Here is a 288,358-nt window from a genome sequence, read left to right as displayed (position 1 = left end):
GAGAGAGAAAAAATATCCACATTTGAGGAGGAAAAGATTCGTGGCGGTGCCGTGCCGTCCTTGGAGCGGCCGCGAGTGTGTTCAAGCTATTAAACACCGCAACCTCATATGTATCATATACAGCATCAACTCGCTTTGTGTATTTATGCCCCTTTAAAAACACACACTTATATTCATAATGGGTTCCTCGAAAAGATGTAAACAAAAATATACAGAGAGATACATAAAATAAGGGAAGAGAGAAAAAGATGATTGCTCTTCTTTGAAAATGTTATACACTTCTTTAAGTTTGGTGGTTTCAAACTTTAAATGCAATGATTATTATAGAATTGAATTTTGTTTTCATATGTGTTTTCTAATATTTATCACCAAGTTATTGATTTTATTAATTTAAATTTTTTTTATAGAAGGTCATTAAATTTAGAAAATTTTATCGTTTGGGAATGCATTAAAGTAATTTAATTACATAACAAATAACCATATGAACTTCATGTGGATCGAGCTATTAAAATATGAATAGCTATGAATAGAACACAATTAATACTCTGCGACTAGTGATGGTCTCCATATGATATTTTCAACACTGATATGTAAAGAGAATTACTATACAAACTTTTTGGAGGCAAAATATAAATAAAATGTACTGTATGATGAATTTAACCAAATTTAACAATCAATAATCAACATTTGAACCCACAAAATACTGATCCTGATGTTATAAATGTGCAAATCTGAAATCATAATAAAGTGTTTATGTTGATATGGCTCTTGTCATTCAACTTTAAAGTGTTCTCAGCTAAAAACTTCGAGATTTTTCCAAAGGTGTGAGAGAACAGAGTGAAACGACTTTTTTCTTTCTTGAGAGCAACAGTGTTTGGCTTGAGCCGGTGATTTTTTTTTCAAACGGCCATTTCGCAGAAGTACCAGAGAGTTAAGACCGACTTACGCTTTTCCTTTTCACGGTCAAGTTTACATCCCTATTTCTAGCACAGACTAGAGTCGGAGTTAAAAACGGAAAAAATACACATTTCTTTGGACTTTTTAAATACTTCAATTTGAAACAAAATTTCAAGTATCTGGAAAAAATTGAAAATTTTGATATTTATTTTTTAACTTTTATCAAATTCAAATGTGTAAGAATAAATAAATGCAGGCTGAATCTTTATCATATCCCTTCGAAATCATTATAAGTTTAATATTTGCCAAGCTTTTTCGCTTTTTATTTTCAAAGCTCTTTTGCTTTTATAAAAATTAAATAACTTAAAGAAAGTTTGACACCCTCGTCAGTGATTTTCATTAGTTTGAACAAACATTCAGAGCGAAAAGCCAGCAGCATGTTTATGTGTGGGTGGGTGCGGCCGGGCCTCATTTGACGCGCTTGTGTGCGTCTAATCGAATCACGGTGCGTCTCTTCTGGAGGCAACTTGCCTAATCGAGTTAAGTGCAGCTCGTGGGCCACCTAACGCAATAATGTGTTGAATATAATTAGGAGCGAGCGAGAGACAAAAAGAGAGGTTGTCGCGCGTACGCACCACATTTCTCGCCGACGCGGTCTCCAGAGATGAGCTGCGTATTGGATTTTCTCTCATTGGTTGTGGGAATGTCAAGTGATGCTCCTGGGGATTTAGCCTTAACCATCATCTGCCGGCGAAATAATACGCGCACATATCGTACATAGGGGACGACGAGGGCGCACGTGTATTCGGGCAAAAAAATAAAAGTTTGCCGCGCATTTTCGTATTGGAGCGTTTTATTTGCCAAGCAGAGACCCGCTTTTTTGGCACTATCTCGCGAGGATTTCGACCATGAAAGACAATACGGGTTGTCTTTTACTTTTGTGTGCGCTTTTCAACAAGGGTCGGTCTCTCTCCACTCCGCAAGAGCTGCGCCTTTTTCCACGCATTGAATAAGGTGCGAGAAAAAGCGGATCCATCCATTATAGATTGCGGAAAATACACGCAGCACAAATTCTGCACAGTGCTGAGAGCTTTTTTCACATTAGTAAAAAAAAGTGAAGAGGTAAACTGGATTGAAAAGCGTGAAATTATCATATTGAAAAAAGTTATTTAATTTAAATGCTTTCAGAAATTCATTGAAGTATTGCTCAAAAGCTGCTTAGAATAAATTTCTTAAACTTAAATGTTTATTGGCTACTGCAGGATCTATTATTCATAAATTAAAATAGCATCCAAATAATAAGATTTTTTTAAGTTGAATGATGAAAAAAACACAAAATTTAAATGCATATTATCTAAAAGCAGTCTAAAAGCTTTACAAGTTTTGATTTCCGTGTAAATTTCTCTATAATATCTGCAAAGAAAATAATGAGGAATAATGATTTATTTTTATCAATAATGGATTTAATATGATAAATAAAGAAATAAGAAACAACATAAATACAACCTAAAAATAATGATTTTCGACAAATAAGAAGCAATAATGAATCATTTGAAAATTTTAAATCAATTTTACATACCATTTATTACGGTAATTTTTTTTCAATCATTTTTTTCCTAATTAAAGCAAACTGCTAAAGAATTAATGGCAATTTGTGAATTGAGACATTGATGAGCTCGCGGGTGAGGCGAGCCGCGGCACCAGATCAAAAGACAGACCCACCAGCATCTGTCACTCTCTCAATATTGACGCAAATCCCACTCACGCACACCAAACACGGGTGTTATTTTCTCCTGCGAGAGCTGCAAAACGCACACTCTGTATGTCCTACTTCACATGTGTAATGAAATAATGACAAGTCTTATGAAGTCTGCTCATGTTTGTCCTTTCGATGCTGCATAATTAATTAATTATGCATTATGCTAATTCGTGCTGCATAAATTTCAATCCGTGGCATTCCAAGAGAAGATTTCTATCGCAACAGACTCATTTCATATACGCGGCATTTCAATTTGCACTTTCCCACCGATGTTTATGTAAATGATAATGGATGTAAATAGCGATCGCCTTCGACGCGCGTTAAGTTTCATTTATTTATTTATTATTGACCCAATAGCTCTTTGTTTGCATCACTCAACCGCACACTACACTCATTGATTGTGGGTACAAGCAGCGCATATATTTGTTCTTAATAGTCGGTGTGCACACGCATACAACACTAGCTACTCTCTCACGTGTGATGCAACAACACAATAATAATGCATTATTCCCGCGGTATGTTTGATCGATGGTGTCCGCCTCGACATTCGTTATTACCTATTCTGATTATCTTAATTAATGGCTCGCACCTGATGTCATTGTTTGCCACTCGCTCTGATCTGTGTAACAAAGTAAAAATAATAATGCACTTATCTGGAAATATATATCAGAGAGCTTAGAGGATCGAAAGTTGGTACTTTTTTGTTGCTGTGGAATTTGTGTCATTTTCTCCTTTAATTTGTATCTCAGATTTTGAGACGAATTTTTTTGTCTCGCAGCTGGTGTTGAAATATCAGCAGATAACTGAATTGTATTTTTGTAAATATGCAACCCGCGCAACACATAATTTAGATTTTCTTTTCTGTCCCTCAAGATTTGCATTATGGCAAACTTAAAATGCATCAATTCTGATTTTAAGTTTGAAAGTAGGATGGAAAATAACTTATATTTGGCTTGCATGCAAATCTGGGAGTTATAAAAGGATTTTTTTTTAATTAAAAATTTTAATGGGGAAAAAATTTCGGGTTACATGAAATAAAAAATAAGCTTTTGGTATTAACCATGATAAAAGATTGTACTAGATCATAATAGGTGATCAAAAACTATTGGTTGTAGTTTCAATCAATTAAAAAAGTCACACTCATAATAGAATAATACTAACTTTCTTCTTTTTTAGTTATAAACATGTACTTTAAAGTACATGCATATAAAATTAAATCATATTCATGTCAAAAAGCTAAAGCAACCTTGTTGTAAATTATAGATTAACATATAATTTGCCAGGGAAAAATGGAGCTGACCTTTCCGTGAAAACTATTTTATTAATTTGAAAGCTGCACAATTGAGTTTCAGCAATATTTCCTTAGTTTCGTGGACAATTAATTCCAGCATCGATCTTGCAAATAATTCATTCCGCAGCACGTTTTTCCTTTTTCTGGCGTCGCCTTCTCTCATCTCTGCCCGCGTCCACGTATATATGCGGGCAGGCAATCAAATGAAAGAATAGCAAAAGTAAAATTCCCGGGGGGCTTTTTGGCTTTCTCATTCGGACGAGAGATCTATCGCACGCCTGTGCTTCTCTCGGCACTCATCTCTCTTCCTCCTTCGACAATACAGAGATCGCTCATCGGCCATTTTTATCACATTACATTTTCGATAGATATCTCTCTCTTTCTCATCAATAATAACAAATTTCTCGGACGCGCATTGTCCTGAGGGTAGAGTAGTCTCGCTTCCCCCGCGACTTTTTTATTATATAAGAAAAAAAGCGGCGACTTTTCCCTCCACCTGCCCGCCGTCATTTATTCTCGATTGCACCCACTCTGCTCTGCTCTGCTCTTCACATTCTTTTATATTTAATTTTCCTAGCGTGGATGTCAATTGAGTGCAGGATGCGCGCCGGCCCTCATTGTACGGCGAAAAATGGCCAAGTTGGCCGTAAAAGTAACATAAAGTCATTCTGATATAACTAGTCATTGATGGGTGACGTGAACTGTTATGGCACCATCTTCGTCCGACCCGTCGCTGAACCCTTTGTTGCTGATAAAAAGGGCGGAATGCACTTCCATGCCAGAGCAGCCCCAATCGCCTCAATCGTCGCAAAAAGCTTCAATTTCTGGCCAAAGCTACAAGGCTGAACTACCAACAAGAGAAAAGCTAACGTTTTATTGCAGATGGCTTTAAGTTGCAATCATCAAATTTCATATATTATGAATTTGTTAATCCAGATTCCATAATTTGCAAAATAAATAAATCAAAATATTTTAAATTAAGTTAAAAAGAACTTTATTTAATTTAAGCTTTCAATTTTTAACGATGAAATGGCGATTCTATTTGTGTGAAATAATTTATAATTGTTTTGTTTTAATATTTCAATAAACTCATCATTTTTTTTTTAATATCTTATGGATATAAGACAGGTACGCACTCACCAAAGATTTTGCTTCCCTTTGCCGCATTTCAGAGCGGACCAAACGGGCCCAGCATATTTATGAGGCAGAGCTATTTTGCAATATCGGAAGGCCGGCGGGCATAATAATAACAGGCGCTTCTATTTCAGCCACCAAAGGTCAGAGCAGAACAAGAGGGATGCTGCTGACCTCCTCATTTTTCGAGCCCTCTCTCTTTATTATTCCATTCACCGTTGGCTTTTGCAGAGAACGCCGGCCATTCTCTTTCTCTCTCCACGTTATTTCCCTGCGCTGCTTTCCCACCGCCCTTTATCGGCCGCTCAGCAAAAGTAATGAATTTTAATCTGCACAAAAAGTCCTTTTACATTCGCCGGCCATTTCCACCAGACTGCCTTATCTCGCCAATATTTATTCTAATGTCAGGTTTAAAAAGGTTTCGCTGAGAGTTATGGCGATTTAGATTGGCTCAGGAGAAAAATCGCACCCGCTTATTCTCATTTCCCCTGCACACCCAAGCCAAAAGAAAAGAGAGAACTGATGTTTTATACAGCAGTGCGATTTATCTCGCGTGCCCGAGCGAGGGAGGAATAAGAAAGGAATAATAAGAAACAGCTTCAAATCGCGCTGCTTGAGAATAAACAGCATCTCTGTGTATTTTACAATGTTATTAAATCTATTCTTCTGGTGCCATTATTTCCAAATTCTTCGACTATTAACCAATCTTTTTAAACGTATAAAAGACAAGCTAAGCTTGGCAAGACAGTGTCCATTAAGAGTAGTGCAATAATTAATGAAATTAGTGGATATTTAGGTAAAAGGAAAATAATATATTATAATAATAAAAAAAAAATACCAAACAGCTTTAGTACAATTGAAATAAACTGTTAAATAGAAGCGTAAAAAATATTTGATTTATTTTGATGCAAAAAAATTTAGTAATGATTTTAAAATTTTCCGTGAAAAGCAAGTAAAAACTTATTGAAGACACTGGATTTCTTGCACATCAAGACTATTGGAGACGTTAATTTGAATTGGTGTAAGATTTGAAAATATTATAACCTATATAAAGTGCCTTTTTACTCTATTGATAGTGGAAAATGATAAGCAAAAATTCAAATTAAACATTTCACCAAATTTGAATGAAATTTTTTTGGCAAGTGGAATTAGGACTGTAGCAGACGCTAATTTTCTTGCGTGAGGAAATATGAACAAATTTTTAACTAATTTTTTTATTTCATGAAGTGAAAAACACCCTAAAGACTTCTTACGAAAAGAGATATCAAAATGTTTTCAATTGTTTACATCAATTTTCAGAACTTCCCTGGAACTAGGACTATAGAATACGTGAATATTCTTGTGTGTAGAAACATGACGAATTAGTTGTTAATATAAAGTAATTTTTTACTTTCATGAGAGTGCAAAACACGCTGAAGAATTCAAGCAAAAAACGGATACCTGTTTTTTCAATTTTTAACAGAACTCTTGAGATCTTTCCTGGATTAGGGCTGTAGCAGGCGTGAATTTTCTTCCGTGTGGTATTAAAATAAAATTAGAAATCTAAAGTAATTTTTGCCTTCATAACAGTGGAAAGTGGAAAACAATCTGAAAACTATAAAAGAAGTGTAGAGACAACAAGATTTTCTCACAATTGTTCAGATTTTTTTCAGAAAAAAAAATCAAAATCAAGGGGCTTAGTGTTGTTCAGGCTTAATTAATAGAAGTTTAAGTAGCTTTGATATCCCTCAGAAATAATACCGCAGTAAAGTGATTTAATTCACATAGATCTCTTTTGACTTTCTCTGCGCCTTCGCGATGTTGGCCCACTCGATTTTGAATCAGAGTCTCGGAAGTCTCAGCAGGCAGAGGCGAAAAGGGCCCACGTGTCATGCCAGCGGGCCGATGCGACGCGGCAAACCAAATAAATGAGCCTGGCGCGTAAAATAAAATTAGGTACTCGGTTTTAACCTACCTTGGGGGCACGGTGAGAGTCCCTGGTCCGTTGTGGGTCATCGGCAGGTCGGCGAAGTCCTCCATCAGCTCAAATTCGGCGAGATGGACTTTTGTTATTGTTGCACGTGCTGAGCTGAAAACACTCCCCTGACTCCCCCTCCACCCTGCTGGCGGTGGCTGCTGCTGCTCGAAGACCAGAGCGAACAAGTCAGGACGGGGACGAAAGACGCACGTACGTGTCGCAAGAGGCAGGCGAAAAATAAAATAAAATAATAAAATAAAATAAAATTTTTCTTGGTATAAAATATCGAAATATAATTATTATAACTCAGATCAAAAAAGGGATTTGTTTTTAAATTAAATTAAAACGTAACGTCATCGTGTCACCTATCAATGCTGCAAATATAAATATGGTTTTCAAACCGCGTTATAATGATATTTTTAATCAGCGCATATGTCATTTTTATTTTTTTGCCTGCCTCTCGCGAGTCTCGCGCCACGAACGTATCTCATCCCTGTCCTGACTTGTTCGCTCTGGTCTTCAAGCTGCAGCAGCAGCAGCCACCGCGCCAGCGGCGCCAGCAGGATCAAGTGAGTCGAGGGAGAGGTTGTTGTGAGCAAAATCAGCAAAATGCAAACTGCTTTTCCATTGTGTGCAAACTGTAAATGATAACAAAAGTTGCCTCTCGCCCGAATTTCGCCGAATTTGAGCCGACGGAGGACTTCGCCGACCTGATGATGACCCCAAACGGACCAGGGACTCTCGACGTGACCCGAAGGTAGGATAAAACCGCATATATAATTATATTTAACGCGCCAGGCTCGTTTATTTGGTTTTCCGCGTCTCATCGGCCCAGCAAAAAATGTGATATTTGGACTAATAAATCAAGTACGTTGTGCGTTAAAAATAAAACCGTAGAATATTTGACTTCAGGGGCCTTTATCTAAAGACAGATTTTTTAAACTAAATCTAGATTAGTAAAGCAAATTTATACAATCTATAAATAATGTACAGAAGCAAATTTGATTTAAATTTAAAAATGTTAGGGATGAAATTATTTAAGTAATGATTTTCAATGTTTTTATAAAATCAAATTATTCTGCAAATCATCAATTAATATAATGTTCATCTGTATTTAGCAAAAGCCCATATCCATTAGGTGGAAAGCATAGATCGATTAAGCGATCTGCCGGATTTGAGATGCCCTGGTGAAAAGGAGCCTTTCGGAATATTAAAGGAAAAGCAGCGGGTGCGTTCTGATATGAAGCCATAATTCTTGTGTGCGCGCCATGATCTTCTCTCGTCGGCGGTCGGGATTGCTTTTTCGCCGTATGACCAATGGCTCAGATTACTAATGGCGGGAGTTAAGATTCTCGTCTCGGGCCGAAATAGAAAGAAAGAAAGAAAATATATAAGCGCGTGAGAGAAAGAAGAAGGAAAGGGCCTCGGCTTGATTAACCTTATTAAAGTTCGCTGAAAATAAATTGCTCTCGCGCACCAAAGATTTAGAGAAGACAAAAAGATAAGGAGCAGAATTATTTTTCTGCTCTTTTCGCCCGAGCCGAGGCTGCTGCTTCTTCTTAGCTTTATTTCATTGTGGAAATATATTGCTGCGAGGAGCCAAGGAACAAGTAAAGATATTATTATTATAACAGAAGCAGCAGCGCAGCCAGAATCTTTATGGAGCAGATGTTCCAGCTTGCATCATCATAAGTGAGAGAAACGGACCAAGTGAGAGAGAGGGTGGCGCGAAAATCTTATTTTCCTCCTCGAATAGAGACGCCATGCAGCCGTGCGAGGTTGTAAAACTAACTTTTGTGATTTTGGCGAACGGCATTACACTTTGCAAAAGAAATTATATATCCCGGGGGAGGAGCAGAATTGGATACTAACGCGACCAGATGCGGCCTCTCTCACCACGTTTGAGAGCTTGCAAATGAAAAAAAGAGGGCTCAACAATTGGAATGGACCGCGTGTTTGATGAGATATATTAATTTGTTGGGTGCCACTTCTGTCCCGGTTTATATTTATAAACGCTCGCAGACAATTAATTGTATTAAGTTACAGCTGCTTGAATCGAGTGATTTATAGAGGCGAATAATAGACGCACCAAGGCGTGTGTGTGAAATTGGACAAATGGAATTAAGCACACTTAAATTAAATTGTCATATTTGTTAGCCTTGGAGGCAGTTAATTTTAATTGGATTAATTATGATGATAGCGCATAAGCGCCGTCAAAGTTTTTTGTCCATTGAAAAGTTAGGAAATATTTGTCAAATAATTCCGATAGACCCAATAATTATATTTCTGCTTTCTTCTATTAAAGCAAATAGTTTTGTAAAAAAATAAATTGTTTACATAACAAAAAATCCATTTGTTTAAAATTATTAGTTTTATTTGAACAATTAACTTGCTATTTATTGATTTTAATTTTTTTTTGCTATTTATAATTAAGTCTAATAATTTTTTATAATAAGCATTGTTTTAGATTATGTTAAAAGAGATATCATGTAAGACTTAATAAGTAACAATAAATTATTGTAAATAAATAAATTTTACTATTGTTAATAACACTTTCAAATAAAGTTATTTCAAGAAAAAGTATCAGAAGTGGGATCTGGAGACTAATCACTTAATTGTCTTTTTTATTAATAGGTTAATATAATACAAATATCGTAATTGTAATAACGAAATCCAGGATGCTCTAGTTTAAAACATTTTTTAGTGCAAAAATGAATTAAAGGCGAATTTTCATTATGGTCACTCATGAAAAAATTCTCAATGATTGCATAAAAATTATAAAATATTTAATTTGCCACGAAAATATGAAACTGACCTTTTTATAAAAACTATTTAATTATTACTGGTAAATAATTTTAATTGCATTATAAATCAGTAAACATAATACTCTATTCCTCTATTCCTTTTTTTCTGACAATGAGGAAAAACGATAGCAATAAATTTTTTCAAATATTCCTTAATTTGTGATTGATCAATAAAAAGCACTTCAAATTTCACCACACCTTGGAGAAATACGTGTCTCACTATAATTCGTGAATTATAAAATCTTAATATCAATAGCAATAAATTTTCCGGTCTGACTTAATTAAAAACATCTCATATATACATCGGTCTGAGTTCTAAACAGCGGTGGTAATTAAATAGTAACCTCCACTTTACATATTTATAAAAGCGGCTGTAAACTTCACATTACAATATTTTATCGAGATTTATATACTCTTCGTTTTGTAATCAGTGCGCGAGAAGCGGATAATTTTACGAGTCTAATTTTTTTCAAAAGCGAAACATCTCGTTGCGAGACACCTTGGGCGACGAGATCGCGCCGATTCATCTGGCGATCGCGGCCTCAGGTTGTTCTCGGCCAGGTGGACGCGAGTACGAAACTCCTTCTCAGGGCCCCCAGGGAAACGCCCCTGGCATATAATCATAATAAACACCGGCTGTATGCAAAACGTGACCGCTGCACTGATTAGCAGATTAGCCGCGCGCAGCCTCCCCTTGAACTTGTTGCCGTTTTTTCTGCGAACTTTCTCGACGAACCGATTGTCTTGAAATTAAAACGTTGCTCGCTCATTAGCGGTGCGGATGTCAAAGTCGGGACCACACGGCGGAGCTACGCGGAAATTCTCATCTGCACCCGAGGGCATCGGATTTATTAGGAGGAAAAAATCTCGATGCAGCAGCGGGAGCACCACCCGCGAGAGAGTGCACCGCTTAATTTAACGCCTCATTAGTTTGGCCGCGCGCTGATCGTGACTTCGGAATCGGCTCGTTTGTTTCCAATGCGATTCGTATACATGGGATACTTATCAGTGAGACAATTTAAATTTGAGAGAAATTATAAATAATAGACTCGTACAGTCACGAAAATAAATTAATGGAAGCAATTTTTACTTTAATTTATTTTTTTGCAACTTCAAAGATGATATTTTAATGAATTAATTTCCAAACTAAGAAAAAGAATTAAAAAAAAAGTAATAATTAAACTCAGGCTTTTCTACCTTCATAAATAACATTTTACCATTATTACTATAAGGTTAAGCCCAGTTTCAATTTTTCAAAAAATCCGCTCTAAATGTCAATTTTCAATTCTAACTTTAAGTATTTTCCTGTTTTTGAGTTTCAGATAAAAATTCCTCTTGGTATTAAATTAATTACAAATTATGAAAGTTTCCTTTTACTAGACCCAAAATTTAGGAGTTTTTTTTTATTTCAATATATATGATATTGGAAAGCCAAGTTAGAAAATTAATTATTATTTTAGCCTTCGTATAAAATTTAAGTTGGTAGAAAAAAAACAAGTTATAAGAGCTTGATAATATTTGGTGCCATTCACCGCGCAAGTTCATTTTCGGGGTCGAGCTTGTCATTGACCGAAAAGGAAGTCACGAGAGATGCGCGCTGCCGCCGTTGTGACATTCGGTATTATGTATGAGGTCTCCCGCATTAGGATGTTTGTCTTGAGGGTGGAGTTTCTCATTTCCCCATGTGCCTAAGGTGGTGCGCTGCTTTTGGGGCCGCCGCGTGGGTGAATGCACTTTGGCACCACAGCAAACATAATCTCGCATTTCTCCTAATGGATCTGCTAAATCCCCTGCAAACATATCTTTTTAAGCCCTCAATGGCTTCAATTCAATTCATTTATTTTGCTTCAAATTCCTATTGAATGAAAATTATATTACTTGAAATTAAAAATTAAAAATATTGTGCCTTAATTTGCACATTAAAAATATCTGTCCAGTTTCAATACACATTCTTTATTGCAATTTATTTATTATATCTAAACATTTTATAGTTTAATTTTTATTTGATATTTATAGTGCTAAAATAAGTTATTTAGCCTAATCAGTTCAAAGCATATCTATATTCAGAAAATGGAATATCTGCATTTATGAGCACACGTTGGAATCTATTATTTGCACTTAATGATATATTTAGATTAACATTATTAAAAAGCAAATCATGTAATTCATAATTTCAAAGGAAGTGCAAATTATGCAACAAAAAAGGCCGCAGCCAAACTTTAAGTATAACAATATTTTTAAAATATTTTCGTCCACACATTCCAGACTGTATTCCGAAATGGAACAAATTTTTGCTCTGATTGTGAGACTTGTAATTTTTTTTCCTACCGAGGCATTTTGAACGATTCAGCAACATGCGATAATCAACTCAACGCTAATTGCAGTCGCACTCGCCTCAATTTAATTTATATTTTCCCATATTTTTATGAAGTAATTATTTGATAAGTAAATCAGCAGAAGCATTCGCGACGGGTAATGGCTTCATTAAAAATTTTCTCATGCAATACCCGCGAGTCGAAGGTAAATCCTTCTCTTTTTATATTTTCGGTCGACAAACATAAACAGCCATTAGATGAATTATCGTAATTAATCACTCAAAAATATAGAAGAAGTTAGCCGGCAATTTTTCGCAGTCGAAAGGTGAACTCGGGAGATTTCAATTCGAGATAAAACTTTTCGAGAAACTATTAAAAATAACAATGAGAGAGAGAAGAGGCAGATGATGTGTGTAAATTGATTTTATTTTCATCAGCAGGCGGACGGACACAGGACTTTATTAATTGGCGCGGTCAATAAATTAGGTGCTGCAGCTCTCGAATATATTTATTTTTAATTTTTATTTTAAACAGCCTAGCTGCTTTTTGATTAGCTTCTTCTTCTCGTTTGAATTTTATCGCCGCCGTGTTGTGTCGTTGATTGTGGAAATAATTTAGAGCCGCGGCTAGTACGGAGCGCGGGTCTAATTTAAAGGAGAAAAACCAGTTTGGACGCGGCTTGTGCGTGTTGGAGAAATTATTGTTGTTTTGTGTTGACTGTGCCAAGACACGGGTGTCTGCTTTTATTGCTATCAAAGCAGACCATCCAGAGGAGAATATGTGGGGCATGTGCAAAATTTTATTTATGAAGGCGTGAGGTGCAAATTGGCCCATTTATTTCTCATCAAACTGATTGCAATTAATACATAAATTACATTATTGTTGCATAAATAAAATTTATCTGTTCTTTATGTATATTCAAATCAATATTTTCTGTGTTTTTCCTTAAATTAGCGTTTAATGTTATTAAAAATTTTGATTTTTCTCTTTATTACTTTTAATTACGTCTAAAATACAAATACACCATCATGGAGTCCCGCAATAGGGCCGAAAAGAACAAGGCCGAAAACGGCTGAGCGGAACAAGGCCGAAAAGGAATAGTGCCGAAAAGGAACAAGGCCGAAAGCTGAAAAATAACCGATAACCGCGAGCGCGTTCAGCTCAGCGAACATTCAATCCTTTGCGCGTCAATATCAAAATCCGTCATGCGGCCGTTTCGCATTGGAAAATATAGATGAAAATTGATTTTACACAAGACTTCGCAAAAAATCTTCATTTTGGGCGAGACACATAGTCACAAAATCACATAAATTTGGGGGACAACAAGATGAAGATAAGTTGATCTCTTGCACAGCTTAAAAAACCATACTGCATCGGAACTCGGAAAACACGATCTTTCAAGAAATTATTTGTCCAGGAAACTTATCACTTATGTGTATAAACTTCTCAACCTTTTACTATAAGATCATTGTAAATTTTTTATGTCCACTGACCTATTGATTTGTATTTGGGTGGTATGAACGTGATTTGTTGAAATTTGTTAAGCTAATTTTGAGAAAAAAAAAATAAATTCTAGGAAATTCTCATAACAATGCTAAATTTAAATTTCAAAAATTTGGTTCTCCTAACAAATTCATTTTGTCTTAACTATGTCTCCTTGGACATAAAAAATCCAATGCTAAAATGTAGAGCAAAATTAATTGGGTCATTTTTTTGCAAAAGCTCTCCTTAATATTGAGTTTTCAAGTCAGCTGGTCAGTTTTTGGTTCACGTGTTTCCAGCATATCGACCATAAATAAAACCAGGAAACTGAAAATTTCCTCCCTACCACATATTAAATAATTTAGATATTTCTTACTTTGATTTATAAGGACGATGATACAAAATTTGTGTCCTGAGACCCAAGGCGTTCCATTTCTTATTGGGATGGCGGGTTGACATAACACGGTAATCGCGGTGATTTCCCAAAAAAAAATCGGTTGTTCCTAGTTTGTTTGCACCGGTATTTCGGCCTTGTTCCTTTTCGGCCCTATTCCTTTTCGGCCCTGTTCCGCTCAGCCATTTTCGGCCTTGTTCTTTTCGGCCCTATTCCGGCACTCCACCATCATATATGTACATTTGTAACAAAAATTGATTTCTATATTAAAATAATTAAAACATTTTATTGTGAGGTTGATGCATGTTCTGATAATTTCTCTACTTACGTAATTTGAAGCACCTGGGAAACTTTTTTGAGATATTCATTTTATTCTAAAAATAATGTAAATTCAATTAAATTTTTTTTAATGTGGATTGAAGTTCTTTGGATTTTGTTAAAATATAGAAGAAAAGTTAAAATTGTTAAATAACATAAGAAACTTTTGCGAGAGCTACAAGCTAATGTGTAGGGAGGGGAAGAAAAATTCAAATAAGGCTTCGGTGATGATGAATCATGATTTTGATTCACCGCAGAACGGCGTTCAACATTTTGATTGATATGCGATTCGCGCGGCCGTGTTGAGCGTGAACGCAAACAAACAAAGCAGAGGGCGATTTGCAGCTCCTGATTGCCGCGACCGCAGCTTGACCTCTTTCGCAAGAGAAGATACAATCGAATTTGCCTCGATTCAAATCCACTTGACCTTTCCGCCAGAGTCAAACGAGCCGCCGACTCATCAATTTTGTTTCAAAAGAATTGAAAACTAAATTCATTCTGTATGTTTTCCTGTGAAAGTTTTGTTACTTTTTTAATGTCAATTTCCTAGGTCCAAAGTGACTTTTATTGACGAATTGGCAACACAATTGCATCGATTACGTGCGCCATTAGGTCGGTTTGAGATTGGCAGCACAATGCAAGCAATAAAATTCAGATCAGAGGCTTTCGGAATAAATTTCCCGTGATAAATTACTCGAGCACTGATATTCAAATTCAACGCATACAATGTAAATTAACTTCAGCCGGGCAGTAAATTTCCTTCTCCGCCTTCGGAAACTGCAGTCTCGCAAATATAAAATGCAGTTTTTAACATAAAATAAAGGCAATGAAAGCAGGCAATAGGAAATTATGGCGATCGCAAAATAAAAAAATCCAAAGTCCTCAAAAATATGATCAATTAGTTTCATTTAAAATCAAGAACCTGTGTAATAGAATCATTAGTATTAAAGAAAAAGAATTTTTTTTTTAGTTTTTATTAATAATATAAACAAATTTTTAAGGAATATTACAACTAGAAAATTAATTAAAAAATTTCGTTGAATTTTAAAATACAAATTTTTACCACTCTATCTTAATCTTGATGCCGTTTTTCCCAAATATTCCTTTTCTTTTTAAGTAATTTGCTTTCAACAAATAAATTTAAGCAATGTCATATATCGATTTAAATAAATATAAATCAATAATACTTTTAATTCAAAAAAATTTCTAATAATTTTTTCAATTGATTGAATTTATTTATATTATTGAGCTAAACATATTGACGAAACTTGTTCCTTTAAGTATAAACATATTAAAAACAATCAATTTCATTTTCAACCTTCTCTAGCGTTATCAAACAAATGGCGACAAAATAAAATATCTATTTTTGCCTCTCACTCGCAGTGGAAACGAAAAACATTGGATCGTAATGAAATTTTGAGTAAATATATGTAACTATTACAGCGAGAGGCCTCGCTTGTGGTATTAATTTTATCACAAATTAAGTCTAGTTTAATCTCGCGTGTGTCAATAGGCAAAGCCGGCGGTCCTTCTAAAAACTAGCCGCTCCTATTTCCTAGGCAGTTTAAACAGATTACCAAGATAATCTTGGCCGCGCGTTTAATAATTTTATTGTGTTTGCATGTCGGATTAACATTTATCGCCAGAAATACAAACAACAAAAGGTGCCGAAACGTGTTGTCGCAATCACATTAAAATTCGTCCTCGTCACCCGCACAGATAATTAATTATGGCTTTTGTCGAATATTCCCCTGATATATTATTTTTATGTAAATTTCGACACCTCCTTCGCAGCTCGTTATCGCACTTTTAAAGCTTTAGGAAGCAATAAAAATATATGAGCAATCACACTTTCTCAGTTATATAGAAAAGGCGCGGATATTTTTGACGTGCGCACGTTTTTTGCGTCACTTCTCTCATGATAATGAGTCAATTAAAATTCGGCCCAGTTTATAGTTCCATTGTGCACACAAAAGAGAGCTAGGGTGCGGCCTCTTGGTTTTTATTGCGGCAAAAAGAGGCGCTGAGTAATTGAGTTATTTAGCATTGTTAATGGTGCGATATTAAAGGGAAAATATAATGCTGGAAGTTTCGTTGTATATCCACCCGCTTTCATATATATTAACTTTTTTACTCGGAACGTGTGTGAGTGCAGCTGTGTTGGTGACAGCAGTCGCGGAGAGCCATATAAAAACGAATTGCTCTTATCTGTAAATATGGAAGGGTGTGCGTCTCACTTCATTTGCTTAAACGACTTCAAAGCGAGCCGCCCCACTCTTGGGCAATATGGAAATTAAGGCCAAGTCTCGACGATGTGATTATTTTCTGCTAGTCATAATCTTTAGCTGTTCCTAGAACAATAAGCCCTGCTTCGCAAAACAATTGAGAAGTAATTTTTATTTTTTCAATTAAGTTATATTGCATTTTTCATCGTTGTTAGGAATTTTAGGAATATTTGGCAATCACTGTAATCATAAAGGTTGAATAAACTTTATTTTGTTATTTTAAGGAAGATCATTTCATTTAACTTTTAACAGTGAACAGTGAATTCTAAAAATTAAAAAAATAAATGTAGAGTAGAAAATATATCTTCAACTTTGAAAAATAACGTACCTAAATAATGTATTTATATAAATTTACTTTACATGAAAGGCTTCCAAGGCTGCGAAAGTTGCCAAGGCTGCATCGTTTTGGATACGATATAATGTAGCAGACGATTTAAGGTTTGAATAACTGTTTTCCAATATTATGACCAATTATGACATTATTTTTTTTTTCAAATATTTGAGAAGATTGAAAGTTCTTTTTATGATTTTCATCTGCGCTCGCCCTGCGCTCGCCCTGCGCTCGCCCTGCGCTCGCCCTGCGCTCGCCCTGCGCTCGCCCTGCGCTCGCCCTGCGCTCGCCCTGCGCTCGCCCTGCGCTCGCCCTGCGCTCGCCCTGCGCTCGCCCTGCGCTCGCCCTGCGCTCGCCCTGCGCTCGCCCTGCGCTCGCCCTGCGCTCGCCCTGCGCTCGCCCTGCGCTCGCCCTGCGCTCGCCCTGCGCTCGCCCTGCGCTCGCCCTGCGCTCGCCCTGCGCTCGCCCTGCGCTCGCCCTGCGCTCGCCCTGCGCTCGCCCTGCGCTCGCCCTGCGCTCGCCCTGCGCTCGCCCTGCGCTCGCCCTGCGCTCGCCCTGCGCTCGCCCTGCGCTCGCCCTGCGCTCGCCCTGCGCTCGCCCTGCGCTCGCCCTGCGCTCGCCCTGCGCTCGCCCTGCGCTCGCCCTGCGCTCGCCCTGCGCTCGCCCTGCGCTCGCCCTGCGCTCGCCCTGCGCTCGCCCTGCGCTCGCCCTGCGCTCGCCCTGCGCTCGCCCTGCGCTCGCCCTGCGCTCGCCCTGCGCTCGCCCTGCGCTCGCCCTGCGCTCGCCCTGCGCTCGCCCTGCGCTCGCTCATTACTTGAATTAATTTGCAAAATTAGAGATTTCATTTTTTTGGTGTAAATTACTGTTTTCCAATATTATGACATTATTTTTTTGAGAAGATTGAAAGTTTTTTAATGATTTCATCTGCGCTCGGCCTGCGCTCGCTCATCACTTGAAATAATTTGCAAATTAAGAAATTTCATTTTTTTGGTGTAAATTAATTTAAAAAAAAAAACAATAAAAAAATTAAAACAAATCCCTGGCAGTAATATTATGCTTATCCAATTTTGAAGTGTGATTGACTTAAAAAATTTCATACTTCCTATTGATAATAAAAAAATTATGGTTACAATACTTAAAATTAAAAAAAAAAAATTGTCAACATTTTGTCAACAACCATTCAATTCAATATTTTTCATAATTTTTGTTCAGGTCAAGATTTGATCTTATAAAATTGAGAAAATTAAAAAATAAAATGCAATTTTGATCAAATGGGGCTGAATTTGTACATTATCTAAATTGAAGATTTTATTTTTCATCATAAAACTATTTTAATTAAAATTTAGGTATATTAGACAAAATTGTAATAATTAAAATATGTTTGAAGAAGTTGACACTCGAGGAGATGATCATGGAAATGAAGATTCGGGCTTTTCCTCGTTGCAAAAAACAAAATCAGTTTCGGTCACGGTCTGCGACCCTATTTCATGAGCAAACGCGCTGCTCACTGACTAATACAAGAATGAATGTTTTTGAATAAAAACAATTTTTTTGCAACGAGGAAAAGCCCGAATCTTCATTTCCAATAAAAATATGCATTAATTTTTTTATAACTCAATTCAATACAATTTTTTAAATCCAAAACAACTTATTTGTAAAGAGTAGAATCGCCCAGTGCAGACCATACTCATTTGCAATTTGTTTTCTTAATAAACTTCAAAGTCAAATAAGCAATTTACGGCAGTCAGTTATTGTTTAATTGTTAAAAGAATTAATAATTATATTTTTATTATAATTTGTGCTCTTTTTACATGGCGTTTAAAAATTTACACTAAATTCATTTTTTATAAATATAATGCTATATTTTAAATATTATTGTTTAGAGTGGAAAAATAAATTTGAAAACCCTTATCTGATTTTAAACCAATTTTATTTAAATATTTACTTACACACTGTAGTATATAAATTGCAATAATTGCAAACTGCAATATTAACTGTTAATTTTAGCTGACGTAAATTCAATTCCTACATAGATTCAGTTTTGACAATATTATTAATTAATTAACATCTGAATTACTTTAGGCAACTTGATTGTAAAATTTTTTAATATTCCTTTTAGCATGTTCAATTTCATTTGAAGGATACTCTTTAATTCTGATGTAAAGCGATTTTTTTATGCAAGTTTATAACCATAAGATATTTAAAATATTCTATTTTTTTTTTTTAAAGGAAAAACGATGTATAAAAAAATTCTTGTGGATAATTAGTGCATAAAGGGAAAAAACTTGGTTGCGGTTTTAAAATTGATTAGCTTCATAAAGAGTCCTGTGCCTATATAATGGATAATTTCAATTAAAACCCTTCTTCTTGAGTGGCCCAATTTTCCACCTGCTTAAAGTAGACATCCTGCTTTTGGGCTCTTACAAAAGAGTCGTACGCAGAAAAGTCTCAATTCTGAGAAGTGTCACACCGTTTTACTAGTTTCGCGGCCACACATCTATTTTCATGGCGCGGCCAAATCAATTTCCAGCGAGGGCAGCCACGCATCAAATAGAAAAGGACACGATTCGGGACGCTTTTCTTCTTCTTCTTGATAAATATTTAACGCCTCGCTCGAAAAACAACGCTTTGTTTTTGTTTGTTTCCCGTACTTAGCATATTATCAGCGCTGAGTGGCGATGATCGATCATCTGGCGGTGAAATTCAATTGATTCTGCAGTCGTGCGTTCAAATTGAGAGAAAATAAATGAAACCGTTTGTCACACTCAAAGAGCGGTGCGTAAAATTGCTTCTTTGGAGAGGAATAATGTTATTGGCCCCGAGTGGACGATTAAAATGCCATTTGAGGCAAGGAAAAGGCGGCTCCGAAAATTTTCCCGTTTATTTATGGCCACAGGAAAGAAGCAAAGTTTGTTTTTGAGGCGAAAATGTTTATAAAAATGAGTTCGAATGACGCGCCAGCTCTTAAGTCGTCAGAACAACATTAAGCTAATCCCAAATTGCACTGCTATTATTTTGAAACGCCATTAGTTTGTGTATATAGTGGAGAGATTTGCAACGCCATAAATTTGCGGCGTGTCACAACGCACACAAAACGTGGAGAATTAGCAAGAGGAATGTTGGGAAAACTGTTTGTTCTCGCCAGCGACCGCTCTTTTCCTTAATCCTCTAATTATTATCGATGAGTCGAAATTTTCGTGGAGAGAGAGAGATACTTGCGAGGACACAAGAGGAATAATGCCGTGCACTATATTCATAAAAAGATAAGCCTTTATCTCGCTATTTCCTTGTCAAACTAATAATGTTTGTATAAATATGCGTGCGCGCCTATCGCTCTCGCTCGAAAAAAAACACGCCTGCAATAAAAAGAAGGGCATGTCGTTGACTTTCAATAAATTATTATCGCCTCTTTTTATGCTCGCTTTTTACAAGCTAAGTGGAAAAGACGTCGAATATGAGACATTTTCGGTTGGGCGTTCTAATTAGTTTTTATATTTTATAAGATTAAAGTAACAGATTTGATTACCTCCCCTCAACATTCATTTTGATAATTTTGGATCTTTCATTTTTATATTTTTTAGTAATATTGAGTGTTGCTTAGGGAGATTAGCGAGATTTTTAGTTGAAACGAGAATTTTGTCATTTCTAAATTTGTTTTCAAAAAATGATTTCTTATATGGTATTCAGTTTCAGAATACCACACGTAATGGTTTCTCCTCTGGCATTGATTTAAAATGTGTTTTCTGAGTTTCATCTTCATTAGTTTTTTATTATTTTATTAACAGTTTGTAAGTTGTAAAAAAAAAAATAGGAAAAATTCAGACCAAATACGCAGACTGCAACCCGCACAACTTCAGATGAAAGACTACTATTGTGAACTTTCATCATTACTGACACTTTCCACACTTTCCAAATTCAAATATTGTTTCGATTGGAGAATGAAAATATATGTTAATTATTTACGTCTGCGCAAGATAATTAAATGTTATAGGTTAATTTTACTGTAATCCTTCAATTTAAATATCTTTTAAATCATATTAATAATAAATTTTCAATCAATCGTGAGATATATTTGGCAACATTTGAGATACGACAAAAAAAAATTTATTTCGTCTTAGAAAAAAAAATCAAACGCGATTAAATGTATTTTTTTTTTCAAAGGCGTAAAACCGCGCGGCAAATGGAGCTGAAAACGGTCAGCTTTTTGCATAAAAACGGAGCTGCGGCGGTTTTTCTCTCTCGCTCTGTTCGGATCCAGATTAATGCGCGTGCATAATTGAGCAGCAGCCACAGTGCACTTGGAACGCACACATTAAGCGCGCGGCTTCTTGATCGCAGGCGGCTTCTTTTCATATTGTCACTTTAAATTACCTTCGCTTTTCTTGCCCTGCCTAAGTGGAAACAAAAGCAGGTCTCGGCAAAAACGAACGCGAGAATGTCGCGAACTGGAGAAGCACAGATGCGTCCAGTTTAATATGACGTGCTGAACTTGAATGAATAACGAAAGCAACGCTTTTTGCCACACTCGCTCAGAAATTGCTCCCGTAAACAATGAGAGCTTATAGACGATTATAATTTGAATGTTTTTACCCAAAATCCATTGTTCTTCGCAAACCTGTCTGCGCAGCCCAGATCTCTGAAGAGATTTGAGCAGATTTATATCGGATTAACTCTGCGTTAATTTTTTTCATAATTTTTATACAAATTATTCCTTTTTTTACCATGATTATGGCCTTTTTTTATTATTTAAATTTTTTAATTTCTGATCTTGAAAAAAAAAATTATATTTAATACCTGAAGTAAACAGCATCATTATTAAAGTAATAAAATATAAGTAAGGGTTATGAATAAATATTTTTATTATTGAATTAAAAATTATTAAACATTACTTTTAGCATGATTTTAAATCATATTTATTTCAAAATTATTTTGTTTATGTTTAAAATATCCATAAAAACTATTATATTAAATTTTATTTAAAATACAAAATATTAATTACGGTTTGAGTTGACATTAAAAGAAAACGTACAAGTTTAAAGTTCTTTTTTAAATAAAAATTTTATTTTAAAATTGCAGAATGAACATTTTTCATTTCAAATTTTTATTCGTTGCTTTAAAATTCAACGAATTTATTTTTCTTTTTAAATTTCTGTAATTTTGTTATTGAAGTTATATACAAAAATGTTTATTTCCATGTTCTTTCTTTACAAATGTTCATTTAAATTTTTTCATATTCAGAAACTGTACTTAGTAGAAAAATTCCCTCTTAATTATATGCTAAAAAAATCAATATAAAAATATTGGGCATAATTATTTAGAGTTTCAGAGCAATATACATAAAAATTGTGGCTGCAACTTACAAGACCGCTTTTGGCACCCTTTTGAAACAATGAGAGCCTCAGCGAGAGGTTGATTGCTGCGTCTATTAATTAGCGGAGTCACGTTGTAACTGCAGATAAGTATCGCGTAAAACATTATAAGCGAGTGCTGCGTGTGTAGTTTGGTACAAAAGAGAGAAAGAGATGCTGCGCGCCTGAAGCGCTTTTTGTATTTTATATTTTTTTTTTAAATACTTTTCGGTCGCTCTCTCGCGCGCTCGCGCGGTATCAGCACCTTAATTTGAAATATTAATTATCGACTCAATAAATCGACCATTAATCTTGCATTTAGCCATTAATGCCGCGAATTATTGGCTCCGTAATGGCGCGCACAATGCTCGCGTCGCTGATCAAAATTCGGCTCGGCATCTAATTAACTTTCAGAGAGAGATGAAGTTTGCAATCAGCGTAAATTATTCAGCGTCATGCTTGATTGGTTCCTGGTTCAATCAGTATTTATACATTCGCTAATCACTTGGTTCTCACGGAGGAAATCAAGACGTAATTGGATGTAACAGAAAATAAAATTGTGTGCTCTTACAAATTCGCAAACATTAATGAACTACTTCATGTAGTGATGGTTTCATTTTAAAACTTGTAATATAAATTTAGCTCTTACATGTAGTGAGAAAACTGAAGATCGTTATTATTCCTAATGAACGAAAACCTTAAGGTTTTCCATTTTTAACTGTTTTTAAAATTTTCAGAAATAACTTTTCTTTGCATTAGTTTTAATTTTTTTGAATAGACAAACCCCATTCTTTTTTGTTTTATAGAAAATGATTCAGATCACACGGAGCTATACGTGTTGATATTTTCTTATATACTGTAATTTGTTATTGTACAAGGCTTCGGTGTTTTGTTGGCCTTTCCGAGCTTCTGAAGCAAATAATAAGCACCTGAAGAAGAAGTTCTGAATCGAGTGAGGAGCGTGTGTATGTAAATTAATGACATGTTTGGTGTCAGCACGGCTGCGCCTGTCATTATGGAATTACGTGATGCTCGCAGCCTCATTTTCATCTCCAAAGCAGCTGAACACGGCACGCTAAGAAATGCATTTGAATCAACATTTTGAAGGCGGAACCGAAATGATTTTTTTACCCTTACAAATACATTAAAAAAAATTAAATTGATATTTATTTTCCGAATTTATTTATTTTATATTTTTTTGTCTTCATGTCCTTAATATCAATCAAGATTTTTTTATTTTCCATTGGCATCTTTACTGCTGACAACAATGATTTCAGCAATATGAATTAACTTCCTTAAATATTTGAGACTACACAACTTTTAAAGCCCAGTAAATATAATTATCCAAAATTAGGTTTGCCTGTAAAATAATACAAAAATTATCTTGACTAAACCTTATAAAATACAAGAAACTTCAACATACCCTGCTCCCTAAATAGCGTATTTAGAGCAGGTCCCATGCGATATTTACAGTTGAACATCAGGCCAAAATAATAGAGTTATCTGTCAGGCCGGATGCTCGCGAAAGAGAAAAGAGCCTTCACTTCAAATATAATCTGCCGCTGCTATTAATTATTTTTGCAAGCGCGTCTTTGCTCGTCAGCTGATAAAGAAGGGGCTCTCGCGAGTGAGCACAGATAATAATGCAATAAAATAAAATTAGAGTCACCTCTGCGCATTGTTCTCAATCAATCACGACGCGCGCGCCTTATTGATTTTGCAGCATTGCAGAGCGAAGGAGACTAATTGAAACGACCGGCGCTCTTTCTCTCTCTCTTTCCTTGGCGAAATTAACTCTGCAGGCGTTCCACACGCCGCAGGAACCATATATAAAGGCTCATCTCTCTATATGTATCCACATAACAAACGCGTTTTGCCATATTACCTGCCCGAGATATGTGAGCTTTCGTGATTTCCCATGCGCCTGTTCCTCCCAATTAAATGCCTCAATAATAATTGAACTCAACCTCAATTCCTTCATTGTGCTCGAGTTTTCTGTATTGGAAAACATGTTCACCAAATTTTAATAATAAAAAAATATATATTTCAAAGTATATTTTTTAACTTAATCATAAAGATACAACTGCAAATTTTTATACCGGAATGCAAAGTACATCATATTTTTATTTTTATGGATAGGTGTCTCAAATTGGCAAAACATGTTATACCTTTAGCTTATCAAATTAAACATTTGTAGTTGTGTGTCAATGGTAGATGTAGCCAATAGTCTTCTATCAAATGTATTTTAAAATTAAAGCTTTGTAGACTTTGTTTGCAATTTAAAATAAATAAAATATTTGTGGAGCTTTTTTATATTATATTAAAATATTGAATTTAGTATTTTACCACATATTATTAATATAATTTAATATATATTATTAATTAAATTTTATTAAACACCTTTGAAATTGAATGTTTGAGCTTTAAAAATATTAAATTTTCAATTGTTTCACATTTAAATATAAAAGTACTTGAATTAAATTATTATTTTACAATGTAACTCGTTCATTTAATTTCTGCTGAAGGATTTTTCTATACTGATATTTCACATACATTTGAATGCGCTTTTTCAATTATTATTAAACATAATTGCATTCATTATTCATTCATATTCTATTTTACTTGTTCTAAAATAATTTTTGGTAGTTTATCTTAAATAAATATAATCAAATGCACCACATCCGCTTCAAAAGTAAGTTCAAAGTCAGTTTATTAAAGTAAAGTATAAATTCTTTCAATTTAAAAAAGCAGCAACGCACCATTTACGACGCAATTTACAGAAACAATGCGACAAAACTCTAAACAGAGCTACAAACCAATATGCAAATAAATGCCCACGTGACAGGTAATTATACAATTGCACACAGAGATAAAAAATAAAGAGCAACAACTGCCCTCTGCAATAAAAGAGTGCGATTGTGTGCCACGCGTTGAAATTTATTGGTGCACGTTTCGATTATAATTGCGGGCCGTTGTATGCAAATCGTTTATTATGTATAATAGTGCAGAGCCACATTAAAGCTCGCAATAACAACGGACAGTTGAATGAATTTTCCGCATGAATGGAAGAAATTTGCCGAGAACAAACCAAGACCATCGTGAATATAGAGGCACAAACTTTCAAGCGTGGGTACATCTGGTGCATATGCAAATAATCGAATCAATCTTCATAAATTTTTTCATATTAAAAATTTAAATTCTCGCTATTTAGTTTAGACAATGTCATAAAAATTGATCCCTAACAAATATTTTCTATAGAGTGAACTAGAATAAACATGAAAATATTTTATCTTATAATATAAAAAGAGTGCTAAAAGTATATAAACGAAAAAAAAATAAGAGAATGCCAGGAGATGCATAAATAAGAAATTTGAAACTAAAAAATTTTAATATTGTCTACATTTTCACTCATTTTTTTTTTTTTATTAAAATATTATTTTGGGAAAAAATTGAAATCAATCAGAAACAATCAGAGGCATAATTAAAAGTGTTATTATCATTGGAATAATTGCTCAATATTTATTTTGTTTCATTAATTTTTAGAACAAATGATGTTCATTTTTCTGACCCTGCCCTATGTTTAAATGTAATCAATTTTGAGACACAAATTATTTTTATAAAATTTAAAATTTAGCAGAAATATTTCCATTCCAAATCACGTAGTACGTCCTTCAGAAAATCTCAGGAAAAGCCCTCGTTAAACCGTTTTTACGATTGGAATTAATAGCACACATTTTTTTTTCATAATTTTCTCGCGCACAGATTAATGTAAAATTCCTCGACTCACTCGTTATCGTAGCTGGAATTCCTCATGCATGTAATTAAAACGGAGTGTATACGTGACGAGAGAAGCAACCCCTGGTTCAAGGAAGAGAGTGAACGTGGCCTGTCCTTTAAAGGTGTAAGATCTCAGCCTGTCTCTCTCTTTCTATTTCTTCTTAATTCATTAAAGGATCGAGAGCACGATTGTGGCAAAAAGTCTGATTGTTCTGTACCGGCGAGGAATTTGCATGCCATCGCGAGATGCATTGTTCGCGACCTGTCCGCTCCGCGAATCAAAAAATGCTGTCATTTATTGTGACGATGCGCAAAAAATCGGGAATGCCGCCGCCGCCGCGGTCATTTGTGCTGACGATCATTTTCATAATAAGCGCAATGAATTTATCTCTCGCTCACTGCAGGTAAATACAAATAAATAAGAACGGGCGGCGCGCATCAAAGGCGAGCACGCGAAAAAATGGACTGCTGAATATCATATGAGCCGCGCTGCGAAATAAAAATCGCTCGCGACCGACAGAGACGAACCGACGGGCGTTCGCTCTTTTCACCGATAAGTTTAGTTTGAGAGGGAATCGGCTACAGAGAGCGAGAGATTGCTAACTTGTCAAACTCCCGAGGCGCGGCGCTACAGAATGGATCAGAAATTTTCAAGTCTCATTTATTAAAACTTAAAGTTGAATCAATTTAATTAATAACTATAATTCAATCTAAAGCATAAATTAAGTTCGTCTAGGTTTTAAATTGTTTATATTAATTTACAATTATACATTGTTTTAATTAATTCATATTTGATTTGAAGATTATATTAAATGTATCATTTTTTTATTATTTTATCACGGATAAAAAAAGGAAAACATTTAAAAATTACACAAAAATGGTTTAATGAATTTGACATATGTGTAATTCCTTACAGTATTCTGAGTTGTATCAAAAAGTATTTTGAATGGAAACATGATATTTGAATTTACCAATTTAAAAATTATGTATCTTGAATCAATATTTTAACATTATCAATTAAGCATATTATATCTGATATCAATATAAATTTAAAATTGCCATTTTAATATATTCAAAAGCTGTTCTAAAACCAAGATTTCATTGCTCCTATTTTTTTAGGAAAATATCTTTTGCATTGGATATTAAATGTTTACTGTCGATTTCAAAGAATTTTGAATGCCAAAAACTGTGAAATAATTCACTGATAGCACAAAAAATAATTAATTTTTAAATGGTAGCATGCAAATTTTCATTATGGATGTGTATTCATTTTTTAAATTAAAATGTCATTTTATAAAACGGTGCTACGCACCACAAGCAAGGTTTTTGTTAAATGGTAAAGAGGGTTTACAATTTCTATTTTGATTCTTGTTAAGAGAAAATTAATTTAAATGTTAATAATAATAATACTTATTATCAAAATAATTTGACCTGATAGAAAGTATCCAACACTGTTAAACGACTCCTTCGGAAGCAGCTGCTGAAACAATAGGCCTTTCAAAAATTTTACAGCCCTAGTACGGCTTGATTGAAATGAAAAATAGCTTCGGCACTCAATTACGAGGACACCACGTGTCGCTGGAAATTGCTTCCAGGACAGGCAAACCCGCAATCAAAAATGATTGGCCTGGTGTTATTATTTATTTATATTTCCAGGGCGCTCGCGAGACCGTTGCCGGGGGCTGTTTAATATTCCGTTCGCGTCTCGTGTCCACAGCTGGGCAAACTGCACGATGCTAATGTGTCAGTTTTGCATATAGTTATACGTATAGGAAGGAAATTTATCGTTTGCGTGGAAAGAGAGCAGCGCGCACCTGCCGCACAATCAAGAAAGAGCGACGCAGGCAAATTGATTCAGCGGCGCTATTTAAATAGAGACGCCCGTGTTTAATAATTAATTTTTCACGGCACACCTTGTAATCAAGTGCGAAAATTATCTCGCGATCTTTAATTTGTTCGCACTTCAACTGCCGACTTGATTATGTCTTTCCACTGACAGCATGGGCGAAAAAAATTTGTTTTAAAATGCTTAACTGATCTGACGATATCATAAAAGTCATAAAACTAATAAACTTTAAAGAAAAAATTTATGATGATTTAGTTACTCTGCGACTATGCGGTTCCATTGTAGACGAGAAATGAGAAATTTTTAGCACTGGAATTCTGAAACCTCTAGCGAGAAGAAAAGAAACGAGTTAAATTGCCAAAATATTTTAGCCCATTAATTTCAATAATAAATCTCAATTTTCTGGAAACAGAAATTAATGGTAGGGTTTGAAATTTTATATTATTAAATTAATCTGTGGACAGAAGATAATGAATTTATTACATTTAATATATTTATATATTTCCAAACTTTTCTACTTACATTTTATTGTTTTTCTTATGGACAAATTAACTACAATGAGAATATATCTAGGAATCTCGGAAAACGTTTTGGAAATAATCAGTTTTCTGTCCAAATTTAAACTGAGAACAATTTAATCTCCAAGAAGAGCTAAAATCGAACAATATTAGAACAGAACAAGAAGTTGAACAATTCGTAAAATATGAGCTCTAAGAAGTAAAAAAAAAAAAACGAAAATTTCAAGTCTAAAAACTATAATTCCTCTTATATAGATCAGAATTGAGGACACTGATTGAGTCATTAAAGGTTTTTCTGGAGAGGAAAAATTGCGTCTGTGAAATATTAATGGCGAGCTCATCAGGGGCTAACTAAATATTGTCCCAGCAGCGTCGGTAGCTTATTAGATTGGCAAAGGGCGCGACGAGCGAGCGCAGGGAGAGCTGCTTTCATGCCTCGCTGTCATTGATCCGCCAATAAAAATGCACCTTAAGGCGCTACACACTACTCGTGTTATGACCTCTTTGATGGGCGATAAAAAGCGCGAGTCGCATTGTGCGCGCCGGTATAATAATAAAGGCTCCATCACCTTATTACCTTTTTTCTTTTATTTGTTTGTGTTCGCCCGACTGTGTACGGCGAGTGAGTCTCGTCGCCGCCGCCGCCATGTAAATAAAAACGCAAAATGCAATAATGGAAAGCCTCTTTCCTCCCTGGGCCCTTTTGTTTGTTTCCGTTTGCTGCTTTATTGTGGTTAATATTTAATTCAGTCGTTTCCTCCGTGGAAGCAGCCTTTTCTAATATGTATTAGTACGGCGAAATTCAATTATATTGCACTTATGTGACGTCTCACTTCTTCGGCAATAATATAATTGCTCGGCGCGCCGCCACATTTTTATTTCATTTTCCGCGGAAAAGGTTTTACTACCGGTGAAGCACTTTTGGATAATTTGGTGCATTTCTGAGAAATTTATAAATATTGATAAATCAATAGGATTTTTAGCAACAAATTTTCTTTTTAAAACTTTATTAAGGAAATACTGGTATTTACTAATTTAAAAATAGGTTTATGATATATTTTCAGGTTTTCAAACTTTTACAATTGTTATAATTACTTTATGACTTCAAATTGTAAAAATTAAAGTAGCAAATAATTTAATTTCATAAAATTGACAGTTTAGTGGACTGAAGAATTTTACTTAATCAAAATCGGTATAAAATTTTTGAACTAAAATTAAAATTTCCGCAAAAACAATTTATCTTTGGAATTGACTCTTTTACAATTAAAATTTGATAGGTGTTGGATATTTTTAATGAGAAGAAAACTACCATTATTTTTACAGTCAAGTCACATTTGTTCTTAAGATTATTCAATGAAATGATATTCAATGGATTAGTTAAGTTTCTTGCTCTGGAAAAATAATCTATCGTGTATTAATCGAACGAGTTAAATTGCAATCGAAACAAGGGAGGTGGAAGGCAGCAGATAAAAGGTTGGAGAGCATCAGCGTGTCCCTCTCAATCGATTTGCTCGGCCCAATGACTTTGCTCGATTTCGTCATTAGCTTTTTCTCGCACTTAACGATGAAAATGACGGAAAAAACAACTCGCGAGAGAGCGGCGGTGGCGGCAGCGTCCAGAGTAAAAAACGACGTGTGGACCAAAACAACAGGTCAAGATACAATTTGTGCTGCGCTGCTTCTCATATAAATTGCGCCGGCTGAGGAGCAGCGCTCAGCCAAGTGTGTAAATGAAGAGAGGCCCTGAGAGAGAGAGAAGTGAGACTTATTAGATAGTTTCACGTCCTGAGAGGAAAAAACACAGCGGCTGGACGGAGTACAAAGTAGTTGCGCGAAGGCCTAATAATAATTCCTCTCTAATAATCCAATATTGAAGCTGCTACGGAGAGATAACTGATGATTTTGTTTCTCTCTGCTCTTTCCTTCTGCTCGTCTGCCAATTCCATTAAATCTGCGAACATAGGGTCGCTTATTCTTTCTCACTCTTATCCGAGACTGTCGCTCCAGTAAGCAGCGTTTTCATTAAGCACACAATGTAATTATTGCTCTGAATTGAGAAATTATCAGCGCTCGCAGCAGTTGTCGCCTCTTCGTTACTGTCTCGCCCTAGCTTGTCTCTCGGCCTTTGGTTTTATTTTTCAGTTACAAACAATTATAGTCACTTTTCATTGCCTTTCCATAGACAATGTACCAACATTGCCAACTCCAGTAGCTCCGAATCTTCCTGCTAAAAAGGAATTTAATTAAGATTGAAAGGCATTCTTTAGACATTTAAAACGAAATTAATTGAATAGTGAATGTAAATTCCTGGGCAAATAAATTATTTTTGCTCAAATATAATAATTTTATTTAATTTTCTATAATCTTCTTTGCTTTAAATTCACTTAATTTTAAGAATAATCAATTTCATGAATCAATTATTATGAATAATTAAGCAAATATTTTAATTTTTTTTAACTAATTAACGAATCAGCACAACTTCTTTGTGAGCACGACTCCTCTTGCAAAAATGCCGCTCCGATCAGGCATCAGGCCCCAGCAACCGTCACTGCCATGCGTAAAAATTGACTAGATTTAAATTTTTTGAAGTAAAATAATTGTATGTGCTTGTGCGAGCGCGAATTTAATTATTATTTTTTTTTTTTCATATATTCTCACACGTCTCAGGATTGCAAAGTTACAATCATTCTGGGATAGGGCTGGCATAAGAACCAATATTATTGAATTACGCACTTACAATTAGCAAATTAGACTATCATAAACGCAAAAAGCTTCAATTCAACCATCAACGCGATGCTCAAGCGACGATCATCGTATCCGCATACTTTGCTCATGCTTCAACAACATCTGCAAGCATAACCAAATTTGCAGTGTCGGCGACCCCTGCTGATTAAAGCCCATTTCACCCGCTCCGTTTCCATGGAAACCGTACAAAATAAGGCCCGAGACGAGATAACCTGCGATAGCTAATTTCCATACGCGCGTCGTTCGGCGCGTGAATCACTCGCTGTACTTTTATTATTGGTAAAAGGAGACGATAAAGGGCGACCAGTGACTCATCTCTGCAACACTCGCGTCTATTTGCATGCAGACCCCAAATTATTCGACACCCCGATCCATTTGCATAATAGGAGAGAGCACGTTTCCCTATTTTAGGAATCGTAGACATCAAAGGGGACGTCAATCAGAACACAAAAGTCGATCCCTTTGCAAGAAATATCCAATTTGTTTCGCTCAGACGTATTGAGTGAATGCAAAACTCGTGCAAATGGAAATTAATATTTAACCAAGATTGATTGCAAAATAAAATTATACTGTTTGTCCCTGGAGATAATTTCATGTGTGCGTGACGCTTAACATCGATTAATGAGAACAAACACAATGCTCGTTGACTCAATATTTAAATATCGCCAGTGAGGAAACCGCGTCCTTTCCATTATATATTGTTTTTTAATAATATCTCATTGCTATTGACAGTTTGTAAATGACAAGCTAGAAAGATCGAGTGCGTAATTTCTTGGTGATTAGCTGAGGTGTATATTTCCAAACACAATGAGAAATAATAAAACTTTGATCTCAAACAGTGAAATATGAATAAAATTGAACATGTGTAGAGCAATGATCTCCCCTGTTTGGATGGAAATTTGTCTCAATCTCTAGCACGTGTGTTTGTTCAATGGTCTGTGGCGGTGCAAGGTACAGAAAATTAATTTCATTCGTACAGAAATCGTGTTTGGGTTGTAAATGCAGTAAACTTTATTTAATAAAAGAGGAGCAATGGAATTTGTTTTTTTTTTTAGGAAATTTCACCTTCTCAGTGAGATAGGCAATCGTACCTCATCTTGAAATTAGTGGAACGCACATGCACGCTCCTTTAATTGCAGAAAGTATACTTGAAGAGAGATAATCATTTAAGAAAATGTTTGTTTAAATCTAATTGCGGAAACATGATATCGGTGAATTTCTGATTATCAATCATATGAGCAAAGAGAGATAATTTTCCAATAAAATTTTTGTTTTGCAAATATATAAAATTTTCAATGATACGTTAATTCAAGTTCAAAATTAAATACCCATTTTAAATCAATACATCCCTCCAAGATCAAAGAAAATGTGAATCTTCACAATCTTAGTTTCAACCCTTACAATTAGGAGTGCATTTTGTTTTGGAAATTTTGATTTGTCATGAAATTTTAGACTTTTCTATTTCAAGAATACAAATCATTGCTGGAGAAACTCTTTTTAAAGATGAATCATATTCTACAAAATTTAATTTTTTAACATTGGAGAGGAATTTTAATATGCAAATGAGGCATATCTTTTGAGAAATGCCTCTGACTCAGCAGGCCCTCCGGTTGCATCCAAATTAATCTGGACACAAAGCACCGCTGATAAAACACATGTCGCGAGACAAATTCGATTCGAAAGGGTTAAGAATGTGTTAACGAGTGGAAAGGATTCGAGAATGAGGAAACGAAGGAAAGCAAACAAGACGCATTCCCTACCTGCCGTGGGAGGAGGAAGCAAGCCTTGAGAGATAACCGCGCCGATCGAGATGTTTATCTGCGGGCACTAAAGAAGACTGTCTCTCGAATTATTTGGTCCAATATACGTCGACGGCCACATAAATTATAATGTCGAGCCAGCCGGCGAACACACACATCAAACTGACTTTCCTCTGCAGCACAAATCAAACAGCCATGCCCTGTCAAATAATCAGGGGAGGTGCCTTTTCTCGCCTCCACGCAGCGTGTTCCATATTTTGTATTTTTTTTCTTATCAGTAAACGCGTTTATATGTATATGTGCGTGTGTAAAAGGTGACAGAGAATCACACAAATGCATAATATTTTAAACAGTTTTAGTACAAATATTTTAAAAAGTTGTTTATACGTAATTTTTTAAATTTTTTTAATTAATTTAGTTGCAAATAACTTTTTGTAAAAATTACACGATGTTTTAAAAATTTAAAAATAATTTACTATTTACTTGAAGTCTACCATACCATACAAAATGTTAAATGAACATAAAAAAATTTATTATGCTATTAATATATTTTACACCATAGTTTTTTCTATTGTGTAAATTCAATGAAATTTGGTTGGAACCGAGGAATCGTTTTACAATAATTAGGATATTTTAATCAATTATATTTAAATTCAGAACAATTAACAAAAGGCATATATAATTTATTTTAATCCCCACTGTCTTTTTCACGCACAATACTATAATACACTAATCCTAAGAGTTAAAATATTCTGGGAAAAAATCATATGTAATAAATTTATCCAACATTACTAGTGGAATCAAAGAGATGAGCAAACTCTCCTATCATGCGAAATGCTGCAAACTTTCGCTCTCTTTTCGCGTTTATCTGTCTCGGTGTGACGTCATTTCCGAGCAGCTTATTTACATAAGCCGCGAGCTCTCAATATTAGCCTGTTTGTACACATATTTTAATAAATATGAATGACTCAGACCACGCCTTTGTGTACCCTATGCTGATTTACGTCGCTTTCGCAGAAAGTGCGTCTCACTCCTTCCACTCATCAAACTGCACCTCGAGCGAAAATAGCGGTGCACTTGGTGTAATCACCAAGTTTTACCTCAAAACTCTAATAAAATTTCAAACAGCAAAAATGCTATATAGATGCAGAAATTTTTAAAAAGAAATTCTATGACTAATTTCATGATGTCTTCTCTTATTATTATAATTAAGTATTATTAAATTGTTAAACGCACTATGCACTTTTTAAATTTGAAATTTAATTTTATTTGAATTATCAATTTTTTTATTTTCTTTTTTTCTTTTCTTTTCCTCCTTTTCACTTCAGATAACATAAACTTTCACTTTCATTTCTTGTAGAAATGAAAAAATGTTTTGCAGATTGAATGGTTTTCAATTTTATGTATATTTTGTTTACTTGTAAGCAGAACAGTTCCTGAACTGGTGGAGTCGTTTTTTTAGTTATAATTTCTATACACGAAGATAAAGCTCGTTTTTAATTCCACGCCCCCCTTTCAAAGTGTCTATTTTTCACCCTCTAAAAGCAAAATTGCGAGTTTATTATTAAAGCACAAAATTGTTCCTTCTTCATAAAATGAATTTTGCCAAAGGAGACTGAGATGAGGAAAAGTAAGGAGCTCAGTGGAGCGCACATTCCACAGTTGGCGCAACAAAGCAGAGATTTTCAGAGAGAGCCCTTGGAGCACACACACAGATGGATGCATTCGTTTTTCTCATTATTAATTAGAGAGAATGGGGCCGTTCTTTTTTCCCGATCCCTCTTGCCGGGCGTTTGTTTTGTTATTTTGCGTGCATCGCATTAAATATTTAGCATGACGACCCCATGCGGCCGTCTCAATTCTCGGCTCAGCGAATCGAAAAAAGTTGAGGTCCGAGCGGCGACGGCGGACCACCGTCGACGCTTCTCGCGCGCTTGTTTGTCTTCACGCCTCTTTTATTATTAACATGTCTCATTGTCATGCTAAACAATCACTTATAGAGCGTTGACTGGCGCAGCGTTTCGGCTACTGCTTCTTTCTTTCTTTCACACCGACGGCGTGAATCAAATTCCCATCCATACCGCTGTTTTTTTGTGTATGCCGATAGGAGTGGCCGTTCAATTGTGCGGTGCCCTGCACCATTATCGCCGACTTCCAGGTGTGATGCTGACAGAAATTCAATTAAACCGCCGAGTGGAATGCTAATGTTGCGTTGAATGGACATTCAAATGAAGTGCATGCAAATTGAATTTGAATTCTTGCTGTGTCAGTTGTTCAAATAGGCTGGGAGCTATTTTCTTAAAAAATAAAATTATATACAATTTAATAATATATTTTATTATTTTTAACGTGCAACTTTAAAAACAAATAAGTATTATTTTACTGAATAAAATTGCTTTGCATTTTTTAATTTTTTACAGACATATTCAAAAATAATTCTTAATCATGTTTAACCAATGTTTTTTGTTTGTAACTAAACAAATTACTGGTATATATTTTTTCGTACTGTGAATCCTATTAACGGAAATTTGATATAAACTGAAGTCTGAACACAAAGTGGTTATATTTGTCTCTGTTCAATTCAAACTGTACATGTATTAATTAAATGGATTATTAAAATTTGAATGAAGCAAGGAGAGATCAAATATTAATAATCAAAGTCATTTAAGTGCCAATCTGAATACAATAAAAATTCATTTCGATCTGCTTTGAACTAAAATCAGAACTATTATTACATTTAAAATTATATATAATTTATGTGAGATTATAAACGCCATTTTTGGAATCTTATATAGATTAGTTGCGCATTAAAATTGGAGATTTTTTTTTTTTTGAAAATTTCTGTGCTTTTTCTAGTTATTTCAATTTTTCAATTATACTTTTGTGGTAAAATTTCCGTTTGAAACATAAAGCAACAAACGTAAGGAAGAAACGCTCTCATAATGAATTGAAGATCAAAAGTGAGTTGTCCCTTAATTTTGTTACACTCCAAACTCATAAAAAAAAAAATGTTAAACATACATTTTTGCGACATTTTGCTTGGAAAAACTTAAAATGTTTTTTTTTCTACTAAACTAACCCAGCATTATAGGAAAAACAGGACAAATATAATACATTTCGATCAAATTAATTTGCCTTTTCGCATTCATTGAAATTGAGCTCTAGTCGTGCAGCTATTTAACAGATCACGGTTCTGGAAATAGACGCCTAGCTCTGCCACTAGCTGCTGCTGCACCACCCAGAGTGTTAACAAGCGCCTGCTGCGACCGACTGAAAAGCAGCCACGCCAATTTGTGATGCACATTTCGTAGCAAAAAGCCAAGAGCGATGAATGAGTCCTCGAGAATGAAAGAAACCCACTGCTCGGCTGGCACCTCAAGGTGCAACCCTTTCATACCGGCGTTCTGCAATCTTGCGGAAAATGTGCATGCGCGTCGTGACTATTGAAAACATGGCTCAAAAAAGAAGAACGCGTTTCTATTGTGTGCTGTGGTTATTCAAAGCCTTTTCGTACCAATGGAATTCGGACGTTTCAGGTGATTGAATCAGTTTCTTGTATTTTACTTAAAGAGATTAATTTCACAATTTAAAACACGTGTCTTTGTTAAAAAAAATTGCACGCTAATTTATTTATTTGCTCTCCATTCCTCACACAATCGATTTATAATCATAATAAAAATTATTTTAAAATTCATTTTTAAGCTTCTTCTTATCTGAAGTGAAAATCAAAGCAGCCTGGCAAGCGCCTGAGAGGAGCGGGTTGCATAACTTTCAACCTTACCAAAATCAGTAAATTAATTTATTGCTCACAATCAATAGACATTAAATTTTTCATTTTAATTTAAGAGTATCCTAGACTGAAGATGAAATTGATTTCAAATTGAAAATACCTTAAATTTCTGATCATATTTGATATTTTTGAATAGCCACTTTTAAATCACCAGATAATTGTACATTCAGTTCCAGATTTCCGTTTTGAAATGTGTTAAATATCTGTAGCAGTTGGAATGAAAAATGTAATAAATACACATTTCCATTTTTAAATCATACATTTATTTTCACACGTGGATTCCGCGTCTATGGGCGCAGGTTTTGGGAACTACCGGTTTTATTTGGTGCGAGGAAAAAGAGGGAAAAAAACATCAGCTCGCTCCTTAATTAAGCTTCTTGGCAGAATGCTTTCACATGAAAGGGCGAACGGCAGCAGCCACCCTCCCGAATCCTCCCCTTTTTGACTAAAGTTCAATTACAAGTGCTGGCTCTGATACTGACCACCTCTTTTCATAATGCCTGCCCGTCCGCCAGTCGAGCAGCGGCAGTCAGTCCTTTTCTCTTAGCTCGCCTGTGATTAGGGCTTTAGCTCTGAATTTTCCCTCTGATCTTTTTTTACTCCTTGCACTTTGAGAGCTCTCGCTTTCTTTCTCTTTTTCCGCCTCGCACCGTACAATATAAGCGGCGAAAAGAATTTTCGCTAAAGTAATTACCGGCGAATGAAAGAAATTCCTCTATTTCTAAAAAAATCCAATTTCGTTTATTTGGAAGGAGAGGCAGGCGTGAGCAAAGGAAAGTATTGCTCCCGGGGGTGAATGCTTAGAAGTGCTTCCACCCTTTTGTGGACTCACTTCAAAGTATCAGAGTATCACTATTGCACCAGAAAGTAAAAGTATACCAAATTAATTGAAGTTTTAATTTTGAACCACCATTCACTAATTAAAACAGTAAAAAAAATTAGAAAAAAATTAATAATGCTGAAATAAATTTAATTTTGATTAATGTAAAATTTTATCAAATATAATTATATCAATTCTGTAGCACCAGCATATGACAGACAACTTAAATTAAATTGGACAAAAAGTTTTATAACAGTAAACAAAAGTTTTTGCAAAAAAATCACAAATTTTCAATTCCAAATATCAATGTTATTCTTTTACCTGATTTGTTTTTGCAATGATTATTAAAATTCTAGATCTTTGTTAAATTATTTGGAATTTTTGTATGACGTCCCCGCAGTGATCGCTGAACATTCGTAGGTATGTGCAGTTTTAATTTCTTGATTTTGGCGGTCGTGTCGCTTCCCAGATTGCACTAGGCCAGCTCCTGCCTAATTAATTCCCTCGCAGCAGTGGTTCCAGGTATCAGACCAGGTCGGCGTGTTTGATCTTAATTAACGGCAACGGCCAAGGACGAATTCCTTGCCGATTCGCCGCCACACAAGACAAATTTTACGATTTCTTTGAAAACACATCCGCCGATTATGATTTACTAGCTTCACAAGGCAGCCTGCTGATTATCTCAAATTGAGTGCCTCAAACAAAACATTGCACATTACAAAATTAATGGAGATTTATAGTCTGTTTCCTGTTAGTTTTTAATAAAAAATTATAAAATATTTAATTCAAGCATTTTAAAAGACATGATATAATTTGCTACTAATTTACAAAGTTTTCAAAAGTTAATTTCAGAATAATATACAATATTTTTTTTTTCACCGACAATTTTTCCACATTATGTTCACGCGATTTTAAATTTCACAGCATAATTGAGAATAGTTTTATGTGCAAGTATTATATTTAAAATTAGGTTAGGCTCATGTACATATTCGAATGCTGTTTATTTTACATATTTGTAAAAATTAAAAGAAGTAAATAAACAGACTTAACAGACTAAATTTTGCTATAAAAAAAGGAACATTTTGTGTTTGAGAAATGAAAAATACAGCAAATAAGTATACAAACATCCTCACTTGAGCACTGATGCATTATATGTAGTTTTGTTAAAATGTTCATATTTATAACAAATACTTATAATTATTTGAATTTATACAATTTTGTGTAATTTCTGTATTTCTGTAACACTGAAGTTTGCAGATTATATACTTTTTAAAAGCTACAAATATCTTCAAAGTAACATTCTTTGGATAATATAGAAAATGACTGAATTTTTATGTCTATCATTGCAGAGCAAGAGAGCTGAACATTGAAAAATTTGGTTTTGTTTGTTTAAGTTTCAAAAGAGATAACAAAACCGGAAGCATCACATTAAGGTGTTGCGCGTGAAAATATGTAATAAAAGCAAGCACGCAGTGAGAATTATTTGGTAATTTACGACAGCGGTGAATCTGAATCCGTATATATACGGCAAGGTAGCAATTAAAGCTGTCAGTCAAACTTCTTTATTGCTCTCATTAATTAGGCACTCGAGATCAAAATGTATGGGATGTGCGATACATAAAATGAGTTGCAAATCAGCGAGAGCGGAAGTGTACGTGGCTTACTTGCTCTTTTTCGCATTGTTGCGAGCCATAAATTCGTGTCGGGTGCAAATGAATGTGAAAAACAAACCGCGACCGCTTCATTCATAAGAATTCCTCGCTCGTCAGAAGTGGAATGAGAAATAAATATTATCGGAGGCATTGTCCATTTAATTTTTGTATAAATTTCCTCATTTCCAAATCAAAAGAGGATCCAATTTCGTTCTCAGGAGAATGCGTACATATTTCGGAAAGCAGTAAATAATGGTCCATTAGTGTAGCAATTAGCGATTTAACATTGGTAATTAGGTAATTCGGCGAGGAATATAAACATGGCACATGGGAATGTCGAGGTCGTTAGTCCATTAGCAGCTCTTTGTTGCTGGTCTCTCACAGACCGCCCGAGTTGACGCGTCTTTCTTTGCTCCTCTTCAGTCTGCAAAGGAATAAAGTATGTATGAGCATGGATTGTTTTAAACCAGAAACATGCGAAACAGCATAGAAATTAGGCTGAATTAAGTGAAACATGCATTAGAAAACAAAGAGCAGTACCACTTATATTTAATTAATATTTAAGTAAATGAAATTTTTTACAAAAGTCGTGCGATAAATTCTGTATACAACGAAAAGATAATGGATCATTGCAAGAACAGTCAAAGTATAATCGCAATGGGAAATTCAATGTGGAATACTTAAATTAATAAGCAAAATTCCAAAATTTGCAACAACTGTTTGAAGTTGCATTTTTTGCTTAAATGAGTTTTTAAAACTTAGCTTTTTCTCACTGAATTCAACTTTTAAAATTGGTTATTTAAAAGTAACAATAAACGACAAAGCAAAAATGACTTATTACTCTACCAATTAACAACTAGTGTACTAAGTCTCACTGTCTGATTGTAAGCATTTTGAATAATGAAAAGTGTTAGACTCAAAATATAATCATTATTTTTTTCTATTCTATGCTTTGAATATTTTGAACAGTATTTATGTCGAAATGAAACTTCAAATTTGCTGGATAATCATCAAAGAAGTATACTTTTAAAGAGTTTATTGTATTCAATTTACATTACATTTCGGCAGGGATCAAAATTTTCAATTATTTTCTCCAATCCCCCTTTTTTTTAATTTTCTAGGCAAAATAATTTTTCTTTTAATTAGGAACTTAAAATGATATTTCAGTTATTCATCCAATTATGTTTTACAACCGCTGAATTGAAATATTGGATTTAATGTTATATTGGAAATAAAGATATCGGGCTTTTTCCTCGTTGCAAAAATAGTTTTTATTCAAAACCAAATAGCTATTGTTATATTTATTTTGTATCATTATACTTTCAAGGAGTAGTTTGTTGATAAAAGTTTGCTGTATTCAAGTACAATAATCCCAGTCTGATATATATTATCCTAGTCCTGGCTGAGTTCTTTTATGTAGTAAAATGTTTGCGGATGAATCTGGTATATAGAGCGTGTGTCTGCGGTGGAGAAGAATGCGCCTCTCTTTCTCTTGCGCGCCCTATCTCTCGCGGTGTCTTTTTTGCTTGGCGCGCGTTCTCGGATGCTGGTGGTGTCACAAGGAGGCTGATTGCTTGTCAAAACCACCATGCACTGAACACACACACGAGAGACGAATCCTCCAGTGGATTGTATTTTTATATTGCAGTGAGAGCAGAATAGTATTTGAATCAGTGCAGTCCGAGCTGCCTGCGTGGGTGCACAATTTGCTCTGCAACATTTCCAGAAATGAAATTTATGCATGACGAAAATATTAAGAAATAATTTTCTCCAGACAATTTTTCACTTCAAAAAAATGTTTGACGCAACCCCTGCAAGATTAATGCTGACATGCTGTGAACATGGGGTCGTTTTTTGGTCAATTTGAAATTCCAAATTCGATGTGAATGTCGTTTTCAATAATCTCCGCTCGAGAGATTCGAGGGCTGTTATTTTAAGTCGTCATCCGCCTTCGAGTGCATTTACTGCAACGGCTCGTGCACTCGCCCCTTGCTATTTTGCCATTTTTATTCCTTTTTTACTCGCACTGCACGCGTCTGGCCGCTGCTTCCCCTGCTGATAAAAAATGTAACATTACGACACGCATCATTTGGATCATCATATTCAATTATTTTTATTGCCACGGCGGGCCAATCAGCGAATGCACTGACCCAAGCACTTTTTATTTTATTTGCCTCGTGAATTTATTTAATTACTCCGGCCAATGGTCTCTCTGATGCCGATGCAATAAATCTAATTATGTGTTTGATTTATGGGCAAACTCTACTCATTGGCGCGGTATTTATTGCTTAATTGAGTGAGAAAAAGGAACACCAGGCTCCAAATAACACTGAGCTCAAAGAAATTATTTTCATTTTTGCTTTGGAAGACTTAGCAACACAAAGACAAGAAATCGCTAAACACATCAGAATTCATTAAACATTTTTCTTTCAGCACCATTTGCAGCTCATAATCTACACAAGCTGTAAATTATTCTTTTTTAATAAATTAATTTCCAGGTATCCATAAAAGTTAACTATTTTTTGAAATTGAACTATATCATGTAACAATTTTTCACTTCATAATGCCTGCACGGAAAGCAGAATAATTTTTCTTAAATCAGAATGAAAAATTGAATCTTTAAAATAAATTTAGATTATTATTACATGACTTCTGAATATTACGGTATATTTTATTCCACTGTTTGCCGCACCTGAATTTTTTAATTCCATATTATCGATTTCCTCCGCGGGCAATATAAAAGCCGGAAAATTATAATGTGTACGTCGTGATAATTTGTGGAACGTGCAAGCTTCTGCGCTTGCTGCTGTTTACATAAAAAGGTGTTATTATTGATGCAGCAACATTGTATTAGATTTGCAAATTTTATTACACCTAATTCTCAGGCATAAATTTACAAGGAAACAGGAGATAACCAGCAGTCGCTTGCAAACAAAAAATGAAATGCGCAGATGCCTCTTTATTTAAGTTTAGATTGGAGAACTAATACTGAGGAAAAAAAAAATAATTTATTTATAATACGACGCGAGGCAATAAATAATTCAGAGGTCGCGCCACGGCTACCCAATAACCAGCACTTAGCATTTCATTAAAGCGTCCACACACAATCAATTTCAACCAATTTTTTCACCCTATATAAAATATTTTTCGAACCAATTCACCTAATTACAGTCAATATTCGTCAAACACGCGTGTCTAAGCAGCGAATTTCCATCTTAATAAAATAATAATGAGCGCAGGTGCCTTCGTTTCTTTTTCAGAGGGAAATAGATGGAAAAGGGGAAATTACATCGCAAGCGGCTCTCATGTGCTATTCGGACAGACCCCTTGATAGATGGTTGCCCCCTGATGCTATATCGCCGGAATTAGTAAACGGGACTCTTCTCATTATTTTGTGTCCCGATGCTTCCTTCTTTCCATGCTCATCTTCCGAACACCCTTTTCAACTAGGATGAGCAACTTGTTTCAATTGCAGCCTATATTAAAAAGCAATTCAATTTTACTTAAAAATTTAAAAAAAAAATTGACGCACATAAAAATTAAATATTAATGTTAACATTGAGACATTTTCTTTTAATTTTATTTTCTAATTTTTTTTCTTCATATTTTGAAACTATTTAATACAATTTCACTTTGTGTATTTAAAACTGAATTCTAGTGCATTAATTGAATAACAATGGAAATCACTCTTTTTAATAGATATTATTTACATGGAATGCTCAAATCGAAGGAGGTTATGCGTTACACAATAAGACTCAATTTTTAAATAATTTTGCGTATTATGTTGATAAATTTCTAAAAGAATAAAGAAAATTAGATGGATACATATTGCAATTAATGGTAAATTTTATTGGAGCTTCAGGCCTATTTCTTAATAAGGATTTTATTAAAAGTTAAAGTGCGCCCTGTCTTCTTTAATAAGATTTAATTTTCTTTCAGCACAAAATTAATTAAATTTACCTGGTAATTTTGCAACCAAAGTTTAGCCTACAAAATGTACCTTTTTTATAAAAAAAAAGACTTATTATAAAACGATAATTTTAAATGAATAAATAAATTTCATTCTGTTGTGAAAGGCTTGATTCTGTATGTCAAATGCATCTGGCTAGCCTGAAGTTGAAATTCAGCTAAGATTGTCATCTGCCGGCGTCTTCATATATTTTTTTCCGTTTCGATAAAGAGCTCTTCTGCCTCCGTACACGTCTCTCTTATTTCTTTCCTTTTTGACATCCAATTTTTGCTCTCTGCAAAATCCATTCTCTGTCCGGCGGGCGAGCCGGGCGGACCTTCATCTTTTCACTTGATTTGTGAGTCACATTCGCATGAGCAGCAATAATATGAAAGAGAGGTCTGCAGATAATTTGGCTATATGTACACCAGCAGCCGAGAGCAGGGGTTACTTTGAATTATGATGGAAAGGAAAGCGCCGGAGAGAGGCGAAAAGGGGGAGCACGGAAATGTATTGCAAAGAAATAAAAATATTCCCGCGCACTCCTGCCGGCTATTTTATTTCCCGAGGGATTGGGAGAAATCGCCGTTTGTTTCCATGAATGTGACTTTTTGATGTGAAAAAAGCACTTGAAACGTCGATCAATGTGAATAAAATAAAAAAGGGCAACTTGAAAGTAAAATTTTATTATCTTTGAATTTGAATTAGGTTTGGAGCTTTGCTTCATTTGAAATTGATTTCGGAAAGAGACATTCTGAACCAATAGATTACTTTAATATGGATAAAACTTTACTTGAAAACAAGTTTGCACGCAAAAAAAAATGTGCCAATAAATAATTCTTTGAGCGATTTATTTTTCAAATTAACTAATTATTATAAAAACTAAAATATAGTATAATTTCTTCATGTATATTCACACAAGGATCAGCTCATGACTAAATTCATTTTCTAAAATTGTCAAATCTTGTACTCAATCGTATATGATTTATATACAAATAAAACAAAAATCACAATAAATTAATTGATTTAAGTGTGTAATGAATTTATCTGCTTAACATTATAAAAAATAAACTTTTCTATTAAAACTAAAAAATGACAATAAACAAAGTTTTAGTTTTAAATGCGTCGTCAAAATAAAATTTGAATTAATTAAAAACTTTAAACATATTGTTAACTTCGACCATGTTAGGCTTTTGGACTGCCTCTCATTTTTGAGGAGTAAAATAATTGATTAAATCGTTTTCTGTATTAAATAGAGATGGATAAAAAAAAAAAAATTTTGATGAAAATTTACCAACAAACGTAAATCACTTATATGAGCACTTATATGACTCATATTATTTTTATTAAAAACAATTGATAATCCTAATTGGACAAATTTTTTAAAAATTATCAGGAAAATTGGCATCCATAGTAATAACAGACTGTGAGATTAAATATCAATAAACTTTTTAAAATTAATTTTAAATCTGTCATTTTTGCTGGTTTTCCGTTAAAATTTTGCAATAGAAAAAGTTCTCAAAATGATGCTTAAAAGTGAAATATTACTGCAGGCGACACATTTATCTTACCAACACCAGTGGCAGCGATTCGTTTTATGGTCTGTGTTTCATTTGAATATTTTTCGCATAACGTGAATTATGGCCGAGTCGTGACTCACACTTTTGCCGCCATTCGGCACAAAACAATGCATTGGTGGTGTGCCAGTGGCGTTTTATTATTCAGCCCGGCTCAAGTGTAATGGTGTTGTGGTCATCATCCTTCTTTCTTTTCCTTCTCCTCGGATTCTTTTTCGCGCGCGTATTATATATCACACGGCCATACCATTTTTTTTCGCTATATATGTATCGCACCGTGCAGAGGAAAAGAGCGAGTTGCACATTTATATAAAACGCGCGCTCTCTCTCCCGCAACAGTGATAGATGGCTTGGCCAAAATCGATATTTATACGCCTCCGCAGACGGATGTGAATTTTCGCTGCGTGCCAGTTTTATTGTCCTCCGCGCAGCGACACTTTAACGCACGATTTGTAGATGAAGAATAGATTTTTGAACGCACAATCTTGGTTATGATTTGGCAGATGAAGGCAATAAATAGCGCAATAAAATTCCATCTGCCCACGCAGCAGCAATAACGGTAAACAAAGAGACATTAGCTGTGCATTTAAAATTGAGATGATAGTTATAAAAATTCTTTCAGGTTCAAACTGTATAAATAAAGGGATTAATAAAACTTGTATCAATTTTTTTAGCTTGTTCTCTCAAACTCCGCTCTTATGAAAAATAATTTTATTTTTGGCCTATGGAAAATTTGATTCAACAGAAAGTTATCAAAATTTTTCTTTTTTTCTTCCTAACCTTAAAAATTTTATTAGAAATATAGATACATATGCTTGACCACATTAAACAAGAAATTTCATGAAATTTTTTGAAAAAAGAAATCTGTATTTAACAGTTAATCAAAACTTTGATTTTATGATTGAAATTCAAAATTTATCAAATATTATATCTACAACGCTCCAATCTGAGTAAAATTTCTACCTTTTCCCTCAAACATTATTAAACTGAAAACTAGTTTGAAGATAGAATATATTATTAAGCGTCTTTCTCTTATAAATCTTATAATACTACATTCGGAAGTAAAAAAATTTGTAGATAACTAAGTTTTAATGAAAACATTTTTCGTCTCAAGTACAACCCGCACTACCATAAAAATAAATACTGTTTTATTTATGATTGGTGCGACTTGCGTCCAGACGGGATCATATTTTTCCGCAGTTTCCACCACGAGGGTGTGTTTTTCTTGTATTTTACTCAAATGCTTGCTTTCATTTCGCTTTTTGTTCTTTGCGGAGAAAAAGCAGGAAAGTGACCGGGTGTGTATTTTTTGTGCGCGGGATGGTCACTTGCAATAATTGGTTGTTCCCTCTCGAGGCCTCCGCATATCGCCGCCCGACACACCACCCTGCACAAACAAAACAGCCCTCTTGGTGCGCCCGGAATCTCGAGGACATCCAATCAGCCGGACCAAAGACAAACTTTAACTTTGAAATCTCCTCTTGCTCCGTCCGACTCTCTCTTTAATTCATGAAGTTTATTATTAGCAGAGAAGAGAGCAAACCAGCGTCCTCATCCCTCTGGGATTTATTCCCTGAAAATGGGAATTCAGTCTCACAGATGGGGAAAATATCGCACCGCAGTGCACTTGAGAGACGAATTATTGAAATGGACGGGAAAACCTCCACTTCAATAGAACTAAATTTCAAATATTGTTTTGCGAAAACCTCACAGGAGCAATCTCTTTTATTCATTTTGGTGAAACAATGTTAAAAAAACACAAGATTTTTAATGCGAACACAGCGTATGGATGGAGACAAAATTGTGTCTCATGCATTCACTGATCTCAAAATAAAATTTTTGCGCTTAAAAAAGACATTCAATGGCCGGGCAATTGTTTTTTACAAACACTTACCTAACGATTGTAATAAAAATATTTTTGATTTCTATCACGACTCTACTTTTGGCCAAGGAGAAAAAATTGTAATGGTTTATTGTGGAGCTTTGGTGCGTTTCAGGTATTTTTGTGACCCAGAATCTGGTATTAAAAACCAATTTTTTGATAATATTGCTTGGATAATTACTTGCTTTTCAAGTTATGAAATTCAGTACCTTCAGTTATTTCACATAAATCGACCACACTAATTTCCGAACAGAAACTTTTAATTTAACTTTGCTTTACGTCTTTTTTTTCTTGCAAATTTTGGCTTTTGTTGCGATTTTTGCACATGAAAACGTAACTGAAGTTTGAAGCGCTGTTTTTTTTAATTAGGGTGACACAAGGCCTAACCTGGCCCAGATTAATTTAGTCCACCGTTCAAATTATAAGGCAGGTTAATGAAACCTTGGTCAGGCTAAGCTTTTGGATCAACCTCATTTTGCTTGAAGCTTTTTCATGGAGTGACAAAAACTTTTATTATTAATGAAGGTAAAAATCAAGCCAAATTAATCGCTCCCCTGAATTTACATGCCGAAAGCAACCCCTAACCTTTTCTAATTTACGGACACACCGCGAGGGCATCAGAGTGATATTAGCGAGACGTACTGCAGGTTGCCTATCCAGCACGGGGCTAGGGCAGGCGCCGTCCTGCGTATATGATGATGTTATTGCGTTGGCATGGCAACCGCACCTTTGCAGCTACTGCCTATGTATGAGCAGAGGGTGAAATTGCTCGTCGTTTTTCCCTGTGCGGCGGATCGATGCTTGATGCAAACCAAAGCTCCACCCACACTACTTTTCTTAGCCCCTCGTTTCTCTCTCTTTCTGGCTCGCGTGAAATGAGAACTTTTTGCCTGCGGAATCAGCAGAGGAGCGTGCTTGCCTGCCCACGTTTCTCCAGACGGATCCTTTTGTTCGCACGCGAGCCCGCTCGCCCCTGCCCGAATTTCCATTTCGTGGGGCCTGTTTTCTTTTTGTGCTCCCTGACCGCACATTCACTCTCGTCCCCGGAGATTTATTCGCGCCGTATTTGCACTGCCAAATGAAAACGACGCTCTTAACCGACGCTTTTATTGCGTTTCGCTTTTGTGGCCTACACGGAATGCACCAAAGCTCGGCCAAATTGCAATTTTAGAGTTGACAGATTTTTTTTTATGCTACTTGTGTTTTGGTTTTGAACATCACATTCATTGCACACATTTTGAGGGAAGAACCACAAGAACCAAAAAATCAATTTTTCAAAATTTTTATAGAAATATTTACGAAGACCGTTATTTTCAGAAAACAACAAACTTAAAGAGCTGAAATTTTTCAGATATTTATTGGACTTCATTGAAAATTTTACAATTATTGCTCTCTTGAACTTCAATCTAAATTTATTTCATATTTTTATAATACAACGAACCGTTCCCTTAATCACTCAATGCAATTCATAATAATTATCGTGAAATATAAAACCCAAGATGTAGAAGTAGATATTCTACCACCAGTAAAATCTTTTGTCATTAATTTACCATGAAAGCGCTCTATTGTTTATATTGGTTTTTAATTTTTCTACCAAGAATAATACCATTTAAAATCATTAAAAACTAAAAACATAATAATCATTTAAACTCAAAACAGTTATAAGTTAATTAGTTTTTAGTATGAAAATTTGCTTTGTAAACATTATAATATATTAAATCAAAAATATATAATATATTTTATAATATAAAATAATTTATCCTGAGGAAAAGGATATTAAAATAAAAATTTAAAGTCTTCTGCATGACATACAATTGCAACCAACGCATTCCACTACCTGCTACCAATCTCAATTTTTTGACATGCATCACAGCAGTGTTTTTAAAGTGAAACGCTGCGGCACGTGCACTTTGCAATGATATAAATACTTAAAAGGCACCAAGCAAAGTTTTCTTTCGCCGTTGTACATTTTAAAGACTCACTTGACCTGTGACCCCGCAGTCTGCCTCGCAGTGGCCGCACGCGTGCTCCACGCGCGTACGCGTGCTCGTTGCCCTTTTCTTTCTTGCTTCAAACGTGCCGCTCTCAAAAGATCGCGCATTTGCACTCCAGAGACGCGCCGACCCCGCAGACTCTCGCTCCTTTTTGGTCTTCAGAGATCTTCTGAAACACACTTTAAATTAATATGCCTGATCGGAAAGAAATCGATCTTTTGCGTGACATTCGTGACAATTCTTGTAATAATTTATTCAAACCATACTTTGAACTTTTGATTCCTTTCCCCTTTGGAATTTCACTATCAGGACAAAACTTGTTAGTTTATGCCTTTTGAGGCATTTAAAAGATTAAATTTTGATAATTAACAGCATAAGTTGTCTGATATGAAGGATGACGCATTTTTGAATATTTTGTGGATATTCATGCACCTCAAAACTAAAAAATAATTATTTTCATTATGAAATAGTTTAATTTTTTTTTTTTATAAATTGAGAAGAATAAGAGAGATGGGATCATGTTTTATTTTCGTTATGGAGAGAAAGTAGTGAAATCTGCATTTGCATTATGCATAAATGGAGGATAATTAATGAATCCCAGATATAAACAATTTTTATTATCAAAAACTGACATTTTTAGTCATAGAACTACTTTTCTTTTGTAAAAAATGGCTGTATCAGAAGGTCAAAATATTGTTCAAACCCGGAATACTTTCATTTTTATTTTTAGTTTGAAATTCAATTAAATCAATCGGTACGTATAAAATTTAAATTTGAATCACCGGAATCACCTTTATTTGCCTTCCCAAAAACGACAACGGAATTCCTCAATTTAATTCTTTATCTTTTTTTATTCTTTTAAACAAACAAGTTCCCCGCACGCAGCCAGGGTCTGCTGACAATAATGATAATAATTGAGCGTAGCTAAGTAAGTAAGTCCATTCTGAAAAGCGACTCTCGAAAGTATTTCTAGCCTTGTTGGTGGCATTCGGCACAAAAAGCATCAACTGGCTGCAGCTCACCAAGGTGAATCTTTTTCATTCTCTATCTCTCTCTACACGTGAATTCATGTTTATTTCCCGCACACCGGAGTATTCAATGAAATTGCTCTCTGCCTCTTTTTGTGGATCTCGTAATAAAAGATCACAAATGGACCACCAGTGTTTTGACGACGAAGCCTCGAGGGAGGCCGAGGACGCGCTGGCTGCGTCGCTCTTTCTGTCAAACAGCGCGAAACAAAAAAATTATTTGAGGAATCCGCTCTGCTTTTTCCTCACTTTTAATCCAAGCTGGGAATAATATTTGGCCCGGGAGAGAGTGACATTTCCTCGGTGCTGCTTTAATGCAATTTCGTCTGGCAGCTTCCAAGAACCAACATGATTGCGATGGAAATAATATTTTCCCTATCTAATTCGGCCCCCACCCTCTCCGGCAACCCCCTCGTCTCCGACTGACTTGTCTGTCAAGGGTGCACTCGTCGATCGACTGCTTCCTTTCCGCTTTTCTCCCTTTTTCGGGTATGCCAAATCCCTTTACACTTCGCTGGCAGCTGTCTTTGAATTGTAGAAAACCAATATTTGATTAGTTTTCTATTTTCAGGATTAACTGATACGGTGAAAATTTAATTTTTGCGGATTTCAATTGAATTAAATTTGTGTTATATTGTGCATAGCATGATAAAAACATGAAAATAATTAATACCAGGTGACATTATACATTTTTAATGATAATGATAAATCGAAGATAAATTTTTTCCTAATTTTCATTTACAATTCTTAATTAATTTTTAATTTATTTTTAATTTGTGAATTTCTTTTAAGTCTTAACAGACCATTGCACAAAATTAAATTCTGGAAGCAATGCTATAACTTCAAACTTTTAATTAAGTTATTTTGCATACACTAAAATTAGAATTTTTAAATATGTTTAAAGTAAAAAGAGTAGAAAATCTGTTAAAGCACTTTCATTTACAATTCTTGGATCAGAAACTTCCAAGTATACCGCAAATTTTTTATTGTATTTCGTGCGACAGATGTATAAATAGAGGGACGCGCTGTAGACGCTCCGCTTTTTTATTTTAAATTAACCCCCGCTCAGCGTGCGCGCAGTTTGCACTCAACAATGAAGAGCTCTTTATTTATTTTTTATCAATAAACCTCCGCACACTCGCAAGGGCCGAAAATATATAACCGGCAACCACCCCTGGCTGCTATTTTAATCTCCCCTTTAATGGAAAACCATAACAGCTAGGCTCTCGATAATCGCCGGCAAACACGCATGCATTAAATTTAATCCTCTCTGAGGCTCGAGCGTATAGTGCGGAAAATTTTATTTTTCATGCAGGCATTCAAATTCAAACCCCTTTTCACTCAGATTTCGTCCTATCAAAAGAGGCAAGGTGAAGCGCAACGTCTCATTTGACTATCAAAATTTTGAGCGGGGGAGTGGCTTTGAAATCGGGTCGGCGCGCGAGGGTGAGACACGCACGGCGCATGATTTGGGGTTGAAATTTTAAAACGACCGAACTCCACATTCGTCCCCCGAGACGAGCCAATCGCATTTGATAAAAAATAAAGAAGCAGAGGCCTGGGAGATGAACTTCCGCAATCAAATTTTAAATCATATAAAAAAGAAAAGTTCAAAGTATAAGAAACAAACAAATAATATTTCAATGTGTTTTATTTTGACGAAAGGTAGCAAATTTTTACAAACATTTTAATTTCTTCGTTTTTGTTATAAAAACTATTTTAAAATTAAACCTAATAGGTTTTATGTGTTAACATAAGGAAGGAAAAACAGAGTAAACTGATCTCTTGACGATGAAGTAAAATTGCAAACTATCTAATAATCTTTAGGAGATATTTTAATTTTCCCTAATTTTTAGCAGTAGATTTGGAATTTATTCTTATACAAGCCTCTTAAATTAGAATAGGTGTATTTTATTTAAACAAAATTCCAGATTATAGGTTTATGATCATATATTTAATTTATGTGTTGCTAGGTTTGATTATTTTGGGTTTTTACTGCTTTATTACCAAAATTTATTTTACTTTATCATATCCCTCCCAGTTCAATGCAGGTTGTGGGGAAATAATTTGGAAAGCTCTCACACCCTCCTCAATGGAAAGCTTGAAAGCATTAGAGTCCTGCAGCTCTAGTTCATACACGCATTTAGCAAGCTTGAAAAGGATCTTCTCTTTCTCTCTCTCCCATGGCTGTTTTACTTTGAGTGTGCAGAAGTGCGATAAGAGAGGAGAAAACACGCGCGTCTCCTTCCAATTTTATCCTGCAAAGCGCTTTATTTTTATTTTCGGCAAAAAAAAAATAATTTTCCGAAAAACCATCTCCCCTCTCGAGTACCTCTTTTGAAAAGAGAGAGTTTTCCTTCGTTTTTGACGAGAAAACGAATAAGCAGTCCCTATGCATCTCGGTTTTTTCACTCGGGGCTAATTAATTGCGAAAATAAAGAGGCAGCAATTGCGTCGGCCGCTGACAGTGCGCCGCTGGCAAATAAATGTTAATCAATAAAGCAGCCAAGCACAGCCTCAACCGCGAGAGCGAGTCTCGCTGCAGTGCAATAATTAGATAATAAAAAATGCCGCGCTCCAAAAACACATACTCTGCTGGTGCTCGGCGGCGCTATAAAATTTATTGCTTAAATAACAAATGCTCTTGTAATTTAACTGGTCGCTTTTCTTTTTCTGCTCGTGCTGCTTAAACTGTGCGCTTTTTTTTCTCTAGACGAGGCGCGCCAAAATGACCTTAATGTTTGATAGAACGTGGGAAGAATATGGTTAAAAGTTTAATGTGAGTTCATATTGTCTTTTTGTACATTTCACAATGAAAAAATTGAAAATTATTATTTTGATGTAAGATTCTATGCACAACAAATTTAAAAAAAAAAAAATGTAATTTTATTAATTACAACTTTATCATTATATGATTTGATGATTTCATGTTATTACAAATAAATTTTTAGTACTTCATTTTTTTTTAATTTGATCATGAAAATTTTAATTTTAATATTTGTTTGATTTTATATTGCTTATTTTGGGAATTTAAACAAAAAAATGTATTAAAAATTATACAATAATTCTCATTCCAGCACTAATCACATCTACACCTTATGTGAAAAAACTTTGAATCTAGATTTATCTCTTTCTTGTTGAATGATATATTAATGTAAATGTTAATATTGCAAACGAAGAATATATAAAAGCTATAAACATAAAAATACTCTATTCACACAATCTTCAAGAGAATCTCTTAGGAAGTTCTAATGAAACCAAAGTAGCTAATTGTATGTGACCAAAACTATACAAAGTTCCTTATTTTTATTTTTCGGGGAGAGGAAATTTGAATAATTAATTAACAAATGTCTTTAAATTCATACTTGTTCTTTGTGTGATGACAGTTATTTTGAATTTATTTATAGATGTTCCCTTCTTCGATCAGAGAAAAATCCGTTACAAGCGGCGGGGAAAGACAAGAGACGCTCTTTGAAAGTACAAAACTCTCTGAGCAAATATTTATATCTATCTGAGCGTGCATAAAAACGCTCCTTCCCCTCGAGGCTGCTGCGTCGACGGAAAAAAATATAATGCCATGCATCAAATAGAAACATCCTCTTAAAAAATCACTTTATTTGTCAATCCCGCTCAGCATTTTGAGCGGATAAGGGAAATTCGGCTGGTGCATTTATGTACATTGGCTCGGTGGGCACGGGGGATGATTGACTTTGACGATAGTGCAATGATAGATGGGACCATTATTCTTAGGGGGCGCGCTTTATTTTTCCCATAGCATCGGTTGGCGCCACATTATTTTTTGTTTCCTCAAAAAATATGAAAAAAGGTGGAGAGATCATTGAAAAACGGTGAATCGCAAATGAAAAATTCGTTTCAAAAGAGTGACTCGGCTGGCGCCAGCGGCCTGTCATTATTTTCAGAATAGGAATGAGTGGATTTGTTATGGTGCGAGCGAGCGATATTCTTTCTGCTGTGGAAACAGGATTTTTAACACGTGATAAAATTGAAAGAAGACAATGCCATGAATATTCCGAAGCGCCGCCGACAACCTTGAAATTATAAAAGGTATCGCAAAAAATCCTGGTGCCTCTTGCATGTGAATGAGGTGCCGAGAGAGAGAAGAGAGCAGCGCGGCAAATATTACCTTTTTCTGTCGCAATTCCGTGGAACACGCAAATGCTGCGAGTGGAGGCGAGACTGCTTTTTGTCATCCAGCAATAGCGGCATTCTTGCTGGTTGACAGAGAGGATATGTTTTCCAATTGATATAATTTTTCTCTGAATCACTACTGAATTAAGAATGTAGAAAAGAAAAGTATAACGATTTGCAACGTCCAGATCAATTTGGTTGCTCATTTTTCAAGAAATTAAAATTTGGGATGCCGACAACTTTCGAAGAAAAAAAATAATACTTTATTTTTTAGTTAAGCTCGTTCAACAGTTTTTAGAAATACTGCCATATTCTAGGATGGAAATCAGCGTTGCAGGGGAAATCCGATTGAACTTTTGCGGACAAAAGCCTGCAAGCCAAATTACTAATTAAAAGGGAGCAAAGTTCCCTTTGTCATGTTTCGCTCTCGCTGGCTCTCCTCTGTCCAAACAGGGGCAATTTTATTTCTCTTTCTAGCGAAGCAGCTTCCCTTTTCTAATAAACCTCGCGTGTATTTGCTTTTGAAAGACAAATAGCGGCAGAATTTGTTTTAATTTGGCCTCTCCTGATTAATGGACGAGCCGCCGCTTTTTGCCAGCAAAGAAGGAACGAACGAAATAAAGAAAGGGAGTTTAATTCATCTGATGATGTTCGTTAGCTCTCGTATAATGTATCAAGGCACCGCGTGCGGAATGACAAATTAGCAATAAGCCGCTCATCTTAAGGCTTTCCTTCATCAGCGCGCAGATCCGACGCCGCACGCGCTTTCCGTCTTCTCTCTGCACACACGCCACGCATACATACATATTATTCTACTGTACCAAAGAGACGCAATTTATTTTTAGCCTCTGCAACTTTTCCCCCCGAGGAATTTTCCAATGCAGCATCACGTATCGGGCTAAAGTGCAATATAACTTTCCATCGCACGGCCCCATTAGGAAAAGGGAGGTATTCGAGAATATCGTTGCAACAGAAAAGAGAAAAAATGTATAGAGGGTTGCAGGAAATTAGTGCCGTTACATTGTGCAATAATCCGTCGAGATATTGCAAAATCGTTTCATATAAAACGGCAGAAAATTCTTATTAAATAAATTAATTAATTAATTAAACAAATTTTATATATTAAACTATTATAATGATATATTAAAATATTGAGGAAATTTATTTAATAAAATTTTTAACTACAGCAAGTGAAGTTAAAAATTATTTATTATATTATTTTCTTTTTTCTGTTAGTATTGATTATGATTTTTATTGTGTTACTCAAGAAGTAATCTACTCCTTTGAAAATATGTATTTATATACTTAAGCAACACCTGACATTGCTAGCAGTGATTTTGTAATTATGCTAATTGCCCGACGCGCGTGTCGAGCTGATTGCCTACTTCTCCTGATTTGCATGTTGCGCGTTCAGAGCTTCTGGCGAGCTTTAAAAACCCGGTATTGAAATCTCCCAGCTCTATTTTCCTCCCATGCACACGAAAAAATATAAAGAGTGATATTTTTCTTTGGAAAGAACCAATCTCGGGCGGCGGTGTTCAAGACAGAGATTTGCTCTCGAATATAAAGCGCGCGATTCTTTTCATTTCCATTCGGCTTCGCAGTCATACAGAATGAGATCCCATTTATTTCTCCTTCATTTCCAGCTGTTGGTTTTTCCATAAGCCCCGCTTTCCGCCAGAGTGGTATTGCGTTACTGCTAAAAGCGGCGGCGGCGGCGGAGGAGAATATTCCGCCTCTTTTATATTGATCGGCGGCTCGGCATCTCACAGCCTCCTGCTCTCACTAAAATAACAAGGGGCCTCGGCGCGCGGGACGCCGCCGCCTAATTAGCAACTTTTCGAGACCCGCTTGCGCCTCGACTCATGAATAGCACGTTAATTGGGACACGGACGAGGACTCGCGAGAAAAGCCTTCCTTTTCCGACCCCTTTCCCGAAAACGAGCCCCCGAGCAGCACGTCCTTTTCGCGTGGCGTGGACACTGGCCGGCCAATTCATTAGCCCCACCCTCGCAACTTCACCCTCGTGCTTTTATTTCGGCCTTTACGAGCAACGCTGATTCGCCCGTGGCTACGGTTTTATTCCTTCCTGCACATTAGCCTGCATAATTCAGCAAGATTATTCAAATTTCTCATTGAATATTCAAATTTATGCGTAAATTTGGGCTGCATCTTTGCAATCAATATACAAAAGCTAATAAAATTGATATCCTTATTCTTCTTTAAATTAGAAATTATTTTAATAAAATTAAATTTGTTGTCGAATATATATATATAGAATCAGGATCTGTAATAATTTCCTTCCATTCCAGCACTTTGAACGTCTCATTAACGAAGACTATTATGTCCATTTAAAATTATGCATTTGTAAATATTGTTTCCTCTTGGAATCTCCTTTTCCCCTTAATTATAATAAAAAGTGCAACTTTTTAAGTTTTCAATTTCTTGCGTTTGGAAAAATGGGTCCGTTTAAAAAATGATGTGTTTATATATTTCAAAAATAAAAAGTAAAGCCAAATAAATGTTTCTCCGTCCATATCAGAATCTAGAATAAACTGAACTAATTTCCAATATATTATTGAAAACGGTCCGCTTGAAAAGACTCCCCCCACAATCTCCTCCACCAAACACGCATTTTTGGCAATTTTCAGTCAATTCTCTCATCAATTTTGCAACAGCTCGATTGAAAACCACCCCTGCATCTAGTTGATAAAAGCTTTTTTTACAAAAAAAAAGAGTCCCCCTTTTATTGTGCGAAAGTAAGTTTGGGGTCGAAAATGATTTTTCCATTTTTATTCCGTGACATTAACCAAAATCAAATTGAAAAATAAGCCACCCGTCCAATTGCTCGTCCATAACCGAATTATGACTTGCTGCTGCGGGCGTGGTAATTTTGCGTCCCTTTCATTCCTTATTTTGCCTCCAGCGAAAGAAAGAAGGGAAAAATTCAGCTGAAGAGGTGAGAGAGAAAGAGAAAATTTTTGGAGCAAAAGGCAACAAAAGCTTTGAGATGCTGGACGCCCTTTTGAATGTGATTGCGCATAATTTGCTTTTCACTTCTTCTTCCTCTCGCCCTGTTCGTTGGCGAGGCGTCGCATACATACGAAAGCAGCTTTGGACTTTTTTTATATGTACGCAAGGGTGAATGGCGCTCACATAAAACTACATGGCGTAGAGACGCGTGTGCGTTGCATAAAATGTTATTTCTGGGGGAGGACGCGCCCGATGCTGCTGCTTTTGTATAAAATTCCTCCCTCGTCCCCCTTTTGATGCTGGCCGCCCGCGAGCGAGCGCAGAGAAAGGGGGAAAATATCATTTGACTACTGGCAAAAACACGCACAGAGAGAGAATTTTCGGCACAACAGCACCAATAATTATCACAACGGCACTGAAAACTGTGGACATTTTTTTAAAATTACCTTCATGTGGTTTCATTGTTTATAAATTGGAAGCATAGATTATTATACTCTTAATTGAGGTCGCAATGATAGTTTATTTATTTATAGGTAAACGTGATTTAAGAAAAAGTAAAGTGCAAAAAATCTACTCAAAACTACTCATATTATCATTATCGCACAATATTTATGGCAGAAAATTTGCAGTCAGTCCCAGTACTCACTAAAACTCATAATAGACCAATCATCAAAACTATTACACAACGATAATTTTAATTGTTACGGGTTTTGCCTCAGAACCATAAGAATACTTGTAAAGACTAGGAAACATAAGATGTTTATTTATTAAATTTAAATAAAATTATAATTTTCTATTTGCTTACATAATTTAGTTTTGTTGTTTAAGACATTAAAATAAATTATTAACTTTTTAATTTTTCAAAGAAGCAGAGTAGAATTGAAAAATTCACAATTTGAAATTATTATTTAGTTGAAACAATTTATTTTAAATGTAATAAGTAGTCTCTACTAATAAAATAAATTGAATCCGAATGAATTAAGAGGTATACGTATTGCAAAATGTAAAGTGTGAAGGCCACATTTAAATTGTTTGATAGTGTCTCAGGACAAAATATATTATTCAAACTTCTGCTTTTCAGGTTATGAAATTTATTGTAAATTGGAAAAAGAATTCAAGCAAAGGCTTATTTAAATAGTTAATTCTGCTCAATTTCTATACAAATAAGCACCAACTGCTAATATCTCCTCAGATTGGTTATAGGCTTGTAATGCTACAAATAATAATGAAGTGTCTTTTTCTATTTAAAAAATAGATAAAGGAAAACTTCAAAGAAACCCCGAAATGACTCACAAGAGACAAATATTTAGAGGAAGAAAAATATTTGTCTTCATAAAAATCTTTATAAAAAATTATGAAACATTAACTTTTCTAAAAAGAACTTTACTAAAATATAGTATTAATGCTTAAAGTTTTATAATTCTGATGAATAATAAAATGAAAATTTTTTTATCACCTTTGATCCTTCTAAAAGCCGCTCATTTCAGCAACACTTCCTCATGCTGTGAACGAAAATCAGCAGCTCTTGTAGTAAATCTGCGATCGAAAGCAGGATTCCTGCAGCAATCGGCCGCAGCGTAAATTAAAAGTGTGAAACGGCTGCTCTGGTATAATTAGAGGAACGTGCGTCGATTTGGTCACAGCGATAAAACGGAAAACACTCCAAGTATCAGAAAGGCAGCAGGCAGGTGTTATCGCGGCGGCGCGTTTTATTAGCCTTTTGGCTGCTGTTTTGACTCACAAATCAAGCGTCGATCTGACGTCTAACAGCAATAAATGCAAGTTAAATAAACATTTATTCAAACGGATCGACGCGGGAATTCGGCGATATCGGGGAGAAAACCGATGGATGGATTATAAAGCAATAAATCTCCAATAATTCGACACGCGGCCCGCTGTTTTTAACTAGAAAAGATAAATTTTACTGCGGGCCGTTTTCTCCTGCGCGCAGTGAATACGTGTTTGTCCTTCTCCTCTTTGGGACAGCAGATAAATATAACGTGAGTGATCGGTTATGGTAGCACCTGATCCCAAGCAGGCCCAATAAAAACATGCACTCAAATTATACTGCGCAGTGTTGGCCCGGCCGAGATGGATGGACGCAGCCGGAGAGTGACGGACGACAGAGAAATAGTGCCCCTGCTGCAACACCCATTACATTCGGGGGTGAATAATGCAGAGAGTTGAGAGAGCAGGGGCCAAGGGAGGAGCTGTCAATTCGTTATCTCGGGCCCGAATTTGCAACATAAGCGCATCTCCGCGCAGCCGGAAAATTTATGCTTGGGCTTGTCCAGAGGACGAAAGAGATAAAGAGGAATTAAATTTTCTAATTTAAGCTTTTGTTCTATTTTTATTCAATAATGCATTGTTTTACACAAGAGCGCGAAATCAAAAAAGTTTTTTTTATAGAAATTATTGGGGGAGATTCAATAGCTCTCCTGATATAAAAGATATCCCTGGATAAATTGTTTTAAATCTGTGAAATCACGTTTTTTAAAATTAATAAAATCAGGTTTTTTTAAAATTCATGAAATCTGTTTTTTTTTTCAATTCGTGCATGAAATAACATTTTTAAAATTAGTGAAATGTGAAATCAGACTGAAAAAATATGCGTATATGCTTGCATTTTAATTATTACTCATCTCGTTATCAACAAAAACATAATTAATATTACATATGTAAATACAAATGAAAAAGAACTAAATTATTAATTTCAAGTGAAGGATTTAAAGATGGATATAATCAAGTTATTCAGATATTTTAGATTGTATCAAAGCCGACGAAAAATGACCAAGCCCTCCAAATATAATCTAATCTGTATTCATTTATTCTCAACTGCGGCAAATTAGACTTTCAACGCATTTTCAAATTAAAAGTCCATTAATTGGTTAGCACTAGGGAAGCCTGTCCAAATTAACACACAATCATGAGACCCGCGTCTTAAAATTTTCCTAAACCCTTCAACACCACGCGAGAGAGACGAAAAGCAGACGCACTTACCAGAAATAAAATTTTTGAATAAGAAGCGTCACAATTTAAATTATATATATGTTTAATCCTCTATTTTGTATTCGTTGGAAACAATATAAAAGCCGCGGCAGCTCGACTAGCACAATAAAAATGAGCGGAAACGCAGAATAAATCAAAATGCAAAGCCGCTTCAGGATCTTTTTTTAAAGCCAGATGCCACCTCGAAGGTATACATTAAATTATCATCCCAGCTAACTTTTCTCTCCTCTCTTTTTTTGGCGAAATTTATTTATTTATCAAAATGCGATGAATCACTCGGAGAGATAAAACAATTGGCCCGAGGACACCAATCATCTAAAAGGCTGCGCTCTTCTCATTTTACTTGTAATGGCCCGTCTTTAATAAACGAGAGGAGCGACGGCGCAAATATTACAAAAAGCTCTCTCAATTTCCGCACGGCCTCCGGCAAAGAGCGTGCGCGCTTCTGTTCTCCCTCAATATTCGATGGTATATTTTCTGATGGAAAACAACTCAATTATGATGGATACACTTATTTTGCAGCGGCACGATAGTATAAGTCACCGTTTTTATCTTGAAAGGATCGGCACGAGTTTGTTTGATTTGAAAATTCATTGGTTTTCCTTTCGGGCACGCTTTGATCCCATGTTGCGAATTATGAATTTCAATGCGAAAAGGAAACAGCAGCTGCTGCTGTTTACGTATTCATGTCTTGAAAATCAACAAATTTCTACTGAAAAAAATAAAGTAATATTTCTAAAAGCACTAATAAGTTATTAATTTAAGCAATTATAGAAAGTAATACTCGTAAAAATTTAAATTACCACAAAAAAAATAATAAACTTTATTACTATACATTAGTGCACAGCAGATTTTTACATATTACTAAAAAGCTATTTAATAATAATTAAAATACCTCCATATTTTAAATTTTATATTTAATTAAACTTGCATTATATTGAATTTTAAATTTTTTCGGTTATAATTTTTTTTAAAGATTTTAAATATTGTTTTGTATTGTAAATTAAAAATTAGCTGACAATATTTAAACTAAAATTATACAGTGTACTATTTTTGTTAATGTATATAAACCACGCGGTTGTCTACAAGCTACATATGTATATTTAAAGCTAAATGCAGAATCTCAGTGTGTCTTACAATTCATGACGCCTTGGTTTAAAATGTTACATTCCGAAGAAGACATTTAAAATTGAAAAATTGGTTAAAAAAATAGCTCCTTATATTACCACAATAAAAAAAAGATCGAAGTTTCATATTTAATTCAAAAAGAAATGATTTGTATAATAGAGCTAAAGAATAGTTCAAGTAGAATTGGTACTCATGTTCAGAAAACATTTTATCAACAAGAATATAGATTAAATGCTAAATTTAAACCTGTCACATTGTCAGTATTTTCACTGACTCGCCATTGGATATATCGTATTTTTTTATTTTATTTTGTAGCTTACTCTTTAAAAGAACTTAATTTTCACAATTCTTAAATCAGAAAATTTATAAAATTTAAATGCTCCCGTGGATCTTAAAAATGTGGAATTTGTTCCAAAAGGAGGGTTTATAAATTTGGCCAATAATTAAAAAATTTCTGTAACAAATCCAGCTTTAATTTGAAAATTTAAACTGCTAATTAAATTGCTAGAACACGGGCCCTAAAAAGGGTTTGTGTTTTCAGTCATTAAAACCTTACGTTAGTCGATCTAGTAAGTCACGAAAAATTTAATTTAATTTTTTATAACTGTCAAAGCGTTTTTCATTTTATCCCTTTTTTATTAGTTTAATTCTTATTATAATAATATTATAAAATCTTAATTCTTTCATAATTAAGTAATTTTTTTCCCACTAATAATATCGATCAAAATAGTCACGTGTGTGTCTTTTATTGTGCGGTGCTGATTATTTTTGCAGGTGAGAAAATAGCGGTGGACAGTTTCACATGCGCCTTATTCGCTTTATTATATTTCGCGCCGTTGCGTTTTAACCTGCAGAGAGCGAATTTCGATTCCTGTCATGTTCTCTTAATAACAAATATCGCGGCTAAGGGCAATATCTCGCGTGCACACACACATGCACGGGGTCGGAGATGATTTTTAATTTAAAACGCCATAAAGCACCGCTCGGCGCGCGCGAAACTATTTATCACAAGTCGTGCCGCGCTGGCTGGCCGCAGAGTTGGCCAATGTTTTTAATAATATCACTATAAAACAATCCTTCATCGCGCAGAGCCGTCGCACGGCCTGGTAATAATATTTCAAAGCTCGGCGGGCAATAATAGCTGCTGGTGGAGCTGCTTTATTAAAAAAACGTCGCTAGATCCAGGCCCACGCGCGTTACTTACTTACTTAGCCCCGGCCTGCCAGTGCCGTGCGAGGCAGGAATAATAAATCAAGCCTGATAAAAGCACAACACAGTGTGAGCTGCGAGAAAGGTGACGAATGACCCCAAGACTGCCCGCAAGCGAAATTGCCAGCTCGCTAAAACCATAAGACAAGCAGCCATGCATCACAAGTGTGAATTTCGTTGTTATTTTATTTCCTATGTTCCAAATTGGACAAAGTTAGAATTCAAAATATATTGTATAAATTCTTTGTTTACAAGTTAAGGAAAATTTACTACTTTAATCATTTTTTTATTCCATTTTTTTTTTTTAATTATAAAGAAAGTTATTTTAGTAAAAATATAATTCTGCAAAAAAAATTAATTATAATATACATTCTGAAAATTCTAGAAATTAATTTTTAGAAAGTTTTAGGTATATTATAAAGATTATAGATTTCAACCAGCAATACATGACGTTGTACACATTTGTGTTTTATTGAGACAATAATAATAATTCTAAAAAACGTTCTGACTCATAATTTTCTGGCAAAACATATTAGTTTTTCATTTTTCTGACGTTTTATTTCCTGACAAAACATTTTCTGAAATTTTAGTTTTTCATTTTACAGACATTTTATTCTCCCACATAACGCGGCGACTCATCTGATGGCAAAACGTATGTGCAGCTCAGTAGCGGAAATAGCTGAAACGGAACTTGCAGAAGGCTACCACATGTATTGTGCGAAGTGTGCAGACGTGCAAAGAGTTAATTTATGATTATTATTGTTGCTTTAATATTAAACTTAAAATTCATAACTAAAAAGTATCAAACGATGAGAACTGGTTTGATTTTTATATCAATCGTTTTAATATTATGGCTCATTTCAAGTGAGGTATGCATTACTAGATTTATTTTGTAATCTACTTTGTAATTTTAAATCAAATTGTAAATATTTCGGTTTGTCATTATCAGTGTTTTGAAATCGACGGAAGAATGAGTCCAGTACAATCAAAAAATATAATCAACGTGGTAAGGGTATGTAGAAGATCAAATAATAAATTCCCATTTTAGTATTAAATTAAACTCTATTTAACTATTTGTTGAAGTTAATTAAGAGAGCCAATTTTAAATAGATTTGCAAGGAAATATTGAAATACATATATACAACACTTAAAATTTCTTTAAATGACGTTAATTACACTATAAATAATTTAAAAAGCGTTTGATAATTTAAACAGGCCAAATTCATGGCACAAGAAAAGGGAACTGTGCGAAAATTAGGCAGAAATGTTAAAGGTATTATTATCAGAATAAAAAAAATATCAGGGGTTATTTATGCGTGATTACAGCTTCGCGTCATAAATCAAAAAAGAATAAGAGGCAAACCATTATAAAATGCTGCGGGAGAAAAACATGCACCCTGTTTTCATCTCAAAAGCAAAATGAAACACGCAGGAATCACACATTGAAGAATGAAGGCACTGCTCAACACCAAAGTACGGCTAGATTTTCTTTCAAGCAGAAATCAACAACAATCACGTCGCAAAGCCTGGAGACTGAAATGAACTCGGAAACGCAAAAAGCAACTGAAGGACCCCAACCAGAAGAAACCTTTGAGACCACAACAGAAACTTTTGGTTTGGCTTAGCTTTAAAATTATTTAGTGAAATTAATTATAATTATATTTATGTAACGCAAGAACAAACCAGCAACGGGGAACAATCTTTTACAGCTTTAAGCACTGATATTATTGATATACCTATATCGACTCAAGATACACCCAGTACCACAACCACCACCGTTCCATCCACGGCAACCTCTACAACGCAAGTATGCAATTAAAAAATTATTCAATCCGAAATCCTATTTTGAAAATTCAAATTTAAAGCCGCCATGTTCCTGTCCAAAAAACTGCGATCTACAGGTAGATTTCCTTTCTTATTCCACCCTAAAAAGGTAAGAGAGAATTTTTCAGAAAAATTTGACAGACCCAGATAACCAGATCATAGGTTTTAATACATAATTTAAAACATAAATATGAGAATTTATTTAATTGTACTTTAAGATCCAGAAGTTTATGGAGAGTGGAAAAAAATTGGCAATATAACATTTCTGTTTGGAGACCAGCCTGTAATTTTAATTCTGTCGATTTACCAAGTATTGTTAACAATCACAATTTATATTAGATGGTATGGTTGAGTGCTTGGCAACAATGCTGCAGCCTTGGAATGAAGCCTATCAGCTTTGAATCATTTCAAAAGCTTAGTTCTGTAGGGGAGATTTTTAAAAGTAATGAGGCTAAAAGTTAAAAAAAAAATGCTTCAATACAAAAACATTTTTTAAGATTGGTCGAATAATTTAAAGTTCTGGACAAGCGGAACATCTATGGGGTGTATCAGTGGCACCTTTGTATGGTGCGCAAGTGACAACCGAAATTTCGAAAATGGAATGTGGCATTCTAAGCAACCAGCCGAAAAGCAAGTTTCGGGGGACGTATGCATCAGCGCTTCCTTTGAAAACGGGGCATTCCTTTTAAGGGACCAATTGTGCTCAAAACGATTTGCGTTTGCTTGTGAAGTATTTAAATATTTTCCGTAATGAATTATAAACAGAGAGAAAATTTCGCAGGGCTTGATGGAAAATCCTGGCGAGTTTCTGCAAAACGGATGTCCTGCCTCGGTACATTGCGACAGCAGTGCGAAGGTCGTAAACGCAATATTTTATGCTCAATTTTCCACTGGCACCAAAAGGATTATAAATTATTAAATCAATTATTTTACAAAAATAAATTGCAATTTGCATTAATTATTAATGTTACATATTTTCTTTGCCAGGAACTCACCAGTAATGGACTAACTCAAGGTGCATTCAATGTTTAATTCTCCATTTAAAGATTTTCCCTTTTAATTAATGTTTTCCTTACTTACCAATGTTCTTTGAGATATTTAAGGATTTTTTATAGAGCCAGGACCGATAAGAGGAACATTTCAAACCAAATGTGGAAAACTTTACTATTTCTCAAGGGTGAAAGTATTTTTAATTCTCCATTTTAAGACATCGTTTATTAGAATTTTAACAGAAAACGTGGGCAAACGCAAGAAATTACTGCTGTAGCATAGGAATGGATCTGGATAGCCTGTATTTAATTGAAAAGGCGCAATGCATAGCTGAAATTTTCAGAAGTTTGCAATTGTTATTGTCTTTTGTTTCTGAAATATATCTTTTGTTATGAATTAAGACTTGCCGACCCGATTGAATGAAACAACTTCTTACTGGAGTTCTGGAAGAGCAACCAAATACCCCGGGAAACATTTCTGGTGCTCAGCAGACTTGTACTTTTATCATCATGAGATAGTTTGGGGTTACGGATTTCCGAAAAAGGAGCACGACTGCGTTTTCGTTTCATTCAACAAAACCACAAATAGTACTGAACTTGGAACAGCACCTTGCGAGGAGGAAAAGTTCTTTCTTTGCTCGGTAATATGATTTTGAAGCCATAAATGTGATACTAAATGAGAAGAAATTGTTTAGGCAGTTTCATACAATAATACTGACAAATTCAAGATATGGTACGAATGCAAGGAAACCTATGGTCTTTACAAAGGTTAATTTAAAAATCCACCAATGAGGAAATATACTTAGATTGAAGTCATCGTGACTTTTATGAATTTTGTTATAGATGAAGAAGATCTCCTTTTAATGTTCACAACAAATATGCCAGCTAACCATCTGCTTGTAATTTATTTAAATATTTTTAAGTATACACATAATAAATGCTTAAAATATTATGAAGTGTTATGCGAGGTGTCTAGCCCAAAATTTTGGAAAAGTTTGACACTCAAGATTTTTTACTTGTATATGAAAATAACTTTTTAAGCTCAGTTTCTTGACAAGATGACGAAGGGAAAAACGATTTTGAGACTTCTTGAAGATGCATTGAAAAATGAAACTGATCTGCAAGTAGCCTATGCTGGCTATGAAAAGTGCACTAGCATAAGTAATTCTACCTCGTTGATTAGATAATTTATAATCAATCGTTTTACATTTCATTTATAGAAAATGACAACCGTTGCGATATAGCCTACCTTATGTTAAGGTGCTCTTTAACGACTAATTACCAGATGGTGCAGTATTTGATTGCGTACATTTTGAAAACAGCGAACAACAATAATTATGTAAGGATATATTATAAATTGAATTAAAGTCATTATATTGCTTATACGACGTGGTGGTAAACAACAAACAAAATTAATTTTAATAATTTTAAAGCGTTGGAATTAATTGAATTTTTTTCATTATATGCTATATTAATAAAACCTTTCAAGTTTCCATCTCCATTGATGTGCGAACCAAATTATCAATACTGCGATGTTAATTACATCTGCGCCAACAATGTAAATATTCTAATTTATCAAACATATTTTAATTTTTGAAGCACAATTTGCTAACTTAGAGCACCCTAATAAATCAACTGCATTCAACGGGAACAAGTCAGTTTTAAATAAATAATATAAATTATAAATCTAAAATAAGGACATTATGAAATTCGTGTTTCAGGTGACATTGGAAAATTGGTTTCATTGTCAAATGGTGCAAAATATTTTGTTGGGAGAAATATTAATAATAGTTTCTCGAAATTGGTGCGGTAGCATTTGAATATTATATCGAGTCGGCATTCAATTTCTTTATAGTCGTATGAAGTTACTTACTCCTACTGCTGTTCAATCGGAATGAGGCTTTTAGAAGTTGAAAATATTACTGAGCTTGAAGAGTTGTTGCTACTTGATCCAACTTGTAATATAATATTAATAAGATTGTTTCAATTTAATGAAAGTAAAAAAAATAAATCAATTTTAGTGCGACCTGAAATTTGGACTACGGTTGGTCCAATCAAGGAGAATGAAAACGGAGATTTATCCTTCTGGTGTTCCTCTGGCGCAAAAATACCAGAAACACTTTTTCCAATGAAGAAAACTCCTACAGATCCTTGCTTCAAAACGAGCAAATGTTTGTTTCTGCAACTGATGTCTGGAAATATGGCTCCAGAAAATTCTTTGCATTATAGCGATTGCGAAACAACTGATGTTCAATTTTTCTTGTGCAACAAATAATTTTGCGACTAACTTTGAAATATTACCTTGGAACTTGGAACATTATTGCCTTCAGAATAAATTTTAACATAAATAATTTGTAAATTTAAATTAGATTGGATTGGGACTGAATAACAGAATAAAGCAAAAACTATGATGATTTTTAGATAATTTTTTTTGTAACACTATTATTATGCATTCATCATAATGACACTAATTTTATTCAATGGAAAATAGCTGAGGAAAAATTGTTTTTAAATCTCCGTTTGTGACACATGGCAAATAAAATTGTATCCGGTTAATTAGTTGCAAATTATTCCTCACCGTCTCAAGTTTTTTTTTAATTGTTTCATTTTTTAAAAAGAATATCAATCCCTGATAAGTTTCAATTAAGAAATAGTTTAAAATTTTATAAGGAAATTCTTACAGCCCTTCAATTCCTCTCAAAATCGTGGTAATTTTTGCGTCCGTTCGAGCGCATCTCGCACGCGTGCCCGAATTGCAGCATTTATAATCTTATGCTAATCCGGCATTAAGTATCGCTGACTGCATTTGGACGGAAAGAAGTGTGATTTCCGCAGCAGTGCTGCACCCCCGCGCATCCATTTATCTGCAGATCCGAAAATCCTCGCGACTCGCTGATGCGTCACGTTCCTGAATACATTTCGCAGGAGAGACACGTGCTGACTGCTGGACACGAGATTCCGTGTGCCTTTGGGGGAAGAATAAATTTCCAACTTTCGAGTCGGAAAAATAAATCCGAAATGAATCGTGCCGGCGGCGGAACGCTCGCGATTATAAATAACACGCGTGGGTGAAATTGAATTATTCGCTCATGAGCAGAAAAACGCTCCGCGGGGAGGGCCGGAAAATATTTTACATCTTTCTCGGCTGCTGTCAGGGTGCATTTTTATTGCAATTTTTCAGCCTCTCTCGAGAGATGGAGAGAGGAAAAGTGGCGGCGGCCGAAATAGTTTGTTATTACAATGTTAGCACACCTATGGGAATCGCCCCTGCCCAAGCAAGGCTACGTCGTCCCCCATTTATTCCATTTATTCATGATGATGCTCAACTTTTTCTGAATAATCAAAATTTATGGAGGCGTCTGAGAAGAGGAAAAGTCGGCAGAGATGCTCGTTATGCGCCGAAAAGGGAGAGCGGAGAGTTCATTTGAGTGGATGTGGACCTCGTCAAATGAAAAATATCAAAAGAGGATGTGAAGTGGACTGCCAAGGTTTTATGAATCACATTGTGCAAGCTAAAATCCATTTAGATTCATTTTATATCAAATCACGGCAATGTAAATTAAAATTATTATAAAAAAATTATGTTTTTAAAATTTTTTTTTATTTCTCAGGTTTGATATTGTTTTGTATTTTAAATCTATTTATCGATGAGATTTTCTTTTTCTATTTTCTACATGTGGGATAATATAGTGCCCTGAATAAACATAATAAACTGTGAATAAAATTTGTATTTTTTTGGCATTTTGTTAAAAAAAATATATTTCTAAACAATTTCGTAATTTGGTGATATTTTAATATTTGCTATATTTAGGACTGTAAATTTTTAAGTCTATTTACCGCTATTTACTATTACGATCAAGATTACGGAAATTAAATCAAGTAGGCGTGTTATTTTTATACCTGTGCGAGTGCACGTGGCTGTGCGTTGGCTTGAAAGGGGTTCAGATATAAATTTTAACCCTCTCTTTCTTTCATTCTTTCTCTATAAACGCCACCGGGTGCGTGCACGGCCCGTGTGTGTGGTGTTTGTGATTGAGACCACGTGGCCCTATTCATCTGACAACAGGTTTATTAGCGGCCGTATTTCATTTCGCCGGGCCTCAAGCGCAACCCTATCCGCTCCTTGTTATCTCAACACGTGACTCCTGCAGGAGGAGGTGCGGAAAAAAACGAGGATAATCATAACACTTTTTGCCCTAGAAGACTGGAGTGAACGACCTAGACTGGGAGGAGAGGCCACTTTTTATCAATTATATAAATCATAAAAAAATACAAGCATAAAAACAAGTAAGCCAATTTTTTTTTATAACTATTATTTATTTATTTTTTCCTAATTCCTTTGTGAATATTTTTATGTTTGTAGGTCAATTCTAACTTTTTGAATACATTTGTTTGAAAATTGATTAAGATAAAATTGCAAGTTAATAATCACCTTTGAAATGTTTTTCACCCATTTTTAAGAAAACCTCTTTTCACCCAAAATCGATTAATTCTGAGGTACATATTTGTTTCGGAAATTTCATATTTTTTACTAAAATTATCCGATTCAAAAATTTTCACAAACAGACTAAAACGCGCAGTTTCAAAATAAAAGTCTTATTTTTATAGACATGGCTTTGTCTTTAATAAAATCACCTATATTTGACAAAACAAGTCACCTATTTTCCACAGCTTTTAATTTAAATTGAAATTAAAATTGGATTGGAAAAACCATTAAGTTGAGCAAATTTACACTGTTTTTTGTTTTTGCTTTGTATAATTGCTTGAGTAAAGATAATTGAGATTCATCAGACAACATGTTTTGAATGTTCTGGTTTATGCTGTATTTTCTCTGTCTAAATTTTTTTAATGAATATATTTTATAATAAATTGAGTTTGTTGTAATTGATATTGCGGCGAGAGAGAGAGAGAGAGAGAGAGAGAGAGAGAGAGAGAGAGAGAGAGAGAGAGAGAGAGAGAGAGAGAGAGAGAGAGAGAGAGAGAGAGAGAGAGAGAGAGAGAGAGAGAGAGAGAGAGAGAGAGAGAGAGAGAGAAAAGGACGATATCAGAATAGAATTTGGAGAGAGGCGCTAGCAACCCCGGCCGGCCGGCGGAGCGTTCCGAGTCATCCATCACCAAGATTGATCGCCATCCCATGCGGACATGTCGCCACTTCACGCCAAAAAGGACTGAACACGCAAACTTTTTACCCATATCATACGGGATGAGCAGTGAATAAAAATGATGATGGGTCGAGGCTGCGAGCTGAGAGAGGCGCGCATGGCATAACATTTTCCTGGCCCGAGCCCATTCTTATCGCAACCCTCGATTAACCCTGCGAAATACCACCCTAGTTGACAGCAGCTCGGTGGGCTAATGCGTGTGCTGTGGCGAGATGAGATGATGAGATGGTGACGCGCAATTTATCGCGCCTGTTGAATATTTGATCGACGGCCTCGCAATTTGCATATTTATTGTATATCAAACTGGCCGCGCTCCTCTTTGGATTCTTAGGCGTTATGGAAAACGGTGCCAAAGTAATATAATACGCATGGGAGTTGGCGGTTGACACCCAATTTGCTTAGCAAATCAAAAAACAAAAATATAGTTCCGGCAACGACGGCAGCATCTTAAAATCAGACTACCGTAGATATTCAGTCTGTATATTATGTTCTTCTAATAAAAGTTTATAAAACGGAGAATTTAATTTTTTATTTTTAATATTTCACAAGTTTTGTGTATTTTTCTTGCTCATGAAATAAGATATTGTCTTATATTCAATAAAATGAACAAATAATAAGTCCTTCTGGCCATTTACCATACACCGTACAATAATAAAACAAGAGCTCGTTGAAAAACAAAGAACTATTTTCCAATCCAACCCATTGTTAAACCATAATTTGAAGATTATTAATAAAAATTATTTTTATTTATTTTTTAACATAAAAGCCAATGGGGGCTCGATGCAACAATGAAATGTGTTATTAGCCAATCAGAAGCGGTACCAGGTTTAAAGTACCACTTCTGATTGGCCCTCAAACAATGAAAATTGATTTCATTGTTGCATCGGGCCCCCATTGATAAAAGCAAAAAAAAAATGTTTTGCTGTGGTGTAGATTTGCGAAAAAATTAAAAAAAAATATTTAATAAACAAAAATAATTAATATAATTATAAAATTGAATATATTTTATTTTGTTAAAAAATTAAATAACTAAAATAATTTATTATAAATGTTTAATTACGTGAAAAATCTAAAGCATAAACAACAACAACAAATAAATGTAAGAAAAGCTGCGCGGCTCAAGATTTTTTTCCTTTCATCAAAAATTCGTGCAAGTTGAAAAATATACAGTTATAAAATGAAACTTAAAAAATTCAAACTTGTAATGGTTATCAGTTATCAACAATAGAAATATTAATCAGAATTTTGAATCCACATAAATATATTACTGTGTCTCGTCTCTATAATTATATAAATATTTTGCAGTTCAACACCCTCTTATTACAACTACAACTATTCTTTTTCCATAACCTCAATATATTCGCAGACAAATCTTTTTGCCAAGGACAGCAAAATCACTAAATCATCGCATTAAATGAAATAAATTGGAATCTTCCTCATTAATTATCAATTAATTTTCAAATCAATTCGATCAGATATAAAATTAATGACGAATCGCGTGAGTGTAAGAAGTCGGACACCAAGAGTCGTGGCCGTATCGAGATCGTTTGATCGCGCATGTGTGTGCTGAATCGCAATCCGCCGGTCAGTTATTCTTCTTGTTCACATGCATTGTTTCAATTTGTGTTCGGCGCGGCGAGATCAAAGGGCCGCGAGCAGCAGCGAATCGCAAAAGCGTGTGATATCAAACAAGCGCTGGGCATCTCATGTTTTTGCTCCTTACTCAGCACTTAATTATCGTCTAATTGTTGCGCGTCATGCACGCCCCATCAGAGCCAAAAGGATGCGGGTTTCGCTCCGAATTTCCGCTCTATTGCCGCCGATTTCAGTTTTTTCATTCAAAAGAGTTAAATTTGTTTTTAAAAGCTGCTATTGAAAAGAAAAGTGATCGTAAAATGGGTTTCATTATTATGATTTATATTTTAATGCGGGTGTCATTTTCTGAATCTTTTGAAAATATATGGAGGAGTGACTGCTGGTTGCCATCTGCTTTGCAGCGGCCTTTGAAAATAAATTTTAGGGGGTACACGTGCCATACCTGCCTGCATGAAATAGTTTTTACTAAACGCAGACGGCCAATTCTATATATATTTGAGGGCAGATGTTCTAACTATCAATTAGAATTTAATTTAATTAACGATTCACATCAACTTTAAACGGTATCATTTCTTCTTGTATAAATTTTCTAATTTTTTAAATTTCTTTTTCAATACTGCTTGAAATTTTATCACAAGCAGTGGTTCATTTCACCAAATTGCACCCATACAGTGTTTGCAGAGCTAAAATGTATCAAATTTACCATGCTTTTATTCTGTAAAAATTTAACTTTTTGTCATATCACAGATTCTTGATGAAATACCATGTATCCGAACATTTTTCTTCCTCAAGCCTTGAAATTCTGACATATTTCTCGTCACTTTTGCTGCATGCTCTCGAGTTGTAATATAATATCCCCCTCCTCCTTCTGTTCCTTCCGATGCGCCTTTTCGATGCACATTTTACGATCTAATTAATTGTGAGTGAGGCAACTCATCGGCGCAAGTGCGATATCAAATAGGTTAATGCCCTTCGGCGGACATAAAAGCACCTTCTCAAATGTGATTTTCCTTATGCATGAGAGGAAGAAGCTCGATAAATTTTATATGTTCGAGTGCCTCCGTCGATAATGCGCGCCGCTCTGAATAGAACAGGTCGCCCTTTGTCAGTCTCGGACGCGTAAAAATTATACGACTCTGCACAGTGAAGATCATGAACAGTAAGTAATAATATGATATTATATTTTATATATTCCATAGTGAGCTTACGTATTGCAATAATTCTTGATGAAATTGTGACATTTATAATTTTTTATTATTTTTATTATCTACACAGCGAGGTGCGCAGGAGATGCGCTTCAAAAAATATTATTAATAATTTCTTTCTTTTTGCGTAAATAATTATGCAACTTGCTATAAATAATTAATTTTCAATTATAAATTTAAAGTATTTAAACGAGCAATAATTGATATATTTTTATATTATTTTTATTGTTTAATTAATTATTAATTATTATTTATTTTTTGTGTGTCATATTATCCTGAAGTTTCGTCTGTTGCCCAGGTTGAATTCAAAATCGTTAATTATTTGCAACTTGCAACTATAAAGGAATGGGAAAATTCACGGAATATTTTTAAAATGTAATTAAGTTATTTTGTGAAAATTGTTGAACTTATATAATTATTAACTTCTTTAGAGTTTTTCTTCATTTTGGTTGGGTTTCGATTATTATATTTGTAATTTTGGTTAAATGCTCTGATATTTTCTTGCCTGACGATTTTACCTCCTCAATGCCAGGAGCTGAGCGCGTGCCAAAAACATAATCAACAGCTGACATAGCACACGCTGTGGAAGGAAATTTAATGGAACGGAAAGGGCTTTACTGGGTAAAAATAATGTGGCGCAATTGATTGAAAAAGTCATTAATTATAGACCTCGGAATGGCGATAATATTTCGGTAGGTGGCATTCATTGGACGGCACTAAATCATTTTGCATGTTCCATTACCAGCCACGGGCAATAAAGGACCGAATTTATCAAAAAGTTTGCCCAAGAAGTTGTTCTTTAGCAAAGGTGTCTGCTAAAGAAAGACCGAAATTTACGACTTTTGATAAATTTTTGAACATCTTATCAATTCGGAAAGGCAAACTAATCATAAATTATATGCGATTCACTCAAATCTCGAAGTTTATACTCTCTGCCATAAACCGATTAAATTTCAATACGGGCCTCTAGCAAAAGATGCATCCACCCCCGCGCAACCGTATGAATTTTTCAACAGGAAATAAAAAATCGGGCAGGCCGGGCGGGCGCTCGCACAGCTCTTTAGATTTTATACATTATACGATGATGGATACGACGAAATAAAACATTTTTATCTAAACTTTATGATTCGGGTGTTTCTGCGGTTTGATGTTTTTATGTATATAAAATAAAATTGTGGCTCGCAGGAAATGTGGCTGTATATTCTGATGCATTAAACATCGCGCCGAGTTGAGCTGCAGACGTCATCCCCACCGGTGCGAGCGAGCGAGGGTGTATTTTTGCGCAGCCACCCTCGGCGCGCCCGTCAAACTGCCGTGTCCATTTTAGATGAGAGTGACCGCGCCTGTCGTATAATGTGCCCTCTATTATACGTGTATATGTATGTATACTTTCATACACGAATCTTTTTCCGACGCCCTCTCGAACCGTGGTGCAGTGTTTGACGGACCACCGAAGTTTTCAACCACGTTTTGAGCAAGAAAAAATTATTAATTAGAAAAATCTGCAAAAACATTACTTCCAGTTTAGCATTTCATAGCTGCATATTTTCATTCCTTTTTTAATTAATTTATTAGAACTGGAATAATTTAATATAAAAGTAATATTTACAATTTTTGAATTCCAATTAAAACTTTTAAAATATATTTTATTAGTAATAAAAATTTAAAAAAAAATTTCACTAACACCTTGTTTATTGACATGAGATATTTTTCCACACTCAAATCTTGTTTGAATATATTTTTCTGTTAGGTTTTTCCCCTTGCCAAACTTCACAAATCGCATTCTTGGGCCGCAACTTTCCGCAAACTCTCGTCGCGCCGGATTTGGAGAGGATGATAAATATTTGAAACCAATAAAAAAGCGCCGGTCCTCGGAGGAGCAGATCAAAGAGGCTGAATTCTCGCAGCAATCATCAAATAATGCGCCAAGAGGGATGCAGGGAGGAGGGGGTGCGTGGCAGGCGCCGAGAATGAAAATCACCCGTGCGTAGTTTTTCATTCGCAGCATCTTTTCTACTCTCACTGTCTCTCTTTCACTGGTACGCACGCAACCCTCAACACACAAATGAAACAACTCGGGATTTGCGCCCACTGAGTCGTGGATTTGAGTCCGTTGCATTCAATTTGATAAAAATTTAAAATTCTGAAATATTGATAAGAGATTATGAAATGAAAAAAGATGCTCGAGCTTGAAATAATGCAATATTGCTTAAGTTGAGGTAAAAATTGCTCTAGAAAAATAAATTATTTCGTATATTTTGTAAAAACTATAATAAAAATTAAAATATTTGTCACATTAGTTGTTTTTTAATAAATATCAATTAATTCAACTTTATGTAATAAATTATTAGATTCATTTTGTTTTTCGGTCCTCTTTTTTTATCTTCCATTAAAATTTCACTGTGTTATGTAGTAGTTTGACAATCAAAATTTTGGTAAAATAAATTTAATTCAATTCCATGACCCTTCGTTTTGCAGATCAGACAGACACTGTGAGCTGCAGCAGTTGCTGCTCGCTAACCAGACACACAATCCTGGCCTGTCATTCACGAAAGCGGAGGTTTCAGTCCAAATAGACACACAGCTGATATCTGCTGGCAAAACCGTCTGCTATGGTAAAGAAATTTTCTCATTTCAAACGGAATAACATTCCCCACATCAAATCTTCCATTAACCAAACACGCTCTCCAAGAGGGGCTGTCTTTGTGGATTTTTGCGCAGCCGGTTTTGTTTTAATTTGACGCAGGGTGCTTTTCTTTTAAGCCACTCTGGAAAAGAAAAGAAAAGAAAAGAAAGGAGAAAAGTCTAATGAAATTCCTGGCCGATTCTTTCTTTCAACTACATTGATGAAGGCCATTTCACTTCATGGCCCAACTAATGATTCAAAAAATCTATTTAAAAATAAAATATCATGTTAAAATTGGAGGTTACAAAAATGAGATGGGCAAGATTTGTTGAAATATTATACTTAATTTAAAAAAAAAAATCTTTGTTTCAACTATTCCTTTGATTTTTAAGGTTTGTTGAGATTCTTTCTTAGACCAATGAAGTTTATACACAAAAACAACAAAAATAAATTAATAACCGTTTTACATTGAAATAAATATCGAAAATGTGTTTCTGTTGCTATGCTCCGCATTGAAAACCGTAAATTTGGAAACGAAGCGATTTGATTTTCGGATTCGTTAAATTGAGCATAAATAATCATAAATCACTCATCGAGTTTTCCTTTACGCATTTTTTTACTCTTGGTGGTTTTTGACCCCAAAAATTGGTTATAACGACTCAATCAGCGCATTTTTTGGAGCAATCAGGAAAATCCGGGCGCATCTGCTGCACGATATTGCAATAACCGACGGTGGCTGCTTTATTGCCACTTAACATCATGAGAAATCAATTTCTCGAGCGGCACCACGGCCAAGACAAATGTGCTTCGCGGCATGGAAAAATGGCCAGCGTGTGAGCCCCATCCCAAGTTCAGTTAATTCCGTATTCCGAAGCGCGAACGCGGCATTATTGTAAATTTAACAGATTTATCACATCTGATAAATCAGTCGCGCATACGTACACTTTTGCCGCCGCCCGCGCCTGAGAAATAAATGACCAAATCGCACCCGTCGTTGCGCGCTGCGATACAATAAATATAAATTCCGGCTCAACTTATTCCGATGCGTCTAGTACAGTCTGTATTGTAGGGAAAAAGCGGCAGACTCAATCCCTCTTTTTGCATTTTGCACTGCGCCAACGAGTAAATCACAACTTTTCGAGGGGCAGTGTCAAACAGCTTTAATAAGCAAGTTGCTCCTTTTGAATTAAATCGTCATCATCTCCTCTAGTGTCAACTTCTTCAGAGGTATAAATATATATCCAAAATCCATCATATCGCTTAATTAACTATTTTAGTCAACTATTTACTATTTTTAATGTAAGAATTGTGTAAAATACATTATTAAATTGTTTCAATGTAGAGCAAAAAGTTTTTCAAATTTAAAAATTAATTTTTATGCTTAATTTGTTTAAAAATTTAGGTTTTAAGAATACATACTTACTTATAAATAAATTTGATATTATACCATTTGTTTGCCGTTGAAGTCCAGCAGGTTGCATAATTATTTTACTCCATCGGTCTAGTCAGGTTAGTCCCTTGCTGAAATCAAATAAAATAAAAAAAATGTTAATTTTTGTGAATATTCCGAAATACTTTAAAAAACAGTGATTTTATTTTATTTAATTATAACTCTCCGAACAACATAAGAGAGGAAATAACGAAGAAAAATCGAAGAAAAGCATTTTTCGCTGCCCCTCACACTCGATGATGCAAAGAGACGGAATGGAAAATAAGAGTGCTCCCCCACAACGCATTATCGTGATGAATATGCAGCCACTGTGACGACAACAAGAGACTTAAAAATGACCAGACGCATGCAATCGTCGTTGTCGGCCAGACAGAAAAGGAAATTGTGCCATTTTGACACCCTCGCGTTTCTCTCTCTGCGTGAATGGAAAGGAAAGATTTTTCTGCGCTTTGTTGTGTGTAATGGAAGGCAAAGCAAATGCAGCAGAAATTCGTTCTTTTGTACATATAAATGCGCAAGAGGGAAAATTTTGCGTGGGAGAGCAGAGAGATTTCTATAGACACGCCGAGCATGATTTCGCAATGACTCATTTCTTACGAAATGACAAACTAAAATGTAATTAAATAAATATAGATATTGCAAATTAAAATAGGGGGTTCTTTAAGATAATGTTGAGGATTAAAATTGAAACTGAAAAATAAATAACAATAAGAAATTTTTATTAATCTGTTGGGAGCAGGTTGGGATTTGGGATAATTCGGAAAAACAAAAACAAAATTTTTGGTCGTTTGACTTTTCTGATATTACCATTCAGAATGATACAATTGGCAAAGATCCAAGTCAGTTTGAATTTTTGAGCCATTTAAACTATAACTTTAAGCAAAAATTATCTTTCCGTACCAGTTTATTTTATGCAAATACCAAAATTGTGTGATTAAATTTTTGCAGGAGCTGAGACTTTCCAAACATTTTACTGATCGGAATTCTCAGCTACTTTGAGGCCCTTCAAAAATATGTAATTTTCCCAATTCTGCTAAAAAAATAATTTTGTAGCGTACAAAAGTGGCAATTCCAAGAATGTGTAAAAAGTTTAATATTTTTATTCTCGATAAAAAAAACTTTTTTTACCACAAGTTAGTAATCAGTATTACTTCTTTTCCTCTTTTTTCAGCCATTATCTCTAGAAAAAACATGCGAAATCGCTTGAGAGTTGTTGCAAATAAAAAAGCTTTGAATCCCAACCGAGAGTGCTGTCGCTCCAATTTTGCAGCCGCTGCTCGTTTCTCTTGGACGTTGTGCGGTGGAATAATTCTTTATTCATCACACAGCAGTGTGTGTGTCACAAAGTTGGAACTTGTTCCTATTCCGTGGGCTTATTGAATATACAGAAGCTGCAGGAGGTGACCTCTGAGAGACGCGCGCCAGAGCAGCCCCTCTGGTCGTGTCTCCTGTCCATCCACCCTCGTGTACACTTTCTTTCTTTCTTTCCTTCCTTCTTTCTCTCCCCATGGCTAATGTTACTTTCACACTTCCGACAATGCTGGGCGGAATAATAAAGCGGGAGCAGAAAACTTTTTCCCGGCGCAACCATCTCTCTACTTTTTCTTTCGCTGCTTTTTCTGCCCGTCTTTTCTATATGGAAAATTGCGCACAATTGCGCGTTTATCCTTTAAGCTGGATGGAGTAATAAATCAACGCGGCCCAGCCTCATTTATCGCTGATGACACCATCTCTGCGTTTTCCACCTGCACACCCTGCGTTGACTATGGAAGACAGGAAAAATATGAAAAGAAAATCTTATTTGTATTCTTTATCTTGACTTACTACTAAAAATTTATTTTCCAAACTAAATCTCAATTAATAGCAAGCAGATTACAAGTAAAAGTAATAATTGATTCCCCCAATTAATTTTGAAACCATATTTGGTATTGGAATATTTGTCAAACATTTCAAAAATATCATGTTTTTCTTTAATTATGCAATAAAAAAATTAGAATATGCTTTCGATGGCCAAAAGTTTGAAAAAATTAGTAGAATATAATCCAAATTTATAATTGAATTTTGTAAATCTCACAGTAAAACGTCCAAAATATATCAATATGAGATCGGTTATATATTATTAATTATATAAAAGCTAAGCAAAGATATTTGAATTTTTTTAATTCAATTAAAATTCTGCAGTTGAAATAACGATGGTCTGTCGCGTACAGTCTCGCAATAATTTTATTTTCATCAAATCTAAATATTTTGCTGAATGTTTTGCCAATTTTAGATAATTGAGATTCTAAATTCTTATATAATATTTCAATTATTTCATATGAGATTCAAACCTATTACAATATTTTCTCTAAGTCTTTTAAACTAATGATGCAAATATTTGTCCAGATGACTCTATCCACCTTTCCCCCCAACAAATCTGGTGGTTTCACGGAATAATTAACTCGTAAAAAAGTTGGTGGTCCGCGATGCTATACAGGAATTCTCCGGCGGGCAAAAATTTCATCGTGATTTGTCGCTGATTTGGTATTCCAGCGCGGCGTGGGAGCAGATCACACGGCGCGGCTACTTAATTCTCATCGGCCTCTTTGTCTTTGAAGTGGCCGCCCGCCCGTCGGACAGACTGACCGGCCAGCGCGTGTGTGTTCGACTTTGAGCGGCCGCGAACGTCCGGCCAACAGAGTAATAATGTGAAACAGACGTAATGAGGCCTAATGAGACGCATTAATATGGGCGCACGCAACGCTAAACACAGAATATATCATTGGAGTTGTTATTATTATTGCTAACAAAACAATGAAATTGTCAATTATTGATGATGTGCGCTGCACCGCCCATCCCTCCAGACATATAGTTTTATAACGTCTCAAATATAACAAAAGATGTTATTTAGTTTAAATATTTAATAGCATTTCTTTAGCAATGCTTTTAATTGAACTATAATAACAATAATATATGTTAAATTAAAAAAGCTCTCTGCCCATCAAGTCGTGTTTAAGTAAAGTTGTGGCGAAGTTTTTATTCCCTTTATTTAGATTAGCATAAATAAGTGTAATTAAAAATAATTTTTGAAAGTATTCAGTTTCCTCCATTTTTTTTTTCAAGTTTTGAACAGTTGCAAAATATATAAAACGTTTTCACGCATTTTCAAAATTTGTGCTACCAATTTTTTATTCATTTATAAAATTTGTAAGATCTATAAAGCCATAAAGCTTTATATTAAAGTAATCTTATTAATACCGAGAAAATAATTATGCAACTATGCAGTTTGTTTTATTCCTACAATCTTATCACATTATCTTAAGCTGAGATTCTGAGTACTTTTCATGAACATCGAAAACCACCGTTCAAAAAGTCTTTACAGACATTTAAATGCAAATAACTCAAGAGCATCAATTTTTTTTAAAAAAAAAATTAGCTTTCATATAGTTCAATATGTTATTTCTTTAAAAAAAATCAAAACCATTCAAAAGAAAACGATATTATAACCAAAAACTAAGTATAAAATTCGTATTAATGTTATTAAAATATTATTTATTGTTTATTTAACAAGTTTAAAATATTTTTTATGCAAATATTGTAAATCATGTTAAAGTTATTAATTTTAATAAATCATTAATTTACAATAATTCAATTTAAACGTTTTTTGCAGAAAAACTGAAGGCTGTATTGGTTTATCAACAATTAAAGGTTTCCTCATCCCAAATCTAATCCACGTTTTCTGCGTACTTTTCAATATCTTAGAAACGAATAAATATTGGAGAAAGAATTTAAATAAGGAAAACAAAATACAGATGATGAGTTGAAACGGAAGGGACGGTGGCGAAATTTATGGGAGCGAAGTCGGGGTGCGAGTGATATGAGTGGATGATACACAATTCTTTTTACTCCCTGCTGCCACATTATTTCTCCTCAGAAGGGCAAGACGCACGCTCTTATTCGAGATGCCGCGCGTCCTGAATACTCGATGAGAAAACTCGCAGCTCGCCGGCGAAATAATAATACAAGATATATAAAAAAGGGAAACGCGCGCCAGCAGACGTACACATACATCTGACTTCCATTTCTTTGTAAATGTAATCCCCACAGCTCGCAGCCTCGCACCGCTGCCCAGCCGAATGAAGGATGTGCCTGCCCATTGCAAAAAGGACGGCTCGAGAGATGATGGGGTGCATTGGTCCGAGCAAAAACGCGACTGGCGCAGATTTGATAAAAATATCAGCCAAAGATCGCCTTCTAGTTAGATTGTAAATTATTATCATCAGACATCAGACTATACAAATATTGAAGAAAAACGTTATTATTATTGGTAAATTTTCAATAAAATTCCTCTCTTCAAATAATTAAAAGGCAAACTAGATTTTATAGAACCAAAATAAATTATCAGGGATTTTCAGTTCTGCAAATAAGTTTGTCAATTGCGTGGGAAAACTAATATGAATTCAGTATTAAGTTATAGCGAAATTTTAAAAGATCACAAAATTTTGTAATGACACTCTTTGTTTTAATTTATTTTCTTTTTTATTATAGTCATCACTATATCAATTTTCTAATTTTTATTTTAAATGCAGCCCTGGCAATGGATCATAATTATTCTGGGTAGTAATCAAAAGAAAGAATGTGTAAGTGATAATTAAATAATAAAATGTAGAAAATTTTTTTGCAATCATTGGAAAATTCATTACAATATCATTAATTTTCAATGTACAGGCCAACAAAATTTGACAAATCGGCATAGTATTTTTAGTTTTAATAAATTTAAAAATGTTAATATATATTTAATTTTTGTTCCTTATTTCTTTTTATAGTTATTTATTTTTTGCATTAATTATAATATAGAACTTCCAAAATATGAAAATGAATCTTAAATCATTTTAAACCAAATTACATGTTATTAAATTACCACATTTTTTTATAGCAAAAATTCTGTACATAGAAAGAAATGACATAAAAAAGCACGCGTTGTCAGGAAAATTTATGCCCGCTTTTAGAGCTGGTGGCCTTGTTTGCGTGCATTATTTCCCCAAAAAAGATGGAACGCCGTCTAAACAATAAATTATCCACCGGCCATGCAAAAAACCGGCAGTGCTTTCGGTGAATAAGTGCTGGGCGAAGTCGGAACATGCTACACACACTTTGCCAGAGTTTACCCTGGAGATTTGAGCAGTCTGGGACGGATTTTTGCGTGCAAACAGCGGAATGGAGGAAAAAATCATGCTTACAAAGCCGTGGTGAAAGATGAGGGCGAGGGAAATAAGTCTCAACCCCATACTTTATACATCTCGGACATGCAGGGGAGCATTTTTGTAGATTTCGGCAAAAAATACTGAATAAACATGATCTGCTATATAGGGTTTGCCTCAGGCCTGAGCCGACCATCCTTCTTCTTATCGGCTCAAGAGGAGGAAAAACGCTCGCCTTTGCATCTCTGTCGAGAGCAAAAAACTTAGCGCTCGACTTTTTTTCGCACCCTCCTAACGATGGACGATTTTCAGCCCTAGTTTCCTTAACTGGACTTAGCTGAGCTGACAGAATTAACTGGAAATTAGATGCCTCTATTTAAATCACACGTTTATTGTTTGAAGTTGAAAAATTTATTATTTTAACAGTTTAAAATATTTAAAATGAGAATCTAATTTACTTACAAACAAAAGCAAAGATATACCAAATTTTATTAAATAAAACAAATAGGACCCAACACAACTTTCTTGAATTACTATATGGCATGTGCCTTGCGATTATTTTAAAATACAACGTAAAAAACAGTATAACAATGATACATTTACCGTTACATGATATGATTAAATACATAATTTTGTAACCTCATGTTTTAAAATAATTCGTTTTATGTAGCTTTAATTTTAATGTTAGTACTATTTTTAAGTATTAATTTTTGAGTAATTTTATTAGTTTTATTATTTACAACATTTTAAGAGTGAATTATAATTTGAATGTAGTATTATGGCTACGTTATTATTTTCTTACCATAGCTAATCCAATATAATTAATTCAATTATATTTGAGACATCGTGAAAAACATTAATGCGATCTTCATTTATTTCAAAAGTGTTCAGTGCGAGCGTCACAAGTGATAATTAATGTGTCAGATGTGTGAAAATTAAAAAACAAAGAAATATAGTCGGATGACCGACTTTAGAAATAATTATGTAATAATTAAAATTGAATTCATTGGTATTAAATGAGATGAAAGATTTGAAGATTACGATACTTCAGTTTTAATATCTTGTAAAATTATATAAAGCTCATTCCAACCATCAGGGAAATATTTTTAATGGTTTCTGCACACACAAGATACTTTATTTTTGCTTTAATTATATATTTCCCCCCAAAAACAAACCAAGTAAAAAATTTTAACTCTTTCGTTGGAATATATCTATAGTTGACTTTAAAAATAAATTATGGAAATATTAAATTATTATTTTACCAGCTGAGAGAGCAATTTAAATACAGTAATTTAGACAAAACTCGTATATAATTATCACATAATTTAGGCCACATGATCCTAACAGAGCGCGCCTATCCGTCTCTCTGCTACTTTTCTCATTTTATTAATTTGAACTTGAGATAATATAAATGAAATTTTATGCATGCTGATGCGGCAAATTACAGGGAGGAATAGCAATGACACACAATTCTTCTTCCGATGCTTATCTAAAATGGGCTGCTAAATATTCATTGGGTTGCGTGCTTCGGTGTTTAATTTATGGAAACAGGGGCATCCACGGAGCTACCTGTTCGCTATTTCCACGCAGTGATATGATTAATTCATATACACTCTTATTATGGTATTATTATTGCCGTGCTCAACAGCAGGTACATACAATTAGCTAACGGTATGGCTCTCTCACACACTCATTTCGGCCGGAAATCTACAAAATACTTTTTACTTCCTCCGGCATAGATAGTGGAGGAAAATGTGTGAATCGAAATAATTACATTATTCGCTGCTCAAATTAGCTATGCGTCCGTCTGCTTATTCAGAGGCAATTTAACAGACAAACCGAGCTGCTTTTTTATCGTTTTGTGGAGTTTGTTTTCTGCGTTTAATATAAAAAGGCAATTAAGGAAATGATGAATTAACATTTATCTGCTGGTTCTATAATGCTTTCTTTCCTAGGAGAGGGTGTAATTTTCTAGCTTTGTGACGCTACTATAAATAGGTTTTATGAATTTCGGAAACAATAAAAAATCAAAACAGGTGGATAGAAATAAATTAAAATAAAAATTCATCATATAGCAATAATTTTGTTTTTAATTTCTACTTTTTAATAGCCAGCAAAGAAGACTTATATTTAGTTATGGTTGGTTTAATTATTTATATAAAAAGTAAGATTTTGAATAATATTTAATGCTTATAAATTATTAATTTCATAATTTTGAACTATGACAAGCACACTTATAGTTTTCCCCAAAAAGGAATTAGCAGGTATGGAGATTGAGATAAATTAAAAATAAATTGCATATTTTGTAACATTGTAATAGTTTAGATTTCCATTTACCTGATTGTCTCCAGTTCCAGGTGTGAGAATGTAGCTTGAAGGTCCCAATATCATTGCATTTTTGTCAAAATATCTCGAAAATTGAGAAATCACAAAATATCCACCTGTCACAAAATTTAACGAAGATCTCCAAACACTGTTCTCTAGGTGAAAATCTTGACAAATTGTCCACATTCATCATCACTATTGAATAGAAACTTGTCACAAGTATAATCAAAAACACTTAGCGCACATGAGTACTGAATTAATTACTTCAAAGGGGTGGCTTTCGATGTTGTCAAATATTAAAAATTAAAAAAATACAGCTTTGTCACCCCTTTTCACCTCTTGAGTAGCCACTTAAAAGTCGAAATCGGTCCAAACGATGTTAAAATACAAGAGGGTGGTTTCAGAGAGCTGTTTGCTGCGTGGTATCCAATGCAGCACTGGGTTGAAAATTCAAAGTGTATCCGATAGTCGAATAGCAAGGGAGGAGCCACATCTCCGAGTGCTCCGTAATACGAATATACAGGGGCACAGACCCTTAAACTGAGTTGAATCACATGCAAAGCCTCAGAAGGACCAATGAGATCGAGCCTCTGGCTCAGTTGCAGGGGTTGGTTGGGGTAACGGAGGCCTTCGGCTGGCTTCGGAGCAACAAACCATCATATCGAACACTCCGTTCCCTCTCTTTCCCCATACAGAAATCAAGCAATAAAAAATTTCAACTCGCCGTGCGCGCCGCAGCAACCCTTTTTATCAAATGGCACAATGCAAACTCTTTTAATCCTTTCACAACCCCCTGGTGGGGTGGCTTACCCCTTTCTAAATACAATGGGGCACACCCCAAACTTAAAAAAACGCAGCCGAAATGCACTTTCTAGCGGCAGCTTTCACTGCTGGTGTGTGTACACAAGCTGTGCCACCCCTTTACAACCCCTTTATCACAGAGAGGGTGGCTTGGCGTGGTAAAAAATGGTTATTACAATTGACTGATGCAAATGGCCTTCATCCGAAGCCATCTGCAGCTCCCTTAGAAATGGCCACTTTTACAAACATCCAAGTGCTTTTGCAACAACTTTCAATCTTATTTTCCATTTGATTTTTTAATATTAAGGATACATTTAAAATTATAAATTATAAATGAAATGCAAATTCAGTTATTACATTTAAACGCCAAAATTTCTAACAATTGACATCCCTCTTTGAAAATTTACAGTTAATTTTTTCAACAAAATATTTTTTTTAAATTTTATATAGACACATAGCTGCAACCCCTTTGACAGCACATTGGGGGAACAGGTAGCAGTTGTGTTGCGCAATGCACTAGGGGAGCGGCCCCTCCCCCTTTTCAACCCTTATGGCACAGCTGCTGAGATTTTTTTTATCAAAGGGAGGATAAAATATAAATTGAAAGGGGTAAGAGTTGCATAAAAAATTCTAGAAAAAAATCTCAGCTGCTTCACATTAAAAATTTCTGAGAACTTTGCAAAATTCTAGAGTTGGCAGATTTTCTTGCGATCTTCGACAAACAGAAGAAGGTGGTGTTGGCTGAGAATACTTGATTTTGTGCGGTTCATTGTGCTCTGCGAGGAGTGCAGACACACGCTGCTGTGCTGAGAACATGTGCCCCTTATCTGAAATAACAAAGACAAATTAGTATGGAATGAAGAAAAGCATCATATTATCTGGGCAAGCGGAATAATAATAAATGAATAAAAGCAATTTACATTTCGAGCAACTCATTTAGAATGCAAAAGACTAACGGCTAATAAAAATTCATGAATTCGTCGCCGGCGCGATAAGACGGGCAGAACAATTAAAAAATCAAATGGATGGTTTCCACTTTTGCGTCTAATTCGACTCGTGGCCGAGATAAGAATCGGCCATTGTTTGCCTGCGATTCCCGACTAAAAAAACGTCACTTAGTATCGAGCGCGAGTTTGATTTATCGTGTGCCCAAATATCACTTTTAGATGCTGCGCTGTTTAATCATTTTCAGCAAAAAAGGAGAATCCCCCGAGTGTGGCTGTCGTCTTGGCTCGCACAGGTGTTCCAGTGATTGATAATGTAACGCCGTCAAAAAGCACTACTTTTACCCAGCCCGTCGCACATTCGCAGGCTGGGCACAGACGCGGGACAATTTGCACTGCCCATAAATTATCATGCCTTAAAAAGTATAAGCGTTTTGAAATTTTAAAAGAAAAAGCTCAATTTGATTTAACGATTTTTAATTGCCGCGTTTCTTGTTTCACCAAAAATGGCCAAAGTTCAGAAATCAAAAGTTTGCGTGACCACGTATGTATTTCACCAGAATACCGGATTAAGAGAAACCGATCGAATCCACGACGCGCGGGGTCGACGGAGGTTAAGTCGCGCAGAGATGTGGCGATGATTGTTCAGATATTAATTGCGGCCGTTGTTTTGGACGAGCGCGGAATTTTAATTAAAATCTGATTTGCTCACGCACGTGGGAGTTTGTTTGATCGATCGACTCGCCGCAAGATCCACTTTCATCGCCTCTAGATATTGTACTAAATTAAATATGCAAAATTGTTGAATATTCTTGTATTAGTCGCCTGAATTGATTGTAACAAAAATTTTACTCTTGGTTTCTTTAAATTTAAAATTTTACGTGGTTCGTTTAGCTATATTGAGACAAAGAATAATTATTTATGTTTATTTCCTTAATCTTAATTTTTACCTGTAAATTGACTCTTGATTCCAAATCCCGCGCTATAATTTGATCATTTAAATAAAATACAACTTACGAATTTATTGCTTAGAAAATATTTATTATTAAAATTTTGTACTAAACATTGCAATGATTTCTGCTTAGTCATATAGATATATATCTGTTATATATACAATATAAATCACTTTAATATATATTGAATAATTAAAAAGAAATTTAAAAACAACAACCAGTAAAACTGAAAAAATATTTTTATTGAAGTTAGAAAAAAATTAAATTATATAATGTTTGTGTGAACATTAAATAGTTTCTTTTTTGGAAGTTAATAAAAAAAAACTACGATGATTGGTGTTCCCAAGCTCCATTTACTTTAGTTGATTTTATTCAAAAAATTCAACCGCATTCTCGGTACGGCATATGGGGTCTATATTATTTTGAATGTTTTAGTACAATTCTTACTACAGGTGGAGCCGTTTTTGTCCAACAAATACAACGTTTCCCTGTCAGCAATAATAATAATTAAAATGTTTTATAACAGTTGTACAAATATAAACACAAAACCGATAAAAATAATAATTGCGTGGGAATAAAATGCTAATAGTAAAAAATCACTTTATTTTTCAATAAGGTTTGATATCTGTTGTAGGAAATAATATAAAAATATAACTGTCTTGACTTTTACATTATTCATATTTCCAAATATATTACAACTTTCATTCAATCAGATCAATTATTTTAATTGAAAATTAATTTTTCTCTCACCATAACCAAGGGGTATTTTAGTTATAACAAATTCCAATACTGTTCTTTCCCTATGACAATCTATCTCGTTTTTTTAGCATCAAAGTTAATTTCGGCGGCGTTTTGTATGATTGAAGGCGCAATTACTTCAGGTCCACCCCTGCGGAATAATGTTTGATCTGCGCCCCGAATCTCCTCTCTTCTGCTCTGCTTCTCTTTATTTCTGTTATTTCTACTTTTGTCTCCGTGTGTTTGCCGAGCTGATTGGGAGCCGAAAAGCGCGCAGCTTCTTCTCTCTTTCCTTTCTTTCTTTCTTTCCTTCTTTTCCTTTTACTTTGGTGCCCCTGTCGGAATTATCGGCCTCATTACAGCGACGGCCCGGAATGACGTTGGCGCTCAACCAAGCAGCAGAACACATGCTGATTGGAGCCGAACGTCACCCTGCGCACGGATGAGCCGATGCTGATTTATGACGAGGCGCAATTTTGACTCTTCGCATCAAAAAAAGGCAACCCCTGCTAACCAACGCGACACGCATCATGTGACCTGGACCTATTATTATTTTTACTCATCACGCGGCAGATTATCGCGCGGGGGCGGAATGAAGTTCGCCTGAGTTGCTTCTTTTATGTTTGTTTGCCTGAAAATCGTGCCAATTATGGATTTCATCTGTCGGATCGTAAATCTCGATCAATGATTATTCGCATAGTTTTTGGGGAAAGAGTTGGAAAAGAAAGAAGTTTGCTGAGCACAACGTGTTGAGTGGCAGCTGCGCTCAATTTGGCCCATTCGATAATGGCGCATCGTGCTTCTGATGTTTCCATAAATCTGGTAAATTGAGAAGTAAACAAAATGAACATTGCTCACCAAACTACACATAAATAATTTTTTAGTATTTATTTCAAAGTGCAATTTCCAACAGTTGTTTGCAAAATTCAATGTTGCCCTTCTAATAAATATTTCTTTCAATAAAAAGACAAAGTAAAACCAATTAAATAAGGAATCACGAATTCATTAATTTCTGCTATGATTTGGCTGGGATTAATGTTAACTCGATATTGCCCATTTATATTTGAAAAACTAAAGTAATCCAATACCTTTTGCAAATTGTCACAAAAACTCGACATGAAAAAATGAAAATGAAAAAAAACTCTTGAGGAGCTATGTCATCTCAAATTAAGTAGGATTATATTTATTGTGTTTAAAATTTCAATATTATATTTTTTGGTTAAATATTAATTTTTTTATTTCAATTATATTTTCCTTTGGCACTTGGCACAATATTTATATTTTTAGTATCTATTTTGTAAATAAAATTTCTGTTGCAGATGTATCAAAATGTTTGCAAAAAATGTGACCATAACAGTGGAAAGTAAAGCAAATAAATTAATACTCAAACAATTTCATAAAAAAATCAGGTCGTGCTACTTTTTAAACAAAATTAGCATAAATTGCCTTATTAGTTTAAAAGAATTTTCTTCAATGACTTCTAATTAAATAAAATTAACTTAAGCTTTATCTTAAAATAAAATATATCTAGTTCTTGCTTAGTAATTATTTACTAGATTATTTCATGTTAATTCAAATAACAATATTCCATCTTTTTCTTTGCAAAAATGTTTAAATGCTACTCTAATTATTTGGGAAGGTGAGGATTGCTTTATGTTGTTTTTTACGTTTTTACAATTGATTTTTTTCCCTAGCTTTTTGTACTTAAAAAACACACACACAACAATAAAAAGGTTAGAAATAATGAAAGCCCAAGGCCAAAGCAGGGCTTTGCTTCAATCCCGGGTCAGTCTTTTGTGCTGTGAAAATGAGCGCGCTCGGCTGGTGTGGCGTAATTTGATTTGCTTTGTGCAATTATCGGCGCAATATTCATCAGTAGAAAAGCACTTCTATGAATTTCCACCGAATGGAAGCACGGACAAAAAAAGAAATAAATGAAATCGACGGCGGCGGCGGTGGTTTCCATTGGTTCGCTCTCTTTTCTGCCCGCAAATTAATAGAGAAACGAACGCCCCTTTGTGTTCGCATGCACAATGGGAAATCCATTATAAAAGATGTTGCCACTCATTAAGAGAAAATTGATCTCGCCGTCTTTTCCAGCGTAATGAGAGGAAAGCCTCTTACGGCGCCTCGGCTGTCAATTATACATTACGATGGTGTCTTTCTCAGGGTGAGATGGCACTTTCTTTCTTTCTTTCTTTTCCCGCTCAACAATGCCCGCTTATCGCCACCTCCAGCTGCACCTCCTTCGGGGTTGAAAGCAGCGCGGTTGACATCATATTCTCATCTCATTCAGGGGAGGCGTGATTTCGCGCAAAGTCATGCGGCGGATGCGACCGATTGATGGTTTTTGCGGCCAACCCGAAGCCGAAACACCATTAATTTTACTCCACTTCAGCCCCTTGCAAATGGAAATTCAAACAATATCTCCAAAAAACTTTTTTAAATGATTTTTTTAGCAATCAATTGAATTTTATATTTCCAAAACTAGAATTGTTTGGCAAAACATAAGTTACTAGTTAATTTATATATTTAAATTATGAGCATATGAAAAGAAATTTTAAAAAGAACCATTTAATTATAAAAAAGGATTGTTAGATCCCTTAGGTAAAAAATGTGAAAAATTTTAAAAATTGTAAATTTTAGGGAAGCTTGCACTGCAATTATTTCCATTAATGTTTATTCGCAGATGGAATTCAGATTTTAGATTTAAACCAGGTTAAATAATAGGACAGGTTTAATTAAATAAAATAGAAATTAAATTTATCAATAATTTTACCTCTGGAATATTAACAAAGTTAAGATATCAATATAATAAATAATAAATTATTATTTATAAATTTTTTTCTTAATTTTATTTCCTTTTGAATATTTATCTGCTTTTTGTTTTATTAAATTTGTATCAGTATTATAATTTTTTTTATTCATTTTAGTATTCTCGTTGCCACCTCGTGGCCAATAGTGTAACAACTTCAACCATCAATGTACCACGCCCCCTCCCGGTGTTATTTATTCAATTTCCTATCTGCACGAGCGCTGAAAAGTTGCTCTCATCAAAAACAAAAATCTATCCGAAAAAGCGACTTTCAATTAATTAAAATGACCTTTTACCACTTCGTGAACTGCGTAGCCCTTGTCTACGTGCCCTACCACTTCACCTACAAACTTTCCGGACTGTGAGTGCCGAGTTTTTCTGTTACATAAATTGGAATCTTCCACGCGCACCCTTTAATTGGATTAATATAGTCATTGCTTAATTTTGGTGTTTGCTTTGGATTTTAGGTCGGAATACGGTGCGTTTTGGAAATGTTTTCAAGCGGCGCAGCACTATGTTTTCACGCAGCTTTTCAAAATGATCATCGTGGCCACCTTTTTCCCAGAGTACGACTCGGATCTTAAAGGAGAAGGCGAAGATGCTTTTTCGGTAAGACTTCAAATTGTACTCTTTTTGTAAGTTTAGACTCCATTCGATCCAAGCTTAATTGAGACAGGGTGAAAACTGCATGTTATAAAAATAGCTCAACGTACATAAACCAATTAAATTTCTACAGTTTCCCGAAACGCAGTTTCAGTGACACTTTTTATCATACATAGTTCTGCTAAAATTTAATTGAATTGCTCAAAATGTAAAAAGCAAACTAAAAACTTGTTTTTGTACTCGCCACAACAGGAGTGGTTGAAGGCTTCGGTGGATCTCGCTGACCTTGCAGGGCTCTACTTGGTCTTGATGAAGATCCCAGGCAAAGGTCACAACAAGATCTTGACCGCTGCGGTTGGTTGGGGAGGCGCTGAAATGGTCCTCTCGCACTTCTACTCGCTCTGGTTTGGCGCCCGAGGTGCCGAGTTTGACTGGAAGTACATCCAAGGATGCCTCGACTCCAACATCAGCCTGGTAAATAAAAAATAAATTAAAAAATTCACATTATTTCCTATTTAGAGTAAAAATATCCTTTAAAAGCATAAAATTTTAAAGATCTAGAAAATTTCCATGAAATTTTTGCAACTTACTTTTTATACCTTATAATTCAAGGTCCAACACATCTCAACAGCCGCTCTGGTGTGGCTCTGGTCGCGCCACGATCTGAAGAAGACCTTGATGCCTGTTGTGTACTTCCTCCTCTTGGCCGCCGTCTTCAAGCCGGTGCTCTTCAACACCCTGCTTGTCTCACTTGGCTATGGCCCTTGGCTGCGACTGGCACTCAAGGCTACAACTACAGGATTCCTCGGCCTCGTCACTCTTTACATCTACAGCGGACTTGCCAAAGCCATAGGAGTCTACTAATGGAGGGTTGCATAGTCTAGTGTTATTCCTCTCATGCAGAAGTAAAAGGCCATGCAACCAATAATCAACCAACCACCAAATGTTGAGACTATTTCTACAGAAGTTTTTGTAATTTTGTTGAATGAATGTGTAATTTGATTGACAAATTATCGAATGATTTTATTTAGTTATAAATTTTTCGTACAACCAACAACTTGTAACAACTGAATAAACTTGCATAATAGGAAAGAGAGATTTTCAACTGATAGGTATTGGATGCAACTGCAATGAAGCCGTGAAAAGAAAAAGGAAATACCTGTAAACTCATGCCCTGATATTAAGGGCTATTGTTTATCTAAATATAAAAAGTTTTAAGACTTTTGTTCAAGATGAATTTTTCAAATAATTTTCACGATTTACTGCTTTTCTCAGCTTCATGAATAAATATTACCTGCTGGGTGGTAGAAAAATGAAGTAACAATGGTGTGAAACAAAAATTTTAGTCTTTCACTAGCATGGCAGCTGAATTATGAAGGTGAGCACTGGACCCGAGCAGCTCTCGGCTCTTCTTCGTCATCCCCGTCAGAGTCTGCGTCGTCTCCATCTTCACTAGAGGAACTGATCATGTTTCCAGCCTCACCCTCCACTTCTCCCTCGGAGTTCTCAGTTGCCATCTGCGCTCGGAGGTGTGCTCGCTAGAAGATCCCAGATGTAAATTTCAGTTAGACATGAATTCAAAATAAGCTCACTCTTGTGGCATTGCTCCTTCGAATCTGCCTCCACAGGTACCAGAGCATTTGACCATCAAAAGACTCTGCGTTGCCACTCCTTTCATCTACTCGTCCTTTTGAATTGCTTATCACAGTCTAGAAACAACATTTTTTAGAGGAGTAGTTCAAATAAACTTAAAAAGACAAACCTGCTTCAGGTTAGCCATGGCTGGCGCATCTTCATAAGACGGAATCCAGATTTTCACATCATCGTCCAAACCACTTGTGGCCAAAATTGGCACATGAGGATGGGGCTCCAAGCAGTTAACCTTTCACACATACAAAATGAGCTTGGCCTTTAAGTTAAACAATAACAAAATACCACTCCATTTTCATCGCCATGCATGAACTGCAGAATGGCTTCAGTCTCTTTATCCCAGAAGAAAAGATTGCCGCAGTCTGAGCCAGAAACGACATATTCACTCCTTGGGCCAAAGAAATTCACTCCCTTCACTGAACATTTAAAAATGTTAATTAATTCCATCTGTTGATGAAACAGTTGAATAATTACCAGTAGCACTGTTTCTGTGTCCTTCATATCTGTGAACGTAATCAGCTCCGTCCGAGTGACGAGTGTCAAAGAGGAAAATGTCGTCGTCGTTGTAAGAGGCCAAAACCTCTGTGCCATTGTAGTTGTAGACCGCGCAAGTGATCTGGCAATTTGTGTTTGAATCACCCTGAAATATAAAAAAAATAACCATTACTGAAAAGCTTGCCAAAATTTTACGCACCATGTGCTGGGGTTTGAATTTCTTAACAAGCTGTTTTGGGTAACGCTTGTCGTAAAAGCGGACAAACTGATCTCGCCCACCGAGACAAAACTCATTCAGGTCCAGAGGGTGAGAGCTGATGCTGTACAAAGGTACCTTCTTTCCTGCCTCTCGGACAAGTAGAAGTCTAGAAGAAAAAATTAAAAAATACAAATTAATTAATAATCTGTTAAAATCTTATTTTATCACTTATTTGGGGTTGGCTGGCGCAGATCGATGCTGATGACGAAACCATCTTCGCCTGCGCTGAGAATTTCCTCTGGACACTCGGGGTGAAGTGTCAGCTTGTGGGCTGATTGGTTGTGCTGGGCAAGCTTTCGAGTGCCTCTGCAGGTACCTGTTGTGGACAAAGTGGCTAAACGCACTTGGCCATCCCTGGCGCATGTCACAATCAACGAGTCGTTGCTGCCCGGCATGAACTTGGTCTGCAAAATTTTGAAATTATATAATTTTTTTATTTTTTTTTTAACTCTTTTATTAATAAATTTGAAATAATTAGGATTTTAAATGCATCATTTTGCTGTATTGCCAAAAGATTACCTGAAAGACATTGCTGCGATGTCCACTGACAAACTCCAGATACTTCTTGCCAATCGCCCAGTCCCACACAATGACTCTCATATCGTCCGATCCACTGACTAGTTTTGAACCAGACTCATTAAAGTTCAGGGCATTCACACATCCGTGGTGTTCGTCGAGCTTGTACATGAGCTCAAGTCGCTCGACCGCATGACGCGAGCCATAGAACCTGTCTGTGAAGAGCACTGGCATCTGCTTCTTTGTGCTCGTTCCATATTGCCTGAAAATAGAACAAAAATCATTTTCAATTAAGATTATTTGAAAAGATTTCAAAATTTAAATTCAAATACAAATTTTGTTTAATCATTAATTCTAATATTTCTAGAAATAAATTTCTAAATAAAAATGTTTACAGCTAGGGCAAAAGAAATATATTTCATTTAAAATTTTTTTAGTACCTTGAGGCTACTTCTTGAACCATATGCCACTTGTGAGAGGGCTTCCTTTTTGTCAGCACCACTGGCATCGATTCGTCCTCATCATTCCCTTCAGACTCGGATGACTTGCGGCGATCGATGATTCCTGCTGGACTGTCTGGACCAGAAGTAGTACTGCTGCTGCTACTACTTATGTCTCCTCCAATGGCTCGAAGTCTAGCATTCAGAGGTCCGGAGTCACTAGAGTCCTCGGACATGTCGACCTGTTGTTGCTCAGGTTCGGTTGGCTGGGCACCCGTGTCTTCTTCAGAATCGCTTGACTCGTCACCAGAGCCTCTGGACGATTTGCGGTAATTCCTTCGAGAGGAAGAAGAGCGCTTTTTGAACACTCCAGAAGACATGGAGGAGTCACTGTCCAGCCGTCGCGTCTTGGTCTCTGGGCCGTCTGCCGGCTCACCGTCTTGGGCCGGTTTTCTGGTAGGGCTCTTGGACGAACCCTCGGCTGCGTCATCCTTGCTGCCGGACGAAGGGCCGTCCTCGGCCATGGGAGCCGCCGAATTCAGTTTCTCTTTTTCTTCCTTCTTCTCTTCCATTTTAGTGGTTGCCCATCAGGGTAAGCACCTTCTAGAACAGGGTGGAAAACCAACAAAATCAGTCACCATCAGTCGGTTTTTTTTCACCCCCAAAAACTCAAAAACGGCAACATGGCTTTGCTATAATTCCTTGTTGTATGTATGTACGCCATGTAAAAAAATCGTGCATTCCACGGACTAAAGAATACAAGTTTTACTAGTTTTGACAGCATCTGAGAAATCCTAATATGCACAATATTCAAAGAATAACCTTGAAACTTTGATAATTTTACAGTTTTATTTGTAAACCCACCTCAAAAGTTGAGAATTTTGCAAAAATTGAAGCGGGTAAGTGCACAATTTTCCATGGAGATTGGGTTGTTTTCGGTTGTTTTTGTTTTCAAGGTGGCAGCACCGTCGGCCTACTTGCAAGGGTGACGATTAGCGCGGGAAAATAGACTGACAGAAAAGACTGGAATCAACAAAACCATAGTCAACAAGAATCTCTCATCGTCACTCATAATCATTCCACGGAAATTTTGTGAAAAAAATTTAAGTACGTGTGTAAAGGAGACAGAATAGGTACGTAATGGTATTATGCTGCAACATTTTGTGCTTTTTTGCGTGTTATATAATCACATTATTCATTAAATCATAATTATTAATTATTAATTATGAGCACCTTGCAATATTAGAAAGTTTTTCATTTTTTTTTTCAGAAACTCGAACCCTGCTTGAATAAGAGAGATTGAGAGCTTTTCACTTTGACCATGGCAGATGATTTATCAACAACAAATTTGATGCCATTCAAATGGTTGATGACCCAAGAAGACTGCCTTCTCTCAACAAACAAGGACAAACCAACGAACCAGCAAGCCCCTTTGTCAAATTCCACCAGAGCAAGCTCACTTTCTCAGCGACCCTTTACCCAAATCTCCTTTCCATCTTTCACTCAACTGGTTTCCGATGAAACTTTAAAAATTCCAGACCCTTACAAGCCACCTCCGGAGCCCAAAAGTCCCCAAGAACTGTCAGAACTGGCCTGGATAGTCGTTCAGATGCTCCCACACAAAGATGTCATTCTGCAAGATTTGCTCTACATTTTCGAAAACTCAAAAACCAAGCTTGGCAGGACATTGGAAATCGGTCTTAAAACGCCTCTCACTTCAACACCTTTTTTGCAAACTTTTCTTGCAAAATGTCCTCTTCTGCATGAAAATGAATTTAGCAGCTCGTCATCTTCTTCTGAAGACAGCTCCGAAAGTGACGATTCCGAAGTGGAACCTTCTCAGGAAAACTCATCCATGGACAAAGAAGAGCACCCAGTACTTCTGCAGAACAAGTCCTCCTCTAGCTCACTTGAAACTGTCAAGGAAAACGACATCATTAATGATTTGGAAATTTCGAGCTCTGAAGATGAAATAGAGGAAGTTTGTGAAATGCCTCTAATAGAAGAGGATACAGCCGGGAAAGTCCCAACCGAAAGCCCCGAGGCCCCGGAGGAATCACAGACGCAGCATCTATTTGGACTAGACATGCCAGATTTGAGCAACACTGCGGCAAAAGGAACGCAAACTGACCTCACAATGGTAGACATTGAGAAGTTGATGCGAAAAACCAAAGGAAGCAAAGAGATTCAATTGAGCGGACGAGCGAGTGAAAATGGGAAGAACGAAAGCGAAGTCCCTACCAAGAAGAGAAAGAAACCAACAGTCAGGATCAGGCTAGGGTTGCCTAGATACAAAGGGAAAAAAGGAGAAAGAAAACAGTGAGAAAACAAGTTTAAATTTACAGTAACTCGTCTTGTATTGCCATTCATCAGTTTTTAGTTTCAATCAAAATTATGTAATTTCAAGGCAGAATGGGCAGAACAATACTTTCATTTCAATTTGAAAAATAATGTAAAATAAAAATTTACAATGAGTGAAATTAAAATAGATTTCTTTTTCTTCAAACAAAAATTGAAGGAATGGTGCAAAGTCTAACATAAAATAATCACATTATTATTTTGCTCACTCGGAGCACACAAAGTCTTTCGCGGCCAGCAGCTCTTCGCTTAACAAATTTACATTTGAAGCCCTGCCTGAGAAAAATCTCTTCCACTTCGAGAGGCTTGTTTTCCTCCACTAGCACCAAATAGAAGACGCCCTTGGATGAGAGCAAATCAGGCACCAAAGGAAAGAGGCGGTCCATCACTTGTCGGCCTCGAAGCCCACCAGCCCAGGTGTGTGCAATTTTGCTGCTGGCGATTTCAACTGTCTCGGTCGGGACATAAGGAGGATTAAAAATCAAAAGATCCACTTTGTTCCTTATGGCTGGCAGCAGAGGCGTGACAAGATCGGCATTCACACATTCGACCGAGGCTCCGTGCCTTCGGGCCGTTTCCTTGGTGGCTCGGCAGGCAAGAGGGTTGATGTCTATCGCCAGACAGAAGGTCTTCAAAAATTTGGCAACGGCGCTGCAAACTACTCCCGAGCCACTGCCGATTTCCACACACAAGGCTGGTCTGATTTCATCTCTGAGCCACGGGCCGTCTTCTTCAATGGCGTCCATCAGAATGAAAGAATCTTCGGCAGGCTCGTAGATATGGTTAAAGGACAAGTGGCTAGTGAAGGGGGTTTCCATCTTTCTGCTGTATTGAAGGGACTAACTCGCCGACTGAATTGCTTGCTCCTGCCACTGGTGAAGGTTCTATCAGGACTTTTCTCCTCGCAGACTCTTTCTCAATAAGCTGGTGGACTTTATTCAGTCGTTCCTGTATTTTTTTGTTTATATTTTAAATTAGAAAAAAATATCAAAAATTTTCAGTACATACTTGAGCCACTTGAAGAATATTGCTGACAACTGTCACTCTTCTCTTTGCATTCAGCAATTTTTTTACGTAATTTTCCAAATCCAACGGGCACTGCTGCTCATCCGAAATTTTCTTGATCTCGTCTGCCAAACCATCAATCTGTTGCTTCAGTTCAAGCTGGCTGATCCTAGAATTGATAACGTAATTTAAGTTCAAAATTATACCATATGAAAAATCACAAAACTAAGGCGCACACACGTGACATTGATTTTACAAACCTTGTGGCTCGAATCCTCTCGTCCAACTGGTCGATGGTCGGTTTCAGCAAGCACATGAGTCCTTCTGCAAGCGCATCGCGGGTCGGATTGTCGCAGAAGTCCTCGGTTTTGTCCTCGATCGACGTGTTTGTGCTTTCAGTGTCTCCGTCCATCGAATTTCAATTTTACCTGGGATTATTTTTTGTTTTGTTTTTACGTCTCGTCTGCAAAAGAGCGAGAAGGCGTGTCGAGTAAACTGCAGGGGAGAGGGGAGGGGCTGTGTTAGAAAACGGCGGGAGACTACGCGGTGTGCACTCAATGTACATAATTTGTGTTCTAGTTCTGCAGGATTTTCCGCAAATTCACGCATCACTCGCATCAGCATCAGCCATGCATTATTTGTGTCGCAGCTTCCTCAAGTCCTTAAAATACGTTGTCTTTTACATAATTTTCCTTCACGTTTCAATCGAAATTGTCGTGAAGACGCCACCGTCCAGTGTAAAGTATGATTCCTCTTTTTCAAATAGATCTGGTAAGATGATTATCTTTTTATACATCATTTATACCATAATTTGAATGAGTTTATATTAGATATTCCATTCTTGGAGGCCCACCAGTGGGAAACACCTGTGCGCAGTCATTTGCCTTTCATAGGTACTGTTATGGTTTTATTTTAATAATTTTTATTATTAATGATTTCTTCGGATTTCTTCTTTACATGGAAAATTCAAATTAATCTCTTCCCAATTCCCATAAAGGAATCTGGGTTGACCCTGAAACAAAGTTGGCTTTAGTATTGAAAAACCACGCATTGGCCTCACATGGAACAATCATGACTGTGGACGAGCCCAAATTTCTGTACAGCAATTTAGAGTTTCAGATCTCTGCAGACTATGCTTGGAAACTCCCCTTGTATGCATTCCCCGTGAATAATCCACAAACTTTGATGCAGGTGAGATGTTTTATTTAATTATATATTTTAGCAAAGCATCAATAACTAATTTCATTCGTTATTTTGTATGTATATTACTTTATTAGATAAAAATTTGTAAAATTCATTAAAATTTTCTTGAAGGAAAATGAGGAGTTTTTTCTTCCTAAGACTAGACTGATAATTAATGTCAAGTTCAACGCTACCGTCCAAATCAGCCTGTTTGCTCTTTTACTTGGAGACAACGTTTCTAAGCGACCTACTCAATTCTCTTACCAGGTTTTGCAAAGTTTATTGATTTATCTTTAATTCTCAAAATTTCTAAATACAAATTTTTCACTATAGGCTGGTGATGGTAATTGGACCAACCACTACGTCCCTGCAGTAGGTCAGAAATTTTTCTTTCAAGTCAATAAGGTATTTTATTTTTTTTTATTTTTTATAAAGACAGTACAACTTTTTTAATTTTTCCATAATTTTCCAGAAATTTCCAAAGACAACCTCTTCCGTCACATGCAAATTCAAAAATACGGATTCTAAGGCCAAATCAATGGCGCTACGTCGACTGGCTGTCTACGGAACTCTGTAGTTTCCAGCAAAGGATATGTTTGCTTTAGTGTTGAAAAGATGAAATTCATCTAAATTACTTTGATTTGTCTATATTAAAATTAAAATATTTTATTCTTCATAAAACCTAGTCTGGGGAATTTTTTTAATTTTCGGTTGAGCGCCTTATCATTTAAAAATTACTTGCGCCGCGGGGGCTGATATTATATCCTGTCTATTGTGCTGTGCACGATGTTTGCTTTTCCAACGCGCCAGAATTGTGTGCCCCAGGGCTTACATATTGATTGGTTTGAAAGCATCAGGAAGTGAAAAGGTAAAGTGGGGAACTGAAAAGCATGTATAAAAGTTTTGTGGTGTGCTTTTCCAACGGCTGCCAACACTTCTTGCTTGTCAGTGTTTCATAACGCCTCGGCGGCGTTGGTTGACCCAGCGAAAAAAGCGTGAGCAAGTATATAAAGCTGATTTAACGTTGAAGATTATTACTACCCACAGGAATTCAGTGTAAGTTAATATTTTCATTTGATTCAGCAGAGGAAGTACAATTTTGAGATAAATTCAAACTTGTATGCTCCGCGCAGTTCACAAAACTATATAATAATAACTGATATAAAGATAGTTATATTTATAATTTAATCATGGAAAATACTATAAAATATTTAAATCAAATGAATTTATGTTTTGAATGATTAAATAACTGGCATTTACAAAATGTATTTTATTTTATTTGCAGGCATGGAAATAAAAAATAAAGGGCCATCGATTCTCCGAAGATTTGTCCTCACATTCAAACACACCATTCTTAACCTTGTCTGGCTCAACGGGCTGAATAAGCAACTTCATTTTATCCTACAGTCAAAACCAACCACCCATGGAGCAATCATTTTCAGACAATTTTGAGCATCATCCGCCCTGCCATAATTATTATGACATCCGCGACGATACGACAGATAGGGATGAACTATGTCAGCAGCTGAAGAGGGCGCAGCTCATTGCTCTAGAGCAAATAAGCCAAGCTGTCTTTGGCAGGCCGGATCAGATCTACACGCTGTGGTCTGCCCTTAAGCCCACCCGATTCCTCTCTACCCTAGTCGCTATGAATGACTCTAGACGAAGGTTCATGTCCTGGCCTTTCCCAAGGGTTTATGAGGCAACCTTGGAAGAGCATCACATAAGGCTCAATTTGCGTAGAGAGCAATATGAACATAGACTGGACTACAGTGCAAGCAATTTGAGTCAGAGTGGGGGAGAAATCACGGGAACGATTTTCATTGACGAACTGAAGTTTTTGCCTCGCTGGAAGAGTAGATGTGAGGACTTCATTGAGGATTACAATTACCAGTATTTTGTGAAATGGTATCCAAATTAATAAAATAAAGGCAGTTGTGCTATTTGAAAACTGAATGCTTTCCCCTTTTAAATTTGTTTAAATTAAACTTAAAACAAATTTTTAATTACTAAATTAAAGATAATTGCGGATAATTATTAAAAAGTATTTCTTTAGATCTTAATTTAAACAAAAGGTTTGCGATTGATAAAATTCACTTAATTTTCTGCAAATAATTTGAAATCCAACATATTTATTGTTGATTATTACCACATAAGACACAACTGATTTGACTCTTTTGAACCGACTTTTGCATCAGTATAAAAACTGGAATGAAACTGCAATGCATCAACGGAGATAAATTAACTTGACCAATAATTCTTACTGCGTTGTTAATAAACTGAGGCAGTTTTCAAACATGCAGCAGGCTGATTATTGAGCTTTTGTGACAGTGATGACAGCAGAAGGCACCAATCCTGAAGTGATGTAACCAAATTATCAATCCGCAGTGGTTTTCCAAATATGTTTATTACCCAAAGCATCTAATGGTTTAGCATAGTCCTCTTCTTGGAAGACCTTCCTCGGAAAGCTGGTCATCAAGGAGAAGGGAGCATCCCCATCAGTCCTATTCATGGTCACATACAGTCTGACTGCAGCAAGCTCTTCCTTGGCCTTGAAGGATTGCGTCAAGGTTTGTCCATTTGTGAGGCGGATCTGCAAATTTTGTTTGAAATTTGAGTCAAACCATAGGAGTCAACGATCTCTTTTGTTTTAAAAATTTTGAAGCTTTTTTAGGATCTACAGAGATTAGTTTTTACATTTTTAAATATTCATTTTTTATATTTTTTTTTAAATAGTTATAACTATGAATTTATTACATTAATCTTAGCTTCAGAGTAGTCCTTTGGAGGAGCAGCAGCTTTTGGAGGGGCTGCAGCTGGAGGTGGGGCAGTAACCGGAGCTGCGGCAGGAGCATTGCTGTACTTGGCCTGTCTAGCCAGTTTGTCCTGCTCAATTTTCTCTTTGATCTTCTGTCTGGCCATCTGGTCTTCCAACTTCTCTCTCTTTCTCTGGTCCATGATTTTCTTCATCTCATCTTCCTCAAGCCTGATTATTGTAAAGTCAAATTTTAATTTCGCGAAATAATTCATGTGATACCTCTTTCGATTCGCTAGCATTTCCTTTCCAGATTTGATACGGTGTTTCTCCCTTTCATTAGCTTCAGCCTTTTCTTTTTCCTCTCTCTCTTTCCTCTTCTGCTTGATCTTCTCCTCCATCAACCTCAGCTGCTCCTTTTTCTCCTCCTCACTCAAAGGCTTGATTTCCTCCGTTGACTCGGAGAAGTCTGTGTGATCTGTTTTGGCAGCATGGAATTCGACCTCGATCTGACCTCGGAAGAGCTTTCCACACCTAAGAAAAAATTATTTAATGAAACTCTGATTAAAATACACATTATTTATTAATCTGATTTAGTTTTTATTCAGAGCTTTGTAAATTCCTATCTGTTCCTATCTGTACAGGAATCGCTGAAAATCTTGATTGAAAAATCAAGGAGATACTTTTTCCATCAATAAAAAAATTATGTAGAAAATATGTAACTGCGTTAAAAGAACATTTTGGTATATCTTACTGGTTGCATTTGATTGATTTGGCCAATTCCTCTTCAGCAGCTGCATTGCTGCTTCCACTCTCCTTCTCCTCAGTGGCTGCCGGAACTGTTTCCGAGTTTGGTTCTGAAGCAATTTCGGGCTCTGTGACTTGTTCCATCTTGAGCACCGATTTGAAATCTGCAAAAACACAAACAAGCTGAAAGATTAATACCATATTATTGACTTGAAAACCCTCCCTAGTTTGGATAAATTCAAAATGAAGTTAAAAAATTATGTAAGTGAGAATGCAGCAGATGATGCGGCAAAATTCGCGTCAGTTTTTGCTTCAAAAAATTTGAGATAATTTTCCTTTAATTTGTGCGAAACAATGGATTTTTAATTTTTCCGAAAGATTAAGTCACAAGAGGGAGAATTTAAGTTGTTCTTACCGAACAGTTTCACTAAATTCGACGAAATTTAAGAAAACCGCAGTGGAGTTTGTTGACTTTTTGAGAAAAAATCTGCCCCTCCCCATTTCCATTCATGCAACGTTATGTGGAATAAAGGAAGAATCTGCATTGCTGCCGCTTCGAATAAGCGCGGGAAAGGAATATGCTTGCATTTGAAAAGTGGAAAGAATTAAACTACGAGGAAAAAGATAAACGAGAGAAACGTCAGGACAATTTCTTTGATAATAAAAAATAAAATCATTTTGAAGGGATGTCGATATAAATATAATTAGTGGTAATTTCAAAGTCATCTAAGAACCCTTTTTCTTTGGGTTTGGGCGGAGAAAAGGAGAGATTCAAAATTAAACAGGACTTTTCTGATCCTTAAATTTTATTTTGTTCATTTATTATACGGTCATTTTTAAAAACCTATTTTTACTAACAATACCAACCTCAAAGATCAACAACTAGCAAGTCTTCAAATTTAAGCATACAAAGAAGAGAATCTTTTTGTGATAATTCTATATATTAATTACCTGCCCAAGTTTAAAATGATAAAACCAGGATAAAACAATCGAGTTTGTAATTGAATTGCCACCTTGAAAATCAGGTTGAATTCCCCTGTTTGGATCCCATGAATTATTGATTACATGAGAGTGAAAATTAATTCTCTTGCCATCGCAGGATTAAAAAGTGAGCCACTGAAGCACTTTCAGAGTTTTAAAGGTTTTGATTAATTCCTCAAAGTCAAAGAAGGACTTTTTCTCTTGTTTCTTGACCGCTGGTTGTTCCAGCTCAGGTTCAGGCACGTTGTCAGGGTAGATAATTTTCTCTTCTTCGTGGCAGTTCGTGATGACATCCAGTCCTTTGTAGGTCGGGTGGTCCAAGCCGGAATACTTGGACGCCAGGACGATTCCATCACAGTCAACCAATTCCAGCTGCTTGTTGAAGCAAATCCTAATTTCGGACAAATAAGTTTTGTGCGTTTTCTGAAAGAAAAGAATCAAATATTTCAAGATTCCAACAGAAATTGATTTTAAAATACCGAGTCTCTGAAGCACTCGACAGCCGGATTGAATCCAGTCCCCTTCTTGACAACGTCGTTGATTTGCTGCACGTTGTATTCCTTGGTTGCGTCAGGCAAAATTCCGCCGTCGCTAAGGATTTTGGTCATGTTGTGCTCGTCATGCCAAGCCAGTCCCTTGGAAAAGTACTTGAGCTCCGAGTCGAGTGGCGGCAACTGGGCAGCGCAGGTTCCGTGCTTTTGCCACTCGTGCTTCCACAGGGAGTCTTCGGCGGTGCCGTTCATGATGTTGGCCCACTTTTGGTCCAGTTCGCTCTGGATGGGCTTCAACTCGCGCGGATTGAAGTGCCACGTGTTGTTACAAAAGCCAGGGCCAATCGTGCCGAATTTCGTCGGCCTGTCAACGCACAAAATAATAAAATTTATTTTATTTGAAATATTCATTTTCATTTTTCTTATTTAAATATATTGAAAAAGTTCATAATAATATAAATTTAATATTTTTAGTAACATTTTTCACTTTTTGAATCCGCTTTAATCGTATAGAGATAAATAGCGGACTTGGCAAATATAATTAATTTTATTAAATACTTTTGAATTATTATTTTAGCATTTCAAAATATATCATGAATTTTGATAAAAAAAAAATAATTAAGTTCACTATAGAAACAGGGCATAAACAAATTTATTGTAGAATATTTCTTAATGTCTTTCTAGTCTGCGTATTATTTAAAATTAAATATTTATGTTAAAAATGTAAAAATTAAATCTTATCTCAAATTAATAAAAGGCTGCATTATTTAAAGAAAATATGAACATGAAATAAAAATAAATGAAATTAAAAGGCGATAAATTATCTTAATTAAAATAAAATATAATAAACTAATTTTAAGTTTGTATATTAAAATTTGAAAGTTAGTTAAAATATTATTTTATTTTAAGTAGTTAAACGCCAATGATGTCAATTGTATTGGATCGGTGTATAGTGTATAAATCTTGAGTGTCTAGATCTAGAGTCTGAGGTCAAGAGAGAAACTTGGGAGAGATAAGAGAAGTGTCACAATACCAAACTCCGTGGACAGTCCATTGCGACAAAAGAAGGCACGCGTGAGACTCAGATTTGTCCTTCCACTCTCTGCACACAGTGTAGGGCCAGCTCTGCGTGAAGATCAGAACGTCCCACTTGGGCTCGAAATTACGATACCTGTCCAAACTCCTGTCAGACAAAAACGAACAAATCCTTCGTTTAAATTCAGTTATTTATAATCTCACCCAAAATCGAATTTGATCATGACTTGCGGGTGGGCCGCCGCCGTGGCCAAAAGTCCGAGGCCCATAAGGAGCATCGGTGACATTTTGCTGCTCGGCTAAAAATTAAAGAGCGAAGTCATCAGCCGACTCAAAGTGACACCAGCTTGTTGTTTTCCTTTTTTATTTTTCTCTCTGTTGCTGGCGATGAAATTTATGAACTAATTGGAGCCGCGGCGGGCAGATGGCGAACGCGGCCGCGGTTGGGCGCGCGCCGCACAAGCACGTGGGCCGGCGCGCGGCCACCGTGCCAAAAGCCAAGCCTAAATTTAGCCCGCGGAGAACGGAGCATACTTCTTTCTTTCCACCCCTAGAGTGTCGATGCTCATTTCAGTTTGTGTGATCAGTGCGGACGGTGCAAATTGGATTTTGCATCAACACACGGTACGAGAGGGAGAGTGAGTCGAGTACATGTGTTGCATAACCACCCTGGGGCTTAACGCTAAACTAGGGCGAGAGGGTAGTTTTTTTGCGTGGAGTGTTGAATTTTAAGCCGGTGTGAAGCTTCTAGATTCAAGTAGTTAAAAAAATCATCCTACATGGACCGTCAGATGAAATTTTCAAACTATATTGAAAAGTTTGCAAAAAAGTTTATATCAATTTTTTTTAATAAATTATAAATGTTTCCAATTTTACTTAAAAGCAGTTTTATAAGTTTGAACATTTTTTAAATTATAAATTGAAAGTTTTTTATCGAAGGTGAAATTCATGAAAAATTGAAATCGGGCTTTATTTATTTTATTTATTTGTAACAATGTGGACAAATAAACAACAATAATAATAATTATAAAAATAAGAAAAAGGTGCCCCTAATTTTTTTATTAATTTTTTTTCCAGCAAGATTCAGACCTATTTCAATTTTTTTAATTAAAGTAATATACCAACAATCTACAGTTGTTTTTATATCTCATGAAAATAAATAATTGGATTTAATTAATTTCTTAAATATTTTATGCTATTGGAAACAGTTGTGCTACGAAATGAAGCTCTCATTGCTGTGATTTTGACTCTTTAACATTTCTCAAGATTCATATTTATTTGGTGCTGGTATTTTCTTTTCTAATTGCATTGTCTTCGTCACTACCAAACTAATTAACCCACCTTTTGACGCATCCAAGTGTGTGATTCATTAATGTATTTTGTTATTCGAATCGCGCGCGCCGGGGTTGCTCCACTTAGAGGCCGCTACACCCGAATTTAATATGCACGCCGGCCAGATCTCATCCGCCGGAGAGACAAATGTCATCCGCGAATAAATATAAAAGTTGGTTTCACAGCGAATCGAGTCCGACTGACTGAGACTCTCCGTCTGCTCAAACCGCTCTGCTGGGGGCCAAAACGCAAATTGGCTTCAGCTCGGGCAAGAACGTGCAACTGATTAATTCTCTGGCTATTAGGCCAATTTTTCTTTGCCTAGAGATTTCTATAAAATATAATCAACATTATTATTCACAAGAGCGAAAATCTAGCCTCATAAAATATTAGATCAAATTTAAGAAAGCCAAAATTGGGACGATTTTGAATTTTAAATTTACCACAGACAACAGCTTACTAGAAAATGGTCGAACCTTTCAGCAAAGTAGACTTTGAATTGAATTCCTTGCACCAAACTTCATCAACTATAATATGGGGCCATATTATTTAAATTTGTTGATAATTTAATAAAATCTTATAATTTAAATATATTATCAATTATAAGGAGTTTTGCATTCTTTGAAAAGGATGTCAAAAGATTTAAAATATATTATTGAGGATTGCAATAATATTATATAATCATAATAAATTATACATTTATACCTAAATGCATTTTGATCACAATTGTATAAAAGAGTATACAATTCAAAATTCAAACGATTTTAAATGACTTTATATCTGTGAATGAGAACAGTATGTAGCATCACATCTGTCTGACTTAATATAAAATATTTTGTAATTTAAATAGTTGATTTAACTCTATGTTAGTGTTTTTTGTTAATACATACAATTTTAAAAATTAAATTCCCGTTTTTATTGATTGAAATTATTAAAAAAAATAAATATATATAATTACATTGTTAATTTGATTGTGTTATTTACATTCATTTTAAAAAATCGTTTTGTATACAATTGTTTGCTAAATTTTTTAATGATGTTTTGTGATTTCCAGATACATAAAAAACCAATTACTATGTTATGGATCCACGCAAAATTTTAAACGTGCAAATCCGTTGTGTTACTCACTTTGGCTCAATTTGAACCAATTAGAGCGGCGCTCATGAGTACAGAGTGGCGCACTGTGTTTGCATAAGTCTGCAAAGAGCGTGGCAGGAGCAGAGGCGGAAAATTATTTTTAAAGCAAATTCAAGCACCGCGAGGTAAATAGCTGAGCCGCAAATTTGCGTCACCGCGCGAACAGTCCACTCGCAGCTCTTTCGTGACATCGGCAAATCCTAACCGGCAGCCTTTTTTCTCCCTCTGCCGATTCTACAATTCTTCAAAAGTTTATCATGAATTCATAAATATAAAAACGAATTATTTTTCTTTTTCTGTAAAACAAGTTCCGTCAAAATAATCATTTTGGAAACGTGTGTGTGCGCGCACCCGACTCGAAATGTAGCCGGGCACTTAAAAAAAACAAGCAGAGACAAAATCAACAAGACAACACGAGATTAAATCGCCTGGAGTCGCTTCAAAGCGGAGGAGACATTTAGCTCACAGACGAACAGCTGGTTCGGAGCTAGTGTTGTTCTTTTTTTTTTGAAAAAGTATTGGGCGTCTTTGTGGATTATTAATTGGCATCCATAAGCGACGAGAAAAAAGATACTTTTGTAAACATTTTCCTAGGAATCACATCTTCCAAATCAACAAAAGCTCGTTTTAAAACTTTGATAAATTATTTACCGTTTATCATTGAATTCATCAAACGATCACCAAAATATTTTAAAGACAATGAAAAATGTTTTTGTTTTCTTTTTAATTGTTATTTTGATCACAAATGAAATGTAGCTTTTTTATATTGAAAAATTTTCATCATTTATCATAAATATTTTATATAGTGGTTACAGGAAATTGAACAAATTTAAAAAAAAAAAATATGACTCGATATTATGAATTAGCGATGAGGTCAGGGTTTTGATAAACATGTGACGTCCCTCTTGGGCAATTGGCACTTGACTCTCTCCCACTCTCTCTTTTACACTGAGGAACCAGTGCGAAAGTAATTTTACATGCTACAATCACAATAAAATAATTCAATTTGATTGCGATATTCGGTGATTATGTAAGTGAAGCATGAAGATGATTTTCAAGTTTTGATGTTGTGAATTAAAAAAAAAAAACAAAAAAAAAACATGGTAATTTTGAACTTCCGCGTTTTATTTTTATTTATTTTGAATATTTTAAAATTTAATATTATTGTCAGCAAATCAAAAGAGGATTTCTAAAGTGAAAATGACAGCTTGCGGTTTGAACAGTTTCCAATGTGCAAATAAAGTCTGTTTCGACGTCCAGCAAGTCAAGTTGTAACTCAAATCCGAATGTGGAGCGTTTTATTTATCGATCTGCTTGTGCAAACACGCAGACGGTCTTCTCTCTCGCTCAGCATAAAAGTGAGCGCCGGTTTTAAAAATAGCCCGAATATTGGGGATGACTTTGACGTATATCTCCGCTGGATCTTTCATAAAAACTCCCGAAAACCAGGACGCGCGTCGCGAGATGCGAGATCGTTTCCACACGCAAATAAATATATATTAAATAAGGTCACCACTTATACTCTAAAAAAACTTTCAGCTCTCGCCCAGTTTTATTAGCAATTATCCAAAATCAAAAGAGAGTTCAAAAGAAGAAATTTCGAAACTCGGCGAGCAATAAATATATCAGAGGGATTATTTCTGAAGTCGTAATCTGTTTCTCCGAAGGCGACACTTCCATCATAATACTTAGCGCATCAAATTAAAATAGTGCAACAGGCGACACTTGACTCGTTTTTTTCTTTCCCCGTCTTGCTAAAGCCGATTAAATAATACGTGCGCAAGTCTTGGACGCCGGCCAAATTGACCTCGATAAAAATACTTTGAATAATGAAAGGACCAGAAATCAGAAGAAAAATGTTCAACTTAATTGCGAAGTCTCGTCGCCCACCTAAAAACATTCCTTGAACAAAAAAAAAATAATAGTTTTTTCATCTGACCAATTAATTGGAGCGAATTCATTGAGACGTGTACACGCTGGAAACTGGAGAAGTCGAAAGGGAATGAAATATTTGCGGTCTGGAGCAGCGCGTGATGTCATATCTTGACGACTCACCTGCAACACAAACAAAAGGACCCATTATAAATAACCGGCCTTTCGATCGCCTGTTCAAATAAAATTATGCAGAAAGAGTGACGCAATGAGCTGAGCGAGACCCCTGTATATTTGTTGACCCAATGAAAAGCATGCATCCGAGGCTGAAGGATTAGTTTTCAATTTATGCATCGTTGGCCTGCCTTTCCACTCCATCCTTCTTCTGGTTCTCTTAAATGGATATATCACTTTTATTTTTTTCCGAAAGCATCAAATGATGCAGGTAGGTCTTCTGTTATTTATTTGACTCTCTTTAATACGCATTGGTCGCCCTGAACCGTCGCGCGAAAGAGTAATGAAGTCATCGGAATGCGGCCTAATTGCTTGGCCGCTGACCAGTTTCGTCATATAAGACCATTTTTCACGATTTAGCAAAGCCCGCGAGCGCCTCGCTATTTTTAGGGCTCGCAAATTAAAAATAATCGTGTAAAGACAATGGTGGTGCTGAAATTAAACGGTCACCCCGCTCGACCCACTCTGTGCTCCGCGTAAACAAGCAGATAGATGTGTTTTGTTTTAGAAACTCAAAAAAAAGAGGAAAAACACGGGAAAATATAATGAGAAGATAAGGTTTGGCCTGCTTTTTAATCACGAACAAAAAGTATTAATTTAAAGTAAAAAACCTAGGAATATATACATATTATTAAAGGGTTTGATTCAAAAGCTATAAATGATTAAAAATTAAGTTAAAAGTCCATGATTTTATGCAACCTGCTGTTCATAAGTGCTTGAGGATTGCTTATTTCTGGATGAACTCGATCGATACCTTTGCATTGTTGTCTCGAAATGTTTGATAAAGCTGGGGGATAATTTCTGAATTTCAAATTAGTGTCTTTTTTTCTGAATTATCTTTAAGGATTAGCAAGGAAATCAGTCCGCTGGACTTTGCTATTTTTCTAAAAAGTTGCAATCTAATTTTTTAAATTCTTATTAAAATTTTCACAAAATACAACAAATAATTGCAATAATTCAATAAATAGATAGTTGCAATAACTCATAAAAATTAGGAATTTAGTCTTCAAAAATGTTTTTCTTTAGAATTAAAAATCAGCAGCCATACGCAAACGAGTTTCGTCATTGCCTTTTAAAAATAAATCCTCTTATTCTATTGTTAAGCCCGGTTAAACAAAGGCTCTTTACAACCTGCCACGAAAAGCTGCAGTTTCACCCCATCAAAGTGCTTCCCTTTGGTACGATGAATGGCCGCATTGATTAGAGAAATCAGCACGCGATTTGGAAAATCGAGAGGAAAAGGACGGAAATAGACGAGTGAAAAAGTTTCAAACTTTGCTGCGTCTGCGAGAAGCGCGTGCTTTCTTTCGCATTACATCGGACAGGTCATGCGATCGTGGGTAAGGGAGACGGCTGGGCTCCTCAGGTATCGCATTTCGCTCAAAGTCGCAGTCAGTCGGCGATCGGCAGCCGATTGAGTGCGTCCTGAGTTAACGCGCCTCTGGATTACGCGTCTTTAATTTATAGCCATTGTTATTCTCCGTTTTCAGGTAATTTCAATTAATTCTTTTTTGACTTTGTCACGAACCTTGACATTCCGACCCCCGTTTTTTTTTTATTGCTTGAAACAAACGCAAGTGTGTAATTATAGACGTACTTGTTACCACTTTGATCGTTTCCATTTCTAACATACGCCGGCGGTTGTTTAGGAAATCGAATCCGGAAAGCCAAGGGTTTTGCATGTGGATTTCAATTTCAGCACCGCAGGTGATAAAGTGCGTTCAAGTATTGCGGATTTCACATTTTCCCTGCAAGCCTAGTTGTTTAATCGTGCGATTGCAGGTGCTGGGCTAAGGATTAAGCATCTCAAGTGTCTCTTTTTTTTATCGAAATAACAACTTTGCCTGAGAAATAGCTGCGGGCGAGGCTAAATTTGGCTGGGAATTTCATTGAGTATTTGCAAACTGGGTTACTATTTTGATCACTCTTACTCTTGGATTAAACCAGAACTGGAGGCCAGCTGCAGTTCCAAATTGTGAGCGGTTAATGAAGATCAATTTTTTTTTAAATTGGTCAGTTTTTAAAAACATCAATGTTCATTCATTGTTTTTTTAACCAATTTTTTTCCTTGAAAGCATTTGGCACTTAACAAACTTTGATTGAATTATCATTTTATGTTGGACTTATGTTTTGTTAATTGTTCTTGAGAAAAGACACAAATATTTGCAACAAGTTAAATTTATTTTGTTATTTTTAAGCTGTACACTGAAAAAAGACGCTCTAACTGACTAATGCAAGCAAAAATTGCTTTAATGTCAATTAGAGCGCGAGTGCAAGAGAAAAGAAAACAAGCTTTTGACTTTTTTTTACAAAAAATCTCGTATTTATAAAATATTCTTTAGAGCCTAATTTCTTCTTTGTTGAAGAGATAATGTAATCAAAATATCGCAATTCAATAAATTTCTTTGAAATTAAAAAAAAAAATTAGAAATAAAAAAATGAAGTAGTAAATTTTTTACTCCAAAACATAGGTGACAAAATCTATAAAGAAAAATTTAAATTGTAATCAAAAAGTTTGGATTTTTATGAAATTTTCTATTGGCACAAATTACAACCCATAATTTTGTTCTGTGAATCAGCGTAAGCAGTTCAAGTTTGAAAATCGTAAAGTACAGCCTGAAATAACATTGAGTACTTGCTAGTTAACCGCGTGCGCGACGGTTTTCTTTCATCGTGTTGGTTCGGGGCAGCACCCGGCTCGGGACAATTAATTAGACCGTTGGTCCGTACGCAGCGTGTGTGCGTACTTACGTGTGTGTGTGTGTGTGTGTGTGTGTGTGGCGGTGGGTTTTGTAGTGCACAGGGCGCCCACTCGGCCGAGCTCTCTGACAGAAATATCCTATCCTGGCAGTCATCACTTGCTTTACCGCGCCGGTGTATTTTCAACCGCGGCTACACGAATCACTTTTCCTCTTACTAATCCCCGGTCTCGTAATGCACTCTCGAGACAAAAAGAAACACCCTCGCTACTTCCGGCCGCCGAACTTTGACCCTGCCATTGACCTTTTTCTAATTTTACTCCTTTTCGCTAATTACTAGCAAAGGCGCCACCTTACGCCACTTGCCAATTTTTATTTTTAAAAAAATATTCCTTCAAAAATAACCGGGCAATTTTTTTTTAAAGTCTCTGTGCTTTGACTGCTGATCGCGCCGCGACTCGTGTCGTGCACCACCCTATTTTTATTGGGTTCGCCTCGCGAAGTCACTTTGAGCGTAGAGAGAGCCAGAGACCCGCCCACACTCGCGCGGCTAATTAAACGGCACTCACCACCGGCAGGTGCAGCCTGATGAATATTGATGGACTCCTCTTTCATTCATCTTATTCATTTCGTCAAAAATCTCAATAACTGTAAATTTTAGCAGAAAAGTTAGTCGACAAGTTTAATTGCAAATAATAATTGAACCACTTTAAATTGTTTAATTTAAAGCACAAATTTAAAAAAAATCTAATGAATTTCATGAACAATAACAATAATAAATTACTTTTATACGCTTTTTATCTTTATTTAAATTATTATAATTACAATAAAAATGTTTTGCAACATTAAATCCAATTTTATTCAATTATAGTATAAATTTTAAACTTTAATGATGTAAGATTGAAATAATCTTACAATTATTTCAAGCAATAAATAAAATAAAAAATCTAACCAGTCATATCAATGTATTTTATTTTATGCAAAAACTTCAGATTTCCAACACTTCTGATGCATTATGTCAAAATTGCAAACAGAATTTAATAAAATTGGCAATGAAAGCATGAGTGAAATTCATTAAACAATGTCATAATTTAACAAAAATTAGCGTCAAATGAAATTGTCTCATAATTAAGTCTCTAAATTAATTAATATAACTGTCACATCATTTTTACCTCCATATAATTCAAAATTATGCTTAAGGCTAGTTTAATTCAATCACTTTAATATGGAAGCTTTCTTAGCCAGATATATTTAATTCTACAGTGCATTTTCAAAATAGAACTCTACGCAATTAATCTAGAAGCGATTTTTAGATTTTTAAGTCGCATCTCCCCCGCACTTTCAGGGCGAAAGGGTTTAAAATAAATTCACCAGAGCAGACTGACTTTAGAGATGAGAGAGCGTAATAGATCACACACGACCACGCACAGCCGCGAAAAGTGACGCTCTCTTGCTGCACTTTCCGCACGACGTGTATAGAAGTGCTGTGTTTTCAAAACAGATGCGCTGAGAGAAGAGTTTATTAATAAAATTGCAGACAACTTCCCGTATAAACAGGCAGAGACTAATTGGACATGAAAGTACTCTAGTGAGGTGTCCCAAGTGTATAATATAAAATTTTCGAGCATCCTGAAATTCTGAGTGAAAATTTTAACTTATGGTACGAATGCTATAATTCAAATTTTTTTCATTAAAACGTTTTAATTATTAAATAGGGTCGTTAATTTCTTCATTTTATTTTATAAAAAAAAATGAAACTGGTCATAACTTTGTGGCTAAAACAATACGTGGCAAATCTGTTTGAAAATTTTGTATTAGAAAAAGAAGCATAAATTAGTATTAATATTTTGGAAATTACAGAGAGGACTTACAATTAAGTACCTTTATTTGTCTAGCCATATTTTTATGGTTTAATTTATTTCTAATCAATTTTTTCACTTTATTAATTTAAGCTTTTTAAAATGGCATACTATCAATTGAAAACCATTTTTAAGTAAAATGTGCTCATAATTTGGTATTATTACCCTTTTGTTGGCCTTTGCAATTGTAACTGATCGTTGGCGTTGGTAAAGCCTCTCTCATCTTCTTTTCAATACAAGTTCATTTGGAATCATTGTAATACAACAATCATGTTTCTGTGTAATTTAAACTAATTGCAAACACATTTCAAGAGCATCGATTTTACAGTTGCAAAATATCAGGAAGATCGAAAGCAATTTAGTATTAAGGCCGTCGCGATTCGTTAACTTTGAAATTACACCCTCTTGAGTCGGGAGACCGAAATCGCCAATTGGGAATTCATTGGGCACTCGAGTTTACGAGGTGCTGTAAACCGATCGCTGCATGTTTATGCGCGGCTGCAACTATTTTCGGTCGCTCATCTCACCCCCAACCGATTGCTTTTAACTCGTCTCGCGCGCGTCTTTCTCATTTTTATAAATCCTTTTAATAGCCGACGCGTCCAGCAGTCTTTCTTTCGCGTGCGTGTTGTTCTCATATATTCACAGCAGAAGCGCGTTTGAAAGCAAAAAAAGCTTTTTTCCGCGAAAGTTAATATTAGCAGCGGGAAACAAAGTTGCGCTATTGGTGTTGGCACTATGGCCTAAGTTGCAAACGGAATAGACCAAAATATCTTTTGATCCGTTTGCCTCTTTTTTATGGGTGATAAGAAATAGAAGGACGAAAATAGAAACTCAGTTGTTTCCTGACGCACAGAAGTATCAAAAGAGTGCCGAAATGGAAACCAGACTTTTTCTTTTCGAGCGAAAATGTCGACAACATATGTACAAAAATAAATTATAAGTTTTATACAAATTTAAGTCCAATAAGACTATTTAAAAATAAACAATTTGTTCGAGAAAAATTTCTGCTTAAATTTTATATTTTTCAATGCTAGCTAATGTTAATTATAATTATAGTGCCATTGTTATATTTTATGTAACTGTTTTATTTTTGAAATATAATACAGCTCTTTTTTTAAAACATGTCTTACATGTCTTATTGCAATTTATTGGTTTCAATAAATATATATAATTTATATCTTAATACATTAAAAAGTATGAAAAATTTAATTTTCAAATAAAAACAGAATTAAAATATTATAAAATAAAATAAAATATAAGTACTGAAAAAAATATATAAATTTGATCAAAAACAATTTCTAATTTGCAAATTTAACAATTGTTACAGCAGAAGTAATGATGCACTGATCGCAATAAAAACAAAGTTTGCGGCCAGAAGATGTCACAGCCGCCGCAGTGGCCGCCGCCGGGGCACCTCGGCCCACCGGGCCACCCGTCCTCGATGCGGCCGTGGGGCCGCGCCTCCCCGGTGCCCTTCCGACCCGCCTCGCCCTACTGCCCTTCGCCGCCCCCGATGAGACTGCCGCCCTCGCCCGCTCCCTTCCACCCTGGCTACGGCTCCGTGGCCCGTTCGCCGGCGCCCATGTTTGGCTGCCCCTCGCCCAGACCCTTCATCCCCTGCCCGAGACCGAGATGGCCCGTGGGTGCAGGACCGGTGCCCATGCCGCTCGGACCTCGGCCCTTCAGGCTGCCGCCACACCAGGTAAGGAATTTTAAAATTTCTGTCTATATTTTATCAAATTATTTTTTACAGGTGCAATTTAGTTAATTAAAACAATTTTCAGTTTCAATAGTTGTTTAACTAGTTTAAAATTGTACCCGCTAACAGAAAATATTTAGATAATATATTATGAAATTACAAAATGATAACAACCATTTCAAAAATCGATTAAAACTGAATAATTTAGAACTTAAAAAGTGAACAATTAATTTAAACACTTTCCTCAATTATTATTATTATTTTTTTAAATTTAAAACAAAAGAAAGTGGAATTCAAACAAAGGCTGACAAGACTACAAGACTAATTGTAACTTTTGCTTTTATTTTATGACCTTATTCCAGTAAGCGCCATGTATTTATGCAGCCTGTAGAACAAGGCTGTTCACCGCGTTGCATAACTTTTACTTCAAACTGTTGCGTTTTGTTTTAAAGCGTCCGAAATCATACGATTTCAAATTCTAGTTCATTTTTCTTTCCTTTAATGTTTCTCATTTAAAGCTGTTATTTACTATTTATTTGATATATTTCATAATTTATTAACAGTGTCAAAACCTTCAAATAATCAGGAAAAAAATTATTTAATTTTTATGTGTGCTATTATTTTGTTTAAATTCAAATAAATAAATTAACAGAAATTTGTAATGTCGAAGGAGACTTGGCCCTTTTAATGTTTTGGTTTCAACTTCAACTAAATTATCTGAACTTTCTCATTCATCATGGCTGAACTTAACTAAAAAAAAAATTATAGATGAAAATCCACTTTAAAATAAAAATTTATTTATTGTTATTTGTTCGATTTGTTTAAACTGTTACATAAAATTTACATTGAAAGAATTGAAAAAATTCTAGCAAGGAAACATTACATGTTTGAAAAGAAAGGCACTATCACTAGCAAAGACTGCTAAAATTTCTAAGAAAACCTCATCAATGGTTGAATACTTAAATTTTATTGCAAAGAAATTAATTTATTTGAATATTCATTCCGTTCTGGAAATAAAAAATTGTCACTTTGTACACTTAAATACGCTTAAATAAAATTTAATGCAGATCAAATTGACGGAATGTGTGTGTTTAAATTAGCAAATTCGCACGCGCTTCCAAAGTTACACATTAATTGAAATTAAAATTTTAACAGACGCAGTCTCCGGTGCGTTGCGCGTCGCCGGCCGACTACTGCTTCACGCCGCCGCACCACCAGATGATGGGTTCACCGTATGCGATGCCGCAGGAGTATGTCGGGGTGCAGCCCGAATACGTGGGGGTGCCCCTTGAACCGCCTCCGCTGCAACCCTACGGCTACCAGCAGGGCGACGGGTACGAGGGCGAGGCCGAAAACACGACCGCCGACGCCATCGCCAGCCAGTCGCAGGATTACGTGGACGAAAAGTTGGCCGAGTACCAGGCCACCATCCACCAGCTCCAAAGTGAGTACCAACTTAATCTCTTTAATTAGGCAGCAGCAAGTTTTGCAATTCGCGAATAGGAGAGACGATTCAAAATAATTCAAATCAGAATTCTTTTTTAATTTTGTTTGCATTCATTCTCCATTCGTTTTAAAATTACGTCTTATCAAATTTAAAAAAAATGAATATAAAAAAAGCATAAAAAACAATATTAAACAATTGAATGGTAACAGATATAAATAAAAATAATAAAAAAAAATAAAAACCAGGCAGACCGCAGGTCACATTTTGAGAAAATCAGTTGTCGTTTAAATATTACACTTTTTCAACGCCGGGTAAAAGCGTGGTTTTAAACAGTTTAAAATTAACACGAAATCCTCCTAGAGTTTGAAATTTCAATTTAGAAATTAAAAGTTGTTTATTCCTGAATTTTTAACAATTTTATAAAAACCCTAAATATTGTCTACAGTTTTTTTTCAAAAGCACAAAAATCTATTTCATAAAAAAAAATATTTTTTATGTATGCATATCAAAATTGCAATAATTATAGGCAACTAAATGGATGCAGAATAGATGACTAGTAAGGTTATAACATTTGATTTATGACTTTCCTTGTCTTTTTAATTCACTCGTTTTATGGCCACAATTAATTTATTCTGATCATTAATGCTTATGGTTACAACATTCTTGGCTACCAACACAACTTGTCGTGTCGCCCTTTTTCCTTTTCTAAGGAAATTCATTGACATCATCAATTGAAAAGGATCGTTCCATTTTTATAAAATTAAAACAATTCGTCACCACGATTACTTGAATGTCAGCTGCATTATAATTTTTCTGTAAATGTGGAGTGTTATGGCGTATTTTTTGCAAGGGTGGAGTCCACAATTGAATAATGCAAATCCGATTGAAAATAAATCCCATTGTCGCGAAAAGCAGTGGGTGGCGATCAGATCAGATCACTCTTTATTATTTTCTCTCTAATGTGACCGTCGTCGCTAGTTATCCTTTGGTGATTTATTGACACATGTTTGCTCTCGCATCCTCTATAACCTTGTGAGTCAGAATTCGAAGTAGTACCTAGATTTATATCAAAACATGTGATGATCGTTTTTGTGTATGCGGTGATGATGCAATCGGAAAGCAAACATAAACCAACGAACAAGAGTTTGCCTCTCAAGGAAACGAATCAAAGATGTCATAAAAGCAGTTTGGCTCAACAGCATCAAGAGCCAAGTAAGCCTATGTTTTGCGATAGAATTAGCTAGAAACTTTTTATAGAGGTATATTAATTTAAACTCTCTCAATTGAGAAACAAAAATGCACAATACAATTTGGAGGAAGAAATTTGATAAATCGTTAAAATAAACTTGCGAATGAATAATAGAGACGATAATTATTTAAAAAGCTTAACACAAATATTTTGTATTAAGTGCTTTTTAGCTACATACAAAATATAGTGCTGAAAATTGTGAAGTTTGATAATTATGTTTTATTCTTTAAATAAGTATTTGTAAAAAATAAAAATATTTGAAAAATAATCAAACAAGGTTGCAAAATATTTACCTCATTTTGGTAAAATTTCAAAAATATCTTGAGTGATGTGAAGTATTATTAAATTGTCTACCACCAACAGAAAATTTGAAAGGGTCTAGGTCGCTCGCAAGTCAAAACAGAACGTTCACTTCCTTCGCTCTCCTCCTTCTCCTCCTCCACCACGCAACAAAGAACTGCGCTTTTTAGTATTTTTTCGGCTGCATGCGAGTGCATTTAGGCGCAGTAGGAGGTTCCAATTAGATGCACTCCCGTGACCCACTTATTTGTGCCGCCGCCGCCGAGCCAGCCGCGACCATAACTATAAATTAGAATATTTATATTTTGCCGCACGCTCGCTTTGCTAGGTACTCGCTGCATTTATCGGGACAAATGTACGATAATTATATTGGAGAGAGAAGCTGCAAAGGGCCATTGATCACGAGAGAGTTGCACTTACTGAGAACGGGTCACGGCGACTGTTGACAGGTGCCCCCTGCGCCTGCGGGTCATATGCAACTTAGGCTGAATGCACAAGAGTACGTTTGAATCAATGAGGGTTTCTGATACACTGCGTGCTTAAATATTACTGCAAAATACACATATTTGCAAATCATTATAGTAAAATCTAACATGCAAATAAAGAAGTATCACTGCACCATGGTCGTCTCTGCATTCAATAGTCGTTTCTATTTTAAACATATATTTTATATTTAGTTCTTGGGTTAAAGAATTGCCTTTGTGATAGATCAATAAACACAAGTTGCAACTAAAGGAACTACAAAATAATTTTAAAATAATAATATTAATACAAATTATAAATAACTATTAAGTTTTCTATTATTTTTTTCTATTTAAATTTAAATATTTTACATTTTACATTATACTTAAAATTTACTTTTTTCAGTCTTTAATATACTATTCATATTTTAAAAGCTATTAAGATTCAAAATAACTTATATTATATATTAAATGGGTGATATTTGGAAAACTTAAAAGCCTAAAATACATAAGTAATTTAAAAGTCACTAAAGACAGCATCAAAAGCTGAACAAGCCACTTTTTCTCGGATCTTGAATTATTGTATTAAAATTAAAATATAAATCACAAAAACAAACGACCAATGAAAATTATACAATAGAAAATACTAGAACGAATAGGTAAAGATTAAAGATACAAATTTATAACAATATTTGACGTTAAAAAAAGACAAATTATAAACCACAATCAGTATTTAAAAATAAAAATCAATCTCGTATGAAAAGAATGTAAAGAGATAGACAGTTGTTAATAAATTTTAGAATTTAGAATGCTGGATTCTCAGTAATCGAACAATAAATTGATCAATTTAAAGTAATTTTTGAAACAATATAGCAACGAGCAGCAACGAGTAAAGAACGATTAATCAGACCCCCACCACTCGCAAGCAAACCCGTTTCGTTCTCCCGACAAAAACAGGAACACTTGGTTGAAAAAAAGGACGACGCATATAAATCGGCGCGGGTTCCCCCGTTTTTTGGCCGCTGCATGGCAACTGCACTAGGACTAAAAAGACAAAGAGCGTGCGCGCGCTCCGAATTATTTCCCACACTATGTAGTTGCCGGCGCTGATATCAAAGTGATTACGTAGTGCGCAGAAACTCGATTCCAGCCAATGTTAAGGTCACGTGGTCGCGCAGAGGCAAAGTGAAAGTGGGTTTGAAAAACGTAGTGCAAAACAATGTGCATTGCTGTCGCGAGCGTGAAGCAGTGAGGAGCACACGGAGCCGCTCGGGGCCGGCAACGTGTTTTTTAAGTGCAGAGTGAGTGATTGGGACATGTTTGTGCAGCGGTCGGACACATGAGCGACCCGTCCAAGGGGCCGCCGAGGCGCGGCGCCCAGCTGCACTCGCCGCCGCCCCCGACTGACACGGACGTGAGTCCAAGACCATTTTCGCACAAGGTGTCCACACCCGTCCGGGACAGTCCCGTTCGAGAAAGGGTGTCCTTCTTCGAGCAGGTGGACCGCCAGAAATCGGTCACGCCCGGCTCGTCGAGGAATGCCTTCGAGACGGTGGAGGAGACCCGTAGACGGAACTTCCAGGAAACCGGACACCCTCGGACGCCCGGTACGCTTTTCCGCGAGAGCTACGAGAGCATCACCGAGGAGGGCGTGGATGAAAATGGAGATAAAGTGGTTCGCGTAGACAGAGTGATTCTGACTAAGAGTGTCCGGGAAGTGTCCAGGAATTCCGCCCACTCGTCCAGCAGCAGCATCGCCTCTCCGGCGAAGGAACAGTCGCCCGGGCCGGACGAACAGGACTCGGCCTACCGCACACGCGGCATGTCAAAGTCTTCGTCAATCAGCTCGCTGGTGTCCAGCTGGGGCACCGGCAGGTTCACCTCGCAGGAGAGTCTGCTGGGCAGTGCGGCGGCGGACAACAGCTACTCGGACAGGACGACGCCGAGTCGCACGACCGACTCGTCCGACTACAAACACCAGCCGTTCCAAACGATCGCGGCCAGAATGAAGCAAATACGCAGCAGGGCCGAGTACGACTCGCACATTGCGGAAATCAAGGGTGAGCGTCATAATTTAGAGACTTTATCTTTACGCACAATTAACAATTTTGAAGGAACACGGCCCGAATTAATTAATTTAATTTGATTTTCTAACATTATTTGCAAACAAAAGTCAATAATAATTTGAATAAATCGTGAATTTGAAAATAAATTAGTTTATATTTACATTTAAGGCACTGGCAAATCCTTTGGAAAATATTTTAAAATTCTGATCAATCACTTCCATGGAGGTGTCTTTAGATTTACATCAAATTTTTAATAGCATAAATATTTCAATAAATTTTAACATTATTAAGGTAAAAAATAATTATAAGAAGTAATATTTAAAAGAATTAAGAATTTTTTTAAATTATTAAATAAAAAATTTAATTATATTATAAATAAAATAATACTGATAAATTCATTTTTTAACACTAATTTATTAAATTTATTAATTTTTAAATCTAGTTAAATTACACTAAACTACATAAATGAAATGCTATGTTTAATTTAAATTTTGTTACATTATTTATACACAGCAATAATTAAATATTGATTTAAAACGTAAGTTCAATTTATGCTCCTAATTTCACAAAAATATCCCGCAAAAATAAGTTTCATTTATAGTTAAAACTGTGCAAAAAAAACTCGTCATCACTTTCGACAAAAGACAAACATTCTCTCAATTAGTGCAGACGCGATAATTGACTCGGCGGCGTCGAAATTAAACATTAGGGCAGACTGAGGGCGCGTCACGCCGCTCTTTGATTGAATTAAAAGTGAGCTAAGCTGCTGCTCAACAACAGAAACAAACCAACTTATTCTGCCCACGGAAGCCGTGCAAGAAAATAACGAAAAAAATAGTCAAAAAGTTGGAAATAATGCGGGGTGCTAGCAGGTGCCATGCCGGCTGGCGAGATTCATTCACCCCACGGGCGGAAAGACGTTTTCATCCCTGGCAATAAAAGTGGAAAACTTCTTTGACCAATGGAAAAAATGAAAATACGTATACATGTCTGCGAGTTTATATAACATACAAGCCTTCCTCCTTCGACCACATTAATATAAAACGGGCGTGCACGCAACGAACCCCCCAAAGCAGGCGAATCGATATTTAGACTATTGTGCACGAGGATGACGACGACCATGGTTGTCTAGCAAACGAAGCAAAGAGGGTGGGACGCCCTCTTGGCACGCAATTATTTATTTCATAAAACTCGGTTTAGAATTTTGAAATTGTACTAAATTCTCTTGTAACTTCATAATATAATTAATTGAAATTTGGTTCTATTTTATCCGTTTTAATTAAGGATATAACCTGGGGACCCCCTTTAATCTTATTGCCAGCGCATTATCGGTACATGTGGCTGCAAATCCTGTGATGGATAAGGGGTAAAAAATTGATAAATTCCAGGAAATTTTTAATCTTAATTAAGCCTAGAGGTCCAAATGTGCCAATCTGTTATTAAAGCACATGAATTAATACAATAATATGCAGTTGATTTACAAATGTAAGGAAAATTAGTTTTTGTTCTTCTTTTATTTAATAACAGTTGAACAGTACCAACAAATTTTTATGAATTAGTCCACGGCTCAAAATAAGGCCGCTGAAAAAAATTAATATTCAATTCAGTTCAATTCAATATTGTATTTTATGGAATTTATCTGCACATTTTTTAAATCCTTGAAATTAATGAAAGACAATAGAAAGGATCTAAACTTTGAGAACAATTTAATAATAGAATAATTAAGAAAATCACCAATATATAATATTTAAAGGTAAAGCTGATCAACAGGGACCTATTTAAAATTTTCCTTCTTTCGGAACCAAACAAAAATTTAAAAGCATTTCCCGTAGCCACAAATTTGGAAATAATAAAAATAATAAATTTGTATGTTCACTAAATTTTTTCCCCAAATTTAATAAACAAGTTTATTTCTCTTCTTCAGTTTGATTCAGGGTACAATATATTTGTCAAGATTTGTTGATCCAAAATTAAGATTGAAAATTAATTAAAAAAAAATACAAATTAATGCAAAACTTCATAGGTTACTTAAAACTTAATTTTTTCCATAAAAAAAGAGATGTGTAGGGACGAAATCCATTATCAGAAATAAATACATGCCCCTTATGGATATGAACATATAAATTAGGTTTATCTTATCTGGTAATGCCCTCCGTGTATTAAATAAGAGTTTCTTTTTTTATGGAGTTGCGTAAGGATTGTGATTAATGATGAGCAAGCAAGCTAGGAGCGAGAAGTACAGTCGGCGCCTAGAGTTCGGACCGGCCTTGTTGAATAAATGACTATCAAAAACTCGTTTGCCAATAAAATCGATTTAAAAGTACCTGCTCGCGCGAGCCAAGGAAAGAGCGGCGGCCGTGGAATTTGTTTGTATTTATTTTCTACTTCGTCGGCGACCACCGCCGACGTGCATTGTGCGTAGCTCGTCTGCCAAGTTTTTACAATAAAAGCAGAGGAGCGCAGCAGAGCCAGTTTCATGATTTACTTCTTAAAAGGCAAAGTCTGCAGCTAAATATGGGCCGCCGTTTGCAGAAAGGCAGATTTAATCCTTTGCTTGTTTGTTGCCTTTGTTTGGCTGCTCGCATTTCTTCCTCGCCGCGCATAAATATCAGGATTTTCAAATTTAATTATACGCTACGTCGACTGAACACAATCGGGAAGGAGTTTTATTTTTTTTTCGCGAGAGAGTTGGTTGGTCGAGGTCAGGCACGCTGTATAAAAATAAAATAATTTAAGCTCTCTCGCTCAAAATGATAATTGACGCCTGCTATTTTTACGTCCTTATCGTTTCAGCTTCCTATATTCACACTCGAATGACTGAACAGGTGTAATCAGTTCATAGGTTTGTTTACTTGTTAAGTGATAGGGACACTTATAATCTGATATATAATACCTCCGATGAAGAAAACTTATTATTTTTTTGTATCATCACAAGTGAATTTTCGAAATCATAACACGAGCCAATTTTGTTTCATCTTGGATAATTTATTAAATTACGCTTTAAAATATCAGAATACAATCTCTTGCATAAAGAGAGACGACAGTTACTTGCTGATTTCAGATCTTTACTCAATATTGCACCATCCACATAGAAAATTTGGGGTTTTGAAGGAAATTGTACATTTATTTGACCTCGTACTCGTAGCAAAATTCGTAATTGCTCGGAGGGGGTGGAATTGGCGGCGGGTCCTGTGGAATGTCCACCCCTTCAGCGTCGAGTAGGCGCAATTTGATTTCCATTCCGAGTAGAGTGTCCAGATCTTTTTCCATTTCCTTGCTCACCATCGGCTTACCTAAAATAAAAAATTAGAAATATTTTTCATAAAGAATTTTAATTAGTTTCAAATTTGAACATAATAAGGATAGTTTAGATAATCATTAATCCAATTTATTATCTTTCGTTTAAAAAAAAAATAAGCCTCTTATAGGACAGAAATTTAGCAACTCTATTAAATGGGGTTTTAAGATTTTTAGGAATTTGAAAAATTTTAACATACCAAGTAGAGAATTGATTCCGTCAGTCCAATAATCAAAGACTAGCTCATCAGGTGCGAGAAAATCGAGGGTGGTTGGCTCCACTGACTGAGATTCCAAAATTAACGAAAATGCCAGCTGGGACGCAGCCTTTTTTCTGTAAATTTTAATCAATTAGTATTTTTCCAGCAATTATTTTTTTTTAAATTAAACATACTTGAGGTCTTTGTTGGGCCTGCAGTCTTTGCCGGTGACCAGATCCTTAATATCAACAACCGCCAGCTTGTTGGGCAGCTCCTCAAGCGCGGGGGCGCTTTTCTCGTCGCAGTCACCGTAATGCAGTACTTTGTGGTTCGGTGAGAGTCGCACATACCAAAATTTGAACTTGGACCTCTGAAATCAAAATAACAGGCACAAAATTAAAAAAAAAATATATATAATATACATCATTTATAGGAACTCTTAACATTAAGCTTAATATTTCTTTCTATATAAATGAAATTTTTAGTTAATCGTTTAAAAGCAATAATTTCAAAAGCCCAACAAAAACGATTTGATAATTTTAGTTCTAACAATATTAATTACATTGTTTAGATCACCGGATTAAAATAAATAAAATTAAAAAATATCTGTTTAACAATGTATTTAAGACTGATTATCTGAATAAAGAAATTTTTTTTTTTTTTTTTTTTTTTTTTTAATTGTTTATCCCTCTTGGGAAAGGCACCAGCGGTAGCAGACAGGCTGCTAAATCGCAGGGGCCGATAACTCGGATTCTCCCCTTTCGAGGCCGATAACACGGTGACCTTGCGACCCACTGGGCCAGGGAGAAGGGAGTGTAGGATGGGTTTGTATGTTGGGAATTTGAAGGATGAGGAAGGTGAGCGGCTGCGGCCTATGAATGGGAACTATGCCGGCATTCGCCTGGAATGTCTGATGGAAACCGCAGAAAACACCAGACAGCATAGCCGAAATTGCAGACGAAATGCCTGCAATTCCTCCCGAATCTGCCTGTCGCAGTGATTAATGCACCTCCTATGATTTTCTGTAGTCCTGTGAACTAGCTGGTCAGAATCAGAACTTTTTCAAGCCCTGACCCTAGCCAGGATAGAACCCAAGGCCTCCAGACTATCAGCCAAGCGCACTAACCACTTTGCCACACATTAATTTAATTTAATTAAATTAAGTGAAATTTAAAAATATATGATATTATTAAAATATTATTATATTTCAAGAAAAACTATCAAAAATATACTTTAAATAAATGAAGTTATAATTTTATTTTTTTATTTTTTTTTTTTACCTGTCCTTTGGACTGTTTTGTGAAACGTGTTCCTTCAACCAAAAAGCCAAGCCTCTGCTGCTTGATGAGGTCCATGATCTCGGGCATAATCTGCTCCTTGAGCTCGACCACAGGTCTGGCGTGTGATTCCCACTCCTCGCGGTTGATTTGCTCCTGCTGCCAGAGCTGCGTGATGTCCGAGTAGGTCAGCGTCTGCAGCTGCAGTTTGAACTTTTCCATGTTTGACGGCTGCGCGTCCAGGGCGCGTTTGATCTGCTCGCGGACGACGCTCATCACCTTGACGAAATCCTCGGCCGTGGCGCGCATCTCCTTCCACGTCTTGTTCAACAAGACGATTCCAATGCAGAAGAACTCCTCAAAGGGGTGGTCGTGCGTGAAGAACAGGGGGTGGTACGTCTGTCCCTGCTCCGAGGGCGGTTCGCCGATTTGCAAGACGCTGCACAATAATTTCGTCAGCTCAATGCTCGTCCTTCCGAAGGGACACTCGTGCTCGTCGGCCCGACACGAATTTTCCAGGACGATTTTCATGTAGTTGTCCTGCTGGTTGCGCGCGAAGTAGTACATGCAGTCCAACGCCAGAAGTCCAGGGGGTGTTTCTGTAAAGTCCAAGACCGGGTTAATGTCACACTTGAAGCCCAACTTCTTGTAGTCCTTGTTAAAGGTGGCGGTCTTTTTGGCGGCCGAGTCTCTATTGTCCTGGTCGGTATCGAACGCAATCCGTCGCAACTCCTTGATTTTGCTCAACGCATCCTGATCCTGCGGGTCCATCTTGGTCTGCATTCGCGGCTCCAGAAGGTTGAACAGCAGCGTCTGCTGGACGTACAGTTGGTGTGCCATGTCGGAGTCAACCGCGCCCCCCTGGAGAATGTGGCTTTCGATGACGTGCCGCACCTGCTTGGAGGTCAGAGTGCCCGCCAGCGACTTTTTCTTCAGCTCGTCCGCCTTCATGAAGAGGGCGTTGATCAACGCCATCGCGTTCTGCCTGATCGCGGGAACCGAACTTTGAAGGTGGCGCACCAAATTGGTAATTGTGATTTCCTTCTCCACCAGCAGGTACTTGTCGCTGTTCAAAATCACGTTTTCCACGATGGACAACGCCGACTGCTTGACCATGTTGTCCTGGATGCTGGCGTCGTTGATGTACGCCGACACTTTGCACACAAACGGCGCCTCCAACACCACCCAGGAAACAATTCCATGGTCCATCAGCTCGACGAAGGACGTGAGCAGGTGGGCCAGCATGACGTTTTGGAATTTGCCACTTTCAATAAGGGTGGTCACCAGTTTCAAACCCTGCTTGTTGATGAACTCCTCGGCGAAAGTGTTGTCCGTGCTGAGTTGAGACAGTTTCTCCAGAGCGGACAGTTTGTCCGCCTCGGACTCGCCGTTGATCTTGTGCAGGATCTCGGAGGTGGTCTTGGCCGCCGAAAGGGTTAGCCGAAGAATGCATCCGTTGCGAATGTCCACCCTGTTTTTTTCCGTGATGTAATTGTTGTGCGGGCCGTCCGTCTGCAGGGCGTAATTTTCGGCGTCCTCGATGCTCCAGTGGTTGCACAATTCCTGGATGATGCAGTTGAGGGGCTGCTTCTGGTTGAACTCGATCAGCCGCGGCGTGTGGTTGTTCATCTGCACCGCGATCTTGACGATGTTCGAGTCCTTGGCGGCAGGCATCGTCGCTGTTTTCTTACTTTTCAGATGGGAATTATTTTAATAAACAAAGCAGTGTTTACGTTTGCGCATCTGTCGAACGGAGCGATTTTTCGGCGCCGGACGCTCGCACGGGTGTCCGAAGTTGAGCGGAAGTGCTGTGGGCGCTTTCGGACGCGATCCTCGGCCCCCTTCAAAGCGAAAAGGGCATTTCCTGCTCGCCGACCCAGCCCTCCTCACCGATGTTTGCGACTGAATGAGAATTAATGGAGGAGTCGCGAGCTAGTGCGCATGTTTGCGTGGAAACGCGACGAGCGAGCCCTCCTTGAGCGAGCCGTTCTTTTATTCCGCATCCTCGCAGCCGGCAGCAGCTGCTTGCAGAGCTCCCAGCCCATATTAAACATAGAGACTGCCTCTGCATGAATATTAACATAATATGTTTAATTCTTAAAATGATGCGAACGGCAGCGTTGTCGCCAAATAAGATTTTCGAAGCTACGTAAAATAACATTTATTTATCATTTGAAAATATTTTTTTATCATTATTCAATTATTTTTTTATTATATTTTATTATAAAATTCAATTCTCATTTCTTATCAATACTAAATAAAAAAAATTTTAAAAAGGACAGAAAATGTTTTGAAATTTGAATATTGTTGTATTATTTTTGTTGCATGAAATAAATTCTGTATTTTTTAATATCAGAAATAATACATTGTAAGGTGCATAAATATTTTTTATGAAAAATAATTTATTAAGTTTTTTAAACTTTTGAATATCCTGAAAAAAAAACACATATTTTTTGGTAAATTGTAACTGGTCATCCTTGATGAGACATAACAACAAAAGACTTTTTTAGGATATCGTAAAAATTTTAATTGAGCGTACTAAAACACTTGTTATTTTTAAAGATATTATTTTAAAACTTATTCGCTTCATTTTAAAACAATATTTGTTACCATGCAGTCACAATTAAGAATGTGTTTACGGAAGACTTATTTAAGTTTTGATTTTGGGCGCAATGCATGAAGGCGGATGAGGAGAAACTTTATTTTTAGGTTTTTTTTATATAATTGTTCGTCCCCATAGCTCCAGTCCTTATTTAATTATTATTGAAAATAAAATAATTTTCTAATTAATGTGCATATTCTGTAACTGTTCGGTAATGCATGGATATTAATCTGCACCTTCATTTTTATAATAAATAATCGATAAAACTTCAATCCCGTCCAAACTAAAAATATTTCACGAAAAGAGTAAACTTTGGTTGTTGGCGATTCGAAAAAAGTTGTATAGAGCGGAATTGGGTCACCGTCAACCAACAAAACAGGTGCTGCTCGGCAAAACTCAAAGGGAATGCGTTGGCTTCCTTTATTTAATTGGCCTGTCGTCCCACATTGACTTCCCTTGTGGTAATAAATTAAAAAGTCAGACTCGACATTTAAAAAATAAGCTGCACCCTCTGCTCATCGAATTTTTAGACAAATGAAACATCTGCGCCAAAAATGGAATAAATGTAGAAGAAATAAAGGCACGCAATCCTGTCATATGATGTCACTGCCTAATAAAAGATAAACCCTCTCAGCGTCTACGAGGAAAAACTTGAGTTAATTCAAAGAGCACCGAGATGCGTGCATGAATTTTTTTGCGGGCGCACCTTTTATTCAATTGAATTTTAAACCGACCGTACTTTTTTATTTTTCTTGGCGGGCGTGATTTATTTAATAAATTAATGTATCATAGTGTCAAAATAACAAGGGACTCTAAAAATGAGCAGGCAAATCGTGCCAAGTTGTTGGTTGAGAAACGAAATTCACGAAGTAGAAAAGAAGAAGCAGCACCTGCTCATCACTTTAATCTTCATCGCCGGCAGCGAACATTTTTTTACTTCAAATCTCCTTGCACTTTTCGCGGCACGTACTCGCTTTTTACAAACGTCAGCGTGCTGTGATGAAACGGCAACAAAACATTTTTTTTAACTGATGCCGGATAATTATTGTTGCAACGCTCGTGCCAAGGTGCTTTGCCAAATTAAATTATCTTATTTATCTTGACTAACAATCACTAAAAATTTATTTTTAGTCTGGTTTATTTTCGAATAAAATAAGTTAAAAATTTATTGATAAATAATTAACAAACGTAAAAACAATGAAATAAATAAATAATAAGGTTATAAATTACTCATTTCAATTTCTCCGAGTTCTCGATGAATTTTACCTATTCAGTGTTTTATCGAGAATGTAGTCACATCTTAAGCGTTTGCTGCACTTTCAAGTGTTGTACATTCAAGGTTTCCGCTGTTTTTTTTTTTTTTTTTTTTTTTTTTCATTCAAGTGTAACAAAAACAAAGAAAGAACAATTTCTTGAGTTAAACCCACGTACTGCATAAATAAGGTAAAAATGCAGCCAAGTGAGCCAAGTCACGGCGCCTTTGTGTTTATAAAAAAAAAACTATCGTCACTGCAGAAGAAGGTTACTCGAACTCTCACAGGTGGATTTGCATTTTTTCCAAATAAATAAATAAACGTGATACTCAAATTCAACATATGTTCATACGCGAGTCGTTGAGGCGCTTACGTAATAACTATATTAGGCGATGATGCAAGTGTGTGGGCAGCTCGCGCTAGCCGGCCCCGGCGAAAAGGTGAGACGGTCCGTCCGTCCGTCCGCCGCTGGCTCTATAAAATAATAAAAACGAGATGCACCAATTTTGATATACACCCTCACGATTCTGACACCCACGCTCAGTCTGCCTTATAATCTAATTGTTGATGGAAGCGTTTCGCTCTTTGCCCTTGGTCTTATGTTAAAACAGACTTTTGTTGTTTCGGAGAGGCACTTTTGCGACGGCCTTGTGCAGGGGGCATGGCCGTCCAGCTCATTATAAATATGAATGGAACGTGTTTAATAGGCGACAATAAAATCATTTAAAAGGGTAAAATTTAGAGCCGGCGTAAAAATGAAATAAAAAAGGGATTGTTTTTAAAGGAAGCGGATTATTCGAATTGACAAAACTGGTTTTGTGAAGAAATCCTTTTAAATATTTTGTAGAGGTTATTTCTTCAGTTGAGAGGTAAGGTGGAAACATATAAATTTCATGGGTTTCCCAATCTTCTGAATCATATAATACTAAGTTGAATTAATTTTAAATGAATAAATTTTTATACAAAAATTAGCATTTAGTTTCAGGAATATCCTTTGAAAAATAACAGTCACGGAGAGGCAGAAAATGGCAAAAATTGAAAATGTAATGAATTGCAAATAGGAGAAATTTATTTATTTGAAAATTACACCCAGGAATTGACTTTGCATTTGTGTAGAAATCATAGAAAATTAATGACACATAATTTAACTATTGTATTGTTTGACAATATAGTGGGTATTATTATTTTATGAATGTAACAAAGCTCCAATATTAATAAATGGATAAATATATGTTACATTAAAATTCGTATTTATTGTTTTTAAATACAAATTAAACTTGTTTAAATTTTTTAATATCTTTTCGGATTTTATATTGAATTAATAAATTTAAAGTTAATTTACTTTTATTTCAAACGAAGACGGGACTGGCCAAACTCTTGTTATTTCTTTAATGCATTTACACAAAATCAAATAAAAGCAATACCTCTTTTCCATGTAAAATTTAACTGCAAAAATAAATTTATTTCCACTGTGGTTCTTCGGTTGACGTTGATTCTACGATTTAATATTTTATTGCATTATATTTTAAATAAAATAAACTTAAATTAGTGGCAAATAAGAAACTAATCTCTTTGATCAATCTCCTCTGAAAAAAGAGCAAAAGAATAGTAAAAGTTAACTAATGAGAAAAAAGTCGCAGCAACTTAGTCTATGACTTTCATCTCGCTATTATTTATGATTTTGAATAGGTTCTTTTCATATGATTTTTTTATCAGTAAATTGTGTGTAAGTAAAAGAGATGTAAGTGTTGAAATTGTTGAATGTATTTAGTATTTATGATGTATTATTGGGAAAGAATGCCTGGTGAGCAATAAACAACAATTTAAAAAAATGTCTCTCTGTGAATGGAGAATATTGAATTAATGGTTATATATTAACGAAATTAACCAAATAAAATCTTTTTTTCAAAACGCTATTAATTGAATCGTAATTGCAAGTTCAAACACTTATATGATAGCAATACTATAAATCGCCTTTCAAGAGCTAACTCGAGGCGAAATTAATTTTATTGCGTGCCACAAACAAATAAAAAAGTGCAGACGCGAGCAGATTCATCCAGTCGATCGTTTCACCACCGTAAAACATTTTCCATAATATTATTTTCGAGCGAGAGTCTGGATGTTTTATGGCGCCGCGCCTCGCAGCGATTTTCTGCAAAAGAAACCCACTCTTGATCTCTCTGTGAAATTTAATAATAATAACACACACGAGACCGAAACCAGAATATATTTAGTAAAAAAGGGATTTGAACAGTCAGCACGTGCATAAATTTGCCTTTGTGCGTCACAAACTTGATCGATAATTCGCTAAAAGGAACGAGTTTGGCGCGGCAATTTCACTCATAAGCCTGTTTGCTGAAATTTCGCATAAGGATAATTTTTAAGTGTTGGGCGCAGGCGGCGGTTCTTTGTCCAAATTGCATTCAACGACCCACACAGACACGTACTTGGAACGCCAAGCAAATATTTTTTATTCTGTTTGCATGGCGTATCATTGGAAACAAACTGGGCGTTGGAAGAAAAGAAATACTGGCTTGGAAGAAGTAATTTTAGTAATTTAATTGCAACACTGTAAATATAATGTATGCCATGAAGATTAAAAATTACACAAAGGAAAAAAACTGAATATCTGATAGGTATAGATTTGAAATTTTATTTTCAAGAGCTTTCTCATTTTTAATTTAAATTTACATTTTTGAAGAGAAATTTAACACGAACTTTTAAATCTAGTCGTGAAATCCCTAAATTTTGGAAACGAATTTAAATTAAAAAATATCTATTTAATTGGAAATTTATATTCTGTAAAAAAATATCAGCGTTTTTACTATGACAGAAATTATTTTGTAAAAAATTAAATAACTTCTAACAGTAAATTGCTTAAGTTAATTATTGAAAGAGAAATTTTCTAGTTGCTTAAGTTTATCGAGGGCTGACATGAGATCATCGACGAAATACAGCAATAATTAATGCAAGGAGTCAACATGACGCACGCTCAATTTCGGCTCATTATTATTACAAACTAAGTGCAAAGCGCCGCCGTAATTTGCAAAGAAAATGAGCACTGACCTTAAAGTGAAGCAATTAAATTCTTTCCTAACTACGTCAGCCCAAAACTTCATTCAATGACGAAAGAGAAAAAACAAAATGCCCAAAATCGACATGCAATAAAAAAATCCTTTCCGAGCCATAGGTGATAATAAATAACAAACGCGCTTTGTCTCTTCGTGACAGAGTTATCTGGTGGTTTAGTCTCGCGAATGATTGATGAGTTGCGAGGTTAATACTTTATTATTAGCACCGCGCCGTTTGTTCGGCAAATAACAAACATCCGAATACGAGGAGCTCACGTTTTACTACTTGTATGATTACAGATGAGCAAGAGCGCGTTCAAAAGAAGACCTTTGTCAACTGGATCAACTCTTATCTCTCCAAGGTAAATATTTTGGAAGCAATAAAAATTACTTAACACCGCCCGAGTGTTTGCATAAATATAAATTTAACACCTAATTAATAGCAAATTATATTTTATATCCATTCAGAATAAATATTTACTATTTCATTTATTTCCAGATTTTCAACACATTTAAACATATATTTCATTAAATTTGAAAAATTGTCGCCTGTAACTTTTACAAACAGCTGATCGTATTTTGTTAAATAAATTTCCTCCCTATATACATACATATTTCCTCCTGATCTTCGCAATGGAACCTCTGTCATTTTTTTTTTTTTTAAATTTCCAAAACTTGAACCTCTTACAAACAGTTTTTTTTTTATAAATGTTGATATTTATTTATTAAACCATGCAATATTCATTTTTTTAATGTAAATAAGAATTGACCATCCTGTTGCTTCTTTGTTCTGGCTTAAAAGTTTTCCATTTGCATATTAATTTAATTATTTATCACCATTATAAAGGTTGAAATAAATTTTGCAGAGAATTCCACCGATGCGAGTCGATGACTTAATTGACGACTTGAAAGATGGAACGAGACTGCTCGCTCTGTTAGAAGTGCTTTCGGGAGAGAGACTGGTAATTAAAATAAAATTTTACGTCTCGTCAGGTGAAAACATTCTAATAATTCTCAAATTCCAGCCGGTTGAAAAAGGTCGTAACCTGAAGCGGCCTCATTTTCTTAGCAACGCCAATACTGCCTTAACATTTTTAACTAACAAAAAGGTGAGAATTTATTGCTTTTTACCAGAGTAAAAATAAAATTAACCAACCTCGTCCCCAGATTAAATTGGTCAACATCAACGCGACTGACTTGGTTGATGGAAGACCTCCTGTGGTTCTTGGTCTCATCTGGACCATCATTCTGTACTTCCAAGTATGAGATTTAAAAATAAAATAAATAAATACTCAGATTCAAATATAATTGTATTCAGATTGAGGAAAACACAAGAGTTTTGGAGTCTCTTGGGCACAACTATGCTGGTAGTCTCGAGAGTCTCAGGGGTGACGCCTCCAGCCCTGAGACCTTCGGACACAGGAAGACTCCGGACAAGAGAAACGCTGGCGCTAAAAAGGCTATGCTTACATGGGTGCAGAATGCGATGCCACCGTAAGTTTGATTTTTTCACATTGGTGTAAATTTTTAATACATTAAATTGTTTTGCGTAATTTTATTTAAAATTTTACATTAATAAATTTGTAATAAATTTATTTTTATAATTTTTTATATACAAAATTTTTAATAATTATAAATAAGCAAATTATAATACGTCATGAAATAGTTGTTTTGAAAGCTTCAATTCGTATTTTTTTTTTATATTTTTTTTTAATAAGTTAAAATAGCTGTGGGTCAATCTTTTAAAACCATTAAACTTCGAAAAAAAAACTCATGAGTCGCTTCCATTAGATGTTTTATTAGTGCTATGTTTGAGCAAAATGATTTACAAACTGTCGATAATTAGTTAATGATATTAACAAACAACTATAGCAATAATTATTTTTAATAAGAACTAAGAAGATAAATAATTAAAATTAATAGAGTTTATTAATTTACTTAATTTACTAAATCAATGTACTGAAAAGTAAGCAACGCAATTACTTTAGTATTGAGTTTAAATTCTATATTGAAAGAGTTCACACCAATTTTTCCCTTGCCCTATTTACCGTTTGGACCAAGTTCAAGTAACGCCACCTTTAATTGTAAAAAACACACGTGCGGTCCATTGTCATGCAAAGATTGACCTTTCTCATTCTTTTCACAGCTCGTTTAACGTTGTCGTCAAAGACTTTGGACCGAGTTGGAGAGACGGCAACGCTTTCCTGGGCATCATCGAAGCCATCAAGGCCAACCTACTGGACTTGGCCAGTCTGAACCGCGGCACCAACCGGGACCGCCTCGAGACGGCCTTCCACGTGGCCGAGAGTGAATTGGGCATCGCCCGACTGCTCGACCCCGAGGACGTGGACGTTGACCGTCCCGACGAGAAGTCCATCATGACTTACGTCGCGCAGTTCCTGCACAAATACCCCGCACCAAGCGTGAGCTTAAATTTTTTATTAATGGAGTTGTTGCAAATAGTTTGAGAAAAAAAAGGAAAGGAAAAAATAAAAAAAACCTGCTGAAAAGCTTTTCATGAAATTTTTTTGTTTTTATTTTTGAAAAATATTCAATCTTGAATCTTTGGAGAGAAAAATAAGCGCCGTTAAAAATTTAATCTTTACTTCAAAATTTGGAAAATTAAATGGGAAATAAACTTTGGAAATTCAAATGTATTATTGATGTTGGATTTAAATTTGGTTAAATTAGAAAAAAAACTTGGTTGGGGTGATTGAGAGTAAAAATGTTCTTATTTACAGAAAAATATTTTTTTATTCAATATTATGCAAACACATACTTTGGAAAAAATGAATTATTTCTTATTTTAATTGTAATTTAAATTTATTAAATTAACAGGTTGACAAAGAGAATAAAAAAAATCTTGTATTTACAAAAATTGCAAAGTGAACAAAATAAATCTTGATTTTGCTTCTATTTTCCTCTTAGGCCGGGGCGAGTACTTTGTCAGAAATTCAGGAAGAGTACAGTGAGCTGGTGGAATGGCTGATGCAGAAAACACAATATTTGGAGCACCACGTCCAGACTAAGACTTTGTCCAAAAATTACTCTGTAAGATTTTTCATATTAAAATTTTCATCCAATTAAAATTTTTGGAATTTCTGTAGGATTTTGTGACGTTTAAGGACAATTTCAAGCTCAAACAAGTGGTGTTTGAAAAACTGAAGAAACTTGTTGACACCCAAAGCATGGTCGCCATCACCCTCGAGTCTTGGAGGGAGATTGAGCGACTGTGGGCCAAACTCGAATCACAAGTAAATAAAAAATCCAAAATTTAAGATTTTTTTAATTTGCATAAAATTAATTTTTATTTTAGATCCGCTACTGGCAGTGGTTCTTGGATAGCAACCTGCCAGGCGCCCTCGGAGAAGTGGGCAAGTGGTTGGGCGACGCCGAAAATTTGATTTTCAACGACGACATCCCCCAATTGATGAACGAAGAGACGGCCACCATCATCAGCCGCAAACTGGAGGAGCACAAAGCCTTCTTTGCGGAATTGCCAAACGTGCAGAGCAAGTTCGAGTCGGCACTGAGGAGCACGTTGACGCAGAGCGTTCCTCAGGTGCAGCTTGACGACATTGCAAGCAGACTGGACGCCGTCGGCCCCATGGCCGCCGAACGCCGCGTCAAACTGAAGTTCCTGGAGCACAAGGTGAGTGACCCCAATTCAAGTGGAGCAATTGTTTTTTTCTGCACTTACAAATAATTTATTAATTTCAAATCCATTGAGACATTTAAAGGTTGCTATGATTAATTTAGATAAATAAATTTTTGTTTAATAGATAATTCTATTTAAATCTTATTTTGTGAATCTTAAAAAAAAAACTAAAATTTTAACTGGTTAAAAAATTTATCTTTTTGAATCGTGATATCGTTTTAAACAAAAGGCATGGGTGCAATTTAAAATTTAATTTTTAAAGCTCAAACGACTTTCAAATTTAATTATTAAATAATTTTATTAAAAAAGGAACAAAATTTACATCTGGGGTTGCCTCATTTCCTTACAATTTTCTGACGAGGGCTGTTGAGAAAATTTAAAACTGTAACGTGGACCTTTTTTTCCATTTTGAGAAGCTATAAAAATTTAAATTTTGCATTCAGATTTATTTTCAAAAAGAATCGTTTTCCTACTGCATTGGATTCGAATTTGAAAATAAATCTTTATCATAGCTATTTTTTTCTCCATTTTTTCTAAGTGCTGTCTGATCGCCTTCCTACACCTGACCGAGAACAAGCTGCGAGCCTGGACGGTCAAGTATGGATATGAGGACAGAGTGCAAGTGCTGCTGGACCAGTACAAGAACTTCGTCTCGCGGAATCGCATCTTCCAGGAATTCAACAAAGCCTACCAAGACATGCAACAAGTTGTCGAAGAGTACATTACTGAAGGAAAAGTTGGTAAGTAAAATCAACTTGATTTAAATTTAGTTCTTTACCTAAAAAAATCATCTATTAGATCAAAAAGAGAAAAACAATATTGACCGATTCATGCGCGACACTGGCGAGAGATGGAAAAACGTTTCAATGGAGCTGCGCTGCGTGCAAAGCATGTTGGAAGAGGTCATCAACTACTGGCGCAAGTGGAACTCGGGATCTGTCGAGTTCGAAGCCTGGGTGGAACAGGCCTATAACGTTTTGCGTCTCTCTGAAGTTGAGAAGATGGAATACTTCCAAGTGAGGAAATATATTAAAATATTAAAAATTTCATAATTATTCTTTTCAAATTATTTTATTGATTTTTGCATTTATTTCCATCAATTTATTGCGGGTGTGTTTTCTTTGTGGGTTTCTTTAAAAATTAAATTATAAGAAACATTTAAAATTCTTATTTTTAAATGGTAAATTAACTATTTTTAGGAGCTGAGTGTGTGGAAGGACAAGTTCCAGGCCATTTCGGACGCTGTTCAATTTCTGATCGCGACTTGCGATGATCCCATCGCCTTTGACCTTAGAGACAAGTTTAATTACCTGTCCACAAGATGGGAGGAACTCTTCCCCGTAAGTCACATATAAAAATTAATTAATTTTAAAAAGGAAAATAAATATTTTAAAATTTAGATGGTGAAGCAATACATGCACGCTGGAGACATTTTACGAAACCGAAAAGAGTACCAAGCCGGAGTGGACAAACTGCAGGCGTGGCTGCGCAATGCAGAGTCCATTCTCGCCTCTTCCCAACTGGGCTCGACTCAGAACATCAAGGCCTACGGTGAAAAACTGCAACAGCTGCAGCATGAGATGGAAAGCACAGAGGACCTGTTCAAGTCAGTCAGCAAGAAGTTCCAGGAATTGATTTCTGAACTTTCCAGGGAGGAGGTGGACCGCATCATGATTACTTTAAAGAAAGAAAAAGGTAACAAAATAACCTTATTATTAAAAAGGTCAGACTTAATCTCTTGAATTTCTAAAGCTAGTTTCTGTTTAAACATGGGATATCTGAAATTATTATGATTTATCTAAAAAATTCATTTATAAAAAAAAATTGTTTGTATGGAATTACTTCAATAATTTGGCTCTCAAAATCTACTGGATTTTAAACTTTTGACAATTTTGCAAAATAATTTTTTTTTTCAAGAAAAAAAAGCATAAATCCTTAGAATTTAATTAATACAAATTTCAGAATCTTTGGTTAGAGTCCGAGCACTGATTCCGACCCAACTGCATCTTTTCCACCAAATTTTGGTGCAGTACGAGTCTCTTGAAACTGGACAGGCGGAGATTTCGCAGTGGTTGGACGAAGCCGAATCATTGCTGAACAGCTTCAGTCCTGTCGGTGATCGCGAATTCTTCCAGGAGCAGTTGGAGAAGCACAAAGCGTTCTTCCTAAGGACTTTCTACTACAAGTCAATGCTCGAGAGCAAAAACAAGGTTCACCAGAGCATCATCAAGTCGTTGCACAACACTGAAGGAATCGACACCAGCGCCTTCAAATCAAAGATGAGCCAACTGAACCAGAGATTCACAGAAGTTGTTCAACTTTCCCAATCTTGGGAACAGGTATAATATTAAGATTTATAAAAAGAATAATCTACAGAAAAAATATTTACCTATCCAATAATTAAAAATGATTAATTTTTCAAGACTATTCTGTCTGTTTATTTTCTCCAGAACCTGATCTGTGTTTAGTTTTATTCATTTTAAAATAATTGTTTTATCATTGTTTTTGTGGTTTTAATTTGAATAAACTATTGTTTTTAATTGGTTTAAGAATTTATAGGGCAACAAAAAAAATTTAAATTTTACTTTTTTCGAATGGTTATTATATTTAAAAAATAACAATAAAAAACTTTCAGCGTCTGAATGAACTGCTACGGTGCCATGAACGCTTTGCCGAGTCAGAAACGCTTGTTTCAAACTGGCTTAGCCAGGCAGAGCAAATGATGGGAGACAAATTGCTGGACAATAAACAAACTGTGGAAGCACACAAGGTTCATTTTATTATATATTTTTTAAATATTCGTTAATACAATTTTATCTTTACAGCGCTTCTTTGAGAAAGTCAATGAAAAGTGGCTGCATGATTTTGAAAATGCTGCTCGCGATTTGAAAAATTGCCAGCCTCCAGAAGAGAAAGCAGTTTTGGAGAAACATGTTGAGGATTTAAAACAGAAGTGGAAGGTTTGAGATATAAAAATATAATTAGTATGTAAAACATTAAAATATTTATACAGGATGTTTTGTCAAATGCGCCTTTGCACCTAATGAGACTGGAATTCCGACTGGACGAAAGTGCCTTCAAGACGTTCTTGAAAGACGTTGAAATTGAGCTTGGCAACGAACAACAGGCGCTTAACAAGCATGACGACATTGGGAAAATCATTAACAGACACAATGTAAATTATTTTATTTGTATTTTACTTTTTTCTGACAATACTTTTGGTCTAGGATTTCTTTGCTCGGCAAGACGTGGAAGGAAAAGCAAAGCAGGGACTGGAATCGCTCAAAAAGATATGCACCAGCTACTCGTCCTGGAAGCCAAATGAAAGGGACTTGTTTGACAGTTTTTTGACTGTGCAGAATGAGTGGAAGGCCGTGAACGAGAAAATCGAAGCATTCCGACAACAATTACAAGAGATTCCAGCCCAGTGGCAGAAATACCATTCAAAGTAATGGAAATCATTATTTAATGAACCTAATTTTCTAAATTAATATTTTTCGTATCAGATTCAATGAACTCTCAAAATGGATGGACTCTGTGGACAGGAGTATTGAAAGTATAAACAGGGAAGTCAACTCATTGGAAGAGTTTGAGAATGAAAGACGCCACTTCCAGGTAAACATTCCTTTTTTAATTATTAAAAAATGCTTAAAATTTTTAATAAATACAAAAATATTTGTTATTTTTTAAAAGTTTTGAAATAATTTTTTTTAAGTGAAAATAAACTTCAATTAGTACATAATTAAGTATATTTTCAATAGGAAATTTGCCACGGGGTAGATGCCAGACGTGAGGACGTCAAATGGCTTGTCCAGACCCTTGAACTTCTCACTTCTAACTGTGATGACGAAAACAGCCAACAAGAGCACAACAATTTGGAAGCGCTAGTGACCAGATATAAGGGGCTAGTGCCCAATATTGAACTGACCATTGTCAAAACCGACGTGTACTCCCGCTGTTACAACTACAGGCGAGAAGTCAGAGAGGTAAAATAGAATATAAACCATCAAAATTCGTTTTGATAACAATCCAGTTTTTAATTGAAACAATTGTGAAAAGTACTGAAAATATTTTTTATTTTCTTTAATTATATTTATTTTAATTAAAGATTTTAATGAATGTAAAAAAGTAAAAGACCTTCAATTGAATTTCTGTTTGTTGCATTTTGACTCCCAACGGGATCACAATTTTAGCCTTTTTTAAGTCAGGGTAGAAATCAATTTTATTATTGGTTTATATATTTAATTAACTGTTTATCTGGGGAATTTTAAAACTTAGAATGAAGAAATAATATGAAACAGATTAGAGATGAAACAAATTCTGAAGTTAAATTTTGTGACAGGTGTGCAACTTGCTCAAGAAGGTGAAGGACACATCTTCGTCGTCCAACTTCCCGGATGGTCTAGAGAGTGCGGCCAACCTGATCAAAAAGCAGGAGGCCGCGATCAAGCAGTTGGACGACCAGAGGGCCAACATCATGAGCATGATGCACAAAGGCAAGGACTTGGCCAAGGACGCCAACGCGCCCGCCTTTATCAAGGACGAAGTGGACAGTCTGGGTGCCGCGTGGAACGACGCATACTCGCAGACCACCGAGAAACTCAAGGCGCTGCGGAGCACGCAGAAAATCTGGAACCAGTATCAGGAGCAAAAGGACGAGATCCTCAAGCTGATCGAGCAGGCCGAAGCTGAACTCAGTAGATTAACGGGCGGAATCGACCCGAGGAAAATCGTGGCCGACCTGCAGGCCAAGCAGGAAATTGGCATCGCCCTCAGGGAGGCCACGGAAGACATGCTCAGGAAGCTGAGAGACATTTGTGCCGCCCTTTGCAAGGTGACGGCGCCTGAGAAGAAGCCTGCTTTGCAGAAAGAGGCAAGTTTCCTTTATTAAATTTATTTTTTATGATCCATTTTGTGACAAAAATTTAATTTAAATTCATTTATATAGATACAAATTTTAATCTTCTTTTATGAATTTTTTGATGAGAGGGCATGTGTATTGTTTTAACTTGGTTAATTATTAAATAAATTAGATTTATGAAAATAATAAGATAAAAATAATCTGCAGGTGGAACACTGAAAAATTATAAGTTTCCAAATTGACAGTTTTGAACCCCAATTTTTACTTTAAAAAGTTCAATTTCCAGATTAATTTTGTAATTTCAATGACTTTTACAATAAATTATGAGCCTTCTTTAATTGTAACATTTTTTTTAGGTTGCTGATATTGAAAAACGTTTGCACATTGTGCTTGAGTCTGCTCAGGAGCAGGCAATCTATCTGGAACAATTCCAAGAACGGTGGAACTGGTGCAAAAATCAGGTTCGCGAACTGAAAAACTGGACGCAGCAAGCGCCTTCCTATTTGCAGCACATTGCAGCGCCTGACTGCCATCCTGAGGAAAAGCAAATCCGCGCTCAAAAATTGCAAGCGCAGTTCGCGGAAAATATCGATCTTTTGCAAAACTTAGCGGAGGAAGTCAACAAACTACTTAAAGGTACAGCTATAAACAGTTTCAATTTGTTATTTTAAAATTTTCAGGATAAGTTATTTATATTGGGCAACTTGCTTTACTTGCCAGTTATGAAGATTGCATAATTCTATGCGAGGAGACAGAAACATAAACATTTGGTTTACCTGAAACAAAATTAATTCATTGTTAAACGGTCATGTATTTTATTAACAAATAAAATTAAACTCAGGTGACTGTGATAAAGAGGAGGCAGCTATTTTAAAAGATGAGGTGCAAGACTTGGAAAGAGAGTTGGCGCAGTTGAAGCGAATGTTCGACAACCAGCTCAGCACTGTCAACCAAGACTTGGCCCTTTGGAACGAGTACCAGAACGGACTTCAGCAAATTAAGCCTTGGCTCGAGAAGGCAGAAATGAAAATTGCCGTTTCTTCTGTTAAGCCAGAAACCCTTCCAGAGGCCATTCAACTTCTCCAGGCAGCTAAAGTAATTTCTAAATATATAATTCTAGATTTAATAATAATATATGTAAATTTTAAAGGAATTTGAGGCTGAATGTGAAAAGAAACTTGGGCAGCTACAGGCTATTCTGACCAAGAGTCAAACCATCACGTGCCATACAAATGCCTCAGATGAGGTTGACGCCGTCCGTTCCAGGTGGACTTCACTCCACGACCAGGTGACCCAACGACACGCCAAGCTGCAGAAGTTGGTCAACACCTGGCAGGAATTCAACGCACTTGCTCATGAGCTTTGTGACTGGATTGGCAGCAAAGAGCGAGAAATTGCTGCTATCAAAGAACACAGAGACAACAGAGGAGAAAAACTGGAAGACGACCAAGCCAAACTCAAAGTAAAATTTTATTTATTTTTTTTTTTTAATTTATGAATAATAATGTTAATAATAATTGTTAAAATTTCAGGCTTTTGCAAATGAGTTGTCTGAAAAACAATTTGTCTTGAGTGCTTTGACGCAAAATGCAGACAAGATTTGCCAGAATTTGTCTCTCGATGGTGCTGCAGCTTTGAAAAACACGCTCGGAGAAATCAAATCTCGGTACGCAGCGCTCGGAGCTAATTTGAGAGACACTTCTAACGCCATAACTGACACTATTTTGACCAGGTAATAAATTTAATAAAATTATTCTTTAAATTGCAAAATTTAATTATTTTTCAGACAAGAGTTTGACACTACAATGGCAACTTTCAACGCATGGCTGGACAAGCAAGTCCCTGAATCGCAGCACATCGACAATATCCCCACAGAAAAAGTGCACTCCACCCTTCTTTCCGTCCATTCGATGCTGCAGGAGGTGGCTGAAAAGCAGCCTGCTTTGGGCACCATGCATGAGGAAATGAAAACAATCGCCAAAAATGCCAGCCCCAATGAAATTGCTCGGCTGAATGACCAGTTCTCCAAGATCACAAAGAACTTCCAGGTAATTTTAATAATTTTTTTTTAATTTTTAATTTTGATTCTACAAAACATTTTAATTAAAAATTTCAGGCGGTTGAGCAAAATCTACAAGACAAAAAGAGTGCCCTGGAAAAATGGTCAGAGTTGGTCAATTGGAATAAGGAGAGCATGGAGTTCATCAACCACACCAAATTCCAAATTGCCCAAAAGTCAAAACCACAGGAGCTCGAAGCTCTTTACGTTGAGCTCGGCAACATTAAAAACAATCTACATCCAAGAGAGAAGTTTGCCGCCGAGATCGACAACGCCCAGTTTAACCTGACGGTGACTGATTCTGCGTCAGGTAAGCCAATCAGGGCTAAACAATTAGTGGACGAAGTGAAGGTTGCTTGTTCAGACGTTCACTCTCAAATTGATGCAAAGAAAGAAACCCAGCATGAAATTCAGAATCACTGGATTCAGTTGCAAAACATGCAACAGTCTCTTTGCCAAATCATTCTGAGGCTCCAGGGCCAGATTCAGGACGCAGTGTCTGACATTCCCTCCACCGAAAAACTGGAGGAGGCGCTGACCGCCCTAACCAGAATTCAGCAAGACCTGTTCCTAACCCGCCCTGAAAAAGACGCGTTGAACAATTTGGGAAAGAAAATCATGCAGGAGGACCACTCCAACCTGTTGACGGTGCAGAACATTCTTACTTCCATTGACTCCAACTGGGAGAAAACCAACCAAACGCTGAACGACTACACGGCAAAGTACGCTGACATTCAGCAAACCTGGCTCCAGTTCGAGGAGTGCAACAATAAGGCGGTCGCTGCCATCCAAGTGGGAAAAAATACTATCACCGAGGTGGGAGAGGAGCCCGTGGACTCAACGCAACTGACCATTGCCCAGGACAAGATCAAACACGCTCTTGAACATCTGGCCAGGGCGAAAACCTCGCTGGACGTCATGGACGCCAAGGGCAAGTTCCTGGTGCAGGAAGGAGCCCCTCTTGGACTGAACGTCACCAGCATTAAGACGGCTTACGCCGAAGCCCTCCAAGGAGTTCACCAGACAACTGAAAAGATCAACAAGATCACGCAGAATTTGGCCGCGCAGGCCATGATCTGGAAGCACATTGAAGAGTGCAAGGGCATCGTTCAGGATTGGTTGAGGGAAACGTGCGAGGGCTTGACCAACGCGGTGCAAAATCCATCCAATATCGAACTTGGCGTAAACCAACTCAATAAATACAAGGATGAACTGGGAAATAATTACAATATCAAAACAAGCATAGTAACGAAAACTGGGCAGCTTTTGAAGCTTACGGAGGGAAGACCGATTCCAACTCTGGAGACTTTGAATAAGTTGCTTGATGAAGAGTTTGCCCACATAAAGAGCATTGCTGACAATCTTGACTCATTAACCTCAACGATTGGAGAGAAGGAAAAAGAGTTCAAAGTTGACTCAAAGAAAATTAGTGACGATTTGGAGAAATTGCGCGAGGCTCTGATGTCATGCGATGACCTTTCAGGGGACAATGCAAAGGTTCTTGAGCGTCTGAGAAAATGCAAAATTGTTAAAAATGATTTGGAAAATCTCGACGGTAAAGTCAAAGACCTGCGGGATAAAATTAGTGATGTTACAAGGAGTTACTCTGCCTTTGCTGATTCTTCGGCGGCCAAGGACCTGAACGCTTTGCATAAACGTTTCGAAACAGTCAGGAGTCAAGCTGACAAAACCGATGGAACTTTGTCTACTTTCCTCTCTAAATTCAACAATGAAAAATTTGGCACTCTTCAGCGTGCTGTGGGGCTCATCAAGGAGAAGCTCCAATGGTGCACTCCAGAGGCGAGCAGCGACAAATACAATTTGGAGGTGAAACTTTCAACTCTGAAGGATGTCGAAGGCGCAATCACCGAGTGCGAGAGCAAGAAAAACGAGCTGGAAAACTCGTTTGGCATGTTGATGGACGTTTTGTCTGCGGACAAAGTGGCCGAGTTCGAGAACGAGAAGTCAAAGCTCATGAGAGAATTTGCCGCTGTTAAAAACTCATATACTGAAACGAGGGACGTTCTTCAGCATAACATCGAGCTATGGACGCAGTACGAGCAAGTTTCTGAAATTGTCACCTCCTGGCTCAGGGACGTGGAAGGCCGCGTCAGGTCTGAAAGTGTCAATCAAGTTAATTTGCCTGAATTGCGAGAAAACATTAGAAACAATCTACATTTCAAAACGGAGGTTGAAAACTTCAAAACCACCATCGACAAATTGGATAGCTGCGGGAAAGAAATCACTGCGAGACAGCCAGAGTCCCGCATCGGCCAGTATGTCCAACACCTAACCAGTCGGTATGATGCAGTAGTCAAATTCATCAACGGCCACATCGATCGTCTGCAAGAAATTGAGACCAATCAAGCTAATTATAATGCGGCAGTGCAGGATGTAAAGAACTGGATCGATGATTCAAAGAAAAAGCTTGATTCGTTTAATTCCCTGCCAGCTGTCGGTCCTAAGACCATTTTGACCTATCAGTCAAAGTTGAAGGATTTGAAGTCCTTCTTGGACGGAAAGGAAGCTGGCCAGACTTTGCTCAACACGGCCGTTCAGAGAGGTGATTGCCTGTTTTCCGGAATCACTCCGGACAACAGAGAGGCCATCAGAACAGAGCTGCGAAGCTTGAGAGACATTTCTGAAGCATTGATTGACGATGCCAACGCCATCGGCAAGCGAATGGAGGCCATCATGATCCAGAGGTCGTCGTTCGATGATAGCTACAACCAGGTAACTCAGTGGATAGAAGAGATGAGACGTAAAGCTGGCGAGGAGAATGTGGAATTGAGGGCAACCCTTCAAGAAAAGAAGGCTCTGATGCACGTTTTTAAGTCAACGGCGCAGGACATTGACACGCACAGCAACATTTTCTCCCAAATGGAGGCCAAAATCGAAGCTCTCTCGGACAATGAGGCCAGAGACAAATTCGACGAAATCCTGGCCGAATACAAAACGCTGGCTGAAAGAATCAACAGGAAAATAGGCACGGCTGAAAAGTACGTGGACCAGCACGAGTTGCTGCAGCAGCACTTTGAGAAAATCCAGGACTGGTTGACATCTTGCAAGGCTGAAGCCGGCGTGGTCACTGAAACAGCCATTGAGAAAGAGGGTGCGGACGCCAAACTGATGGTCGTCGAGAGTCTCATTCAGCAAAAGCCAGAAGGAGATAGACTGATTGGAATTTGCCAGGAGCAGCTCCAGGTTGTTCTCCAGCAGACTGAAATCTCCGGCCACCCAGCTTTGCACAATGAGTTTGAGGAGCACCGGAACGCATGGGAGAATTTCCTACAGCACTGCTTGCAAATTCAAGCTCAGCTTAACCAGCTATGCAGCAAATGGTCACAGTTTGAGGCCACCGTTGATGCTCTACTCATGTGGGTGAAGCAAAAGGAGACGCAGGTGCGTGACCAGAGTCTCAAAAACTCCCTTGAAGCAAAGCAAACGCAGCTGGACAAGTTGCGTCTGATCGAAGAGGAGGTCTGGGCTAAAGCAGACCAGTTCACCGATTTGGCAGAGCAGAGTTCTGGAATCGAAGGCGAGACTGAATTGACAGTCAAAGTTTCCCAACTTGTAACCCGATACCAAGGCTTGAAGAACGCAGTTAAGGAAGCTGTTGGCAGATACGAGACTTTTGTTCAAGAGCATAGGTCGTTCAACGACCAAGAAGCTAAATTCCTTGATTGGATCGCGATGGTTGAGGAGCAGCTGAAGCTTCTGAGCGTTGTGGTTGGAGACCTTGCTATTTTACAAGTAAATTTTAATTTCATTATTAATTTTTCACTAAAATTAAGTAATGCTCTAATTTCTTTAGGATCGTCAAAGGAAGATCAGAGATTTGGTTGAGGTTAAAAATACGGAGAGCAGTAAATATGAATCATTGATTGAGCTTGGAGAAAAGTTGTATGCTCACACCTCTCCTGATGGTCGTGAAGTTATAAGACAACAACTGAAGTAAGTGAATAATGAAAAATAATAATTTAATTCATAAATCAATAAAATATTAAAATTAAAAAAAAATCACTAAAGCAACAAAATCACATTATTAATAAAATTTTACTTTTAGGACGCTGAGAACACTCTGGGACAGCTTCTGTGAAGATCTTCAAGCCTCGTCTAACAAATTGGAGCAATGCCTGATGCAATATGTTGAATTCTCCATGGCCCAAGAGCAGCTCACCAAGTGGCTGCGGGACATCGAGAGGGCCATGCAGCAGCACACAGAGCTCAAAGCCTCTCTGCAAGAGAAACGCGCCCAGCTGCAGAACCACAAAATCATGCACCAGGAAATCATGTCGCATCAGTTGCTGGTGGAGTCGGTGTGCAACACCGCCCAGCACCTGGTCGACCAGACGCAGGACACCTCGCTCAACGGCTACCTTGATTCAATCAAACAGCTCTTCAAAAACATCGTGATCAAGTCACAGAATTTGCACGACAAGCTGGAAAAGTGCATTCAGGAGCACAACAACTACAACTCGCACTGCAAGGTTGTGCACGACTGGATTGTTGTTGAAATTGAAAAACAAGGCGAGTGCGACACTGTGAGCGGAGAGAAGTCTGACATCGCCAGACGCCTTTCTTCTGTGAAGGTAGTTTTCGATTTGATTAAAATTTTAAAATTTATTTATAATCCAAAATTTTGTATGAAACTTTCAGTCTTTGAGACAAAACGAGGAGGTAGGCCAGAGGTACTTGTCGGAACTGAGGGAAATGTGCAATGATGTGTGCGCCAACACTGCCTCAAAGGGAGTTGAAGCACTGGAAAAGGAAATAATTGACTTGGAGACAATGCTGAAGGAACACATTAGCTCTCTAGGTAAAAGCTATTTGATTTATCACTTGACAATAATTATAAATTAATATATAAAAACAAAAGTTTGATTTTTATATTATTTAAAAAAAATTTATAAATTACAAATGAAGATTTTTATATAAATCATTAAGCACCTTTTTACTAATTTTTCTGCGTGCTAATTTTGCCTTATATTTCCCATCAATAATTGTTATTCTTGTCAAAAAAAACTTGATTGTTAAGAGAAAATCAAAGTATATAAAAAAAAAATTGAAAATAAAATGTTCTTTTAATAGACGTGATTGAGGCCAAACTGAAGAGTGGTCTGAAGCAGTGGCACGAATTTGAAGTAAAACTGGACGAGCACACTAAGTGGTTCCGACACACCGAGGCCATTTTCCGTGAGCAGCCCTTGCAAGAGTCGGCCAACAAGAAGGAGGAGGTGCTCAGCCACATCAAAGACATCCGAGAAACAATTCTGACCAAAGAAAAGGAGATCGATGAATTCACCGACGCCTCTCATTCCTTGCTGCACTCGAGCGGCGTTGAGAGGATCAAGCCTCTGATTTCGCAAATCAGCAACCGGTACCAGTTGCTGCACGTCCTCAGCAAGGAGGTCATCAACAACTGGCAGACTCTGGTGGACGAGCACAACTCGTACGACGAGAAGTACGCTAGTGTGGACGCGTGGCTCGGCGATTTGGAGGGAAAGTACGACAACATAAAGAGCAAGAGCAACATCAACGAAAAGGCCATGTTGTTGCAACAACTATCCCTCGAAAGGGACAACGCCAACCACAGGTTGTCCACCCTGACCGCGTTAGGTGAGCGTCTATTTGCAGACACGGCCTCTCAGGGCAGAGAGAAAATCAGACAAGACCTGAGGGTATTGCGCGAGAGGTGGGACAAACTGGAGGAACAAATCGCCGACCAGCAGAAAAAGCACGAGGCTGAGACCATGCAGTGGAGCAGCTACAATGAAATGCTCCAACAGACCCTGGCTTGGCTGGACAACATGGAAAAGTCCCTGCAAAACGAGCCCACTGCCTGGTCCACCTCGACGCAAGAGCTCAGGTCAAAGTTGTTGAAGCAGAAGGCCGTTCTGCAAGACGTCCTGAGTCACAAGAGGATCATCGAGACCGTCTGCGATAAAGCCAAGGCGTTGTCTCAAAGTTCCAATTTTGGCAACAGTGAGACTCTCAAAGCTGGGCAGCAGATAAATGATAGATATGAGAAGTTAGTCAACAACTTCCTGATGAATATTGCGGCACTTGAAGAGTCACTGGACGCGTTCACGGTTTTCCACGATTTGCAAAAGTCGCACCAGGATTATCAAAAGCAGCTCTGGGAACGGTCGTCTGCACTTGCAGGTTTGATTTTATTTTTATTAAATATATATAATTTTTTTTCCTAATTTTAAATATATTTTCTATCATTTAACAAGTAAAAGTAAATTACATTTTATTGGAATTTATTTGAATTGATTTGAATTTAATAATAATTACAATTTTTAACTTTAACGTTGAAATAAATCTATTTAAGAGTTAAAATGAAATTGAAAAAGAGAAGAAATTTTAAAATTTATTTATTCTCAATTCCCCAGCCTTTTACAAACTAAATTATTTGAAAAACACTCTGAAAATCCAATTTCCCAAAATGTAGTACATATGACTAAGTTCCTTTTATTTCAAATTAAAACTTACTTTAAATTTTTGAAATGATTTTAACGCTTGAAAATTTAATATTTTGGTCAAAACAGATTACAGTGGTAACAAATCAGCCCTGCAATCACGCCTAGCCAAAGTTGTCGACATTGAGAATTCCCTGACTGAGGGTACCACCACTCTCAAATTGCTTGCCGAGCACATTGAGAGAAATCAATCAAAACTGCCCCCGAGAGCCAAAGAAGCTATGGAACGAGACCTGTCCACTTTGAAGTATGGATTTATTTAAAAACAATAATTTAATTTCTAAATTATCTACAAAAGATTTGAGTTTGACAAATTCGTTACCTCTCTGAGCGATATGAAGCACGGCTTGGAGGAGCGAATTCAGCAGTGGTCCGAGTACGAGTTGTCGTTCGAGCGCCTTTTGGCGTGGCTCAGCGAAACCGAGGCCGCGCTCAAAAACTACGCACACAAGTCCACCCTTGAGGAAAAGGAGGAGCAACTGGAAAAATACAAGGTAATAAAAATTAATCAAGATGCATTTATAGTGATTTTAAAACTATATTCATGTATGACAAATAACACAAATTATTGTTGAAAAATAAATTGAGAATGAGTTTTTGTGCAAAATTTATAGGAACTAGTTAAAGCGACCAATAGCAGGTACAGGGATATGAAGGAGACAGTTGTTCTCGCAGAACATCTGCAACAAGTAAGAAGACAAAACGCTCCTCATAACGCGCACTTTTCTCGCTCACTGCACCACTGTATTTTTCTTATCTAATTTTGAGTAGATTAGAATGACAACAAGTAACTAGAAGACTCTCTCAACTCAACCTTAATCCTTATTTTTGCACACACAATTTTTCTTCCTCATTTTTAGCAGCACTTCATTTTTGGGACAAAATGCTGTAAAATATAATATCTTCACAGGCAACAATCCTTCGATTGCACTCAACTGTCTTTCTCTATATCAAGCTAGATGTGCCAAATTTAAAAATTTTTCAAAGTGCAAAATTAATTTTGGAAATAACATTTTTAGACCATGCTCCTGACGCTCAAACAGAATGAGTTGGAATTTGACAAAATGAGTGATGACGCAACCGAGCTGGCCCATGTGACTGGAGAATCGAGGATTTCGGTCAACATCCAGCAAATCACCTCTCGATTCCAAGGAATCCAATCAACGGCTAAAGTAAAATTTTTTTTTGTTATTATTTTTAAAATATCTAGTTAATTTTTGAGGAATAAACAATAAATTTAATTTAATATTTTAAAGGAAATTTTGAAGAAATGTGAGCAAGCTGCGAGTGACCACCAGGCGTACCTGGAGAAGTACAAACAGGCCTCAACGTGGCTTGCAAACGCACAAAACAAATACTACCGTAGCATAGACGCCAAAAGTCTGAGCACCAAAAACGATGTTGAGAAGCAGCTGGCCAGTCTGCGCGAGTTGCTCGGTGAACAGGGCGCTTCCATGCAGTTGATCAACACCACGGTCGAGCTGGGAGAGAAACTTTACCCCTTCACTGCTGTCGAGGGCAGGGAGGCCATCCGCCTGCAACTGGAGGAACTCCAGCAGGCCTTGGAGACTTTGTTCGATGAAGTTTCCGGAACTGAAAAGAAACTGCAGGAGAAACTCTCAAGGTTTGTATTTATCTTTTATTAAATAACCGAATTATAAATTAATTTTTTTAATCAGGTGGACAAACTTCGAGGAATTGAGTGACCACATGAAGAAGTGGCTGAAAGATGTTGAACCGCAGTTGCCTGAGGAAATCGTCCTCTGGACCACCTTGGATGAAAAGAGAGCTCAACTGCAGTCCTACAGACTGGCCCATAATGACGTCATCAATCATCAGCAGGACTTTGGCCTGTTGAAGGACAGAGCTGAAGGCTTACCAGAGAGGAGTGCTAAAATCGACCAGCTGCTCAATCAGCTTGTCAGGCAATATGACACTTTATACAAGAGAGCTCAGGTATTTAATATCATTTTGAATTATTTTAATTGTATCTAATTTAAATTATCAGATTTATGAATATATTTATTTAAAAAACGGGTTTTTAATTAATTGCATTATTATTCTGCACAAAATATTAAAATGATTGAACAAAAAAAAACGCCTGCCGTTAAAAGATTATGCAACCAGAGTTGCAGCAAATTTGTGCAAGTTGCATACCTTCAAAAATAAATTACTTTCAGCTGCAAGTTTTTAATAATTTCTCTGGACACTTCACCAAATTTTAATTTACAATTAAATAAAATGTCATTTCTAGACTTATGTGGAGTCTTATGAGGCCATTGTAAGTGACCATCAGCAGTACAGCAAAGCTGTGATGGAAACTCAAGAGTGGCTCGAAGCCACCAACAGCACAATGATGCTTTGGGGCGACAGCGACCTGGAAAGAATTTCCCTCCACAGCAATATTGAGCGTCTAAAGGTAAATTTCAATTAATGTGTTTCAATATTTCTTTGAAAACTGGTATTTTATATAGAATTTACTGCTGTCACTGCCCGAGGAGGAGTACAGAATCCACGCGATTCGAAATTTGGGCGAAAAAGTGGTGCCGAGCACCGTCGAAAGTGGCCAAGTTAACATTCGCTCGCAAATTTTGGCCTCCCAGCAGGAATGGGAAGGATTAATCAGCACTGCAAAGTAAGGAACTATAGAAATATTTAAAGATAAATATAATTACAAAATTTTTTAAGGTCTACAATTGAATCACTGGAGTCAAAACTGGGCCAGTGGAATGAATATGAAAAAATGAAGGACGAGTGTCTTGCTTGGATTAGACTGACTGACTCAAAACTGCACTCCGTTGACTTAAAAGCAAATTTGCAGGAGAAAATCGACCAATTGGAAGCTCTCAAGGTATATTGATTTTTTTAAATTAATTAACCAAAAATTTGTTTTATTTATCTCACTACAAACTATTTTTGAATCAAATTATTTTTTTCTAAAGTGTCTACAAGCTGAAGTTCGAGCCAAGGAACTAGAAATGGATGCTGTGACCGAGCGAGCGCAGCAACTCTACAAGGGTTCGTTGAGCGCGAGGAGTTCGCAGATTTCCGAGCTGGGTCTGAAATACCAGCAGGTGTCCCACAAGGCCAAGGACCTGACCAGTCGCTGGCACGGCTACGTGACCAGCCACCAGAACTTTGACAGCAACAACAGCGAGTGCCTCAAGTGGCTGGAAGAGGTGAAGCGGAAACTGGACTACTGCTCCGACTCCAGCACAAAGTCCCAGAAGGATCTCGAGCAAAAACTGGAAATCATTCAGGGGCTGATTTTGTGCAAGGAGGAGGGATTCGCCAAGGTGCAGTGCACAGTCGAGCTGGCGCAAAACGTTTTGGCCAACACCGCCACCAGTGGCCACGCGCAAATCAACCAGGCTGTCAACAAACTGCAAGAGGAGTGGAGCAGTCTTGCCTCAAGAATGATTGACACAAAGGTAAGTTTTTTAAGAAGAAAAAAATCAATTTTAATTAATACAAAATTCATAAAAGAAAAATCCTTTGAGAAACTCCAACATAGAAGTTGTAATTATTTCATTAATTCTGGTTTAAATCATACAACAAAAGTGGAAAAATTAAAATTATACTTTGAAATTATTTCAGAACCAACTGGACGACTCAATCCACCGTTGGTCTGGATTTTTGGAGCAGATTGCTCAGTTGGACAAAGTTCTCGATCCAATCGAAACTTCCTTCAATGAGCTGTCCGAGTTCCAGACCACAATGTCCGAAAAGAGGGCACAACTAGAACGCCTCAGGGTATTTATATTTTTTAAATTAACCTACATCTAGTTTTAAAATGTTCTTGAAAAAAGACTTTGGAAGAAAAAGTGCGTTGTGAGAAAATTGAGGTTGACGGACACAGAGCAAAGGCTCAAGAAATGATGGCCAGCGGCCAGCAGAGCCAGGCGGCCTTGAAAGCTCAGACGACCCTTCAAAGATTCGACAGTATGGCCGAGAAGGTCAAGGTGAGCAAATTCCTCATAATTTAAAATTTGCAAAAATAAATGCTAGTCATTTTTTTTCACTAAAAATTAGATTTGTTATACATTATTTTTTTTTAATTTTAATTATAAAAGCATAAAATATGCAAAATGTTAATAATTTAATCTTCTATTTATTCATTCTTCCCTCAAAAAATATAAATTTAATAAAATTAATAGTTGTTATGTAATTATTTTGGGCGTCATATTTTAACAAGCAGCAAAAAATGGACAAAAATTTGAAATTAAATACATTATTTTGTGTGCACAGAAATTACTTGCGGAGCGAGAAGACCAATATCGCGACCACCGACTGTACAAAGAGGCGCACGACGACCTCATCGGTTGGTTGAGCCGCGCTCGCGAAAAGGTGCCTTGCATCAAGCAACAGTCACTCAGTGACAAGCTCGCGATTGAAAACGCCGTCGCGCCTCTGGAGGTAAGCGGATACCCAGTTATTCCCACGTGGTATATACTTAAGTTTTTAATTTTCTCGACAGTCTCTGCTGAACAAGCAGGCGCAGGGCGAGCTGCTGGTTGAACATCTCACGCACACCGGCGAGGTGGCGATTGCCAGCACGTCCAAACAGGGCCAGGACCAAATCAGAAACGAAATCAGGGCTCTGAGGGAAGGATTTGAGTCGCTCTTTAGAGGTAAGTTTCAAATTTGCAAAATCTTCTTTATTGAAATTTAAAAAAGAATTAATTCATATATAAAAATACTGTGGAATTACAAGTTCATCATTGCAATTTTTTAAATGAAATTATTTTTTATTATTAATGATTTTTTTTTTGTCAGACATACGGCAACAAAAGCACCAGCTTGAAAGCACTGTCGGACAGTGGCGAGATTACAAGGAGGAATACGAACGACTTTCAGACTGGTTGCAACAGATTGAGATTCACATCAAGGCACAAAAGACCGCGCTTCTCTCCAATGTGCAGGAGAAGCGCAAGCAGGTCAATGAAGTTACGGTTAGTATTTTCAGAGTAAAAATTCGGAAGCTTTTATTAAAATTATGTTTCGGCAGGAACTGTTGCAAAAGCTTGAGAAAGGTCAAGAGCAGATTGATCGTTTCAATCAAGCGTATGGTTCTTTGATGGCATCGCACCTTGACACCTACATTCAGACGCAAATGAAGCACCTGAATTCCAGATATCAGGTAGGAAAAAAATTTAAAACCGTCAATAAAAAAATTATAATAATCAATTTTAAATTCCTTTTTGTCCATTAATTATACTAAAATTGAAAGCGCATCAAATATTCATGATATCCTCTTGTCATATTTTTACTGTTTTGATTCCCTAAATTTGATCAAGAAATTGTTATAACCAGTTTTTACTTTGGAAATGTCAAAAAATTGTTCTACCTCAAAATTTTTGAATAAAAGAAATTGAACAGTTAAATTCTAATTTTGAGAGAGAAAAAAACTTGTTGGCTGATTTTTATTGAATGAATCGAATGCTTATTAGTTTTTTTTTTTTTTATCTACTATGAGTACAATTTTTGATAACAATTGAATTCTTTTTTAAATTTTTTTCATCTTCGATGAATAAAAAAAGCAAATTAAATTATTTTCTGTAACGTAATTCAGGTTCTGGTCAACATGGCCAAGGACGTGATGAAAAAGGTAGAAACCAACTTGGATCAGCACGAGCAGTACGAGACGAATCATGCGAAGGCGCAGAAGTGGATTGAGAACGCAAAGCAAATAATTTGGGACAGCAGCTCAGGCGCGTCGAGCAGCAGCCGCGAGGTGCTGCAGTCGCGCCTCAACCAAGTCCAGGACTTGATGAAGCAGCGAGAAATGGCGCAGAACTTGGTCCACTCCACTGTCGGCTGGGGCGAGAAGACCTTGAGGAACACGCGGTCTGACGGCAGGGACGCCATCAACAACCAGCTCAGAGACCTGCAGGCCGACTGGGACAGACTGGTCAAGAAGTTGTCCACCACCAAGGTCAATCTGGAGACCAGTCTGCTGCAATGGGCCGACTACAACTCGTCTTACACCAACTTGCAGCAGTGGATCTCCGAGAGGGAGGCCAAATTGCAGCAAGTTTGTGAGCAAAGGGTGAGTTTAACCACAAAATGCTTAAAATTTAAATACATTGATGTGAATTAAAAGGTAATTAACTTTATTATTATTTCTATTATTATTTTAACATTTTAAACGCAACTTTAATATTTTTGTAATTATTTAGCTTTAAAATCAAATAATAATTTTATTTAGTCATTGAAAAGCCATTTATGAAAATTTTAATTTTTAACCTCAACAACATATTAATAACATTCTTTAGTATGTGTTATTAACATGCAAAGTAATTTAAACAAAATAATTGTCGTTTTGTGAATTTCAGGATAATTATTAGAGGCTAAAATGATCAAACACTAAATGTGGTACTAAAAATGATGAAGTTGATTAAATTAATCATTGTTTGAATAGTTTGATAAAAAATTTACTTTATTCCACAAATAATACAATATGACACATTTTATGAGTTTTTAATAAAAAAAATTCAGAAGATAAAAATAAAGCAATGAATTTGGAAACGACTCAAAAATATATTTCTTGCTGAATGATTGGCCTTTTCTTATTGCTATTTTTACTTATGTTGTAGCTTCCAAAGACGAGGAAAACGGTGACAACCTCAGGAATGAGTTCTTTGAGCATGGGCGAGCGCAAAGCAACGCTGCGCCAGACCAACAGCATTGTTCAGGACATTGTGTCCTTCGAGCCCATGATCCAGTCTGTCGCTTCGAAGGCATCCGACCTGCAGCAGCCGGCCGCAGAAATCGCTAGCAAATACGAAACCCTGACCAAACAGGCCAAAGAACTCTACGCCAAACAGAAGGAAACTGTGGAGCAACACCAGGCGTTCATCGACTCCGGAAACGATTTTGTTCAGTGGATCAGAGCCGCAAAGGAGAGGCTGAGCAAGTGCTCGGAACCCACAGGAGACAAGGACTCGCTCAGCAGCAAAGTTTCACAACTCAAAGTATGGCAGTTAAAGAAATTTAATTACGGTAAAAATTAATTGAAATGAATCCAGGTTCTGCAAAGTGAGCAGCCGGAAGGCCAGAAAAAGCTTGAAAAGGCACTGGAGCAGGGAGAAGTTGCCTACCAGGTTGCAGACAAAGAGGACAAGGAAGTGATTGAAGAGGAAGTTGCACTTCTGCAGGAGGAATTCGACAATTATGTGTAAGCAATTAACGCTTAGAATAAATGTATTACAGTGTCTGGCAAATCCGACAGCACTTACTCAGAAATCAAAATTCTAAAATTGGAGATTTGATAAATCTTTGAAAAAAGATTATAAATTATTTTAAGGAAATTAAATTTCAATAAATTAAAATTTAAAAAAAAAATGGCTTCCTTCCACGTAGTTTAATATTTTTTTAACGTTCAGCTATAAAATATGATTTTCATTATATCATTTTAAATTGTAATTTTCTATTCTAGTGATTCTCTCACGCACACCAAATTCCTGCTCGAGGAGGGAATTGTCAAATGGACTGAATACGAAGACCAGTACCAGGAGGCCACGGATTGGCTGAGCCAGACCGAGGGCCATGTGCAGGGCTTCAATAAACTCTTCAACACTCTTGAGGAGAAGAAAACCATTCTTGAGCAGTTCCAGATGCACCTTCAGACCGTCTTTGACTGGCAGAAGGAGCTCGACAGACTCAATATGAAAGCGCAAAGCCTGTTGGAAACCTGTGCTGACTCGAGGATTTCCAACGCTGTGACCCAAATGACCACCAAGTACAATGCTCTTCTCTCGCTGGCCAAGGAAGTCATGAGAAGGCTGGAACTTCACTACCAGGTAAATTCAAATTTTCTGTTTTGTCAAATATTGATTTTGATTATTCAAAAGATTTTTTGATTGACCCATAATTGAGTGCTTTTGAACTTTTTTAATAAATTTGTCAACTATCATTCTGATAGCTAGCAAGCGCTTCATTTTGTGCTTGCTTTTTTGGAAAAGTATTGTGAAAATGGGCAGACAGACGTATTGAAAGAATCAATTAATTTTAGACAAGTATTTTACCAAAAATCAAGCAAGCGCTATATTTTGTTCCTCACTTTTTGTATTTTAAGTTTTAAGTACTGAGGAAACTTTGGTTTTGTATTTTTGCGTTAATTTTGCTCTTTAAACATATATTTTCTTTTTGTTTTGAATTAAAAATTACCTCTTTGAATCTATCAATATTAGATACAATAGTAATTTTTCATCTAAAATAACATTTTAGGAGCACCAGCAGCACTACACTTTGTACCAAGAACTGGAAGACTGGATAGACCGCACCAAAGAAAAGGTGAAGGAATGCCAGGAAAGCCCGACTTCTCTCTCCGACGCGAACAACAAGTTGCAAATGGTCAAAACCATCAGACAGTCCCTCGAACAGGGTCAAAATAAACTGCGTTACGCCATTGAGCTCAAGGAAAAGGTGATTCTGAACACCGAGCAGGTTGGCGCCGCCAAAATTCAGGAGGACACTGAGAACCTGAAGGCTGAGTTTGAAAAGTTGATGGCCATCGTCCAAGATCTCAGGACTAAACTGACCGCCAAGATTTCCCAGCTCGAAGACTCAAACAAAGTATACAAATTTATTTTAAAATAAAATTTGAGTTCATAATTTTTTTTAGGATTTGAAAATGTTGAATGAATGGATTGAGGAGGTGGAGCAAAAAATGCAGCAGATCGAGAGCAGCGTCCAGACTGGAGACTTTAGCGAAAAAAGGGCCGCTTTGGAAAAAGTGCGAATCATCAACAAGGACGTGGCGTCGCATGACGAAATGATCGACCGCGCCAAAGCTAAGTTACAGGAGAACAACACGCAGCCGACGACTGAATTCGAAGCTAGTCTGTCCAAGTTTGAGGATCTCAAGGAGAAAATTAAGAAGAACATTACGGTAAATATTGTAAAAAATGTCATCTTCAATAAAAATAATAATGCATTTTATTTAGGATCTCGAGGACATTGTGAACAAACACGACTTGTACAGGCGTAGTTATAATGACGCGTTTGACTGGATGCGGAAAAAGCGCATCGATGTGCAGCATTGCAACGATACCCATGGCGAAAAGGAGAAAATCCTTGAAAAGGACACTGTCATGAAGGGCGTTTCTGCCATCATGCCTGAAGGCAAGTAGAGACTATTTTATCTAAAAAAAATTTTGTCTATTAATTTCATTTCATACTTAAAAAAAGGTTTCTTTTTCCTAATTTAATATTTTCCTTGTTCTTATGATCCAATTTTCAGGTGATAAATTGATTATTTTTCGATAGTTTGTTTTGGTCGTTTAAAAAATTAATTTCTAGTTTTTAAAATTCATGAAATTTTTACATTTTTTGCAGGTGAGGCATTGGTGCAGAAGGCTGTAGAGTTGTACAATGACCTGAAGAGCAGTGTAACCGGTCAGGAGGGCCAGGACATGCTCAATCAGGAAATTTCGGCGCTCAAATCCGACCTGGAGTCGTTGAAAGGCATGTTCAAGGACACGCAGAAGGTGATCACCAAGTGCATCACTGCGTGGGATGACTTCCACTCTAGCTACGACTCAATGAAGAGCTGGCTCGATGATTTCCAAACCAGAATTCACGTTGACAATGAGGACGAAAAGGTCACTCCGGAGGACCTCCAGAAGTGTCATGTAATTTAAAATAATAATATGAAATTAAATTAACTTTTAATTATTTGGGAAAACTCAGGCCCTGTTGAAAGAGGCTAACCAGCACAAGATGCAGATGGAGGAGCTGAATGACAGGTGCGAACTTTTGGTCGAGCTGAGTGCTTGTGAAAGAATCAGGGATCAAACCGTCCACCTCCAAGGAACCTATACCAATATTGTCACCCTTCTTCAGGTTAATTTAATTAATAAAAAAATATAATATAATTTAATGACAAAAAATTTACAGGGTTTGGTTTCCAAAGTGCAAAAGAATTTGTCAGATCACACTGAATTCATAAACGCCAAAGAGGAGTTTGATGTTTGGCTGAAGAGAGCTCAGGGCACTGTCCAGTCCTGCGAAGGTGTTGGCGACGAGGCTGCCACCAAGGACAAACTTGAAACTATCAGAGTAATATACTTATTTTCATATTTTGAGTTCAAATTAAAATTGAATTTTTTCAGTTGGTTGCAAACAGAATGACGGAGGGTCAGCACATGATGAGTGCAGTCCAGGTCATTTTCTCCAAGGCCATCAGCAATACTCCCGAGGAGCAGCAAGAGATCCTGAGGGAGACCATGGGCTACTTGCAGAAGAGCTGGGAACAACTCAGCATGGACCTCAATAATGTCATGTCCAATCTGAAGTCGTACACCAATCGCTGGGAGGATTTCAACGATTCAAAATCTCGGTTCATTGTTTGGATCGGTGAGATGGAGGAAAACCTGCGAGAAGTTCCAGAAACCAAGGCTGAACTTGGAGAAATGAAGAAGCTGATTGAACGATACAAAGTGAGATTGCTTACGAAAATAGTTATTTTATTAATTTATTACACCTATTTTTTTTTTAATTTCATTTAAATTGAAAAAAGAAACTAAAAAGCTCATAAAAAAGAGCCAATATATTGCCTAAAAATGAAACATTAAATTTGCCTATTAGAATTTTATTAAAAACAAAAATTATTTTTTAGCACTTGCAAGACGAGGTAAAGAGGCGAAGGACAGAGTTGGACCATCTGCTGACTGAGGCGACGGAATTGTCCACCTGGGCCGGCAACCAGCTGCTGCTGGACGAGATGAAGAACGTCCAGTCTCGCTACGATCACCTCTTCATCAAATGCAACGCCAGGATGACCAGTCTGCAGGACGAGATGCAGGATTACTCGCAGTACCACCAGTCCCTGCAAGAGGCTGAGAAGTGGCTTCTGCAGATCTCATTCCAACTGATGGCGCACAACTCTCTTTACATCACCAACCGGACACAGACACAGGATCAAATCACCGATCATGAGGTTGAAATTAAAATGATTTTTTTTATTCTTTCTTTCAAATTTAATAATTTTTTTTTTAGAATTTGCTGTCTGAGATTCAGAGGTACCAGGCTGTGTTGGACGATGTCAAGTCCAAGGGCTACACGCAAATCGAGCGATATGTGGTCAGTGTGCCCAGTCTGCAGGCTGCCATTGAGAAACAACTGCAAAATGTGCAGGACAGTTACAACTCACTTTTGAACACCGCAATCCAGATAAAGGTAAGCAAAATTAATTTTGTTCTTTTAATTCTCTATTTTACTAAAAATTTCCATGCAAACTTGTTAGTTCAATCAACTTGGTGAGCAGGTAAAATTAAAAAGAAAAACTGCAAGCTAGTCTCACCATGTCACATAAATTATGAAAAAATCCATTCATAATCTTAGAGCTTTTTATAAAAAGAAATTATTTCTGGATATTAATATCATAATTTTAATGAAGAATCGCCTGCTGGAGTCGCTTTCAAAATTCCAAGAGTACGAAGATACAGTTGAAAGCATTATGCGAAATTTGGACGTTTTGGAGCCGCAAATCACTACCGAGGTTGACACTCACGCAGCTAGCTTGGCAGACTCACAGCATCAAGTTGAAAGAGTTCGAGTAAGTACAAAAGTTTCCTTTTTTCTTTTTTAAGATAAAATTATCTTCAATGGTTTTTTATTGAATATGAAGTTGTTTCTTGAGAATTTAAACCCCAAATAAACCACTCGAAACGGAAAATAATTAAATTAGTATGTTTAGTCAAAAGTTACTTATTTAATGAAGTAGTTATTTATTTATAAGAGTTTTAAGACATTTTGAATATTCCACTTATCAGTTTAAACGTTTGTTTTCATATTTTCAAATTATATTGATTAATTAATTGTAAATTCCTTCACCTTCAAGTCATTGCACAACAAACTGCAGACGGAGAAGTCGCGTCTGGCGATTGCGGTACAGGCGTGCGAAGCGGCCGCCGCGTGTATTTCCAGGCCAAGCAGCCCCCAGGATGTGACGCCGACACCCATTCCAGACCGCGAACTGGAGGTCAGGGCCAAAATGGAGGACCTGATCGACCAGGTGCAGAACAAACTGTCCTCGCTCAACTCAGCGGTTGGCGAACTGGAGGAATGGTCGCGCCAGCAAGGCCTGATGAAGATTTGGGCGCAGGAACAGCGCGCCTTTGTGACCGAGTGGAACGCCAGACCTTCAAAACTGAGGAGCGAGGCGGCGAGACAGGAATTCGCCCAAGCCGAAGATTTGCTGCAAAACGTGGACGTTCGCAGAAGGCAGTTGGCAGAATTAAAAACTGAGCCTGACGAGGCGCTGCAAAATGAACTGAGCCAACTTGAGTTGGATGTAAGCTCATTTAAACTCAATTATTTATGTTTTATCGTATTTTCTAGTTATTTTCTTACATATTCCAAATTTTCTTGTTTTCTAATAAAATAAAATTGATAATAAGCATTTTTACGCGAATTTAATGAGTTATCAATTATTGAATGTTTCATTTTTAATTTTAGAGAAGATTCCACTCTACATTTACATCATCTTTCTTTGCTTTATCACTTTTTAATCTTCAACAATTTCAACAAATTTAGGTTCTCCATTTCTAAAATTTTTATTCAAGATGTTGCCAACTATATTTCTTTTTAACAGGCTTATTTTCAATCATTGTTTTGTACATATTTTTACTTAAGCATTAAATTCCTTTCTTTTCTCTTCTCAGGTTCACAATTTGATAGCAAAGAAACAGGCGTCGCAAAATGTAATCGAGGACTACAGAAGCGCCGTCCAGGAGGCGCAAACGTGGATGGACCAGGTGTGCAAAAGCATGGAGGTGCTGGACAAAGGCAGCGGCCTGTTGTGCTACCAGAAACTTTCCTCCGTTGGCGATATTCTGCGTGACTTTGACGCCAACAAGTACAAGTTGGACGAGCTGAAGGCCAAAGGTAGCGCCGTCATTGACCAGGTCAGCAACCTTGAGACCCAGCAGGTCGAGGAGCAGCTCAAAGCCATCGAACGCCGCCATGGCGACATTGGAAAGAAAATCCAGCGGAAGGCGCAGATTTTGGAAATGACAAAAACTGGTTACGACACGGCCATCGAGGAAATTGAACTGGCGCGCAAATGGGCCAAGGAGAAGGTCAAGGGCGTCGAGAAACAGACCCCACTCGGCTTTGAAAGTAAATCGGTCGAGGAGAAATTGCAAGACCTGAAGTCTCTGCTGAAAGAGGCCGAGGGAAAGGAAATCCTGCTCGAGACTTTGGAGAAACGCGTCGGCTCAATGCAGGCTGAACTGGAGCCGAGCGAGCACTCCCTTCTGGAGGGAAATCTGCGCTCACTGGCTCTGGACCACGACGAGTTGTGCGCCCTTTTGCGACGCGAAATGACCAAACTGGCCGCCGCTATTGAGCAAAGGCGCAAATTCGAGGCGGACGTTGACAAGGCGTTGGCCTGGATCAAGACCAAAGACAACGAAATCAAGCCTGGCGGATGGACGCCTCTCAACACTGCCTGCATTGAAAAAGATCTGCAAACCTACAAGGTATATTATAAAAATAAACAATAACAAACGAGGAATTGAAATGATTAAATTTAGCAAATTTAAGATTGTATCAGTTGCCCTGGAAAAGATTATTTCACATTTGAACAATTAACAGTGGTGGATGAACTTTCAAGTTTTCCAAGGTTTTTTTTCAATTATGATTCTAGTTAAAATCTGAAATTTAATGAACCCTTCATTTTATTTAATTCTGCAATTTTAAAAAAAACTTAAAAAATTGCCTTTTTTTATAAAAAAGATATTTGAAGCTAATAACATAAGACTTTCAATGAAGTCCGGTTCAACTCCTGAACTGCAAAATTATTCTATGTATTTCAAATGTTTAACCTTAATTTCTGATAGAATTTGGAGACTGCCGTTAAAAATTACAACGGCACCACCCTGGCAGACATTCAGAGACAGAGCAACAACCTGGCCAAAGAATGTGATGATGAAAACAAAGCGAAACTGCAAGAAATCATGGATGGTAACTTTTTTGTTTATAATTAATTTAAATAATAAATAATTTTTATATAGATCTGAGTGAAAGGTACATCATCTTGACTAAAAAACTGGCGGCCAAAATTGAATGTCTGGGAGAATTGAACGTCGGACGCAAGGAGTTTGAAACCGACTTGGAAAACTGCTGGCACTGGCTTAAGCAGGCGGCCGTGTCTGTTTCCGCTGACATTCACACAACCAACATTGACCTGATGCAAGACCATCTTGAAAAAGTAATTTTAAATAAAAAAAATATTTATAAATATTTGTAAAATTAAAATAAAAAATTATTTCAGTACGTCAAACTTGAGGGAGAAGCTGTCGAGAACGGCAAGTTGGTGGAAAGGGTTTTCACCCTGGGCTCATCGATTTTGCCGAGCGTGAGTGAGGCAGACCGCGTGTCCCTCACCGAACAGCTCAGCAGTCTGAAGAAAGAGCACTATAGCATGTCCGCCATCATTAGGGAGCGATTGGAGTCCCTGAAGAAGGCGATCGGCGCGAGTCAACAGGCTGCCGAGCAACTGCAGGAGACCATCAATTTCATGACCACAATCCGCCAGGAAATCATGGAGCTCAACAAGCCGATTGGCAGCAAAGTTGAGGACGTGCAAGGAGTACTCAGTTCATACGAGGTAAATAAAAAGCAATAATTAATTGTTCATAAGTTTCCCTTGCTATTGCATGTAGAACAATAATTTTACATTAAAATAAAATTTATTAAAATGAAAAAAAAAATAGATGAACTTGTAGATAATTTTTAAAATTAGATTTCTGCTAATCTTTGGCATGGAATAATTGAAAAATATTTTTGTCGATTTTATAATTAGTTAAAAAAAATAATAATTAATTAACAAATTTAACATTTGTTTTCAATTTTTATTATTTTTTAAAATTTATTTATTGAGATTATTTTAATTATGCGATTTTCATAAATTTTTAGAAAATTTTGGGAGATCTGAAGCAATACAAGCAGAAATTGGGTGAGCTTGACCCATCCAAAACGACAGACCTGAAGGCGGTCCTCAAACAACAGGACGATCTGATCAAAACCATCGAGGACCAAATCTCACGGCTGAAACAACTGCTCCTTTTGCGACAGCAGTTCATATCCATCATAACCGAAATCTTGACTTTCATCACAAAATACACAGGCATTGTCCGCGACATCGAAAAGGGTGGACAGACTGTTGAGGAGAAGATTAAGAAATACGACGACGTAATTAATTTCCACTTTTTCAAATAATTTCCCAATTTAATTAAAACACTTTCAGGTGATCCTGAAGATTCAAGAGTGTGAGGCCATGCTGGCGACGGCCACAGACAAGGGCCAGGCGATCGCCAACGAAGGCACCGCCGCCGATCGAAACAACGTGACGGAGCAACTGCAGTCCCTGAAGCAGCAGCTGCAAGGTCTGCGAAGGGCCGTTGAGTCTCAAAGATCGCAACACGTGCTCACGGCCGAAGCACACAAAAAGTTGGCCGTCGAGTTGGGAGCGGCCCTCGACGGGCTGCACAAAAACGAGGCGGCCGTACGGTCGAGGCCACTGCTTGAGAGGGCCGTCGCCAGTGTCGAAAATGAGATAGTCAAGCACAAAGTAAGCACAGAATTATTTGAAAAAATTAAAAATAATAATAATAAATACTCAAAATAATAAACGAAAATTCTATTTTGATTGAAAAAAATTTTTGGAGCCCATTTTAAATTATTATTAAATCATGTGTTACTTTTCAAATAATTTTTTAATTTTAATAATTTTAATCTTATCATAGTTTTGGTAATATTTTCCTTTACACAAAATTGATACTTCTTAACGATTTTTGTGAGAGTAATTTTCATTTAATAATTTTATTTCTTTAGGCTTTGAGTGCTGAGGTTGAAAAGCAGTTGGATGTGATCCGGAAAGTCCGGGGTGACGTCCAGCACGACGAAGGCCTTCCCTCAGCTTTGGCCGACCAGCTGAGTGAGGCGACAATGCTTCTCAACTCTCTGCCACAAGAATTGACAGACAGGAGCAAGTACCTTGAGTCAAACAAATCCTACCGCACCGAGCACCAACTGCTCAAGGAGAAGCTCAATTTGTGGATAGAAAACGCCAGCAAAATCATGGACGTTGGCCACGAGGGCGTTGACTTTGTGGACATCTTTACCCACCTCGAAAACCACAAGGTTTGTTGTTTTTAAAAATTAATTCATACCCCCAGAAAAGAAAATTTGATGAAGTGGAATCCTGCAACTGAGTGACGAAAATCGATGCTTTTAAGAACAAATTATAATACAAAATCTTTCAGTTAGTATTCTCTATTCTCTGAAAGACAGAATTAAAATGTTTTCAATTCAATGTTGCCAATAAATTTCAAGGCAAAAATCTTTAAAAAAAAAATTGAATTTTCATAAATTTTTTCGTAATAAGTATATTTTGTTGCTAAAAAAAATTAACAAAAATTGTACTTACTATTTTTCTTTTAACTTTACAAACTTCAGCATTTCGTTTGCAGAAGTTTCATGCAAGTTGTATAAATAAAGCACCTACAAGCACCGTGACCATTTTTTTTTAAATAAAATTTGCAGAAGTTCTTCTCCAACGAACCGATGGTGAAGGAGTTGGTGACGCAAATCCAGCAGTCTGGTGACCGCATCTGGCCGTCGCTCTGCACCTCGGAACAGGAGGAGCTGAGCGCCGAGCACCAGTTGGCCACCCAGTCGCTCAAGAATACCCTGAACCTGGCTCGCAGCCGCAAGGCACAACTTGACCAGGACTCGGAACTGTGGAAGGAGTATTTGAAACTGAAGGAAAGGGTGCAGCATATTTCGGGTAGAAACCGGTTTGTCGACGACTCCGTCTCGTCCCTGCCCAGTCTGCACTCCAACATTCAGAGAATCACTTACGCTCTCAATGACATCCAGGTCAGTTAAGATAATTTAAAAAATAAAAGTTTTACACGTTGGATGGAAAAATAATTTCAAATTTGTTAGTTTTTGTTTGTAAAACAACATATTTTGAACATATCCGAAAAAGAGATTATGTATATTGTTACAGGGCCAGTCGCACGAAATTGATCTCCTACTTGAACGCGCCAAAGAAATTTCCAACAAAGCTGATGCTGAGAATAAATTAACAATCGACAGTGACATGTCTGCAATCAGCACTGAATGGAACGGCCTCATATCGGAGTTGGAGAACCGCAAGGAAACCCTGACCAAACTGGCCGAGCACTGGGAGGTAAAGATAAAATGTTTTGAAAACTTAAAAATTTTAATTCAAACTATAGACATTCGAGAGCAAGTGGCAGCAAATTGACTCCAAGCTGCTTGGAATTGAGGTCAAGCTGAAGCATGAGGACCTGGTTGTGAGGAACAAGGCCCAGTTGAAGGAAACCCAAGGCAAAGTTGAGGTAAAGCAATCTTTTTTTACTTTTACACACTCCAAAAACAATTTTATCATAATTGTTGCAGAAAAATTAAAATTCAACCTTTTTTCCTTTATTTTTTGTAGAATATGAGCCAAGAAGCTAATTGTTTGCGGCCGATGTACGATGAGTTGCAAACTTTGTCCAGAACGGTGCACACTTTCCTGTCTGCCAATTCTGAACCAGCGGCGCAGGACTTCAAACAGAAGTTGGACAGCCTTTGGGAGCGCATCGCAAAGTGAGTACCGAAGTAAATTAATTAACTTCAGATTAAAAGATTTACCCTGTTGTAACAATTTCCATATTATTTAAGTCTTTTGGAGGGCTTGTATAACTTAAGCATATATAATGAACTCTTTTTTTTTATCAAATTGTTCTTCTCTTTACTTTTTCTTTTTTCTATTGGGGTAGTTTAGCTCCTGAGGATAAACACCAACAATTCTACAATTTCTAGTGGCACCTGCAATAAGGAGTGATTGATCTTTGGCAACACTTTGACTTATATTATAGACATTGATAGACATTTTTGTGTTCGTTTTTCGTTTTGTTTTGCAAGATTTAATTTTAAGTTCTGTGCACAAACCATACATTTATGTATAAACTATAAATTGATTTGCAATCTCTAAAGGCTGAGAAGATTTAAGATGAATATTTTGTAATTTTGCGGTTTCCAAAATGTATCCTATTTATGTATACAAGCAAAAAAAAACGATTCAGCAGGTCAAAGAAATTAAGTTTCTCTTGATTGCCCCGTATTTATATTTAGTTAGTCAAAAGTTAGAGTCAGTGACGTTCCTTCAAAACCTCCCGACTAGTGAAAAACAGGTAAACCAATAAAACTCTTTAATGGCTCTCTCGCTAAAGACGCTCGCCATCGATTCATTTTAAAATAGAAGTCATTCTCAGCTCAGAGCCAGATCAAAGCAAAAAACACACTCATTGTACTGCCAAACTAATCCGCGGCCTCCAGCGGCGATCAAAAGCGCGCAGGAGGCGAGAACGGACGCGTGCCAGAAAAATACAATTTTTTTTTTCTTATGCAGAGATGAGCTTCTTCAGCTATTTCTAAATACAAAAAATAAATTCATCTCTAGTCCAGTCATACGGCGCCGTTAAAATAAACGCAGCGCATCACGCTTTTTAAAAAAATTCCCCCGTTGTTAAATCTCTCTAGACTCGCAGGAAAAAGCACTTTTGCTAAAAATATAAATCTCAACAGACGTTTAGAGCATACTAGAACATCTGCTTAATTAGAGACACAATAAACTCGTTTGTCGGCACATTTCTAGGTGAGCCCGCTGAAAGCCTCATTGTACATTCCGCACATCTCTTCTTCAAATTAAATTTTTTTTCCACCCTTCACCTAAATAATTGTATTTACGTACGATTTTTTAGAGGGCCACGTGTGCTTCAAGGGGCCCATTTATTAAATATTAACACACACACAATGCAGCATTTGCCGCTTCTCTCGGCAGGGAGGCACGCCACACGTATTTATAGATCCGATTCGGCCCTGTAAAAACAGATTTGACTGCGTGCCAGTGTCACGAATATTTTTAGTTTTCATTTCACTCTGCTGTCCCTGCTGTATATGAACACGAGTATGCCAACTTTAAAATCATGCACTTTGCAGCACCTTTCTTTGTTTCTTATCTTCGGTCAAATTAAAAGCGGCTTGATTAAGTCATAAAGTTGTAATAAAAATCGTAGCAAACTAGAGCCGCCCGATGATGAATCTTCATTTTTATAGCTTTTGGCAAACTCGTCTGAAGCGGAGGATTAATATTAATTAGCACTGCTTCTTCTTCTCCTTCTCCTCACAAAAACAGCTAATTTGCATTTAAAGTAACCACTGTTGACATTTTTAAAACATCAAAGGCTTTTGTTTGCTATTTAAATTTAAAGCAGGATCTAACACAAGTTTTTGCAATTCAAATTTCACAGGCTGCTTGATGCCCTTCGCGACACCGAATCTGACCTCATCAAGAAAAAAGAACTGTTGAAACAGCAGGAGGAGAAGGGAAAAAATTTGTTGCAAGTGCTGCGGGAAATTTTGTCCTCCATTCACGAGTTTTACATCTTTGATGAAGACCAGAGCAAAGTCGAGTCCCAGCTCCAAGTATGAATTATTTTCGACTTTGAAATGAATTTCACTCAAAATTTGTGTCTTAACAGGAGCTCGAAAGAGAAGTAGAGCAGCAGTTGGGAAAATCCAACAGTTTGAATTCCGATATCAAAGAGCACTACACACAGACCCAAGAGTACCTGCCGTCCGATTTGGCACACGAGGTGAGAGTCAATTAATTCAACTGTCATCTGGGAATTAAAAAAAAAAAAAAATACAATTTGCAGCTGTCCGCGTTAGAAATTTTGTCCGAAAACGTCAAGGCGACGATGGAGGAAAAACAACGCGAGTTCAAACGTGCAAAGACGATCAGGTCTGACTACCTGAGAGACGTTGAAGAGGTGCAGAATTGGATTTTGGAGGCCGAGAAAAAGGTGCAGGACCAGTCCGTCGAGCCTCACATTCTGAAGGAGTATCTCCAGGTAAAATAAAGAATAAATTAAATAATTTCGATCCAAAATAATTACGATATTTATACAATTTAATTTTAGTTTTTTAATTATTAAAAGAAATGAAAATAAAAATAAAATAAAGATTCTCTTTTAAATTGCGTGTTCTAAATTTAGTTTAATTTCTTTTATTCAAAATTTCAGCAAATTCAATCCGAGTACGCATCAGCTAATGAGAAATTGGAAAGACTAACCAAAAACGGGCACTTCATTTGCGAAAAGTCCCGTGACGTGTCCGAGCAGGACCTGATAAGGTCAACCATTACCAACCTGACGGAGCAGCTGCTGCAGGTCAAGTCGTGGCTGGAGGAGCGTAAAATGCAAGTGGGCGACTCCATCGACTCGTGGCGCAAGTTCATGCAGCTTTACGAGCACATCAAGAATTGGTCCACCGAGAAAACGGCTTTCTTGGCGCAACCCCTGCACCTGGCCACGCTGGTCGAGGCCCGGCAGAAGGTCAATGACTACGCGTTGGCGGTCAAGAGCTGCAAGCACATTGGCAAGAATTTGGGCGAGATGGCCAAGGAGCTCGAGATCATCGCCAGCACTTCGAATAATACGTCCGACTTGCAGGAAAAGTACGACGAGGTGGACGAGCTCAAGACTGAAGTTGAGGGCAACCTCATTGAAACCGTAAAATAAATGATTTAAATTTAAATAAAAATAAAACAAAAATTTTTAAATTTGTAGAGCGCACTTTTGCAAGACACTGCCGAAGAGTGGGAGCAGTGTGAGAAAAAACTGAAGGACGTGCACGCCTGGATTGAAAAGTCGCGAAACGCACTTGACTCGCCACAAAATAAGAAAAAGGCGCTGAAAGACCAGTTGGCCATGCGCGAAAAAATGACCAACGACATTACCATCCAGAAAACAAAAATCAGCATCTCTGTTGAGAAGCTCCAAGTAAATTTTCTACAATTTTAAAATTTTGAAAATGAATTAATTGTAATTTTTTTAGGTGCACTTTAGGGGTGGAGTTGGTGGCGACGCCAAAGTGTCCGAACAGGCGGCCGAGATCATTCAAGAGCTGGGCCAGTTGTTGGCCGTGGTCAAGGAACAGGCGGCCACTCTAGAGAAGTGCCTCGACCAGATCGAAAAGTACCAGCAGGTAAGTGACAGGGCTACTTTCAGCATGCGTTGGCTCACTTTTCGCTGTGAACAGGAAATCCAGCAGCTCCGCCAGCAGATTATTAACGTGGAGCAGCAGCTCAGGGTAGTTATGGCACCAACCTACTTGCCGCACAACAGAGAAAAGGCGCTTGAAGAGCAGAACGTAAGTAGCGCTTTTGAATTAATTTTTGAACAATTTGGAAATTTTAAATAAATTTTTGATTGAGAGTGCGAGTGGTTTTTTGAGTGGATGGAGCGAGAGAATGCGTTACAGGGCCAATTGGATAAATTACAACTATTTTCTAGATGATTGAAATAATAAAATTTAGAGCGAATTATGTTGATTTATTGTAAATAAGTCTCCCCGTAGAGCACTTAGATTTTCCTTTTTTCATATCACAGCTCATTTTAAAAATTTTTTCCCCTGTTGGAATGAAATTATTCCGACATTCAAATTGAGGCGCACAGCTTACTAAATTGGTACTTTAAATAAATCTTTTCTCTCGACTAATACACAAAATTAAATAATCTGGTCACTGAAATAATATTTTTTAATTTTCACAATCATTTGGTGCTTTTTCAAAATTCTGGTTGGCTGGTATGTCTTTTGCTCGGTCTACCTGGTGCTTTTTTTATATACTTTTACTCTAAAGCTCATTCATGCACATCGCTCACGTGTTGTACATTATTTTATATATTATGCTCTCTCTTATGTACTTGTCATTTTTCATTTCTATTCTTTTGCCTTATTTTTCTTACACTCTTTCTCTTTTTGCACTTTTTCGGCATTACCACAGGCCTTCAGGGAACGTATTAAAGCCTTGCAGATCAAGATAACTGCTCGTAACGGGCGAATCAACCTCCTTATCCAACGAGGAACTCCAGATTTGGAGCCTTTAGATTCGTAGCTTCAAAACCTTTAGGTGCTTTTGTCTGGGCAAAGACTCGCGCAAAATTTCCTTAATGTCCTTGGTGCAATGTTCCTCTCTTGGATCCATCTATCTCTCAAGTGACCATCAGCAACATTTAGAAAGAATAAAAAATTAATAAAAAGAAAATACCATAAAAGCTCAGCTGAATATATCTCACTGAACTACCAAGCCTTGATGTGGGTGTCTGAATAGCTGATGTGATTGTTAGACAGTTTTTTCGTGCAATGAAAAAAAACCAAATCCTCTTCTTCTTCCAACCCAATTTACTGAGCCATTCCTTCTTTCTGGCAAAAATTTGTCACACAGGACCTGCAAATTGCTTTTTCCGAGGGCAGGAAACAGATCAGCTGGCTGACCGACAGGGTCCGCCAGCTTGACCCGTATGAATCAGCCGCCCCCGCACCGGACCGATCTGCATCCTACGCTGACATCACCGCGAGGAGGGTTGGCCCGGCGCCAGCAGCAGCCAAGATCGCGTCAGAACAATCCCAAATTTGCCACACATCTGCGAGCCGAGAGGCGATTTATGCCGAAAACGCCCCACGCGGCGCACAGCGGCAGACGACGGCCGATGAGGTAAATGGAGCAGACTTGGCCGGCGGCCAGACCATTTCGCCAGCGCCACTGCAGCAGAAAAATAAAGATGACGCGCGCGGGCAGCACGTAGTCGAGAGCAAAATAGAAGAGCCTCGTCTTTCTCCGATGGCTACCGCCCCGAGCGGCTGCGGTCCCTCGTATGCCGACGTGCTCCGCGGCCAAAGGGCCCAGCAGCACCAAGATGGCCTTGAGGAGCCGCTGCCGCCCCAGGTGACGGAATTGTCTTCTGCAGAACGACCGGAAACAACAGGTGAGCCAGCTGTTGCCGAGATCGAACAGGAAGGTAAAGAGGAAGTTGTTGAAAATGTGGAAATTTTTATCGAGAGCCACGTGCCCATTACCTTTGAGGAAATCGAAACGCCGCAGCAACAGACGGAACCTTTGCCATCTACCTCGAAAGAAGCAGACTCGAGCTTAAAAGGTGAGACCTACGCCCAGGTTCTGCTGAAGGGAGCCAGGAGACTCCTCCACCGAGAACATAACAAGAGCATTATGAGACAGACGAAGTCAACCGAAAATCTAGAACATAGGAAAGATGGAATTTTTGGGTCGCAGGTATTTGAGAGGAAGGAGGTGCACCGCAGCTCACCCATGCTGGCGCCCAGATTGGTGGCCGCGCGTGACAGGAGCTACGAGAGGAGCGTCAGTCCGCTTGCAAGGAGGTTTAGGAGAGGCAAGTTGGAAAAAACCAACAGCGAGGAGGGCAAAAAGAGCTGGAAAAGCACCGAAGCGCTTCGTAAAGAACGCAGCGTCAGTCCCTTCACCAGGGTGGTGTACAAAGGGAGACCGCATAAAAACCAGGGCGAGGAGCGGTGGAAAAGTTCTGAAGCACTTTCTCCCGTGGAGCCGAAGCCAAAGCCAGAATTTTTACAACGAGAAATTGTGAAAAAAGAAAAGCAGCCTAAGTTGGAAGTTCAGAGTGTAAAATTGGAAATTGTGGAAAAGCAGAAAACACCGGTCAGTTCTTCAGATTCGGACGCGGCCCAAAATTCGCCGCCAAAACCAAAGCCGAGGAAAAAATTAAAGAAGAGTAAGAGCGAGGACAAGCCCGCGCCTCCACCCGAGCCGGTAGAAAAACAAGACGAGAGAGCGTCAGAGACAAAGCAGAGCAAAGTTGGCACGGACGACGCTCAAGCTAATAAATCGTCGGCCGCTATGCCCGTTCCGACCAAAAGAACCAAACAAAAGAGCAAATTTAAAAAAGTCAATAGCGAGGAGAAGGCGGCTAATTCACAACACGTGGAGGTAATCATGCCGTCTGAAGAAGTTCCGGCCGCTGTTTCAGTTTCTGAAGAAAGTGCAGTCCCTGAGGAATATGCTGGTGCCCTGCGAAAACCAAGTGTGGTTGCACCACACGGTGGTGATGATGAGTTTTTCATTCCCCCAGGCATGGATTTTGAATTTTTGTCTAAACCAATTATCACCCACTCAAATTTGTACCTCAACGATGAGCAGAAAACATCCTACTCTATAGAAACGGAGGTCATTCACAAAAAGTTTGACGTGGTTGCTGTCGAAATGATGCCGAGCGACGATGACCTCCTCGATATTTCTCCCCCAAGTTTTCCACCCAGCCTATCTGGACACGAGGTGCTTTCGGACATTCAGGTATGCCACCTTCCTGTCCATACTACGGAAGAAGTGATCTTGGAGGCATCCAAAAATATCAACCAAGTATTCAATTTGGAAAATGCTGATGTCTTGAGCGCTCCTCCGGCACCTCAGATCAAAAGTACGCCGGCCCCGCAAGTTTTGCAACGCTCCTATTTGAGTGAAACATCAAATGCGAGCGAAGAGCTGAAAGATTTGAGCCATGAAGAGCAGCCGATTGCACAGGAGACGGCGGTAGTCACCACCGAGATTATTTTGTCAAGTGCTGAAAGCACACAGAACCAAGTACTGAGTCAACCTGAAATCGTAGATTCAAAATTAGTTTCAGAGGAAGTACTCACTTACGAAGAAAATATTTTGACTGAAAATGCCTCGGTGGTGCCGCTTGAGCCCTTGCAGGGCAAGGTAGAAATACTTCTCGATACCCTGGAAGACAATGACGAATCCGTGGTAAAATTTGAAAGTGCAGAAAGCTGTGAAATCCCGCCTTTGGAAACGGAAATAAAAACTTCCACGGCAAAAGTCATCCAAGTGCTTGAAATTGTGGAACAAATTTCAACAACTGAAGTAAAGAAAGAAAATCAAGCTGAGGAAATAGTTGTGGTAAAAACTGAAGAACCAGATGTAGAGCAAAATGAAATTTTACAGAACGGAAATCACGAAGTAGAAACACAAATTACAGTGCACCGCATCAAGAGCAGAGTGTTGCCTTCGTTTTGGCTCAATTACTTCCTTTATCGGGACGCAGAAAACAAATCCATAAGCCAGTCTTTGCCTAGTCAATCCCAACAAAATGTCACTGAAATAGTGGATCGAAAAGAAATGGATAAAGCACCAGAAAAATCCATTGAAGTTGAGATGAAAATACAATCAGCTCAAAAAAAGCAAATGAACATTGTACCTAGAGACATGATCGGCTTTTCAGAACCAAAATCTCATGCTGATGATCGTCAAAAGGAGCAAACGACCTTAACAATGCAAGATCCCTTGACGAACGAAAAGATAAATCGGGAAAATTACCATCTGGCGCGCGATGCTGAAGCCAAATTCCAATCGCAGCCAACACAGTTTGTTTCACCAGCAAGCGAGGAAATTAAAAAACATGAAAATGTAGAAATTTTACTTCCGAGTGAAAAACAGCACGTCAAGCAGATGGTCGACGCATTTTGGGATAATTATAACGCGTGTCAGGACGCCGAGAGGAATTTCCATATTTTACTTAGCAAGGAAATGGAGGAAAAACCTGCAGTGGAAGTAAAATCTGCTGAAATAAACATTCCAAAAATTGACCAGGCTGAAACACAAGATAAACCAGTTGAAAGTGCAAAAGAAATTCCGCTAAAAGAGCCTGAAACAGCACTTCAAGAAGTTAAGCAAGAAAATTTATCAGAAGAAATCAAAACAATATCTGATAAACTTGTTGACACAAGTGACGAGCTTTCTGCCACCAAATCAATAATAGAGCAAACCACGGAACAACTGAAAAAGGAGTATTCACTGGTAAGAGCAGATTTCTGGGAAAATTATTCAGCCTGTCATGACGCCGAGATGAAAAATGTAAGTGGGATGCCAAATTCCACCACCAAGGTTGACATTCTTCAAGTCACAGAGGCCGAATTATCTCCGGCGCCAGTTGTAAAGAGAGAGCTGATTGAGCGCGTTGCTGAAATCGTGCCAAAAGATGTTGGTGAAAAATCAACAGTAAACACTGATGTGCAAATAGAGCCACCAAAGGAACGTGTAAATGCAAGAAATGGGACTGGAAATTGGGACTGCGATAACAAGCAAAATAACCAGCCTGAAAATGTGCCCATTAAAGCAAATGTGTGTGAAAACGATTCTATCATTCAAAATGATGAAAGTAAAAAATTGGTGGCACTTGTTTCATTTCCTGCAAAAGAAGAAATTTCTATGGCTAGAAAAGACAAAAAAGTCATTGAGGAGAAAGCGAAAAAAATCACAAACGCACCAGAAACAATAAAATCGCAGCAAGGCAATGATGAAATTCAACAAACTACGAGCGAAATAGTAAAATCTGATTTTTGGGAAAATTATTCCAAGTGCCAAGACGCAGAACAGCAGTTACATCTGCACCAAAGTAAACCCACGGCAGAAACCCCAAAAGTGACAGAATTTATTTTGGCCGCCCCGCTGGAGAGTGGCGAGCAAGCAGCTCCTCCCAAGATGAAACTGATCGAAAAAGCGGTGACTGCATCAAAAAGCGCGGCCGAAGAGGTGGCCTCGTGTGAGCCTGTGGCAGAAATTATACCAGAAGTTAGTGCCAAAACAACAGCTCCGCGCCTTGACTTGTTCCACGGTACTTTTAATTATGACCTAATTGCGCTTGAGGATGCCGAAAAGGCGTTCCAAGAAAAAAAGTGCCAAGCTAAAGTTAGCCGTGACGTGGTGGCTCCTCCAGCAGCGCCGAAAGTAGAACAGAATTTGAAAACGAGTCCTGCCGAAGCCCGAGTTACTTTGATCCCTGCAAGTCCTGAGAAGAGCCTGTCGGGTCCAGAAGAAGCGCCAACGGACGAGAAAGAGAAAAGGCTTTCCAACAGCCAGGTGTGGTTTCGTGGTGGATCGCTTTGCCGGCTTTTGTGTTTTGCCCTTAATCGAATGAGATTATTATACTAATACGATGAACATAAATTTCAACGTTCCATCTTAAAAGTATTTTTTACTAATCTCTCCGCAGCATGAATGGGTTTTGTAATTCATTATTATTATAATTTTGACTTAATAATCTAGGCACTGGCGTGAACAGACCTCGTTAGTTTTTTTTTATTACTTTTTATTTTTTTATTTAGTTTTCCAGGCTTTTGATTACTTCAATCCACACTATTTGCATTATTATTTAATTTATCACTCATTAAAGTTTTGGGTAAAAAACGTGATTTAGTTTCAGCCCTTCTGACCTCTGTTTTAACTCCAATCATTCTGTTACAAAAATAAAAAATAAACATGATCGCATCGAATATGCAGCCATTTGATCGAGTGCTACATAGAAACGAAAACCGAAGATAAAGAGCACTCGATCAATAATTAAACATCACCGTTAATCGACCTGCTTGCTTTTTGCTAACCGCGTTTTCAGTGTCGTTTTTAATTAAAAATTAGAATTAACAACACCTTCTAAAAAATTGAATTATTTTTAGGACATTGAAAATCTCTTTGATGAGCTCGCCGGTCTCGTGAGCAAATATGAGAATGACGTGAAAAATCTACCCAGAGAGGAGCTAAAGTCGTCGATTGACTCGCTCGAGGTGAGCTTTTGGTGTATTTCTATTTGGCGTGAAAAAGACGCGTAGCCATGGAAACGAGACGAATTTTGACGCACAAAAATAACACTTTTCTTTTATGTGCCGCGCGATGCAGAGCCTGCTGGACGAATTCATGCGATGGGAAAGAAAGGTGAATGACGTGTTGGCTGATATCAATTCGCACGACTCTGAGGAAGCCCCTGAGGACTTGGCCAACTTGCAACAGATTGTACAAGTTCTCCTTTCATCAGCATCACAAGGCAAAAATGCCATTATTGTAAGTCTTGCACATTAATTAATTTATGAATTTTTTAATATAAGAAATAAAATAATAATTATAAAAAAATCTTGAAAATATTAAATTTGCGATTTTTTCTAATTATTTTAACTCTGATTCATTAATAAGTTAGTATTTAAATGGATTGTTTTTAATTTTGACGAAGCGCTTATTTGGCAAAAAAGAAAAGGAATAGTAAATTCATCATAATAATATTTGTTTATAAATAACAGATATGAAATTTTTTAAGAAATAATATTATGAGAAACATTGAGTAAAAATAAATTAAGATTTTTAATTGCTTTAATACTGGAAGATGATTAAATTTTATACATTTTATTAGGAAATGCTGGCGGCTGCAGCTCAAAACAAATCGCCACCTAGAGAGACAGCTGAAACTGCCCCTCTTGCAGTCGAAAAACAGCCAGAAATATCTGCATATGAAAACGAGCCAGAGAAAAATAATAAAAACCCACCGAAGAAGGAAAAAGAAATCATTGGAGCTGTTTCTACGGAATTGAAAATTACAGAGGTTGTTGAGACTTCGGTTGCTGAAAGCTCTTCAGAGCCACAATCAATATCAGAAACGTCCTCTGAAGTTTCCATACACGTTTCGGCCGATACCGATGCAGACGTTCAGCTGAAAATTGCTGTTGTGGAAGAAGATAAATCTGAACCAAAGGCAAAATCTAGAAACAAGAAGAGAGGCAAAAAGGGAAAGGAGAAACAGCAGCCGGAAACAGAACCAAAAGCAGTACAGGAGGCGGCAAAGAACACCCCCCAGTTAGAACTAAAATTAGAACAAGAAAAATTACCAGAAACAATTCAAAAACTGGAAAAGGCAGTTTCACCAGAACCACCTCCGCAAAAAGAAAAGCAAAAATCACCAGAACCTGTGCTTGAAGTGGAAAAGCAAAAATCGCCGGAACCAATTCAAAAACTGGGAAAGGCGGTTTCACCAGAACCACTTCCACAAGTAGAAAAGCCAAAATCGCCAGAACCCGTGCTTGAAGTAACGGCCACAGTAGAGCCGGTATCACAGGTTTTTGTCGAAATACCAGCAGATCATGCTCCTAAAGAAGCCCCTATCCTTGACATCGAACAGGAACCGCTACATGAGGCCGAGGATTTGGTGCAGATGACTCAGTTCCTTCAGAGATCCACTCCTGAGATGCAATTTGACCCCGATGAAATATATAAAACAGCCACCAGGACGATGATATTGACGCAAAACACGCAGGTAGCGACTGTCACGCGGAGTGTCTTTGTTGGCGACGTGCCAGTGAGTGAGCCTGAAGTTTGCCAAGTTGTGACACACTCCAGAGTTGTCGGCGAGGAAGAGCGGTTGCAGACGGAGGCTAACGGCAAAAAGGAAATGGTTGTTCACCAGAAAATCGTGACCTCCACTTGCACTCCGGAGCAGATGCAGGGAACTTCTGTCGTTGATATTCAGGAGATCACAGACGCCCCACATGAATTGCAAGCTCTGATTGACGATTACGAGCCAAAATCTAGCTCACACGTGACCACTATTCTGCAACAATCCTCTAGAAGAGTTGTCAGAAAAATTAAAAGAATTATCAGGAGAGTTGTGATAATTGATGGTAAGGAGCAGGAGGTGGAGGAAATAGTCGAAGAACCTGAAGAGATGGAAATTTTGGAGTCAAGCGTTCCACAGCTAAGCATTCAGTATACAAAAGAGACACAGCCAGCAGACAAAAAGGACGATGACATCACCTCTACAATCCAGCAGGAAATTTCTACTCAAGACAACACGATTGAGTCTAGTCTGGCCCAGTCGATGTCAGTACCGTTGAGTGAAGCTGATAAAACTTCTGCAGAAACTACTCCTCGTGACTCGGTAGGTCAGCAGTCGTCAACAGGTGCAATTCCAAAAGCGCAGCGCAAGAAGAAAAATAGAGGCCGCAAGGGTAAGGAGCGAACACCTACTGAAAGTCAAGAGACTTCTCAGACTTCGACTGAAGTTTTGGAAGAGGACACGATGCCCAATACACCGGTTGACCTCGAAACGGACAAGTCTGAATCGGAGCAAACGTTGACGGTTGCAGAATCATCTCACGTATCAACACCAGTGCCAGCTCAGGAGATCAAAGCACCATCAGTAAAAATCAGAATCAGTGAAGGTTCTCCCAAGGTTGAGTTAGAAATTTGCACGAATTTGCTTCAAGAGCAGTCGGCACTAGAAAGCGATGTTAAAATTTCCTGCTCCATCGAGGATTTAGAACAAACTTCTTCTGCAACACCAACTGCCGATCTGGAGCCTCTCCAAAAGGGCAGAAAGGGCAAGAAGGGCAAGGGCAAAGTTCTTGTAAAAAGCATTACCTCCACAGTGTCCATTTCAAATGGAAATTCCAATCATGACGAGAAGCCAGCTCCAATTGTTGAAGTTGTTCAGAAGGGCGGAAAGGGTAAAAAGAATAAAGGCAAACAAAAGCAGCCATTGGAGGAACAGCAGGTATCCGGAGGCGATGAATCTAAATCTGAAAGTACTGCTTATGAAATTCACGTGCAGACAACTGTGACGGAAGAAACATTCCAAACAAGACCACCAAAATCTGAGTCACCGATTCAAATTACAGAAATAACTGAAAAGGAGGTCAAACCTCAATTTGAAGGCCATATAAGGGATGAACCATCACAAGTTGAAATTTCTGAAATTATTGACGAGTCCCAAGAAATGAAGGATGAACAAACGGAAATCAAGCAAGACTTCAATGAGTTTATCCAGACCAAAGAAGAACCAGAGGGCAGAATAAAACCAACAGAATCATCAGTCAATGAAGCGAAAACTCAAATTTCCAACATGATCGCCAAAATGGCGTATAAGAAAATGCTTCCAAAGGAAAGCATTGCGCGCAAGAGAACATCTCTGATTCTAGAAGTGCCCGAACAAACTCCAGAAGGCTGCAGAGCAACGGTCGCAGAGAATCTGACTGCTTTGGCATCACAAACTCATGGAGAAAATCGGGAGGTCCGCATCATCACAATTCTCACTACCGTGTCTACCTGGCTGGAAGTCATCGAGTACCAGTTGCACACGATTCGCGAGCTGGGTGACTCCAGAGAGAGAAACACAGCTATTCAAAACATCAGAAGCAACTCTGATCAAATCCGAGTTGCTTTGGCGACGCTCCACGAAAGTGGGCAGAGCACTTTAGAGGGCCAGGATGAGATCCAGAAGTGCCTGGATTCAGTAACTGAACAGCTAGAGGTGGTCGAACATTTGACCCAAGAAAGCGAGTCCGACCTTGAGAACTTCAATTCCAGCTGGCAGGAACTCTTGGAAAGTATTGAACAGGCCAAGGCCAGATACGCCGAAGGAGAGGCTGAGTTGTTCACTCTGCGGAGTATCCCAATTGGAGAAGAGCTCTTGGCCCATCTTGATGGAGCCCAACGTGATAACCAGATTCTTTCCCAGGCGTGCAAGAAAATTATCCAAAGGGGCCGTCTGCTTATGAAGAGATACCCGCAGATCAGCATTCCAGTAGAAATCTTTGAGGTGGCTGAAAATTCTCGGAATTTAAGTCACAATCTGGCTGCCGAGAAAGACAAGGCCTTGCAGAAAATCGCCATCACTGAAGAATACAAGAGGACCATCGAGGAATTGGCGCAGATTATAGAAGTGGCGCAGGTGTTGGTCGAAAGTCCTCTGGTGGTCAACGACCGCGAACAGCTGCAGGAGGAGATGCAGAAGCACCGCAAGTTCTTTGCCAATCTGAGCCACTGCCAGCAATTGCTCGAATCGCTGGACACGAAATTGGACGAGGAGAGCCGGGGTAGCCACGCCGAATTGCACAAAAATCTGCACAGCAAGGCATCGCTTATCTTAGACGATGCTGCATGCAAGGCGCAGAGGATGGCTCTGGCCGCGTCCAGGTGGACTTTCTTGGAGCAGGGACTTAAAGAGGAGGACGCTTGGTTGAAGGTTGCGTTGCAACGGGTGCCAGAGTTGGATCAGGTCACTTCCGCCGACTGCCAAAAATACATTTCACAATATCAGGTATAATACAAAATAATTTCTTTTTTTTTAGAGAAGTAAGGTATTGAATTAAATAAAAAAATTGCTCCAAAAAATTGTAAGATTATAAAGCTAAGCAAAAGCTATTTTTGTACTCATAATTAATTAATATCATTAATTAATTTTTTGGTACTTTTTTCGACGAGAAATTTTATATGCCCAGTTTGAAGTTTGGGCACTGAAAAGAAAAAATTTGTAGTTTGTACAAATTTTCAAAAACATTTTATGATTATTTGATTAATAATTAAGAAGTCTGTAAAATACAAAATAACTTCTCAATTAATTTATGTAAATTTTTTTTTTCTATTTTCCACAACAGGCCCTATTAAGTGACGTAACTGCTCACCACTGCCGAATTCACGAGCTGACCTCAGTGGCACACTCGCTACAAGAACTTGTGACCTGCGGTGGCCTTGAGTCCACATACCACAAGCACGCAGATGCAGTCAGCAAGCTGCAGGAAACAATCCAATCGAATCTGCAGAAGCTGATGGCCTTCAAGCACAACTGGAACCGCTACGAAGACCTAAGTGAAAAGGTCGAGACGTGGGCTAGGGAGACCGAGAGCACTCTGAAGAACCTTTCAAACCAAAACTTGACCACTGCCAACATGAGATACTTTTGGGTAAGATCAAACGCCATACAAAAATGAATATTAAAATTATTCAATTTTCTATAGAGTTGTATTTCATAATTTCATATTCAGATTTATTACTAAAAATTGAATCTTTTTTATCTCTTTAGGAATTGAAAGCTCAGTATGAAGTATACACCCTGTCGAAGAACGAGGCAGCCGCCCAGATGAACCAGGCGTTTGTTTCTCTGCACGTCGCTGACGAAATGCTGCAGCGGCAGTTCCAAGGTCAACTGGAAGACCGCTGGCAGGTCATTGCTGAGAAAATCTCCACAATCCAGGGCAAAATCAGACACAATCTGAGCCTGGACAACTCTGTGCTGGACAAAATCGAGCTGATGGAGACCGAGCTGAAGGACGTCCACACTTCCATGAATGAACTGACACAGAAAATTCAGACTGAGGAGGACATCCTGCTTTACATCCAACGCCTACAAGTAATATGAAAAATATAAAGCTCTAAATAATTTATAATAAAAAATATTTTTTCAGATCCTCCTGCAAAGATGCGAAATCATGGAAGAGGAGCTGAGTGCCTTGGGTCCGGCGTCTCCATCCCAACTGGAGGAGGTGTCCAGGTTGATCAACTCGTCCAGACGATTGAGCCTCCAGCTGGGAGAGGAGAAGGAGATGGCCATCACCCTGAGGGACAAGTTCTCAGCCTTGGTGAAAGGGTTGGCACAGACAGCCCATGTGCAGGAACTCATCGGCAAAAAATTGGATGGCTGCGAGGAAAAGGAGACGCAGACAAGTGGAGCCGTCGAGCAGGCACTTCACGACTGCACGGTAAAAAATCTAAGACAATTTTATGCTAATTCGACCAGTAATAAAAAATCAGATATAATTTTAAACTAATTCAACCAGTAATCAGCATCCAATTTATATTTTAAAAATTATTTGTCAAATAATTAATTAATAACTGCATATAGGAAACTATTTAATATAAGAAGACTAGATCAACTTTAAATGCACAAAAATTTTGTAAAATCATTATCATATTATTACTATGCCAAATTTTAATTGAAAAAATGCATTTTTTTTTGCATCGAATAAATAATTTTCCCTGTCTGTGCAGGTTCATAAACTTTTTCAGAATTCAACTATATATTGAAATAAATTATTATTAAGGAGGATTTAATTTGTTTGCATATCAACAATCGCATCGCCCCAATTTAATTTAGTGAATGAGGAAAATTTGACCTAATTTTTTAAGATTTAAATAAAATAATTATTCAACTCAATATTTAAATTTCATTGGATATAATAATTTAAACTAATTAATTGATTACGTTTTTAATTGTTGTTCCAGGTGATTGAGTCCGACCTGGCCCTGCAATGGCAAAAGTTGATGCAGTTGCGCCAGGCGCTGCACAGCCTGCCCCTGAGTCTGAGGGCGTCCGTCAGCCCTGTCGGGGTGGAACGCGAAATGTCCAGTCTGCAATCGAGTCATCTGCAACTGGAGGACAGGACCAAGGAGGTGTACGGCCGGTTGAGGAGCAAACAGCACGAGTGGCGCGCCTTCGACAAGAAACTCGAGGCCGTCCAGCAAAGTGTTCAGGAGACTGACTACATGATGGACCTGTTGACGGTCAGGGGCGGCCTCGACTACGAACAACTCAAAGTTGCCACTGAGAGGCTTGAGGTTAGTCCAGCTAGATAATTTTTCTTCAATCTTACAAACAAATTAGACTAATTACTAGACTTACTTTTTATCTCAATGGAGTCTGATTTTTTTGGAATGGTTACTTTTTTGTTATTCTAACAAACAAACATTATGTATTCTTTTTTTTTTTTTTCTTATAAATTTCTTTTTAATTCAAAACATAGAAATTCAAATCTAAATTTAAGAATTTAAATTTCTCTGATGTTTATATAAAAGAAAAACTTCACACTTGACAATAATTCTTCTTATCTATATCGCTACGTGTAAATTACCTTTAAAATAATCAATTAAATAACGGAAGGGTTACTCACCTTTCGATGTCACTCGCTGGCTGCATCCATATCAATACCTGGAAATTGAAACCAAAATATAAATTAAAACTGCTGCGCTCATCCATAAAATTAAAACCACAGGCGGAGGTGATAAAAAGCTTCTTATAATAGAATAGATTGGACTTCAAATTTTTGCACACACACTCAGCTGAAATTTCACCTCACGCCTGCGGTTTTGCAGAAAAAGTTAATTAAAGCAAAAAGTGCTCACACAGAGTGAGAGAGTTGCAAATCCACAACGCTCTTCTTCGATCTCCTCTGGATCTCTTCACACGATTGTCACGAATTAAACACTCAAAATGTTCAGTATTGTCATAAAAGTTTGTTCCGTTTGAAATTGACACAGAACACTCGCGAAATTCAGCAATTTCCACGCAAATTGAAAACTTTCCGTATGGCGGGAAAATTCTTGTAAACAGACTGGTTTGTTTTGGTTTGTTTTTTGTTTGCGGCCACGTGAGATTAGGGGGGTGTGCGATCAGGAGAAGGGGAATCTCCAGGGTGGGGAAGCGGGATCGGCCAGCAAAATAAAAATAAACAAATGCACAGGCACAGGGTGATGTTTGCTGTTTTACAAAAACAAGACGAATCGCGAGGAAAGATTTCGTCGAAAATGCACGGGTTTTGCGAATTCTGCGGACTGAATCGAAGACTTAGAAACTTTTGCGCGTTTCTTGGCCATCAAAGAGCCCCCGATCGAAATTCTTGATGTGGTTTTTGCGAAAAGCAGCCAGAAGCTCAAAGGTGAGACAAATTACAAAATGGAATGGACATTTTTGATGAAAAATATTTGCATTGTTGACTTGCAATTTTATTTTTTCTGATCTCATTTCAGTTGATACACTTAATTGATAGATTTATGTTCTATTGCAATTCAAACTCAATTGACATCGAGTTTTTATAAAAGTCAATCCATGACATGGCCGAAATTAATTAATGTTTCAATTTTCTCTCAAACAATTTGAATCCCAAAATGCAAAAAGTTTGTGGAGGAAACGTTTTGTGCTGAGATTATTAATAACGAATTAATAAAACGTGATACGTTTAAAAAATCGTCTCGAAGTAATTTGTCATGCATCCATGTAATTGCGGTGTTTATAAATTAAATTTTCAAACTTAAAAAATAGTCAGGAATGCTAAATTTAAAACAAGCTTTAAAATTGCAATTTGCTGCCTTTGTTTTTTTTTTATTTTAATTTTTTTTAAATAATATCACTTGTTTCAGTTTTTGTCATAAGATATTTAATTTTTGAATACTAAATTTTTTTCTTAAACAGACTTCTACGTTTCACAAAGACGTTGCAAATTTCAAAGAACTTATGTATTTTAAATGGACTGATGTAATTGCAAGCTTACACGCTTTAATCTTGTCCGTGTTTTTAACACATTGAGCCGAGTTATTAATGATTTTCGCGACCTCTGATACTTTTATTGAATTCTATGCTTTGTATTTATTCTCTCGACTGCACGATAGGGATCAGATTACACTCTTTCTGCGAACTCTGCTATTTCCATCGATGAGCAATTGAAAGTAAATCGTATTACGAGTCTTTTGCATGCCATAAATTGATTATGTTTGCTTTTATCTAGAATCGAGAACAATCAGATCATTGCACTCACCAAGTGCATTTCTGGAATTAGCAGTTCACTTCATGAGCTGTGGAATTTTTCTATTTTAATTTAATTTGGACATTTAATTAATTCATCAAATATCAAAAGATTTTTATCAATTTAATACTAACGTAAAATGGAAGGACTATAACAAAGGCCTCTAAATAATATTTTTGTTTTTATGTAACCAAATTTCTGTAGTATAAATAGATATTTTGAAGAAAATAATGAAAGAAATTGAATTTTTAAATAAAATGGCTCCAGAATTTTAAGACAGTTGAAAAAGACGTTTAAGCGTCGGTAGACTTTTGTAAAATAAGTACCTAGAGAAATCTGTTTTTACCTATACCAGGGAAAATCAGACATCCAAATTTATTGTCTTTATCTTAAAATAAACAGCAATTTTTGTCAAGACTAATTTTAATTTCTGATTGTGAATCATATTTCATTTGCTTATTAATTTATTATTGACTTGTTTTGATAAACTGCCATTCACATTCCTGAAACCAGCTTCCCTTGATTCAATGAGAAATTATTATTAAATGCATCATCAATTATGCATTGCATAGCAAATTTTATGTCTACATAATTATTAGTTTTATGATACATCATCTGAAGTGAGAATTCATCAAAATGTAAAACCAATTTATTTGCTGCGAGAAAGCAAAAGGCGTTGCGTCGCAATGGGATGACATCAGCCGCCTTTTCTGGAAACAAAAATTGCTTTCCAGAACAGGCGGCAGTAAAACGGCTGCGATTCACATCGACAGAATTTATTATGTTTGCATAATGTAGCAGACTTGTGCGTTTAAATTGGCAATGCCGAGTAACGTAATAGTTAAATTTAGCTTCTTTGTAAAAATTCAATTCGTTTATTCTCTCACAACAAGTCAAATATTATTTTGGGGGGAAAATTACATTGAAGAGAGAATTGGCAGCCAGCCCTAGTAAACAACTTACTAAAACTCATAAACTCAATTTGAAAGCAAAAGTGTTTCCAAATTGAAAAAATATAAATTCATGCGTAAAAGTTTTCAACAATACGAAAGAAAAAGCACTGACATTTATTAATTAAAAATTATCACCTCTGTTGTTTCATTTCAAATTGAGTTGCTTTAAAATTTAGCACACAAAAAATTGATGCGCTCAAATTTTGTGAGAATAATATTTCAATTATAACCAGAAGAAATGATTTAATTAATTAATTTAAATGGATTTAATTCCATTTTTTGCCTCTTTCATTATGAGAATCAAACGATAATATTATTGTTATAAATTTATGAGAGGCTAGTGCCCTACTTTACTTTGAATGTGCCCAAAAGGAAAGTATTCAATTTCATTATTTGCGAGAGGTGTCATGCCATGTGAGTCCAAGTGTAATTGAATATAAGGTTTTTTGCGAGCACTTGCAAAAAATAATTAAAGTTTGTGTGAATCTTGGGAACTTGCTCCTCTCAAGGGTTCCCAAGCAAACCTAACCACGATTTGGGGGACATACATTAGTAAATTTATAGGATTTGTTTTTTACTACAGATAATTTTCATTGGACTCAACCAAATTTGCATAAATTTTTTTATATTGAGAATTACAAAAATTTACAATTACGAAAAAATGGGTTTTAATTGAGGGAGTAACAGTAAATTGTATTAATTAGTGGCCAATTAATTAATTAATATTTTGGCCGAGTGATTGCACAATGGAAGCGTGACGTTGACTAATGGTGCTTGCAGCGGCTGGTGGGGTCGCTGGGCCCGCGGGAGGAGCTGCTGTCGGAGCTGCAGTGCGCGGCGGTGCCGTTGGCGTCGACGAGCGCGCCAGAAGTCCGAGAGCGGGTCGAGGAGAGCGTCGCCTCGGCGGTCAGTGCGTGGCATTTGACGAGCGGCAAGGTGCGCTCCCTGTGCTCGCGCTATCAGGACGCAGTGCACCTTTGGCAGCGCTACCTCGTCGCCAACGACGCGCTCCGCCGCTGGACCGACCACCACGGAAACCTCGCCGAAGACGCTGAGGACCTCAAGGCGCTCGCCGCCCTTGCCAAGGTATGTCCTGTTTTTTTTTTTCTATTTTTTTCCTTTACATCGCGGTCAAGCTCAAAGGTTTTGTGTACAATTTTTACCTGATTTTTAAATGATTCCAGCTAAGGACAAATTTTTAAAAATTTAATCTAAAAGTAGAGGGAAATTTAAAAAAAGAAATTAAATTATTTTCGTTTTTTACATTCAATTTTTTTTCATAAATGTATTATATAAATATTTAATTTTCTTCTTCAATTATCATAAATTTAAAAATAAAAAAAATTCTTTCAAAACTGTCTAATTAAAAAAATCTATATCTTTGACAAATTCTTATTTTGAAGACTATGACTTAATTAAATAAAATTAATTTATAATGAACTGTTTTAAATGCTGAGAAACTTGCAAAACTTTTTTAGTGGTTTAGCTAAACTTCACAGAGGTGCTAATAAATTCTTCTCAGTGACTCCATCAAAAGTAAATTTGTAATTGTAATTATCAGCAAGCCGTTAATTGTTAGTGAAAATCTCACATTACTATACCATGCACATGCACACACTCAATTATCTTGCGCGTCGGCTTAGTTTTTTGACCAATATCATTTATGGAAGTGCGGTTTCCTCTTGGTTGTTAAGTGTCTAAGTTTTTTTTTATTGTAGAAGTTAAAACAAATTTTCCACAAAACTTTGTTATCTTTTTTTCAATATTTTTATAATTTCAATCTCCTTTCATTGTTTATTAAGTACAATAAAAAAAAAATAATAAACTGACAATGAGTAAAATTTTTAAATTAGGTTCCATTTATTCAATTTCTTGTTTTTATCTGCTTCTTTCAATATTTCTATAATTTTTCAATCTAATTAATATTTATATCAACGTTTGGAATGTTTGCAAGTAAAATTTCCACGAAACAACTCACGAAAATCGTGTCTCTGCTTACCCTTTATTTATGATTATCTTATAATTGAGCCTACAGGCGTATGAAAATCTTTAATTTTTTTACGCTCGGGACCACCACAATTAGGACTCTGACGCGCACAATTGTGATAAATGTGAATCAGGAAGGAGATTTATGAATGGCGTGGGGGTTGGCCCCACAGTGTATTTGTTTCACAAACATCCAAGAGCGGATACGCCGCGCCGATCCGGCACAACAGCCGCGATAAGATAGAGCTACGCGAGAAATAGAGTGTGTGATCCGACCATCTCTAGCCGCGCTCTGATGATCAAAACTTGCAGAAACAAGTCAATTAATATTGGCCGGTCCGAGAAACAAAGGAATCAGAGCTATGCTTATTAAACTTTGGTCGACAAAGAAGAAGTGTGACGTTGGCCGCACATGTGGTCGAGAAACCCGCCAAGGGCCAATTATTTGCTTTGGCCTGATCACTCAAAGTTCATCATCGCCGTGACGTTGGTTGCACAATGACTTGTAGTGAGTTCATGGCGGTACTCCACTTTTCGGCCACACTTCTGAACACAACATGCAAACACGTGAATGTGGCGAGCAAAGAGGTTGAATTCTTTGGGAATAAAAATAAACTCGTACAAAAATAAATCTAGAATTTTTTTAAAAAATGTTAAAATTTATTCAATAAACCATAATTTAAACTGAAATAAATGAAAAATAAATTTAAGAAGGTTTTAATTTGTTTTTGAAGGACTGGCTTTTGCTAACAAAAAAATGTCTTTCCGGTTATTGATGATTACTTTTTTTTCATAATTTTTGTTATATATACAATTGTTTAATTAAAAATCTTTGAAAATTTAATTTCCAAAAATTTGCGATAAGGAAAATTAAAGTACTTTGTTTTAATTGGCATTGCTTTTAGTTGCGGAAAGTAAGTTTAGCAACTCCAAAATTAAAATAATATCAATAACAAGTCCAAAATGCTGATATTTTTATTTCATTAATTTCATACATTGTACCTGAAAAATAAAAATATGACCAATTAAATAAGAGCACAAATAATTTATCTTATTTACTGAATTTGTGAAATCAGCCCAACTTTTATCCAGATATTGATAATTCTTCCGGAATTGGCTCTAAAAATTTTAATAACTTTTTCACATATCGACGCAAACCAACAATAATTTATAATTGCATTGATTTCAAAATTTTGTAAAATTTCTTCAAATGTTGATATTAATTTGGCTAATAATATGATGAGGAGAAAAAAGGCATAGTTTGCATGAGTAGCTATCGGTTTTCGGAGCCAAATTTACTCTGCTCTAAATCTAGATCTTTTGAGGTTTTGTTGTTGAATTGGTGAGGTCATAATATATGATAATAAAAATCTATTCGATATTAACTCGATCTCTCACAGTATGGGATTGTAAATAATGCTTATCTAAAAAAGGTTATTTGTCAACTTGTAAAATTTTGCACAATATATTTCCTAAAAATCAGGAACCTAAATTTTCTGAAAAAACATTTTCATTAATTTTAAAGTCATAAAATTGTACTTGTACTTTTCAGCTTGCAAGCTCAGTGAAAGTAGAAGTGTGCATGCGTTTTATTGGCCCAAAATTCACGCGCAAAAGACCAAAGTTGAGCACTAAAACTGCACCTTTGAAGCCACTTATACACGAAGCCGAAACGTGCGTTTCGAAAAGCCCTGAAGGAGCTCGGGAGTGAATAAATAAATCAGCCAACCAATTTTACGTCAACTTTGCACAATATGCGTTATAAAATGCGGAGGGCTATATTTGCGTGGCCCACTTGTGCCGCCGAGTATGTGTTTCGTTTCATCGCACACAAAATCCAGCGCAGCACCCTTTAGAGTCAGAAAGAGAGTGGCACCGCGCGAAATCCTTCGCGTGATTTTCGGGCGGAACGAAACTTTTCTCTCGGCGTGCGTGAGTGGCACGCGAAAAAGCCAGAATGAAAAGATGCTTCCTCTGGAAAACGACTGAATGGGTTCGTCCGTCCTTGCCCCGAACGGACACTTTGTTGTTTTCTTTCTCTCTCTCTCGAAGTCTCGAAAGGCTAATTTTAGCCGTGAAGTAAGAAGCGATGATCGAACCGTCTCTGTTTCTTACATCACCACTGCTAACTGCCGCCAGGTATATTTATTTCTCGCTCTTCGTTTCTTGTCCAAATAAAAAAAATCAACCGACCGGTCATGGGCGCGTGGGCGGTGGACGCCCTTCGATGCGGGTCATTCCATTATTCGTTTGCATGCGGTGGATATGCAATTACAACGCGTCGATCACAATCAATTAACTCAAAATCGACGGTTGGACAGAGAAGGGAGGTCGAGCCAATTTTAGCGCAGCCGATGCTGCTGATCAATGAATGTACTCGCATTAATTAAAGAAGTGCTGATCGCACCAGCCGAGATAATAACATATTATGGTGCTGGGTTTCACTTTCAATATTCTTTTTGTTCTATACCATGATGTGTGCCACATTTTATCAGATGGAGTGTTCTTTTACAATCTGTACCAATTTAAAATTAATTGAACAAGCTCAAATTTCTTAAACTTATACAATTAATGACGGCATAATATTATGAAATTATTTAGACCCCGGTCATATAAAAACATTTTTCTTGCATTTGTAATTTGATAAACTTTTCATTGAAATTGGTTTAAATGTTGTTTACTTACAATTGAATTAAAGTTCTCATTAAAAATTTAAATGTTCAAATTTTGCTGCATAAAATCTATATTTTGTAATATTTTGTCACCTTGTAGTTACTAAAAACGCATAATAACATTTTCCGGCGAATTCAATTAGCAATCTGCTGTCAAGGTTTTATTTAACTAGGGAAAAATACACCATCGCAAAGTTTGTTTTGGAAGAGCTCTTCGTCAGCAGTTTTCCGCTAATTGTTGTAGATTTTGAGCAGAAACTTGCTTCACTGTTTCGCATGCACACAGAACCCGTTTACAAATTAGGCACCGAGTTAACATTAAATACCAGCTGCAGTAAATTCGATGTTGACATTAATTTTTAAGAGGGAATGCAATTTACATAAGTACTGAATGGTGCAATTCATTAATTTAACTTTCGTGCTGCATAAAATATACAGAAATTGAATTGTTTTAAATTTTAACACCTGAACGTCAACATAAAAGTTGCAACCAATCAAAAATGAAATGATGAAGTATAAAAGTTATGTCTCACATCCATCATTGTTAGCTCATAGCTTCACCAGCTTAAACTGAAGACGAGGAAATGCATCTAAACAAACATCATGTTCCACAAAGAACTTATCAGATAAGACTGTTTTCAAAGCGGTAGATTCCTAAAGAACTCTGAAGATCTTCCTCGTTTTGAAGTCAAAGCTGAAAATAGCAATGAGCAAGAATCGCGAACTGAAACAAGTCCTCCTTTTGTTTCTTTCAAGAGAGTTATTTCATTTCACTTGAACCTATGTGAAGTGGTTAACGAATTTTTGTAAATAAATAACATCTTGTCGCCTGTGCGAAGAAAATGAGGCTTGTTTGTTTTGCCGGCGCGGCGGCTTTATAAATTGCGGCCATTCAGAGGGAAAACATAAAACACGCTCTGAGATAAGCTCGCCCTTTATTTGGCTGAGATCAGCACCGCGTTGAGCTCGTCGAAAAAAAATATCTGAAAAAACTAATTCCACCGTATATGTTAAGCAATCGCACTACGCATGGCAATGTCAATCCTTGAGGTGACTTTTGATTTTTTTCTTTTGTGTATTCGCGCGATGACAGGCACGATTTTTTTTTAATATTTGCATTTTACGGTCGATTCACGATGTTAAAACACAAACAACGACCTTGTTGCGCTCTTCTGAAGGTAGTAGCACTTTATTGTTGGAGAAGGTGTGCGTTACATGGACACATGAAAATATCTGGTGTCTTGAACCACTGAGCTTTCCACTGATGAAATGTTCATTGTCAAAGAGTTGCCGTTTTGCTGATAAAATTTAAAACCAATTATTTTATTTCTTAAGCCAAACAACCAGAATTTTTATCCGAAATAAAAATTATTATTTTATCAGTTAAAACAATTTATATTAAATTTACTATAAATTTGATAATTCTGATATTTCCATTTTGCTGGATCTTGCGGAAAATTCAAAAAGTTTTGATTGTACACCACAAAAGAATTGATCCACGTAACTTCTGCGAAACACATGCCTATTATTTAATTTTATGAACTTGCAAACAAGTTGTACGTGTCACTTGAAGTGCGGCATACGACAATTTGCTACCCGCAATATCATTTCTAGAACTTTTAGCCTCTCTTATTGGCACAATGGAGGATAATTGATTGGTTTGCACCAAAATTGTAAACAATGAGAAATGTGTATGTGTACTTTTTACTTATATTTCAACGTTATTACTAGAAATAATAATTTGAAAAAAGAAATTAAATTTTAATATTTTCTTTAAATTTTTTTAAGCAGTTTTGTTTTATTTTGTATATTTAAACTCAACTTTTGATTCAATTTTCATTGTAGTTTTACTTTTACGTCGCAATTATCCACAGCTTGATCCCTTACAAAGTCAGATTGTCGACCTTTGTGAATTGCAAACGAGGTTTTCTTTTTTTATTAGCATTTTCTCATTATTTGATATGTACGATTTCTCCTTGCTCGCCAACGAAAATAAATTCAGCGCCGTCGGCAACGGCAGACAAGTTCGCATCCATATAGCAACACACAAAGAAAGCAATGACAAAGACCCGCGACTTTTCTCGGTCTCAAGTGTATACGAGAACGTCTGGCTTGAGCGAAATGAGGCGCCGTCTTGTTTGCACTTGCAATTTTCGCCCGGCGCTTCCGCTAATTATTCGCCGTTGAAAATGTTGAAATTCGGTCACCCTCGCATTTGGCAAAAAATTTGAGGCACGCCGAATGTTGCGGATGCCGGTCGGCATTCTCGGGGCGTTTTCCGCAGCCCGACCTTTCCCAATTTGTCGCGCCGGAGCCGCAGCAGCGCCCAGTATCGATTTGCCCCCGACCGGCTGCTCACTCTCATCTGTCTCGACGGCGACGTGGATGAAGCCGCACAGCATCCCTTGCCTCACTCGTCTGCTCCCAGGTGATTTTCTCCGGCGCAACAGTTCTGACCTCGGTGACCTTAAATCGCAACCTTACTGTTAAAATCGCTCGTTCGGATGCTCTTCAAAATCGGTCGAACGGCTTCCTTGGCGTACGTCGCCAACATGTTCTTTTTTTCTTCATATGCTAAAGGTCACCGGCGTGTCTTGCTCTTTCTTTGAATGTCGTGCTTGTGCATTTTGAATGTGCGGCCGCAGTTTCAAAATCAGTCGGAATAAGTCACTTATCTTAATGAACGTCGGTCGATATCAAAGAAAGAAAGAAAGTAGTTTAATATTTTTCAAGGTGCCCGGCATGAATGGAAACCGTGATCAGTTGTATATTTGAGAGTTGATAATTCTTCATTTCATTGAGGAACATTATCTATTCAAACGTAACAAATCACAGATTTTTACAGTATTTCCTTTTTTGACACTGCTATTAAATTTTCAGTTAAAGTAGAATTTTAAGATCTGTATTTCCTTATTGAGTTTCCGTGACATATATGCGTGAAAATTAAAAATTGCTCTAAAAAAATATGGGGAAGCCAAGATAAACCTCCGTACGCTATAAATTTTTGCAACGAAAGTCATAATTTTAACTTAATTAATTTATTTAAAAATTACCAATATTTTTAAAGCATTTAATTGTAATATTCTTATAATTAAATTTTATTTTTGTAGTATATTTGAAATAAATAATTGAAATTAATAACCTCCAATTTAAAAAAAAAATAAATATGCTAAATCATCAAAGAATTTTTCCATTAAAACTTACACTTTGTCGTATAATTTATTATCATTAATTGTTTATAACATTGCTGCTTCTATTGTGAACCCAACGCGTGAGACTATTTCAGGGTTTGCTAATTTTTCCGCGTCTATTTTCTGCCGTGCCCTTTTGTGCTGCGTAATAAGAGTGCGCTTTCTATATAGGTGGCGGATCTTTTTCATTTTTCTATTTTTATTTTAACCTCGACGCCACTTTTTATTTGCACGTTATTTCGCACGCAGCCTCCTAAGAGTCGACTACTCACTGTCCGTCATACAGAGTCGATTTGCGTCAATTTTCATTTTTTTTTTTACTCTCTCGATCAGCCGTCACGCAGAATTTCTCCAAACGTGTCCGATGGAGGTATAAATAATATTGCTCTTTTCGCCGTGATTCCCTCGAACGGCAGTTTTCCCGATCAACTTCTTTTCGCCCACATATACAGCCGTTGAGACGTGTGTATTGAATTGTCACGGCAGATCGCGTGCGAAGCTATTCTTCGTTGTTTACACCCCAGCTCATCAAACTTTTGATAAGACCCTTCACACAATCAAACTTCTTACTCCCTGCATTGGATTTCGCCGTTTTAACCCACCCGACGCCGCTTAATTTGCCGGCGGGAGTGAAATTAAAAACAGTTTGGCGTGTTCCGCTCTCAACTTTTTATCCTGGGTGCTGAACACACCCGGACACAGAGAGAAGTGGAAGAGTTCCGGATCGATATACGCAAAAAAGATTTTCCCACGATTAGTCCTAATTTTCTCGCACTTTGAGCTTGATCGTGATCTTTATATCCAAGGTCGAGGAGGGATTTCTTTTGCCTTCTCTGTCTCTTTGGCATGCGTGATTTATGGAAATTATTTTTTTTCTTGCAGCACTGCGAAGAATCGTTGCCTGAACAGGAGCAGCACATCGAGGAGCTGCTGAGGCTCTCCGAGCAGATCACGCAGCTTCTTGGTCTCGAAGAATCGACATCCGCAGGGCTGGCTCTGGTAAAGGACGTCGAGACGCTCAACAAGCGTCTCGGCAATGTCCGCTCGGCCATCATCCAACTGGCGGAAGCCGCCGAAAAGCGCGCGCTCGAGGGAGAAGTGTGCAGTGACGACCTGAAAAACACAAGGAACTTCCTAGACAATGTCCAGGAGGTCAGTTTACACTTTCAATTAAGGGCAAAAATTTTCAATATTTATGAATAAATTTCCAGAATAATTGGATTTGCACTCTTTTTGTAAGATTTTATTTGTCTGAAAATTGTTTTGACTTTTTTTTAATAAAAATGCTATTTTTCCTGTTTTTGCAGTCTCTCTCTGCTGTTGAGGACCTGAACATGAAAGACGCTGAAAAGCAGTTAGAATCGCTGCGAGCACAACTGCTTTCCCTGAGCAAAGCCGAAAGTCAAATTCACGCGATTAGAGAAAAGTCTGTTGAAATTAATCCTTCCTCAGACACCGAAAACAGTCTTTGCATAGTGGAGATTCTGCAGGTAAATAAATGTTTTGTATAGATTTTTTACTAAGGAATTATTATCTCATTAATAAACAACTTCATGTATAGATATATATTTTATAAATAATATTTTGACATGACATGCCATATTTTAGATCAGAACGTTATAACCATAGTATTTTCTGTTTGTTTGTGAAGCTTTGGCAACAAGTGTTCCGAGAAACATTCCAACAGTACCACCGCCTGTCTGCTCGCCTTGTCCGCAGCCAAGATGGTGCGGAGGCTTTGCGTTTGTGGCAAGAGTACCTGCAACATGTACAGTCCTTTTTGTCCACCTCCATTCCCAAAGACTACCATAGTTTAACCGAGCATCAGCATCTTTGTGAGGTTGGTTTGAGCAATTAAATATTAACCCTTGCTCTTTGTTTGAAAAATTTGTCAATTTTACAGTATCGAATTAAAAAATTAAAATTTCCAGGTCCATCAAAACCTTCTCTCTAGTCAACAGTCACTGCTGCAGTCTAAGCAAATCGAAGCGAAAAATGACAACACCATTGACCTGGACCAGAATCTGGTCGTCCAATTCAGCACACTGACCAACCAGCACAACGAAACTTTGTCCAGAATAATGGACAGACATGCACAGGTGAAGAGCCGCATCTCTGCCTGGGACAAGTACCGGACAGATCAAACCACCCTGCTGGCTTGGTTGAAGGAGATGGAGAAAGATCGATACAATCTGCAACTGCAATATGTGCACATTCAGCTCATCCCTAAGTCACTGACCCTCATCAAAAACCTCCTGGATAAAATCCCAGAAGGACTGGCGCAACTCGACAATCTGAAGCAGCAGCAGCTGCACTTGTTGGAGTTCTCAGACAGGACTTTAGCAGCTTCGATTCAGATGGAGCACGCTGCCATCACCCAGCGCATCAACAACTTGCAGGCCGGTCTTGAGACCTGGAGAGACTTCCTTTTGAGAGTCCTAGACTTGCATACCAAGTTCGATCAGCAGGCCACCGAGATCCAAGGAACACTTAATGAAGTAAAAACCGTCACATGCAGGCCTTGTCCAACATCAAACGCTGAAATCATAGCAACCATTGATGTTTTGAGAGTATGGAATATCAAAAGAAAAAAAATCATTAATTTTTTTGTAATTAATTTTATTTTATTTTCAGGGGCAAAGAACTGTTTTGACTGAAGTCATTCCAAACCTCGAAGAACTGAATGTAGTGCATGAGCAGCTTAAAGAATGTGTGAGTCCTTCTGATGCAAAAATGTTAAGCCAGCGAATGTGGCTGCTTTGGCAGCAACACGGAGACCTCGACCACCAACTATCTCTTCTGATCCTCCACCTAGAAGAGAAATTGGCTCTGAAAAATGTCTTTGATGCTAGGTTAGTTACATTAAGACGTAAAAAATACAAAAAAATTAAACCACAAATGTTTTGTTTTTATTAAAATTTGTGAAGCAATGAAAATATTATTTACATTAGTAAAATAAAATTTATATTTCAGACAAGTAAGGTTCCTCACATGGGTTGAGGACATTGAATCGAGGGTGCAACTAACAAGGAGTGTCTACCCAAGCAGTCTAATCGAAGACACAGGCCACATGGAGAGAGAGGTCGAGAACGAAATCACCCTCAAGGAAAGGGAACTTAACTGGCTGAATTCCACTGGTGCCGATTTGCTAACGGCTGAAAATGACGAGGAGCGGAGACTGAAAATTGCGGAGCAGATTCAGCAGGTGCAGGACTCCTGGAATCAGCTGCAGCTGGCCAAAAAGACAAAGACCACTAAATTGAGCAGTTTACAACAGACGTTCACTCAGCTGGAATTGCAAATTTCTGATCTCAGGACGTGGCTTTACAACATGGAGGCTCATCTTCTTACGCCACTCGTCTTCAAATCCACCAAGGAGCAAGACATTCAGGAGAAATTAAAAGAGGCAGAGGTAAATGGGAATAATTTTTTTTTTTATATATATAATTTTCTTTTGACAAAAATAGGAGATCAAAAAGAGCATTGAAAAGCAGAGCAGTAATTTGGCTGCAACCCTGAACTTGTTCGAAATGTTCCTGGTGGACTGTGACACAAACAAAATGCTGATAGACACCAACCCCTTGCAGCTGGCTGTGGATTCCCTTGAAAAGCGTTGGGCGAATGTCTGTGACCTTTCGGAAGAGCGAAAAGAGAAGATTTCGACAGTCTGGGCCCACTTGCAGGAGCTTGAGCGCCTCTGCAGTGAGCAGGAAGAGTGGCTGACCGCTCATGAACAAAGCCTCAAGCACATCGAGGAGAGGAGTAAGGGAGTGCCAAAGGAGGAAGTGCAGCCCTTGGTTGGCGAGGTTGAGGGGCTGCTCGAACAGGTGGCGGCCAGGAACTCAACCCTGCAGCAGTTGGAGCAACAGTACTCAAAGATGGTCATGGAAAGTAGTGGCTCATTCGACAATCTGTGCGAAATCACCTCGGCCATGAGACAATCGTTGGCTCGATGGATCCGTCTGCCTCAGATTGCTTCCCTGTTGCTTTCAAAACTGAGGAATTTGCAGCAGCACAACAGCCAGTTCATCACGGCACACAACAATGCTGTCATGGCTCTGACCAATGTCGACGTCAAATTGACTCAGCTGCAGCATCTCAAGTCCGAAAATGAACCACCACAGCAAACGCTAAAAACCTTGAAGGTAAAATTTTGCAATTGAAATAATTCTAAAGAGTTCATCACATACTTTTAAATTTGTTGAAATTGAAATTAATTAAAGTTTTGCTCTTGAATAAATTTTAATTACATAAATATATTTTATAGGATCTTGAGGCAGAGCTGGACTCGCACAACGATACATTTGAAAATGCAGACAGGCTGGGCTTAGCTGTGATGCAGTCGATGGATGGGGAGGACTTTTCGTCAATTCAGTCCATGATTGACGAGTATCAAGATCTGTGGAAATCCATTCAAAAGCGTATTGGTGAATTCCGCGCTTCCCTCGAAGCTGTTAAAGACAAACCTTCAAAAAAGAGCAAGAAGAAACAGCGGACCGAACAACAACAGGCAGAGTCTAAACCGGAGCTTAACCAAGAGCCTGCCCTGGTAAATGAGAGCGTCCAGGTGTCTACGTTGGAATTTGAGACTGACCAGGCGGTCCAGGTGGACACCCTGCCACCCCTGTTGAGACTGACCTCAAAGGAAGGTTACCAGATGGAGCTTGACTCTGCGCTGAAGGAGTGTGCGGAAAATCTCGACACCCTGCAGAACGCCATCCACTGCACCACTCCCCAGATTGCTGAGGCCACAATTGCTGCAAATAACTTGGTAAAAATAATTTGAACAAAAGAATTATGGGATTATTAAAGAATTAAGTTAAGAAATAATTTTTATAATTAAATTAAATGGGTAAGTTGGGGTCATTTGATTGCATTAGGGCATACTTTCTCAGACTCTTCCAGCAAATAATGCTATCAAGTGAATCATCTTTCTGTAATTTTATATATTTTCTTAATTATTAGCAATCTCTTCAATCTTTTTTTTATAAAATTAAATAACCCTCTATGAAACTTGGAAATTAAGTCACTTTTAATGAAATAAAATTAGCGTTTTTAAATATATATTTTTTAATTTTAAAACATAACTTTTTTCAGATCCGTCTGATTGGAATGTGCCAGTCGTCAGTGGACTTTGTGAAGCATCTAAGTTCAGTCCTGACAAACCAAAACCAAGCCACTCTGGAACTGGATAAGCAGACAGAAATTCAGTATTTGATCGAACGATTCAACAAACTACTGGCAGATGCACACAGCCGTGAGCAGCATTTCAGAGATGTCAGGTATGGGCACCCATTTCATTTAATACGTGTTGTATTATTTTATGGCCAGTGCTATTTTGCGAAAAAAGAACAGTTGCTATACATACAGGAGTATTAAATTTGCATGCCATAAACATAAAATATAATAATCCCACTAAGCGTGACAGCCGAGCCGTTTTTTGTGTGTGGTTTTGCTCTGCCAGTGCTAACCTGTTTTACCCTCTCGTCTGTTGCCACAGGTCCACTCACGATGAAGCTTTTGCCATTCAATGTGAACAGTTGAGTAAACCTTGTTTATCCTTCGAGCTCATAGTTCAGATTTCTCATAATTGCTATCCATGTTTTGTTGACTTAATTACTAATGTAGTTGATGAGAATTTAAATTGTTTTCTTCCTCAGTTTCTTAAGATTTGCAGTCGATATTAATTTGTCTCTCATTTTTCTGTCCCCTTTCTAACATGCTCTGTCCTTCCCACAGTGGCAACGCCAAATTGACGTGTCCTCTTTGTACCAACAAAAACTGGCAGCAGCTGGACAACGACATTTGGAGACTGGAAAAATGGCTGCAGTACGCTGAAGGAACACAAAAGAGCCAGAAAACCCCACCGTCCAATATCGAGCAGCTCGAGGATGTCATTCAGGACAATAGAGTAAGTGTGCTTTATTGTTAAAATTTAATTTCAACTGCTTCAAATTTTGTTACAATTAAGGGATAAATTTAATTTTTAAATAAAATTTACAGATTAAAGGTGGTTTTAAAACAAGTCTTTAAATTCCGTCCTTCTTAATTAATTTCAAATTTGTTTTATCAAAAAGTAATTAACAATTAATTTTAAACCAATTTTCCCAGGAATTCTTGTTGGACCTGGATAGCCACAAAAGTATTGTAGTTTCCTTGAACATTGTGGGCACTCACTTGGCAGACAACACTGAGGATAAGGGCAAAGCAGAAGCCCTGCGAGCGAGACTAGCAACCATGAACTCGAGGTGGGAAACCGTGTGCCAAAGAGCTGCCCAGTGGCAGACACAACTGCAAACCACCCTTCTTGAGGTTAGATACATTCTTTAAAATCCATTTGAAGGAATTCAAAATCCATATTTTCCTTTAGAGCCGAGAATTCCACAGCACAATAGACGAGCTCAATCTGTGGATCGACAGAACCGAAAACTGCATTCGACAAACCGAACCAATCGACCTGACTGAAGACATTTCGGTCATAGAAAATAAATTTGACAAGTTTAGGGTGAGCTATTTTTTAATTTAAAAAATACTTTGGTGTTAACGTTTTAAATTACTTTTAATAATAGGAGCTGAAGTGCGAGCTGGAGCGGTGTGAGCCTAGAGTAATTTCTCTGCAAGAGGCGGCAGAGCAATTGCTGCGCCACTGTGACGCCCCTCGGGGCTCCAACACGTGGAGTAGGCTCACCGACCTGCGGCTCCGACTGCAGTCCCTGCGTCGCCTGTGCGGCGTCTACATTGTCAAACTGGGCGCTGTGTTGGGCCGAGATCCTGCCGAATTCAGCTCAATCCGACCAACCAATCTTGCTTCCACATCTCTCTACAGCCTTCCCCCTGTAAGTGTTTCGAAATTTTTGTTTCGACTTGTGTCTCACATGTTAGCACTGTAATTGGCTTTTAAAGTTTAAACAAAAACAATTAGGCATGATTCTAAAATTGGTAAAAAGAAAGTAGAACAAAAATAATTCTGCAAATGCACAAACTTGAACAAATTTCCGTTTCTCTACAGCTTGTGGACCAAGCAGGTGCTTCCAGACTGTCAGCGAGTGCAGATGAGCTGCGTCACAAGTAAATATTATTGCTTTTTATTTTGTTTTGCATTTCATACACATCTTGCACTTATCAACACTATTTTTATCCTTTTCATTTGCTCATTATTGATATAACATTGATGGAGATGATTAAAATTTCAACCAAATTTATTTTCTCGGATGTGTTCCTAGTCTCTCTTGACTATGTTAAAATAGGTTTATGGATTTGGAGTACACAATACATTACATCAATCAATAAATTAGAAGTTATAGTTGAATAAGTTTAAAATAAAAGAATGGATATTTTTGTTTGTAAATCCAAAATTATGAAAGCTCTAATTTTTTAAAACAAAATTTCCAGCAGACCCGGCGAAAGCGGCGATGAAGTTGACACAACAGTCCTAAGCCGCAGCTGTCAGTTCCTGGGACGCGTGGTTCGCGCTTCGTTGCCCATCCAGGCGCTCATGCTGCTCCTGCTTGGGGTGGCGGCCCTGGTGCCCTCGACACAGGAGGACTTCTCTTGCACGATGGCCAATACTTTTGCCAGGAGTTTCGAACCCATGCTCAGATACCCCAATGGTCCACCGCCTATCTAAAAGATGAGAGGGGCTTCTGTCAAACCAATACTTTGCATTTAGACGACAACTTTGGATAGAGACATTTGGTCAAAAAGAAAAGTTTCCATCCCACACTCGCAAGTTGGATATTGAGTCGATTTTTTGCCTAAATTACAGCTCTGAAGGAACTAAATTTTGTTAAGACAAACTTCCCTAAATTATGTCGCTTTACTCTCATTACTGTTGTTTGTGAATTTTTATTGAGACGTTGAATTTGATGAATATATTTTTAAAAGAATCAGATCAATTTTTCACGTCTGATTTTGTAAGGAGTGTTGCAGCTAATCAAACAATTGACTATCCACACATACTGTAATATTCGTAAAACCTGCGCTTTCTACATTTACCCGAGTAATCTAATGAAAGAAAATAAAAAATTGAGAGAGGCATTTTGGCATCTTTTTACAGGCTAATTACGGTCCAATTAGCCTGTGAAACTTTTCAACAAAAACGCCTCTGCGTCCCTTAAATTACATCTTCCCTTCAGTCAAGGTTTTACTAGTCCTAACCAAGGGTATGGAATTTTTGATTAACAACCGAAGTAATATATTGAAATGCAATGAGAAAAGAAACTGTGAAAATATTATAAAGATGAATGTGTAAATTGTGTTATTGTAATTGGACGAAAATTTTGAGCGCCTCTATGTGAATTTAAATTTGAATAAAATTCTGTGTATAATTAGTGATATTTCCATATTTATTGACTGAGGCGCCGAGTAACTAAGTGGTTGGTGATTTTTGTAACAAGTACTTCATTAATTAATAAATACACAATATTAAGATAAATCAGTGCCTATTATTTTCATATTATTAACTCCACTATATTCACAATTCGGGAATATTTCAATTATCTCTAAATACCGCCTCCGACCATTATTAACTTTACATAATAGCCATTGCAGTTTTTTTACTCGCATCTATCCTCCCAACTTTCCAAGTTGATTTTCACTTTAATGAGTATTTTCAAAAGCAGTAGTTGCAGAATTTGGACAATTTTGTCAGTACTTATGAACCACGAAAAATTAATTTTCAACCCTATACAATCATGTTGATGAGGCTTCGGTGGGGTATGCATGGGTAAGGTATAAAAATTTAATTGGCCCAAATATATGTCCATCTGTATAATTGAAGGCAGCTGTGCCTAAAAGGCGCAAAAGGACTGGTCTAGCCCAGCCTCTTGATGCTCCCTGGTCATCACCCAATAAGTCATGGGTTTTCATTCTCTTCCTGATGGTAATGGTAATGACGATTTCCACTTACATCAAGCATTACTTGATTGACAAACAAATAAATTATTTGGGTTTGAATTAAAGAAATAAATAAACTCCTTTTTTCGTATAATAGGCACATAATAATATTTTATTTATTCGATCGATCATCTAATATATGTAGCGGTCAGCGGTTTCCCGCTGCCCACTACAAATCGTTTAGTCAAGACTAAACCACTCCACCACCCTGTGCTGCACCCTGCAGCACTCCCATGCAATGTGAGCCCCGCCCAACCACGTTTATTCTCGCGCCCCAAGCCAGCCATGGAGCGCGCGTCTCAATCGCTCACTCAACAAACCTTCGCCTGAACCCAAACTTATGGGGTAAGAACCTTTCTGTGCAATTTCCCTTGACGGCAAAATGACCCGCCCAGTGAATAAGTGCATAATCACCGGCCCCGCCAGTGAATTTAACCCAAAACGCCGAACCTAAAACTGTTCGCCGGCCGAGCAATGCCGGCGCCTCCACTCAAATTACCAATACTCAAATAACATGTTTGTAATTCATTGTACTGATTGTATTATGTTTTTACAGTTCAATTCGAATTTCAACTTCCGATTCTAATACCAACACATCCTGAATGTACAACACCGCCTTACTACAATATACGAATTAAAAGAATCTTCTGGAGTTTAATTTAATTATTATTCTCCCTTTGTGTTGGCCAACCTGGCCCGCACAAAATGGTGACCCCGAACAAGATACCGAACGCGATGCTTCAACGCAGAATCGCCTTCAACAAATCAAGCCATCGAGTGACAGAACTAACATACACATTCGGCAGACCGCCGAACGACGAGCTTTCGCCATGATGCCGTCACAACACCGCCAACACCAATGCTGTCAGCAGCCACGCCTCCTCACATGCAAGCAACCGTGGCCACCGCCAAGGCCAAATCTTTGGACAGCAGCGTAAATATCATAAACGCAACACAAACACAGGGCATAAACCTTTCAAAATCAATTTGTCCTGAAAACCTCTTAAACGAGCATTACATCATTCCAGTGTCCTTCGAACCTACACTTACCAAGGATCGAACCTCTCCTCAGAAGCCGTCAGACAACACTGCACCGCGCTTCCAAACTGTCGCTGCACCTACTCACAATTTTGCTCCACACGAGTTTTATGCAGAACTCTCGTCTGAATCAGAGCATACATCAGCGACGCCGACACGAGCCTTCAAACTCGGACCGACACGGCAAGTATATGTGACCTGCAACCCACCGCGCAAACGAGACATAGCTATTTCTCGTCACCTTTGGGGACACACCCTGTCGGACACACCTGAAAGAGCTGATCGGACCAACGACCTTCCAGCACGCCAAGTTCCCCCGGCTGGAATCAACCAACATACAGAGCTTCCAAGTTCTCCTGTTTTTGGACTCAGCAAAAGTCCAACGCCTCAAATTCCTCGTTCACTCCAGCCTATACAAGAGTGACCTTCTCGCCAAGAGACAACTTCTCGCCAAGAGACACCTTCTCGCCAAGAGACACCTTCTCGCCAAGAGACACCTCACCGAGAGAAACATACTGAGAGTGACCTCCGGTCTCCAAGTGGGGGCCTATGTAGCGGTCAGCGGTTTCCCGCTGCCCACTACAAATCGTTTAGTCAAGACTAAACCACTCCACCACCCTGTGCTGCACCCTGCAGCACTCCCATGCAATGTGAGCCCCGCCCAACCACGTTTATTCTCGCGCCCCAAGCCAGCCATGGAGCGCGCGTCTCAATCGCTCACTCAACAAACCTTCGCCTGAACCCAAACTTATGGGGTAAGAACCTTTCTGTGCAATTTCCCTTGACGGCAAAATGACCCGCCCAGTGAATAAGTGCATAATCACCGGCCCCGCCAGTGAATTTAACCCAAAACGCCGAACCTAAAACTGTTCGCCGGCCGAGCAATGCCGGCGCCTCCACTCAAATTACCAATACTCAAATAACATGTTTGTAATTCATTGTACTGATTGTATTATGTTTTTACAGTTCAATTCGAATTTCAACTTCCGATTCTAATACCAACACATCCTGAATGTACAACACCGCCTTACTACAATATACGAATTAAAAGAATCTTCTGGAGTTTAATTTAATTATTATTCTCCCTTTGTGTTGGCCAACCTGGCCCGCACATATATTTTTAAAACGGTCATCTCTTCAAGTAAAAATAAATAACTAATACATGCAATGCACATGAAAGAAAACACATCATCATATTCCTTGAAGTGAAGTTATTATCACAGCTCATATATTATATTTTTTTACATAAAAATTTCCTTTTTCCATGAACACCTCTTCAATCAGTTTTTACTTTTAAATTTCAAAATAATCACATGCGGCCGACAAGAAACATTTTACTACACAGTTTTCTATGATAAAACAGTATTTGAAAAACCCAATTTAATTTTTAATTATTGCCAGCACTGAAACATTTCAGGTTTCATCAGCACCAAATGCTAAAGACAAATTATTATGATCAAAAACTTCTACATATTAATTCCTCACACAGTGATGGCAGTGCATTCGACCTTTTGATATACAAAACAACATTTTATTTATTCAGGAGATGAGAAACAGTAAAAGAAAGCCAAATTCAACTAGACATGATCATTGCCACTAAAATTTTCCCATCACAAAACTGCAAAAATCTCACTCGTTATTTTAATATATATTCAAAAGTAAAAGAGTTATTTTTTTGTGACAGCAAATCAACACGCATAATTTGTTAAAAGTGGCCCTCTCAATTTGAGCCGTTTGAACAAAGTCTCTTCAGTGCTACGTGGTTTTGAGGACGGTTTCTTTCGAGGACTCTCCTTGTTACTGGGACGGCGAGAGGGGCTCCTGTTTGAAGGCCTGCCCCAGGCCGAGCAGCTGCAGCGGACTGTTGGACTGGCGCACCGCTTTGGCCTCTTCCTCCAGCATGGCTGGGGACATGGACAGGGCGGGATTGGCCACCGCAATGATGTTGGTGCCACTTGCAGATATCACCTGAAACGCAAACCCCACCTGATTTTACACTAGGGATATTTTTTCGAAATGGTTTTCAATTTTTTTCATCTCAGCGGAAAACTGAATTTTTCCGAAGGTACGAACCTGAACTTTGTTTTCATCGTAGAAATTTTCAAAGGCATGGGGCAGGCGGTGGTTGGATCTGCTGGAGGGTGGACGGTGGTGGTGGTTGGTGTGAGCGTGGGGAGGCGACGTCCGGTCACCGCAGTCATCAAAGCGGCCACCCTTGTTGTGGTTGGCGACCATCTCTTTGACCACTCGAAGTCCCTCGTCCAACAAGGTTTCCTGCACCAACTGTGAAAATTTTTATTTTAATTTGTGATTGCTGCATTTAATTATATGTAAAACCGATTTCAAGTAAGATAAAAATCCCATGCTAAACCAAAAAAAGAGCAGGAAAATAGATAAAAGCGTGGCTAAAAAGCAAAGAAGCACTACCAACAAAGTTTTTTTTTTATTTATACTTACTTTTGTAAATGATTTAATGCTTGGGCTTAGTTAAAGTGGAACTTTTAGAGTGAGCTCAGGTAAGGGCCTGGGAAGATTACAATTTTTAAGTTTAAGCAAAAATAAAAATAATAATCTATTATAATATCTATATTTTTCAAGGTGAAAGATTTTTTTATCTTTTAAGCATGGGAAATTCAAATGACGACTTAAACTTCTTGCATTTATAGAAACAAATATGGTTTATACCTCTCTAAACAAAAATATTTTTTGAATAGCAGAAGATATGATTTCCTCTAAATCTTCATATGGAAATTCTATTAAAGAAAGGTTGTGTGTTTTTTAATGGAAAACTGCTGCTAATTTTTAAATAACCCCTAAGATTTAAAGACAAAAATCAAATAATTTCTACTCTATGTGGACTGAAACATAAGTTAAAGTAATACACTACTTCGTATTAAAAATATTCAAATAAAAATTGTTTTAAAAATTAATAATTTTTTGTACTTTGTTTTACCTGTTTGATGTCTCTTTGACTTTCCACTACTTTCTTACTTGCTGGCATTATTATTATTTTTTAATTTTACTTACCAACCTCCTCTGCTTCTCATTTTCCTTAGAGGTACGCTAAGAACCTTCAACGCAAAAAGCGAAACTCAGGAGCCAAATGAATGTTTAAAAGCATTTTATGATATATGAGCCATGCAGTGCGTTAATAAATGATTAGTGAAAATTGAATAAAAAATCACTCCAAAATGAAATTAGCAGCTCGGTGCGCAGGTCTGTCTGCAAAAGGCGGCGTCAGTTTTCCTCGTGTCCTGGACAGACCTGGGTACCGAGCGCGCTACTCACTGTGGGTTGCGAGTGTTAATCAAATGATTGCGAGTGCATGCCTGGTTAGCGGATATTGCAGTGTAAGCGAGTTAAGGTGGACCTTTAGTTCGTGGCTGCGGTGTCGGTCGGACGCAATTTACGACTGAATTTCAACAATTTTAATGTGAGAATAATTATTTTTCCAATTTAAGCCAATTTTTGCGTCACAAGTCCTCACCTGGAGCCACAAATTCGCAAATCGCGAGATCCACAGTTAGTTAGGCCTCGACCTTTTTGGCCTCCTTCTTCACCTCAATTACCTGTTTGCTGATGCCCTTCCTTAACCTATTCTCCTCGCCCTCCTTGGTGCTTGAATCTCGAGAGTCGCCAACATCCTAAAAATCAAAAAATTTATGTTACTTGACAATTTTTACATTAAAATATTTCAAATTGAGGAAATTAATTTTAATCTAAATTTTCACTTCAGGAAAGCTGTTTTAAATGACAAAAACGTGATTATTTTTCATATTGTGATTCTAATTACGATTAAATTTGTGTAATTGTTTGATTCTTTTTTGTCTTTGAACTTACTTTTTGTACTATAATTAACCCCTTAATAACGAAAAGCAATAAAAATGAATCAATTTTCAGGATTTCCAAGTAAATCTCTTGGCAGGTTCCATTCCTTTGATATCACAAAATTTTAAATCTTTGTTTAGGATTTGAAAAGAAGCAATTAGATTTATTACTTCCATAAATAGCAACAATTTTGTATTCCATTTAAAAAGTAAAGAAATATTTAAGTTTTCGCTTTTCTGATTTTTCTAGATCTTTACTGAACAAAACTCATTCTTTTCATAGAAATTCATGCTGGAAAGAACAATTTTTTTCGTTTTGCTAATTAGTGAAGAATTTAATCTTACTTGTGATGGCGAACTGGCATTGCTGTAGGAGAGCTGCGAGTCAGTGTCGTCGGTGTGTTCGTCACCATAACTGGCACCGGAAATTCGAGCGCTCCGCCTGTATGTGGAAAGAGAATGGGGACTTTAGAAAAAACCGCTCGCAAAATTTAAAGCACTTCTTGCGAGCTAATCTAATGTGGGGGCGTTAGTTACCTAGGCATGGAGGAGCGAGCCGTCGAAGGAGCGTGGCGGCCGAGCTCGGCCTGTTCGACGGCCAGTTGGGCCTGCCGGGTCTGCAGGGCCTCGAGTTGGCTCTGCCAAGTGTCGTTGCCGCCGCCGTTGGCCAACTGGCGCAGTTCTTCTTGCCGCTCGGCCATCGCTCGCAACTCCTCCGAAATCTGCTCAAGGCGCTCCTGAACCATTTTTTTTGCATAAGATTACTACAAGATTGCATTTATCAAAATTTGATTATTTTAAGCTAATTTGAAATTAAAGAAGCTAAATATATTCAAATTGATCAAAAATTATAAACGAAACTTTCTAGTGAAGCTGATGGCAACTTTTAAACTAAAGATGTTCATTAATTTTTCTTTTATATTGCAGCCAGTAAAAGTTCTTTTTCCCATAAATATTTCAAATTTCTGACAAGCAGACTGAAATAAATTATGTTATATTATAAAGTATGATGAAAATATTCACATGTATGCAACCCGCATTATGTAGAAGTCTCACAGGTTGCATATCTCAGTATAGCCGTTTAATTATTAATTCAAATTCTCTTTGCAACTTTCAGAATTATCCCCTCTTGTTATTTTCTCCTTTCAAATTAAATAATTAAAAGAAAATCACCCCCCCCCCCCCTAATTAAAACGCGTCAAATATTGATCTTATTTTTTGAGACAATTTTTTCTACCTGTCTGCGGAAGTCGGAGAGTTCAATGCTCTCTGCGAGTCTCAGTCTTTTGCTGCTGCTGGACGACGAGATGAGGTCGTCCGCTCCATTGCCGCGCGGCTGGTATAGGCTCGGACACCCAGGCATGAAGCTGTCGAAACTGAGAAGATGTTTCTCTGCGTGTCGACAAAATTTAATTGCAAAATTACCTGACGTGCGTCTTCGAGTACTGGTAGCCCGAGTCGCGCACCACCTGCCTGGCCAGCGGAAACAACTCGTCCCTGCGGGTCAGAAGGGCGGGCACCAACTTACAGATTTGCGCAGCAGCCTCGTTCACTGAAACCTGCAATCAAAAGCATAATATTTTTTTTTTAATAAAAAAGAAACATAACAAATAATTGTCAAAATCTGAACTTCTTGTATTGATACAAAAATTAGCAACATATTATTATTACTATTTTAAATTCATTGTGTAGTAGGATTTGCTTGATTTTACCAACCTCGTGGAGCGTGAGAGGCTTTTCAGGTTTTCTTTTGCAGTCAAATCTCCCGTAAATAGCAGCGTATTTTCTGATTTCATCCATTCGGCGGGGATCATCCTCGGCCATGTTCATCACAAACTAATGGGTTAAAATGGAATTAAACAATAGTTTTTAGAAAACAAAAAAATCTCAAAACAAAATGTTATAATTGATTGTAATTATGAAATTTTTTTAAGCAATATTCAATATGTATGTAGTGAAAAGTAATGATGTGATTTATGCGTAATGTATGTAATATAAATTTTATATAATATTTTTTTTTACAATTTAAAAATCCAAATAATATACATAAAAATGAGCAAAATTTGTGAAAATAAATAGCAAAAATATTCTTTAAAAAAATTTATTACTGAATAAATTCAAAAATGAAAATGAATTTTATTTATTTAGCTTTGAAGTATTAAATAAATGAATTTAAATAAACTTACCTCCAAGTCTTTGCAAATTCTCTTCTTGCTGTTTTGCGGCTTGGGTTCATAGGTAGGGAGGGAGTTGGCCAAGACCTTGGCCGCATCGGCCAGTCTGCTGATCTGCACGTCGCCCAAGGAGGGCGTCAGCTGCAGCGGGGGTGGCGAGCCCGGACTCATGGACTCGGGTCCTGCGCCGACCTGCAACACCTGCGGCGTGAGGAAAAAAGCGGCTCCGCGCGGCTCGGGACTCACGTTCAGGCCCGGCGAGGGCGCGCCGTTTGACGAGCCGCCCCCGACGCTGCCCGTCGAGCCCCCCGATTCCTTCGGCAGCTGCGGGCTTGGACTGCCGCGCACCGCACGCACCACCTGCACCGGCGACGTTTGAGGCGGCGCCGGCGACGGCGTCACGGGAGGCGCCACCGCCGCTGGGGGTGGCACGGGGGCGGCGTGCGTCGAGGACAGGTTCATCGGACGCGACGGTGAGTGGGCAGACTCGTGGGACAGGGGGCTGCTGCTGGTGCTGAGCCCGGGGGTGGGCAGCTGCGGCAGCAGCGGTGTTTGGAACAGGGCTGCAACAATAAAAAGAAAGGCAATTTTTATTTTCAGTTGAAAGTTTGGTGGTGAAAATAAAACGTTTATCGCCATATTGGATGGAAAAGTATAATTATTTATCCAAGTGACACTTTTTTTAATAAAATATTATTTTTTAAAGTTTAGGGCGGTTTAGGGGCTTATATAATCCTCTTACTTAGTCCGCTCAAAAGAAGATAATAATTGATAAGTTGGGCTAATCAATAATCAATTAATTTATTCAACCGTAATAGGAGATGAAAATCAGATGAAATTTTAAGTGAAAAATTTGCATTTTTTGAAATTTATAAGAGAAATCCACCCTCAATTGGATTAATTTTTTAGAACAGGTGATTTTGGTTGAAATTTCGTATTTCAAAATGAGGGAAAATTGAGGGAAAAATCTTAAATATAGTTATAATAAAACAGGTTGTTATGTTATTTAAAATACAAAATGTAAAAGGTGATTTTTTTTTATATTTCTCTAAGGTGATGTAAGGCTGAATGATAACATATGAAAGGAAAATGTAAGCATAATTATGTAGTACTTTTTAGTTTTTCAAAATATTATTCTTCTATTAAATAGTATTCCCTTATTTGCAAAAAGTTGGCGTCCTCTATATTTTCTTTTTTTAATGAATAGTATTATAAAAATTTATTAATTTTCCTTTGTGTTAATCCATATAAATAATTTAGGTTTCAATAAATAAATGATCTTAAGAACATAACAATATATTTCATTTTCAATACAGAAAAGTTCCAATACTAAAGAAAATATTTGCTTAGGGCATATTTTTTTTTTCAATGTTCAGCAATTTATAAATGTACGTCTCAGGAGTTCGCTGTTGGACGGCTCAATATTCTTCAGCTCAAACGGCATTTGTGCTTTTGTGAGTGGCAAAAAGAGGCGACATTTCAATTTCCAGCGTCGCGTCTCGCTGGACAATTTGCGCTTCTTCCCGTCGCGTGTGCATATCTGGGTCACACACACACGACGTGTCTCTTTCTTTCTTTCCTGCACTGCAGCTGATACAGGAAAGAAAACACAGCAAAAGAAAGAATGGTACTAATAACAAGTGCACCGGGGTCGATATAATATGCAACGATCAAACTTGCTTCCACGTCCGTCCGGTTAGTGGCAAAAAGCAGCTCCGACAACAATGGGAAAAAGCGGCATTGTTGTGCCAGCGAATCGAGAGTTGGCGGGCGCGAGATGTGTAACCCAGATATGAGCAGCTGAAATAAAAAGGTCGAATTTATCTTTTCCAGTTTGTTGCTGCAGCGAAAAACGCCGCCGCCGCTTCTCTCTTGGCTCTTTTCTATATGTATGTATATGTGATATATGCTATTGCAGTCTCTCGGTGCTACACAAGAAATATTTCAGCACTTTTTGCCGAAGCTGTTATTGCGCCCGACGTGTACTTATTTCCAGCGGCGCCACCAGACTTCGCAGACTTCTTCTTTCTTTGCTGCTGCTGGAGAGAGAGAGAGAGATGCAATGCACCAAGCGAGTGCATCTCAGAGTCAGCATCTCGCAGTCGCTTTGCTCTTTTTGCAACGCCGCGTTGAGATTTATGCTGCGCGCGGCCGTGCGATCCGCTCCTCTTTTGTGGCACCGGTTTTATATCTATACAGCTGGGAAGAGAACCTGATGAGTAATTTGCTGAATTTGCCACGATAATGTTTATTCTTGCATTTCATTTTAATTGCTATTAATTTTGGAGACATCGATCTTCAGATTATTTTTATTTTTGTTCTTTCTGGCATGGAAAAATTTATATCGTTTGAGACTTTGAGAGAAAATGCATTTCTCTAACTGAAGTGGATTTTAGCAAACATAAAGATTTTCGTAATAAAAAATAATAATAAAATTCACTGACATTTTCATAAAAAGGAGTATTTATGTTAATTAATTGTTAATGTGAGTGATTTTTTTTTTGAAACTTTTTGTGTAGAGTTTTGTCCTGCTACCCTTGTTAAAGTATTCCAGTTTCAGTTATAATTTTTTTTAAAAACGTGATTTCAGGAATTGTGAATTTAATTCTTTTACCAACATTAGTTTTCTCGCTCAGTGTCTGAATCCACCTTAAATTTCTTTCAGAAAATTGCATATTATTTTTGTTTGGAATATTTTCATTCATTATGGTATAAATTTAAAAATTGTTTATATGTTTGTTATGCTACTTTTTATTTCCATTATTTGATGGTTCCCTTAAGTAAGTATTGTTGTACTTTCATGGTTTAATTAAATTAAATTTTACAATTTTTCATTTATTTTAATTTGGAAGCAAGTTTTTTTTTAAAAAACTTTACTCGTTAAAGCATAGCCCTTGTTTTACAAATATCAATACACAATTTTAAAAATCCTATTTTAAGAATCCTCAGGAGGATTCTTTAGTTAAGCATAAAAAAATCTTATTTGATCAAATTTAAGAACTGGCATTTTTTCCTTCAAATTTTGCTGATTATTGTATTGCAATATTTTCATTTTCCATGAAATAAGGTCTCAGATCGTGATCAAAATTGATGCAGCCATTTGTTTTTTTTAATAAATAAAAGTTTTCGACAATGCTAAAGCCTGTTTTTTATCTTCACTCCACTGACTCGTCTTTAAATTCCTCGGCCCACGCTAGTAACCAAAAGTTTGCAAATAAATGGAGCAAAAATATCTCGTTACGGAAGTTTGGGTTATTTCGCTATACACAAAACAGGTTTTCTTTTCTAAAAATACCTGCAAGCAATATGCGTGAAATCATTAGTTAGTTCTATTCCATCGCAACGCCTCCATCCTCACTCTCATGCAAGTACAAAAAAAGAGTCCATCGCACATGACCCATTAAAAAAACGGGGAAAAACAAGCGCGTCATTTGCCAGCAACAGACTGCTGATGTAATTCCCAAATCGAGAGGCCCTGCTGTCTGTGCGAATTAATTTATAGCGTGTATGTGCACATACATCGCACTCATCTTTCTGCGTATATATGTGTGTAGAGAGTATATGTGAGAGACGAGCAAAAAAATCGGAGCAACTGCACCGAGCGAGACAAAGCACACAGCATTCACAGAGCAGCGTCTGGATTGAAACAAAGAGGCAAAAAACGCTGCAGACGCGAAGGGCGGCCGACGCCAAAAAAGCGGCCGAAACGGCAAAAATGCTCGCCAGAAACGTTTCCCAGAAGCGAAATTTTTTGTCCGGCTCGTTTTTCGATTATTCCCTCGAAAGCAGCAGCGACGAGAAACAAAGGAGTGTGTTTTTTTTTTGCATTCCACTTTTTTGCAGCGCGGCTTCGTTTCGAGGCTCGGCCGGAAATTTAATTAGCCACTTGTCAGGTGAATATTTTCAGCCTTTCAACGATTGTTTTTGGTTCGTTCACTCCGTCAGACTGAAAAGTAAGACGGACGAACTCCCGCCGCCGTTTCTATTTTTTTGCCTCCGGGCAAAAAATCGCACGACTTGCGCGACGAGAATGAGAAGAAATTCTGTTCAGGGCCGCTCGAACAAATTTTCTTCAACGGATTGAAATCTATTAGCTTTTGCAAATTGGAGAGCTCAATCATTACGTATAGAAAGAATGAGACGTTTCTGGTCACATGATTGATTTACGAGTCTATTAGCAGAAACAGCAGCTGTAAAACCATGAAATATTCCTCCGGCATGTGGACGTGTTAATGGGCACTTTTGCGACTCAAATTGATTTATATGCACCAATATATGTCAGAAATAAGCATGATGCTTTGTATACCCTCTTATTTCCCATTTGCAATTCATTAGCATTAATTCTTTTTTTTTTTTTGAAAAAATAAACATATTATAGATTGGAATGATACTTTCATTTTTTTTAAGTGACGTCTATCTTAAAAATTAGTGCCGCCATATATTATAGAACAACAATATGAACCTCAATGTAATATTAATAATTGAAGAATTTTATATGAAGAATAACACGATCGAGGGTTGATTTATGGCTTTAAGTGTTTTAACACCATAAATCAACCTCATACAATTTTTGCAGGATATTATTTTTTCTAAAAAACAATAAATGACTAAAAAAAAAACCCATCAAGGAAAAGACGATTTTAAAATATGAAGTGTCGAAACACCACAATACGCATTTTCTTTGAGTCACCATTTGTATAGGGTAAAATAGAAATTTTTATGAAAAATGGTGAGGATGGGGAGATTTTTAAAAAGAAACTGTCAAGAGGCATTTAAATTTTATGTCTCATCCAAGTGGCTATTGAAAAAAATTTACATGATTGAATTTTTTTTGTATACTTTAATCGCTTTTATTATTACTGTTGCACATCAAATTTACGATTTTGTTTCACATTAGTGATCTCCATAATATAAATTTAAGTATAAAATTTCAAAAGTACTCTAAATAATAAATTATCGCGTTTATAACATGAAAAGGCATATTATGAGACACATGCACTACATTTCACGAGATTATTCAAATAATAAAAATCACACGCTACTGATAGCCGATCTTTATGGTAAAAGCAATAAAAAGTTTTGCACAAGAGCCGATTAGTCACATTTCGATAAATTCGCAAATCAAAATGACGGCCTTTTTAAACAGGTGAAGCAAAAAATTGGCGAAATAAATTATGGTGCCATAAAATCTCTTCAATCGATACAAGTGTAATAAAAAATAATACATACAGCAAGAAGCAATATCAGCCGACACACTTTTTTGCAGCCGAAAAGCAAAAAGGAGACCAACCCTGACACACTTTAATTAAAAAATAGTATTTCGGCCCCTCTGAGGGCAACGCATGGTGGCGATCGGGTGGGAGGAAATCAACCGGCCGCTCATTATTATATTCAATCGTCTGGGCAAAAAAATGCTTTTCCTGTATGCACATTATAATAATTTTGAGCCGGAAGTGAGTTAAGTGTAAAAAACTCACAGTTTTTGTCAAGTTGTGTGTTGTGATGAGAGAGCATTGTTTCATGTGTCCGCCTCGGCACAGGCCACTCGGCAACAAGCTCAAATCGGCCACGTGATGCGGCGGCAATTTATAGTTTTTTGTCTGGCTTTATTCGGCTCCTCGGGACCGCGGGGAAATTAACCATCCGGTGGGGGCAAAGGGTGGGCCGTACCTTCAAATGACAACTGCTTTTCATACCAAATTAACGGCCAGAAATCACATGACTCTGATTTATCTTCAAAAATAAGTGGCCTTAAAATTTTCATCTGACCTCCTCCATCGTCAACCATTTTGAACCGAGTTGCTGCGTAGTTCAATTAAATTTGCACTCAAACGAGTGAAAACCAAATCCAACCAACGTTCGCTGCCAGAGAGAAATTCATTCCACTTTTTAGCCGCGCAATTTTTCGTGTGTACAATTTAATTGTTCCGAGTGGTTACGTAAGGTAACTTTTGTCGGCAAAATTATTGTTTTAAAGTAACCGAGCTGATAAGTGGTCCCCACAGATTATCACCTTCATCAATTTGGAGTGAGGCACGTCACGTGGACGTGGGATTAAAACGACGAGTTTTCTAATTCCTAGGAAAACACAAACAGAAACCCATATTTTCATAGAACAACTTTTATTTAAATGGAGATTAATGCACATAATTATGTATAAGAAGATACAAGAGGATAGAAATAGTTTGATAAATTCTTCCTTACGGAGAGGGAAATATTCATCTGAACTCAAATAAATATTTTGTATTGATGAGAACAAATTTACAAAAACAACCTTTTTAATTTTCAGAATTAAATTAATCACTTCCTCAAAACATTCTTTAAAGGCTGAAAAATTGGCATTGAAAATAGAAGTCAATAAAAAATTGGATTACGAAGCTTTTAAAATTATCATATTACGCAGCCATACATTTTCGTTGATGAACATTATTTATATAATTTTGCTTGATTAATACATTTTAAGTGTTTTTTTTTTCAGATTGCACCTGCAGAGTTTAGTAAAATTATACAGTTCTACTTACATTCACATTAACTTTATAATCAATGCATACTTCTAAAAAAAAATGATTGCGTTATTTACTTTGAGGTTTCTCGTGAACATTCACGATATTCCCTCTGCAAAAATTTAATTAGATTATTCCAAAGGTAGAGATTTGCACACATAGCAAAGCATAGTTTAAGATGAAATTGCCAAAACTGGCATTATACAATAATGGTACCAAAAATAGCGTGCGATATACTTACAAGAGTTACTAGAAAACTTCCACTTGATGATGAATTGATGGCGCGCACACTTTTTTTGCAAACAGTTCCGGCGCTCGTCGGAAGAAGTAAAAAATCCAGAGAGAGCCTTTCTCGGCTGAATTAATCAAAGCTGTCGATTCGGAGACAGACTCGGCTGAAAAATTGCAAACATTAGCCCTCGAAACTTTTTCCTCGAGGGTCAAAAAACGCGGGCGGAGTGGGCGAAATGGCTACGCGACGTTTTTGCGCCGTCTAGTCGAAACTTTTGGCAAGTTGGCCGAACGAAGCCACTAGGAGGGAGAGTTAATTGTCGACTTTTGTTATCACGATGGCCTTTTTACTTTCCAAACTGGCCCTCAATAAATTTTAATGCTTATTATATCTTATACATCAAGTCACAAGACCTGATGAAAATACACTACTCTCTCATCGTAGCACGTGATTTTTGTATCTTGGGCAAAAAATACACTCCACCTTGTGACCACACATAAATTTTTGCGCACTCACCCAAGTTGCACTTTGTGAGACGCCATTAAAAAAAGCTTAGTGGAAGTTAAGATACTCGTCGTGGTCGTTATGCTTGGGTGGAATTGATTTCAATTATCAAGATCGATTTTAGAATTGTATTTAATTAATGGAACAAATTAGAAGGACGTTTACTCTTGGGAATACTAAAGCAAAGCTTTTATACGACGAGCAGGAGTTGTGTCTGTTCAAAAAAGTGTACATTATTTGGCAACACTCGAAACGAAATCACGTGCAAAGGTAGGTTAACAAAAATCAGGTGATTGCGCCACCAGCTACTCAACAGAAGGGCTTGTCTACATTGTATGTAATTACATTTCAAATAAAAAAAGATGGACACCACTCAGTATGCAAATTTAGCTTTTAATTTAGTCTTCGGTATAATTAATTTAAATTGGCTTTTTTTCCATAAATAAAAGAGAATTATCTCATCACGTCAATTCATCAAAGCCTCTGTATGCTAGCTTTAGGATATTAGGAAAAAATAAAGAATGAGAAATTAAATTTTCTTGCTATAAATAACTAGAAAAAAAGCACTCTAAAACACGTCTTAAAATTTATGTTTTAATACAAGTCTGAGAACATTACAAAAAGTAACATTTTTCTCTTTGAAGAGAACAATTTGAGGTGATTTTTTTTTAATTCAACTGCATATTTATTGAAAGCTCTTGCAATAAACAACTTAATCTTATCTGTATTTTTATTGCTCATTAAATTATGAAGGGATGTATGAAGAGAAAAAAATATATTAAAATAGGTATTTAAAATCTTATCGTGAAATAACATGGAAATACACGAAACGCTTCAAACTAGCCTCAAACTCTTGCAGTTCGGTTCAATGCGAATTGGTTTGACACACGGGCAATATATTATACAGGGTGGATTAAAAAGTCAAAGGAAAGCGTTTTTTTTTCATCAATAAAGATGGTTTAAAAAGATTAAAATAACTACACTAATTATAGATTTTAACATTGCGAGATTAAAAATGGAGATGAGCTTAGAAAAATTTGCGCTATAGCATTTTCTTGACATGCTACATAATTCGAATCCATAAGGATTAAAATTGAAATTAGTTGCAAACAGCGCACCAGAGATGACGGAGCACATCTGAAAATAATAAAATGAAATATATAACAAAATCTTTTTAGAAAACATCCAGACGAATATAAAATATCCTTACTTACTGATACTTAAATTTAAAATTCAATTGAAAATGAGATTTAAAAATTTTTATGTAAAAAAAATATAAATTGAATATAAGATGGAATTACCTTTTCGCTGGTGATGGTTCAAATGCGAGTATGGAGATATCATCGCTTCAGCCGTCCCCTGTGAGGTCCCTTCATTAGAAAAAACGTTGGCTATTTATCATAATATCATCAACGAGACACACAGCGAGGGTCCTGTGGCGCATGCTGGTCGGTCAACGATTATTAAATTTTTGCACAATAAATGTTTACCATACATTTGTAAAAACACCGCACGCTGAAAACCGATCGTCGCTGCTGTAAAAAAAATCGAGTCACGAGACTTCTTTTGCCGCAAATGAGGTTTAGCTGAAGTGCCGGGGCGCGAATGGCCGATTGGCGGGTGCCGCGGAAACACAATGAACGGATTTTAAGAATTCAGAAGTGTCTTTTCCATTTTTTATTAATTTCGCGAAGAAAAGCCACAGACGGTTATCCGCTTCATTTCTTGCAGGAGCTGATAAAGATTTGCAAAACACACGCCTCACGTGATTTTGGTGGGCTGTCTCCTGTTTCATATGCGGTTTGCAAAACCTTCTGCTTTTGCACTCGGAACCAACAAAAGGGAAAATCGAAAGGAGCATCTCAGCGAGCGGGGCTTAATAGGAGTGGTCATTTAAGTATTTTTTTTTTAAAGTAAAGGAAGAAAATGGTAAAACTATCGTTGAAAGCCAAGTGTCACAAGACTGACTTTTTTCAGTCTCAAGAGGACAAGTGTCAAACCGGCAAAAATTTATCCAACAAAATCGATCATTTTTTGTCCTGAAATTTACATCTTGAGGTGGTAGCCCTCTGGTTGACTGGCCAGAAGTATGACGTGTGAAGTCATGCGGACGATGAAAAAAATGTATATTTAGGAGAATTTTAGCTAATGACAGCAGAGAATTAATTCTTTTTACGTGAAGGCCAAACCTCGGATTACAAAAATATATATATTATATAATTATAAACCTCATGGCATTTTTCATTAATTTTTTATGTTATTTAACGTCTAAAATCTAAAATTTTTAGGCATTATAAATTATTTGAAAACAAAAAACTTTAAATTTTCTTTTTAAACATAATATTATCCCAAAAATTATAGAACCTAAAATTTTATTAAATGTAAAATAATTCAAGAGCTTGAAAAAATTAAATGTAGATGCTAGACAGATTCAAAGACAGCGGGACAAAAATCGTGTCATGGACGATGGAGTCTCACGGTGGGAGGGCCACGATTTTTTTTATGATAATAATTAAATATGATCCATCTCATATATATTAATAATCACAGCATCTATCTATTGAAATTTTTTATATAAATATATACGTACAATATATAAAAAAAGGAGTGGGGCTCGGAGCTTTTTTTTCTCGGAAATTTACGTCTATCGCAGCCTCTCCCTGCAGAATCAAACCGTCCGTCTTAAGAAGAAGACGGCGGCGGATCTCGAGACCCAGGCAAGGAAGAAGGTTTTTGCCCATATTCCAGGGAGTAGGGCTGACGTCACATTTTGATCTGCTGGAGAATCGTGAGCTGCTGCAAAGTTTTTCGCCGTTGTGCCCTTTTTTGCCCGCTGTTTCACAATTTATCGTGGCTGTCTACGGTATGCGTTTTTGCGGCCCTTTTTTGCTCTGCACTACTCTCCGCCTGATGTATGTTATGTATGTACGTATACTTGGTACATAGGTCTAGTCTGCTGCGAGTGTACGTTATTATGTTCATACTCTCGGCGCGTGACGTCACGTGCCCCGCGCCCTTCCAAATAATAAAGAGAAAAACCACCGCGCTTTTTCCCTTGGCCCAATCAATCCCCAGTTTTTCTTGAATCTCGCTTGTCCTCTCCGTGACCTGAATCCCTCCATCACGTGCTGTATTGACAAAAATTTCACGCTTTGGAATTGGGAGAGACACACAGACGACCACTCAGAGTCCAGTAATTGTCAGCGATCTCTAAACGTTGCAACACTTAAGACCAAACTACGCGTTTTGAAATCGATCAACATCTCGAAAAATGTGAAGAAATTGTCTTAAATTAAGATGCGACTTAAAATGAAATTTGATTCTCCTTGAACTGAATAATTATATTTAAAAAGAAAAATAAATTATTATTTCTCATTGATATAATTTAAGAGGAAAAGTTTAAGTTTGTATACTTCTAATAAATTAATACTAGTAGTTTCTTCTATGGGCTCAACGAGTTATCAAATTTAAATTTATTGAAAAAATTAACTTAATATCGCTAAGCAGTAAATAAATGATTCATTTTAATGAAATGTTACAATTCCGTTTTATATTCAACGAAATTTTTATTTGAATTTCTCCCACAGGAAATGGAAATTAATTTGAGTATCTGATTTAATTTCACATGATGGCAAAAATGTTAGGGAGTATGCATATTATATTTGTTGCCAAACTTAATGAAAAATTAAGGCATAAACTTTTACTATTGTAATTATTTAATTGAAGTTCTTGTTTATTTCAATAATCACATTTTTATTATTAATCATATATCCTTAAAGGATGAACAAGAATGTTTTTAATTTGCAGGCAGCATTGTTGTGTGACATTAAATATAGGAATAAAAATTTTATTATACTTGAAAAATTAATTTTTATGTGCATGAAAATTGCGTGTACATTTGTCCACCAATAAAAATGTAAATTTATTATCTAATTAAAAATCATCTGGGCGCTCATATCAGACAAAAGTAATCGTTTGAATCTCATGTGTGGCATCAGCGAGGGCCGCGAACACAAATTATAAGCGTAATAAGAAGGAGTAAGTAGCCGACCGGCTGTCAGATCTTTGTTGATCGCTCCGTCTTACTTAAAGGCATGCCCACATATTACTAACGAACGCTAGCTCCGGTACACGTTTATCCCTTCTCTTGACACCGCCACTATTGTATTATATAATGTTCATGTGCGAATCCACGTGATTCTCGCAGCGCTTAAAAACCCGATGTATACATATTTAGATATCTGCTGGATCTGGTTGACCACCAATGTCAATATATATATATAGTGCTCAGCAAGTACAAAAATTTAAAACCTCCCACTTACCAGGGAACATCGCCAATATTGCTTAGCTGATCATTTGAAAAACAAAATGAGAAAAATCATTAATAATGGGTGAGGTATTTTATTTTATCACAAATTCCAACATTTAAATAAAGATATTATAAAAAAAAATTGGCTAGAACAAATTTTTGTCAAAAATGCATCTAGCATGAAAATGTAAGGAAAATTAAAGCAAGGAAAAGGGCTCTTCCTTGCCCTTTATTACTTATTTAGTTTAGGATAATTAAGGCGCAAATTTGATCCTAATAAAACACATTTCATGCCATCAAAGCTCTTAAATGTATGCAACCCGCGCAACAATGATGCTATATTACAATTAAAATTAAATAAATTATTTATAATATTGACCAATAAGAATGGGAAGAGATTTAATAAAAATTATTTTTTCCTTTTTTATCAATGCTGGTTTTAGACAAAAATCTCAGACTGCAGCAGATTGGCGGCGTTCCCTTTTGTAAAATAATATATTCTATAATTATTAAGAAAACCGCAACGCATATTAGTGCCTCAGGAGGCGTTAGTCTCGAGACGCCGCCACCGCGATTTATGCAACCAGTTTGACAAGTCATGCATCCCGCGTGACAAAGTTTTTGGGAGAGGATAAACCTTACCTCCAAATTATATTAATACACTCGCACGACTTATCGCAAAGGCTACCTAAATTTAACACTCTGACCTTCTGCGAGAAAATAGGCATCCAATAATGAACAGGGTTATTTCAGGTTGGGATATTTGTGCGCGAATCAGCGTGTCAAGGTTGGTGAGAAGTGCTCGCGTCACACAGGTGTGTGTGTGTTATATTCGCGGAATCGGAGGAGAGGCGACCGCGCAATAACTAATTGACATGTATTCGACGCGACAAATGTGACACTTTGTCGATGTCGAGGCGTAAAATCGAATTTTTGGTAATTCGGGAGCTGAATGCTTGGTTTCACACTGTCACAATTTTAACGTTCAATCGGCGACGAGAAAGGAAAAAATTAATTAGTCACCTATCAAATGGAGCTCTTTTTTAAAGAAAATTAACAATGATTTATTTGAAACGTCTCCGGCTTCTCCTTTTAAAACACGCGTGAAAAATTTCTCGGATCAAGAGCACTCCAATTCGGTCTGTTTAATTTGGATAAAAAAACTAATTTTGCATAAAGTTAACCTTCTGCACGAAGAGTTTAATTGAATTTCTCTTGGCAAAACTACTTGGTCTTCGGCAGTCTGTGGGAAAAGGATTCAAGTTTGCGTCCGAGATCTTTTAACGAAATATGACACGGTCATTGAAATGAAGTCGGCGGTGCGGCCGCTTTTCTACCATAAATAGCTTTCATTATTGGCGATCGTTTGACGTTTTGTCCCTGATTGAATGAACCCTCTTGGAGAGAAGTTTCTACTTGGAATACAGTCTGAAATCGCTTAATTGGTTGGCGCTGACGTTTATGTGAAAAGTGAAATCTCAAGAAGGATCTTCCAAATTGGTGCTAATTAGGTCTTGAATTTTATAAAATTTAGATAGACAGTTTTTCATTATTCCTATAGTAATGAGAGAAATGAAATGTTAATTGAAGTAAAATTTTGAAAATTGTAAAAAAAATAATTTCAAGTCTTTGAATTTAAAAAAAAATCTTGTTTGTAACATTTGATTTTTTAGTATTTTAAATTTTAATTTAAGTTCTTCTTAAAATTAACTAAACTGGATTTTTGATGAAATCGCATAAACGGAACAGCTATAACTTAATACTAATTTGTAAGCAGCTGAAATTTGCAGAGAGTTTAAGAATATATTCAATTGAAATCCTAATAAAAGGTCAGCAGAAATTTATTTTCATTAAAGATACTCTGTATAATTTACTCACCTTTAGCTACATAATAGAACCAAATGAAATTATATATCAAAATTGGGGAATCTTACTGAAAAAATGTACTTTTGAAGCAATAAACTGGAATTTTTACGTGAAGTATTTAATATTAAAACGATTAATCTGCATAAATTTTGACCTAACTATTAATTTTAATTACCAAAGAATTTAATTTAATAAAAAAAGAAACTTTCCAATTTGGGTTTAGCTCAAGTGCCCAGCATAACTCTCTTTTTGCAACTTTGGGTCTGGTGTAAAGCAAATTAAGCTGCCGTTTCTTGCAGCCAAAGTTTTGGGCAAAACCAGACCGGCAAAAAGCGGCGAACCGCCAGAAGATTACGCGTCCAAAGTTTTTGGTGCAAAAATTCGGCACTTTTTGTCTCAGATGATCGATAATTTGCGTCTGCTCGGTGTAGCAAAAAAGCAGGCGGCCGTCATCTGCGTCCCTCGGAAAAAGAGCCGGTGCACTTTTTTGCCCGAGACTGCGATATAATTTAAAGAGAGAGAGCGAGTTGCCGGCGCGCCGCTGCTGCCGAGCGCGCTCTCTGTATGTACATAGAATAATTTTTTGCTAGTGTGCCGACGTTGAAATTGTCTGCGACCAGTTTTTGTGGGCGCTCTTCTTCTTCTTGGTACTTCCATTTCTCATTGCCTTTTTTACCAGGCACGTCTCCCGCTCTCTCTCTCTGTGTTGTGTGTGCGGCAAAGTTCCATCCACATATCCATGTTTTGCTCGGCAATCTATTCTCTAATGTAGTGCAGCCGCGCGTCTTTTTCCAGCAGCACTCCACCTTTTTGCTCACTCGCTGGCGACGGCCCTAACCCTTTCTGATCGAACGAGGCTGCTTCAATCAAACTTGCCTTTTCCGCCGCCAACGGTGATAGATAGACACACTTTCCATCGCTTCTCTATATCGAACGAGCCGCCTACGCTAAAGAAAATCATCAACTTATTCGGGGATATTTTACGACATCATCACAATTTGCAATAAATTTCTTCTCTTTTCTACCTGTTTTAGTTTTCTTAAGATATAATCAGGTAAAATTACTATTTTTTTATATCAATTTTCCACATTTTTCATTAAAAAATGTTTCAAAATCAAAAGAAAATGAAATTTCCAAATTATAGTCAGTTTTTTACTAGGAAAATAAGTAGCTAGAAAATTTTTTTATTTTTAAATCTTTGGGAAAAAATTGCAAGTCAAGGTAAAACTAAGTTAAAACTTTTTTTAGCTGAATTTAAAATCAGTCATAAGCCTTAAATTTAATTATTTAAAAATATTAAAGCCAATATTTTTTTCTAAAGAACCGACTTGCCCTTCAAAACGTCAACCTTATCTATATCGTGAAATAAAAAAAGTGACCAAAATATTATATTAATGTACAGCGTTAAAAATATAACCCTTGGCTTTTGACGTAAAAAATAAATACATAGAGATTTTTTACTGCTCTTAAGGTTTTAAAACGTCAACGGTCATAACTTTTTTTTCCTGCCGAAGATAAAAATCAAAGACTGATTATAAAAACGTCTCTCCTCCAACACATCAACACCCCCACTTACAATACCGCAGCCGAACCCTTTACTTTCGATGTAGGAAAGAATTTACAACCAGAACAAATCCTCTCCCACGATTTCGGAGACCGGCAAGCTCGGCCGACTTTTTTCGTCTTGACAAAAAACAGTTGCTTTCCTTTCGATTTATTACAGTGCAGATATATCGACTTGCTTGTTTTAATTTCGATAAATCGGTCTCTCGGTGGGGCCGCTGTGCCCACGCGGTGCTTTGGCCCCCGACAATGTATAACAATGCGGTATGACCCACCAGCAAACGCTGCAAAAAATGGAGGAATTCTCAAGTGGTGCGTCCGCTGTTGGTACGATTGCAACCCACTGAGGCGAGGGTCGATTTGTATTATGATGGCAGTGAAATGAGCTAATAATAGCAAGCGTACAGAGAGGGACCCACCGAGTACATACCCTCGCAGTTGTTTGGTTACTGATCTTTCTCTAGGGCTTTGTACGTAAGTGGTCTGGTCTCGAGAAGTTCAGAAAACGTGAAAAGATAATCCAAATATAAATAATATTTGTTTTTGTAAGAATTTCAGGGCAATATCCAAAATAAAAATAATAAATGACGTACTTCTTTTCTTTATGATAAAAGTGGATAAAAGTAAAGATTTTTTCAACTGAGCCATTACATAGCTTTGCGTAATTTAGATGTAAGCAAAATTGTCTGTCACTGGAAAAGAAATTGCTCACAATTTATCACAGGCAGAGATATTTTTTTTTATATAACACTTAATAAACACGACACAATTTAAAAAAAAAATAATATGAATTTATTTTTAAAGTATTTCCAGCAGTAACATAAATAATCTGCGTGCCATAATTATAAAAGAGATTAGCGATAGTATAATTATGATTTAAAAAGTTAATAGAGGTTGATCAGATAAATATTAATTGCAATTATTACTTGATTAAAATGTAATTATTTACGGCTATGTGATTGGAAATCAGCACAAGGAAAGCAAACAGGATTATGTCAGTATAAAAATTATTAAAAGTTAATTACAATACACATGTAATTACAAACTGCCAATTTTTATGAAAATGCCTCTCTTTCAAATATTAATTGCTTTTGTTTTGCCCTTGCCTAGAATAGACTCCACTCTCAGCAAGTAAAAAAGAAAAAACAGCGACCTTCAAGGAGTGCGCTATATGATAAAAAAAATTGAAATCGTGGCGAAAGCCGTTCCATATCGATTCCAGACATGAAAAATCGAGACGCCGTACTTGTCCGCAATTAGAACTAGCGTGGAATTAAATGTGATCACAACCTTTAAATTTTTGCTTGCAAAAATAATAGCTTTTCGGTCCCCGAGGAAAGAAACGCAAAAATTTCCATAAAAAATCAATTTGAGCTCGCCGGCAGCCAGAATTCATTCTCCTCGTTTTTGCGAGTAGCGCGAAAATATTGGCGAGCCCCGGCAGAAATCCGTGGCCGCATTGCAATTAGTATTGCCTTGGTCATGAGGCTCGCGGGCCTGATTTTTTGCCGTGCGTCTCCGACCGAGCCTTGGGGTTGGAAATAGATCTGGCGGGTGCACACTCTGAAATTCATGATGCCTCTCGGTACGCCGAGCGACCCACTCGTTTTATCCCTCTCGGTACTCCCTATTTATTTGCGCGCACCGCGCCGTGGGTCAAGCACCTCGCTCGAGAGAAAGAGCACCCACCGCACGCCTCCCTCTCTGCCACAATCAAACCTAGTTTTATTTTTGGTCGGCCGATGGTGATTCGACAGTTTCAAACTTTTGGAAATTTTCACCAGATTATTTAACTATGATCAACCCTTTGTCCAAAATTAGTGGATGGCACAGAAATACGCAATCATGTAAAACTAAAAATGGTAAAATATATTCAAATTTACATGGGTTATTTTTAGTATTTGTAGAAAAAATTCTTTAATTTCAATTATTACAAACACGACCTTTGAAATTGACTTTTGAGGAATTTCAAAGTTTATAAAAATTATTGAAAAAAAATCTGACTATTTTGGTTGCTGAATTGAATCTAAAAATTTGAATCAATTATAATAAAACAATATTTTTGTTACAAAATTCGATTAGAATGACTTGCCTTAAAATTGGCGTTCCTTTTCTTATCAACCCAGTAATTAAACTGAAAAAATTAATGCTTATATTTCCCTAAAAATATTTACTTCTAAATTTCTAATTATTTTTAATCAAAAATTTTCACTCATCGTGTTGAAATAAACTACTAGTATTTTCCTCGATGAATCAAAGTTTATATTGAAGGACAAAAAGAGCTGCTTTGATGAAATAGGGCTGCAGAAAGAAGTCGATGGAACTAGAAGTTTTTTTTGTTGTCAATAAAAAAATATTGATTCCACGAGGAAGACCCGTTTCTTTGAGGGAGATTTCTTAGAGATTCGTTGCTTTTCCCTCACTTTGGCACATCTTCAGACGTCCTAACTCTTACGTGACTCAGCAAACTGCAGTCAGAGAGATTTGAAATTTAACATTGATATGTAAAAACGAGAAACAAAAGTTTTCTGAAGTTCGGTGCGACTGCCGGCAAATTTTTATGAACTCAAGCGCCGAAGAAAAAATTCTCGCACTGAGAAAATTTTTCTGGCGTCCGACCAAAAGGGATTTTCACAATTTCTTTTTGTCTCTCCGCACGTATAACAGTAAAATGTCTGTAGAATAATAATTTGTAGCAATCTCGACGCCCAGCCCAGGCAAAAAAATCAACGAATGTGACAAGCTCCAAGCTTCGAATTGCTTTTTTTTTGCTGACCAGACTTTTGGCTACGGATCATACGAATGGTGTGTACCATGATATTTTAAATGATTTTTTGTTTGTTCAATATTTAAAACTAATCATCCTGAAATCCTGACTGTGGATCTTTGCAAATTGAGCGAATCTGATTTAAAATATGAAAGACTTAAAACCACTTTTTAAACCTTTCTATAAATGTTGAATTTTTGAGCTCGACTAATTTGAATTTTTTTATTAATATTTTTATATATTTTGGCAGACTTAAAAATTTTTCTCAAATATTGCTAATGATTGAAAAAAGGCATTAAATACATTTATAAGGGTGATTATTTGTTTATATTGTACAACAATTAATCATAAATATTATAAAAAAAATTACCAATAAACCTCATACTTGAATTTATATTATTTGAAACTATTTAATTAACAAAAAAGGCTCTTAAAGAGCCAAATTGAAATAAAATTTGAGTCACTTTTTGTCTAGTTTTTGCATTATATGGAATTTTTTCTATTTTCTCCAGATAAGAAAAAAATCCGGGCGCACGCGCTCGGGCAAAAGTGCGCCGACTTTTTGGTCTTACTGGCGAGCTGCCGTGTTTATTGATCTTTTCTTGGACTTGCAGAGCGGCAGGCACCGGCCGACGAAAGTCAACCTGCGCTGTCCTGGGGTAGGTCCTACCGATTGCGAGATTTGCCGGGCGCTCTCGAATTTGCACACGCGGTGCTGACGCAAAAAAATAAACCGACATCTGCTCGCCAAAATGCAGCGGGGGATTTTTTTGCCCTCTCACTTAGCGCAGGCATTCGGCGTTTCGAATTTTGGTTTAAATTTAGAGCAGGAATGAAATTCTCCCTAAATTTTTCAGTTCAGTTGGTGGTGCATTTTGAAGCTGAGAATCGTGGAAAAGAGAAGGGAGTCGCGCAAACACTCACCGGGGTTGTTGACCCACTCTTGCAGGGCCTTCTGCAGGCGGCGGACGTGCAGCGGCTTCGAAGCCATGCCGACCAGAGCCATGATCTCGAGGAATTCCTCCTCGCCGGCTTCGCACAGCTGCTGAACATCGTCACCTCCTGAAATTACCGAAATCGTGATTCAACAAATGAATAACGTGTGTGTTTGTCATGAGGAAATCGTTCACTTTGGGGAATGACGGAATTGACAATTTTAAATACAAGTGCACTAAAATTTTCCTTGATCAATTTCAACTCATAAAAATGCGATTGATTATGTGAAATTAAACCATTACGATATATCAAAAACACGTAAATGCTGAAATTAAACAAAATATAGACTTATTTATGTTAATTGTGAATAATTTTTACATGACTTCCTCTCTGGAATGTCCATAAAGTGAACTTTTTAATTATTTTTTGGGGGCAATGGCTCAATTACATGTCAAAGAACTTAAATTAAAAACTAATTGAATATTTTTCAACTATATAAGTGCAACATAATTAAAAATTTAAATACGCTCCTCTGCCCAAATATTGTGTGGTCGTGTGAGAATTAAAACTCAAGTAATGTGATTCCCCAATAAAAATATAATAATTTCATTATTTGCAATAAATATGCAGCTTTTTAAATTTACTGAAGTGAATTGGGGAGATTAAGGTAGTAAAATGTTTTCTTTCAACCTGAATACCTGACAAGGGCAAAGTTTTTTTGTCTCACGCGTTCTCAACTTTCGCCTATATTTTTTTTTTTGCCTTTAAATCAATGATTAAGGAATTCTAAAAGTTTTTGCACTCGAACTTCTTTATATAATGGAACAATTTATTACTAACCGATTTCTAAGCAGTTTTACAACATAGAAGTTGCTTCACATTTTTAATTAAATTATAATGTTTCTTTTTTTTATGCATAGTATATTTGTTGTTTTGATGACAATAATGTTTATGAATCTAATATACAGAATAAATAAATTAATTTTGTTTTTAAATTTAATGTTTTAACAACTCTATTCAAACCTTTTTTATTTTAACTTGTACCATTCGCTTATTGAATTTAATCAAATTTATTTAATATAAAATAGCATTTGTGCGATAGGGTTACATTAAAAATATTTCCCTACTTAAAAGTTCAATTTTGTTGTTATAGCGTGCTGAAAATGATGAAAATGAGGATGAAAATAATGAAAATCGCGTCCAATGATTTATTTTTGAAAAGGAGGTAACTATCTTAGAGGAAATCTTTTCCTTTCTTGGCTTTTAATTTTGTATTTAGCGTTGTAGCTCTTCAGTATGCAAAATAAATATATATTAAAAAAACCAATTTATAATTGGGAACATTCTCTTGTGTTAAGTTAGCACCAAGTTGACCAAACATGCGAGTGTCCCCTAATAAATTTTGTTGTAATTGTTAGTGGCTACAGAACGATTTCATTTTATACCTTTTTGGATACACCATCAATTACAATCAGGTTAAAACCAACAAGAATTCCTTGCGCTCAATACATCAATGGGATAATTAAGCAAGTATTACATGCCTTCCAGCCAAACTCCACGGGTGTTAACCAATTAAGAACCAGTTAATAAACACGCCAAAAAGTCCCAAATTAAAACCAAATTAAAAAACCGCCTTGCCATTGACTCGAGTTTAATTGACAAAAATAAAAATGCAATTTGGCTTAGTTCAATTGACTGTCTGACTTGTTTGGAGAAAAAAAATTGAATTGAATAGTTCCGTTATTACGGCGGCAACTTTTTTATTTGCATAAATATCCAAGTAAATAATTTGAAAATAAATTTGAATACTTGTCCTGTCACTTTGTTTATTTATATTCGAGCCGCTGAGACAACAGGTCGAGTATAATTATTTGGACTGGTATATACAGAGGGGCGATCGAGAGATAAACAAACATAATATTATTGCGGCGCCGACGAAAGCTGATACCTGCTCGCTAGGCAACCTGCGCAACTCCTATAAATTGCGAGTGGCGTTGCATATTAAATAAGCCGCTGATTTTGTGTGTGTGTATGTAACTCTCGGGTTTAAACTGGAAGAGACTACAATTTTAACCAAAATAAATTTAAATTTTAAAAGGACCAGTTAAGATAATTCAGCTCGTATGAATAGTGGTTTGTTGAAAGGAAAGGAACATAAAAAATAATAAATGGATGGGCCAGCCCTTCCATTAAAGAAAAATCATTTACTCAAACTACTATGCGTCTCGATATGAATTGGACAAAATGAAACGTGTGGGTCGATTTTTATTACTTGAAATGATTTTCAGTAATAGATAAAAAATAAAACATTGCTTCTCGGCTTTCAACGCTTTTTAAAGTGTTATTTTTCGGGTGCAGTCTCTGTCCTCCGCAAAAATTAATCAACACTACTTTCTTGCAAACTTGTCCCATTAGCTGATCGGCAATGCTGCTCGGACACCGTCCGCTTTTTTTTTGCACGTACTTCTTTTCGCCGATGAATGCTTAAAAAAAGTGAAAGGCGATCACGGAGAAGGACACGCTGACTGCTTTTTTGCCTCTGCCGAGCTGCTCAAGCAGTTACTCCTTTTTTAAGTAAATTTGTGTAATTCGTGCACTAAAAATAACACGCGTCGTCAATCGATTGCGTCACTTGCTAAAAATTAACCTGGCAGGAAACTGCGGGAAAGTAGTTACACGTGTTGAAACCGATTTTGGCTCAGGAGATTTTGCTTCAATTCACGAGTTTAACAAAAGCTCGTTGATTTATTTTTTCCTTTTTGGCAAGCACTAAAAATTTATCGCAAAAGTAGCAGAACATGTCTTTGTGTGGATTTGTACGCGCAAAACTATAGGACGAGTTTTGTATGTCCACGCAGATTAAGAACGAGTGAGACACGCGTATTTTTTTCCACATTATATATGAAAGTGTGTGCGGTTATTTTTAGGTAATGCGCCTCCGGCAGCGGCGAATTATAGCGATCGAAAACCAGTCGAGCCCTGATTATCATTTTAAAACGCCAATTAATTTCAGCAGCTCCAGAATTCACAATTTAATTTTTTGCCGTCTTTCCTGTCCCTTTTGGGTTGACAGCTATCGATGCGAAAAAGGGAAAATCGGCGGGTCAAATTGATCACGGCAAACAATTTGTTTAGCAAGATGGACTTTTCTGATTTATTATGGAGAAAACAAATATGATTTATTTGTCGACAGCTTAATATGTTTGGCGTATTTAATTACATAAATTCATTAAAGTAATATTTCAAAATTCATGGTTGGGGTTAAGTCGGCTGATCCATAATGGGTTTTCAATTTCATAATTTCTTCGGACTGCAGCCATAATTCGTGTTTAATTTAAATGTTTAGAAAAACGCCAGGTCCATAGATTTTCCTTGTTACAAACACACATATATAAAAAATTGATGAAATTAATTGAATTGCTAACTTTTTTATATACAATAATTATACAATACTTTATTTTCGTAATTTCTTTTTAATAATTTTGTAGATATTTTTTTTTAAACCCACCACTAAGTCTTCAATTTGTACTCTCAGTGTTCCTAAATGAGCCAAAGTCACCCTGCATAAATTACAAACGTTGATTCTCTGATCCGTGAATTAGTTTGAGAAAAATAATTTTAAAATGATATATTTTTCATACGAAATTAAAAAAAAACGTTATTGCAAAATCTAGCTGAAAAATGATATAGGCCTAGAACCTGATTTAATTTTTACAAAACAACTTTGTAAATCAATAATAATTAATTATGATTATGTAATTTCTTTGCCATAATTCACAACACTGAAATGTGCGTTATGATAACCATAATGTAGAGCAGGATAATGTTTTTTTTTTTTGCATGAAACTAAAACCGAATCAACAAACCCGTCAATGAATAGCTGACTTCATATACAGGCATCAATCAATCAACTCTATATCCTGAATCCTGACATTCTTTTTTAATTAAAAATAGAAAAGTAGTTTTTCAACTCGTACTTGTGGGAGTTTTACATTGCAATAAATTAAAATCATTTTATTTGGAGCTAAAAATAATCTTTTTTAAGAAATTTCATAACAAATTCTCGCTCTCTTTTTCAACAAACCAGTTCTGGTCCTTCTCAAAATTATTTATTTTAAATCAACTCCAGCTGTGAATTTAAGAACGAGTACTAATAAAAAAAGTAGAATCTGCTTTTTGATAAATACGATTGCAAATAATACAGTGTTGAAAACAATAATTGGCACAATTGGCGATTCTTTATTACGTGGCGAGGCAAGCATTAATGATTATATGGTATAGGGAGCACGACGTGACTGAAAAAAAAATTGTAACCTGCCTAAATATCAGAGGCTGTATAATTTATTGCTCATTAAATCCAACTCTGCTCTTTCTGTACATGTAGGTGCAAAGGATACTAAAATTTATATTTGGGTGAATGAGCATGGGCTGGCAACGCTCCCTTTTTGCCTTTAATTTTATAAAGTGATTAAAGTCAGAGTGGTTCCTTCTTGCAATTAAAGATGTAAAAGCTCTAATTAATTATGGAGTGTGAAGCCGATGAAAAATAATTTGCATGGAAAGGTGTGAAAAGTCAATCATATCTCAATAAGTTATTGATGGTACTTTTATAGGATCTTGAGTTCTACTTGACGTGTGAAAATGGTTTCAAATGATTATCATGACATTTGAATTATTGCGGATTAATGTCTGGCTCCATCTCGGAAACCTTTTACTTCTCGTTTATCTAAGAGTTTTAGGATACTAGAGCTGGGTCTCAATTCTTTTCCAATACGATTTTCAATTAAGATGTCATTTGACTTACGATAGAATAAATAAACTTTCAAGTAATGTAAAAATCATGTAAATATGTTACAGGATATTTTTCCTGAGCTACTAATAACCAGCATAAAAACCAATTGAGTCTCGCCCAGTTAAATTGAACAGAAAATGTAAATTAATAAAATGGCGATTGCTGTTTTTCTGAAATACTTTTTGATTAGGGCTAAGTGGGACTAAAAAGAGAAATTTTATATAAGTGCGATATTCTCTAATCAACTCAAAGTTGATTTATGAACGTTTTACAAGCACTTTAGTGTAGTATCTTTGTGGCAGAAATTCGTTTGCGTTGAATTTTTGCTGTCGCGTGTGACTCACCCATCTCGAGCAGCGTGTCGTAGTAGGCAAGAAGACTGGCCCTCTGCATCACTCGGTACAGCTGCAGCTCGGCCTCGTTGGCGGGCGCCGATGTCATCACCACTGCAAGCAAAAAATTCCACAAAATTACATTTCGGGTTAGCCTTGGCGACACTTCTTCTTCTTCTTCTTTTTTAAGCTGAAATTTTGCTCCGTCTGCGCTTGGTTAATTGAAATTATTCAATAAGCGTCTTCGCATTTTAACGACCCGCGAGAGAGATTCTTATCTGCGTCATTTCGACACATTTTGTGCTAAGTAACCGGCAATTAAGTCGCCCAAAAGTGGTTAATTGACCATGTACCTGAATCCTCGCGAAGGGAGAAGATTCAATTTACATTTTTGTTTATCTTGGTGGAAATTTTACTTCGCGCCGCCGCCTCACTTCAAAGGTTTGCAAAATAAATAAATCCGGAGCGAGTGATAAGTTTTGGTCTGACTGTTGTAAGTGCCGCCGGTTGCAGCACCACGAATCGATCTTTGCACGGTCATTTTGCTTGTCAACACACCTGGCCTCCGAATCCAGAGCACATTTTCTCTCACAATCAGTGTACACTAGAAACCGACCGTATAATGTCTGAACTCTCAGTCAGCGCAATAAACATCGTTATACACTTTCTTGCTGTTTATTTTTCAACGTACTCAAAAGAGACGCGTGAGAAGGATGTGTATTTTAATGATGCCGCTCGCAAAATTAAACGGATCGAAAATTTCAGTCGGCTTCCTTTTAAGGTAGAAATTATTTGGGTTTGATCGTGCGAACCAAAACTGGTCGAACCTATTTAACTTTGTGCTGAGAAGAGTTGTATGAAATTAATCCTGAAAACAGTTAACAGTATTTAAATAAGCTCTATCAAGTCGGCGGGATTTTAGTTTGCTTAGGAAGTAACAAAGTGTCATCCATCGAATATCAAATGCCTAATTTATTAAAGTAAAAAGGTTTTCCTTGTCTTCTCCTCAGACAAATATGCGATATAGAGATGAAGTGTGGTATATCTTTCAAATATATAAAGTTATGCTATTTTTATTGCTGACGATGTGCTGTTTGCATTTTTACCAATACAGCTTTATCTTGTTAAGATTAATTATAAAAAGTTAAGTAAAAGAAGAATTTTTTTAATCTATAATTATAAAAGAAAATCGATAGACGTCATTAGAAAAATAGGAACATTGACACGACCACAAGACCTGCGAGGATAGAAATATCTGAAGGTAAAGTCAAAATTAAAAATTCACTCGCCAGAAGGAAATGGTAAACTAACAATAAGTGCTGCAAGAGACAGGAGATAAAAAAAAATTTTCTTGAACAATAATTTAAAAGTCAACAGATTTGATAAAAAAATTCAATTTCCATTATTCAAATATACCTTCACTAGTTCTTATCGTTAAAAATAAATTAATAAAAACTCGTTTCATCCAGTTAAAAAATAAAATAAAATTATCTTCATTTAGCAGTCTATGATAAAGGCAAAAGGCTAACAGAGTTACTCTTTTAAACAAGGCGAGCTTTATAAACGCTATTTTTTTCACACAGAAATAAATATTTTTAATAGCATTCAAAATTTATTAAATTGGAAGCATATGTTGGCAATGCCATCTGCGTTTAAGAAGATTCAATACGCATCTCTTAATTAATTCATTTTCATTACTTATACCCTTCAATCGTTTTAAATGTATTTTATATATGGAAAGGTGGATTCAATCAGATTTCATCTCTCAAATGAGAGGAAATTTTAATGTTAATAGGCGCACGGACCTAAATAATTTTTCAATAAAACTCGCTTGTTATTCAATCAAAGGTGCGCGTGTTCCTTGATCACAAAGAAGCGGTCGGGTCGCGAGTTTTTTCCTTCCCGCTCCCCCTGTAATTTTTCACCCTCGGCTGATTCGCGTGGCGGCATCAAAGGCATACAGATGCACAATGGTATAAAAAATAGTGGCCCCCTTTTCTTGCTCGGCTCTTTTGAATGCAAATAATATAATTCTTTGCGCCATATGTGTAAGGAGGTCATATTTCTGGAATGATCAGTCGATAAATTGTCCAAATGCGACTAATATGAAAATTTATGATCTCCTTGAGAGCATATAATGAGGTTAGAGTTAAAAGCAATACAAGCCGATTTAAATATATATGATAACCTGTTGGATATATTTAGAAGACCTGCGCTGCGATTTGATCCACATTTTTGACAACATGTAATAAATAATAGTGTTCAAAAATATACAACGCTCCATTTTTTTTCAGGATGGAAAGTGCGGACAGCAAAACAACGCGGCGGACCTTGCAGGAGACTAATTTATTTCATCGGTACTTTCACGTGAAATTTCGATGTCTTGCATTGAAAACGGCAGTAAGGTCGGGTGGAGTTTAAAATTGTAAGTAAAAACAAGTTTTGTAGAGACATATTTTATTTTCGTCCAAAAAACCTTAACCCACAAGTTGGGCCTGCACATATCGAGAGGCGAGAAAGAGAGGGAAAGGTGTTTCTAAAAAAGTATATTTTTATCTCACACCACTGCGCCTCAACCGCAAACCTATTGGTTTACATATTTAAATAATTGGGGTTTGCGAAAAAAAAATGGCAGAATAAGGCGTGTAGTTGACCTACATTGAGCGTATAAAAATGGCGTCGTGCGAGCGGCACCTTTCCCGACAGAAATATCACTCCTTGACTTAATTATGATTTTTTTTTAAATAACCTCAAAATGTCGCTGATTTTATTTTATGCATGCAACTTGACATCTTCTGTTTTTTATTTTACACAATTAATTGCGAGAACGCTTTGAATCCAAGGCTTGTGCGATTTTAGGGAGTGCTGAATTGTGAAGCAATTTTGCGCCAGGACATGTCCATAAAATTTTTATTTCCAAATTGCCGACATGTATTCAATGCGGTATTTTTTGCCAAAACTATTTATGTGGTGTATTTCGCGATTTGCATTTAATATCAATTGATATCAATTAGAATACAACTTACTTGGAATGCTAATTTCTGTTTAGAGGACAACTTTTATTCACTGCTTGTGCCGCACGTAAATGTATTTTATTAAAAACGAACCATTTTCGCATAAACCGAAAAACGTCCCGGCACAACTTATTAGCATAGTGCGTATCACAGAGTTCAATCGGAATATTTAATGCTTTTTTACTGCAAAACAAATTAAATTTTATTAATTATATGGAATTCTTTATTACTTTTTGCCTTTGAAAAGAACCGCATTGCCCGTCCCGTTTCTCATGAATTTTTTTTTATTGTTCTTTTCGTGCATATATCATTTCGTATTGAGTAATTTTTAATACAAAATTGCGCGAAGAAAAAGAAAATATTAAAAACAAATCTTCAATAATTTGATTATGATTCTAATTTGTTCTGAAATTATTGGCAGCAATAATTACTCTTAGAGAAAATAAATTAAATTAACCTGTCTAGAATGGAATATTTTTTCGAATTAAATTTTGAATCAGAATACCAAAATTGGCAGAGATCTATTGTTATAATGAATATGGAGCAATTAAAACAGTACGTCTTTAAAAACCTTTTGAGATTTTTCAAATTCTGTTTTTGGCAAGATTTTTCTTTTCACTCAACACAACTACAAAAAGCCGTGCTATGAAATAATTCCACAATAATAGCATTTTAAAATTATATGATTTTTGTCTAGGCCGTGAATGTGTTTATGTGATAGACTGATGTAGCGTGTGTGCATTTAGTGGATGCGAGTGTGCCAGTAAAAAGTGCGCGGTGCAACTCACACGATTTGAATGTGCAGTGGCCGTCTGACGCGACTCCACGTACGCGACTATTTAGAGACGAGGGCAGAGAGGGGTAGGTCGGTCGGTCGCTTGGCCAACACACAATCGCCGTGCACAGAGACGATGCACTTTACGCAATTGTAAAAATAGTGAGCAGTCGTTTGGCTGCTGCTATGGGTGCAAGTGCATCCTCGAACGGGCGCGCGTGTGGCCCAGGAATAGACACTTCACACACGGACAAGAATCTGGGTTAATGCACCGCACGCAGAGGGTGCTCTTCCATCTCTCTCACTCGGAATACGCAATCTCTTCAACCCACCCCCTCTTGTCAATTGGACCTTGATGTAAATTGGAGCGCAACCAAATAAACCATAGTGTGAAAAAATAAATATTGTTTGAATCGACATGTCGTTTTTTATCAAATTTAATAACATAGGAAAATTGGTTTAAAAAAAAAATGGGAATGATTCAATTTTAAAGTGATTTTTCTGCCTTTTTAAATATTTTAGATATTTGTACTATTACGTACTCAGTCTTTTGTGTCTATTTAATAGGACTGTGTGTATTTATTTGAATATTCCCTTATTAAAACCAAATTAGTGATTATTATTTAATTCGAAAATTAGCACTTGAGATTGTTTCATGAAAAATTTAGTCCTATTTGGATAAAAACAATAGCATTAATGGAAAAAACATGTGATCTCTGCGGTCTGCTGGTACTTTGAAGTATCATTGAGATCATATTATTTATTATTTTTTGTGTGTGGAATAACATCTAAAGAATTAATAAAAAAAAAAAATGCATACCAAACATTGTTTTTTAATAAATACGGGAACTGATTCTCAAAATTAGAAACCTCTAAGCAACAAGTTTCCCCAGCAGTCCTTTTACCAAGAAAGTATTTTTTTTTTCTTGTATGGAGAAAATGTCTATTTAAATTACCTAATTTTCTGGTCACGCTACAATTAATTTTGATCAATTGCAATACAAATATTTATTTACCAAAAAATCTCAGGAAAATCTGCTACAATTAAGTCTCCCTGAGGTAAAAAATTTTGTGTAATTTGAAATAATTTACCGCGGTATAAAAATTCCATTCAAGAGTAAAATAATTAAATCCAATTAACTTTAATAGCAACCGAAGTACAGTGAATACGTCCAGCGTAGAAATTGGAATGCCGAGTTATGATGATTGTGTGGACCTAAAAGGAAACCTGCAATATCAATTTGCGTGCCCATCAAAACAAATGTTCCTCTAGAGCGGTGGCCACACGCCAAAAAATGACTTCATTTAAAATTTGCATTATTTTTCTTTCAACTTGAATTACAATAACAAGACGAGGAAATTATTCACAAACATACCTCCAAGCACAGGGCACGGAAATTTAGACTATTTATGAGAGGAAAGGTTAGGCCATGCGCCTAATGGACACTGCAAGTCACAACACAGGACGGTCGTTAATTTTTAAGAATGCTAATGCCGATTTCAAGGGAGCGTGTCACAGCATTTGGAAAAGCAATAAAAAGTCCAGAAAAGAAGCATTAAGAGGCAATTTTTATTTGCTTTTACACCACAAACATAAATTCGCAATAGCCCCAAATCGAGCGCGCCGCCCTGTTTAAATTTATCTCCCCGTCGTGATTTAACGCTGATTTGCATATTATCGTGTGTATTTTATCGCCTTGATATCAATTAAATATTTTATGTGCGTGATTCGTTCGTTAAGAAAGACGCTAAAAAACTCGACCTCTGTGTTTGCATAAGCAAGGTGAAATCTTTTTTTAATGGGTTGATATCCGTCCTGATAAACTCTTCTCTTTCCGTCTGATTTGCGATTCGGGCGACATCAAATACATTTTTATGCACACGACCCTTTTCTCACATTCTCCGTTACGTAATCTCGTCAACGTCCAACGCGATAGAGATGTTAATTTCTTAATTTTTTTTATATCCCACGAGCTGAAACTAACCCTTGCATACTAATGTCGCACATTGAGATGCAAAATAGCGATTAAAGGTGATGATGATATCACCAAGTGTCAAACTGTTTTTATGTATTAATCACGTTCAAATGAAAATATTTCACCATCGGTGTCAAATTCCTGACCGGGAAGCATGATTAATCACCCCTCTCCTAGATACGCTGAACCCCTTATATGTTTACCTGTGTGTGAGAAAATTACAAAAAATCATCTCCTTACGAAAGCGATATAAAAACACAGGTGCGACAAAAAAAGGACACGAAAAAATAATACAATTTTTTTAGATCTTCAGATTTGAGGCGCTATTTTTGATAGAGTTGCAGTGAAGGTGGTAATTAAAAATTTGATCGTCTGGCTATAGTTGAGGTAATAAAATTTTATATTCAATGTACACTCCAAAGTCGCACATCGTAAAGTCATTAATTTATTCGCCGCGTTGATCTGAATTTAAATAAATTAATTAAGAGCCGGCTTAATTGTCGGTTGGCAATTAACTCAAAAATTAGGTTCTGAGTTATTGCTGGCGGGCGCGGGTCTCTTTGAGGAATTTCGATGTCAAACAACGTCGATTTTTAAAATATTTGCATATTTCGGGCGTAAAATTTGCACTTTTTGATTGGATTAGTCTCAAGTCCACCGCATAAGCCAAATTTAATTAAAGTTGGAATGCGATATTGACCAGTTTTTAACTGAAAATAAGTGGATCAAGGGTTAGAGTAAATGTTTAATTGCAGGTTGAAGAGATAATTCAGGGAAAATTATTGCAATTTTTCAATTTTTATTGAAGGGCCAGTTAAATTGTTTTTACCTTAATTGGATTTAATTGGAAATCATTAAAAATGATTTAACAAGTTAGCTCCTGCTAAATTTTTTTGAATGACGGCAATCGTTTCTATCATGCCATAATTTTAGTCTACTTTTGAAAGAATTTTCATCCTTTAATTTATTAGTCTCGGTGAAAGGTAGCTAAATTATGAGTTTAATTAGGTTCTATTAAAAAAATCAAAATGCAAAACTAGCCGCAGGTTATAGTGAAAATTTGCATCATCAAGTTCATGGGAATTATATTACGCTTCATGGACACCTGATTAAGAAATAAATTACTTCATGAATAATAATTAATGCAAATGCAAAATAGAAAAAATGTCTTCAAAATATGATTATAAGTTGTAAATCTTTCAAGGATTTGTTGAGCAATTCTACTTTACCGTTATTTTCTTTAATAATATTAATTTCGAGCTTTTTCTCGTCCAAAGACAGCAATTTATTTCTTACATTTCTTGTACGGATAAAATTTAATGATAAACCTTATTTTCGGAGACATTTACATACCGGCCCCGTGCGCAACAAGGCCATTTTTTCTCAATTTACCGTGAAATAATAAATTGTTTTCTTGTATAAAAAATACATTATGAATCAGCCGCATAAATTTATGTCTGAAAACAATCAGTCATGCTTAAAATCGTGATGCTTTGGTTAAAAACTGGTTTTTCTCAACCAAAATTTGATAGTACAAGTATAAAAAATATTCATGTCAAGTATTTCCAGAAATGACCAAATTTATCGGCTGTTGACATCATTGAGATCTAACCAAACCAGACACAGTTGATTAAATTTGACTGCAAACAAATTTTATCGAATGTTCGCTCGGCACATGTCAGTTCAAAAATACTCATTACGTTATTTGGCACACAAACATATCTTGGATCTTGTTCTTGAAAGCGCTTGTTTGTATATTGCGAGAGCAAATGTGTATATCCAGCGGAAGGGTTTGAGCGTGTTTTTTGCACGGCTCATTGTCGCTGCTCGATCAGGCATTATTAACGCGACGGTGTGCAAAAAATTTCATACTATGCTTTTTCTCAGACCCCTTCTCGCTCTCCCCGCCGCTCACGCTCTTTGTTTCTCGGCACTGCTTTTTTGGTTGTGGGAACGATTAAAAAAATTTATCTTGCTCGCACAAGAAAATCATATAATAATCCCGCCGAAAGAATGGGGATCTTGTGCATACATTATTAAACGCGAAATATGCGCCAGATCAGCTCGTAGAGGTGTACGAAGGCACGCATTTCACACTGGCTGCTCGGCTGTTTAGAAACCCATTAATCACTGGGTCGAGGGAATCGCTCGGTCCACGGCGCATTCCTTGCGATTTGCATAATCATCTGCTCTCCGCATCTCGAGAGCGATCCAGGATCCAGCCATGCAAAAAATCGACCAGAAAAAAGTGCTGCCGATTGAAGCGATTTTTTTTTCAAAACAAACGAACCAAATCAATGAGGAGAGCTTATTTATTTTTAATTTTCCCATTCATGATTGGAAAACCACCTGGCATTAAACTTTTGTTTAGTAACAGCAGAACTTTCAACAATTTTCATTTCATTGAATTTTTTATAACAATGAGCAGATTAGCAAATTTAAGACTGTTTTATTAAATATTGCATTTATTTTTCTTTAAAAGAAAAGTTAAAAATAGTGCAAATTTAATTTGCTAACATTGGCAGTGCTGTAAAAATTAAAGATAAAACTTAATTAAAAAATTAGAAATTCCCACATAAAAGAAAATTTTTATTTAGACTGGAAAAAATTTAAAAAACACGCATCAAATTTTAAATTTTCATAATTAATGTATCAGATTTTGATGTTTATAGTTTTATTTGCCCACTATTTAGTTACTTGATTTTATTTGATGCTTCTGTTCGCCATTCAAGGAATGAAAAGTATAAAAAATTGTGAAATTTTCTATTGTATTAATAATGTTATAATAATGAAGTTAACAACACAATAATAATTAATATAATTAGCCTGGAAAATAATCAATAATTTAGATTTAATAAATACCTCATTTTTTTTAACCTTGCATACTCTTGTAAAAATCATCAAAATTATAATAATAAAATTACTTTGTTATCAAATTAAGCAATAATGAAAAACTTGTGATAAACTTTGAACAATTTGCGTTTTAGGCAGGATAAAATTAATGTAAAAATTGCTGATCCTTTCTCTTTTCTCTTTTGCACCGCACATCCAAATTTTTTTATAATAGACGCCTTTGGGAGAATACTTCGATAAGTTGAAAGCAATTTTGTAAAATAATAATAATTTATTTATTGTTGAAAGCTGACTTGATTGACGCGCTTGAGGTTTAAATTACAGCGTGGAACACAGCCGCTCTACAATAATGTAATAATTTTTTTAAGCGTTGGAAATAAATGGTGCTGAGAGAGTGTGTAAAATAAAAATGTGAGATAACCGCTGACTTACGTAAAATTTTCAACTGGTTATATTTTTTGAAACGTCCCCTTTATGCTAATTTAATTATCTGCGATCAACATTGCTCCAGCGAAAGGAATTATTGCTATATTTTCACACTGTTGGAGTTGACACGATAAAAAGAGACACGACGTCTCTCTCGCACTAGGGATTTTATTCACTCCGAGGTGGCCTTCTTTCTTAATTAATTTGACAATTTTCCGTAAAATGAGACCCTCTCACTTATGTGGAGTATTAAAACCGAATTTATGCCGAGTAAAAAATGTATCCACATCAAGACTTTTTGCTCGGTCCTTCTTTTTTTAAATCAACGAGAACCAAACTCGATTTAATTTATGCATTTAATAAGAAACGAGATTGTGAAGGAAAAAAAATCGAGAGGGTGATTAGAAATAAAAGCTCCTTGAACAGCGCCAGATCAAAGGGGTGCAGCATTTGCATGCTTAATCCATCGAGCGCACCCCTCTCCTCGAATATGCAAATGAGACGCTGAACTTTTTGTTGCTCGCGGAAAAAAGTGATCCGAGCACTTTTTCGAGCCGCGTTGGCATCGGATGGGAAAGGTTTTCTCCGTGAAGAAGTTTTTTTAATTGCCCGACAAAAACAAAAGTGTTTTTCATACCCTGGTTACGTGGGAACACCTATCGGTTGCTTGCGTCACTGGAGAGAAAAAAAAATTGGAGCGTTTGGACCACTTTTTTACGGAGCAGCGCTTTGGAAACTTTTTTGTCTTTGCCGTGAAAAAACGCGACAAGGTGTGATAAAGGTGTTTGTTCCCACGAAGAGAGTTTTCAGTTTTTTACTCATTATTGCAGAGAAGCGCCTAGAGGCAATATCAAAAACATCTTTGTTTTTTTCTGGTGGTTACAATTTTCAACGGCGAGACAAAAAAAACGAAGAGTTCAATCTCCTCTATTCTAAAGAATGTGAATTATTTCTTTACTTCTTCCTCCTATTTTATTACGATCAATTTGGGTATTCTGGGTACGTTGCGCTATTGTTTATTGCAAGTAGCTCACGTATCTATTTTTAATGAGATATTTAGCATCTCAATTTGTCTTTCATTTATTGGCACTTACAGTTAATTGACAATGACACATAAATTAATTAAATAAATAATAATATAACCTTATTGTTAGTTAGATAAAAAAAATATACATAAGCTCTTTTGCCTCTCAGCAAGAAAAATTAAACATAGTTATAAAAAATTATTTTTATAGTTATTTAATATTTATTGTAAAAATTTACTAAAAATATATTTTTAAATCACAATAATTAATAATGCCATTAATCTTATTTAAAAAGATAAATTATTTGGTAAAAAAAAAAACATATAAAATATGGTTGCATACAACTGCAAAAATAGAATCATGAATGGAAACATAGAAGTTTATTGTTAAAAGTTCAAAGATAAAAAAACCAGGTTTTTTTATATATATATTTTTTATTAATTATTTACAAAACGGTCTGGACTAGGATTTTAAAGAATTCTATGGCAAAGTGCCCAAATCTGAAATCTCAATCAAGTTCCCTATGTGATATTCCAGCCTTTTTAATAATTCCATTAATCGAAACTATTAATAACTATATTGCCAGATAGGTGAAGATAAATTTCATGCTAATGCTTAAAAAAATTTATGAAATAAGAATCTCATGAATGGTGCTACTTTTTATTAATTGGAGCATTTTTTGCGTGGCTTGTAAAACCTCCGACTTTAATAGGAAAACTCGCAGAGATAAGGCGTTCCGTTGAAATTAAATATATTAGGACGAAAGGAAAGCGTTTTCGGCAATCGTTCAAAGCGATCAAGTCTCTCCGCGGGAGCAGAAATTGCCTCATTTGCTTCGCCTGTGTGAGCAAAAAATATCTCTTGTCAGTGTCGGAGTTATATTTGAAAAGAGACGCGCAGTTTATCCAGACATGTATGTAGTTAATGGATAAATCAGGGTCGAGGTGCTGGTCAAAAATCCAAATGTTTTATCTCCTCGCGCACGCCAACAAAAAACAACGCCTCTAACATCGGCTGCGCGAGAGCGGCACAAAAAACGGCTCGAAAAATCTGAATGCGGCGGCGGCGTTTTTTGCTGCCCGGCCGCCGCCGCCGCCGACCGAAAGAGATGCGCGCGATGAGTAAAAAATACTCATCGTGAGCCAAGCAGGTTTCTCACGTCCTCATTTGAATGCACCAAAATCATGACAAACATACACACATGAAATGTATTTTTCGGCCGCAGTCTCGCTTCGGGTGAGACGATGCACTTTTTTCCGAGTTTTTTGCCCCCAAATCGCCCGAAGCATGTGAGAGAAAACTTCAGTCTAAAGAGCTGGATGAGAGGAGCTGTCGGAGATGGGGTGATCATTAAGTGGATATTTGTGTGAGCTCTATGGAAACCCATGCATAATGAACGTTGATCTCTTTCCTAAGGATTTCTTTCAAAATTAATTTTTTCTAATTATTCCAATAAAATATTTTTCTTTTAAATTATATTATTTTTTCAAAATTTTCATCTGTGTAAGTAAAAAATATGTACGTATTGAATTCTAATAGTTTTAATCCATATTAAAATTTTTTCATTGAATCTGAAAAATAAAAACCTTTTTCCGTTTATCTTTCGGATGAGAAGAAAATAAGAAAAATTCGGAAATATTTGTACTGATTTCTACATAATATAGAAAAAAATTGCAATTAACTCCATTATGTTGTAGCAGATATAATTTAAATTTAAAAGATACATTGCAATGAAAATATTCAATTTAATAATTTCCCTATAAATCAGGGACATTAAGCTGGAAAGTTTATTATTCATTAAAACAAACCCAAAAACTTCTTGTTGATTGAAGATTTCAACCTATTGAAGATACCGTTATTATGGTTATTATTTTCTTTTCCAGGATTTGAAAGTGTTTTATTTTGTTCGCAAATGTTATTATTAGTAATAATATTGATATACGGAAGTTCAAAAACAACAAAAAATTTCCAAAAGTAAACTCAAATACACGCCATATAGCAGGATGAGCATCAAATTATTGTAATTCAACGGATACACAGTAGCATTACTATAATTCGTCATTCGACCGCAAAACCAGTGAAAAAAACACATATTATATAAATTCAAAAATGTTTATTCTTAGCAACGAAGCCGAAGATGGGCCTATTTTTTTACCCATTTTTTAAATAAAAGATTAAATATTATTACAGTGTATTGTTTCAAATTGCTACCAAAATTTTACCGTGAAAAACAATTAATTAACTAAGAAATTATTCAGACTGTATCGTTGCAATAAGGATTATTTTAAGAGTGAAAAAACTTTTAAGCCATTTATAATTGGACCAGTCCAGGAATGATTTAATTTCAATTTTTTTTATTTATTTTTTAAGAATGGCTAACATAAAATAAGCTGGAAAATTCAATTTAGAATTTCATTTTTCACATTAAATAATTACCTTATATCAATAATAAAATAATTTAATTGAAGATCAATCAAGTAAAAAACAAAAAAAGAAAAGGATCAATTAAATATTATTAATTTACATAAATAAAATTAGCAAAAAAAATGAGCTAAAAAATCGTTTTTAAAATATGACAAAAAAAACTAGGCAAAGACTTTGATCACTCCTCTGAAAATTTAGGCCTAACACGTAACGGTAAGGCAACCTTGACCTTCTCCTGCGAAAATAATCGCACACTAAAGTCACACCTCACATGTGGTTGTTTATTTATAAGAAGAATCGCGAGACAATGAAACATGATCACGTCTGTCGTCCGCAGAGAAACCAGTCAATGAATGCGAAAAAGGGAAAGGTATACCTGCGTATTTTGCATCTTAATCTATCAACGTGTGGGTTAGGTCTCAACTATTTTGGTCCAGACGACCTAGCTCTTGACACAAGATACTGGAGAAGGGTCATATGAGTGACATGGCTTGAAAAAATGGCTTTAAAATTAATCTGATTTGGATCGAGACGTGAAAAATATTTTTTCTTAGAATTTTTTAATCGCACCTTAAATTCTTAAAATGCGTTCCCAAATTACGCCCGAACGTAAAAATGTTCTTATTTTATATCATTTAGAACCTGATAAGTTTAAAATGCTTGGGGAATTTTTCAGGCATTCTTCAATCTTCATTAAGACCTCAAAGATTTTATATATTTCATGAAATTAAATACAACAGAAAATTGTAGTAATTTTAGTTTAAAGTGACCTTAAGCGAATCTCCATCCAACTTAATTAATTAACGTTGTGTCAGTGTGTAAATTTGTGGATCATTTGTGAATAACGTTGGGAAGATTTTTACACGAAGAATAACTGTATGCCTAATTTTTGTCTTCACTAAAAAAAAAAGCTCTAACGTCAGCAGAAACCGTCAAAGTTTTGCTCTGCACGATTGAAAATAATTTTCTCATCTCTAATTGCAATAATTTTTTTAAATAAAAAACTTCACAAAAATGTGCATCGCTCTAGAATATCAACCGGCTCCTTCATACAAATATAACCTTGCCACAAGATTCGCAAACACGCGAGCTCCTAGTTGTTATTACACACATTCAGCCGGCGGGCGCACATTAAATTTGTAATAAATTGCAGGCGAAAAAAATTCGGTTGCAAAAAAAAATTAAGGTGGCCGCGTCGCAAAAAGCCGCCTGGCTAAAATTAGGAGTTTTTGCTTGTCAGGGTCCATTGACGTCACTCTCGCGCGAGAGTGAATGCGTTTGAAGGTGGGGGTCTCTCACGTATGTATACGAATGTAAGTACAGGACCCACTGGAAGAAAGGTGAGAGCGACCTTTGCGCTATTTTTAGAAAACCAGTTTCGTTATCCACATTTAATTTTAGATCCCAAGGTGGCACATATGCACCTACTTTGCTGCGCCTTGATTAAAAGGTGGATCGTATTTCTTCTCATTTTTTGTCACTTTATCAGCGAAAATAATTTTGGAGCCTGAAGTTTTAGGGGCAGGGTCTTCTAATTTAGCTCCAGGTGGCATTTTCAATTGGCAATTCTCGCCTGGTTCGTTTAAATTTGCAAGTCTGCCCATAAACCGTTGAATTGGATCATTAGGACGACACTGGGCTGGTTAAACATCCATAATTTCACAAACAACAAAATAAACAACAAATTTAATGATGAAATTTAAGTGAAGTTGAAAGTTTTATGCTTAAATGAGGTGAAGATTAAGCAATTTATTATTCACAAATTAAAAAAGCAAATTTTGACTGTTACTTTTCTTGATTATTTTAATTTTAAGACATGTGAATAAATTATAGTGTAAATAATAGGATTATTATTTCCATTCCAGATAAATAAAAAAAACCCTGTTATTCAGTGATTCTTTTAAAAATACAACTTCTGCCCAACTAAGCTAGTTTAAAAATAAAATAATAATAACATTATGTAACATAAAGTTGGAACCAATAAAATTGACTAGTGGTCTGTCTTTATGACGTATATTTGATATACAGTATGAGCAAAATTACGTCCTCCTCTCAGGAAGGAGTAAAAAATTGGGAGGTAACTTTTCACGAGGCTATTTTAAGTCATGAGCAAAAACACATATTGCTTAAAACTGGAACTTGCTTTATGTCTTAAAGCGAAATGATTGCCTATTAATATCCGGCCTGTATCGCAGATTCACGTTTTGCAACGATTTGAATGGCATTGGTCCCTACCCTCCACTTAGTCAGAAAAACCTGCTCACGTGTGCAAAAAAAAACTACACAGGCAGCTTTCACGCGAGTTCTGCGAGCTGTTTTTTTTTTCGCTCGCCGCGTCCACGCGAGGCTAAAGAGCAATTCCAGAGTGGGTTGTTGTAATAGATTCCCAAAAGGGCGGGAGCAATTATGTAACTGGCCCAACTTTTCATTTTTCATGCGTATATTTTAAATCACTCAAAAGAATCCTGAAAGTCCAATTAAAGGATGTGGCCGTGGTTTCTAAAAATAGCACAGCAAGACTATTTGTGTGCAATTTGTTAGCCTTAACGGTCGACAAACTGCTATCCTTGGTTTTATGGTATTAAAAAAAAATGCGAAAAACATGCGTGAATTCCACATTTATATTATGGTTGTTAAAAAGAAGATAATTTGCTATGGGTGTTTTAACTGACCTGCTGTCCTGGTTTAACTGTTGATATTAATGATATATCTTGAGTTACAAGGAAACAAGCAGATCAAAAAAGAAAAAGAAAAACGTGATGAGGGATAAAATTGACAATAAAAATGATAGTTTTCCACCACAGAGATAAAAATAACATTCAAATTTACTTTTTACTTCAATGTTCCATTTATTTTCATTTTTTCCATTAACATAAAACTTAAATTATTAGTAATTTTTCTAACTCAGAGAAGCATTGTATTATTATTAAACTCAACCATAGATCAGTTGATAACTTAAACAAGATAAATTACATTTGCCTGCACTATTTTTCAACAAACTTGTGAATCAAGTTATGAAATAATGTATTTTTGTTATTTAATTAGTAAAAAGGTTTTGGAGGGGGATCATATGATCTCTTTCCTATTCTATCAAATTGATATTGATTTTTCTAAATTTCATGATCTTGTTATTCTTACAGTTATACGCATAAAAACTGTCAGCATTATAAATTCAGAAATTGAAGACGCTTTTTCAACGTTTTTAAATTCACCCCAATTCAATTCGAAAGCTTGGTGTGACTCATCCGAGGGATGCTGGGGGGTTGATCAGATCTACTCATTTTTTTTTTTTGCATTTTAATGTGCAGCATCCGACGAGGATTGGCCTGGTCGGCGGCACCTTCATTGGCCCACGGTTTTTTCTCAACGCAAATAGCGAATCAAGCGCTGGGGATTCACATTTTTTTCAGCGAGGGGAGCAGCGAGCACCCCCTGCGTTCCTCCGAGGGTCGCCGCGTTTTTTTTGCCACGCACCTTTTGTTTCGACGCGGCAGCTGGGTTCATTTGCATGAGAGAGTTTTGTTTTTCTGCCGCCGCTCAACATCCGATGCAACATGGCGATGCGCAAAAAAAATTAATGCTGCGTTGGTCCGAGAGAGACGTTAGAAATTTCGTTTGTACACAAGAAGGGGTAAAGAAGCAGTGATGCTTTTTAAGATGTAAAAAGAGACGCACGTGGCGAAAAAAATTACGACGGTTATGACTGATCAGCATACATAAAAAAAGGTTAAGGCTAACTTGTCTGGGTGGATTTTCGCAGCAGCCGCGGCGTCAATTTTTTTCCTCGGATAAATTGGAATTTTGGTTTGCAAACAACTTGTGACCCTGGTTTTTTTTTGCGTAGAGTAAATTTTAATATTTTTTTTTTTTTAAATCGACGAATTTTATGAAAATATGTAATTTTTCGTGAAGAAAGATGATTAGCCTTATTTTAACTCAGATCTTAATCAGTGCATTTTAGCTCATTAAAAGAATATTGGTTGAAATGGTGTTCAACTGTTTCTCTCATCCCTATTGGAAATATTTTGAACTTTATTTGATTTAAAACGTATGAATATTCACATGGAGTTATTTTTGGAATTAATTGGTCACTCAAGCACTCCGGTTTCTTCGCCTTTTGCAGGAAAAAAATATTCAGGTGATAAAATTAAGCGGACTCAATCCGTCCACTTCTGTTTGGGAAAAATATAGCCGGAGATAAAACGCGTAAGTTTACGCAGGATAACACGATTCTGGACCAGTTAAACACCTTAAATATCAGATGGCTTTTATATATAAATAATTGATTAATGCGTTTTCTGCCAAGAGAGAAGCGGCGAGAAGGAATTTTTAACAAGTACGGTGATGACTTTTAGGAGAAAATTTCGTCGGCTTTACCACTGCCGAGTGAGATTTTAGCGATAAGCCAGAGGCACTGAAGCAGATTAATTCACTGATTGCGAGAGATAATCAATTTTTTCAGAGCAAATTAATTCTCAAGGTGTGGTGACGTCTGCGATAATAAATAAGACGGCCCAATTGCGCATATTTAAATTTCTGAGGTCTTTTACAACTATTTTTTCAGGGAGAAACTCCGATTTTATGGAGGCCGTGCAGAGATCTGCTAATTATTGCCTTTTTAGCGAAAAAAGGTCGATGGTATTTTTTTTAAATACGACCGCTCGGAATTATTTCCAAATTTTATGCTCGATTCCCAAGCACTCTTGTGGCGGTCGTTAATTTCCACCCGACTTTTACTGCTGTTGTGCTGAGTGTGTAAATTCATAAATTTGCATCCAAAGTGACACACTTTGCGGTCGCTTTTTTATATAAAAAAATATCTCGCTTTGCGTAAAATACCTAATTTACATGCGAGAAAAAAATATAAGAAGATATAAATAAGAGCGACTAATGAGCCGCGAAATTCTGGAAAAATCGGCAAAATTTTGCTGTTTTTATAAGACGAGGGGACAAACAAGTTCAGGTCAACTAGTAAGCACGTGGTAATATTGTGGACCCAGAGCAAAATTAAACTGGAGGAAGAATCCACCATATAAATCTGATGACTTTTTTCTTATATCTGATGAGACGCTTGGAAATTCTTTAATGCTGGTAAGTGACAATTCCTGAATTATAAAAAGCCTCGGCCAGGTGATAAAATTTTATTAGCCTTCTTTCTTCAAAATCACCTCTCTAACTCGCGGCAATAGGATTTTAAGTGTCACTTTTGCTTTATCTTAATCGACACCACGACATAAATTTACGTGGGCAGCAGCATTGCAGATTAAGTTAAGCAGACTTTTAAATAAAATCGACATTTATATAAATAACTTTTAGTTATATGTTGAATAATATAGAAGATATTCATAGAAAAAATGGCATGATTTTCGAATATATTCTCTTTTATTTGTCGATTTTAAATGCAGCTTAACTTAAATATGTGTACTCATATATTTCTTTAAAGAGAAAATTACAATAAACCTAATTTTAAAAGAACACTTCTTTAAGGTGCGATTAAAAAATTCAATTTATGAAATAAATGAAATACTGTGAACAAAATAATTTCGAACATAATTTGATATTTTGAGGTAGGCAAAACTGTTCAATATATTTTGCACTACAATGTAGGCCAATGAACCGCTTTACTCTATAGATAGGAAGAAAACACACTCACAACGCATCATTTAATATTTTAATAGACTAACCCAGAAATAGACTTATATACAAAAAAAAGGTTAGAAACTTTTGCATCGGTCTCATTTTACGTCTGCTAGATAAAACCGGTCCCATAAATTTGCAGCAAAATTGATGTTCCACTAAACTCTAAACTAGCATGATAAGGGCAATTGAAGTCTATGTATATAAAGCATACATTAAAAATGGAGCATTAACAAATCTTGAGGTACGTGTGACTTTTTTACATTGCTATTTAATTTATTTTCAATTTTTTCTTACATAGCGTGGGTTCACACTGCGGTGTCTCTTTTGATGTCAGTGATTTAATTGTAATACATAAACATTATTCCCTTTTTATCTCTATTTATATCTCCAAATTTGTGTTGACCCAGTAGAAATTATTATGAGTTTTGATTCCCTTTTTACACATTTCCTCACTATTTTTTAATAGATTAGAATAAACTATAAAATTAAAAGAGAACAACAACTTACAGTACTTAAAGCGAAATAAATAATTTAAAAAAAAATGAGCCCGCGAAGTTCTTTTGCCCTTCTGCTCAAATAAATATAATAATCAGCAATATTCAAAATATAAAATAAATTTCAAGATATTAAGTTCGTTTCTAAAGTAAGCTAAAAATTTGTACTCACAAGTGCCGTTTAAGTTTCTGCCGACGATTTTGTTGGCCGGCGCTGCAGTCGAGTCCATGATGGGATGCTGAGGACCTAGTCTCGGGCCCTGGGGACTGGGCCGTGGGACAGGCATTGGGCCTGTGGTCGAGGAGACGCTGAGGGGTTGGTTGGGGGCGAGGGCGGGCGAGAGTCTCAAAGGGCCGGTGACGGCCTCGGCGCTCTGCAGGGGGACGTGGGGCAGCGACATTTATTGCGTAGTCCTATCAACTACGCGCATCACTCACACCAAGAAGCACTAATTCTTTTTTTTCTGTACAGTGTCGCGCACTCCCGATATACAGATCTATAATATTTACACTGGAAATGTTTCAGTTTATATTTATATGTACAAAAGGGAACGGGTTGCGGGGGTGAATTTCTTAATTTCTCCTCTGGTCTGGGACGTTAAGGTTGTATCTCGGTCTCGCAAAAAGCAGCAGTCTGAAACAATCAATAAAAAAGGAAGGTTGAATTAATCAGCTTTTTATTGGATTTAAAATTAGGTATATACATTAGTCTAGCTTTTAAATTAACTATTAACTACAATATTTATCAGGTGAAAGTGTGACATATTAATAAATGTTTTCGGCATTGAAAATTAAGAAATCGCAAAATATTTAGATTGAAATATCTTTAGCCATTTTTTGTGTTTGTAAGCATAAATAGATTCCTCAATTATTTTCATTTTTTAATTCTTTTCATTCAAATTTTCAATTTGGAAATAATTTTTTTTAAGAATAGCTTGATAGTTTAAGATCTCAACCATGTGGTTATACCCATATAAATAGTATCGAAATCTTCATTCTTTATGCAGCTGAAATAAAGAATAAGGTGCGGCAGAGTAATAAAGAAGCAACGTGCTGATTAAGAAGTCAAAGAGATGTTTGCAGATGATCTGCGATCAAGATCCACTAATCGCTATTAAGAGAGCCAGTTTTTGATCAAACACTACTTTATGATCTGTCCAGCTGATTAAGTTACGTCTTCAATTCAAATCGCGAAAAATTGGCGGATTAATTCATCTCTGCACACTATGTTTAAAGCCGCCGATACATAAATAACAATACTAAAGATATATCAAAAGAAAACAAGACGCTACATTGTAATTGTGGGGGGTATGAAGAAACACGTACACCGCAGTGATATTGCAATGGTTCACTTTTATAAACAAGGTCCTCTCTGGTAATTCCGTTTGGCATCTTTATTGTTGCATTTATTTTCATACCCAGCTCTTAAGGAGAAGTTAATTGGAAATTCATGTCTGCAAATATTTGTCTTGCCGCATTTAAAAACCTCGTTGGAAAGAATTCAGAACGTATAATAAATACGGTAATTAATATAGCCATTAGTACAAAATCATACTAAATTTAAGTCCCCAAAGCTGTAAAATCTAGTACCAGTGGATCAAGGAATACCATTTTTACTATTAATTATTCTCATCTCTAAAATAATATTACAAGAAAATTATTTATCGTTAATTCTGTCAGTAAAAAAAAATTAATTTACTTGAAAGAAACAAATTAATTCTGACAATGTCCGGCTTCGCTTTGAAACAAAAATTTTGTAACTTTAGGGGGCGAAAGAATTTTACAAAGTGCCGGGTGGTGGCGGGGGTGGCAGTGTGTGTACTCACTGGGGGTGCTATAGTCACATGACCGGACAGAGGTCAGGGGTCACCCATCACAGAGCGTATGTAAGTGGGTGTGTGTGTGAGTTGTCTCTCCGGTCTAGTGCTGAAAGGATTGAGAAGTGCGCTCGGACCCAGGTGTGCTTGGGTACTGAACCTCGGCCGCGGCGGGGAGGGTATGAGCCCCGGGGTGGGGGCACTGCGGCCTCCGAGGGGGGCGGCACCACCTCCCGCCCGCATTGGCCCGGCAGCCAGTGCCCGCCGTCGCTCCCTTGGTTTTTTGCCACCCGCAAAAAAACGCGCGCGCGAGTATTGACTGCGTTTTTGCTTCGCCCTGGCCCCGATTTCTTCTATTTTGGCTGAGCCTGTACAGACTCTCTCACGTACACTAGGGCTGTCTCATGTGCACAGCACAGACGCTCGGTGCAAATAGAACTAGGCCGTTATTCACACACCGCAACTTCACCTCAAGATTATTCAACCCTTTGAATAAGATGCGGCAAAGATTGCAATGAACAAATGATCAGGGGTGAATTTATTTTATATCATTTATTAATTATGCAAAAGAAGGCAACATTATAAAAAAAACTTTTATGCAGTACTGTATTAAAGTTTAAGTTGATTTAAGTAAATGAAGTTACATTTATCATATTAATTAAATACTTTGAAGAAACAATATCTTTAAAAATTTTGTTGATTAATGAAAAGTTTCAAAAAAATATTATCTTTTACAATTTGTTATCTAAAATTAAATTTAAAACAAATTCAAACTTGAAACTTTCAAATTTATTCTTTCTAACTGTCAGTTCTATTTTTTTTTTTTTTTAATTATTTTTAACTGCATGAAAATGAAATCACTTTCTTCTTTTCAAAATTACATTTTTGAAGTCATTAACACTCCGTGTTGAGTGATACTTTCTTGGCATGCAAACAAGCGAGTATGATCCGCTTTGACTCTCTCACAAGCTTTGACGCGAGAAAAGAGGCTTCTGTTTTCTGTTATGATATGCAATGCAACCGATTATATCAAAGGGATCATAATAACCGGTAACAGCTGTGGCAGGAGAGCGCCTGTTGCTCGCCGCATCCGGGGGTTGTGCAGGCCTCTACCTCACCCCAAGCACCCCTAGTCAACCCTTCGCTACACTACCCACAGATGCCGCTTCCGTTCAAGTTTTAACATTTGCTGTCAACTGACAGGGGAAATTGTTACAAAGATCGGCGATTTCTTTTATAAATTTTTAAAAATTGGCTGCAAACTTTCTACGAGCATATAAATTAGTGAAAGAACCTCTTTCAATGATTGGCAAAGTTTTACCTTTAATAATAAATTTATTATGATTGTATGATGACCTTGCGAATTTTGCTTGAATTTCGCTGCGTAGTAAATTCTCTTTTGAAGATTATTAAATGACATTTTGATTAAATGTAGTAAAATTTGAATTCAGCAGGGTTTCCTTATTCGCTTACAGTTGTTATCCTCATGAAAATTTACATTGTTATATTTAATTTTTTTTTAATGTGTAAAATTTATGTTCAACTTCATTAGCTGAGTCACTGAATAATTGATCGTACAAATAATTTTTAAATGTCTAATTCGTCCTTGGCAATTTATTGGGCTGTGAAATAGAAGCATGGTTCATCGGTTGCCAGAGTTCTTTTTTTTGGCCACTCTCCGCAGCCTGCTCAACTTCGGTGCTTGCCACGTTGCATACCTTCACACGATCAGCGAAACGTATTGAAAACATTTTTGATATCATTATAATAATTCAATTATTGCTTCTTTTGTGAGTGATATGAAATATTTAAAAACAAAATAACACAAAATTTGCTAAACCTATAAGACATATAGTAACCTGGTCCGGAAACTTAAACTAGAAACTGAATAAATTAATTTTGTAGTGAATTTCTCAATCGAGGATTGATTCATGGGGATTTGATTTGAAAGTCGGCTTTTTCTCCATGGGTTTTGTGAGTTGTTTATTGTCTAAGAAAAAAATTATCCTTCTCTACATATTTTGGCTGTGGACTAGGATATATTTTTTTTACTTAAAACAATAAAAACCCACGAAACCCATGAAGGAAAAAGCCAGCTTTGAATTCAAATCAACATGAAAAATTAAATTAATTAATATATGAAAATTGATAAATTTTATAAGAATTGATGTTCAGAATTTATTTTTGATTCCAGAGATTCAATTTTAAATACCGATTAATGCGCAATGTGTGGTGAACTCTGATTTAATGAAAAAACGGTTTACTTTAGTTTAATTTCTAGAGCATTTTACAGAATTTTTATGGGGAGAAACTCCATTTTTGTGGAGGCCAAGCAGGATGCTCAATTATTGCCTCTTTTAGTAATAAAATATAACTGCCGTTGGTCTCTTTTTATAAAAAGTGGCTACTGCTTGGATTATTTCCGAAATTTATAACTCAATATGTAAGCACTCTCAGCGTGGTCGTAAATTCCCACCAGACTTTTACTGCTGTATTGCTAAGCGTGTAAATATACAAATTTGCATCAAGTGACACTTTTCGCGGCTGCTTTTTGATAGTAAAAATCGACTTTTGCGTAAAATACCTCATTTGCATGCGAGATAAAAAAAAATGCGGACTCAAAAAAGAAATAAATAAGCCCCTAATCAGCGACTAATGAGCTGCAAAATCCTGGAAAAACGCCTAGAATTCACGTGAGAGGACAAACAAGTTTGAGAAAAAAGTAGAACACGTATGTGACAATTTATAAATTTATTTTAGGAAATTACGATCTAGGCCAGTTATATTATTTTTATGTTGCCTTAATAAACAAGTTTTTTTTCGAAGTTATTATATTTTCGCAATTTTAACTTTAATGAAATTTCTACATAAAAGTAAAAATTTATCATTCTCTAAAAAAGAATTAAACAACGACGAGTTCCATTAAATTAATTATTGAATTTTAACACTTTTATATAGAAATCATTTGCGCTTGCAATGTTAGAATTTAATAATAGAACCCCCAAAAAAATATTATTTCAAGTGATTGAGTGTGATAGGAGATTTTGATTGCTATACAGGGTTTTAGTGAGCTGTTCAATATAGCATGGTGTGACTATTTTATTACGATTGATTATTTTGACTTGATGAAAGAAAAATAATCGATATAACTCATTGTGAGCCACTCCATTGAATTTTTTGTTTTCTTTATCATACTATGTTCAAATTCATAAACGCTAGCTTGGATAATTTGTCGTTCCCTTGTTTATATTTTTATTTTTGCAAATTAGTAATTTCTAATTATTTTTTATAGAAGTATGAACATTTACTCAGCAATGAGTGGAACCTTAATATTGGTGAAATATTTTTAATCTATTTAGTCAAATTTTAATACTTTGTTGATAATCAAGGCTAACAAGGCTTGTTCAGCAATAACTTGCTTTTTTAGCAACTAAAAATTATGAGAAAATAAATTTTTGTGCAAAATCCTTTAGCTAATAATTTAGATAAAGTGAAAAACTGACCTCGGAGAAATTTTACTGATAGAAAACAACGACGGCTCTTGTATTTTAATAAAAACCCTTTCTTTAGCTTGGAGTGCTTGGACTAGTCAGCTTTTTCGTCAATAATTAATTAATAAATGTTCAAAATTAAAAGATTAGCCCTTGAATATGTTCTTAATTTATTCAACCATCTGCCTGTCCGTTGAAAACGATCAAGTCCTTTGTTCGCGGTTTGTATGATAGAGCGATCAGCCTCGCTTTTCCACAAAAGTAAAGAGCGCAACGTGCGAGGGTTGCATAAAAAGTGGTACTGGTCAGTCCGGGGGCTGCGCTGGGGCCGTGGGGTGGTTGGTGCGTGCAACGGCTCAAGGCCAGGGGGAGGCTTTGGGGAGCCAACCACCATCCCCCAGGGGTGAGTCGTCGCTCCCCCAAAATGGCCGCCCCTTTGTCCCGTTTGTGTGTTTCTTTGTGCTGCAAGAAGAATTTGAAGAGAGTGCAGCTGCCGGCCGGGCCAAATTTCGGCGGCGAGACGCCATTACAGCCCCGGTCGAATTCACGGCGTCTTTTAAATGCAAATCCTGCAGCTATATACAATTAAGAGATTCTTTTGTCCGCGATTTTGTGTTTTATGGCCTTGTATCTTGGTGCTAACGAACATTTCACCTTGTTCAATTGTATTGTATGGACGGTTGGCTTCTGTTTTCAAATTAGTTTGATCCTGCTGAAGTTGATTGCATTAAATGTCAATCATGAAAATTTATTCGAACTTAAATCAAGGTTTCACACTCTCTTAATCAAGCTGATAAGTTTAAACTCTAAATTAACTAAAATCATTATGCTTCAATTCCTGGTTATTAATTATGTATACTTATGGAAAAAATAGCTTACCGACCATGAATGATAAATCAAAGGACGCCTTCATGTAGAAAGCAAAAACTGAACGTAGTAAAAGAAATATTAAAATATTTATTATTAATATTTATTATATTATAATAATATATTATAATATTATTTATATATATTAATTTTTATTGTAAATTTTGATTTATAATAATTCAAAAAATTCAAATGTAAGTATTTTAAAATCATTAATATTCTTTACTTATTTTTAATGATTGTGCGTGTTGGCAGCATAAAACATGAATATGTATGAATAATTTAAATTTGCACTGAAATGGTATGAAAAACATAAAAGAGGAAAGGAGACTGGAAAAGTTTTTAACAATTATCATTTGCAGAATGAATCATTTAAGAAATGTGCATTTCTAAACAGATTCAATAATAGTTTCCAAAGTTTAATATTATTTAAAATTTTGCACAATGTAATTTCGTTATAGAGCTAAATTTTGAAAACAAAAAACCTCAGTGCGGAAAATATGAAGAATAACTTTGAAATAAATTAATGAAAGTCTTGATTTTTGACCATAAATGTATGTATTATTTTTTTTAATCGAAATCTATGAATCTAATATTAATACAATTTGTAAAAAATGGTTCAAATTAATCATTAAAAAATCTATGGCTCTTTTCATTTCTTGCATTATTTTTTTGTGGTCGGTTTTAGCCAAAATATATTAAATTGTGTCGTCGTTTTATGTTATTATACTTCATATATTATGTAATGTTGCTGCTTAAATAATATAACTCGATGTCAAGTTGAATGTTGGAGCAGACAATAATTTAAGAATTAAAAAAGCAGTGAAGATTGAAATTGGCTCATTTCAAAATTATCAGCTGCAGGCTAAAATAATTTATGTTCCAGGATCATTTTTTAGACAAAATTGAAGAACTTTTATGAAACTTAATTAAGTGACCCTGCATGTGAAATCATTAAAATATGAATCCATTAAGATTTATCTAAAAAACACTTTGCATGAATTGACTGCGGATACGACAGTTTTTGCCAAATCTGTTCAACGCATGAAAAATCACTAAAATTACATTAAAAACACATAATAAATCTTATTTAACATAATGCTTTTTTACTAATTTTTTTCGTTTTTTTTTCAATTCAGGCCCTAAGATTCAGAGAAATAACGTTGGAAACGAATAAAACGTTCGAAATAGAAAATTTGAAATTTTAATAACACACACGAAAACGAAAACACTCTAAAGGAGGCCAAAGCTTTCGTACCCTGATTATGTATATTTGGCTCTTTTGATCTTATCAATTCTGTAAAGTTCATGATCTCTGTTAGTTCCATAATAATTTGAAAAAGGTAAATTTATGAAAAAAGTAAATATTGATCAAATTTACTAAAATTCCTACACGCAACAAAATTTCTAGATTATTTTTCACCAAATTAATCATCAAAAATAAATCAACTTACGCTTCAGCTGAGACGGATGGCGGGATATGGGCGATTTTCCACTTTGCCGTGGACGAATGTGAATGATTGGAGTTGATTCGAGACCAATTTGCAAGCCGCAGGAAGCAAAGTTCTGTGTGGATGCAAATAAAATCGGGAATGGATTGAGCGATCTGATCAAACGGACAGTGTGACCAAAACTGGGAAGAAGAACGGGTTGCGAGGACTGAGCTGCAGAAAAGCACCCCTCCATAGTCCATAGATTGGTCAGCGTCACCCTTTTCGCCAGTAGAAAGTTTCAACTAGCCTGACGGACAGTGAGTTGTTGGCCGCAGGAGGAGGGGCCAGTTTAACAGGCCCTTAGCGAGCATTCAAATCACTCTAGAGACTTCAATAATTCTACTTCTACACTATTACGTAATACAATTTCTGTTGAATCCGCCTTGAATTTTCTTTTTATTTTGGAAAATATTATTGTACTATCGCTTTTTTTACAGACATAAGAAAGTGAATTTTAGAAAATAATTTTCTCATAAAATGTTGCAAATTTTTTGAAGATGAGAGTTTTGAATTGCTGTTTTAGTTGCAAAATAGCTCTTTATTTTCTTTACACAGGGTTTGCTCTATTATATGTATATATGATACCTGGTGATACTTATTCACATAAGTAAAAGCAGGAAAAGATAAAATGGGAAAAATACAATGGTAAAAATACCAAAAAATTTGTAAAAAGATTTCAGAATTTATAACGTCATGATTTTGCTGATTTTGGGAATGATTAAAAGATAGCAATCAATTTTCCATAACGAATTGGAAATTTTGTAGAATAGAAACGTCTCGCAGAGATTTTTGTATAACAGTTCGATTTGAACAAAGGGAACAAAGACAGAAAAAAAAACTGAAGGGAGTATACAATTTTTTTTTTAAAAAAAATCCTGTTTATTAATCAAATCTTGGATAACAATCACACTAAAATACCTTAGTCGAGAATGTCAAGATAAAATTAGTTGTAATCGAAGAAAATGTAAAAAAAAAATGTATTTTTGGGGACTTAATTGCAATGAATAAACAGAATTCAGGGCCTTATAGTTTCGTTAGTATATTTTAATAATTTGATCTTATTTTTTTTTTCATAGAAAACAAAATAATTTTTCAATTCAGGGAATGTCGGATCTGATTGTCCGTTTTCGGTTAACTATGGAAAGAAATTGCTCCAACCAGCAGAGGAAGTAGAGAAAAAGGAAGGTGGGGAAGTGCAGCAGGACTGCTGGTACATAAAACCGTCTCTCTTTTTGCGCTCATTGCTGGTCAAGGTCAAAACAAGAAGCTAATAGAAATTTGCTGACATTCAAGGCATTGCTGAGTCGCTGAAGTGCTAAAATCGAAAATATGCGGATCCCACACCCCCTGTTGCAAATCTTGTTCAAACAGGTTAATCTGGAATCTGGACCTAGCTGCTGAAGTAGCTATTGTTGAAAAAATATCTTTTGAATGGTCACTTATTGCAATTTTCTACCCTGTGCTAAGAAATAATAGAACAACAATTTGTAATTTATAAAATAAATAATTTTTACAATTTTTGAATTTTGCATGATCAAAATTTTTTAAATTATATATATCGCTATATATTATATTACGTTTGGAGTTCGTTGAAAAACGTTTATTTTTTACGCATACAATTATGATAATTTTCTCCAACATCCTTCCTGAAATGTGAAGAAGCGCTTGACAATATATAAAAATAATAATTCATATCAATGCAACAAAATTCGTTCTTTACTGTCATTTAAAAAGCTCTGTTTGATTTGCATACCGGCTATGCCGCATTCAACCAAGCCACCCCTTTTCCTCACACCTGCATGTACTCAAAATCACCCTCAGCGACCCCTCAATCAGCTTGACCCTCACTCGAAGACACCCCTTATCAAAATAAGCACGCATGTGTGCGCATCGCAATTTTGTCATCTATTAAAACCACTTTTTTCGAAAATATATATCCGCTGACTATTTTTCTTCTTCTGCTGCGTTTTTTTACACGTGACATATCATGCGGCCGCGGACAAAGCTGTCGAGTCATAACCCGCGTATTAATATTCCCCTGTAGAGTGGATTTTAAATCCGAGATGAGTATTATTTATATTTTATCTCACGGTTCTTTGCTAACCATAAATCTTTAAGGTAATCCACGCATTTTTTTTCTCCAGTCGTTTGCGTCATCAGGTTCTTAGAAATTAATAATTATCATTTTAATAATTACTGCAAAAGCATAATATATTTGATAATAATATTATTAATGTATTTTTCAGTGGAAACACTTGTTATTAAAATTAAAATTTTAAAAATATGTAATTAAATTTTTTTAACACAAAGAAAAAAAAACATTATAACTTTCAATATTTTTACGTTTTTTTTCTTGATTTTATTTTATTTAATAACTATTTCCTTTGCTAAATTTTTTTTACATTTAATTATTTTTAAAATTATTTCAAGGATAATTATGGAGAATAATATAGTCAAATCTTAATAGAATTTTAAAATAAAAATTGATTGATTTTGCTCCAAATTCAATGATGAATTTCTTGATAATCAAATTTAACTAAAGTATTGTCAAATTTATTAATTCATGTATTGTTTTAATTATTATGTCATATAATTAAACATCAACTCAATGCACCTTTAGTAAATGGAAAAAATTATGTATTAGGACCGAAAATTAAAACAAATTTAAATTGATTTTTAACACGTTTTCTGCTCATTTATACAAGTTTTCTTTTTCATTGTTTTTTTTGGGTTTTTTGTAAAGACTAGCGTTTGAGTAAGAATAAACAATTTTAATTCATAAAATTGTTTACACAAGGAAACTATCAAAAATAACGGACTCCCTCTGTTTAAATTTTTTCAGCTATAGCATAACATGCAAGTATAGTTTCGAGAAATTTCCAGTACTCGCCCAGACACTGACGCGATTTTTTATAAAATATTTCCACCCCATGCCGAGCGAGCGTGAATGTCGATTAGAAAAATAAAAATCGGTGGACATGCACGTCGGGCAGGAGTGTTTTCGGTCGTTACTCGTCTTCTTATTATGAAACGAGGAAATATTAGTGCATTTTCCCAGGCTGGGGGACGCGGCGTCTCGGAATGCGCATTTGCATTTCGCATCGATTTTCGAAGGGGTTGAATCCGAACGAGTGACCAGTTTGACGCGATAAATCGGAGAAAAAAGCAGCGCTGACCCCCTCAAAAGTTAAAATGCGCGTCCGGCTTAAGGGGTTGGATAAATAGAGAGGGCGACGCGCATCGAAGGGTTGTTCACGTCATTAGACTGACCAGGGGGATTAAAATCAGGTTCTCTGCAATTAATGATCGGATTTTCGTGGGAGCCGCTGGGGTGAATATCCAAACCACTTTTCACCCCTGCCCAGCACCGATAAAATATATACCCCTCTGATTTATTTTCTTGGGAATGACCACACCGGCGAGACGAGAACCAACCCTTTCTCGCGCCGATCACCCCAAAATATTGTGTGACTGTCCAAAGTTTTTCGCTCACCCCATCGCAACAGGTGACAAAACATACAAAAATAATTCCGTCGGCCGTTACCCGGCCGCCGATCGCTCAGAATAAAAAAGCTGCTTCCAAATCAAGGGTCCGTATTATTTTTTAACATTTTTCACCAGTTTTACAGGAACGAGTTTTTTTACAGGAATTATTCACATTTATTGCACTTTATTTGTATCCGCCAAAGAAACCGTTTGCGGTAGGGGAAATTTTCCAACCTGATGAGCACACAGCTGCTTTTTTTAATTTTCCACGTGATTTATCATTTATTAGCAAAAATTTTCATCTGGAAAACGCATAATTATACAGTTAAAGATATATTTGTATGTCTTTCATATAGGTTCACACAGAAAATGTTAAACTAATAGATCTTTTAAAAATGAAAAATTTACGCTAAAGAATATGTCTAGTATTTAGAGATTTTGCTGCACCTGGGAATAAAGTACATTAGGAAAATTGAGATTCATAAGCCGTACATTCAACGCAAGCACACGCAATTTTTTGCGCTTCTTGCTATAGTGTCGCGGCGCACTCGGAATTCGATCAGAGCGAGTCGTCAGAGAATTCTTTATACTCGAAGTAGTCTCGCGGCGTCGTCGCGCGGGAGAAAAAGTGCATGCGGTATATCGAGTGCAGCACCAGATGAAAAATAAATAATAAAATAATTTCGTGCTGCAGCGAAAAGTGGACGGCGGGCGGATCAAGTGCCAGACCTGAATGCGCGCACATGCAGGATCCAGTAAAACAACAGACGGTGGGCAAAAAACAAAGGCCCTTGGTATAAATAAGTGCGTCAAATGCACTGTGCGCGGCTCGTCGTCGTCGCGCGAGACTTATAAAGAAATCGTCGCCGGCTCATTTGTTGCTCGGCCGCGATCATGAGAGAGTCAGCGATGAGCAAAAAGCGGCACTGCATTCGTTTTACTTATTTTATTTGCTGCTTATTATGTGCTTCGATGAATGCAGTCCGGCTGACGATCGAGAAACAAGAGCTGCAGCATGGGACAAAACACATTCATTTCTTCCGAGCATTCTCTTGCGCACGATTTAATTCAACTTCTTTTTCAATTTAATTTAATTAATCTCTTAGAAGAATTTCATCTCAAATCTGATTTAAAATCAAATCAAGATTTTTTAACAAATTTAATCTCCATTAGCTTGTTGGTTTAAAAATTAACATTGAAAAATTATGGGTTGTTTATATAAGAATCAACAATAAAATTGATTCTTGCATAACCGCAAAATGAGATATATTATGAAATTTTAAAAAGAAAAACTCAAAATTTTTGTTTTATTTCTGTATGTGATCTCATATAGGGTATGTCTATATTATTTATTGATTTTACCCTGAATTACAAAATTTAATGTGTGTGCAGTTGCGGTGCAATAAAATAAAATTAATAAATGTGGAATTGCTTGATTGAATACATTTTGCTCTCTTTATTCTTGGGCTGCAGTTCTCAGAAGTTACTCAAGCTATTACGTATGTATATTGTGAAATTCTGATATTATTTTCAGAATTAAACGCTTGTAATGTATTTTGCAAGAAAAAATTAAAGCAATTTTCGTCAGGTCCTTGTTAATTAACTTATAGATGCATGGTGCCAATTGTAAATTTTTGCAGGAACTTGCAGTTTCTACAGAATTATTATGTAATTTATAATAATTCATTTAAATAAGCTTCAAGCTGGTAGATCTTAAATGAATTAATTCTAATTTACTTTCACTTTAAACCGCTTGGTCCTAAAGCGCGCTAATTTTAGCCTTTTAAATTATATGAAGGTTTTATCTTCAGTTTTTTGCGTCAATCTGTGAAAATTTAACTCGCCTTTTGTACGTCATCCTGTATAACCTGCGCATAAGTATAAAGTGGCTCTGTGTGCGTCACTTCGAGCTGAGAGGTTCCTCTTATCTCTAAATTTAGCTCAAAACAGGGATTTTAGACCTTGGACACAATCATTTAATTGGTGTGAAGAAAGGTGTTTGACATAAATACTAAAATTAAAAGTCAAAAATAAAAAAAGTCTCAGTTAGGTCATTCTTTTCTTTCTCATATTCCTGGTTGGCTGTTAGGATTGTGACTGCTTCGGAAAAGTTGTAATTTATTTTAAAGAGGAGCCATAGGCCATAGTTTTTCTTTTTATGTAATTTTTACTCTTCATATCAGGAATTATATGATGATGATCAAATCTTCACATAGAATTCACAAATATCACAAAATATGAATTTATTAAATTGCAAAATTTGAATTCAATTTTCAGTGATATTTGAGCAGAATATAAAATTACTTTAAAAAAAGAGCACAAAATTATAAAAATCCCTCCTATATAATTATTGCGCCCTTTTCCATGCAATTAAATATAGATAAAATTATTTAAACTCTATTCTAATGATTAAAGAAGAATCTTTTTTTCATTTGCACTATAATTATGCTCTTCGAATAATTTTATTGATTGCAAATTATTTCAAATTTATATAAATGTTTGCAGCTCAATCAGATTTCTGAAGAAATTAACAAGCAGAGAGAGCAGAATGACCAGTGCTTTGCTTGTTATAAAACAGCGTCCACTGAAGTCAACATTCAGCATATATTTTATGTTATTTGTTGTATCTGAGAAATTAAGGTACACACACCGATAAATATTTTTACTTGTTTTGCGAGTATTAGTACGTGCCTCGACTCAAGAACGGAGGAGTAAAAAAAACGTGGACACTCCAGAAAGAATAAAGAAATGCATCAGCCAGAGCAGAGAGAAACGCGCGCTGCTGCAATAGAGTCCCGTCTCCGCTGCAGTTAGTGGCCGGCAAGAGACGTGCTGCTCAATGGCGGCTTATTTATTTCCAGTGCATTTTATTTAACCTTGCAAGCAGCAGTTCCACTTTTTTGCCACTGCCATTCTCAAACCCGATTTTCTCTTTGTTTTGCTTGTTGCCTCACTTTGTGAAGATTCCAAGAAAATTAACAAAAGCTGCATTGGGGCTGATGTTGAAATTAAAACTGTAGGGCCAATATCCAATTGCATAAAAAATATAACCAAAAACAATATACAAGTGCTGCAAGAGCTACAAAATTTTTAAATTTTAGGGGTTTTTTCATGGCTTTTTTTCTGTAAATTGATTGTTAAAAAAAATAGATAGGAATGACTTCAACACAGATATTAATTATCAATAGACTCTTCCAAAACAAAACAGTCTGTCAATGTAGGTAAAAATGATATAAAATTGATAAACATGACTCTTCATTTTCAAAAACCATAGCATTTACTTATGTAATTTAATTAATTACTTCTCATGAATTATAATAATAAAGAAATACAGTGTACAGACTGCTCAAGGGAATCCGTCTTCATCCTCTTCAGCCATTTCTTTTGCCAGCTCCATGTCCTGCTGCTCTCGTTCTCTCCTCTCCTGCAAAACAATGGAAATTGAGCACTTATATTTTTTTAATTAAAGCAAGAAGTACCTCTGCCGACTCCAGATCTTTATTGTAGGCCTTTGGCGGGTACCGCATGGCCTTGACGCTCTGGTTGTGGATGTTGAGGCAGAAGGCAATGCGTTGGTGGAAGGCAAGTTGCGGCTCCCTTGTGCAGTACACGTCGGACGTCTCCTTGGAGCGCATGTAGCCCTTTTCATGGTCCAAGCTTGCCTCAATCACTCCGTCTCTGATAGCCTGAAGAAGAAAAAAACAATAAATTTTTGTAAATCTTTGAAAAAAACTGTTTTTGTTAACCTTTGCGATGATAAACTCTGCCTCCTCTGGTGACTCAAGCATCAGTTTCTTAGTGATGTCCACAAGAGAGATGCGAGAGTATGAGAGGCCAATGGCCCTGACTGCAGTCTTGATGACGTTGTGCCGGAGGCGAAGGATCAGGGTGTAAGTGTGATCCCGTTGGAAAAGTGATCCATAGTTTTTGAGTCCGTCCTCAAAACGCTTGAGGTCACCCAGACGAACAGCTGGAATTTGGAAGTTTGATTTAATTCCCAGTATAATTAAATTTTAAATTTTATTACCTTGTGTAAGTTGGAAATAGGGAATTAGAGCTCTTCTCATTGAGCTATGCCTGAAGATTTGACGTTCAGGAATGTCACCAAGCAGCAGCTCTACAGTGACGGCTAGTTTTTGCACCTAAATTTAGTAATAAAAAATGGTTTGCAATCATTGTTTTTGAAAACTTTACTGAACTTAACTATAACATTTTTCAATTGTATAGGAAATGAATGAATCTTAAATTTACAGAATGTTTTTTTCAATATTTATTTTAAATTATTATTTTCCTAATTTAATAATGAATTTATAATAAATAAAAGCTTACAGTTTGCTTGAATCCAACAGCAGTGTGCTGTGGAGCCTTCCTTATGGCCTGCAGAAGGTGCTTGTGAGCAGCCGAGTACTCAAGCTGGATGGCCTTGATTCTGCCAAGATAGTAAAAGTGTCGGGCCCACTCATTGTTGCTTGCCAATTCAGGAAAGACAGACTTGGACACAAGTTTGTCTGCCTGATCGTAGAGGTGGTAGTTCAAGTAGTTGCGCAACAAGCAGTTGATCAACACAGCCTGGCCTTCAAAGTCGTTGCGAAGAGTTGCAGTTCGCAGGCGAGAATGGAGAAATCTATAAATTTCAATCAATATAAAAAAAATTAACTCATTTCTGTTTATATTTACCCTCTGATTTGGTTTAGCTGGTTGGTGAGTTCGTAAGCACGGCTGTGGTAATAGTAGCACTTGGCAGCAATTAGGTCGATGGTCCGCCTGTTTTGTGATGCGATTTTGTTCATGAGGAGGCCTGTTTCAAAATAAGATTTAATGTGTGCATAGCAGAAGAGCTTCATGTTTTACAAGAACATTGGACGGCCTCATCATTCCTCTTTGTGTCAAGCAGTCTGATCAGTACGAGCAAGTGGATGTAAGTATCGACTTCAGTCAGCAAAGGTGTGCTGGACGTTTTCGAGCTGCGCATCCTCACAGTTGTCGGTGTGTCACTTTCAGAACTCTGGAATTATAATTTGTTATAATTTAAAATGAGTATTTATTTGATCAATCTGCTGCAAACTGCTGCAGTGATTTAATTACTATTAAAAATGAATTTAATTATGTCAATCTGAAAATCAGTATCTCATTAAAATTCAAATTCTGATTACGAAAAGCCTATACGAGATTTTTATGTCTTGCATCACGATTACAAAATTCTTTACTCTTACCAAAAATGGTTTAGGATAGAACTTATTTTTGAAAAAATGCTACTTCCATAACATATTTTATTTTACTTTACACTTATTCAAGAGTTATATTGCTACTTCATGACAAGGGAACATATCTATCTAAATTGCCTGGAACTTACTTCTTCTACATAAGCCAAAAGTGCATCTCTCTCCTGAGCAGAGTGAGTGAAGTAGCCGTTGATGAGTTTTCTGAGGACGTTGCCGTTCAACCTGCGCCTGGTGTTTGGAAGTGACCTGAGCACCCGGAGGATAAACCTCTGCTCCTTGTTGTGCACAGCCTTTTCAATCTGCCTGGCATGCTCACGAATTTCTGTTGAATGAAGAACGAAAATTAATAGTTAAAAAGTACATAAATTTTGGGTCAAAATTTTTAATTGTTTGCTGTTTTCATACCTTCGATCGCGGCCAAATCAGAGTCCTTCTTCTGTTCGGCGGGATCAACCTCTGCAGGACTGTCTGCGTCTTTCATTTCTACATCCTGGACTGTCGGAGGGGCCATTTTCCCCTGAAAAAGGTCCAAAATTGTGAAAAACCGGTCACCACACTAAACAACGCGCTGAAACAAGTGTGGCTTTTTGCAAGAATTTTTCACTCAATTCGATGGAATTAATGAATCGGTCAAAACATTTGCTAGTCAGAGTATTAATAACAACTCACTTACCAGTTTAAATTAAACCGCAGGGCCAAATTAGCGTAAAAGTCGGCTGATTTTGCGATGGATCGTGTGTTTTTGCTTGTGCTGTGTCACTGGCTGAGGGATGCCTTCGATAAAATTAAATTCTCGAGTTTGGTATGCGCAGAACGAAAAGTTATGATCTGCGCAACATTTTCAAATTCTTACAAGCATTCCTACGATTGCGCATGCGGAATAACGGAATGTATTCGTGAGAAGTGAAGTGAGAAGAAAACACAACATTCGACATTCAACATTTCTGTCAAGTTTCGTAGGAGTGGTTACACGTTAATTTTTCAATTTTTCTACAACCTTACGAGGTTATGAAATCAGGATTTGGAAGGCCTAATGGGCCATAATAGAATTTCACCCGTTCAAGAGCAAATCAGTCAGGTAAGTTAGTAAAATTCACAAAATCTATGTGTTGTCACTTTGCATTGGTGGTTTTTATTGCTTTCTGTTTTCCTGTTCCACTTTACCTGGGTATTTTTTTTGTTGTGTCTGCATGACTTGTTGCTTAATTTGAGCACTGCAGTTTTTGAGATGGCTGAAAAATAAACTAGTCATTATATTGGTTTCAAATTAAAATTTGAACAATTTTTTCATCAGCTAACGAATACATAGAATAATGTGTTAAATTGGAATTTTAAGTAAGCCAGCTAACGGTTCAAATTATATATGCATTAAGCAGCATTAATCATTTTAAGTGCAATTGCGTGCGCAACACGTTTTCTCATTTAATTGTGACAATGGTGTTTGTATGTAGTTTTACGTTTGTTGCATGGTACCAGGTATGCAGTAATTCAGCTTAATTTTTTCAAAATGTCATAAATTTAAGTTATTTTCAATTGAAATATCGAAATGAAATATGTATATATAAAAAAAATTGCATTTTCATTTGCCATATTATTTTTTTTTTAAAAACTAATGGAATTATTTTAATGATTTAATCTAAAATTAACAATTCTTTTTTAATTTTCTAGATAAAAAATATGGGCACTCCCGTTTCAATGAGGTTACGACGGCTGGGCGTCCTGGTTTGGAAGAACAGTGTTCTTGTTCGCAAGAGGCACTGGTTTCTTACTCTGTTGGAGACCCTGTTGCCGCTGATACTTTTCGCCATCGTTGCCTTCATCAGGGCCAACTCTGCATCCCTGGGTACCAAGCAAGTTGACAGCACCACCTGGTTCCATGAATACAGTCAGCTTGATTTGCGAAGAGATTTTCGAGACAAGCACATCTTGTTTGCGCCTGAAAACAACTTCACCAAGAGACTGATGGAAAGGGCCAAAATATTTGGAGACATTCCTGGTATCAAATAATATTTTTTCCCCTTTCGTCTATTTCTAATATTTCCCTGTGCAAAATTTAGACGTGGAAGGTATGAAGTCAGAAGTTGCCATGCTGGTCAGACTGAGCGCCTTAGCGAATGAAACTCGTCGACGCTACCACGGAAGCAGTGTTGACTGCATTGTTTTTCAAGGCAAGGCTACAGAATCTCTTGGCAGCAAAGTGCCCAAAAAGTTAGAGTACAAGATCCGAGTGAAAGAAAATTTTAAAACGGAGCACCTTTTCAATACCATCTCCGTTGGACCGGACATTTATCGATCTTGTAGGCATTTATTCCCTTTTAATTAAATACAAATAAAGTTTACTTTGTTTTCCTGTAGACCCTTACCATGAATCCGGATTTCTCGGGCTGCAGCTGATCATCAACAAGGCATTTATTGAGCTTGCTCAAAGTTACGAGCACAGTTCAACACCTGAAGACATCCAAGACCAAGTTTGCTATTAATTTTTTCTCATACTACACTAAAGACAAAATTTTTAGATGTTCCTCCAAGCAATGCCCTATCCTCCCTACATGGACGACAATGGATACGCAGCTGCTGTTAAAACTTTGCTTCCTTTCCTCTCCATGTTCAGTTTCATCATTTTGTGCACCACTGTCACCAAGAGGGTGGTTGAAGAAAAACAATCTGGGGCTAAGGTGACTATATATTTCAATAAAAAAAATAAATTTTAAAGTACTTTTAAAATTTAGGAATTGATGAAGCTGATGGGAATGGAGAAATGGGCTTTCTGGGTAGGCTGGATGATTGATGCCCTGCTTGTTCGGGTTGTGACCATCATTCTGATTGTTTGGCTCTTGGTCACGGCTTTTGACGAAGCTTCAGGCGCTGTCTTAAACGAATCAAGTCCCACTTTGCTGTTTGTTCTTCTGATGATGTACTGCGCCAGCTCCGTGACTTTACTCTTTGCTATCAGCACCTTCTTCTCAAGACGTAATTGATATTTAAAAAAACATTAAAACAAAAAAATTAATAATAACTGCATTTTTCAGCTGTCATTGCAATGACCGTCAGCTTTGTCATTTGGTTTGCAAGCCTCGTCATCCCTATGCAATATGTAGAGGAGAAAAATCCAGGGTTTTACACAAAAATGCTCTTTAACATTTTCCCCAACATGGGCTTGATGTTCACATTTGATTCTGTGTTGAATCATGAAAAGAGAGGTAATTAATTTATTTAAAAAATTTCATTTTGCTAATTTTATTTATCAAAGGGGTTGGTGCTCAGTGGAGCAATTTGTTTGGGTCTGGCAGTGGTTCACCGAGAGACCTCTCCTTGTTCAACGTTATGATCATGTTCGTGGTGGACATCATTCTCTACTCATTAATCACTTGGTATGTGAGCGAAGTGCACCCTGGAGAGTTTGGGTACAAGCAGTCATACCTCTTTTTTGCTTCAAAATCATACTGGTGTGGAGAAAAAGAAAAGTCCCAACAGAGTAAGTACTTCACCAAATTATTTTAGAAATGCACGAAATCAATTATTATTTTGCACACTTATTATCAACCTGATCTTGGGTCCAGTGTCGCAGAGTCTTTTGCCCAGTAAGATATCAAGTTATATTTTGCCAGCTTGAAAAAAAATAGCATATTGTGATACTTCCAGAGACGCTTTCGTTGTGCTTTCAAATGTCTTATTTGAGCATTTATTAATTCAATTTTTTATGTTCTTATTAAGTTGAAGCACCCGATGAGATAAACCAAGACAACTATGAGCGCCCTTTGACAGTAAAAAATGACGACAAGAGTGTTGGAATCATCATTCGCAATTTGAAGAAGACTTACCCTGGGCAGATTGGTCGCCCGCCTGTCCAAGCAGTTCGAGGCGTCTCCCTAGACATCTACAAAGGAGAAATCACTGCTCTCCTCGGCCACAATGGTGCTGGCAAAACAACCACCATGTCTATTTTAACAGGAATGATTGCTCCGTCAAGTGGCTCGGTTCAAATCCTGGGACACGATCTGAAGAAAGAGCTTTCGGACATTCGTCAGTCCTTAGGACTTTGCCCACAGCACAACTTGCTCTTTGGAGAACTTACTGTTCATCAGCACCTCGTTTTCTTTGCAATGGTAATTAAAATTGACTTTTTTTTAAAAAAAAATCTTATTCAACCATTTTTTACAGTTAAAGGGGAGCTCTAGGAAAGATGCCACAAATGAAGCCGAAGAGCTTTTGCAAACTGTAAGATTGGCTGATAAAAAGTTAAGCTACGTCAGTGAGTTGTCAGGTGGCATGAAAAGGAAACTTTCATTGGCTATAGCATTGATTGGAGGATCTAAAGTATATTAACCTAGAAATGTGTATTTCAATATTTGATATTTAATAATCCAATAGGTTGTGATGTTGGATGAGCCAACATCAGGTCTCGATCCCGAAGCAAGAAGAGAAATTTGGGACTTGCTGCTGGTAACTTTGTGCTTTGTTGTCTGCTGCGAATTACAATTTTTTATTTTTAAATATAGCAACTGAGAAAGGAAAGAACTATCTTGCTTAGCACTCACTTCATGGAAGAGGCAGATGTTTTGGGAGACACAATTGCCATCATGTCTCATGGAAAAGTGGAATGCTGTGGCTCTGCAATTTACCTGAAACGACTTTATGGTAGTTAAATCAAGTAATTTTAGCTTAGCTACTTTTTGCTAATCATGTTCTTTAAATAAGGTGCTGGCTATCATTTGCACATTCTCAAGAAAAACAACTGCAAGGAAGATGAGCTGGTGAAAACTGTCCAAGAGGCTTTGCCTGAAGCTACAGTGGAGCGATCATCACAAGACGAAGTGGACAAACCAAATCGAGTGGCTAAGGCTGGGCCTGTCACTTTCACCCTGCCAGCTAACAAAGTTGAGAAATTTGCAATTCTCTTTGATGCACTTGAAAAGTCTAAAAAGGATCTGGGAATTGCAAGCATGGGAGTTTCGGTCACAACGTTGGATGAAGTTTTTCTAAAGTGAGCTTTCATCAATTTAAAAATTTTGTGCTGAAAATTAATCTGAACAATGCAGGGTTGGAGAGTTATCTGCAAAAAAGTATGCCAGTGAAAACAACGACTACACAGACAAGGTTGATGCACAAGAGACGCCAACCCATAGTACTCAAAACTTGCAGAAAACAAAAGCGTCCGGATGTAGTTTGTTCGCAGAACAGATGCGAGCTTTATTAGAGAAGAAATTCATTGTCACTAAGAGACAACGGCTCTTCTTGCTTCTACAAGTATTTTTCTCACTTTATTTGCAAGATAATTATTAACATTTAATTTAGTTTTTGCTTCCCACACTGATGACCTTGGCTGCTGTTTGGTCAACCTATGCAGCCCTTTCAGTTGATGTTGATTCTGAACCATCGTTTCCAATCAACTTAAGTCAATATGGATCAAGATATAATCTCCGTGCCTTATACTCGGCAGGGAGCTCAGAAAAAGCTAGAAATTCGGCAAAGATTTTCTCGTCGCTTGTCCGGAATGAAGCTGAACCTGAGGAGGTATGGAATTCGATCTGTTAAATTAAAATTTTCAGTGAATATTTCAAATTTAAGGTTGTTGATAACATCATGAACCGCCTTATTCAAACTGGAACCGAGAACCTTGCTAACTTTCGCTCCAATTACATCGTTGCTGCCAGATTCAATGACACTACCGCAGGTCCATTGAATGTAGTTGGTCTCCATTCATATGACGCCTATCATTCAGCAGCAATATCGATGAACCTAATCTCCAATGCTCTGCTGAAATATCATGCATCTTATGCATATGAAATTGCAACCTGGAACCATCCTCTCCCTACTAATACAGAGGTGAATAAATATTATTATTTTGTCTCAGCGTGGTTAAATTTGTATTATTTTCGTAGGGTGACCACATAAACAAATACATAGCAATGTCAGCAGCAGTTGGAATTATATGGCTCTCTCTGGCTCATCTGGGCTGGATATTTGCCACAGCAGTGAATCTTGTGCTCCCCTTGCAAGAGAGAACCTTGGGAGCAAGGCAGCTGCAGGTAAATTTGTAACTTCTTTGGCAAATAAAATCCTAAGCATCTCAAAACAGTTCATGGCAGGCTGCCCGCTATATTTGATCTGGCTGAGCTACTTCTTGGTAGACGTGTTGGTGACCACTCTTGTGGCTGTTGTAGTTCTTGTTGTCATCTTTCCCTTCGATACTCAGCATATTTTCACAGCTGGCACAGAAGGAGGCAAGTTTCTAATTTACAAACCTCTAACAACATTCCTTATTGCTTTTTTATTTAGGAGTATTATTTGTGGTATTTTTCTTGTACGGAATTTCGGGCACCTTGTTTGCCTATTTCATCAGTTTCTTGAAGGACAACGTTCCAGCAGCTTTTGGATTCATCATATTCATCACCGTTTTCTTTGGTAAATTTAACTGAGATGCATATTATAAATGATTTTTTAAATTCTCAATTTTAGGTGGAATTATAAACATAATCATCTACACTTTGGAACTCTTCCCAAATTGGGAAAATTGGGGCACTGCATCCAGAATAATTGCTGGTCTTTTGATGCCTCATTCAGCACTCATTTCAAGTCTGACTCACTTCTCTGGAACTGCGGTTTACAACTCGATGTGCAGGACGATTCCACCATCAGTCAAAGAAGTCGTTTGCAGCCAGAGAGAAAACCAACTTGCTATGTGTTGCGGTAATAATATTATTCATTTTTATTGTATATTGAACTTACCAATTAATTGACAATTTTAGAGAATATTTGCAAACCTCTGGGTGTGTGTTTTGAGAAGAAACCCTACTTTTGGTCATCATCTGATAAAAAGGAGGACGATTGGACAAACAATCACGGAGCTATTGGCCAAGAGCTGATCTACTTTGCAGTTGGCTCTGTTTTTTGGGTCTGTGTTGTTTTGTTGCTGGATTCTGGGTTACTGGGCAGGATTTCGGAGCGCGTTCTCAGCTTTTTAGATCAGAAACTACATCCAAGGGATGAAATAGACAGTCCTGGTCAAGACGAAGACGTAGCTGAGGAGATGAAAGAAGCTGAGAAATGCCTCTGTAACAATGGTTCGAAAATATACAAAAAATTTCTGCCTGCACTAACAAAATTTAATACAGGCATGGAAAATATTGAGCAGAATGTTGGAGATGTTACCGACAGTGGTGACTCAACATGTTACAAGCAGCAGAAACCCATCCTGGCAGTTTCAAGCTTGCGAAAGCAATACGGAGTGCCTGTGCGAAAGGGTCGTTTTCCTGCAGTGCGCAGTGTCAGTTTTAGAGTGGATAGAGGTGAATGCTTTGGACTGTTGGGTGTAAACGGAGCTGGAAAATCCACTACATTCCGAATGTTGACTGGATCTGCTCCTCCGACTGAGGGGGACGCCTTGCTCGGTGGCAGTCGCTTGAAAATGAACCGACGGAATTTCTTGAGTGGCTTAGGTTACTGCCCTCAGTTCGACGCCCATCTGGGCATGATGACAGGAAGGGAAACTCTGCAGCTCTATGCTCGATTGAGAGGAGTGCCTCAAGGTCGAGTTGATTCAGGCAAGAACTGAGTTTGAAATTTTTGAACAGAAAACTTATATATTCATAATTACTGCAGATGTCCAGGGATGGTTGGAGGCCCTAGGCTTGAATGAATACGCCAACCGTCCGACCGCTTCTTACAGCGGAGGAAACCAACGCAAACTGAGTGCAGCTGTTGCATTGATTGGAGAGCCTCCAGTTGCTTTGCTGGACGAGCCAACAAGTGGGGTTGATCCCATTGCGAGACGGCAGCTGTGGCAGGTTTTGGATTCGTGCCAAAAAGCTGGCCAATCAATTGTTTTCACATCACATAGGTAATGTTTTTTTTAACAACATTATTATATATTTTTTTATTATTATTATTTTTTTTTATTTTAGCATGGACGAGTGCGAAGCACTTTGCTCTCGACTTGGGATCATGGTAGCAGGAAAACTGGTGTGTGTGGGTCCAATCGGCCGGCTGAAGGACAAGTACGGCCAGGGTTACACTTTGATGGTCAAACTGAAAAGTTTGTCCTGGGAGAGTGATCCAATAGTGAGAGAGGAGGCTGGGAAGCAGCTGTCCGATCTAAAAGATGATCTGGAGAACAAATTCAGACCTTGCGATTTAGTTGATGAACACCAGGTAATTTTTATTAACATTTAGAATCTGAAATTGAAATTTCAAAACATATATATGTAGGGCTTGCTACACTACCAAATAAAGGAGAATGGTCGCAAGTGGAGTGAACTGTTCAACAACATGGAAACTTTGAAAAAGTCACATTCTATTCTTGAAGACTACACCCTGAGTGAAACTACCTTGGAGCAAGTGTTTCTCTCATTTGCCCAGCACGGAGACCAAGCGAAGCTTGTCTCGCGTTCACGAAGTGAATCTATCGAGACAACCCATGTTTAAAATCTCATACACTTAAAAAACCCACATACATACACATTGTGCACAGCTTCCTAATCCTAAGTGCCTTGACAAGGTCACTCTTAATCTTTAAATTAGCATTTTAGTAATTTATTAATAAGCGCAACAAGAGCATTCTGATTTAAATATTTGGTAACAGCTTGTAAACTGAACCCGAGGATATTATCCCTTCAACCTTCGACTGAGATGAAGGTAGAGTTGAAGGGTAGAATTTATTATTTAGATTATACTTTTGATAAAATTGTGCATATTTGAAATTGGTAACAAATTCTACCAAAATAAAAATGTACTTGTTTTGCACGTCTGCCCTAAAAATCTCATCTTTTAATGTATCCAAATTTTGCTATTCGATTCAACTGATGTTTTTTTATGAAAATAAATAACTTGCAAGAGATTACTTTAGTGCAACTCATTTAATTAAATATCCACTATGAAGACCAAAATCGATTTAATTTTAATAAAATTTTCAAAAAATAATTGAATGTATTTATTTTGTTTTAAAATAAAAATTGTGAGGTTTAAAAGTTAGAAACACTGAGAAATTGTATCAAAACCTGCAAATAAATAAAACAATGGTTCATCCATAAGCGTTTAAAGTTGATGCCATTCTCCCTCTCTCAATCCAAATTACAGTCTGTAAATTATAGCCTTCTGACTTGACATGCCTTTGACAAGAAAACTGCTGCAATTATCTCCCTTTATATCTATCGCTTGCTCTCCGCGGGTTAATTTCTCGTCCTCTCCCTCGCCGTGGCGCCCACCACAATATCCAGCTCATGGCGTATTCCATTCTGTTTGGCTCCAGCTTGGCTCTTTAGAATTTTAAACTTGAGAAAGTCGCAGCATTTGTTTTCAGGCAGTGTATATCGTGTGTCAGATATTCTAATTATTCCAGTCAATCAAAATTTATAGTTCAATCCTAATCCCCAGCATTTCGAAAATAATATTAAAATATTTATGATAAATTTAGCCTATAAGCAATATTTATAAAGGAAAAAGATCAATTTTGTATGGGATGAAAAGAGATTTGATTTTAATTTTGCCAATGAGTTATTTATTTAAATAGAAGTGTGGAATTACTTATATTTGAAACAGGCATGAGTAGCCTAATTGTTAAAATTTGAAAGAGAAGTTTGCGCATTTTTCATGTTCATTTCCCTTTATAATTAGTGTTTACATTGATTCCCGTAAATTTTGTAATACCCCCGTTCTTGCTCAACCTCATCTAAATTTTGTATCATTTCTATTATTGCTAATCTCTTGAGAATATATTTAATATATTTTAAGGTATAAATGCAAAAATGATTCAACAACTAAATTTATTTGTAATGTACGTATAAGATTTTGTTTGTCGAATGAGAAATATATTGATTTTTTTTATATTGCGTATGTACGTAATTCCTAATAAGTTATTATTTTGAATGCAACTAAAATATATTTTTTAGGTGTTCTTTTCTTAAATTCATTGATGCCTGCCGATCTGCCACCAACGATTGTTTGTTATGCTATTTTAAAGAACCAAGACTGATTTAATTAAAAATAGGAATATATATTTTTTATGTAAGAAAAAAGGCGGCTGATCACGACTTTTGCTGGCAGGACAAGTGTATGTTTTATTCCTTGGCATCGGATCTATGTCTTTAATTTCCTCCATACGTATGAAACACTCATTATTCCAGGATCGAGCCAGCAAATTACCTCTGCATAGGTGTATAATTTGATTGAGCGCAGATTGTTGCTTGTCAAATCACTTTGAGTGACAGCTCCCGGAGGTAATTGCCAGGTACAGGCCGAGACGAAAAGCGGCAAACGCTCTTTCTCTCTTCTTTTTCTATACCGCGCGCGGCACCGACTCTGCTCCGCGCACTTTTTGAGTACTATTTTCAGAAATCGAACTTTACCAGCAGATTCGAATTACACGACGCGCTCTCTGCACCTTTAATTAGTGGCAGGTGCTTGTTTTGGTCTAAAAAAGAAGCGAATAGTGGGAAAACAAAAACAACAAAAATGTAGTGCAGTGACCCTTAAAAGAACCTTTCTGTCTGGGATATTATTCCTGACGAGGATTCTATCTTCACTTCCTGTGAAGTTTTCAAATTTGTAAGGGATACATGTTTATAAAAAATATTTTTCTCACAGAATGGCGAGATCTCGATATAGATATAGGTGTTTTAAATGAGAACCAGCTACCTTTTTATTTCTTCAATTCAATTCAAAGTCAACTTTCCATCCCTAAAATGCCACAAATTAAAAAAAAAAAATTAAAAAAAAAACAGGGTTCATTACATTATTCAAAATAGATTCCATGAGTGGTTTTTTTTTAAGATGAAGAAAAATGTTTAGAGTTTGTCTTCGTTATTTCATCAAAAACATTAATGACAAGTCGGACAAATAAACTTTTTTCAAATCTAAAAAATGAAAAATAATCTCTATCCTTCTGTTTAATATGAAGATTACTAGATTGCTGCAAACACCTAAATTTATGATAATTCCGATTTTTCAAATAATTAAATCTGTCAGGTGTAATTATAATTATTTGAAAAATCTACGTTCAAACAAAATTTCAAGTTTTATTTTTGCATAAAATTTTAAAAGCATATCTAGTCATAAACTGATATAGAAATGTATATATTATTTTAGAAGCGATGAATAAGAAGTTTGATTTGATATACCCATATCATGTTAGATGAATTTGATTTGCGTGTTTCCTTGCTCTCGATCTGATATGCAATGTAAAATATAACTTTGCCAAGATGAGCTTCAACATGGATTGCAATGCAAACCCAGGTTTGGCGTGAAAAGCACGAAAGCTCATTTCGCCACCCGTGCGCTCAATTGCGCATTGAATTGAATCAAAAGCGCGCACTCGCAATTGATTTACAATTTTTTGGATTGCACGTAGTTTTAATTCGCACGCCCCTCAATATAAAAGAACAGCAGTCAGGAGAAATTCTTTCCCATCGTTCACACGGATCATCTTTTTATTTCCCGCGCAAATCAGTCTGTCACGACTTTTATATCAAATCTTAAGCGAACACAGACTCTCTTTTTATACAATGATAATATCGATCATTTCCCCATCCGCCGCGGCACATATGAATAATTTTATTGCTCACACGTACCCTAAAAAGGGTAAAGTTTTCTCAAGCTAAAGCTGCTGCCGCTCGATGTGAGTTTTTATTGAAATTTAATAACTCCGGTCGCGAGAGTCTCTCTTTCTCGCTCTCTCTATAAGTAAACGTTGTGCATCACATACATATATACCGCGGATGTGATACGCGCTTATATATCATAAAATATTTCCATACTTTTTATGGCACCCTATAAAGTGATATTCGCGGCGAGGGATTATTCTTTATACTGAAATAATATATAAAACCGAAGCGGTGCGCCGCTGGCCATTTTTTTATACTGCTCCGCGCGTTCCCAGAAGGCGAGGGTCAATTTCGCCCTTGGGGTGCCAAATTTGGAATAGGACGTTTATTAGCGCCAAGACCATCATCCCCTGCATGCACACGGAGAAAAAAAGGAGAGAGAATAAGATATAATCAACTTCTTGGGAAAACATAACTGGAAATTGAGCTATGAGAGTTTATCCTCATATAAATTGAAATAATTTTATAGAAATGCAAAAGATTTTTGATTTAATTTAGGAAATAGTGCACTTGAAGAGACATTTAATTCAATTAAGGAGAAACCGCGGTCTTGTCATCTTGTTAATCTGATAAGATTTTATATCTATTATTTCAAATAAAATTTTAATTATTTTAAATACAAAAAATTTTCTCCACAATCATTTGATTTCAAGATTCCAATGCAATAATTATAAAAAAAATATTATGTGATTTTGTAGAATGTATTTCACAATACTCTTTTCGGGGAGTATAGATCTTCTCAATAGAACTTTTAGTAAACCTTTCGTTAAGAATTTTCCTGGTTTTTCCGTTTTTCTCATTAACGCATCAGCATCTTTTTATTGCTTCATCTTATACTTAACTTGAAGAAGAGAAGAGGAAAAGGTACTAAAAAATTACATGAATGAATGTTTTTGCTTGCAGCAACTCATCAAATCAAATTAATGGTACACTTTTAAATCCATCAAATATCAGTTTCTTCAGTAAAATACGGAAAAATACAAAGCGTTTAAAAATAGAGATACATAAAAAATAGAATTAATTTTCAATTTACAGACCAAAAAAGCTACCATAAGAAACTGTGAGGATTAACATTAATTTACCGCATACAAGTCCTCCCCAAAAGTTCGGATGTAAGGAAAATAATTAATTTTATAGTTAATTGTAAATTTTTTTGTTTCAGAGTTTAATTGATATAGGGTGAAGAAGGAAAACAATAGTTTGCATTTTTATCTTCTTATTTGCAAGTTTAATTTTACGAATGTTCTTATTATTTATTATTTTATTTTTAGTTTTTTTTCCTTCAAAAATATTAAAAAAAAAAAACACTCTTTTTTTAATCTTCGCTAATATAAGCAGAATACTAAAAATCGTTTTTTTCTAGAGAAACCACACATATGACACATTATTTTAAATTTCTCAAGACTAGCATTCTATTTTTACATTCTACAAGGAATTCACAGCAATCATTATCCAATTTAAACATCAAGCAGGAAAATGCGCACCAGAGAGCACGACAAGTTTTGCCGGTTCTCTTCCAAAAACGTGATTCCAATTTCCGAGACTTGTGTAGCGCTGACTAATTCACCAGAAGGAATTTCTTTTCGGCTCTTCTCTTTTTATGTTTTTGATATTTTTAATACACTCTATTAATTCCCAATACATTATTTCTCTAACTCTTAATGAAAAATGCCCGTCGAATTTCGGGTTATGAGCAGCGCAGCTTTGGTCCGGCATCATAGTCATAAATATTTTTGTGTTCGCCATATAATGATAGGGTTCGGATCGAAAGACCAGTTGCATATTACAAGACACGAAGGGCACACAAAAAAACTCTTGGAAAGTGTGTGTGTGGGAATGTTTTTATGATGGCCGCCACCGAATTCATGATTTCCTTCTGCAGACCGAGTGAGAGAGAGAAGGAGATTTAGGAATAAAATATTTAAACGCTGAGCCTCAATATAAGATAATGTGGCGAGCAACAATTATGGCCAATCTAGCGCCATAATTTTGATCGATTTTTGCATAAAGCGGGGAGAATCCATTATTTAATTTTGGGATACATTTGGACTGCTTTTATGGTTCTGAGTGCTCTTGCTGTGTGATCGCCTCGCGTAAAAATGAGTGCGTTTAATTGCCACCACTATACGGTGTGTGCGTGAGAGTTTGGACTCTGCAGACGGACGATGAATGAGTGAATTTTAACAATCAACAGAGAGAACAAGAGTTTGTATGTGTGTGACTAGTTAATTACAATGATCAAAATTAATCAGTGTCTAATTAAAAGCACGCCTATGGGCTCGTCGCACTTCATAAATTAATCCACGCACCTCTGTCAGTCAGTATAATATAAACTCAGATTAAAAGTGAAGTAAATGAAAAAATCTTATAAAAAGTTATGTTGATACAAGTACAAAATTATGTTGAATCTTGTGATGGCACTTATTTTCTCCCCCAAAATATATCCCTCTAATTTATTTCATCCAGGCCTCAATATAATATTGTTGATTTTATCATGTGTTTAAAACAATAATTATGTATTTATGATTGATTTAATGATCTTTAAAAGAAATTTGCCTTATATACATTGAGACTGTTTACACAATTCAATATATTTTTCATTTTTATCCAATTGGTATACTAAAGCTATATTACAATTTTTTTTGAGGCTACAAAACTTGAAAAATAAAAACGATGAAAATTGTTAGAAAGCAAGCAAAAGCTCATACAAAATTAAAATACACATAACTTTGTTTTTAATACAAAAACAATTATATAAATTTGTGTGTGTGTGTGTGTGTGTGTTTTTTTGTAATTGTTTAAAAGGGGGTGTAAAATGTTAGAACCGAAAAATAATAAAGTTTTTAATAGCACTGGTTCAAATTTAATGTCATTAATAATTTTAAAATTTATTTTATATTTCATGTAGTAAATATTTAATTGTGATTATTGTAATGCATCATCATAATATTATTTATATTGAATTATAACGCAGCAGAATAATACAAGAATTTTTTAGGCCGCAGCTTATTGACTTAACTAAATTTAACTTTGTTTTGGTTTAAAATCATTTAAAATGGAAAAAGTGACAAAAAACGAAAAGGCAAAACATGTAAAAATCGTAAAAATGAATTTAATAAAATTTAATTCAAATCAGGATGAACCTCAATTACCTCAATCAGTGAAAATACAAACCGGCCTGATAACAGAAGCATGATTTGATTGGACTATAAGATGATTGGTTTCTGAAGATTGGAAATTGCGCTAGAATGACCGCATGTAAAACGTCAATAAATTTTAAATAATAAATAATCAGTAACAATTAAGAAAATATTATATTTTTAAATATTGGGGTAAAAAACTTTTGGTCGTAGAGTTTCTTATTGAATGAATTAATAATTGTACAATAGGTACTCGAATGCGTTTATCAAACCGTCTCTCTTTGCAGTAATTTGAAATGCATTTAAATTTTGTTCAATGAGCAATGATATAGCAGACGCAGTTCCAATTTTTCACTGAAAAGAAATTATTTGCTGATTTATTAATTTGAGAGGTTCCAAAAGCTATATTTTTATTAGTGCACTGAAAAAATTTGATTATGTGCAACCAATATCAGATTAAAACCGCGCAAATTAATATTAATTTGGTGGAAACAAGGTTTAGCAATCTTTTTTGACTGAAGTGGATTCAATTTCTGTTCGCGTGAAAAAAATATCAAAGCGAGCAGTTTTTCCTGAAGGAGAAAGGAAGCCGCGGAGGGCTGCGGCCGGCGGCTGCTGAAAGCCTCAGGTCGAGCTACTGGTGTCTGGCCGGGGCTGCGTGTCAAGTCTGCGATGGCCGCCGTGCCTGTCGATTGGCTGACAGGGGCGTGGTGTGCGCCAGCGCTGCCTACATTCAGGCGCGACGTGTCCTGCAGGTTGCCTATCTGCCGGCACTGCTGGAGAGCAAGCGGCGTTTTATCGGCGGCTAATGGCGTAATTGCTCTGTTTTGCCGGGCCTTATAATTGACTCTCTCGCTTGCTTTTCTATGGTCAGATAATTGCGGCGCGATAATTGAAAAAAATAATAACAATTCCGGGCTTATCTCTGCGGCTGTAAATCCGACATTTAATAATTCCTCACTTGGTTTAGAAAAACAGGATCAAGATCAACTCTGGCCAAAAGTTTCTCTTTAAATATTTTACATATGCATACCTAAAAACGTCAGTATTTTGGTGAGGCAATTATTCACAATTCTGCGAAGAAATTACTGTTCTTGTTGAGAGTTGATGAAAATCTTGTGTTAAATTCTGCTTTGATAAAACAGAAAATTTACAACTATGAGAGCCTCTTTTGCCTCTGTATTTAATCCTTCCTTTATCAGATTTCTATATTTACAAATGATGTATAAAGGCAACACGCAATAGATATCAGGCAACATGAGCAACTGGTTGGCTGTAGGCCTCTCGCACAATCAGGCGCCAGAAAAAGCATATTTACACGCTCTTTATTCTTTATTACTTTTAACAAGACTTATAAGTTATAGACTTAATTGAAGTTACTTGATAATACTTTAAAAAGCTTTCAAACAGTTTTACAAATTCCAGTCACGGATTTTTTTGTTGTATGTTAAAAAAAATCTTCAGCAAAAAACTATATGTACGCGCTTTAAAATTTCACCTTTCTTTGCAAGAAAGTTTCCAGTTTTTCACGTTTCTACCGGACAATTTAATTTAATAGTTTTCAATTCAAATTGCATATACCAGCAAATGTTATAAAAACACCTTCACTCATTCATTTATACAAACATTTTATTTGGGGGGGGGGGGACAAAATTTTCATCTTTTGAAATTGTGTTTCTACATTTCACCCAAAAATTTAAATTCATTAAAAGCATTTAATTCCTGAATATGAATCCAGAAACGCAGGTGTGCACGACGGCCACGACTGTAATTTTAAGTGGATATTGGGGCTGAACATCCAAAAACTTGTGTCTAATTTTTTTGTTATAACTTCCCTAGCAATAGATTATGAATTATTTATGCATCGGAAAGCCTTGCGGTGTTCTGATGGAAGATCAAAAAGTATAAAATGTGTGGCAGGGTCAGGAAGTTTATGTTGAGTCGTGCAGAGTTTGGCGCAAAATGCCCTGCGGGTGCATCTGCAGGGTTGAGAAAAAAGAGCGGCAGGGTGCGCGGTGCGTGCCGATTGTCATTATTGTAATAACAGTTGGGCTAGCCATTGTTTGATTGACAGGCGCAGTGCTCGGGGCCGCGACTGCCAATCATTTGATATTTATTTCTCACAAACTGGCGGCGGCGGCGGCCCGGCCGAGTCCTCCACTATTCCAAGAACTGAGCCAGCCAGGGAGTGGCTCAGCAGCGCGCACCACCAGCAGCCGACTGCTTTAATAATAATAAAATTCCGGCCTTTTTTGTGGCCTTATGGAAATAATCAGAAGCCCGATGGAGTCACGCACGCCATGCATATATAAATTTTTTAATTCTCCGCGCGCCGCGGTCCCAGAGCTGCCGCCAAGTCGCCATCTTGCACCTTTATTTTCTCCTTATATATCGAATTATGTTTGAGAAAAGCTTTTATATAATATATAAATGGCCAGAGATCGGCGCTGTTATTTTTCGTTTTTCTTTCCAGCTATAGCGTTTATTGTGCCCGGCTACTTATACATTTTTATGGCGACGACGAGATGTGTATTTTTGATTAAAAGCCGTGCGAGCTCTTCGTCTCTCTCGCAAGGATGAGAAATAAGAAGTGCTGGACTTGCTGGAGACTGCACGTGTATTCGTTTTCTATTTGCGTCATTTCAATCCTATTATGAGGTTCGACCTTCGAATTTGGTTGCGAGGAAATGTGAGAGATGCTTTACTGTGTTTGAAACGCTAAAAGCGATCGATGCTTGACGATCGCTCTTCCTGCCAAAACAGCAAAGTTAAGAAAAAAATGCTTTTATTAGTTATGAATTTTAGAGAATTATAGAGGAAGCAATCATTCTGAAGATTGACAATTTTTGTATAAAGCTTATAAGGATAATTATTTGCACAACTTGCAATGAAAAATTAATTAATTAAAATTAATTAATTTATGTCAGCTTCATTGTCCTTTAAACATACTGATTAGTAAATGTTTGGAATGAAAAAAATTCGCTGTTTCAAACAATTATATGATTAATCCATCTCCCTCTTTTTACGATTCTTTTTGTGCTTTTTAGTTATCGGTGTGTACCTTCAGAATTTGAGCAGGAGGCTTTAATACTTTACATTTTTATGTCAATAGTTAAGTATTTTTTCTATATTCACTCTTTGCAGTATTGATGTATCAGCTGTTTTTGTTTTGTTCTTATGTATAATTTGCACAATGCAAATTTCGACTAAAAAAATATGGAGTCGTTTTTGAATAATTAAATTTTGGGAGAGATTAATCAACATATCAAATTGATTAATAATTTTTGTTGAACTTAAAAGCGTTCAAAAAAATTAATAGACTTTTGCATATTGTGGTGTTTAAAATAATAATTAAGTCCTTTGATATGCATATATGTATAACATGTATTATGTTGTATTTTGATGGCTTTTAAGTGATTTTTTTTAAATACCAATTAAATTGTGCTTATTATTAATATATGACAAAAACCTAAATTTACTTCAACGATTAAAACTTTTGGTCTTAAGTTTTTTTTAAGTTATTATCATTATTTTTTCTTCTCACAATCAGTCAATACAATAAAAAAAACAAAACGTATAAAATGGTAAAAAAAATCAATTTGACAAAAATGTGTAAATCTGTGAAAATTAATATATTTCTATTCTTTTAATTATCTGAAACAAAATCTCATTTTATAGATT

General features: G+C 36.5%; 14 protein-coding genes across 26 annotated transcripts; 7 read left to right on the top strand and 7 right to left on the bottom strand.

Moving 5' to 3' along the window:
• The first annotated feature begins 62,774 nt into the window (after positions 1-62,774).
• Positions 62,775-67,328, top strand: LOC132194560 (uncharacterized). 2 transcript variants are annotated; one of them, XM_059615912.1, is made up of 26 exons: positions 62,775-62,862; positions 62,922-62,990; positions 63,071-63,133; positions 63,337-63,394; positions 63,448-63,735; positions 63,798-63,928; positions 63,987-64,022; positions 64,074-64,107; positions 64,164-64,228; positions 64,285-64,387; positions 64,443-64,675; positions 64,727-64,801; positions 64,933-64,960; positions 65,061-65,128; positions 65,178-65,280; positions 65,337-65,575; positions 65,630-65,702; positions 65,778-65,833; positions 65,892-65,927; positions 65,981-66,095; positions 66,155-66,273; positions 66,424-66,492; positions 66,552-66,588; positions 66,656-66,738; positions 66,790-66,892; positions 66,956-67,328. In XM_059615912.1, exons 1-26 carry the CDS (start codon positions 62,776-62,778, stop codon positions 67,207-67,209), a joined length of 2,625 nt encoding a protein of 874 aa, XP_059471895.1. In that variant the 5' UTR covers position 62,775; the 3' UTR covers positions 67,210-67,328. The 2 variants fall into 2 exon arrangements, with proteins under 2 accessions (XP_059471895.1, XP_059471888.1); XM_059615905.1 differs by having other exon boundaries at positions 66,632-66,738.
• A 23,579-nt stretch (positions 67,329-90,907) lies between these two features.
• LOC132192687 (BOS complex subunit TMEM147) lies at positions 90,908-92,508 on the top strand. The gene is made up of 4 exons (XM_059612770.1): positions 90,908-91,090; positions 91,197-91,338; positions 91,585-91,806; positions 91,945-92,508. Exons 1-4 carry the CDS (start codon positions 91,014-91,016, stop codon positions 92,194-92,196), a joined length of 693 nt encoding a protein of 230 aa, XP_059468753.1. The 5' UTR covers positions 90,908-91,013; the 3' UTR covers positions 92,197-92,508.
• On the bottom strand, positions 92,330-95,674 carry LOC132192648 (DDB1- and CUL4-associated factor 8). Of its 3 annotated transcripts, XM_059612724.1 has the most exons (10): positions 95,557-95,674; positions 94,693-95,295; positions 94,256-94,514; positions 93,905-94,140; positions 93,677-93,842; positions 93,457-93,622; positions 93,268-93,398; positions 93,095-93,214; positions 92,925-93,041; positions 92,330-92,870 (listed from the first exon to the last, which is right to left on the bottom strand). In XM_059612724.1, exons 2-10 carry the CDS (start codon positions 95,262-95,264, stop codon positions 92,703-92,705), a joined length of 1,935 nt encoding a protein of 644 aa, XP_059468707.1. In that variant the 5' UTR covers positions 95,265-95,295; positions 95,557-95,674; the 3' UTR covers positions 92,330-92,702. The 3 variants fall into 3 exon arrangements, with proteins under 3 accessions (XP_059468707.1, XP_059468689.1, XP_059468697.1); XM_059612706.1 differs by having other exon boundaries at positions 93,457-93,842; XM_059612714.1 differs by having other exon boundaries at positions 93,457-93,842; positions 94,693-95,292; positions 95,557-95,663.
• Positions 95,414-97,172, top strand: LOC132192665 (uncharacterized). The gene is made up of 2 exons (XM_059612731.1): positions 95,414-95,825; positions 95,963-97,172. The coding sequence occupies exon 2, from the start codon at positions 96,014-96,016 to the stop codon at positions 97,013-97,015; it is 1,002 nt and encodes a 333-aa protein (XP_059468714.1). The 5' UTR covers positions 95,414-95,825; positions 95,963-96,013; the 3' UTR covers positions 97,016-97,172.
• On the bottom strand, positions 97,010-98,538 carry LOC132192695 (SNAPIN protein homolog). Of its 2 annotated transcripts, XM_059612786.1 has the most exons (3): positions 98,316-98,538; positions 98,059-98,224; positions 97,707-97,998 (listed from the first exon to the last, which is right to left on the bottom strand). In XM_059612786.1, the coding sequence occupies exons 1-3, from the start codon at positions 98,465-98,467 to the stop codon at positions 97,849-97,851; spliced, it is 468 nt and encodes a 155-aa protein (XP_059468769.1). In that variant the 5' UTR covers positions 98,468-98,538; the 3' UTR covers positions 97,707-97,848. The 2 variants fall into 2 exon arrangements, with proteins under 2 accessions (XP_059468761.1, XP_059468769.1); XM_059612778.1 differs by lacking the exon at positions 98,316-98,538 and having other exon boundaries at positions 97,010-97,998; positions 98,059-98,200.
• Positions 98,307-100,647, top strand: LOC132192680 (uncharacterized). 2 transcript variants are annotated; one of them, XR_009441360.1, is made up of 7 exons: positions 98,307-98,826; positions 98,886-98,948; positions 99,053-99,246; positions 99,370-99,504; positions 99,571-99,642; positions 99,710-100,293; positions 100,523-100,647. XR_009441360.1 is itself a non-coding variant. In XM_059612760.1 (6 exons), the coding sequence occupies exons 1-6, from the start codon at positions 98,613-98,615 to the stop codon at positions 99,812-99,814; spliced, it is 783 nt and encodes a 260-aa protein (XP_059468743.1). In that variant the 5' UTR covers positions 98,307-98,612; the 3' UTR covers positions 99,815-100,341. The 2 variants fall into 2 exon arrangements, 1 of the variants encoding a protein (XP_059468743.1); XM_059612760.1 differs by lacking the exon at positions 100,523-100,647 and having other exon boundaries at positions 99,710-100,341.
• A 608-nt stretch (positions 100,648-101,255) lies between these two features.
• LOC132192709 (UBX domain-containing protein 1) lies at positions 101,256-150,842 on the bottom strand. Its single transcript, XM_059612797.1, has 6 exons — positions 150,690-150,842; positions 102,747-102,903; positions 102,275-102,526; positions 101,995-102,223; positions 101,650-101,830; positions 101,256-101,592 (listed from the first exon to the last, which is right to left on the bottom strand). Exons 2-6 carry the CDS (start codon positions 102,881-102,883, stop codon positions 101,549-101,551), a joined length of 843 nt encoding a protein of 280 aa, XP_059468780.1. The 5' UTR covers positions 102,884-102,903; positions 150,690-150,842; the 3' UTR covers positions 101,256-101,548.
• LOC132192672 (ribonuclease Oy) lies at positions 103,741-105,624 on the bottom strand. The gene is made up of 4 exons (XM_059612744.1): positions 105,451-105,624; positions 105,245-105,394; positions 104,200-104,575; positions 103,741-104,143 (listed from the first exon to the last, which is right to left on the bottom strand). The coding sequence occupies exons 1-4, from the start codon at positions 105,531-105,533 to the stop codon at positions 103,841-103,843; spliced, it is 912 nt and encodes a 303-aa protein (XP_059468727.1). The 5' UTR covers positions 105,534-105,624; the 3' UTR covers positions 103,741-103,840.
• LOC132192621 (muscle-specific protein 300 kDa) lies at positions 105,771-172,652 on the top strand. Of its 3 annotated transcripts, XM_059612681.1 has the most exons (84): positions 105,771-105,870; positions 115,710-116,084; positions 117,237-117,525; positions 133,605-133,666; positions 134,171-134,266; positions 134,330-134,413; positions 134,472-134,564; positions 134,623-134,798; positions 135,451-135,727; positions 136,233-136,355; positions 136,412-136,558; positions 136,621-136,956; positions 137,501-137,702; positions 137,761-137,978; positions 138,162-138,302; positions 138,363-138,657; positions 138,925-139,301; positions 139,598-139,732; positions 139,788-139,922; positions 139,976-140,137; positions 140,190-140,410; positions 140,469-140,577; positions 140,724-140,948; positions 141,305-141,835; positions 142,180-142,459; positions 142,665-142,918; positions 142,974-143,285; positions 143,356-143,555; positions 143,610-143,871; positions 143,940-147,635; positions 147,697-147,836; positions 147,949-148,474; positions 148,542-148,701; positions 148,974-150,047; positions 150,437-150,614; positions 150,666-150,861; positions 150,982-151,056; positions 151,387-151,539; positions 151,624-151,991; positions 152,047-152,323; positions 152,622-152,786; positions 152,842-153,002; positions 153,056-153,218; positions 153,310-153,798; positions 153,965-154,120; positions 154,177-154,329; positions 154,616-154,783; positions 154,845-154,998; positions 155,144-155,319; positions 155,376-155,507; positions 155,940-156,416; positions 156,964-157,341; positions 157,396-157,544; positions 157,806-158,169; positions 158,597-158,944; positions 158,994-159,260; positions 159,316-159,493; positions 159,707-160,002; positions 160,061-160,213; positions 160,268-160,429; positions 160,483-160,809; positions 160,989-161,309; positions 161,369-161,548; positions 161,769-161,927; positions 162,213-162,665; positions 163,036-163,854; positions 164,215-164,338; positions 164,389-164,585; positions 164,649-164,984; positions 165,293-165,568; positions 165,624-165,947; positions 166,211-166,519; positions 166,922-167,257; positions 167,391-167,573; positions 167,623-167,745; positions 167,847-167,998; positions 169,705-169,879; positions 169,936-170,049; positions 170,113-170,307; positions 170,479-170,967; positions 171,025-171,237; positions 171,293-171,442; positions 171,497-171,607; positions 172,242-172,652. In XM_059612681.1, exons 2-84 carry the CDS (start codon positions 115,761-115,763, stop codon positions 172,350-172,352), a joined length of 23,775 nt encoding a protein of 7,924 aa, XP_059468664.1. In that variant the 5' UTR covers positions 105,771-105,870; positions 115,710-115,760; the 3' UTR covers positions 172,353-172,652. The 3 variants fall into 3 exon arrangements, with proteins under 3 accessions (XP_059468664.1, XP_059468646.1, XP_059468655.1); XM_059612663.1 differs by lacking the exons at positions 105,771-105,870; positions 115,710-116,084; positions 117,237-117,525 and adding an exon at positions 120,767-121,598; XM_059612672.1 differs by lacking the exons at positions 105,771-105,870; positions 115,710-116,084; positions 117,237-117,525; positions 150,982-151,056 and adding an exon at positions 120,767-121,598.
• Positions 124,642-128,302, bottom strand: LOC132196531 (engulfment and cell motility protein 1). Its single transcript, XM_059619264.1, has 5 exons — positions 128,112-128,302; positions 126,382-128,057; positions 125,296-125,471; positions 125,102-125,235; positions 124,642-124,897 (listed from the first exon to the last, which is right to left on the bottom strand). Exons 1-5 carry the CDS (start codon positions 128,119-128,121, stop codon positions 124,728-124,730), a joined length of 2,166 nt encoding a protein of 721 aa, XP_059475247.1. The 5' UTR covers positions 128,122-128,302; the 3' UTR covers positions 124,642-124,727.
• A 173-nt stretch (positions 172,653-172,825) lies between the features above and the next one.
• LOC132192639 (muscle-specific protein 300 kDa-like) lies at positions 172,826-203,627 on the top strand. The gene is made up of 25 exons (XM_059612693.1): positions 172,826-177,146; positions 177,740-177,847; positions 177,960-178,121; positions 178,465-182,142; positions 182,480-182,785; positions 182,905-183,231; positions 183,287-183,580; positions 184,104-184,436; positions 188,131-188,436; positions 196,082-196,351; positions 196,507-196,689; positions 196,851-197,039; positions 197,131-197,769; positions 197,834-198,051; positions 198,173-198,611; positions 198,667-199,344; positions 199,467-199,970; positions 200,297-200,481; positions 200,700-200,738; positions 200,939-201,110; positions 201,311-201,511; positions 201,570-201,704; positions 201,769-202,035; positions 202,209-202,267; positions 202,592-203,627. The coding sequence occupies exons 1-25, from the start codon at positions 173,079-173,081 to the stop codon at positions 202,824-202,826; spliced, it is 13,995 nt and encodes a 4,664-aa protein (XP_059468676.1). The 5' UTR covers positions 172,826-173,078; the 3' UTR covers positions 202,827-203,627.
• A 991-nt stretch (positions 203,628-204,618) lies between these two features.
• On the bottom strand, positions 204,619-255,552 carry LOC132196600 (NGFI-A-binding protein homolog). 5 transcript variants are annotated; one of them, XM_059619654.1, is made up of 14 exons: positions 255,391-255,552; positions 253,737-254,198; positions 234,950-235,051; positions 229,802-229,939; positions 211,380-211,696; positions 211,146-211,325; positions 210,676-210,795; positions 210,385-210,518; positions 210,197-210,335; positions 209,497-209,696; positions 209,305-209,401; positions 208,702-208,776; positions 207,206-207,415; positions 204,619-207,118 (listed from the first exon to the last, which is right to left on the bottom strand). In XM_059619654.1, the coding sequence occupies exons 2-14, from the start codon at positions 253,963-253,965 to the stop codon at positions 206,930-206,932; spliced, it is 2,130 nt and encodes a 709-aa protein (XP_059475637.1). In that variant the 5' UTR covers positions 253,966-254,198; positions 255,391-255,552; the 3' UTR covers positions 204,619-206,929. The 5 variants fall into 5 exon arrangements, with proteins under 5 accessions (XP_059475637.1, XP_059475391.1, XP_059475555.1 ...); XM_059619408.1 differs by having other exon boundaries at positions 211,146-211,696; XM_059619572.1 differs by having other exon boundaries at positions 204,619-207,100; positions 211,146-211,696.
• A 12,420-nt stretch (positions 255,553-267,972) lies between these two features.
• LOC132200045 (probable 26S proteasome non-ATPase regulatory subunit 3) lies at positions 267,973-270,756 on the bottom strand. The gene is made up of 10 exons (XM_059625263.1): positions 270,614-270,756; positions 270,346-270,457; positions 270,072-270,262; positions 269,570-269,723; positions 269,396-269,516; positions 269,048-269,342; positions 268,746-268,860; positions 268,465-268,688; positions 268,198-268,404; positions 267,973-268,142 (listed from the first exon to the last, which is right to left on the bottom strand). Exons 2-10 carry the CDS (start codon positions 270,449-270,451, stop codon positions 268,065-268,067), a joined length of 1,491 nt encoding a protein of 496 aa, XP_059481246.1. The 5' UTR covers positions 270,452-270,457; positions 270,614-270,756; the 3' UTR covers positions 267,973-268,064.
• An 82-nt stretch (positions 270,757-270,838) lies between these two features.
• LOC132199914 (phospholipid-transporting ATPase ABCA1-like) lies at positions 270,839-278,776 on the top strand. Of its 2 annotated transcripts, XM_059625055.1 has the most exons (26): positions 270,839-271,018; positions 271,609-271,936; positions 271,998-272,237; positions 272,296-272,408; positions 272,457-272,615; positions 272,670-272,910; positions 272,970-273,140; positions 273,191-273,415; positions 273,501-273,521; positions 273,655-274,046; positions 274,102-274,257; positions 274,312-274,383; positions 274,440-274,578; positions 274,639-274,924; positions 274,980-275,187; positions 275,236-275,454; positions 275,509-275,766; positions 275,823-275,969; positions 276,020-276,164; positions 276,220-276,345; positions 276,400-276,630; positions 276,690-277,004; positions 277,056-277,484; positions 277,543-277,780; positions 277,845-278,091; positions 278,149-278,776. In XM_059625055.1, the coding sequence occupies exons 1-26, from the start codon at positions 270,974-270,976 to the stop codon at positions 278,362-278,364; spliced, it is 5,367 nt and encodes a 1,788-aa protein (XP_059481038.1). In that variant the 5' UTR covers positions 270,839-270,973; the 3' UTR covers positions 278,365-278,776. The 2 variants fall into 2 exon arrangements, with proteins under 2 accessions (XP_059481038.1, XP_059481121.1); XM_059625138.1 differs by lacking the exon at positions 273,501-273,521.
• Positions 278,777-288,358: the final 9,582 nt, after the last annotated feature.

The sequence above is a fragment of the Neocloeon triangulifer genome, unplaced genomic scaffold, assembly GCF_031216515.1.
Source record: "Neocloeon triangulifer isolate White Clay Creek 2 clone unplaced genomic scaffold, ASM3121651v1 ptg000001l, whole genome shotgun sequence".
NCBI classification, from domain to species: domain Eukaryota; kingdom Metazoa; phylum Arthropoda; class Insecta; order Ephemeroptera; family Baetidae; genus Neocloeon; species Neocloeon triangulifer.
Note: the sequence above shows the minus strand (reverse complement) of the source record. Positions and strands in the feature narration are given on the sequence as shown.

What these genes read in the sequence shown, in the direction of transcription:
- LOC132196600 (XM_059619408.1), bottom strand. Translation starts at nt 253,965, where the DNA reads ATGTCGCTGCCCCACGTCCCCCTGCAGAGCGCCGAGGCCGTCACCGGC. An exon ending in AGAGTGGGTCAACAACCCCG is followed by an intron (nt 211,697 to 229,801) that starts GTGAGTGTTTGC and finishes TTATTGTTGCAG; the next exon opens with CCCTGTTCCAAACACCGCTG. An exon ending in ACGATGAAAACAAAGTTCAG is followed by an intron (nt 207,119 to 207,205) that starts GTTCGTACCTTC and finishes GTGTAAAATCAG; the next exon opens with GTGGGGTTTGCGTTTCAGGT.
- LOC132192680 (XM_059612760.1), top strand. Translation starts at nt 98,613, where the DNA reads ATGTACATAATTTGTGTTCTAGTTCTGCAGGATTTTCCGCAAATTCAC. An exon ending in CTCTTTTTCAAATAGATCTG is followed by an intron (nt 98,827 to 98,885) that starts GTAAGATGATTA and finishes AGTTTATATTAG; the next exon opens with ATATTCCATTCTTGGAGGCC. An exon ending in TTTTCTTTCAAGTCAATAAG is followed by an intron (nt 99,643 to 99,709) that starts GTATTTTATTTT and finishes ATAATTTTCCAG; the next exon opens with AAATTTCCAAAGACAACCTC.
- LOC132192621 (XM_059612663.1), top strand. Translation starts at nt 120,878, where the DNA reads ATGAGCGACCCGTCCAAGGGGCCGCCGAGGCGCGGCGCCCAGCTGCAC. An exon ending in TGCTTTCGGGAGAGAGACTG is followed by an intron (nt 134,267 to 134,329) that starts GTAATTAAAATA and finishes CTCAAATTCCAG; the next exon opens with CCGGTTGAAAAAGGTCGTAA. An exon ending in AAATCATTAACAGACACAAT is followed by an intron (nt 140,138 to 140,189) that starts GTAAATTATTTT and finishes CTTTTGGTCTAG; the next exon opens with GATTTCTTTGCTCGGCAAGA.
- LOC132194560 (XM_059615905.1), top strand. Translation starts at nt 62,776, where the DNA reads ATGTGCAGCTCAGTAGCGGAAATAGCTGAAACGGAACTTGCAGAAGGC. An exon ending in ATATAATCAACGTGGTAAGG is followed by an intron (nt 63,134 to 63,336) that starts GTATGTAGAAGA and finishes TAATTTAAACAG; the next exon opens with GCCAAATTCATGGCACAAGA. An exon ending in CGGCAACCTCTACAACGCAA is followed by an intron (nt 63,929 to 63,986) that starts GTATGCAATTAA and finishes TCAAATTTAAAG; the next exon opens with CCGCCATGTTCCTGTCCAAA.
- LOC132192672 (XM_059612744.1), bottom strand. Translation starts at nt 105,533, where the DNA reads ATGTCACCGATGCTCCTTATGGGCCTCGGACTTTTGGCCACGGCGGCG. An exon ending in TGGACTGTCCACGGAGTTTG is followed by an intron (nt 104,576 to 105,244) that starts GTATTGTGACAC and finishes GTGCGTTGACAG; the next exon opens with GCCGACGAAATTCGGCACGA. An exon ending in TCGAGTGCTTCAGAGACTCG is followed by an intron (nt 104,144 to 104,199) that starts GTATTTTAAAAT and finishes CTTTTCTTTCAG; the next exon opens with AAAACGCACAAAACTTATTT.
- LOC132200045 (XM_059625263.1), bottom strand. Translation starts at nt 270,451, where the DNA reads ATGGCCCCTCCGACAGTCCAGGATGTAGAAATGAAAGACGCAGACAGT. An exon ending in CTGTTGGATTCAAGCAAACT is followed by an intron (nt 268,861 to 269,047) that starts GTAAGCTTTTAT and finishes TACTAAATTTAG; the next exon opens with GTGCAAAAACTAGCCGTCAC. An exon ending in CTATTTCCAACTTACACAAG is followed by an intron (nt 268,689 to 268,745) that starts GTAATAAAATTT and finishes TCCAAATTCCAG; the next exon opens with CTGTTCGTCTGGGTGACCTC.
- LOC132199914 (XM_059625055.1), top strand. Translation starts at nt 270,974, where the DNA reads ATGGGCCATAATAGAATTTCACCCGTTCAAGAGCAAATCAGTCAG. An exon ending in AAAAGAAAAGTCCCAACAGA is followed by an intron (nt 273,416 to 273,500) that starts GTAAGTACTTCA and finishes TCTTGGGTCCAG; the next exon opens with TGTCGCAGAGTCTTTTGCCC. An exon ending in AAATTTGGGACTTGCTGCTG is followed by an intron (nt 274,384 to 274,439) that starts GTAACTTTGTGC and finishes TTTTAAATATAG; the next exon opens with CAACTGAGAAAGGAAAGAAC.
- LOC132192665 (XM_059612731.1), top strand. Translation starts at nt 96,014, where the DNA reads ATGGCAGATGATTTATCAACAACAAATTTGATGCCATTCAAATGGTTG.
- LOC132192687 (XM_059612770.1), top strand. Translation starts at nt 91,014, where the DNA reads ATGACCTTTTACCACTTCGTGAACTGCGTAGCCCTTGTCTACGTGCCC. An exon ending in ACCTACAAACTTTCCGGACT is followed by an intron (nt 91,091 to 91,196) that starts GTGAGTGCCGAG and finishes TTTGGATTTTAG; the next exon opens with GTCGGAATACGGTGCGTTTT. An exon ending in AAGGCGAAGATGCTTTTTCG is followed by an intron (nt 91,339 to 91,584) that starts GTAAGACTTCAA and finishes TCGCCACAACAG; the next exon opens with GAGTGGTTGAAGGCTTCGGT.
- LOC132192709 (XM_059612797.1), bottom strand. Translation starts at nt 102,883, where the DNA reads ATGGAACAAGTCACAGAGCCCGAAATTGCTTCAGAACCAAACTCGGAA. An exon ending in AAATCAATCAAATGCAACCA is followed by an intron (nt 102,527 to 102,746) that starts GTAAGATATACC and finishes ATTTTTTCTTAG; the next exon opens with GTGTGGAAAGCTCTTCCGAG. An exon ending in ATGCTAGCGAATCGAAAGAG is followed by an intron (nt 102,224 to 102,274) that starts GTATCACATGAA and finishes TACAATAATCAG; the next exon opens with GCTTGAGGAAGATGAGATGA.
- LOC132192639 (XM_059612693.1), top strand. Translation starts at nt 173,079, where the DNA reads ATGGCTACCGCCCCGAGCGGCTGCGGTCCCTCGTATGCCGACGTGCTC. An exon ending in AAAGGCTTTCCAACAGCCAG is followed by an intron (nt 177,147 to 177,739) that starts GTGTGGTTTCGT and finishes AATTATTTTTAG; the next exon opens with GACATTGAAAATCTCTTTGA. An exon ending in GCAGATGAGCTGCGTCACAA is followed by an intron (nt 202,268 to 202,591) that starts GTAAATATTATT and finishes CAAAATTTCCAG; the next exon opens with CAGACCCGGCGAAAGCGGCG.
- LOC132196531 (XM_059619264.1), bottom strand. An exon ending in AGGCCCAACAAAGACCTCAA is followed by an intron (nt 125,236 to 125,295) that starts GTATGTTTAATT and finishes TAAAATTTACAG; the next exon opens with AAAAAAGGCTGCGTCCCAGC. An exon ending in CGGAATCAATTCTCTACTTG is followed by an intron (nt 124,898 to 125,101) that starts GTATGTTAAAAT and finishes TTTTTATTTTAG; the next exon opens with GTAAGCCGATGGTGAGCAAG.
- LOC132192695 (XM_059612778.1), bottom strand. Translation starts at nt 97,868, where the DNA reads ATGGAAACCCCCTTCACTAGCCACTTGTCCTTTAACCATATCTACGAG.
- LOC132192648 (XM_059612706.1), bottom strand. Translation starts at nt 95,264, where the DNA reads ATGGAAGAGAAGAAGGAAGAAAAAGAGAAACTGAATTCGGCGGCTCCC. An exon ending in CGCCAGCCAACCCCAAATAA is followed by an intron (nt 93,843 to 93,904) that starts GTGATAAAATAA and finishes TTTTTCTTCTAG; the next exon opens with ACTTCTACTTGTCCGAGAGG. An exon ending in ATGGCGATGAAAATGGAGTG is followed by an intron (nt 93,215 to 93,267) that starts GTATTTTGTTAT and finishes TATGTGTGAAAG; the next exon opens with GTTAACTGCTTGGAGCCCCA.